The sequence below is a fragment of the Ooceraea biroi genome, chromosome 4 (genome assembly GCF_003672135.1).
Source record: "Ooceraea biroi isolate clonal line C1 chromosome 4, Obir_v5.4, whole genome shotgun sequence".
In the NCBI taxonomy this organism is placed as follows: Eukaryota; Metazoa; Arthropoda; class Insecta; order Hymenoptera; family Formicidae; genus Ooceraea; species Ooceraea biroi.
The window spans coordinates 17,549,522-17,779,965 of record NC_039509.1 but is presented as its reverse complement, the minus strand read 5'-3'; the positions used below and the strand labels follow the sequence as shown (position 1 = coordinate 17,779,965).

The 230,444-nt window shown below is 41.2% G+C and overlaps 36 protein-coding genes and 3 long non-coding RNA genes across 68 annotated transcripts; 22 read left to right on the top strand and 17 right to left on the bottom strand.

Annotated features, from left to right (window-relative positions):
* Window positions 1-6: 6 nt before the first annotated feature.
* LOC105286043 (F-box/LRR-repeat protein 14) lies at window positions 7-19,213 on the top strand. Its single transcript, XM_026968809.1, has one exon. It carries the CDS (start codon window positions 832-834, stop codon window positions 2,389-2,391), a length of 1,560 nt encoding a protein of 519 aa, XP_026824610.1. The 5' UTR covers window positions 7-831; the 3' UTR covers window positions 2,392-19,213.
* A 17,161-nt stretch (window positions 19,214-36,374) lies between these two features.
* On the top strand, window positions 36,375-38,321 carry LOC105285583 (eukaryotic translation initiation factor 6). The gene is made up of 5 exons (XM_011349857.3): window positions 36,375-36,679; window positions 37,028-37,113; window positions 37,227-37,402; window positions 37,499-37,675; window positions 37,739-38,321. The coding sequence occupies exons 1-5, from the start codon at window positions 36,573-36,575 to the stop codon at window positions 37,940-37,942; spliced, it is 750 nt and encodes a 249-aa protein (XP_011348159.1). The 5' UTR covers window positions 36,375-36,572; the 3' UTR covers window positions 37,943-38,321.
* A 343-nt stretch (window positions 38,322-38,664) lies between these two features.
* LOC105285590 lies at window positions 38,665-42,443 on the bottom strand. 2 transcript variants are annotated; one of them, XM_011349870.2, is made up of 10 exons: window positions 42,301-42,443; window positions 41,280-42,228; window positions 40,961-41,212; window positions 40,605-40,884; window positions 40,247-40,524; window positions 40,018-40,161; window positions 39,648-39,891; window positions 39,415-39,557; window positions 39,201-39,336; window positions 38,665-39,101 (listed from the first exon to the last, which is right to left on the bottom strand). In XM_011349870.2, exons 2-10 carry the CDS (start codon window positions 42,159-42,161, stop codon window positions 38,920-38,922), a joined length of 2,541 nt encoding a protein of 846 aa, XP_011348172.1. In that variant the 5' UTR covers window positions 42,162-42,228; window positions 42,301-42,443; the 3' UTR covers window positions 38,665-38,919. The 2 variants fall into 2 exon arrangements, with proteins under 2 accessions (XP_011348172.1, XP_011348188.1); XM_011349886.2 differs by having other exon boundaries at window positions 38,920-39,101; window positions 40,961-41,203.
* Window positions 42,444-43,229: 786 nt separating this feature from the next.
* On the top strand, window positions 43,230-44,654 carry LOC105285606 (TM2 domain-containing protein almondex). Its single transcript, XM_026969232.1, has 6 exons — window positions 43,230-43,371; window positions 43,548-43,615; window positions 43,682-43,825; window positions 43,942-44,063; window positions 44,145-44,288; window positions 44,376-44,654. The coding sequence occupies exons 1-6, from the start codon at window positions 43,281-43,283 to the stop codon at window positions 44,509-44,511; spliced, it is 705 nt and encodes a 234-aa protein (XP_026825033.1). The 5' UTR covers window positions 43,230-43,280; the 3' UTR covers window positions 44,512-44,654.
* A 433-nt stretch (window positions 44,655-45,087) lies between these two features.
* On the top strand, window positions 45,088-53,477 carry LOC105285620 (golgin subfamily A member 1). Its single transcript, XM_011349914.3, has 8 exons — window positions 45,088-45,559; window positions 46,004-46,397; window positions 46,486-46,574; window positions 46,654-46,782; window positions 48,811-49,338; window positions 51,693-52,220; window positions 52,315-52,545; window positions 52,635-53,477. Exons 1-8 carry the CDS (start codon window positions 45,449-45,451, stop codon window positions 52,788-52,790), a joined length of 2,166 nt encoding a protein of 721 aa, XP_011348216.2. The 5' UTR covers window positions 45,088-45,448; the 3' UTR covers window positions 52,791-53,477.
* A 374-nt stretch (window positions 53,478-53,851) lies between these two features.
* On the top strand, window positions 53,852-54,828 carry LOC105285627. Its single transcript, XM_011349943.3, has 2 exons — window positions 53,852-54,042; window positions 54,196-54,828. Exons 1-2 carry the CDS (start codon window positions 53,984-53,986, stop codon window positions 54,542-54,544), a joined length of 408 nt encoding a protein of 135 aa, XP_011348245.2. The 5' UTR covers window positions 53,852-53,983; the 3' UTR covers window positions 54,545-54,828.
* Window positions 54,536-57,148, bottom strand: LOC105285621 (phosphatidylinositol N-acetylglucosaminyltransferase subunit Q). Its single transcript, XM_011349929.3, has 5 exons — window positions 55,999-57,148; window positions 55,609-55,889; window positions 55,332-55,524; window positions 55,131-55,245; window positions 54,536-55,013 (listed from the first exon to the last, which is right to left on the bottom strand). Exons 1-5 carry the CDS (start codon window positions 56,782-56,784, stop codon window positions 54,823-54,825), a joined length of 1,566 nt encoding a protein of 521 aa, XP_011348231.2. The 5' UTR covers window positions 56,785-57,148; the 3' UTR covers window positions 54,536-54,822.
* Window positions 57,149-57,258: 110 nt separating this feature from the next.
* Window positions 57,259-58,913, top strand: LOC105285634 (28 kDa heat- and acid-stable phosphoprotein). The gene is made up of 5 exons (XM_011349956.3): window positions 57,259-57,408; window positions 57,547-57,644; window positions 58,050-58,184; window positions 58,280-58,413; window positions 58,535-58,913. The coding sequence occupies exons 1-5, from the start codon at window positions 57,399-57,401 to the stop codon at window positions 58,749-58,751; spliced, it is 594 nt and encodes a 197-aa protein (XP_011348258.1). The 5' UTR covers window positions 57,259-57,398; the 3' UTR covers window positions 58,752-58,913.
* Window positions 58,914-59,209: 296 nt separating this feature from the next.
* On the top strand, window positions 59,210-62,874 carry LOC105285659 (ATP synthase subunit beta, mitochondrial). The gene is made up of 7 exons (XM_011350008.3): window positions 59,210-59,384; window positions 60,183-60,395; window positions 60,625-60,888; window positions 60,996-61,339; window positions 61,475-61,700; window positions 61,778-62,007; window positions 62,194-62,874. Exons 1-7 carry the CDS (start codon window positions 59,288-59,290, stop codon window positions 62,365-62,367), a joined length of 1,548 nt encoding a protein of 515 aa, XP_011348310.1. The 5' UTR covers window positions 59,210-59,287; the 3' UTR covers window positions 62,368-62,874.
* Window positions 62,660-64,991, bottom strand: LOC105285641 (EP300-interacting inhibitor of differentiation 3). Of its 4 annotated transcripts, XM_011349995.3 has the most exons (7): window positions 64,650-64,761; window positions 64,489-64,578; window positions 64,166-64,296; window positions 63,959-64,076; window positions 63,521-63,823; window positions 63,288-63,412; window positions 62,660-63,098 (listed from the first exon to the last, which is right to left on the bottom strand). In XM_011349995.3, exons 1-7 carry the CDS (start codon window positions 64,759-64,761, stop codon window positions 63,039-63,041), a joined length of 939 nt encoding a protein of 312 aa, XP_011348297.1. In that variant the 3' UTR covers window positions 62,660-63,038. The 4 variants fall into 4 exon arrangements, with proteins under 4 accessions (XP_011348297.1, XP_011348281.1, XP_011348288.1 ...); XM_011349979.3 differs by having other exon boundaries at window positions 63,521-64,076; window positions 64,650-64,991; XM_011349986.3 differs by having other exon boundaries at window positions 63,288-63,823; window positions 64,650-64,991.
* A 99-nt stretch (window positions 64,992-65,090) lies between these two features.
* On the top strand, window positions 65,091-66,312 carry LOC105285667. The gene is made up of 4 exons (XM_011350021.2): window positions 65,091-65,339; window positions 65,456-65,706; window positions 65,819-65,887; window positions 66,006-66,312. Exons 2-4 carry the CDS (start codon window positions 65,457-65,459, stop codon window positions 66,125-66,127), a joined length of 441 nt encoding a protein of 146 aa, XP_011348323.1. The 5' UTR covers window positions 65,091-65,339; window position 65,456; the 3' UTR covers window positions 66,128-66,312.
* Window positions 66,313-66,383: 71 nt separating this feature from the next.
* Window positions 66,384-69,418, top strand: LOC105285674 (TBC1 domain family member 31). Its single transcript, XM_011350034.2, has 4 exons — window positions 66,384-68,158; window positions 68,235-68,704; window positions 68,766-68,992; window positions 69,064-69,418. Exons 1-4 carry the CDS (start codon window positions 66,785-66,787, stop codon window positions 69,327-69,329), a joined length of 2,337 nt encoding a protein of 778 aa, XP_011348336.2. The 5' UTR covers window positions 66,384-66,784; the 3' UTR covers window positions 69,330-69,418.
* A 4,195-nt stretch (window positions 69,419-73,613) lies between these two features.
* On the bottom strand, window positions 73,614-75,150 carry LOC105285679 (adenine phosphoribosyltransferase). The gene is made up of 4 exons (XM_011350047.3): window positions 74,734-75,150; window positions 74,388-74,619; window positions 74,200-74,278; window positions 73,614-74,109 (listed from the first exon to the last, which is right to left on the bottom strand). Exons 1-4 carry the CDS (start codon window positions 74,814-74,816, stop codon window positions 73,967-73,969), a joined length of 537 nt encoding a protein of 178 aa, XP_011348349.1. The 5' UTR covers window positions 74,817-75,150; the 3' UTR covers window positions 73,614-73,966.
* A 964-nt stretch (window positions 75,151-76,114) lies between these two features.
* Window positions 76,115-79,713, bottom strand: LOC105285694 (leucine-rich repeat-containing protein 15). The gene is made up of 4 exons (XM_011350079.3): window positions 79,326-79,713; window positions 78,299-78,613; window positions 77,821-78,153; window positions 76,115-77,682 (listed from the first exon to the last, which is right to left on the bottom strand). Exons 1-4 carry the CDS (start codon window positions 79,695-79,697, stop codon window positions 76,276-76,278), a joined length of 2,427 nt encoding a protein of 808 aa, XP_011348381.1. The 5' UTR covers window positions 79,698-79,713; the 3' UTR covers window positions 76,115-76,275.
* Window positions 79,714-79,959: 246 nt separating this feature from the next.
* Window positions 79,960-84,258, top strand: LOC105285686 (dynein regulatory complex protein 11). The gene is made up of 9 exons (XM_011350059.2): window positions 79,960-80,110; window positions 80,225-80,377; window positions 80,447-80,580; window positions 80,699-80,950; window positions 81,032-81,333; window positions 81,452-81,998; window positions 82,232-82,584; window positions 82,677-82,925; window positions 83,694-84,258. The coding sequence occupies exons 1-9, from the start codon at window positions 79,968-79,970 to the stop codon at window positions 84,111-84,113; spliced, it is 2,553 nt and encodes an 850-aa protein (XP_011348361.1). The 5' UTR covers window positions 79,960-79,967; the 3' UTR covers window positions 84,114-84,258.
* A 2,760-nt stretch (window positions 84,259-87,018) lies between these two features.
* Window positions 87,019-93,084, bottom strand: LOC105285704 (MATH and LRR domain-containing protein PFE0570w). Of its 2 annotated transcripts, none has more exons than XM_011350092.3 (8): window positions 92,980-93,084; window positions 92,825-92,867; window positions 92,579-92,703; window positions 88,088-92,419; window positions 87,846-88,012; window positions 87,555-87,762; window positions 87,320-87,448; window positions 87,019-87,243 (listed from the first exon to the last, which is right to left on the bottom strand). In XM_011350092.3, coding segments are annotated over exons 1-8 (5,121 nt in total). In that variant the 5' UTR covers window positions 92,982-93,084; the 3' UTR covers window positions 87,019-87,128. The 2 variants fall into 2 exon arrangements, with proteins under 2 accessions (XP_011348394.2, XP_011348403.2); XM_011350101.3 differs by having other exon boundaries at window positions 87,555-87,759.
* A 1,445-nt stretch (window positions 93,085-94,529) lies between these two features.
* LOC105285742 (homocysteine-responsive endoplasmic reticulum-resident ubiquitin-like domain member 2 protein) lies at window positions 94,530-97,975 on the top strand. Its single transcript, XM_011350185.3, has 4 exons — window positions 94,530-95,006; window positions 95,785-96,164; window positions 96,257-96,589; window positions 96,708-97,975. The coding sequence occupies exons 1-4, from the start codon at window positions 94,872-94,874 to the stop codon at window positions 96,982-96,984; spliced, it is 1,125 nt and encodes a 374-aa protein (XP_011348487.1). The 5' UTR covers window positions 94,530-94,871; the 3' UTR covers window positions 96,985-97,975.
* Window positions 97,976-98,415: 440 nt separating this feature from the next.
* On the top strand, window positions 98,416-101,958 carry LOC105285726 (atypical kinase COQ8B, mitochondrial). Of its 4 annotated transcripts, none has more exons than XM_011350147.3 (12): window positions 98,426-98,771; window positions 98,972-99,165; window positions 99,239-99,757; window positions 99,829-100,048; window positions 100,125-100,249; window positions 100,317-100,401; window positions 100,474-100,589; window positions 100,686-100,848; window positions 100,917-101,119; window positions 101,199-101,351; window positions 101,520-101,620; window positions 101,707-101,958. In XM_011350147.3, exons 2-12 carry the CDS (start codon window positions 98,974-98,976, stop codon window positions 101,879-101,881), a joined length of 2,052 nt encoding a protein of 683 aa, XP_011348449.2. In that variant the 5' UTR covers window positions 98,426-98,771; window positions 98,972-98,973; the 3' UTR covers window positions 101,882-101,958. The 4 variants fall into 4 exon arrangements, with proteins under 4 accessions (XP_011348476.2, XP_011348449.2, XP_011348457.2 ...); XM_011350155.3 differs by lacking the exon at window positions 98,426-98,771 and adding an exon at window positions 98,778-98,893; XM_011350163.3 differs by lacking the exon at window positions 98,426-98,771 and having other exon boundaries at window positions 99,028-99,154.
* A 65-nt stretch (window positions 101,959-102,023) lies between these two features.
* LOC105285716 (mitotic spindle assembly checkpoint protein MAD2B) lies at window positions 102,024-103,161 on the top strand. 2 transcript variants are annotated; one of them, XM_011350137.2, is made up of 4 exons: window positions 102,024-102,141; window positions 102,219-102,516; window positions 102,599-102,865; window positions 103,027-103,161. In XM_011350137.2, exons 1-4 carry the CDS (start codon window positions 102,123-102,125, stop codon window positions 103,037-103,039), a joined length of 597 nt encoding a protein of 198 aa, XP_011348439.1. In that variant the 5' UTR covers window positions 102,024-102,122; the 3' UTR covers window positions 103,040-103,161. The 2 variants fall into 2 exon arrangements, with proteins under 2 accessions (XP_011348439.1, XP_011348431.1); XM_011350129.2 differs by lacking the exon at window positions 103,027-103,161 and having other exon boundaries at window positions 102,599-102,959.
* LOC105285713 (ciliogenesis and planar polarity effector 2) lies at window positions 102,904-103,951 on the bottom strand. Its single transcript, XM_011350114.3, has 4 exons — window positions 103,855-103,951; window positions 103,494-103,759; window positions 103,257-103,393; window positions 102,904-103,182 (listed from the first exon to the last, which is right to left on the bottom strand). Exons 1-4 carry the CDS (start codon window positions 103,949-103,951, stop codon window positions 102,981-102,983), a joined length of 702 nt encoding a protein of 233 aa, XP_011348416.1. The 3' UTR covers window positions 102,904-102,980.
* A 943-nt stretch (window positions 103,952-104,894) lies between these two features.
* On the top strand, window positions 104,895-112,133 carry LOC105285749 (heterogeneous nuclear ribonucleoprotein U). 5 transcript variants are annotated; one of them, XM_011350206.3, is made up of 10 exons: window positions 104,895-105,176; window positions 105,578-106,539; window positions 106,643-106,832; window positions 106,940-107,676; window positions 107,741-107,866; window positions 107,990-108,155; window positions 108,260-108,490; window positions 108,570-108,810; window positions 109,056-109,332; window positions 109,661-112,133. In XM_011350206.3, exons 1-10 carry the CDS (start codon window positions 105,038-105,040, stop codon window positions 109,730-109,732), a joined length of 3,141 nt encoding a protein of 1,046 aa, XP_011348508.2. In that variant the 5' UTR covers window positions 104,895-105,037; the 3' UTR covers window positions 109,733-112,133. The 5 variants fall into 5 exon arrangements, with proteins under 5 accessions (XP_011348508.2, XP_026824982.1, XP_011348525.2 ...); XM_026969181.1 differs by having other exon boundaries at window positions 109,056-109,390; XM_011350223.3 differs by having other exon boundaries at window positions 109,053-109,385.
* A 196-nt stretch (window positions 112,134-112,329) lies between these two features.
* On the bottom strand, window positions 112,330-124,360 carry LOC105285768 (histone-lysine N-methyltransferase ash1). 3 transcript variants are annotated; one of them, XM_011350243.3, is made up of 14 exons: window positions 123,442-124,360; window positions 122,878-123,255; window positions 122,582-122,787; window positions 122,372-122,491; window positions 118,701-122,185; window positions 118,232-118,564; window positions 117,873-118,153; window positions 117,277-117,779; window positions 116,760-117,181; window positions 116,324-116,650; window positions 116,061-116,233; window positions 115,796-115,962; window positions 115,515-115,709; window positions 112,330-115,427 (listed from the first exon to the last, which is right to left on the bottom strand). In XM_011350243.3, the coding sequence occupies exons 2-14, from the start codon at window positions 123,047-123,049 to the stop codon at window positions 115,284-115,286; spliced, it is 6,528 nt and encodes a 2,175-aa protein (XP_011348545.1). In that variant the 5' UTR covers window positions 123,050-123,255; window positions 123,442-124,360; the 3' UTR covers window positions 112,330-115,283. The 3 variants fall into 3 exon arrangements, with proteins under 3 accessions (XP_011348545.1, XP_011348535.1, XP_011348552.1); XM_011350233.3 differs by having other exon boundaries at window positions 123,684-124,360; XM_011350250.3 differs by having other exon boundaries at window positions 123,772-124,360.
* Window positions 124,361-125,039: 679 nt separating this feature from the next.
* Window positions 125,040-142,319, top strand: LOC105285786 (protein enabled). Of its 2 annotated transcripts, XM_026969188.1 has the most exons (9): window positions 125,040-125,292; window positions 134,498-134,819; window positions 135,332-135,474; window positions 135,857-136,036; window positions 138,255-138,316; window positions 138,420-139,525; window positions 139,732-139,920; window positions 140,007-140,256; window positions 140,352-142,319. In XM_026969188.1, exons 1-9 carry the CDS (start codon window positions 125,288-125,290, stop codon window positions 140,378-140,380), a joined length of 2,286 nt encoding a protein of 761 aa, XP_026824989.1. In that variant the 5' UTR covers window positions 125,040-125,287; the 3' UTR covers window positions 140,381-142,319. The 2 variants fall into 2 exon arrangements, with proteins under 2 accessions (XP_026824989.1, XP_026824990.1); XM_026969189.1 differs by lacking the exon at window positions 135,857-136,036 and having other exon boundaries at window positions 125,041-125,292.
* Window positions 129,135-133,472, bottom strand: LOC105285780. Its single transcript, XR_002193712.2, has 2 exons — window positions 130,527-133,472; window positions 129,135-130,192 (listed from the first exon to the last, which is right to left on the bottom strand). It is a non-coding gene; the product is annotated as an uncharacterized LOC105285780 (long non-coding RNA).
* Window positions 142,320-146,529: 4,210 nt separating the features above from the next.
* On the bottom strand, window positions 146,530-147,230 carry LOC105285822. Its single transcript, XR_895134.2, has 2 exons — window positions 147,091-147,230; window positions 146,530-146,990 (listed from the first exon to the last, which is right to left on the bottom strand). It is a non-coding gene; the product is annotated as an uncharacterized LOC105285822 (long non-coding RNA).
* On the top strand, window positions 146,749-152,685 carry LOC109611364. Its single transcript, XR_002193739.2, has 4 exons — window positions 146,749-146,837; window positions 146,927-148,660; window positions 151,325-151,609; window positions 152,528-152,685. It is a non-coding gene; the product is annotated as an uncharacterized LOC109611364 (long non-coding RNA).
* A 277-nt stretch (window positions 152,686-152,962) lies between these two features.
* On the top strand, window positions 152,963-165,682 carry LOC105285796. 6 transcript variants are annotated; one of them, XM_026969185.1, is made up of 17 exons: window positions 152,963-153,847; window positions 155,774-155,869; window positions 156,042-156,221; window positions 156,534-156,740; window positions 156,865-157,121; window positions 157,262-157,451; window positions 157,722-157,911; window positions 158,577-158,671; window positions 159,269-159,292; window positions 159,571-159,615; window positions 159,721-159,781; window positions 159,998-160,165; window positions 160,845-160,980; window positions 161,177-161,284; window positions 161,536-161,688; window positions 162,145-162,177; window positions 162,538-165,682. In XM_026969185.1, exons 1-16 carry the CDS (start codon window positions 153,098-153,100, stop codon window positions 162,170-162,172), a joined length of 2,688 nt encoding a protein of 895 aa, XP_026824986.1. In that variant the 5' UTR covers window positions 152,963-153,097; the 3' UTR covers window positions 162,173-162,177; window positions 162,538-165,682. The 6 variants fall into 6 exon arrangements, with proteins under 6 accessions (XP_026824986.1, XP_026824988.1, XP_026824985.1 ...); XM_026969187.1 differs by lacking the exon at window positions 162,145-162,177 and having other exon boundaries at window positions 157,722-157,863; XM_026969184.1 differs by lacking the exon at window positions 162,145-162,177 and having other exon boundaries at window positions 159,586-159,615.
* A 6,921-nt stretch (window positions 165,683-172,603) lies between these two features.
* Window positions 172,604-176,626, bottom strand: LOC105285826. Its single transcript, XM_011350334.3, has one exon. The coding sequence runs from the start codon at window positions 176,210-176,212 to the stop codon at window positions 175,529-175,531; it is 684 nt and encodes a 227-aa protein (XP_011348636.1). The 5' UTR covers window positions 176,213-176,626; the 3' UTR covers window positions 172,604-175,528.
* Window positions 176,627-181,607: 4,981 nt separating this feature from the next.
* Window positions 181,608-182,798, bottom strand: LOC105285832 (neuropeptide-like 3). Its single transcript, XM_011350346.2, has 2 exons — window positions 182,691-182,798; window positions 181,608-182,069 (listed from the first exon to the last, which is right to left on the bottom strand). Exons 1-2 carry the CDS (start codon window positions 182,700-182,702, stop codon window positions 181,824-181,826), a joined length of 258 nt encoding a protein of 85 aa, XP_011348648.2. The 5' UTR covers window positions 182,703-182,798; the 3' UTR covers window positions 181,608-181,823.
* A 3,256-nt stretch (window positions 182,799-186,054) lies between these two features.
* Window positions 186,055-188,467, bottom strand: LOC105285840 (angiomotin). Its single transcript, XM_011350359.2, has 2 exons — window positions 186,962-188,467; window positions 186,055-186,560 (listed from the first exon to the last, which is right to left on the bottom strand). Exons 1-2 carry the CDS (start codon window positions 187,211-187,213, stop codon window positions 186,195-186,197), a joined length of 618 nt encoding a protein of 205 aa, XP_011348661.1. The 5' UTR covers window positions 187,214-188,467; the 3' UTR covers window positions 186,055-186,194.
* Window positions 188,468-188,997: 530 nt separating this feature from the next.
* LOC105285847 (cuticle protein 16.5-like) lies at window positions 188,998-190,106 on the top strand. The gene is made up of 2 exons (XM_011350372.3): window positions 188,998-189,287; window positions 189,657-190,106. The coding sequence occupies exons 1-2, from the start codon at window positions 189,270-189,272 to the stop codon at window positions 189,942-189,944; spliced, it is 306 nt and encodes a 101-aa protein (XP_011348674.1). The 5' UTR covers window positions 188,998-189,269; the 3' UTR covers window positions 189,945-190,106.
* A 346-nt stretch (window positions 190,107-190,452) lies between these two features.
* LOC105285853 lies at window positions 190,453-198,467 on the bottom strand. Of its 2 annotated transcripts, none has more exons than XM_026968864.1 (8): window positions 198,163-198,467; window positions 195,860-197,540; window positions 195,507-195,741; window positions 195,314-195,423; window positions 194,952-195,198; window positions 194,663-194,867; window positions 194,360-194,561; window positions 190,453-194,282 (listed from the first exon to the last, which is right to left on the bottom strand). In XM_026968864.1, the coding sequence occupies exons 1-8, from the start codon at window positions 198,465-198,467 to the stop codon at window positions 192,681-192,683; spliced, it is 4,587 nt and encodes a 1,528-aa protein (XP_026824665.1). In that variant the 3' UTR covers window positions 190,453-192,680. The 2 variants fall into 2 exon arrangements, with proteins under 2 accessions (XP_026824665.1, XP_019888721.1); XM_020033162.2 differs by having other exon boundaries at window positions 190,453-194,279.
* A 322-nt stretch (window positions 198,468-198,789) lies between these two features.
* On the top strand, window positions 198,790-203,170 carry LOC105285872 (probable ATP-dependent RNA helicase DDX10). Its single transcript, XM_011350404.3, has 12 exons — window positions 198,790-199,166; window positions 199,258-199,449; window positions 199,526-199,795; window positions 200,066-200,187; window positions 200,284-200,485; window positions 200,570-200,732; window positions 200,895-201,078; window positions 201,148-201,324; window positions 201,410-201,639; window positions 201,870-202,078; window positions 202,322-202,746; window positions 202,836-203,170. The coding sequence occupies exons 1-12, from the start codon at window positions 199,071-199,073 to the stop codon at window positions 202,957-202,959; spliced, it is 2,394 nt and encodes a 797-aa protein (XP_011348706.2). The 5' UTR covers window positions 198,790-199,070; the 3' UTR covers window positions 202,960-203,170.
* LOC105285903 (isocitrate dehydrogenase [NAD] subunit gamma, mitochondrial) lies at window positions 202,976-213,550 on the bottom strand. 5 transcript variants are annotated; one of them, XM_026968865.1, is made up of 6 exons: window positions 212,981-213,100; window positions 211,616-212,791; window positions 210,914-211,544; window positions 210,418-210,837; window positions 205,086-205,318; window positions 202,976-204,672 (listed from the first exon to the last, which is right to left on the bottom strand). In XM_026968865.1, the coding sequence occupies exons 2-6, from the start codon at window positions 212,729-212,731 to the stop codon at window positions 203,734-203,736; spliced, it is 3,339 nt and encodes a 1,112-aa protein (XP_026824666.1). In that variant the 5' UTR covers window positions 212,732-212,791; window positions 212,981-213,100; the 3' UTR covers window positions 202,976-203,733. The 5 variants fall into 5 exon arrangements, with proteins under 5 accessions (XP_026824666.1, XP_011348696.1, XP_011348773.2 ...); XM_011350471.2 differs by lacking the exons at window positions 202,976-204,672; window positions 205,086-205,318; window positions 212,981-213,100 and adding exons at window positions 209,621-210,235; window positions 213,421-213,550; XM_011350463.3 differs by lacking the exons at window positions 202,976-204,672; window positions 205,086-205,318 and adding an exon at window positions 209,623-210,235 and having other exon boundaries at window positions 213,005-213,144.
* On the top strand, window positions 206,564-208,699 carry LOC105285880 (chromobox protein homolog 1). 4 transcript variants are annotated; one of them, XM_011350412.3, is made up of 5 exons: window positions 206,564-206,715; window positions 207,301-207,411; window positions 207,486-207,720; window positions 207,858-207,890; window positions 207,975-208,699. In XM_011350412.3, the coding sequence occupies exons 2-5, from the start codon at window positions 207,316-207,318 to the stop codon at window positions 208,199-208,201; spliced, it is 591 nt and encodes a 196-aa protein (XP_011348714.1). In that variant the 5' UTR covers window positions 206,564-206,715; window positions 207,301-207,315; the 3' UTR covers window positions 208,202-208,699. The 4 variants fall into 4 exon arrangements, with proteins under 4 accessions (XP_011348714.1, XP_011348731.1, XP_019888954.1 ...); XM_011350429.3 differs by lacking the exon at window positions 207,858-207,890; XM_020033395.2 differs by having other exon boundaries at window positions 207,858-208,699.
* LOC105285896 (histone-lysine N-methyltransferase SETMAR) lies at window positions 213,124-214,473 on the top strand. The gene is made up of 3 exons (XM_011350442.3): window positions 213,124-213,718; window positions 213,903-214,005; window positions 214,085-214,473. The coding sequence occupies exons 1-3, from the start codon at window positions 213,150-213,152 to the stop codon at window positions 214,298-214,300; spliced, it is 888 nt and encodes a 295-aa protein (XP_011348744.2). The 5' UTR covers window positions 213,124-213,149; the 3' UTR covers window positions 214,301-214,473.
* A 195-nt stretch (window positions 214,474-214,668) lies between these two features.
* On the bottom strand, window positions 214,669-217,424 carry LOC105285916 (sphingolipid delta(4)-desaturase DES1). The gene is made up of 6 exons (XM_011350485.3): window positions 216,554-217,424; window positions 216,081-216,257; window positions 215,819-215,958; window positions 215,499-215,712; window positions 215,156-215,367; window positions 214,669-215,062 (listed from the first exon to the last, which is right to left on the bottom strand). Exons 1-6 carry the CDS (start codon window positions 216,633-216,635, stop codon window positions 214,922-214,924), a joined length of 966 nt encoding a protein of 321 aa, XP_011348787.1. The 5' UTR covers window positions 216,636-217,424; the 3' UTR covers window positions 214,669-214,921.
* Window positions 217,425-217,738: 314 nt separating this feature from the next.
* LOC105285933 (protein BUD31 homolog) lies at window positions 217,739-218,846 on the top strand. The gene is made up of 4 exons (XM_011350508.3): window positions 217,739-217,955; window positions 218,041-218,163; window positions 218,238-218,472; window positions 218,668-218,846. The coding sequence occupies exons 1-3, from the start codon at window positions 217,862-217,864 to the stop codon at window positions 218,453-218,455; spliced, it is 435 nt and encodes a 144-aa protein (XP_011348810.1). The 5' UTR covers window positions 217,739-217,861; the 3' UTR covers window positions 218,456-218,472; window positions 218,668-218,846.
* Window positions 218,468-229,526, bottom strand: LOC105285925. Its single transcript, XM_011350498.3, has 20 exons — window positions 229,321-229,526; window positions 226,911-228,934; window positions 226,709-226,810; window positions 226,352-226,630; window positions 225,923-226,261; window positions 225,628-225,840; window positions 225,334-225,480; window positions 224,868-225,260; window positions 224,546-224,786; window positions 224,322-224,451; window positions 223,944-224,187; window positions 223,173-223,222; window positions 222,226-222,464; window positions 220,895-222,084; window positions 220,833-220,840; window positions 220,326-220,741; window positions 219,948-220,231; window positions 219,446-219,858; window positions 218,982-219,112; window positions 218,468-218,902 (listed from the first exon to the last, which is right to left on the bottom strand). Exons 2-20 carry the CDS (start codon window positions 228,923-228,925, stop codon window positions 218,567-218,569), a joined length of 7,170 nt encoding a protein of 2,389 aa, XP_011348800.2. The 5' UTR covers window positions 228,926-228,934; window positions 229,321-229,526; the 3' UTR covers window positions 218,468-218,566.
* Between the last annotated feature and the right edge of the window lie 918 nt (window positions 229,527-230,444).

Genomic DNA, 230,444 nt, shown 5'->3' with positions numbered 1-230,444 from the left:
TCGCGTGTGTGTGTGTGTGTGTGTGTGTTGTATGATACAGGCACGACACACGGCGCCGCGTGTCGCTCGCCGTTGCCCATATCGCGACTATACTTTTCGATATATATATATATATCTCACGTTCCGCCGTTGATCGTGAGATAAATCCCGCTGTGCTGTGTCCCTCCCCCTCGACGTTCGCGACGCAAGCACGTCGTGCATCGTAGCGGTTACGTTGTGATCCGTGCCGTCGCATCGACGCGGTTGATATCCACGGCACGGCACGGCCGCCGCGTAGCGCAGCGATCGATAGCCGCGATCGATAGCAGGATTCTCGCGCGCGCGCGCGCGCGTGTGTGTAGAGTGGGTGCACGCATATAGGATACATATCGGATATACGTATGTGAGAACGTGCGGGCGCCCTCGCTCGCACGAAGGAAACGTTTATTATGCGACCGCCACACGAAGAAGTCGCTTTATAATCGCGATCGACGATAATCGGATTAACGGAACAGAGAGAAGACGAGAGATACAGAGTAGGAGAAGAAGAAGAAGCAGCAGCAGCAGTAACAGCGGCAGCAAGAGTTCAAGATAGAGGGAGATAATCACTGCGACGGACGAGGACACGACGGGCGCTCGACGGCCGCTCGCTCGTCGTCGGTCGCCGCGGCGGGCTCGCCGTGCTTAAGGTCTCGGCGCGCGCCAACGACAGCGGCGGCGGCGACGACGACGGCGACGGCAGCGGCGGCGACGGCGGCAGCAGCGGCGGCGGTGGTGGTGACGGTGGCAGAGGACGACGAACACGACGACGCAACGACCGCCGACGACGACGACGAGGACGGCGACGAAGATATGGACGAGAGTCAGCTGTTTATGACGGAACTCCCGGCGGCGCTGACGCCAAGCGGCGGCACGACGTTGCTGCATCGGCCGGGCCACTTTTACCACCTGCACCAACCGCACCTGGCGACGCCGACGCCGCAGAGCCAGGCGATCCTCCAGCATAACTCCGGCAGCACGGCACCGCACTACGGCACCAACGGCAACGGCGGCGGCGTTGGTGGTGGCGGCGGCACCGCGGGTGGCGGTGCGGCCGCGGCCGCTGCCACGGCTGCCGGTCTGCCGACCTACGCGATGATAGGCCAGGGCGGCATCTCGTCCCGTCACCAGCTGCACTCGCATCATCAGGCGCACCAACGCGGCAACGTGGCGGTGCACGGCCAGCTTATCGCCAGCACCCACGTGTCCTGTTTGTATCCGGAAATTCTCGCACTTATCTTCAGTTACCTAGATGTGCGCGACAAGGGACGAGCCGCGCAGGTGTGCACCGCGTGGCGCGACGCCGCTTACTACCGCTCGGTCTGGCGGGGAGTGGAGGCGCGATTGCACCTGAAGAAACAACCGCCAGCGTTGTTCGCGAGTCTGGTGAGACGCGGCGTCAAGAGGATACAGGTACTGTCACTGCGACGCGGTCTCGGCGACGTCTTGAAAGGGGTACCGAATCTTGAGGCACTCAACTTGTCCGGCTGTTACAATGTCACTGATACCGGTCTCATGAACGCCTTCTGCCAAGAGTACCCGGCTCTCACCGAGCTCAATCTTTCGCTCTGCAAACAGGTAACGGATACGTCGTTAGGCAGGATAGCGCAGAACCTGAAGAACCTCGAGCACCTGGAGCTAGGCGGCTGCTGCAACATTACTAATACTGGTCTACTGGTAATCGCGTGGGGCCTCCAGAAACTCAAACGGCTCGACCTGCGTAGCTGCTGGCACGTATCCGATCAAGGCATCGCACATCTGGCTGGCCTCAGCCACGAGGCCGAGGGTAACCTCGCCTTGGAGCATCTGAGTTTGCAAGATTGTCAGCGGTTGAGCGACGAAGCGCTCCGTCACGTATCGCTCGGCCTCACCACTCTCAAGTCCATCAATTTATCGTTTTGCGTGTGCATCACCGATTCCGGTGTTAAGCACCTCGCGCGGATGTCGAGCCTTCGTGAGCTGAACCTTCGGTCGTGCGACAACATCTCTGACATCGGTATGGCGTACCTGGCGGAAGGTGGCAGTCGCATCACATCGTTGGATGTGTCCTTCTGCGACAAGATCGGTGATCAGGCGCTCGTGCACATCTCCCAGGGGCTGTTCAACCTCAAGTCTCTGTCGCTGTCTGCCTGCCAGATCAGCGACGAGGGTATCTGCAAGATCGCCAAGACCCTGCATGACCTCGAAACCCTCAACATCGGCCAGTGCAGCCGGCTCACGGACCGCGGACTGCACACCATCGCTGAGAGCATGCGGAACCTCAAGTGCATCGACCTATACGGTTGTACCAAGATCAGCACAGGCGGTCTCGAGCGTATCATGAAGCTACCGCAGCTCAGCACGTTGAATCTTGGCTTGTGGCATGTGCGGTGATGGCTTTTTTCGCGGCAGAGCACTCCAGAATACCGAGACGAGCATCAACGTCATCATCATCGTCAACATTATCATTATCGTCACCGTCACCGTCATCGTCACCGTCACCGTCACCGTCATCGTCATCGTCATCGTCACTGTTACCAAGGTGGCGGCAGAGACGACGACTCCTCGCGGCGGCCCGGCGACAACGCCGTCTTCGCGCGCATGTTCCTGCCGCAGGCGGTAAGTACGTTGCCGCCGCTCGGGACACGAAGCCGCCCGAGCGCCTTCGACACCGGCGTCCTCGACGCCGTCGGCGAATAGCGTTAGCTCGATTCTCCGCCCGAGACAGCGGGGAATCCCCCTTTCTCGACAGGGATGGGAGGGCAGTAACCGCCCGCTCTCGCGGGACGCGGTCTTTTCAAGAATGTAACGTTTTCGTCCCCTCGAAGAGAGTAGGAGGGGGATTTCCTTCCCCAGGAAGCGACCGTCCCGGGCACGTATATATTTTCCATCGTACTCGATCGTCGTACTTGGTCGTCGACGATCGCTAGATTAATTTTCGACGATGGGTCCGACAAGTCGCCGCGGACGACTCGTCTCAGCTCTGCGGCTCGATCGACCCGCGGAAATTTAGGAAAAAAAAGGAAACAAATATCGCATCTCGGGCTTCTCCGTTCCGTTACTGTATATCCGCGAGGCTGCGATTATTGTACGATTGTCGGAACGGCAGGACGCGATACGTAGGCGATTGGTAGGACGAGGATCGAGAATAATATTATTTCCACAATTTTCCAAAAGGTAAAAACGACACGCGAAAAGAGCCCTTCTGCCGAGTGTTGCGATTACGAATGATGTCACAAGCGACACGTGAAGAACACGGATTTCCGTATATCCATGGTGACGAAATTCAAACTCGGCGAAATAATATCGATCTCGATCCTTAAATCAATTGTTCTTCTGGATGGGTCAGCATGCGTGAATTACGGGGACATTGATTGGTCACTCGATAGCGTCTGTGTATCCTGAATAAACCGCATTACATCAGACAGGTGTCGAAAGGACGTTGTTTTAATTTTACTGGATACATCGGTTGACTTGACGCAATAGGCTTGTGTTATGTCTCCTTTTCTTCGTACGAACGTTTTGGATAAACGCGCTCCTCTCGGTAACAATTAATTAGTAGTCGCTATTGTCTCCAATTAATACTCGCGCTGTACACGAAGCAACGATATTTCCATCCTTTTTTCTTTCCTCCATCCTTCATTAATCGTATTCACAATACTCCTGTTATCGCATTGATTGCAAATCTGCTGTAAATTAATGTAATTAAAAAAAAAACATTAATGTAATTGCTGTAATTGTTAAGATACACCAGTGTTTCTTTTCTACTTTGTATCTTTTCTACTTTGAGTTTTTATTATACAACTTGCAGCATTTTTAAAGAAATTAGATTCGAATTTTATGATACAGGTGTCGCATCGAAGATGAAGTCTGTTTTAAATTGTTCTCATTCTTCATCTTTCGTCTTAATGTCAATTAAGACAAAAAGTCGATACTGAATTTTTTCAGGAATTCCTCAGTCGATATCTTAATATTTCATGTTGTTAATATTTCACGTTTATTTTACATAATTAGACTTGGCGGTCGCTTTTTACTCGAGTTTTCGGTGACAACTCGTGCTGGGTATTTTACGAGATACCTAAGTGAAATAATACTAATTCGATCGCGTCTTCGAAGAGGCCTTGTTGAAGCACGAAACGATTGAGACTCCTTCGTACACGCTGCTGTTGTGAGACACATCGTGCGAGGAGTAAATTCTCGTTTCTCTTGACCACCTTGGACGGACCTCGCGACAATGAAGCGTAGGACGATGCATTCGATGAGTCTCGTATGCATCGCGAATGCAAACGCGGAGTTGTCCCAGCTGGATAACCGGCGACGAATATTTGGAAGGGGACGCCAATCTTCCAGTTCATCTTTCTCATTGCGTTTTTCAATTCCAATAATAATGATATAATGATCATTCAATCGATCTCTTTTGCACAGAGAACGCATAAAATGATCTTTCTCTCGACTCTGCTGTCAACACGCTTTCGCGATAATCATGTAACGTGTTCAATTAAATTAAACTTTCTGCCAGAAAAGAGGTCGCGAGACAAAGACAATATATCAGATCAGACGCGAAGCTATCGAGAATTGAAATATAGGAAAGATATTCCCGTGCATTTTACAATTGATTAAAAAAAGAATAACGGAATATCCCGAATTATATCTAGTGCGTGAGAGCGGTAAGAAAACCTGATGTGTACCGCCGCGCAAATTTCGGTTACTATTCAATTCAGTCAGGTCCAAAAACCTGCACACATGCATAAAGAACGCCCAAATTTATGATAGGACAAGGTACTCGGCTGATTAGCTCGGTAAAGGTTTAAAAATTCGTCCAAACGTTGCCGCGTGAGAATTACACGCTTTTTGCATTGAGGCGACCTTGGTGTCCGTTCCACGCTTCTTTTGCATATTTAATGCAATAATTGTAGTCTACCGGATGCGACAGAGATCGCGATCCGCGAGAGAGTCCGCTACGATGATAAATATAAAGAGCAAAACTCTTTGCCACCTTTTTAAATGTTTACGTCACTGCTGCACTTTTCGTTAATGGACGAGCTTTGTACATTAAGATGTACTAGAAAACTATGGTTACGTAATGCGTGTTACGCTATACCCTGTCATCGGTAAATAATATCCTAATGCTCGTAAAGATCGCTAAAAGCACTTTTAAACGCGCCTGGGATTAAGCAATATCACGTTTCGTTCCGCGTGAGCCGCGGGGCAGAAATTATACATATCTTTTGTTTTCGCAAAATAGAACGACCATTTTATATTGTTAGCAAGATTAAGTACCGCTCGTTAAGTTTGTTTTGTTCAGCCAAATACAATAACATTACTTTTGTTCGTTCGTTATTGATTTCGCAAATTCGTTATCAGTGAGGCGCGAGGGTTTATTTAGCGAGAAACTCATTCGATAATCGACGCACGTGGAATCGATCAAAAAACAATAAGATTGATAGAAATTCCGAGGAATACCTGACGCAACTAGAGTGACAAAAAACGCGGAAACGCGGAATCGGATTGTAATAATCAACGGCACGAAAGCCTCAGATTTTTGAATGCATGAAGTTGCATTCGTCATAAGCTACAAATAACTTTAGTTTTTTCTTAACATATAACAAAGAAATGCTCGTTTTTATATTCATACGTGATTAATATCTTCAGGGGCATTCGTAGAAGCTTCTTGACGTCGAGAGTTGCGGCTTCATGCTGAGATCATCGATACTGCAAATATTCTTGTTCTATCCACCGAATCGTCCGTGACGCCGATATTAATAATTTTTTCTCGTGATTTGCAATTCAGCATGATGATGTTGGATTGATTATCATTAGTTTTATGTCTTTATAACTCAAGCGACTCGAGGGGCATAAAAAAAATATGTTTCAATAATAAGCGCATGTCGCGGGGGGTTGATTCAATCTTCGAGCAGAAATGAAGAGGTAAACTAAAGATAAAGCAACGGTAACGAATCTGCGGTGCGACATTAATCCCGATAAAAAATTCGTTACACGCTGAATGCGACTTAACTAATCACGGGAAAATGAAACGTAGTTCGTTATACTTTGCTCGGGCAGCGGCGGCGGGGAATGACGGTAATGCCAAGATTGCACGTGATACTTCTCGGCTATTCAGGGACTATAATCATCTTTGCTCGTTCACTCAGCGCGTGAATTGTTCAGGGGCACCAGGACGCTGCACCGCCAAGATTAAATCCGAGTTAGCTAGGTGTCCTAATTAGATTTCAAATAAGTTGCGCGCCTTCCGTGCGCCACGGTGCAAGACGGGGAAAAATATCGCAAAATATTCCTTTGAGAGGGCGCATCCCTCGTTTAACAATGAGAAACGGCGTGCAGTTTCGCGCAGAGCAGCGCAGCCGCCGCGAACACGAGGATGATCGGCGGTATTAAATGATTAATTGCGAGAAATTTAATGGCGGGAATAAACAAAGAGAATCAACGGGACACGAAACAACCCCGTCGTCGCGAGAATCCGAATTTCACCCCCGTCGAGCGCGCCCCGACTGCGATTTCCGCGCTTATTTATTCGGGGCAACGCGAAAGTTACGTACTTCGGGGTCTTTGTAGTTTCGTACGTAGAGATCGTGGAGCATTCGTTCGAGGAGCGAGAGAACGAGGAGAGTAGGAGGAGGAGCAGCAGCAGGAGAAAGAGGAGGATCAAACCGTACGGCATGCGTGCACGACGCTCGCCCATCGTCTCTCTCTCCCTCCCTCACTCTCTCTCTCTCTCTTCCCCTCCGTCCCTCCCTCTCCCTCTCCTTCTCTTTCTTTCACTCAAGTTCCTTTCATGGAACCTGAACATTCCATCGAAGGAGCAGCACGAAACTTGCTGCTGCTACTCCTGCAGAAAAAAAAGAGAAAAAAATGGGTGCGCGCCGAAAGTTTCTTTCCCCCGTCCCCCTTTTTTTCGTGCCCCTCCGACGTCGACGTGCGTGCCTTGCTCTACGTAGGAGTCATCGTGCATCGACGTATCTCGCCGATAGACGATATCCTTGGCTCACGTTGCTCCTTTTGTCTCTCTTCCCCCCTTCCCCTCTCTCTTTTTCCCTCGCGCTCTCTATCTCTATCTTCTCGGTCGAAAGAAGCGATGCACAGGAGAGAAACGGTAAACGACGCTGGCTGCGTTTGCCGCGCTCAGCCGTGTAAGAGAGCGTGGAGAGTGTAGAAAATTCAGACCAGTTTTCGTTAGCGATCGTCTGTTAGTGCTGATCAGCGTGGAGCATTCGTAACGAGTCGCACACAGGCGTCTTCGACTCTTTTTCCAAGTCCCTGCGGGGAGGTTTTTGAGATTCACGTTTGTAAACATACAGGCGGCATCCGTGCTTTCGACGCCAGCAAGATCCGCCAATAAAAGCCCAGTCAGTCTCTTTTGGCCTAATGAGTGCAATATTTTTATTTTGTTTTTTTTTTAGATGAAACGCGTGCATTGCCCGTACTGTGGCGTGCGTTTATTATCCCGCATCGCGAAACAATTTTTGGAGAATGGAAAAGATAATTTCGGATTTAAGTTATAAAGTTAATTATACGAGTTAATGGTCGGTCCACTATTCCATGCAGACTCGACGGGCGGACACGCGCGCGTCGTACTATTTCTGTTTCCGTCAGTACACTCGGTATTTCATTTCGCTTGATAATGAGTCATCACGATAATTTGCTGATTCTCGATTATATAGAGACTCCGACAACGCCGTTCACCGTTGTTTGTTTCTACAATTCGTACGCGCGTAAAGAAAAGAAAAGTGTATCGCTCGAATGATGGAAGGAAATCGTTTACGAACGTCTGCGATGCGTGCGCGAATCGCGCGGTCCGCGGTTTCCCAAGAAAAGATGCTGCAACCTGGATTCACGCCGAGCGATTTTTCCGTCCCGATAAGCCCGAGCTCTCGCGACCTGCTTGGTGGCGGCGGCGATATTCCTGACATTTGTGAGAATTTTTGGGCGTGCCTGTACCGGAATGTACCAGGCGGCTGGTATTCAGAAGCAGTGGGACCGAAGGGCCGACAACGGCGGCGTGGTTCGTCTGCCCGCAAGCCCCGGGTCTTGAAAACCTGAATTTCAACCGCTCACCTAGACCCGATGGCCTCCGAAACCGCCGAAAACGCATCGCCGTACGTGGGATCGTAGTCGGGCCTTCGCGATGGTACGAACCTTGGAACAATAGCAATATTATATTTAAAAAAAGAAAAGAGAAGAGAAATACCTTTAATCGGCGATCGTTCTTAGTCGCGATTAGCTTGAAATATTATTTTGTATAATTATATTGTAATGTTGTATTGCTACGTATATTCCTGTCCTGTTGTTTAGCGTTTTTAATAATATGGATTGTAACGTATATTCCGTATTAAAAACCGGACGGACATATGTTACAACGCAATAAATATCCGAGAATTAACTACGAAGAATGCTGAACTGCTCCAAAGAAAAGAGTAATAATAGAGTAAGAATTGAAGCGCACGTCGAAATGTATATCTGCTACTAAAAAAAGGCGAGTTAAGAGTACGTGATGAACGGGATTTGCGTTTGTTTATCGAAGGATATTTCATTGTCCGCTGCAAATTCTGCTCGCTATCCGTATCCCGATAATGTTACCATCGGTATATCAGTCTACAGCCCGGCTCTATTATTGTATTGTCCGGTTAAGGGTTATCTTCCGAGATGAGTTTACTATCAACCAAGCAAGACTCGCTATGCTACGTCGGGTACGAACCGCGAAACAAATTGTGAATAAAAAGTAAAGACCGTCCAGTCTTCACCGCGCATTCGATATTCATGTTATTTTAAAAACCGTTGCAGCTTCTTCCCAAATTCAATCTGCGTTGTTTGCCGGTTAGAAGCAAACGAAATGTATGTGTGTGATTATCGAAATCGGTTTTCCCATTAACTTTCGTATTTTGGGAAATTTTGGATTAATGAAATTCGTAATTTTTCAACTGCAGCTCTCGGCAAGTTCTCTTTCTAATTAATTAATTCATTAAGAGACTCCGTAACATCTCATGCCAAGTACATCTTTTTGCAATGTGATTTGAACATGCACGCGTTATGGAATTAACTGGACAAACAGATCCACCGAAGACATTTTGAGAAAGCCGCATTAGGGGACTCGATTGTTGTAGAGACTTTGTTGATCCAGAGCTACCAATTTGCCAATCGCTCTCTTTTTCCTTCTTGTCTTTCTTGCTCTATCTTGCAGCAGACAGCTTGCTATCGTTGTATACGCGTTAAAGAAGGTATATTTCACTTGGAATCGGAAGACGAACTTTCTCCTCGAGATGTAGTCCCGTGTACATGTCACGTTCGCGTCACGCAACGTCTTCTCAGGCGCGGAATAGCGTCTAAGGATAACACAACAGCGAGACGTCCGAATCTTGATGTTTTACAACCACAAGGTACTCTTGCGGTTTCGATTCGGCCAGCCCACATTCGTCCGAACCTTTTTCTCTTCTCTGCGCAACTTTCCTTTCCTTCCCGTAATAACTCGTGCTTCGACAGGGGAAAATACGAAACTGAACGGTGGAAATTGTGATCAGCGTCTTCTCACGGAACACATTGTTCCTTGTGCCACCTCCGAGCTGGGACGTTGACTCGTTGTTAGTCAAATTTCCTAAAGACCTGTGAAACAATTGTCAATAGAGCGAATGACTCAAGATCAGCAAATCAGAAGTGATTTGTCCTCGCTTCAGTTTGAATTTAAATTTACTTGCCGTTACATCTCGTGATCGCGAGGGATCGATTAATCATGTCGAAAATTCTTCGTTCGTTAATCCTCCATTCGCTCCGCGCCTCGTCGTGTTTCGCACCGTTGTCCGCGCGCTCCGCTCGCAGTTGTAAAACGGTGGAAGCTTCGAAAGAAGCGGCAACGAAACAAACGAGCGGTCCATTACCGACCACGTATTCGACTGGCTTATGAACGAGCTTATGAACACAATTATTCTCGTCGCTTCTCGCCGTTTAATCCTTCGCGCCTCGTCGTCGTCGTCGTCGTCGTCATCATCATCATCGTAGAAGGAACTCACGCGCGTTTTACAACGGATCGCTATGCGTCCGTTTTAAAAAACGTGCCACATGACACACAAGGGTGGTGTATCCACTTGTGTACGCAGCAACGAAACGGAACGGGACGGGACGGGCGGGAGAGGGGAGAGGGGGGCGTGTAGATCCAGAGGGGAGCGGCGAATACGGGGGGGAGCAACACGCACGAACATTGCATACATTCCTAACGGCAGGTGGGGGAATTCAGATCGCGAGTGGTGCCGACGAAAACCGAGACCGGCCGAAGCTCGCCGGTGGAAGACAGAGGAAAAGAAAGAGAGGAGAGCAATGAAGAAAGAGAAAGAGAGAAGATGGAAAGAGAGAGAGAGAGAGAGAGATATATAAAACGTCTGTAGTCGTCGTGGTAGCAAGGGAATATCATAGGGGCTGGGAACAGGAGAGAGAAAGAGAGAGAAAGGGAGCAGACGAGGAGAGACAGAGAGAGAGAGAGAGAGAGCAGGAATCTTCGTATGAGTCTTCTCTTCTCTGGCTACCCTAGGTTAGGTGCTATTGTAATCGATTGGAGATGCGGGACTTCTCCTGACCCTCCTCTCTGTCTTTTTCTCTCTCCCTTCTCTCATCTCTCTCTCCTCTCTCTCACACACACCATCTTCGACCCCTTGCCTGCTATAGAGACTCGTTACTCATTGTCTGGCAACCCCTGTGCGCCGGGTACGAAGGCATGTGCACCGACTCACCATCACGTGCACATGACCCGTACGCACACACTGACACACACACACACACATACACAAACGGAGCATTGCGCGCATAGTATGGTTCGGTTCGTGGGGCTCGCCCCGTGTGGGGTTAGAAGCGAAACAACCTCCTGGACGTTTCCCTTCGTGGGACCGCCTGCACGAACCGTCATGAGGTGTCGCGCAAGGCATCCTCGTCCCTTCCGCTTGATAAAGGACGCCGTGCACTCCGCTTCCCGACGCGGATCTGTCTCTCCAAGTTGCGCGTCGCATTTGGTTGCATTCTCGAGATCAACGAAAATCACGCGAAAATTTGTCGCAAATGAACGCGACGCCTGCGACTCCAATTGCGATGAAACAGTACGTTTTCCATTGATAACATTATCTCGTGGCCTTCTATAAATTTAATAATTTTATCAGTTGCATGCTTGCATAATATGTATTTCTGATTTTAATAACATAAACTACTCTGTGTTATTATGTCATCGATATTATCGCCGATGTCTTTGTATTATATTTTACTTTTTTTTTTCATTTTTCAACTTTTAGATATTTGATTTTCTGTTGTTCGTTCTGTAATGAAAATAATGAAAATAAAATCATTATTGTATTTTCTACACATATATTAATGTGCATACAAGAATTGTGCTAGTTTACATGAGAGTAAATATCAATTGGTGCTTTTTACATTCGACTTGCTATGCAACTCGTAAACTCATGAATCGAGAGTCGATAGCGTAACGCTGTAACGTGGATGTCTCGTGCTCGTGTCTATCCGAAAGTCTCGACTAGACTGATTGTCTCTGTGCGCAGGATCTCCACAGAAACCCTTCTGTCAGTGGTGATTTTTCACGCAAGCGCATGATACGAGGTGCTCAACCTAAGGCGCCACAAGATGCGCACGTGGTCCCCGTAGAATGCAGAAAGCTGACATTTCAATCTCCAAAGTATCACACGTTGAATAATTGTAGAAATGAAATCAAAGACAAATGTCACAGCTGGTAATAATAATAGTGCTTGTATCAAGCATGTATGACAATCTTATATATTCGAATTATCTTTATTCTTCATTCTCAGTAAAAAATCAGAATTTTCATTAAGGATTAAAATCCCTAATTATCTAATGATCTCTCTTTCGACGGAGGCGTTCCTAGTCGCAATTTTCTTTCAAGGATAATTTGAGTTTGAGAAAAAGACAGCAATCTTTCAGGCTATTAGCGATAGAGGCTGGTTAGACGAATATACAGAATAATCGAATGCAATAATTATTTCTAAACCGGATATTAACGAACTGAATAAGGGTACAGTAAACAGACGCATTGTGGTACAAGAAACAGCAGCTGCGTGGGCTATTGTCGTATTCGGGTCTAATTCTCATAAATCTTTTCCAGGAAGCTACCAGATCTTTAAATGGAAGAGTTTCCCTTGACAGAAAAAGTTCTCACAATAATACTTGTCGATTCGTACAAACAAGGCGGCATCGTTCTGACTGGGAAGTAATTTTTCGAAATTTCGGGACTTTAAAAATCCCAGATTACAAAAACAAGCACTTATCTATTAGAAGAAAAAAGCGTGCAATTTATACGATGGATGTGTACGTGTATTTGGATCTCGCAAATTGCGATTCCAACGGTTCGATTATTTCGATCATTGTGAAAATTTGTTGATCGCATTACCATATGGTAGTGCAAAATAAACCCCCCAGCGCGCACGTTGCAAATGATTGTTACTTTCGAATAAAGAGTGAGCGCTGCTTCATAAAGCAATCACTCGATAATTAGTTATCCTTTCCCGAAATTCCAAATAAATCAAATCCCAAATAATCAAACTCGCCTGGATTATGATACAGACCAAAGGAAAGGTATTTCGTTATAAAATAAATAAAATCCTTTCCAAGAATTATATTAATTAATCTACGTATCGAAGACGCGATTTTACTTTCGATATACTGTCTGGTGATTATCTCCTAAGGAGCGCAGTGCAGGATACACGTGACGTAAAAACCGCAAGCATATAGTGTACATATAATATATTTGACATAAAGCGTCGCACACAACTGAACGAACGTAACGATGATCGTACACGAGCAGCGTGCGAGAGAAAAAAAAAGGAAGGAAACGCGGAGATCGCGGAGCAAATAGGGGACAAAGAGGAGAACCCGGAAGCGGAATACTCTAGCGGCTTGAGCTAGAGATTAAGATTTTCGTTGTTCGTTGTTATAAGCTTTTATATTAAAAGAGGAAGAAGGGAAGGACGAATTTTCGGACGGGAGTGTTACTTTAGCGCGCCGAATTCACCATACGATTGCGTGTCTCGAGAGACGTGAGAGAACGAGAGAGATGTGTATCACTGTGTGCGTATGTGTGTGCGTATGCGTGTGCACGTATGTGTGATATACCTGCGGGCTAATTAATTACAGCTGCGTAGATTATCGATCGAAGCGTAGCGCAGCCACGTATGCCTGATATCCACGTACGTGCACGCCGATCCGGTCGGTTTTCGTTGATGCGGTTACGTTTGTACGTTGAACAAGCTCTTTTCTGTTTTTTTTTTTTCATTCGTTGATTTTGCATCGATGTTGCTTTCGCCATCATCTGCGTCGGTGATCGAGAGCGGATCACTCCGACGATCGTGCAACGAAATCATTGTATCGTCATCAACGCGCGCACCAAACGTTGCGGAATTGACATGGGGAATTTTTCTTCCTCGCGAAATTTTTTAATGCATCTTCTCCTCGTCACGACAATCATTCAAAGCGATAACGTTTGGTACCTGGTAAAGAGGATCCGCTCCGTACCGGATAAATCGTTTCTTTTCAGGAACTAGCCACTTGATCGTGTCCACCTCATGTCAATTCTGACACATTTGATGTAGAATATATTCTCACATGTAAAATAGGGCATTTTTTTTTATTGATACAGACGAGTCGATCATTGCCGATTTTGTTGTACATCAGTAGCTGGCAGGGGTGGATCTTCGTAACTCTATTTGAACTTTTTCATACAATCATACAACTGGCTGAAAGAAATAATTCGCTTTAGCTAAACTGAAGTAATTCGCGAGATTAAAATGTCCAGGACACGAGATTGTAATTCGGTAATTATGATTGAGCTGATTTGTGTTAAATATTTGTAAAAAATAAATGAGAGAATATAATGTTAATTACTCGATTGCGATTTATTTGATATTGTCGTTTTACTATTATTATTGTAATTACTGTAATTATTATTATTATTATTACGTTGTGTATAGTTATTCCTCCTTTGTTATTCTTTGTTTGTTATCCTTTGTTTGTAAAAATTATTGAAGACATATAATCTTTGTGGAATCGATTTTTGAAAAAGTAATTGCGTGATTGTCTAGGAGCGTATTTAAGATGTCTCTTAATCAGGATTGTTTGTAAAGCGAGTCTTAAGATGTCTCAGAACGGAGATTTCTCTCCTCCCTCAGCTCCTTCGCATCACAAGAGGCATTAGTTTCTTTTGTTACTTTATTATTACGCCCCTATGAGTGTCACGTGATTAATTCTGTTTCTGGATCCGCCCCTGCTCAGCAGCAACAGCAGTAACCTCGATATAACATTAACGTGTCACGACACCCGCTGTTCGCGACTCGAATAGCGCGAACGAATTTCGCTGGCGAATAGTTTAACTGACAGGATGCCAAATGCCAAATGTTAGCTCTAAGTAGTCCTATAGCAAATTACTCGTTTTTACGATGAATCCTCTCGCGCGGACCTCTCGTACGGGCGTCGCCGGGCAATATCGAGGTTTTGCGTCCCATTTGTTGAGGACGGAGGAATAGGAGGGAAGGAGAGCCGCAATGACTTTGGCGGGTCTCTTTCGGAGGCTCGTCAAACTGAAAACAATTTGGGAAACATATTTTTGCGCTCGCCATAACGTTTCTTTGCGAAAGTGAAGTTAAAGTAACGTTAACTTTTTGCGTTATCGGGATCATTCGAGATCTCAATTGCTTTTTTTCTTTTAGAAATTATTCGATATAGATGTATTTTATCTGTTTTTAATTATTATTCTAAATTTATTTTATTCTAATACATTACAGAGATTAGTTGTACTCGGTTATAATATGTTGTAAAATAAGTACAATCGAATGTCATAATTAACATCGATAATATATGAGAAATTCATTCGGATATGCTTCGTCGCCGGACGCTCTTTCTTCGAATGAGCCGCTTTTAAAATGTTTTTTTTTTCTCTTGCGATGCACGTCAATAGTAAATCCTTAGAGATTCATAAACGAGATACAATATTACATGATGACGTATGCAACAGGTCACGTTTCGTTAAATTTTGTCTCGAGTTAAAAAAACGGTGAAAAATCGTTACGTCGAAACGTCATTCTTTCCACTATTGGCCGAGAATGTTATCATCGACCAATCAAAGCGCGACTCGTGTCATATGAAGAGCTTACGTTGCACGCGGCGATCACGAGGAGGAATCGTGGTGCATTTCGTTTTGCACGATTAGCGTGTGCAATGTCCAAATTTATTCTACGTATTCCTGACGCATTCCTTTTTACGCAGCTTGGCAGATTTTCACGATTTGGCGATGTACAAACTCATGCGGGCATCTCGCGTTCGCGAACCATGATCTCGATCATGATCGATCAATCCGTTTCCTGCTTATGTCTTAAAACCGTTGCACATGAAAGAATTTTAATCCCAATCATCAAAGTCGTAAGCAAGCTGATCAACCGTATCAAGCTTGGGTGCTTTCCAGCAGGGAAACACTGTGTCATACAATTAAACACAGTGTAGGGGTGCTTGCTGAACAATCTAATTTCGATAATAGTCTAGTTCGCGCTAATATAAATTTTTTTCTTAAATAAATCCATGAAAATATCTTTTCCAATAAAACACGGATGATGTGCGGCATCATCAGGTGATACATTTTGCGCTTCATTATTTATTCACTTAATATTTATTAGACAATTACACAGCATCTGTACCAGTTTCAGCGTGAGAACATCCACGGATAAGAAAGAGCATATTTATTAATCTTAAGGGCTGCAAGTATAAACATTTTAAAAGTTACTGGAAATGGTAATCCTGATTTACGAGATAATTATCTCGACTTTGCTTCTAAGCTGCGTCGAGTTGTATTGTGTCGTTGTAGGAAAGCACCTATATCGCACTGTGTTGCACCGTGTCACCTGTGTTGCTTGCTGGAAAGCACCCCATATTTACATTGAAGAATGTTTGCGTTGAGAGACTGATTAAGTCGATTTGCTCACGGTTGCGATTAACTTTTTCACGTGCAACGTAGTCTTTACTGCTTGGGTTTTTCGTGGCGTCAAGGCCTTTATCCTTGCCGTAGATAGCGTCCATGATGAAAACCTGGAAGCGTCATCGGGATTATCGAGGTGCGATAAACGCACATGAGGACGGACCGTCGAAGTAACGAGCGCTCCGCATTATGTCAGACGACTAGTGTTTCAAACACCCAGGGTAGATTTTCTCCGACGAGTATTGTATTGCAATGAAAATCTGTTACTCGATCGAGACACGAGCTCGCGTATTGTCGGCTCGTTTTTGGTCCCTTTTAATTAGCAAAGACAGGTGGCGTATCAGAAATGAACGTCATTAACTTCGCGTCTAAACAAGCCTGGCATCGATGAAAAAAAAAAAGAAAATGTTGCATGACTCGCCGAGAGATTGAAAATACCTGCGGGATATCTGTTTATAATATGCGGGAGGGAGGAAGGGGGCTGGGGGGAGGGGGAATGGGCGTTTGACACGTCGAGAAATGCCGAAAATTATTGACTCCGAGAGCACGGCGCTTTGAGGGTGTCGATTGAATTTATAAACATTTGAACGGACAGTTTTTAATCGAATTATTGAAGGGGCCGTTCTCTTTTTTGTACCGCATTCTTCTTTTCATTTAATTTCGGTGTTAAAGGCGATGTATCATGCTTTATCTTAATAAAGCTCGCTGTTGCGACGATCACTTTGGAAAAACACAAAGGAACGAAGCCGCACGGGTTTTTATCTGCGATAATCCAGGCACCGTGTATCGCGCGGGCAAATACAGATAAAACTGCGTCAGGATAAACACGCGGAATAAATATTTTCTCACGCAATCGTTCCAGGTACATTTAGATAACCCGTATGGACGTTTATAGAACGTTACAGATAGCGCGAAGCTTCCGAGCAACAATTTGCGAGTTCCGTGTATGAAAACTTCGGTCTCGCCATCTCTGGTGTTCCATCGCGGCGTAGAACTTCAAAGAGTTCACGACTCACCTGTCTTATGCTTTCGCGACTGCGTCCGGCACGAATGCGCAATAATAATTCCCAAATTAAAGGGAAAGAAAAAGACTCAATTACTATCGCGCGCGTATCGTTATCTCTCTCCTATGGCGAAAAATATTATCAATTTTCCAAATGACGAACGGCGGACACGAGTGCCCCTCATGAATTTGTATACTTCCATGACCGGCGAATCGACTTGGAAATCGATCAAGTGCGGAATTCGCGCGTTTATATGCCCACCGCGAGATTACTTCGTAGACAAATAATTACGATATTCCTCTCCCCTTTCCCCGTATTTTCATATGGAGAAATAACGGTCACGTTGAGTGCAATCGGTGATTACAGTCGGTCGACTTCGCCGGACCGAGAGATGCTTGAAAAATAGGATCGCCCGGATAATCGGGGGTATCGCTGTCTCTCTTTCACCTTCCTCTCCCCCGGTCTCCTCCCTTCGATTATTCCGTTTACCGATAAAATTGTAAGTAGCTTACACGCGACAGGCCGCATGGAAAATACCTCGAATGTTTGAATGCATTGTAAAGTAGCTTAACGTACGACAGGCTGCGATGAAAATACCTCGAACGTTTCGACTACTGCGCTACCAGCACCGTGTGGACGCGTACGCCTTACAGGCTCCACGTTAATTTCCTCTCGCCTCTTTTTTTTTCGCCTGCGACTGCTCGCGAGAGACGTGCATCGAGCGATATCCTTGATTTTTACTCCCGCCTATCTTTCGCCTCTTTATTGTCTCAATCAGCTTATTGACTTCCAACGAAGAAATCGCGGATGTTGATTCGCGCGGTATCTTTCTTATCAGCGTGGCGTCACGTCTAATCTCGTATTTCTATCGTACACGGGGCATGCATTCTTCTTACTCAGCGTGCAACAGCTCGCAGATATTGATAATGAAAAATGTGTTTCATCAAAATCATTTCCTCGCCTCCTTTTGTCTCTATTTAATGACGAACCGTTTCGTCCTTCGATACATCGGTATAACTCTTTTTCCGATTAATTGATGACTGAAGTAGGTAATTTCCATGAATTCATTCCTGCGTTTCGAAACGCGCGCAAGTGATCTCCAATATTTATTCGGGCAATAGACGTAAGATGCATTCGCCCAAATCCGTAGCGCTTAAAAGTCGAACTCGCATTGAGATTACGCCGTTTCCAATCTCTGTTCGCGAATCGACCGAGCCGCTGGTGATAAATCGCGCGAATTCGACGCCGGCGAGCGAGCGGCGAACGTTAGGGATGACGTACACGCGTCTTCCCGACCGAATCCCGAATCTTTTTTACGTTAAGAAATCCCTCGCGCTTTAATCGGTTCGATCCAAGCCACGGGGAACTCGCGTCGCGAACGGATTTCAACCCTCGTTCGCGCGCCGCATTTCCCTCTTCCTCCTCCAAGCCCCCTCGTATCCCGAGCGAATCGTATCGCGTGGTGCGACTCGGTGCGCGAAAGAGGAAACGCGATCGATACCGAGAGAGAGAGTGAGAGAGAGAAAGAGAGAGAGAAGGAAACGAGAAGAGCGATCGGGCGATTCGTACCCCGAACGAGATTCGCAACGACGCAACGTACCATTGCACGAGCGCAGCTTGAAAACTCTTAATCCGCGGTATCCTTTTGCCGAATAATTCCGCGGCGAGGAGGAAGTGGAGCGACCTCGAGGAGTCTCACGAACCCAGCTGTATAGTCGTGCGTACATAATAACGACCACGTTTTGCGAACGAACGAACGAACGATTGATTGATGGACGTTCATCGAATTTGCGGATTTTTGCGACGACACTGCGTGGCGATTCCGGATCCGAGAAATTTGTCCGGAGACTCGAGAGTCTCTCGTCGTCAGAGAGTCCCAGAGATTGTCGGAGAACCAACGTGGAGCGGATATCTCGGGTTGAGGCGATGTTAAGGCGAACGTCGAGTAGTTTACTACACCGCGCGTATATATAAATAAATATATAGATATATATATATGTATAGACAATATATATATATATGTATGTGCATATGCGAATGCGAGAGAACACGAGCGGAATTCGGCCTGCTGATCACTCCGTCCCGCGACAGACACACTGTAATTATATGCATTGTAAATACTCAATTGACGAAGTACGTTAGGCAAAAACAACACGAGCGTATCGCGTAATTGTAAATATTAAACATGGAAAAGATATTTGTTAAATATAGAATATGTTACGTTTTGCAAGAAGCCACGGTGTTTCGTTGATTCCCTACCACCACGTTGCACGTCCGTCACGTCCCCGTCATAAAAAGTGCCTAAAAGGCACTCCGCCAAGGAACTTTCCCTGAATTTCCCTTGAATCTCTAACGATGATAGCTTTATTATCATAAAGTTTCACGCGAGGTAACCGAGAGAATTACCATTAGTGTTCGTTTATTTATGGATGTTTTAATTAATCTGACGAGCAGAAATGAAGAATCGATGAACATCTCTCGAATTACAGGCGATTACGAGTACCAGTGTTTGTTATTTTCAGTCTCAAATTTGCAAAAGAGTTATTAGAACAGAAAAATTCGATGAAATATTTCCCGAGATGACACTAAATATAGAAATCGATGTATCCGAGGAAATGTACTTTGGCAGTTTTCGCACACCCTGTACAACAAAGTGCGCGAGTGATTTATTATAATATTTCTCTTATCCTTATCCTCGATAAGAATTGAAGGAAGGAAGAAAAGAGATCAAGATGCACGCAAGGTAAGTGCGAATTATGTTCCATCAACGCCTCTTTCGCACCGATGTGCTCGTAAATCATGAATTACTGCGTAATATCATTTACTGAACTATTACTGGGATGACGCTATCATTGAACCTAAGTAAAACGCGGATAATAATCGACAATATCGAAAAAAGATACTCAAATTTACAGGGAATAATTCATCCATCGTTTGCGCTTAACAGCGAGGCATATAAATATGCGCGCGCGCGCAACGCACATCATACATACACACATGCAGGTACGAATAGTAATTCACGTTGATTAACTCGAGCAACGCATAGACGGCGGTCGGTCGCGGTGCGTGATTAAGTCAAGCACTTATTATTACTTAATCAATCGGCGAATTAAACGGTTTTATCGCACGCGCGCGCAGTCCCATTGTAGTAAAAAGCGCGCGCGTTAAGGCGGCCCGTCCGTGCTCCGTAACGCGCGACAATTAGCGCGACGCATCTCGCGTGTAATTAGCGGCAACGCGTGCGCGTCGTCGCGAGCGAGCGCGAGGAGCACCGCGACGCGTGCAGCAGGACTTAGTACAATTAATGTGTAATATTTTAAGGCTGATACGCGGCATAATTCTTGGCGATCGAAATGCGTGTTTTACGATACGCCATTAACGTAATTACGGTTTCCTCGCACTCGCTCCCGTACGTCGGAAGTAGGTTGCCTCGTGTCTGCGCCTACCTACGTGTATAGTGCGCTCTTGCACTAAGATAGAGAGAGGGAGACTAACACAGCGAATAAAATGTATTTCATTCGAAATTAGCGCGGCCTGATTTTACCGCGTGCGAAATGCACACGACGCTACTACGCCCGCATACGTACGTACGTGCAGGCGGAAAATTAATTTGCGCTTTCATAACCGCGATCCATAATGGAAGCGCGGTTCGTATCGATACGCTCGGGTTTTAGTCGGGCCACCATTTATATAATTTAGAAGATATGCTCTCGCTGCCGAATTAGCTGGCCGGCCCTCACATTAGCAAGAGAAACCCGCGTTCACCCGCGAGGCGCATTTGCGAATGGAGGCAGATTAACCGGTGCTAAAAGACCTCACAAGAAATAAATTTATTGTTCCATAGGAATAAATCAATCGTCGCGCGTCAAGAATTTTTTCAATTCTAGATTATTTTTTTAAATTTGTTTTTCGAACGTATGAATCTTGGAAATAATAAAAATAACTGCCTGCGATATAACGGGATGAAAACTATTTCTGTACGATCCAATAACTGACCATTTAATGCGTCTTGTCCAATATATTTGGATATTTTTAGTGTTTATTGCAGCCAAAATACGCGTCGCTATTGAGAGCGTCATCTACCAGAAGCGTTCACATTCGTATTGCAATGCGTCAAAGAGCTTTTATGTGAATAATTTTATTTAAAAACACTGCTTCATGACTACTCCACATCTTGCTTTTTAAATTAAACAAAGTGATGTTCAAAAACGGGAAAATTAGGGACAATTTATAAAACACAAATGTGCAACTTCCTTTGGCACGTTTACTCCGCGGAAATGTTTATTCTTACACTTTTGTCACTAGACTTGCATCTTGCGTGACAAAGGAGGACGTTCTCTCCATTACTATCGCGATAAAGCCTTCAATTATCGGAATTGGATCGAGATGTAATGTAAATTCAAACGAAACGCACGTACGATCGCGGTATGCAACATGAGGGATCGCGATCGACGGCAGGATACACGACGCCGTGTTTCGGCTTTTCATTATCATGAGATATTAGTTCGCGTCATTTGTTGTGCGCCGTTGCCCTTTGCCATCGCCGCCGTTGCTGCTGCTGCTGTTGTAAATGGCGCTACTATGTTCGATCGATGGCGAAACAAACATTATAAAATGACATGCGGTGCGAGAGCGATATTCGCGCGGCGCTGCGCGCCGGTGGGCCACGCGAATGCGGATGACATATTCGCATAGAAATGCATCCCGCATTAATTTATTCGATGCGCCGCCATACACGTGTCGCTAAACGAATATTCATTACGATTCCCGCCCCGATATCATTATAGGAAAAAAAAATACCGCGCGCCCATATTGACAAATCACGTGCGCACGACGTCGCGAGATTATTTGCGTCTCGCGCCTTCTCGGCCGATTTACGCGGAAATTTTGCACGGGAAAAGGGTATTCACGAGCTGCGAGGCACGAAATAAATAACATAGCAAGGGGAATAACAACAGATATGATATTATATTTTTCGGGTTAAAAACATTGCAGATTCTTTCGCTCGCGTTCCCTTTACAGAAATTCTTGATAATGTTTTCTCTTCTTGATAGTGAATCGGCATTAAGCAAAATGGTAATGTCCAATGAATTGCGACAAATTTTAAATTTTAAATCTGCGTTCTTTCGTCGCAAGTCCATTCCTTCCCCCAAAATCGAAAGGTGAGAATCTTCGCGGATGTTTTTATTAATTGCTTCAAATTCTTTCGGTCGAATGTGAGTGATTGTTACCAAAATAATAAATGTCAAAAATAAAGAAATAGTATTCTCCGATAAAATTTTCATAAAGGAACAATGTTAAATTGTTCGAATAGACCCATCGGTTGAAAGATCTCAAAAGAAAGGGTCGCCATTTCTGCAGCAGCCTATAAAAAAAAATGCCGTAAATGTATCCAGGACCTTTGAATGTACAGTTATATTAGATACTTGAGGAACGCGCGGTCCTAAAAAGGCTTAAAGAATTACAACGTGCTGCTCGCTGCCGAATGCGATCGCACAAAGGAAAGCAGGTACCTGCCCGGGGTCCGGTCTTTTCCGAAAACCCGAAACGAGGCCCCCGGCCTCGTAAGTCGAGCAGCCGAAAGGAAAAGGGGAGCCGCGTGCGATCGAGCCCCCCGCACCATGGCCAATGTGAAAAATCCCCGCGTGGTCGCTCCCCCGTCACGGGAATGCATACAACGCCGCTACCTGGCGGCCGGGGACAAATCCTCAGTGCCGCATGTGATTAAGTCCTTTTCACGGGGTCGCGGATCCAAAGGAAAGCGGAGAAGGACCTTACGGAGGAGACGAGAAAGGGGGAGGAAAGAAGGGCATCACGGACATCGGTCGCGCGGCATTGTGCGCGTCGTCGGCGACAAAGGACGAGGACGGGCGGGAGCGCCAGGGGAGAAGGAAGGTGAATGTGGTGGTGGATGGGGGCACAATTCCGGGCGAAGGAGGCACCCGGCGCGGACATTCATCACGGAGCGAGGTGCTCCGGGGCGGATAGGCAGACGGGCATCACCGCGGCTCCGAATATCTAGAGACACGGTAGTGTCTCGCGCCAAGTATGCGCGCAGCGAGACCGACCGTGTACTGTTACGCGAAGCGACGCTTAGATTATCAGATCTTACTAACCTCTGAAAAGATCATTTTCAGAGTAACCTCAATGGATAGCTTGGGGTCGAATTATATAAGAAAAGCTTTTTATTTTTTTCTTAAAAAACTACCTGAGCCGCGCGGCGTCGCCTCGCCGATGCGGCCCCCCCCCCCCCCCCCCCCCCCCCCGCCGTTTCGCCCTTGGAGATCGCCACCGTTTCCTAGAGCGGCCCGTTACGCCCGGCTATTTCGCGTGGACACGCGCATGCAGGTGGCGACCTGACCGCTTTTATAAATTGACGCGCGATCACTTGCAGTTGTTAGCCTCGGGTGATCGAGTTAGCGAGTGAAGTTAGCTCAAGAACGATAACGTGCTTCTTCTCGAGTGCGGATATCGATGGCCGTGAATGAACTTGCCGTGCACGCTGATGACGATAATTCATCCGGGGGTCCATTCTGTCGCGAGTTAATCGTACGGGGAGGGGATAGAAACGCAAGTTTTTATCGCGAAATAAGATTCCGCGAAGCGCGGATTTGCGATTGCCGCGTGCCGACGAAACGTGTCCAACGCGGTAAATAATAAATGGCGTTTTTAGATATGCACGTGTAGCTCCCGCGCGTTTTATTACCGGGAGAGGCGCGAGTCGTAAAACTGCACATAAAACAATCGATGAACTGATATTTTCGTTTGGTTGCGATACGCGCGACGGAACTGGAACGAAAAGGCACGCGAGAGTACATCAAATTGGTTCGTTTCGTTTTTGCGGGTGGCACACGCGCGCGAGCGCAATTTATTCGTCGCAAAATGCTCATTACTTGTTCGCACTGAAATCGAAATTACCTCCCCCGTCTACTACGCCGTTGTGAGGAAATAAACAGTATTTGCAGCGAATATAAATCACTTAAATAATTTATTTACAATTATTAGTAAAAAAATAAAATAATTTATTGTAATTGTATATACAGACGTGTGTAAACACATGTTTATTTATATTTAACTACAACTTAATAAAATTATTTTTATATATCCGGAAAGAAAAGAAAAGGGCATTCTTAAAAACGACTATAGTTCTAATTAAATGCTTTTCGCATATTGAAGACTTATATTTTAAAGCTAGAAAATAGTGATGTGAAATGAATGACGGTACTAATGACGGATATTAATCACTTCGAATTCCATACATGACGCTGTGCTTTTTAATAAATAAATCAAACAGTAGCGATCATTATAAACCATTGAAAAAGAAATATATTTTTTTAATAAACCGAGTATTCCCAATGTTTAATTGCATTGTTGCGTTATGTAACAACATATAATGTTGCATTCTCCCCCTTTCCCTCTCTCTCTCTTGCCGCGCAACATTTTCTCTAGATTAAAAAAGCGCACCGTTATTGAAAACTGGCCGGAAGAGAGGATTGTCGCGGAGTCGTCCCTCTTTCTATCTCCCTTCATCTCTCTGCTTTTCTCTTTCGTTGTAAGAGCGGTCGGCGACGCGGTGCGAGGCGACGCGACGCGTAGCGACCGCACAGCGCTTTCTCGGAAGCGGCGGAGTACCAAGAATTTTCGACGCGAGTCGGGAAGGGACAGAGAACGGCCCGAACGAACGAACGACGCCCGGAGGGGTTTAGGAGGCGTGGTGATGCAGTTCGCATGGGACAAAGAATAAAGAAGGGGCCGACTGAAAATCTTTATTAACGCTAGTCGTGTATGGGGTATATTTGAAAAAAGAACCTACAACAGTTAGTTGAATATAAATTTCCTTGTTTAACGGTGCGTACAGAACAAATCTTTGTGCCTGCATCTGATTCGCGAGCCGAATACTTATTGCACTTTTCGCGCGTGTGTTCGAACAACGGACGAAACAGGAAGGAAAGATCAGAATGGCGAGGATAATGTGCATGAAGTACGTCGCGTAACGCGATACGTTTATCGATATGCACGGAATCACGTGGTCGTTGTCACTAGTTTTTTCCTTCGCGCATAAATTACAGCGTGTTCGTGCATGTAAAATACCACGCGACTCCAAAGCGCGTTGAGTGACACCGTCACACGCAGTTCGCCGAAAATTTGGTGGGGTTTGCCGGATCGCCGTAGATCATACGTACATTTCACGGGCAAACAAATCTTCCTTCGCTCTCTCCTCTCTCTCTTTATTTCTTCTTTTCTTTTTTCTTTCGAAAATTTCGAGACGCAGACTCGTCGTGGATGAGCCACCAGCAGCTACCAGGGTGTCAAAGGATAACGTAAACCATGACGGCGGGCCGTGTGATGGTATTACCCAATAACAAACGTCAAAAGCAAAGAAATGTACGTACACTCTCCCGCTGTCATTCCCGTGTCACTTTCTCTCCGTCTCTCGGTCTGTCTGTCTTTACCTGTCTCGATCCGACGTGAAGTAAGGCGCCAGTGACACGAAGTGTTCTACAGGAGACGGCAGAGGGGAATAGTGAAGGGGAGGAGACAAGGACGTATCGATAAGGATGAAGAGAGATAGAGACGACGAGCCGAGGGAAACGAGGGAGAGAAAATAAGGATGGGAAGAGACGGAGCGAGACAGATAAGGGCAGAAATAGGGAAGAGATAGAAAGGGATAGAGATGCAAGGGGAGGGTAGTAGAAGAGACAAAGAAGAAGTAGCGTCGGGTGCGCGCTGAGTGAGAGAGAGAGAGAGGGGGGGGGAAGGGAGAAGCAGACAGTTCTTCTCTCTCACTCCTTTTCCTTTTATTTTCTGGACACGCAGAGTGTATGCGAGCAGTTTTATAGAAACAAATGTATAGTCGTGACTAAAAAGATGATGACCGTTTCAGACTATGAAGCCGGGACATTAATCCTCGGCAGTTCGGCCACGAGTCGCGATAGCGAGCGCTACGCGCAATTATCGATCACGCTAAGGGAGCCCATAAAATCGAACATTTTATATGGTACAGCTATAGGACGTTGCGGCGCTATCGAAGGATTCGTAACGCGCGCGCATACGTTTCACTCGCTCGCTCGCGCGGACGAGCAAGCGAGCGTTCCGCCCCGTTTTATTAAAGTAACGTAATCCACCGCCGCCGCGGCGAGTAAAAATTATAGCCATTATCTGCATTATCGCGTATCGGGTTCCACGGGCCACGCCCGACCGCTTATTAACTTCATTAACTAATCAGGATTTCGAAAGGTGCGTGCGCTCGTACCGTGCCGCGGTTCCGCAACCGCAACGAGTAACGTTGCTACATGCATCCGACGAGTGCAACCGATTTTATGCACCTGCACGCGGGGATGGTAGAGAGGTGCATCGCAATCTCTACACTTCGATACGGAAAATGAAAAAAACAAAAAAAAACGATATCAGATTCCTCGAACAGCTCCCAAGCATGTGTCGTTTTCGTGCACTACCAGGTATAACTGTGTACGTGTATAGAGAGTTAATAATAAATATTATGTACGTGAAAAAAAAAAATAATTAATATCGAATATCGCGCGAGATGGAATTTCAATGCTGCAATATACCTTGAACGAGCTTCATGCGAATTGAATTGTTTTTTATTAAAATCTGATGTGTCTTCGCGTTTGTCTCGCGCGATCTTTCAGCTCCCAGCATTCAATGTGCTAATGATTAAGCGTCAAATGAAATTTCTGCGAAGGTTAAGTCGAAGCTAAGTCTACTTAAAATTAATCGAGAGTCAACGTCTTCTTATTTATCTTATTACACTCGCGCGAAGCTTAATTTGCGAAAGCCCTTTCATTCTCGACGCCGAATAGATCCATAATTAGACTTCTCTGGAAATTCTCCGTCAGAATAGCATTGGATTCGAAAAATTCCATAAAAACACGTCACTTGGTGACGATAATTAGGCTGATATAGAATAGTTAGGTCGATCAATCGACCTACGACGGTTCCATGTGTTTTTGAAAGAAACATTTGTTAATTAAAAGGCATAATACAATTGACTGGGTATACGTAACGCTCGGCAAAATTCCTGAATGCACGATGATGACCATTTTTTCAAATTCTATCCCTATCGCTCGAGAATCGTACGAAATTATTGTGCGAATAGTCGTGCTAGAGGAGCTTTGCATGCGAATATACGCGGCGGTCTGACAATAAAAAGGAAGCGGTCCGTGCTGCCCTTGGACCCCAATAATTTAACGAGGGGGACCGAGACCCTTCTAACGATAATTTCCTCTAGAAAGGGATCTTCGCGACGTAACGAGTTCATTTCGGAGCAACGATGTCGATCTCGGCGGACAGTTCTCGCGAGCAGTTCGTCGATAAATCCATTTCTCGATGCGTAACGTGTAGGTAATTAGGCGAAGTACTGGATAAAGAATAATTGTAATTCTATTCTCGACTGTCGGGTACAACGCAGTTTCGACTTATAATTCACGTAAACTCGATGGCCGTTCGATGTGAGAGCACTGTTTCCGAGATCCGCTGCGTGTACTGCAGATATGATAAAGTTATCACAAAATTATCGCGAGCTCCGCTGTTTATCAGCATGGAAGTTGCGTCGGAGCTAAGGAAAACGTATCCGAAACGTTGCACCGTATATAATAACAGATTTCCAACAGTATGAATAATGTAAAAGCGTAGAAAAAATACAAGCTGAAACATACATGAGAACAAATGCATGTGTATAAATAAACAAATATTAATTGATAAATCGATCTATCATGCTCTGTTGTATGTCCAATTTTCTTATAGCGATAGAATGAGAATGTTAATCAGCCGCAGCAATTTATGCATTCAGACAAGAAACCGTGTATTATATGTCTAGTTATAAACAGAAACGATATCGATATCGATTTAATCGTAAGATCGTTAATAGTTGAAGATGTATGTATAAACAAAATAATCGGTTCCACTGCAGGAGTAAAGCGATATAGGAAGCACATGGCAAATCGTGTCCATTCTAACATGATTTATTTACCATAACATAGTAAACTGATAATTTCAGATATAATGGAGGTTAACGGATTCTGCAATTTTTGCCCGATTTTTCTCGGATAACCAAATAGAGCTGCAAAAATGATTTCCACGCAAATGTAATGGAGAACAATATTGCGCGTACTCGGTAAAAAAAAAGGTACGCGTGTAAAAATACACAAGAATATCCCTTTAGGGAACAAGCGATTTAGATTGAATGTAAATAAAATCTATGCCATTTTTTGCACGACATTTGCTTTATTGCTAAACAATACCAGGAGTGTACGTAAAAATATCCGCGTACAGAGAATGAATCTCTAGAATCTATTATTTTTTTAACCCATTGATTTTTTCGCTTCTTGTTTCTCAGAGTTCTTTTTATTTTCAGTTCTTCTTTCCTAGAAAGTTAATCAAAATGTTATGCACGTCAGGTGTTACACTTGCGTTACATGAAGAATCGCACATGCATTATTTAATAAATAAGTCAGCAATCTTGCTACAAAATCTTCTTCGAAAAGCAGAGACGGTAATTAAGATATAACGACATTCTAATTCTATTAAAACAGTTCATTCCGCTCGTTCTCGATAAGCTATCGTTCTTTCTTTCCCCCCCTCTCTCTCTCTCTCTTCCATTCTGATAGATGGAACAGACTTTCCTAACGAGCAAATAAACGTAGGAAAAGACAGCAGGTACAACGAAAACTCATTTTCATCGTTTTCGGAATAAAGCCCTTTATAAAATGAGCGATTTCAGCGTAGCAGAAAAAGACGCTTCGGCCGTCGTTGCCGCCATCGCCACCACCGCCGCCGCCGCCGCCGCCGTCGCCGTCGCCGTTTCGGAGCATGCACGTCGGGCTCGTCCGTTATGGATCTTACGTCACGCGGACGCTCGCGCGCGGCTCTCGACATCGGCGGATACATTTCGTGGAATTCTCGTTTCTCGACTCTCTCTCTCTCTCCTCGTCTCTCTCTCTCTCTCTCTCTCTCTCTCTCTCTCTCTCTCTCTCTCCGTCCCTGTGTCTCTCGTTTCCATTAACTCCACACGGCGCTAATATATACGTACTTATTGCCCCGTATACGGTGAGGAGGACACTAAAGCGTGAGAATAGCATTTCGCCCTGCGTTTCGACCGTCCGCCCATATATATATATGTATACCGTACGTATTAGATACCTACGTACGTCCTCGTGCGCGCGTTACTTGAAAACCGTACATACGTGTATCACGAAAACCGTACCGTACCGAAAAGACGGGAGAAATGAGCTAACCATACGTAATAACGTCGCGTGAGAGGGATACACTGAAATACACTTGGCGAGACCGAGGAGACCGAGACACGCCGAGACACAAGCCGGAAAAACCGGGATGCGCTTACCAGCGTTCGAGAACGTACGCAGGTTCTTTTTTCAAGGATACAAAGAGCAATGCGAGTTGATGAGTCGTCTGATAAGTCCTTAGAAAATATATAGAAAATATATAAGATGACGGCATTAATAAAAACTGATATGATAGTTGATATATATATATATTTTTTTTTTTCTAAGGACTTATCAAACAACCCTTGCTCGCGAAATATTTAGTACGGAACGCACAATATTCGTTGGCCGGCAAGTATTCTTATCTCTCTCGGTTTTCAGTTGTTCTTCAATCCTGCGAGTTTTCCCTGACCTGTCCGTATTCCGACACAGTTTTTTTCGAACCCGTGCACGGCCGCACGGCTCCTCGCACAAGCACCGTTGCACATCCTTGCGTCCTTGCGGAACTTTTCATGAAACCGTGCCTTACGAAAAACCATCGTCCTTCCAAATTTATCTAGGAATTTATCGGCAGCGGTGAGACACCCTATGTATGGAAGCCTCTTCTTTCGACGGCGCAGAATTGTCCGATCGAAGAGGTGGCTCGCGCAAAGCTTCTGGAATCGCTCGACGTGCAATAATAATAATACCGTCTACGCAGGGTGCATTTTCGAAAATTCGCGGAACAGCGCGTAGTCCGCGGTCAAAATGTATACATATGGCAATTGTTACGTCACTGTTGCGAGCGGCGCGGCGCACCGGTTACGATATAGGTATATATGTATATAGATTGGCAGCTACATTTTGAAGAATTCTCCGGACTAAGCCATCCGTCCCTTCGCGCCACCCTTCTTCGCCACGTTCGCCACGCACCGACTACCGCCCCGTCCCAGAGCTTCCTTTCTCTCTCTCTTCCTCTCTTTCTCTCCATCTCCGACTACTCTTTTCTGGGCCTACGGACTTCAACTCTGCGCCGGTAGGTTAGGTACCCCTTTTTGCTTCATTGTACGTTCGTCGGTACGTTTTTGTGCACATCTTCCCCATTCCCTGCCCCCGGTCCTCTGCCTCGCCCCTCTTCACTACTATATCGCCGGTCCGCCGCCTCCACCTACCTCCGAACCGCCTTCTCACCGGCCCACCCTATGCCCGAGCGCTCGCTTTTTCCTATTTTTTAACATTTTCTTTTCTTCAATGCCTTAAAATGCAAAAATAAACGAGACCCGGCCGGCCCGCGAAGGAATTGACCGTCGCGCGGCGGGCTCGGATTTTCGTAGAATTTTCGCGGTCGGCGGGAAAAAAAAATCTTCTCTCTGAGAATGCCGAGCGCGACCGGCCGCGTCGAACCAGAGAGAAATTTTCTTTTTGCGCGCACCGCCGAAATTCCGGACGGCGTGCGCCCGCGGCGGCGCGCGGACAATACGAACGCCGCCGTGGCCTGGAGCCATCGTCTCTGCCCGTTCACCTCGCCCTCTCTCGCTCGCACTCGCGCGCCACCCGCTTCACTCCGCCCGCCGACGGCTGCCCCCGCCTCGTCGCCCGCCTCCGCCGCCACTCCTCGGCGTTCTCCTTGTCGCACCGGCATTCACGCGCATAATTATTGACCAGGCCTGCGAACGGAACGGCCGCGGTTCCCCGTGACGACGAGGCTCGCGTCGTCGTGGCCACGTCGACGACACCCGCGACGCGATCGGCTCTCGCGGACGGTACCGTCCTCGCGATCGTCGATCACGGGCAAGTGACGCGGCCGCGACGTCGGCCGATCGCCCGCGCGGACGAAATCATCCCGGCCGCGCGACGTCCTGCTCGCGCGGCCGATCCTACCGCCCATCTCTCTCGCACGCTCGCGGCCCACCCTCGCTCGCTCTCGCTCTGGTCACCACCACCACCAGCACCTCCACCGCTGCGACTCACACTCGCGCGCACCCACTTCCCACTCCGCCTGCCGCACTCGTGCTTCCCCATACCCTACCGCGCTCGCTCGCTCCCACTCCCCCGGTCGCTTTATTCGTCGTGAAACTTTTTATGTTGTATATATTAAAGGGAACGTATCAACCTCCTTTCCGTTAAAGCGGATAACGCCAAATTAAGCGGCGGCGCCGCGTCGGCGTCGGCCGGCGCACGGATGGCAACGTTTTCGGCGAGCCCTCGCGACGATCCTTCCGCCGGCAAGATCATCGCGAACGAGCTGATCGGCAACAGATTTTCCCTGCATGTTCGGGAAAACGATTGCGATTCGCCGGTTGATTCGGTAATTGATTTACATCGTTGCGTTCCAAGGGGACGTATGAAGCGAGTCAAGACGTTGCACGTACCGGGGGCAACGCGCTCACGTTCACCGGCGTTACGATTTTAGGCGTGGACTCGCCCGAGGGTTAATACTCCCCGCAGGAGGGACCCGCTCGCGATCGGCATCGCGCGCGCAATATGCTCGCGAACACGTGACTCCGACTGTCGCACATCGGGGTGGAAGATCGACGTTTTCCCTGCACTTACATAGCATAAATAATTACGACGCGACCCTCCCGCTCCCGCGCGTTACGTCCTAGGTCATTTTTGACCGGAGCGCGCCGGAGCGTTCGCGAAACGGCCGAGCGCATTGCAGCTGTCCTCGTGTGCTCAATCCCAGCGTGCTCCAGTATTTTCGAAATGTTAATCTGCGTCAAATCTGGGCGCAGTCGAACTGAAGTGGTGGAATACTGATGCCCGAACAGTACTCGGATCCCTTGCAAGGAAGAACCGTACTTTGGAAATTCGTGTAAAAATTCAGACTCGAAGAAATTGATTGCGCTTATGCCTGCATGCGCGAATGGTTGAAATATGTAATTTCGAGTTTCTGACTATTTCTATCCCGGGAATGGTATTTCGATTCGCCAATCTCATCTTGGAGACGGAGCGCGTTAAATTCATTTACCGCCGTTAATTTTCAGCAAAGAATGTCAAGGATAAAGCACTTTTTTAAATTCAATGACTATTCAAATCTCGAGACCAAGGAAGCACTCTTCTCCGTAGTAGCGATCAAGAAAAGAGATCGATCCATGCCCTTTCGTCAGTTTTATTTTTAACAGATCGAATTAAGAAATAGTAATAAGAAATTGGGGAAATTTTGAAGAAAAGTTTTCCGGATTTTTCAACTCGAAGATCGTAACAAGATGCATTGACTGATGAGACAAGATGAATTGCCCGGTGTTTGACTATGCCCTTCTATCGGTGGCGAGCATATGCAGCATAACGCGGCGGCACCCTCTGGCAAAAGGGTTCACGAATTTCGTCGAGTCACCGCGATATTCTCGTATTTCGCCACGGCCGCCGCGTAGTGAGAACCTTAAGGGCCGGCAGGTGAAAGTGCCCCCATCGGGCGCAGAAGATCGTCTTTTTTCCCTCGCTGTCTCGATCCCTCTATTCTGCCCGTTCCCGCTTTATTCCTGCGCCCCTCCGCGCACAGTCCAAACCGGACGTCGCTCCTTCTCGCACGCGCGCCTCCTTTTTTCGGGGCGAACGATCGAGAACATGTGGCACGAAGGTTAGCGAGTCGCGTTACGTTGCACGTTGCCCTCCGTTAAGTTTACTTCTACGCAACGCTCGCCGCTGACGTGAATGCTATTGGACTTTAACGCTCTACCGGGACGCGAGAAATATTTACGTTTGCGCTATTTCGATGACATAATACGTTTTATTCCATTCCACGTTGTATTCCGCTTCCTTTCGCATTTGCGTTCGCCTGTAAACCAGAGGGAGCTATCAATGTAAAGAAATTGGTATCGCAACCGATCCCTCAATACTTGTGGAGCGCGATTCTCCATGTTGCTCGCATTGTTCCTCCTCGAGCGTAGGAAGTGAGTTTGACACCCCCTGCTTTTGTGCCGGCAGCGCCGGTGCAACTGTTCGCACCGATCAGCACCTTGACGCGGCGCGAGCGCGAGCGCGCGCCGTAATAACGGCGGTAAAAAGTAATAACGCGGGCGACGAGCACGCGCGGCGATTGGTCGCGCGCCCGCAATTCGGAGGATTCCCCGCGTGCGCTTCGATTCTTAACGTCTCGCCATTATCCTAGAGAGCGTTTTCAAGCAGCAACTCCTCCTGGATCGCTCGATCTTCGAGCACATTAATTCTACCTGACAGATCGATTTTTAAGCAAATATTTTCGTGCGTGTAATCAAAATATATGACTATATATAGTCAAGTCAAAAGAAAGTATTGCAATTATTCTGATTTTAATAACAGACCGTGCTACCGCGAGGATTTACGCTGATAATTACAGCTCTCTTGTTCCTCGCATTTTTCCCTTTTGTTTCATCGTACTTTAAAGGTTTCGGACGCGACAAACAGCGGAATTTTTCGCAACGCGAACGGCACGCGCGATGCAACGAATCGTTGCCGTGAAATTCGGCAACGCGCGCTTTAATCTTTGTCGCGAACTTTCGATACGTGACCGGCATCCCTAATTCCAATCAGCCGCCGCCGCCGCCGCCGTGGCCGCTGCCGCCACCACCGCCGCCGCCACTGGGGTGCAAAAATTCTGCACGTCGTGCGTTTTTATTTCCTTCTCCTCCTCCTCCACCGTTACTCTGTTTTTTCTCTCCCTCTCGACGGGGGTGGATGGCGCGAGTTCGCATTATAAATGGAGGGGGCGCTATTTTAACAGCGGCGCAATTTCATTTTCCGCCGCTTCGGAAATATGAAACTTGAGAGTTAAGAAAATAGGGAAATTCGAGAGCCGAGATCTTTAAAGGAGTGTACGCCTATTAGAAGGGCGCCTGTATCAAATTTATTTAAATTCAAAGCTCCATTTTTCCGGAGGAGCCAAGAAAAATAGGAATTGCATCGTCAGTGCTGAAATAACGTTTTCATGTAAAATATAAGGATATTAAAATAATGCGAAGTATTTTCATAATGCGAAATGCCATACTGTTGCGGCTTACTTTTTTTGTAGATTCTAGAATTTCTCGTCCGCAAAGGCAAATAGAGTTACACAACTGAAAAAATAGCGCTCTAACTTTGCGGCTTGCGTTATCGTGAATACGTTACCGTTACTGGAAGATATTCTCATAATGCGTCGTGTTGTTACGCTGTCGCGGTGCATTGTTGTTTGAGCGACGTATTATCAATTTTAGAGTTTCACGTTTCGAAAAAGGAAAATATCGGTATCAAAATAGTGTATCGAGATTCTCGTGTTACATTATCGCGAGCGCATTATGCAAAAAGGTTCGCAAAGTGCATTACGTCACAACTTTCTACCACTATTGTTAGATATTGTTAGATATGATCTAAAGTAATATAATTATCTTTTTTTTTATACCTTAACGATGTTACATATTGAAATTAATGCTCACTCGATCTGCGATTTTCTTTAAACGACCCAAAAGGGAATGATTTGTTGATGGTGTCGAAAAACGAAAAATTACTTATACAAATCTTGTTATTACGGCTTTCAGAGCTAAAAGATAATTAGATAATAGTAGAAGAACATTCTTTTTTTAATAAAGAAAAGCTAAAAACGCGCATTGCGATTTCAGTTTTGCTCGGTTATGACATTTGTACATTTCCCCGGTTTGTTGTAGCTAGCACTACTTTCTAAGATAGAATGTACGAAGGGAAGTAACTTGGTAGCGGTTGTAACTTGGTGCAACGTCCATCACCGGCGATAAATAAACAAATTTTACGATCGAAATTAAAATTATCGAGCGGCTAGCAGCCAGGTGAATGTGTAATAAGGTCGCCCGGAATTTATTTCATTGCGTTGCGTATTATGCAAGTCGACGTACAGTTTGATAAAGAGAGCAAGAAACCGATGGCTATATTTATCATCAACGCGCAACACCGTTGTGCAACCGTTTAGGAATACACGAGACCTAGAAACACGCGCACACACGCAGAATAAAATACGTGCTTTTTTCCATTGCGCACTGATCAATTCTCTTAGTTCCCGGAAGTCTTGTCAGAATGCGAGCGTTACGTTAAATCTTTCGCTAGTGGATTATTTCTCGCGTGAAAAGGAAAAGAAATATTTCGTACATTATTTATTGTTGTTAAGGTACTTCAAAGATAACACGGTCACAACTTTTGCAAACCTTCTGTACAAGTTGAGGGAGTAAAGCACTTATTTTACATCATCATTTAAGCATGTTTTGTATACATTTTCTCTTACACGTGGAAAATAGAAGTAGGCTTTTAGGTAAATGAAGCATAATAGCGCTAATTAGCGCTATTTACAGTTCTGTAAAAATCTACCGTATAACATTGTCAAGATTGATTCTGAGGAATATCATTAACATCTTTTAATATTATAATTATGTCACATAACTGTACACGTTTAAAAAATCGTTTACGAGTAAGTGTACAAATTGCTATTACGCGTATGTTCGGAAATAATTTATTTATTCTAAAAAGACAGAAAGAGAAAAAGAGAGAGAAAGCATCAGATTTAAGTTCCATTAAAATAGCACATCTTGTTGCAGATTTAAATGTAAATTTGGGACATATTAGATATGGTTTTATCTCTTATCAATAAATAATATTGCTGATGAATGATATAATGATATAAAAATGTTTGCACGTACTACAAATCTATTTTCTTTTGCTATGATTGATTTTGCTCACAGAATACGTTTTAAATTAATCTACTCTCTCAAGATGAAATCTGACGTATTATTTATAGATAATGTACCGACTAATGAAATTATTCTTAGCATCTCTCGATAACAAAGTATACCAAGGTACTTATAATCCATTCTTACATTAGAAGTCACCTTAAAAATAATTTTAAGATATTTGTTAAATTAATCAACTTGTATTTAAGAAATGGACTATGAATACCGTCCACAGGACGAAGGGGATAAGATGTTCATCTGGATATCTATCGCAGGACTTCATACCTTTGGACGGTATGCATAATCCATTCTTATCACGAGAAAATGTTAGGTTACACCTTCCAGGTACTAATGCAGCTCTGTCTTTATATGATTGACTAATAAATATCTTAGGATCATATTTAAGACGACTTAAACGATTAATATAAGACTGGAAAATGAATACCGACCTCTGGATACTCCCCTATGTTAGAGATGTTGATAAGAGTTATCGAATATGATTCTTCTGGTTTACGTTATCGGGCGTACATTTGATGACTGTTGGTGGCCAACAACGGAAGCGGAAACCTCGTGCTCGCTCATCCTAGCACGCTTGCAAACGGCACCTGCAAATTTTCAGGTTAACGTTCGCGCGAGTGAATTTGTACACGCGTATAACAAGCGCAACGTTCTTGTAAATTTTTATCCGAGTGCGCGAATGTAAAAACCTGCACGATTAGTAATCATGGCAGTGCGCTTACAATTCGAGAACAATAACGAGATTGGCGTCTTCTCAAAGTTAACGAATTCTTATTGCTTGGTCGCGATCGGCGGCTCCGAAAACTTTTACAGGTGAGAATGAACATTTATGACACAACGTTGTGAAATCGTTGTACCCGAAATATAAATGTTTACTTGTTTCTATATTATTTATAAATTTAGTAGTAACATTTAGTTTGACAATATCGAAATAGGAATTTTCGCTATCATAACCTTAAAATTATATTCTACATTATTATAAAATAATCGATAATTAAGCAGAGAGGTTAAGATGCAGCGATAAAGAATGTTACACTGTTATTCATTTTGGCATCAAAGTATTATAATTTAATATGACATATTAATGAAATTTAAACATTATCACATTTACTCATCTGTAGTTTATTATATTCTCCCCGTTCATTATCAATGTAATTACAGCGTATTTGAAGCAGAATTAGGAGATACAATTCCTGTTGTTCACGCATCAGTGGCAGGATGTCGTATTATAGGCCGATTGTGCGTAGGTAAGTAATAATTTGAAATACTTGTCATCAGACTCAAGTGCACTAAAAATCAGTACTGTCGAAATTGCATCCGATCAATCACATCAGCCTCAATACCTACGTTTGCAATGCAGGAAACAAAAATGGACTGTTAGTACCAAATACAACAACGGATATAGAATTGCAACATATACGGAATTCCTTACCGGATGAAGTAAAAGTACAGAGAGTGGAGGAGAGGCTCTCCGCTCTCGGTAATGTTATAGCGTGTAACGATTACGTCGCTTTAATTCATCCAGATCTGGACAAGGTGAGCAACGCTAATTTTGAGAGATAAAACTTTACGACCGAGGTGTATCGGGCTTGTGATAATTCTAATTTTATAATTTCTTAATTTAAATTGTAGGAAACTGAAGAAATTTTAGCGGACACCCTCAACGTCGAGGTATTTAGGCAAACTGTTGCGAGCAACGTTCTCGTTGGATCATACTCTATCTTGTCCAACCAGGGTGGTTTGGTACACCCGAACATGGCCATACAGGAACAAGATGAACTATCTTCTCTCCTACAAGTGCCGCTCGCGGTAAGTTAAAGATAAAAATACCGCGATTTTCCCTCGTCTTCACCTGGGCATGTTGTATTCCAGACTGGAACAGTTAATAGAGGTAGCAACGTGATCGCTGCTGGTATGGTCGTGAACGATTGGGTCGCTTTCTGCGGCATGGACACGACCTCAACGGAAATCGCTCGTATCGAGAGTGTTTTCAGACTTAACGAAGTTAACCCGAGTGCTATAACGTCGAGCATGCGTGCGTCTTTAATAGACGACATGGAAGTCGAGAAATACTGAAGAAGATGTAACGTGCGATCGCATTCAACAATTTTCCGTGTAACAATTCTAATTGTTTAAGTATGTTAAAGGAGTAAAATAAGGAATAAGAGTAATCACACGCACTTTTCCAGAAGTAACAGTATCGATTGATCGAAACCTTACTGTTACTTCTTACGGAAAGCGTGTGTGATCACCCCAAGACTTTCCCCAAAGTCGCAGAAACCTCTTACTGGACTCTATAAAGCATGTACATACACATAAAACTTGATATTTATGGCTTCTCACATCTGCACAAGATCCTTTCCACGACGTATCTAAAGCAAATATCCTTACCTAGATGTATGTACCTAAATGTTAAATGTATTAAAAGACTATTAAAATTTGTATATGTAAAATATATAGTATTTCTTTCTGTTACGTTCAACCGTTACCTCGCGTATGCTATCGTTGTAGGATAAATTTGCAATTATTGCACGTATATAGCACGCTTTTATTTTAAGAAAAATAAATAACGAGAATGAAAATGAAAGATCAAATCAAATTTTTTTAGCACATTACAATAAAAAATATCTCAAAACTATTTCATTTACCTCGAGTTGTCCGCCATAGAAATAATCACGTGTAACGGAACGTTATATTGAAATTATAATCTTTACTTTTAATTATAATTAAGCCTAGAATAATTAATTTCGGTAGCTTAATTTACTTAGCTTAAATCGACGAATATATAACTGCACGTGTGTGTAAAACAGAAATATTCTATTGAAATATATTTTAATTAGTAATACTCTCTTCGAATACAAACATGTTTGTGTCAAAAATGTAAATTATCTTCATTACATCAGATCCGCTTACACAAATGAGCTACAAGATCATTATGTGTGTGTGTGTGTGTGTGTGTGTGTGTGTGGACCAGCCTGCTAATAAAATTTATGGTAAACCAAGTGGGGAGGGGCCAGTCCAGAGGAGGTGTTCGCTGATTTTGATTAATAAGACTAGAGTAGCGGTAGTTGTTCTGCGTGTAACAGTTCGGTGGCTGCGGCGGAGTCTGCACACATGACCAGCGTGATACCTGCTTGATAGGACGCCGGGATGCGAACGTGAGTCGCTCCGGCAGTCGTGCCGTTAGGTTGCTGTCTCTGGCTCATTGCTTCGCGCACCATATTTACAACTTGTCCTGTCATGAACGTTTGTTTTCGTTAAAATTATTGCAACATGATAGCCACAAAGATGTAACGCGCGTAGGAAAAAAAAAAAGAGTACACACGTAACGTACCAAGAACATTAAGCTTTCGCCACTTCTGATCCATCATCGCGAGTGGCGTTAAATCCGTATTTGCGCTCCAATGAGCCAGCACGTCCGTTTTTCGTATCAACAAAATACTCGGACTGACTAATTGATGCCAGACAAGCTGAAATTACGTAAAGACGAAGAGTTAAACCTGTAGCGATCGTGTCACGACGATAGTAAGTCTCGAACTTATACGAACCTGTTCGGGCAAGCATTCCAGAGGATTTGTCAAGTATATACCAGCCTGACCTACACCGAATATCATCTGATGATGCCACGCGTCCGGTATGTCGCAACCCTCGCCACAGTGTTGCAAGTTCAACGTCGCGATCGGCGCAGCGCCTAGAAAAATATTTCACACTTGTACCGTTTATCGCGTTTAGTCGCTACGACGACGGCTTCGTTGCGAAGCGTTCTTTTTCAATCTCTCACCCTTGGAAATCCAATAATGCAACCAGTGAGATAACGACACCTTTCTCTCCGGATAAAATGCAAAGAACTTGGTTACGGCTGCGCCGTTCGTCGACAGAGATATTCCTCGGGCTATGTCCTTATGAGTTGCCCCTGCTACCGATCGACTGACAAGATATTTTGGTAATGGTACACTGAGTTCCCTCAATCTCGTATTTACACCCTTTACTAATACTTCCAGAGAAAATGATACATTTAAGGCCAGCTGAAACAGATGATGCACGTATGTGAATAATCATGAAAATTTGTATGATTTTTTATATTATATTATTTTATATTATATTAATTTTCGACATCATATTTATACATTAATTAATACTTTCGATATTACCAAAGCGTTAATCGCAGATGTAGCACCACAGGCAGATGTACCAATTTGCGTCACTTGCTTCATCGTGGCTTCCTGTTCACTCCACAGCATTACTTTCTCAACTGGTGGCAATCCATCTAACCGCTCGTTGCACAACTCACTTTCCTACGTTCGAACATCGGTTGACATTTAACGAGCGAATTCGCTTGACAAATTTGTTATTTATCTTTTTAGCGGCGCGTATACCCACCAGATTGGAATCACCGCTTTGATTAAACGCAGCTTGCTTGTTGAGCATCAGCTTCTTCGCCATCATGCGATGATAAAGCGTAGAACTAAGATTGACTCTCCTAGCATTCAGATTGGAATTGTCTGGGACTGACGCGGTCGAGGGCTCGACCCATAATTCCGAGTCGGAATCTCTATTATCGCCAGGTGAAATGAGATCGCCACTCGTGTTGTGATAACCGTAGGATTCGCGTAGCGGACAGCCTGTGTTACGATATAGCGCCGCGCTGTCCCATCTTCCTGTAAATTTCACGCAACATCAAGTACCTGCTGCATCGACACCGTCGTAATTTCTATCATCGAATGAACAGAGATAGTACCAGTTCCACTGCTCGTACTAGGCATCCATGGAGCGGAATAGGTTGATTTCGCGGTTTGCTCTATCGCCGATTGGTTGCTCGTGCATTGTTGAAAAGTTGTTGCGTGATTGACGTTCTGTGCGCTTTGTTTCGCGATTTGCGGCGTGGCCGCAGCCAGCGCTTGCCTGGACACGACCTTTCCGCTACTCAGGTCGTTCAACACCGGGTCTGGCTCTATGTTATCTACCGCTATGTTCTGTATATCTTCATTTATAGAGGCCAAATCACTGTCTCCGGTATCCTGTAGAGAAGAGAAGAAAACATTGCAGCCTGACGGCACAGTCGCAGCAGCATAATGCAGCGCACGCGCATCTTACCTGTTCACAAGAAGGCCCAGGATCAAAATCCATTTCCAGGAAATCCATCTCTGGACTTGATCTACCGCTGTGATTCTGCCCCTCTACCTCATAGTTTTCTACATGACCCTGATTCAACTCTTCCTGCTGATCCGCATGCATCGTATCATCGTTCCCTTTGTACGTGTAGATGCAGTAATCCTCTCCGTCAGACATGTCCCCTTCGTTCCCCGAGCTAGAATCCATGCGTTCTATCTGTTCTCTCTGCGAGGCCTAATGGTAAAAAAATTTTAAGTCTGAGCACAGAAGGTACGAGAGTCGGACATATGCAAGAACCTACTCTCTGCAATCCACTTGGTCCTGCGGCTTCTCTGCTGCCGTTAATGTTAGGTCTTAAGAAGCAACAAGTTCCTTGACTCGTTGAACCTATGCTACCACCTATATTATTTAGTACACGTTTAGATCCATAGGACTTCGATGTCCAGGAACAGTCGGCCTCTGGACTAGAATCGGAACTGCAGGAAACCTTAGAAGGGCATTTCTCTATGGCAGACGCATAATCTACGTTGTTCTTCATGTCTATGTCGTCGTTTGGCTTGCTTGTTGATAAATTAGGAGGCATTAATGGTGCGCTTGCTGTGGATACACTTGAATGTGCCATAGCACTAGTAGCTGCGGCGGAATTAAGAACGACCGCTGCCAAGTTATGACTGTGGTGCGTACTCGCTTGAGAGGAAGATAGGTTCAAGTGCATTTGAGACTTAGGCAGATTCAACGCGCTCGCGCTCGCGGCAGTCTTATGCTTCAATTGACACATGGCGTTAGTGCTTACAGTCTGAAGTTTGATATTGATGGTACTGGTAAACACAGAGGATATGTTTACGCTCGACGTTGCGTCCTGAGAGGCATTCTGTTCCAGGGAATTGGCACAATCGGACACATTCTCCATGGATTTCGTCCCGTTGGACAGTGCGACGGTGCTCTTGGACGACATGTGCTTGATGTTACTCTCGCCACTGTTGTTATTCAATCGCGACTGCTCGACCACGGCAGCTTTGGTCTCCAGCTGTAACGGCTTGGATGCCACTACACCTTGCTCCATGATGGATCTTGGACTGACGGTCCTCGGTGCCACTTTGGACTGATTATCGTTCTTCGAACCAACGTCCACTCTGACCTCCGCTTTACCCTGCTTGTTCCCATCGTTTCCCTCGGAGTTCATGTTGCTCTCGATTACGATACCAACAGCAGCAGCAGCAGAAGCAGCGAAGGCGTCGTCACACAGAATCCTAAGAACAAAGACACTCGAAGACACTTGTTTGCAATCCTAGACAATCTTTTGCGTCGCAAGTCCTGCTTACCATCGATGTGATGCGATACGAAGTTACCCGTTGAGGATCGGGCACCGGGAATAGCAGCATAGGAATATCGCCGACTGTCTTCGCGCACCGCAGTCGCGATACTCCGGGAAAAAACGTGTCCCGCTCGCAACCTACTCCGCGCGGCTAGGCGTAGATTAATATCACTTCGTTCCGGCCGGAACTAGGCTAAAACGTAGAAAAAGCGCACCGCTCGCGCGTGCCTCGCGGACGGCGGACGCGAGCCTTGCGTTCTCTCCCGCGGGAAACGAAAAGTAAAAGAAGGCGACACTACCTCGTCGAGCAAACCTGCCGAAACACCTTGCTACATCTCAACGTCTCGTATTAATACCGGAAGTCAGCTGATTGTCGGAAACAAGCGAAAAAAGCTTTACGGCGCTCGCGCCCTCGGCTAATTTTCACCTTCGCATTTGTCTCGTTTATTTATTGTTACTCGACTGTCACGTTTCTTCTTTATTTGCTCTGACGCGACTTTTCAGACTGCCATTGCCTGTGATTAGCGAGCATCCATGTCGCGAATTATCACGCGGCTGCAAAAATCAGCAGGAACGAGATCGCGGTCATAGGCGTAGGCGCACGATATCCCTCGGCATTCTTCGTTACGCTCGGCGTCGTTAATGCCATCCAGTTCGGGCACTTCCGGGGTTGTACGACTTGTACGTGCCGCGTCTAGGTACTTGTGCATGTGGAAAGAGACCTCTGCTTTCGGCACGTCGCACTAAATCAAGTGTGCAAGTGTTACTCGCCGATTGTTTTGATTTGTATGTCAACCTAACCGCTCTTCGGATTTTTTCTGTAGTATAGAATGCTCTGAAGAAGCGATAACAGCCACTGCCCACGTATACTCCGATACGCGATTTTCATGTGCGCACTTGGCGCGAGACGCTGTTGCGTCTTCTGAATTTATGTGCGCGGACAAGCTCGGCAACTTCAGAGAGCTTTTTGGCGAGTAAAATCGTAGGATGAACGTCGTACGGGTCAATCTGAGGAACGTGATATTCCTTCTCGTCGCCCTCCTGTCCACCTCCGTCCAAGAGGCTCACATGGGTCATGGTGAGCAAACTTGCTCCTTCAATATCGACGCGAATAATTGATTGATAATGTCCCGCATAAGCTTGAGATCCTCGCTCATTTGTAAAAAAAGTGCAGATTCTTAGCATGGGCGTGACGTAGTAGCCTTTAGATATCTTCTTTTTACACTTGTACTTTGACATTTCATGTGATTGCAGATAGTGCAATCAGCTATGCACTGAAAGAAGCCAATGTAAACTCCACACCAGCCTACAGTAGTAAAAAGGTGAGTCCTTTCGGAACAAGTCGGTAATGTTAGATACAAATAAATGGAACTGTTAAAATTCTACAGGAGGAGACAGCCAGTTTGTGCCCAAGTGGGATATCCTGTGCAGAGTTGAGCGTGGAATGTCTGAACTGTAATTTTAATTATAACTGTGTATACGGTGCTACATATGATGCCAACTGTTCCATAAAGGATCACGTCGATTGCGTGGTACGTTAAATTCTGGTAATTTTACAATTTTTTCTTGGTGCGAAATTTAGAATTCTCTAATGCGTTGACGTATAGTCGTCGGTATCGAGTTATTTCAATGATTCGTTTCTCGACAGGGCAGTCCGTCTTTTCTGAAGAAGTATATGTGCCGCTATTGTTATCAGACTGATCATTGGGAGCATCAGTGTCATCAGAAAAATTCCTGTAGCTCAGTAGCGTCTCCACAACAGTATTATAGGTTCGCATAAATTTTGTCAATTTTGTAAATTTTGTTTTTAGTCTTAACGATAGATGTTGATGAGCAGTGTTCCTCTTACAGGACAAATTGTACGGTAAACAGCGACGTACTGTGTCTAGGCAGACGAAAGTTTATGAAGAACTTGCCTTGTAATTGGACAATCGGGTATCGATGGTCTACAGCTCTGATTTTGAGCATTACTCTTGGAGGGTTTGGTGCCGATAGGTACATTGATCCTGCGAATGTTGTATAAAATGTAGATAATTTTTTTTAGATATCAATTTGATCAGGATGTTTATTGAATGATTGCAGGTTTTACTTGGGACACTGGCAGGAAGGCATTGGCAAGCTTTTCAGTTTTGGTGGCCTGGGCGTGTGGACGTTAATTGATGTAATATTAATCTCTATGAGATATCTAGGCCCTGCTGATGGTTCTTTATACATTTAGAGTACTCGTGGAAATTATTAATATATACATAGGATTTAATTTTCATTTTATTATAATTTATTGTAGTCTTTGTAAAATATAGGGATTGTAAGACAGGCTACACATTTATTATAAAATGAATTAAATAATATAGAAATATTACTGTGATATATGTACATATATACGACAATGAATGTATTCTGAATTTAATTAAAAACTTTACATTATAAATCAGATTATCTAAAAATAAAAATTTAACTTACCATTATGTGTCATTTAAAATCGGAAGTTCTCACCATATCGTTAAATCTTGCTGTTTGAAAATAACAATTTTGTCTGATTTGTCGTTGAGCTATCAACTACCAGACTCTTACTTGAGGTTCTCTACTTAGTGGCATTTTCTGAAACTAAACAATTTCTATAATGGCGCGTTCCCATGGTGCGCAATGCGGAATTGGCGGGACGCTCGTGATTGGTTCGATTCCTTTTACGTTCGTTCCGCGGACCAATAGAAAGAGGATACAAGTTCGCGCCTCTATTATATTTAGGACTTCACTATCTACGACCCACCTTGCATTGTCAAAATCGCGTAATCACAGGTCGATAACGTGGTTGGCCCGCGCTTACGTGACCGAGCAATATGGCAGCGGTTGGAGCCGTCACGATCGTCTGCGTGTGACGCGACTGCACAGTAGCGATACTAAACGTTTTTCGTAATCGGCATGAGTCAAGCGGCACGAGTGATGGTCTCGTTACACCAGTGAAATTGAGAGAAACAGACAATGGAAAATGTGGCTGTCGGACGCGGTACGTTTCACATGCCCTAAGTGCCAGGTTTGACAAGCGCGGACCCGGGTGTTACGGCGAGTGCGTTCGACGTGGTGACGGTTGACAGGTGGTGGTACTTGTCATATCTGTCATTCTTGATTGCTAACTTTAGCGCGATCGCTGTTACGCTATGTTCACCACTCTGAAAAACAAGATACGCGAGGAAATCGGCAGCGACGTGTCCGCTGTCGTCCGAAACGCCGGGAATATACGTGCCATTAATTCCAGGCATGTGTCACAGGTAAGTGTCGTCACGCATCTTGTCAACGGATCGTGTCAGCATTCATTAGATTCGGGAGATTTAATCTTGATAAACTTCCTCTCGAAAAGAATTAATTTGTATTGTTGAAATTCAAAGTTAAGTGTACCGATATTTGTATTGCATTTTTATATTTTTCTTCACGTGTAATCGAGAAACAAGAAACATTAATTCACTAATTTACAATTAAGCTTAATTTGCATACTTCAGATTATTCCAAGATTCGAGGAAATGTATTTTTATTTTAATTTTGCGATGTCACGCACACATCATCTGTATTATATATAAAAAGCATAAAATAAAATTGGGAAAGTTTTAGTGTTAAACAATATTGTATAGTTTTTAGTTTATTATGATAATGGACAAGTCAGTATGCAATTCTGTTACACAATTCTTTTAGCACTGATAACATTATTATTGTTGCAGACAGGTTCCACGAGTAGTATTAGTGGTTCTCAGGTATCATTGGATGGATCGAGGGAAGAAAATGCAGCATCACCCTTACCACCGGTTTCGCCGAAGCGAGAGAACAGCTTTGAACTCAAGCTCAGTGACGGCATGCAATTATCTGCAAAGGACATAAAAAGATTCGAGAGTAGAGAGGATGAATGGAGGAAGCGTCTGGCAAAGAAGGAGACGGAAATGCTGAAACGAATGGAGAAAAAGGAGGAAGAATGGAAAACCCGGCTGCTCGAAAGAGAGAAGGAATGGAAGAAAGTTGTGGAAAAGCAAGAGAGAGAGAAAAGAAAACTGGAAGAAGAGATAAAAAAGATAGAACTTGCCAAGCACACCGTGGAGTGTGCTCTCAGAGATGCAGAAGGTATTTCCATATAATTGAACATTTAAGACATTTTCGTTTATTATTTAAAGATATTATGCATGTCTTTACTATTTCTATTGTTTTCTAGAATATAAAAAGAAGTTGTACAGTTTTCAAGAAGATGCAGAGCAACTGGAAGGTTTTCAAACACAAGAGATGGCGAAAATTAAACACCTTGTACGTTATTAAATAATACAATAAATATTCTACATAAGTTGTGCATAGTAAAATTGGTTATATTTTTATTTCTGTTTAGTTGTTGGCGAAAGAGCAGGAGGTAGAGGAAAAGTCGCATCATTTGAAAGATGCAACAGCAGAAGTGGAATACCTGAAGACAGAAGTTTCCCGTCTGAGACGATACGAGGACGAGTTGAACAATGTACAAGTAAGTAAACAAACTGACATATATTTATCTTGCTCAAATTGATTTTTATTTTATTATTATTTAGAGATAATCAGTTTGTTAATTTTTTTCGTCATTTAGTTATGTGATTACATATATGTAAAATATATCAAATACATATACATATGTATTTGATATATTTTTTTAAACATAAGTACATATGCACTGAATTGTTGTTATTACACATCGTACATGAAATTGGAAAGAAAACTTATGTGGAAATGTTTAAATGTTTAATAGAAAAAACCGAAATCTTAAAATTTTTGAACACACAAAACTCTCTTACAAAGAATTGCTTTCAATGGAGTATCTTAAATATCCCATTGAATGCGACATGTTTTTTACGAGATTTATTTTTGTAGTGTTTAAGTGGAAAATAATTATTTCAACTATTTTTAAAGTTCCGATATAAAGTCTGACTCTTTAGCTTCCTCGCTGTTAGTGAGATTAGGGGGATATTATATTAATCAGTTACACATATACAAATTGTTGACGAACACATTCAAAACTTACGCATTCCCCAAGCACGCTTATTTGAAAGGAGGGTTTTATATTTATATTATCTTATATTTGTATTAATGTTTTTGATGGTAATATTACATTGCTTTTTGTTTTGTCACAGTTTGCAATACTCTCCTTTGCATCTTTTTTTTTATCGACACGCCGCTCATACGTGAGATTCATAACATACCTATATTACATGTGACTTTCGCTACATAGCGTGAAACACATTCAAATTGAGATTTGATACAAGTTCCATAACTCTTAGGTATAATGTCGCGTGACAACTCCATTGTCCTCTAATACCGTTGATATCTATTTTGCTTTTGCTGCGCTGCGTTCCATTATTTATTTGGACAGCCTTTAAGTCAATTGGTTAATCGAACGTTGCGTTTTCGCAAAAAGAGAAAGAGACAAACAGAGAGGGAGAGAAAAAAGCAAAGGAAAGAGAGAAAGATGAATTATTTTCGCGAATTGTTGAGAGGGAGAGGCATCGACTGTTCTTCTTCTTGGCTCAAATATAACTGTACTCTTGCACGAGTTGGTCCCGTTTCTTTGGGGTCGTTTTATGACGGGATATACATCATCCTATCTCTGCCTATTATGTATGGATACATAATAGAGATACGTATCAAACGGGATAGTAGTGACGTTTTCCTAGAGTTATGGAACAGCAACGTTGCTAAAAGTGATACCGATAGTTCCGTGAACGCAACGCACGCATGAAGATTGGAAAACTTTGGTAAACGAGAGCGTCGGAGATCAGAGTTAGGCGGTATTTCCGCTAATTCCGCTGCTGCTACCGCTGATGCTAGAGGTACGTCTTCAAGGCTTTGCTGCTATTCCGCTACACTAGAATGCTCGTCTCCAGTAGCTTCTGTGCTTTGTGCTTGCTTCAACGTACTTGGAATATAAATTCTCAATACTGGACAAGGATTGAGAGGGTCTCTACCTAATAATAGTAATAATAATAATAATGCACGTGTTACACACTTAACAGTGACCACCATCTCAAATATGGGATATATCACAAAATTGTTTTAATTCCTTGTTTTCCTTGTTTCGTTGTTTTTCTTTCTCCTTCTTATAATTTCGTGTTTCTTGTGCCTCGTTTAATTATACAAAGTGCGATATTAGCTTTTTTAAATTGGTTTTCTTATTGCTTTGTATGCAAGAAACCTGGAAATGGAATCCACGTGATGGATTCACGTGATCGATCTAGCATGCATCTCGACCTCAGTTTTAAAAAGCAATTTGTAACTATTAAGGCTCCATATTGTGAGACTCCATAAATATCGTTCTTTGTCTGCCTTTTTTTTTCTTTCCGTTTTGACTCGTTTCGATGGTTGTCTGTTCTCTTATTTCTGGTATTGGCGAAATAAAAAAAATCGTGTTTTGTCGCTTTGATGAGGTTTTGCCAGGGAAGCTTTATAAAGAACATAAAGCTAAGTATAATCCCAATTGGAGCGCAAGAAGCGACAGATTAGGTAATCGCGTGCTGATTTTCAGGACGAAATGGAAACGATGCGTCACTCCACGCAGCGCAAGACAACGCAGCTCTCTTGCGAGTTGGCGAAAGCGGAGGAGGAGGTGCGTCATCTGAAGGAAAAGGTGTTCGTACTGGAGCAGAGGATCGCCCTCGAGACGAACGACGAGGTGACGGTCGACGAGAGGATAGCCGAGCTGATGCGCGAGAGAACGCTGCTGGAGAGGAAGCTGGAGGAGGCGCACCTCCATCTTTCTGATATAAAGACCAGTTGGTCAGGCCAGATCTCCAGCCTCGAAACGCAGGTCGGCAGACTTAGCAGACAGGCGGGCGAGGAAGGAGTCGAGCGCAGACGAGTCGAGAAGGAAAAGGAGGCGCTTAAACAGAGAATCAAACAGCTCGAGGCCGATATAGAGGTGAACAATATTGTCATGGCGACGAAAGACGCCAAGCTTTTGCGCATGACAGAGGACATCGACGAGATGGCCACGGAACTGAAAGAGCTCCGTGCCAGCGTCGATGACGAGGTGGAAGAGTTTAAGCGGCAAATTGTGAGTTACCGCGATATGTAGTGACCAAAGTGCATGAGCTAGATATTTCTCTTAGCGAGAATCTTTTCCTGAGAATTCCTGGAGAACCGTTTCTGAAAAAAAAACTGCTACACACGTGTCGTCACACAAACGATCACGGTACTGAACTTGTAACGTACGAAACCACGCTGTTACCGGCGTAATCTCAAATGCAATCCTTTCTCGTTAAAGTGTCGCGGAATGCAATAATCCTATATCGTACGTCCGATGTATGGATACATATACGACTGTCCTTGTCTCGTTATTCTCACCAAAGACTGCATTGCATCTTTTACATACAAAGAAATCTTTTGTCGTCTGATATTCCTTTTCATTTGCCTTACTGCATCGGAAGAAAATTAAAAAAAAAAGGTACATGAACGTTGCCTGTATTATTCGATATGCGCTTCTCGACCAAGAAATTGGCAGCTTTAATCGCCTTCGATCCTCGTTTACTTTCGCAGTGTTCTTCGAAAGCTACTTCTGAAATGCGCGGCCGATTATTCGCGCATGGTCGCAAAATTTCACAAGACTGACGAATTTTATTTTCTCTATCTTGTTGAATCAAGATATGATACGTTCCATAATTTTTGCAAGACGTTTTATTTTTCTCAATATTTTCTCAATACTTTTTTGAGTTAAAAATAATCCGCCACGATTATGAAGCTATTGGAACGTTTATGGCAAGATTGATGTACGATAAAGCATATGTTATTTATGCTTTCTATGCCTACTGTCTGATTACTTATTACGATCACATTTCACTCAAATATAACATGATATATTACGTATTGCTGCGCTCTTTTTTTTCTTCTATTTTCTCAAATTTACATAATAGAATTTTCAGTAGCCATACACACACACATACACATCAAGCAAATTTATCAAATGACAAGTACTCCTTTATGTGGAGTAAATCACTATTCTTAGTCATTAAAATTGACTTCTTTTCGAGTCACTTTTATTATCTCTCTTTAGTGTCTAATTGCATATCGTTAGGGCAATCAAAGCGAGTTTCCCATGAAACTTGAAATACTTTGTTATATAATACTTGTTAATACCCTGTTTGTGCCATCGCATACGAAACCGTGATAAGAAAGAGAACTTAATTAAACATTCCATCTTAATATTATATTATACAAAAAAACTACATATATACATATCAGCAGTATTGTTGCATGCTATTCGGAAGCCTAGTGCTTCTTGCTTGCTGACGCACATCTTGTTTTATTTCTTAATCCGCATTGCACGTGCCTTTATTACGAATACTTTATTTTCGCTTGTACGATATCGTTAACGTTATTCGAAGCATGCTGAAAATTATTTGTGCATTTCTGGAAGATCGTTGAAGGAATGCGTAAATTGTTCTTGCAACAGATCCATTTGCATTAAGAATATAGTATCTTTTCTTGTTACATTGCCTCTGTACATGAATTAGATGCTGTTATTCCTAAATAATATATACATATATATATACAGACATACATATTTTCATGGTGTACGCGAACGCACCTTATGTACATTTTATTTGTGGAATAAAGAAGAAAAATATATACAATCTCTTGCGTTTCACCCGTTTTTGCTTCGATTGTACCACTTTTTTTTCCCCGAGCGATTTGTCGATATCCATCACAGTCCTATCACGAAATCCAAACATGTTAATTTCAGTATCATGTGGCTGGGATGATTCGATCTTAAGATATAAAATCATTCTTTTATATAGATGCACATTTTAATTCTTTGAAATGATTGTCGCATTATTTTCAGCCACATTGATATATATTACTTATGTAAATTTATGCTGTTGTATTAGAAATACTAAAGAGAATTTTATAAGTTATCAAAGGAATTATTTTTAATTTTTAATCGAAATGTTTATTGATAAAATGTAATAGTTATAAAACACTTGGTACATTTACTTGAAAACATATTTTTATGAATAATATCTAAACAATTATTTTATTGTAAAGCTAATCATGTAAACTTAAAATATGTAAAATTATGTAAAAAAAAAACGAGACAAGAATATTTTTTACTCCATTTACATATACTTCTTTGAATAATTTTGTTAAAGTTGTTATTTCACGAATATTTTTATTTAAACATTATTATATATTAGATGATTGAAACAAAGTTATATGCACTAGCGTTTACTTTATGGAAAAGAGTTTTTAGTTACTAAACATTTTTCTTAAGTAATGAAATATTTTTTTCATTATATATTATAATTTATTACAACATTTATATTTATGTGTGCGCAGCGCACAATGAAATGCGACAAAACGATACGTTCAAATGTCCGTTTAAATAAATTTGTATTTGTCGATATTTTCTAGGAATCCTCCTCGAAACAGATTGCCCACCTTAAGTCGAAACTCGAGAACACGACAAGCGAGCTCACCGCGACTACCAGCGAGTTGGCGAATCTTCGGACATCCTTAGAGGAGGAACAGTCGAATAATTCCTCCCTGCGTCTCGAACTGGCGCATTTGCGAGAGATTCTCGAGTCTGAGCGAACAATAACGGCAGAGCTGCGAGTTTTCCTCGAGAAGGAGCGGGACGAGAAGGATGCTGCGTTACTGAGGAACGCCCAGGTATCGCAAGACATAGAAATCGTGAAACAGGAGAATCGGCAACAGGAAATCGAAAACGTAGAGCTGCAGAGCAGAGTAGAGAATCTGGAAGATGATCTTGTCGGCAAGGTAAAGGAAGCGGAGAAAGTGGCGGTCACGCTGAAAGAATTCGAGCAAAAGCTTGCGAAACTGGAAGAAGTGGAACATAGTAGGGACAAGTTGGAAGGGAACGAGAGAATTCTTAAGAGCAGTCTGTTAGATCTGGAAGAGCAACTGAGTGAGAAGAATAAGGTAAGTGGCAGAGTTATCGAATAATTAATATTATATAAATTATATTTTCTCAACTGTCCAAATAAAATATAAAATTAAAAAACTCTCTTTTCAGACAATCAAAGTTTTGCAGCAACGGTTGACCGACATGAAGAAGACGCTTCAACGAGAACTAAAGATTCCATCCTCATTATTGGATAGCGATGTCGAAGCTTCCGCGGCGATTCTCAATCCAAGTTCATCCAAAACCGTCACTGCCAGACATAATAATTCCAGAGAGGACGATGTTAATTTTAAATATCTCAAGCACGTTCTCATTAAATTTCTCACCAGCAGAGAATACGAAGTATGCATTCTACATATACATTTACCACAATTTCATTTCACGTTTCATTTACATTCTGTTTTTCTCTAATTGATATCATTCCTCCAAAGGCTCTTCACCTGACGAGAGCAGTGGCGACGCTGTTACATTTTTCGCCGGAGGAAGAACGTCTCCTGCAGGAAACTCTAGAATGGAAGATGTCGTGGTTCGGCACAAGACCGAACTTGGGATTCGGTCAGACCGCCAAGGCGATACCACCCAGCTGATAATTACAAAACGTTCACACTTTGTTGGAACGGGCTTCGAGCAATCGTGAGTTCTTGCATGGGGGTACGGTTGGTTCGCCACAGCGAGACAGCGAGCCGCAACTGATCCAAAGGGCATAAATTATTTAGAAGAATTATTTAAAATTACGTAAGTGGTGATTTTATAAACTTTAATGCGCGTTCATAATAGATGAGTTACGACACGCTCAAAGCCTACAATGTGCAATCCACCTTGCGGTAAAGAGTGCTTATGTGCAAGACTACGAGAGACCCGACGATGTGTATGTAAACGTTCACGTATGTAATCGTCGAGGCGAGAACTCGTCACTTCGATCATTACGCAGTGCTGAAATGACGGACTTCGAGCGCTTAAACCACTCGCACGCGATGATATATTGTGATACCCAACGTTCGAGCACGCTTGGGCCGTGATATACACGCAGTTTTGATACGCGATTCTCGTAATTTGCGACGCGCTGCGTTTTCTTCGGATTAAAATTATCTCGTGTACGGGACGTTGACTACGCAGCGGCGATGCAAAGGTTGGTCGATCATCGTCTACTGTTCGTTTATCTTTGTAATCGAGGCGTCGTGGCGGATACTTCCTGTGAAAGATGAATTTAATACACTACCATTACCATTTGTATCAATAAAAGCATTCCTGACTACAGATCTATCTGTTTTGCCGAAATCTGATTGTTTTTTTTTTATATATATATATAGAATATTTTTGTTATATTGACTGTCTGGCAGCTGATAATGGCAATTGGCGACTGTCGAACTAAATGATTGAATTGATGCATTTGCATTAATGAATAATTAATAATAATAATTAATAGACAGGTTTTTCGGTTGAAGAATAAAGAGCTTTTTTCTACAAGAACTTTTGTTTTTAGGGCTGAAAATCCTCTATTCCATTTTTTTTCAATCAAATCATTCTTTGGACAGTGGAAGCTCCTTGGCGGATTTTTCAAAAATAATTTAAATGTCGCGGGCTGTAACACAGCTAGGCCACATTCATAGTCCAAGATTGCTTTGTTCTGATTGGTCAAATTCCAATCTCCAATACGTAGTCCGATACGGGCTTTAGAGTTGGCCGCACTTGGCCGGTTATAGGTTAAGAGTCTAAATTCTCCTAAAACCTTAATTTGTTTTAATTAAAATTGTATATTTTCATCAATACATTAGTGCAAATGTCAGGCATCATCAGAAATATTCTCCTGCTACGGAACAGAAGCACATTGTTTAAAAAGTAATTTAAAGATAAGCATGCTTTTGTTATTATATTGTCAGTGGTTTCTGGATTAATTTAAATAATGAAAACAGTCTCGGCATCAGAGCAAAAAAATAAAGTGTCATCAGGAAAAGATTGATCTGATCAGTTAACGGTAATGTCTTGTTGCAGATACAGCTTACCACAAGTCTCGCTTATTAGAAACAAACAAGATGCAACAATCTCCAAGGATAGAAGCACAGCGGAAACTGACGATGATGAAAACATTGATGATAAACCAATTAAATATTCCACGACAAAGGCTTACAATATGAGAGCTGACGAGTATCGCGTAGGTGAAGAAGACGACACCCCATGGTATCAAGCGCCCAGTATACTCGCTAGCATAAGCGTCTTCCTAATTTACTTTTGCATCTTGAGAGAGGAAAATGATATCGATTTGATGCTCGAAAATGACTTAGAGACAACACTGGCCCGACTTCGAGAGGAAAAATTGGCGGAACAACGTGCGTTAAAGTAGGAAATTCTGTTTATTTTAAGTGTTAATTCGTTCTGTAATATTACGTTTCACATTGCCTGATAAGTAACGCAATTGTTAATTCATTATACAAGAGTGTATAATAAAAAACAATAACATCTACATTTGTTATCATTTGGATAAACAAATGCTTGATTCATGGTAGTCTAAAATATATTACCATGCATTACCTGTACAAAATGTTAAAAAAAGAACTCGATTTATAGACAACGTAGTTTTAATTGTACTGAGGGAAATTAACAAATAAACATACTTTTCTCTCATAATGGATATAATAATTTACCCCATATGATATTATGTAATATTGTACGCCATTCGATGGCCGGATGACAAATGACCGTGTCCGGAATGCACCTCTTCCATGTATGCCTCCAAGGTGCGACAACCATGGTCATTGATAATGTCGTTATTGGTTCGGCACAGCAAGGATGCAATTTGATGTCAACAGTGCCTGCAGAATTATTTAATAGTACCAATAATTGTACAGACAGTAAAGACCGTTACGTTTCTCTGATTTATTTTTTAAGATGCGACACTTTCTGTTACCGGTATATATTTCATTACTTACTGCAGGTGCTGTAAGATCGCAAAAGCCACTTCCAGAATGTATAAATTGGCACGACTTGTAGGTAAAACTTCAATCTGGTCAGAAAGCCACCGAATCCAATGGATGCTAGCCTGAGCTGCGAATTATAAATATTATTACGATTAATTAATTAATTAAGTAGAAAATAAAACAGAGTGGAATGTAAAGCAGACATTGTTTTACCAGTGTAAATACTGTGTAATACACCCACGTCGTCGGCATTAGGAACAAGAAAATAGTAAATGACAGTGTTCCAAGGAACAGTTGATCCGTCTGATACTGACAGGAGTCCACTCTTTGGCGCAGAGGATTCTTCTTCTTTCCAAGGAAAAGTCTGAAGAGCGCCGTGATGCCTCTTAACTGAATGTTGAACAGCCTGTGACAAACATGATTTTTGAATTTTGAATTTTCCACTAAGAGATAAAATATCTTTAAGAAATATCTTTTTATGAGATTACACCTTGCTGCATAAACGTAAATGCAGTACGTGTGAAAACTGACAAGTGCAAAGAGATCCGCAGCGATGGATATCTGAAACGTGATGCCGAGCTTTCCAAATAGAAGCAATACTTTGAATGCGAGATCCATCAGCGGCTTCGAAAATATCAGGAACGTCCACCAGAGTTGTATGTGGTACAAGAAAAACTTGCCCATGATATCATTCAGAGCGTGATTAAGCTTCAAACCAGCTGGTGCACCCATCAGCCAGTTAATGAGATCCTTTAGGGTTTCTACGACTCTCTAAAATCAGACTACCAATTAAATTGAGAATACATTAATTTTTTCCTCCAGCTATAACAATTTCTCAAAAAGCAGATTATTCTTCTTCATGACACATCTTTAAACTTGCCTCGGCATTGTTCAGAAGCAGCTGTGACGGTAACATGTCTTCCACATAATATTCCAGTAATCGTAACACAAAGATTCCTAATGCCACATCTGTTATAATTGCCAATGCATAGTTTCCAGTCTTCAGCCTGAAGCCCTTGTTGTGTATGACTGTGACTAACATCCACTTGATGTTTTCTAACCAGTCATAAATGTGTAAGCCAAGAGAGGAGTACTTTAAGACTGGCAGTAACGTCTCGGTTACTTTAGACAGAAACAAAACGGGATACAAGTAGAACACCATGTGACAGAGCAACAGAGTCTCGTACACATGAACAAATTTTGATCTGTTTCTCAGTTCATCCCTTTTACTTTGAATGAGCTTTACGAGCTCGTAGAAATGATCGCCTGATGCAACTTTGTCCTCAAACAATTCTGTCTCCTGTAACGCTCGCTGATCGTACAAGATGATTGTTGTACGCGTCGTCGATGGGCTTAGTTTCTTGTTATTAAGAACGATGTTTGTCAGGTGATACTCATTGCTCTGGCCAGTCTCCGAGACTGCAATTTCAACCCAGTCTGGAGACTTGCGATCCAAAAATCCTTTCGTCGCAACATCTGTACTTGAGTAGTGACCAATAGTGCTCAAGGTACACCTGGATAATTCATGAGAGTTCTCTTTGCGCACAGTGACGACATAAATCTTTTTCAGATCGCTACATGTATCATGTACCACTTTGCCAAGCAAATAGCCAGACGGTTTGCTGCAGAGCTCTTGTGGAATAAAAACTAACAAATTGCTCGTCATCTTACAATCAGAGCCACCGTGTACTTATTCTTCATTGTACAATTGTTATAATAATTAAATTAATAGAAACGTCTTGTTCGTTACATGAACGATGCATCAAGCACATGTATGGAGGAGATAGAGATAAAGAATAGCGATTGCCGCTCCTTGCCAAACGATCACATAGTACGACAATATATTTACAACAATAAATTATATTGCGTTACGATAGCTGTTGTAAACGCATTGGCAACATGATGAATCAAGCAACCTTGTCACATTCGAACTTTATTTTATTTTTATTTCTTACTACGGATGTCGTATGAGATGCCAAATTCATTGATGGCTACAACGCAGTGTTTTGAACTCAGCCCTAGTTAGGCGCAATTGGTTAGAATACAGCAGAACAGGAATTTACATGATCGATTGAGTACAAAATCTGGACATTAGTCTCAAAAAATAGGTCGTTCATCTAGGTGGCGCAGAAGTACAGGTTAACTTTTTAATATGGAAATGTCCATAGTATGGGCGCCTATGGGCTCCAATCTCGGTGCAGTGTAGCGACGAAAAGTTTTTGGATTTCAGAACGTACAAATTATCGTAACTGACACGTTTCCCTATCTCAAGCTACGAAGATGCCACGAGGTAAGCATATTCTTTTGTCATCAGCTTCCTCTCTGCGTGCCTTCCCGCAAAAAGCTTATTCCTTCACGTTTTTGTCACAAAGACGCAATATCCGCATATTTTGCGTATTGCTCATTATCCCTTCTGTTCGTCTTGCAGGAAAGTTCGTGAACCACAAAGGCAGGAATCGTCATTTTACGAACCCGGAGGAATTGGAGGAGCAACGGCGTCAAGAGGAGAAAAAGCAACAGTGGAGAGTTAGTATTTTTAGGTTAAGCGATAGACATCACGCGATTATTTTAGGTAATTGCCGACCAAGTAAACTTTAAATGTTTTAAGATTCAGCTTCCTATGATCAATTTAAGAAAACTGGAAGCCCACGAATATTTGATAAATATATGTTTACAGGTAGGGTTATGATTTTCTTATGTAAGATCTAGACGATGGGATATCTGGAGCAATGTATACGTGAAGTTTGATTTTCATTATTCGAATTCTACACAACACCTATAATATTTGTTAAATGATTTTTTATTTATATAAATTAGGATTATTTATATAATCTCAATAGGCTCCGAGAATATATTGTAATTTCAAAAATAACTTGCGCAGAACTGAACATTTTATGTTATATAAAGATTAACAAAAAATTTATTTTATAGAAAAACAAAGGACAGGATAGTTCTAGCGAAGAAGAAGAAGATGATGAAGAATCAAAAACCAGCACAGCTAACAAGTCAAAAGATCTCAGTAGCACGGATAGCGAGAGTGAATCGGAGTCAGGATCGGAAACAGAGGTATTACAATGATTTAAATTAATAACGATATAATTGCATAGAATAATTAAAATTTTGTCTGATCTCTCATTAATTATCATTGTGTTCTTGCGTAGGGAGGAAAAGCGAAGGGTGTAGAGAATTTAATTCAAGTAGAAAATCCAAACAGGCTGCAAAAGAAAACGAAGAAGCTGTCTCAGTTGAATCAAGCACTGGACACTGCGAAACCAGAGTTGTCTCGAAGAGAACGGTAAGTGTCGTCGCTTGATTGTAATTATATAATCTTCAAGTGAATTTTTCGTCCTTGTGGAAGGACACTTCCACTGCATGTATCTTGTTCTTGATGCAGAGTATACTGTCTGGCTTTTCAGGGAACAATTGGAGAAACAGAGAGCCTACGCGAACTATCAAAAATTGCATGCTGCTGGTAAGACGGAGGAGGCCCGGGCGGATCTAGCACGATTAGCTATAATTAAACAACAACGCGAGGAGGCGGCGAAGCGACGGGAAGAGGAGAAGAAGCAGAAGGAGATGGCGCAACAGAAGAAAACTGAGCTGACGCAGAAAGCACTTGGAAAGAAGTCCTAGAAGGAGGATTTGAGGACTACTTACGAATAAATAATCGTCGCAATATTAATATCCCAATTTGCATCCAAACTACCATTGACAAACCGATCCGTATGTTTGCTATACGCGTTTTATGATATGTTAACATCATTGTTTATATAAATACAATTGTACTATATCCAGTCTGGCGTCTCTCTTTCATCTGCACCAATTTAAATTATTTATGTCTCTTATTTTATTTTCTTCCAATGCTCGTATCTATTTTTTTAATCGCGAAATTTCCAAGTTTGGAAATAAATAAAACGAACAAGTCCGTCGATGACGTAGCCGCGCAGCCGTTTCGCTGAATTTACTGTCACGTTACCCAGAGGTGAGTCGTCTCTCTTAAAAGCCCTCTCTGCTTCATGCCGTCGAGCAGCAGTCCGTCTCTCTCTCTCTCTCGGTCGTGCGTTTCCCTTTTCGCCGCGTGTGCACATGCGCGCCTGACGCGCAGTTCCGCACTCGGAGAGTGAGACCACTTGAATCCACTCCGACTGTCCGTTTTCGCTCGACCGGCCATGCTCCGTGCCGTATCGAAGGCTGCCCTAAGGGCCACCAAGTCGTCCCTCCTGCAAAATGAAGTAGCAAAGGTATCGGTGGCCCTCGCTGTCAACAGTGAGTATGCATCTGGCGATATAACGTCGCCGGGAAAAATCGCGGTGATCGCACGATGCACGAGTCCCTGGCCGACGTATCGTTCACCATTCCCCCGTCCGCCCTACGCCCTGACGAAAGTACGTCTTTCGAGGAATCGGACGATTTAGAATTGCGGATTCGCAACGGTTAATGCCGTTGAACTTTACGCGGATTTTCGAGACCAAGTAAGCTATTCGTTAACGATTATATAATCGGTAATCGATCGTCGCGGACCCCACTTGCCAATATGGCGGTCCAGAGTCACGTTCGTTCGTTGCATCCGATCTGACTAGTGCTGGCCGTTTGCAGGAACGAGTGACGCTGTATACGGTTCCACGAGGATAAACGAACAGCATTTCGTCACTCGTAGAGTTTAGTTTTTAATAATCTTATAGTGACATATTTAACCTATGCATTTACCATTGATCCTCCTCCTTCTTCTGTATTTCCTTATTCAAGTATTTTAGAGAACGTATTTTAGAATGACAGTGTAACAGATTTATTACATAAGTTGCTAGATAACATTTAATAAGGATTACAAAACTAGTTGTCGCAGTAATCATGTATACAACTATATTTTTATGTTATGTAACGTCCTCTTTTTAAGCTTGCCAGTTCTTGCAACAACTCGTCACTACTTGACTTGAAATTAATATTTCTTAAGAATTTTTATATAATAGATAAAAATATTTCACTTGTCTTTTTGGGGAAATTGTTAAGGAAGACACTTTGCTTACTTCATTACACATTTTCTAAAGATTTACATGTTAAATATAGAGCGAGACTATGCAGCTAAAGCTGCAACTGCAGCCAAAGGTGGCACACAAGGGAAAGTAGTAGCTGTCATTGGTGCCGTCGTTGACGTACAGTTCGAAGATGCTCTTCCACCTATCCTTAATGCCTTGGAGGTACAAAACCGCACTCCCAGGCTGGTGCTTGAAGTTGCCCAGCATCTTGGAGAAAACACAGTACGCACCATTGCTATGGATGGTAATATTACAAAATTTATATAATCTTATATAATAATAATTTACTTAATCCCTGGAATATATTACAACATTTTATATTACATATTTTGCAACACAAAATTGCTTGTTGTTAGTTCCCTAATTACAAAATTCTGTGTTCAAGACTTGCGCTTAACTTGCAGTTAAGTGTGATCCAATTATAACAATAATAACTGCTAATAAATTCATTTTTTCTGTCATTATTATTACAGGTACGGAAGGTCTGGTGCGTGGACAAAACGTATTCGATTCTGGATTTCCCATTCGTATTCCCGTGGGAGCTGAGACCCTAGGCCGCATCATCAATGTTATTGGTGAACCTATCGACGAGCGTGGGCCCATCTCTACGGACAAACTCGCCGCAATTCACGCAGATGCTCCTGAATTCGTCGACATGTCCGTCGAGCAGGAGATTCTGGTGACAGGCATCAAAGTCGTGGATCTGCTGGCTCCTTACGCCAAGGGTGGAAAGATCGGTAAAACATTACTTTCAAGATAGAAAATAGTTTTCTTTGGCTGATGTCAAGCTATGCTGTTGCCAACCATTTTAATGTTGTTAACAAGTGATCTTATCACTCGACAGGTCTGTTTGGTGGTGCTGGAGTCGGCAAGACCGTACTCATCATGGAACTGATCAACAACGTGGCCAAGGCCCATGGTGGTTACTCGGTGTTCGCCGGCGTGGGTGAGAGAACACGTGAAGGCAACGATCTTTATCACGAGATGATCGAGTCCGGAGTCATCTCGCTCAAGGACAAGACCTCTAAGGTAGCGCTGGTGTACGGACAAATGAACGAGCCGCCAGGCGCCCGTGCTCGAGTAGCTCTCACTGGACTCACCGTCGCCGAGTACTTCCGTGACCAGGAGGGTCAGGATGTGCTGCTGTTCATCGATAACATCTTCAGATTTACTCAGGCCGGTTCCGAGGTAAACATGTGTGTCTAATGTCTCTTAAGAAAATTCTCCAATATCGCATACGTAATTTATTATTATTGTTTTTATAAGATGTCAATTAACAAAATGTTCTTATTCCAATTAAAATTCCATGTAAATATATTTCAGGTATCCGCCTTGCTGGGTCGTATCCCATCCGCTGTAGGTTACCAACCCACACTGGCCACGGACATGGGTACCATGCAGGAACGCATTACCACCACGAAGAAGGGATCCATCACTTCTGTACAAGCTATCTATGTGCCTGCTGACGACTTAACAGATCCCGCCCCCGCTACCACCTTCGCTCACTTGGACGCTACCACCGTGTTATCACGTGCCATTGCCGAGCTGGGTACGCATTTTTCTTCGCAGACTCGCATCCGGGGTATCTGTGATTCCTTTAAACATGGGTTTGCTGACGATATACAGGTATCTACCCGGCTGTCGATCCTCTGGATTCGACGTCCCGTATCATGGACCCGAACATCATCGGTGGGGAACACTACAACATCGCTCGTGGCGTACAGAAGATCCTCCAGGATTACAAATCGCTCCAGGATATCATTGCCATTCTGGGTATGGACGAGTTGTCGGAGGAGGACAAGCTGACGGTCGCTCGTGCACGTAAAATCCAAAGGTTCTTGTCGCAACCATTCCAGGTGAGAATACAGTGCACTAATATAATCTATATTAATTTTCTGATATTTTTCTTATTATTAATTCTCAATTTTTTAATTCAGTACTTTATAAACGTTGTTCAAACAGAGCGTATCTCAACTAATAAATAATAAAAAGATAAGAGGAATAAAATGAGAAAGAAGAAATTAACATCAATTATATTTCAGGTCGCTGAAGTGTTCACCGGTCACGCCGGTAAATTAGTACCGTTACAGGAAACCATCAAAGGATTCCAGAAAATCTTATCCGGAGAATTGGATCACTTGCCGGAAGTAGCATTCTACATGGTCGGCCCGATCGAGGAAGTAGTAGCGAAAGCAGAATCGTTGGCCAAACAATAAATTAACTTAAAAGTCATCGTAAAAGCGTTATTAAGAGTTTATTCAATTGTCATCCGCTCGCAGAAAGCGATCTTTCGATGAAACTTGCATTCTCACTCTTTGATTTTTATCGTAGTACTCGAATCAAACTTGAGTAATTCGGTTAGTGACGGTACTAAAGCGATTGAAACAAGAAGTTTCGCGTTAAATACTATTATTTCTCAACATAAAATTTCATGTATAGCAATCTAATCGCAATACTGCCAGAGCTTGCTGTGCAACTTGAAAGGTCGCTTTAACATTTTTTTTTTTCACGAAAAAAATTTATTGACAACTGCGAGGAAATCAGAAAGGCACAGATGCATCCAGTCACGATGTGTCACGTTAGCATGCGTTACCGCTAGACCTTTTTCCATCAGATCTAGAATGGTCTAATTGAATCTAATCGGTAATTGTGTTATTGCTAATCATATACCACAGAGTCACAGTGTATATGTTTAGACACATTAATAAAGTTTTACAGAAACGTAGATCATAATGATTCTTCTTCAGTAAGTCTTTACTGGAAATTGTAAAAAAATACTTAATATCGCAAACATTTTTTTACGCAACAATATACCTAGATATAAATTATGAACATCACGAAAGAGGATTTCCTGGACCGCCAAGGAAACGCACCGGTCGACGCATCGTTATTTCTCTTCGTCAAAATCGATCATCGGTTCTTCCAATCTGTATGCCTCTTTCAATATCTAATAAGAAAATCTCTCTTTAATCATACGATTTTTAAATATTTTATACGATTAATAAATCTTCGATTTAACGGATTAATTTTGCCAAGAAAGTATTCAACAGCCGAAAATATAAAACTTTATTCACTACGATCAGGGAAATCTGGATTTAAGATTCATTAAAAATCAAAGATTTAAGATTCGTCTTACCGTCCACTGTTTTATGTTTAAAGAGATGACGTTCTGAATGCTCGTTCTATCTCGTTCTTCGTCAGGCGAGCTCCTTTGCGAATTCTCCCTGCGACACGGTTGCACGACAAGATCTCCATTATTATCTGAAATAAAAGTGATCATCATGAGTGTCGCTAGAAGTAAGAACGGAATGTGAGAGAAAAGATTCTCCGATGAGAAAAATTGTCTCAGCAATTTAGTAGTGTAAACACCTTTTTTTAATTTCACTACGCCATCTTTCACTAGGAAAGATATGTACAGCAAATTTCTGACTGTCCTCCCAAAGTCTTGCGGATGCAGAATCAATCGGAAGAAATCGAGCGGCTGGCGCGTTTCCTTGCAACGAGATGCGATTAACTTTCTGATCTTCCTCACGGTTCGTTCCACGCTATCCTCGTCCTTGGCTTTCGCTTGCGGCACTACTTTATCCGGCACTACCATCGGTGCTTGTTTTGCCAGCCGCGGCTCGGGCTTCTTTCGAACTATTACCTTTTTCTCTAAAGGCTCCAATGTGCCTGAAATAAAAATAAATTCATACAGCCAGAGAGAAATCTTGAAGACAGATTTAAAATGTGGTTCGCTGGAAACACACTTTTGCGAAAACATTGTAAGAAAAGAATAATTCTGATCAGTTCTAAGTACGAACAAACCTAGTATTGTGTCGTAATTGGCAATCTTTCGGAACATTTTCATTACTCGCGTTTCTAAGAGTGACCAATTCGGATTTGGCTGTGACGATTCCTCTGACCCTTCTCCCAAGTGTCTCACCTAAGTAGGAAATATTTTATGAATAATTTTATTCAGTTTTAATACAGATACGTATCTGTATTAAAACTGACGTAGTGGTCTTGACATACCAGCCTTTGCGTGAAATCAGCATAGTTGTAGTCGCGCATTTTCTTTGTCAACGTGCCAGTACAAGTCTTCAGAACTTTAGCGGATGTTGTCATCATTTGCGAGTCAATGAGCACTTCTTGCTGATTGGAAACTGGAGCAATAGAATTCGTAAAATGTTATTTTAAAAGGATACTACCAAAAATATTTTAAATTGCAATACTACCTCTTTTCAAGCATATAAGAGCATGTGATATATGTATATAATACATACAAGGTCATGTAATAATATTGCACACAAATATAAAAATAATTAATGCAATTAATAATATGAGAGTTTATGTACTTTTTTCTTGTAAACTCGTCTCATTGGTGACATTATCAGCTTCATTTACAGCCTCATCAAGCTTATTTATTGTACAATCATTCTCCAGTTCTACAAATAATTGATTAATTAGTTGTTAGAAGATTGATAAACCAAAGAGAGAGAAGGTAATAATGTCTTACGTAAACTTAACGTCTGCCGCAAGACGCGTTTCAGGCAATTTTTACGCTCCATTGGAGACCGTGAGGAGCTGAAAGAATCTAACGAACTTCGATTGTTACTGTCGTTGGACATTGTGTGTACAAAATGTTTCGTTCTTTTCGGAGAACTTTCCGTTCTGTGAATAAACTGATGATGTATCTTGATTGATTGATACTGCCTATTGGAAATTATTATTCTTTTTGCTATATGTTATTAACACTTTGCACAACAATTAAGTCTATATTGCTCCAAATTGAATTATTGAATCAGATTCGTCACTGAACTAAAGTAAACAGTAAATGAAGCTTTTCGCACCATCTAATGCCATCTATCAGAGAGGAGCCTGAACGCGGATACGAAATGGATTGAGCAGCGATATTATCAGCGGTTGTGACTATTTTAGTTCTAGGGAACTGTAAAATAGATGCAGTTAGCGATCAAATGGTGGCTCGTAAACATCACGGAGAAACGGATGAGTTCCCAGCTGTTCTCAGGTCTCTCTTTGCTACTGTCATCGTGTCATGTGCTGTCATGTAGGGTTCTAAAACGAACGGTGGCCAAGCGATGAGAATGTGTACATTGAAAGCGACTGGCGTGGAGTCGAATGTGAGGATCAGGAGAAATGAAGACAGAATGAAACAGTGAAAACCAACGCGAAAATATACGTTAAGGTAATATGTGTAAATACTACCTAATGTCTATAATAATAATAATAATAATAATATAATTATGTCTATTGAAGCAAGAATTTTCGAGCTTGTTTCAAGGTTACTTTTTACTTTTGCAGAATGTCATGCTACGTCTGTCGCATCGGTCCGCATGGGTACATTGCTAGGGAAAAAGGTATCAGATTGCACAGATGCCCAAAGAAAAACAGAAGGCAGAGGCAGAAGTGGTTGATCTTCTGCTGCTTGCCGTCAAACCTGCCAGACGACGAAGCGAATAAATTGTTTCTCTGTACGAAGCATTTTGATAAGGACGACGTAATTCAATCGGGCGTCCGGACTCTTTTAAGACAAAATGCGGCCCCATGTTTTTGTGAGTGACACTTTGCAGTGATACATCTTTTTTATGTTGTGTAACACATATAATTTGTATGAAGCAATCATTTAAGTAGTATTTTATTTTGATAATATTTTCTAATTTACAGTTCCTCCGATTGGTGCACAGGTATCAACATTGGAAGAATTGGAGAACGCAAATGATTGTTCTACACAAAGTAAGTTTTAATGTTTTTAATTATAAATAGTTAAAATAACCTGTCTCTTACTATAAATAAATGGCTAGAGGCAAATGCGAATCATCATAAACAAGTATTAATTCTTTCCTTTTTACAGAGTCACTTGTTGCAGGCGATCCACTGGATAATCTACTGGATATTGATAATCCACCTGACATCGATCTGATGCGGATCTGTAAGACAGAATCTGCATTACATACAAAATCGCCACAGAGTTAGTCCAGTGTTGCTTCCAATCTGTAAAGTTGAGCAGTGTCAGAGAATCCTGAAATGCATTATTTTTTAAAAGCATTTATATGAGGTAGAATAGCAGGAGAATGTATAAAGTAACAGAGAACACACGCGAATTATTAAGATTGATTACAATCAATCAAGAATAATAAACTCAAGTTTTTCTGTATATACATATAAGCATTATTTATAAATTTATTTTAATGTATATATGTATATATATAATATGGAAATATATTTAATGTAATATATTTAAGAATATATTTAAATTAAAATATGTGCATGTGTTTAAAAATTATAAATTAAATACATACATATGTTTTTAAGAAATACAAGTGTGATGTTAAAAATCAAGAAGCTTTCATACCGATGGATGATACGTCACACGACTTACCGATTGATTTGTCGCTGTGTTGTCAAACATCCAACTTCAAACATCACATGAAACAGTCATTTACACGTTACGTTTCATTCGTTATGTTATTCCGTACGATTACGAGAAGATTGATGGGCAGTATTGGAAATGAAAGAAGCGAGTTCGAGAAAATTGCTAACGAAATGGTCGTATCGAATAAATAACAGGAATTATTATTTAATCATAAAGAAATAAAGTTTACTGCGGCTTGTCATCAACGTATCTCCACCATGCACAACAGCGGTTGGAATAAGTTAATTAGAACTAACGACAGATACAAGTATGAACCGAAAAGCATCGCTGAGAAAAGCCATTGCACAACGAGGCTGGCCTTCACGCAAGTAGCCTTTGATCACGACGAGGAATCCTTGATTGCGGTAGACAGCAGAGGATACTTGCACTACGTTGAATTGTCCGAGGATCCCCCGTGTGCCAAGAGACTGGGGAAGGCTGGGCGAGCCAGCTTTTTAACGTTCAATCCCGTGTGCAAGGGAGAGGTACTGATAGGACTCGACACTGGTGACATAAAAGTGTGGAGGCTTCACGTGAGCATCGATGAGTCTTGTCTGCTGTCAGGTCACAAACTGGCGCCGACACACGTCTCCTTCTACAAGAACCACTGCCTGACGAGCTCACAAAACGAGATAATAATATGGCATCTGCGGTCCTACAGCAGAGCTCATCAATTAAAGACCAGCGTGACGAACACCGTGATCAAGAAGGCTGCATTCTCAGGCGTGGGCCACATCGTTGTGCTGTATCACAATGATACCATGCAAGCCTGGACGTTCGGGCAACTAGACAGGGACACGAAAATCGACGCAAAGATATTTGGGATACGTTACGTCAGGGACTTTACCTTCACGAAAGATGGCAGAGCCATGATAGTGGCTAGCGCAAGAACCATAAGTGTCATTGACACGTGTGACTGGAGCTTATTGAAGAAGCTGAGCCTACCTACGAATCTAGTCAACGTAAAACAGTTGTCCGTTGTCTCGCGCCCGTTGAACGGTGGAGCGAACAAGACAGTCGCACTGCTGTCTTCAAAACACACTCTGCACTTTGGTGACACAAGTGCCCCAGATCTTCTTCAGACATCCGACGTTACCAGTGGCGTTAAAAAATTCGCGATTTCATCTGCCAGCAGGTACATGGCGTACATAGATCAAGAGGAATGCTTGAACGTAGCGCGTCTGGACAAGATGATCTCCAAAGCAAAAAGATTGCCGGAGCCGCACAGACTGCAAGCGCATAAGATAAGCGATCACTTGGACTGCATTAAACAGAGCATGAAACGAGAGTTAGACGTGAAGCGGTTGGTGCCCATCTTGCACGAGTTCGGAGAGTATCCGGAAAAGTATCGCGCGCTGATTTGGTCCACCGTATTAAAGCTGCCCGCTAACAGAGATGCGTACGTTGCCCTGGCGAGCAAAGTGACACGCGGGAAGTTTGCGCTGAGTACCTTAAGGGACTATCCATTGGCGGATAGAAGTAAAGCATCCCTGCTGGTGATGACAATGGACTGCTTGATACAGTGGTATCCTCTGCTGGTACAGAGTCCGTTTCTTCCCAAGCTGATTTTTCCATTTCTCGTGGTGTTTCAGGTAGTTTCTTCATTTGGAAAACTTGTATGAAAATTCGTACAAGCACACGTTTTAAATTGAGATCTGTTTGTTTCAGAAAGATCCCTTGCTTGCTTTTGAATTAATTCTAAGTATATTGCTGAATTATTGTCAAAAATGGTTTGAGTACCATCCTCTACCGCCGTTGAATGTTCTGGGAATCGTTGAGAATATTCTCCTGGAAGCAGACCCCGTGCTGTTGAACATCTTCTACGAGCGTGGGATCACAAGCAGCGAGTACGCATGGCCGTTGCTTCAGACAGCCATGAGTGAAGTGTTGTCGGGAAACGAGTGGTTGATTTTGTGGGATCATCTAATATCCCTCCAAAAGCCCGCCCTTCTACTGATGTGCGTCGTTGCTTATAGCGTTCACTCGAGGGAAAGTATAATTTCTCTGATAAAATCATCTAGAGACGTCGCAGGATTCTATACTAGTCAAGGTCATGCTAGAGCCAAGGATTTGTTGAGGATTGCGAGAAGATTAGACCAGGAGATACCAGAGCGAACTCATCCTGATCGTTATCTGAGGTATTATCGTGATAATACGCAGAACGTTCTAATCGATATTTATATCTCGAGATTCTTTCAGGAACAAAGTACTGCAGTTGAATTCTACCGGGCCCTATTTCTTATTTATCTCGGGAGAGTATCCAAAATTTCTCACCGAAAGTACCGGGCGCATGGATTTAGAGAAACTGAAAGTGCAAGCGCAATCGCAAGAACATGATCGCAAAATTGCAGAATCAGCTGAGAGAAAGAGATTGCACCAAGAAACTCAGGCGTTGGCAAGACAAATTCACAAAACGAGACTGGATGGTAAAATATACATTCATACGATTAATTAAGATGATTAATTAAATATCTCAGACTCAACAATTACATTTCAGAGGTACAGAAATTTTTCCAAGAACGTTCCATTACTAACTTAGATTGGAAACTTGAAAAATTGCTGTCAGATGCAGAAAGAAAAAGGTTCTATTGCCAGCATTCATGCGAAGAGCCATTAGAAATGATACGAGAATGTAACAAACGTAAAAGTAAAATTTTAGATTTCGAATGCATCAAACCGAGCAATTACGAAAAGCTGCAGCAAGACGTAACAAAGCTCGAATATGAAGTACAAAATTTTCTCGATTCATTGAGATCTCCGTAGATGAGAAGTGGATATTGGTTAGAGCATACTTTTGCAATATGAGTCCTCGATCTCGCGTAAACGTAAGCGAAATAAAGCAATATTATATATATATATTTTATTAAACGGGAAAAACCCTCTAGTATACAGTAGATATAAGAGAAAATGAAAAAAAAGACGAAGATGAAGAGTACATAGAATCCAACGGACACGTGATACAACGAAAACGAAAAAACATGATGTTGTTTGATTGCGGTACAAATCAATGGGCAGTGACATTCCATTAATTAGTAAATTCACTGCAAGGATAGTCCAGTATATACAGTCCCACAATAGTGGTCAATACAAAAAATACAACCATTGTTATCACCCACCTTGAATCTTAATACGGGGAAAAGCAGCTCTAATCGCATTAGGAGAAGCATAAAAAAAGTCAATATATGGGGAAAATGTATTCGCAGCAATACGGAGACGATTTAATGGCTTATGGTAACCACACGATGAACGAAGAGACTCAACATGAAACAATTCAGCCCGCCTTACGGTCCTACCAGGGACATGCAGACCGATGCATTCCAGCAAATCTGGGCAATCAATGCGACCGCTAATTATGTTCCGCACAAACACCAGATCCGCCTGAGTTCTCCTGTCCCTCAAAGATAACAAGCCCAATTCGCGATGCAAATAATCATAATCGTGGTCAAAAAAGTTCATCGGTCTAAGCAACCTAAAACTGACCCGGCGGAGAAAGCGGTGCTGGATACGCTCAATCATGTCGCACTGATATATCAGATAGGGAGCCCAAACTATAGATGCGTATTCGAGCAGAGGTCTCACGAGGGAACAATACAGAAGCCTCAAGGTACCAACATTACTGAAAAACTTACAGGCCCGGTTGACAAAGCCCAACCTTCTAAGCGCATTGTTCGTAATAGTTTCTATATGTTTTTTAAAGGATAAGTCGCTACAAAACGTCACACCCAGATCACGGATGGAATCAACCTTGGTAAGAGTAGTTCCACTCAAAACGTAATCATGCCTATAACCATCCGTTTTCCGGCTGAAGTGAACAACATGACACTTAGATAAATTAAGCCTCATGCCATTATCCTCACACCAAGTATCCAATCTCAGAAGGTCACACTGAAGTAACCATGCATCTACAGAGTTAGAAATTCTTCTATATACCTTGAGGTCATCTGCATAAAGTAAAAAATTCGAGTTCTCAAATACATGTTTGATGTCATTAATAAAAATGTTAAATAATAGAGGACCCAAATGAGACCTCTGCAGGACTCCCGATGTAACCACTACGTCCCTCGACAGCGCATTATTGAATCTCACCGCCTGCAGCCTACCTGTTAAAAAACTGGATATCCAATTCAGAAACACACCATCAACGCCAACCAGCCGTAACTTCTTTAAAAGAATCACATGATCAACTCTATCAAATGCCTTACTAAAGTCTGTATATACGGAGTCAACCTGTGATCCATCGTCAAGAGCATTTGTAATGTAGTCATGATATAAAACAAGGTTGGTCGACGTTGACCGTCCCGCCATAAATCCATGCTGCTCATTAACTATGATATTCTTCATCAATGAAGACATTTTACACGCCACAATGCAGTCAAACAACTTGGCTATATCGCACTGCTTGCTAATAGGTCTAAAATTGGTTACAACATTGTCACCACCTTTAAAAACAGGCGTCACAATGCATTTTTTCCAGAAACTCGGGAAAATGCCACTGGACAATGATTTGTTAAATATCATCCAGAGGATTCTCGACAAAATATAGCAGCATGACTTTATAAATATAGATGGGATTCCATCACTACCTGGGCTAGAGCTTGATTTCATTCTATTTATCTGTGTAAAGACTTCTCCAATACTGATATCTATGGATATTACTTCACTATTGGTTTTCACACCTACATCATGCCCCGTCATGTCGATTAGGATCGAACCATTTGACGCGCCACAAGTAATGCTATTATTATTGTACACAGACTCGAAAAAGTCAGCAAAGTGATTCGCCGTAGCTATCTCATCACTCGTATGCACCCCATCCCTATAGACATAAGGGGGAGAGGAGCCCTTATTAGTAATAGTATTTATAAAATTCCAGAAATTATTGATATTATTCGGGATGGAGTTCTCGGTTCTACCGACATAATCCCTCCACACCACCCCAGACAGAGCCTTACATTGTGATCTGGCATTTGAAAACACCAGATAGTCTGAGAACAAATTAGTTCTTTTAAAAGTATAGTGAGCTCTCCTTTTTGATTTAACAAGGGCAATCAATTCTCTTGTGAACCATCTAGGGTAGGTAGATGGACGAATCGTGCATACCGGTACATACGATGAAGCGGCATAATCCAGGTGCGAGTACAGTAAACCAACAGCGCTCTCAACGCTCAATCCCTCAAGCTCCACGTCCCAGTGAATACCTCCCAAATAATCATTTATTGCCACGTAATTCGCGCGACTAAAGTTCCGTTTCACAACTCGTGGCCCGCATCCAAGTTCCACCTTTGAACACGGCAACGTAAAGTCAAGGGCTGGGTGATACTTGTCGCAGCTTAACAATGATTCGACGGCCAGACACACCGGGGCCATTTGAACGGTAGAAAAAACAAGATCCAGCGTATTACCAGTCACATTGCTAACAAAGTTGTGTTGGTACAGTTGCAACTCATTGAAATGAGTTACCAGTGTATTTGCTTGCCTTAACATATTACATCGGCCTTTAATTTCATATGTTAGAACTCCCCGAACGTCAGAACCGACCACCAAGTGTGGAAGATTATAGTCACCGGCAATGACCAGATCAATATTGCGAGATTTGGAGCAAATGTCCTCAACAACCGAGCAATGCGACTCGTAAGTCATCGTATCCGATCCCGGCGGTATATAGACCGCACCGAAAACAATGTGTTTATGACCAATCTGGACATCAATGTATAAATGTTCTACAGCCGATTCACAAATATTTAGCGCCCTCGATGGATAGATGTCACGGACCGCTATCAAAACGCCACCTCCTCTGACGCAATCACCCGAAGCGCTCTCTCTGTCACAACGAATACATTATACCGGTCCAAACCAAGTTCAGCATTATTTATACTTTTATTCAACCACGTTTCGACTAGGATTATCACATCGTACGACATCGTAGATAAGTTCGATGCACAGCGCAAATCCGGCAATTTAGTTCTCAGACCACGCACATTTTGGTAGTATACTCGAGGACAAATTACACGTTTTTTGAATTCATTGGCTGATTCGCATTTACAATTTTAGGCACACCACCAATATATCTAATTGTCTTACTCTCGCCCGCGTCTTGAAGCTCTCTGAGATGAGCTCTTAGATTCATCAAGTACTTTCGTTGTTTCGGTGTTTGATCTTGATAGATTTTTGCTGGTCCAGTGTACTTCCCCTTATTGCGTAGTACCAGTATCGCTTCTTGTTTTGAAGAAAATGAAACGCACAGGGGCCTGGGTTGACCATGTTTCTTCACTCCCAATCTTCTAACTTTATAACTCGGCTCCAAACTGGGCAAGATAGTATGAAGAACATCGTTAACAAGATCCTTATCCGAAACGTCGTTACTATCCGAATGTTCCGGTTCATCTAGAGAAAACATAATGATATTCGAAGCTCGACTTTCTCGTTCCGCGATCTCGGCGAACAGATCCTCCTCGGCCAGCGATACTCCATCACTGGCACGCCGCTCCACATTTTCGAGTCCGTCAATCCTCTCAGCCAGTTTCTGCATATCCTCCCTTATAATTCCAATGTCGGCCTTAAGAGATTCTACTATCTCTCTCCGAAAAATGGCAAATTCAGACCTTATCAGCTCGCGAATCTTATTGATAGCCGAACCAGAGAGACCGGCATCCGCCGGACAGGCCGTACAATCTAGAAATTTTCCATTCAGATACGGATGCCCAGTACGAGGGATGCACGCTGGATGAGAAGCAATGCCACACTTAATGCAGACAATAGGCTTTGCCACAATCGTGTTGCAACCTTTACACACTTTTCTATTATCGGACATGATGATTTAAAATGTATCGAGCAAATTCAACCGTCAATACAGCGAGCGAGCGAATATTAATTTATTTCGAACATTTCGCCATGTTTCACAGCAAGAAAGATATAATATAATAGATATAATATACTATATTTAATAATATATAATTGTCAGAAATTATATACACGCTCTTTATGGATAACTTTGTTTATTATTATTATTATAATTTTTTTAAACTTATTTCTATTATAATTTTTTAATGTAATCAAATTTTTTAATTGTATTTTATCGTGATGCATCAAATTTAAAAATATGTTCGGCCGACCGAGAAATCCGTGCGGATTTTTATAGAAAAGTTCAAACATAAAATGTATTGATCCATAATACAAAATTTTGACTTTTGCTAAAAAAAATCCGCACGAATTTTCCGTTCCATCCATTATACGAGTATTTAATATCTGTATACATATTTAAAAAATATCTATTTTTATAAATGCTGTGTATATATATCAAGAGTGTATAATATACATCGTTACATACTGTTACAGGCACAATACTTTACTCATGCTTACTTGTGCATCTTTTGAATATTTGTACTATGAATATACTGCACTTATTTATCGAATTGTACGAAAGAATGAACAGGAACACCCAGCTTTTCTCGGCCTTTCAGCGAAGTCAATTCCATTATCACTAAGCACTCAATTACATCAGCTCCTACTGATTTCAGCAATTTTATAGCCGCAGTCATGGAACCTTTAATTAACACATTTTTCATCAATTTACTGACACGCTCTCTAAGTAACGATACATAAATAAGCACTGATTAGAGAATTTGTATTTTACCTCCAGTTGCCAGCAAATCGTCAACAATAAGCACCTTGGTTCCTTCGTTTATAAATTCTGTTTGCAATTCAAAGGTGGCCTGCAATTAAAAAAGTGGATTCAAATGTATTTGTGTGTACATACAGTTGTGTACACAAATATTAATTTTTAAATACTCGATATTTCATGTAAAACTTGTAAACTCTTACTTCTCCGTACTCCAATGTGTACTTCTGCTGGGTAACTTTGCCTGGAAGTTTGCCTTTTTTTCTAATCGGCAGAAAAGGCTTGCCCAGCTCCATGCAGATCATGGGGCCAAGTAGAAAACCACGTGAATCCAAACCTATGACCAGATCGACCTCAAGAAACGAGATATGTTCCATGATTAAATCTTTTAATGCCCTTAACGCTGCAATGTCGTAAAACACGGCGAATATGTCTCTAAAAGTGAAATGATTTGCAGCATAATATCATGGACGTGAAACAAACTCAATATAAAATTGCTAGATTTTTCATGATTCCTCAAAACTTTGCAGGTCTCTTTCAGGGACTTACCGAAAAATTATTCCAGGCTCAGGAAAATTGGGGTAACTCCTTATGGCATTTTTCAGTATTTGCAATTTGTCATTCTTCTCCATGGTATACTGATGTAGCTTTGACTAGTCGTAGTAAAAAAATAGTATCAAACAATTAACAAGACTATGGAATGCGTTGAAATAAATAATCTCTCGGCGTTCGAGATAATTTCTTTTTAGCTTGAAACTTTGTTAACAATATTTTCACTTGGAACTTTGTTCGATTGTCTTGATAAAATATTTAAATCCTGACACTTTGATATGTGAATAGGTTATTCGGGAATGTTTCAGGCAATTTTGATGCACTCGCCACTCCATGTGCATTCATTAGAAAATAAATAGGCTGATGATTCATGATCGCAGTGATCGCACGTGATTACACTTCAATGAAGTAAATTGTCGGTAATACTTTTTCGTTGAGATACTTAGGACACTTTCTCGACAGAGGGCACTACAAGCTCCTTTTTTTCTCCAATCGTATCTTTGTAACCCATTGTAACGTTTGTTATCAGCAGTATGGGCTATTTTTCATATTCTTGATAAAAAAAAGAAAAAATTCCAATTAACGGCTAGATGGGCTCACAATCAGATCATATTCAGACATCCAGAGTAATACAATTTAATATATATTTTTTCATGTTATTTAGTGGAAGGTAGATAAAAATGGCAAAGAAGAAATGTTAAACAATTTATTTATATGCTAATTGTCACGAGACGCCCTCATATATGTATCTTCATATTTCATAAAATAATTGCTACATAATATAATAATTATATATTATTTTACAATAACACATGTTTAGAAGAGCATTAAAAACGATTAAACAATATATTTACAACATAACACAGATGTAGAATTAGTATCATGTATATCATATATGCTACAAAATGAGAAGGTACTTTCTCTCAAAGTTGGACAATCATGTTTCGAGTATGTATACCAACTAACATATTTATTAAATGTATAAAAATATATCAAAAGATATTTATCAAGCTTGAAACTTTTAGATGTAGAAAACTAAAAAATCTTCAAGCTGGCAGAGACATTATTTTCTTCTTAACATCTCTGTAAAATGACTCATGAGTTCATTATCCATGTATCATGTATATATTCATTTAACAGATCTTGGAATGGAGATATACAATAGTAAAATTCACACTTTCATTTTCTAAAATTTTTGACAGGATTTAAAAGTCGACATTTCATACATACAAAGTTAGATAAATTATAAAATTACAAGTAACTCTAACGTGTATAATAATTATTAAAAAATTCAGAGAGAGAATTATAGATATTAAATAATGAGAGATATTGTGTATGCTACAGTTTTATATTACATATTCTTCTGTATATATGTATGCATAAAAGATACAAAATAAAAAATAAAATAAGATTACAAGCCTAATTCCACTAAAAAAAAATCAGAAAGAAAAAGGTGCGAGTTTTGTTACATTCCCATTCTTGAATTCTCAAAACTTGGATTTTGAGAGCAATATTAAATTCATTATTAACGCTGATTCGTTAAACCTTCGTCGTTGCCAGGAGCTTGATGTAGTGCGCTTTGTGAGTAATTTCAAATTCTTGAGCCGGCAGGAAGCACTGCGCCTGTATTCTGGGATGCCGCAGCCGCCTGGCAAGGCTTCTACCGAGTATGGCAAGAGTGATGAGAACGATACCGGTAGCGGCGATCACAGCTATCACGATCAACGCTTCGGCGTTCTGCCTCCTGTAGCCTTGCTCAATCACCTCGACACAGCGGAACCTTTCGCGGTCGTCCACCAGGTCACCAGCGGCGACGACGACGTCGGTGAGCTCGTCCAGGCTAGCGCACACCCTGTAGTAACCCGGCAACGACACCTCCACGTCGGTGACGAACGCGGAACTGCAGTTGAATCTCTCGCGATGCACCGTGGAGACCGCGTTGAACACGACGACGGAGAGTTGGCAGGAGCTCGTTTCTTTCAGTCTAGAGAGAACCACGTCGACGTGCAGGTAGCCCTTGTCCGACACGTTCACGTGGATCCTGGTGATCCGCGAGTAGGAGCTGTCGGGTGGTTGCGTGGACACCGCTGGATGCAAGTCTGCTTCCCTCACGTACTGCTGCTCCTGCCGCTGAGTCTTCTGCAGGACGATGACGTCGCTGCAGCCCAGGCCGAGAGACACGTCGTCGTAGACGGTGGGCACCAGCAGAACCACGCAGTAGCGGTACTTGTGGCCTAGCTGCAGGTGCAGCGAGGCCGGTATGGTGATTGGCAAGGTGCAGGGGTCTCGCATCATCCGGGAGTCGCAGTGGAGCGGGCTGGATTCCGTCTGAATCTCACTGTCGCCGATCGTCTCGTAGACGATCAGCGAGTCGCAGGTGTACTGCTCGACGCATTGCTCCACGTGCCAGAGCAGATTGATGCCGGTCGACTCGTCGTAATCGAACTTCTTGAGGGTCAGCTGTGCGCCTGCCAACGGCACCCGGGTCATGGGCGGCGTTGGCTCGCCGCAGAGCAGACTGCCCGGCGGAACTTGCGTGAGAATACCGTTCTCCAGAGCGGGCGGTGTGGCGCACACCGCCGACGACTTGTCCTCCTCCAACAAGCTGGAGTTTGTCAGCCAATTGGCGAACTCCAGTAGGGTACAGTCGCAGTTGAGCGGATTGTCGGCGAGGGAGAGCCGTTTCAGGCGCAACTTCGACGTCGGCACATCATTCGCCACCATCGTGATGTCGTTGTCGTCCAGCCGCAAGTCTTGTAAACTCGTCAACGGCACCACCAGGTCGGCCGTCAACGATCGCAGAAAATTGTGCGTCAGGTCCAGGGTGGTCAGCTTCTCCAGGTGCGCCAGGGAGGCGCTGGACACGGCGACGATGCGATTATTCGCCAGGTTCAGTCGCGTTAGAGTCGACAGATACTTGAACGAGTGGTCTTCTAATACGTCGATCTGCGTATCGGTAAGATATACGGTTATTCACAACAGAATTACTTAAAACAATTTCATTGTAATTATTTTTTGTTATTTATAACATATTTAAAAGGATGATTTGATCTCTTTTTTTGTAACCTGTAGGTAGACATTCACCTGATTGTGACTTAAACTCAGATACGTGAGATTCCTAAGACCCATAAGAGCTCCTTGTTGGACATTGATGAGTCCGTTCTCCGACACAGTGAGGAAGTGCAATCTGGGCATTTGCGGCAACAGATTCGGACCCATCGGACCCAACAGCAAATTATTCGATAGGTCCAGTTCCTCCAAGCGTATCAGACCTCTCAGCGCGGAGAGGGCGGAAACGCTCAGGCGATTTCCGCGCATCCTTAGCGAGCGCAATTCCGGTAAAGCCAGGAAGACTTGCGGCGATAACTGCGACAGCAGATTGTCGCACAGATCCAGATAAGTCAGGCTCAATAATCCCTAAAACGAAAATCGTTTCGTTGTCTTCTGATCTTTTCCAAATTGTCCTTGAAATTGCCAAAGCTATTCGGAGAAAATTGTTTTCACTGTTCTTTATTTGTAATAACGATTATATTATTATTTATCTTATTTTGAAATCGTGTACCGTAAATGAATCAGCTTCTAAAGTCTTCAACTTGTTGTGCGACAAATCTAATCGATCCAGACCGACGAGGTGCGACAGTGCGGCCGTGGGAACTGAATCCAGAAGATTGTTGGGTAGTCCGAGTGCTTGCAACGGTCGCGCCAATGCGGTAAACGCGTTCTCGTGGACGCGTTTCAGCTCGCCAGTAGAGACTACCAGTCCATGAAGAGCAACATCTTCGAGGAAGCGCGCCGGCAACACAGAGATTCCTGTTACGGTTAGGTCTAGTAACGATATCGTGTCCGGTCGGCTACATTTCAGATGTTCGCTAATGGCCTAAAAGAAATAACAGGGAATTCTTTTATTTCTTCTTTCTTCTATTTTATTCCGTTTTTTTTTCTGTTGTTTCTTCTTTCTTCTCTTCGCCGTTTATATTTATTATTCAAAAAGTTTACTCAAACAATTATATCTTTAGATATAGAATATTTTTAATCTGAATAGATATTTTAGATAATATACTGTTTTATTCCAGAAAAGTTACAGTACATCTCTCGAATTTAATTTAATAGCTTTACAGGACTGATCAGAAATGATCGTTGCGATTGCCAATTTCGCTGCAACGTCAACAAACGTAATTGATAACGGGATACTAACTCGGCGCAAGACAACGGGCGTGCGCGAGGCAAGATGGATCAAGCAGAATATGTGACTGGGAAGAGCGAAGAGACGGAAGCGAGAGAGGAAAAGAGAAACGAGCGCACAATGGACTCTTGAATAATATATGTATATATACAACTTGTATTTCATTGGTAGTCTATACCACCCACGCTCTTCTTGATCGTTGGTGAAAAAGTAACGACCTCGCAATTGCGCCGCGAAGCGTAACGTTGGACGTTATAAATCCAGTTAATAACTCGCGCTTGCACCTCTCGAAATTTTTGTCGTAAAAATATGAATTCGGTGAAAAATTTGACGAATTAATCGTTCGAAATTTCATTTCGATGTTTTAAATTACATCGGGATAATTTTATGTAATTAAACCGATTACCTGCAGCGCCGTTCTATCACCGGTGCACCTGAGCGTGTGAGGAAAGTCGCAGGAACATTCCACGCCCGGTTTTGTGATATTTGGGCACTCCCAAACCGCGACGTCAGGAGAAGACGGTGACGATACGTTAGAATGATTTTTTGAGACGCTATCGTCCTGCGCTATCACAGTCGTTGACGATGTTGATGCTACAGTGGCGATTGTCGTCGTCATCGTCCTCGTCGTTGTTGTCGTTGTGTCGAGAGTGCTCGATTTCATCGCCGAGCTGAACGTTTCCGTTGACGTTGTCGTAGTGTCGTCCTCTGTCACGTTGAGACATGACGTCGTCATTATCAATGCTAACACGAGTAGATCTCGAAATGGTTTCGGCATCCTGGAAAGGATCGTTTAAAATTATATAAAAGATTATTTAATAAATGTATATTATTATAGTTCTCTCTGCTAAGATATATTTCGTACAACACGATGCAAAGTATCAAGATATATCGATTTTGTTTCTGGCTGACGCACATAAATTCATTCTCAAACATCAGTCACACAATGACAACCATGCAATTCGAAACCAACAAATTCTAAATTGTCGGTGCAAATAACACTAGTATTTTCTTACAATATTAATCTCAAAAGTGTACGTTATATTCTATGTCGCATATTTATTACTCTGAATTATGGCTTGTAACGAGAAACGATCTGGAGAAGCTGTTGGAGCTCGAACGCAAGTTGCAAGAAGGCACATTGACGAGGAAAAGGGAGATTTTAAATGCAGCGTTGTCTATGTATATAAGGTATGTGCCTGACCTGGAAAATGTTATATTTTCCGTGCAAAAAATATGTTAAACATTCTGATATAAATTGTTGTCAATAATTTCGATCGTGACAAGTTAAATAAATTTTTCAAGGTACCGTAATCTCGTAAGGAGACTCATTATGTGCTACGATCAAATGCTGCAGACGCAGAAGCGGGAGTTGATCAAGCGGATATTGGACTGCGCCATCGGTCGAATGCTGGAGTATAAGAAAGAAATTGCCCGTTTGAATTACACGGAATACCAGTGCGTGCGCGCTTTCTCGTCGCATTAATCTCATTATTTCGAATTTATAAAGAAATAGTGTCCACGCAGATGGCCTGGCGATATTTTAAATCGACTGAAATTCACGCCGGACGACATCGAGCTGTTTGCGTCTGTGTCGGGCCGGGAAAGACTAGAGGAGCGGAGAAAATTTATTCAACAGGTACTGGAAAGTGCTCGCAAAGGTTCGTGGAAGCTTTTTCATCGATATAAAAATTTCGTTAAAAATTGTCGAGTGATTGAATGTGTGAACATTAAAATTAAAATGTTCAGCTGAAATAAATTTTCGCTTTAATCGTGTAGAACCGCAGGTAAGGGAACGCAGGCTCTCGCAGATTCACGTCGAGAGTATGCCTGATTTGGTGGGCGAGGCGTTGAAACCGCGTGTGACGCGGAGAAGACGCGTCGTACCCTCGAAGGTACAGGTCGTCGAGTCACCCGAGGAAAAAGCCGACCGAGAGGCGAAGCTTGCCGCCGAAAGGGTGTTGCATAGCGCGATGTTACTGATACAGAGTCACGAGAGAGCTAGAATGGGACGCTGCCACGCCGCGAATGGTAGTTATCAAAGATGAAGAAATATATAAGAAGGAAAAGGTAAAAGAATTTAACTCGCCCAAATTATTTTAAACATTACAGTAAAACGCGTATTCGATTACAACAAGAAAGTGGCGCTCGGCGAGATAATACCGAAGAAGATAGATCGCGCCAAGTACGTTAAGTCGGCGGTGACGATTCAGCGCGCGTGGCGACGATACGCTGCGAGAAAAGCCACGAAGAAACGTATCGCGCGTCTCGAGGCGATTCTAGGTATGACCGTACCGAGTCGGCCAAGTCGCGAGACGATCGCGAAGGACGAGCAGAACTTCCAGCGAAGACGCGCGTTGATACCCACGTTTGACGCTCGCACCGCAAAAGCGATCAGCGACGAACGTACGAGGGTAAATTTTCGAAATAAAGTTTCTGGTCTGTTAGTAAAGATCGAAGAGATCAATAAGAAGCGAAAATATGTTTCGACAAAGTGAGATAAGAATTTAAAGAAGAGTTTATTCTTGAAAGCTCCTGAGAATTAGAGGACCCGGACTGATGGAGGACATCACCGACGAGATTCACGAGTGGTTCGTCATTTGGTACGACGCGGCGGGGGAATACGACGTGTTCCCGGCGGCGAATTTGGGTGGCAGCGTGTTGATTGCGACTGGGCAGACCTCGACGCCGCAGGAGTATCTATTAGAAAAGCAAGAAAAGGCGAAACAGGCCAGGAAAAAAGGTAGAAGAGCCGAGAGAACAGTACTACCACCTGAGCCTGAAGCTGTCAAGGCCGAAGCCCCGGGTTGGACGCTGCCACCGACGAAGACTCTGCCCTGCCTGGAAGAGGCGAATGTCGATTTCATCCAAAACTGGAGTCTCCGCGATGAGACCGGTAACCCGGAACAGAAGGAGTACTTGGACTTGATCACCGACAACCTCTGTTACGAACTTCAACTTGAGATAAGAGAAATAGTAGACGAGTTGATGAGAGCCGAGCTGGAATTGCTGAACGAGGCACTGCTGAAGGATCGCGCGCGCGATAAAAAGAAATTCAAGATTTCAGCAGCGGACAAAGGTGATCGTTAAGAAATCAGAAATAATTAAAACTCAATCGCGCTTGTTTATCCAATACGTTATCCTGATTGAAACTCTACCTTTCACAGTTGTCGCAGTGGGCGTTCTACTGCGACTGTAAGATTTCCTTGCGATCAACCGGCTATTAATTTTAACGAGAGCTTCAACGCGCAATGAGGTTTCAACTTTGCCACGCTCAAAATTTGAGCCATTTAATAAAATCATCATTTACAGAAATGCAGAAGGACAAAATTAGAGCGACGAGAGGAAAGAAAGATGCTCTGGACGACGTGCCGATCGAAAAGCTTTTCAGCGAGCTGCTGCAGGCGAAAATCGTCAGAAACTACCCGACCACTTTTCTGCGCGATTGGATCGGCGATCTCTCGTATGAACATTACGGGGCGCGTCGCGAATCTCCAGATCACAAGCATCGGCTGGGAGAAGTAAAGCAGCTTGTTTTGGAGTACTGCGTGTTGCCTTTGATCTCCAGCGAGACGCATCGACTCGCACCGCTGGTGCGCTCCGTGTGCATCTACGGATTACCGGGATCCGGGAAGACTTTCCTCGCTAACGCTATTTGCTCGGAGGTAATCTTGTAATGTTATAATGAATGTTAATAAATATTAATAAAAAAATTTATAGAACAGAAATTTTTAACTAATTTTTTGAGCTTTCCTAGGTTGGCGCATTACTCTTCGACGTATCAGCACCTGTCTTACTGGGTAAATACGTGGGTAAGGAGAAGCAACGGAGGCTCATCGACACAATCGCCAAAGTAGCTCGGATTTACGCGCCTTCTATCATTTTTCTGAATGCTGGCGAGAGACCTTGGCTGAGAAAGGTACCGCCGGAGGAACGGCATCTTCAGCCTAAGCGGTTCGCGAAGCACTTTGTCAAACTAGTAAAAGACATCAAGCCGGGCGATCAGGTGAACATGTTATGATGTTATAAAATGCGGAAAAATTTCTATATCCTTTCACCTTTTTTTAATCGTTATTTTTAATTCCATTTCCCAAGTCTATTATATTGTTTTCAGCTTTGTAATGCACACAACATCGGGAATTTATTTCGTATTATGAGAACTCGCGGCGATACTCCTAATTTGGAGGATTGGCGCGCTCGATCGAGCAGCGCCTACTTCGTAACATTCTTGTTATTCCTGCTTGAGGTCTTCCTTCAATATGAATGAACCGCAGTCTCTTGGTGAATCCATACACATACACGCATACATACTGGTCTCTCTCTTTTTTTCTTTTTCTCGCACCGCCTGGACCGCTTGTTTCGATCGCTCAGAGTTCCTCATCAATGAAACACCTTCTAGCCGTGTATATGGTCGGCACACGTAGGTGGCGGCAAGTTAATGTAGGATTTAGAGTGTTGGAGATTCCAGACAGATACTGTTACTCGCTGGCGTGGGTACCGCAGGCGTATTGAAATTCACTTGAAAACTTCGTTCCACTGTCGTTTTATTTTGCTCTTAATTCAGATGCATGTAAATTAAGATGAAAGTCTCAAGACTTGTTTTCTATAAATAGTATTCATTATTAAAAAGAGATTTAAGAGAGGATAAATAATGGAAAAAAATGAAAAAATAAAGAGAGATAAATAATGGAAGTAATTTTGTGCTATAAATGCGATAATCATTCGCACACGCTTTTTCTCATATTAATTGTTAGTATGATATTATTTTATACAGATATTGTTTCTCTCGTTGTCCGAGGAGCCGCAGAAAGGGACAATCGCTTTCGTCAGGGTCCATGATGGATTCATAAGGGTGCCCACCACCGATTACAACACGTTATACATGTTCTACAAGAATCTGCTGATGAAGTATCCCAACGTTGATCGCGACATCGATGTCTCCTGCTTGGCCACGATGTCTGTCGGCATTCCTTTGAACTTTATCCAGCAAGCTGTGAAGAAGGTGCTATCGTTACGCCGCAGAATCACCCTCAAGTTTAATCCGTTGAGCCCGATAGAGATCATGAATGAGGTGCTGACGTACCGATATCCTACGACGAAGATAATGGAAGCGTTCGACCGATTTCAGAAGCGCACTCCGCTTGCCAAAAAAAGAGCTAAAGCTTTACAGGCTGAAGAGGAAGCTCGTGATTGAAGTGTATTTATAGGTAACTTCCGTTGATATTGTACATGACGTAAATAGCTGTCGAATATTTTGCAGCGCGAATGGCTTGACTTGATGCATATAAATATTTCAGTCTTCTATGATTTGAATACTTTTTAATTTTATTAAATTTATTATTTAATAAGCTATCATTAATAGCTTATTATATTATTTTCAGTACTCTTAATATTAAATCAAATTATATTACAGCTAATATTAAATATTAAATATATTAAAGCAGGAATTAAGGTGTGTTAAAAATGCATATCACAAACCACATCGTGATCATAATGCTGGAGCGTACCTATAATAACGTGCAACGTGCGTCAGTCTGGAGCGTGTTCTCAACCCCTACACCCTCCCACAGCTGACCTCGGTCTCAGAGCGGAGGAGGAACCCAGTAGCACCCACGCCAGTGAAGTGCCCGCGAGTGCATCGTGCAGGATCCGTCCTGAAGAGTCGACGAAGAGTAGTCCTCAGGTTCTAATGCTTCCCGAAGGTATCATGTTCCTTCCTCGAGACTTCTCAAGCGTTCCCCTTGTGTTTTCCAGGCACGGCGTAATCGTGACGGTCGAAAACTCGAGGCTGATCGCTCCTCGGTACCCTTTATCCCTCGCGGTATCGCCGCATAATTGCTCACACGCGTGGTCTCTCCGCGAGACGTCCACCAACGATAGTCAAGGTACCTGGTGGTCGAAATTCGCTCACCGAGAGGCGCACCGTTGCACGTACACGCGTGCTCGAGTGTCACGGTCATTCATTGCGTGACACGTCCCGGTGATACCCGCGAATGGTGCGCGCGGACACAGGACGATCCTCCAAGGAGTCGCGCGGCGAAACTCCGGACTCCGGACGGCAACGTCAGGACAATCGTACGATGTGCGTACCGCGAGGCACTGTGCGTCGAGAGCATGCTCGGCGACCGCTCCGAGAGACGAGAAAACGTCGCCTCCATCGTGTCCACACGGTGGGGACTCCCCCGGTCCGCCGTCGGTCTGCCCGTCCGTATCTCTGTGTGTCTCTCGGTTTCCACATAGCATAGCCATGTATGGAACACGGGACGACGTTCTCTCTCCCGGCCCTTACGCCCACTTGCCGTAGTCGCGCTCCGCGTACCGGCTCTCCGGTGGAGAGCTGGAGCAGGTATCGTCGCGGTTGACAATGAGGAGAACAGGGAGGACGACGAGAACGATGACGATACCGCGACGATTGCTGGAAAGGGAAGCCCTTAGGACCATTATTTTTCAAGTCCAGATCTTATCCTGAATTTCCTCAAGTATGTATCAAAAGTTTCGCCAAGGACGTTCCACGAGGACATCGACAACACTGAGTAATTAGCAGGAAATCATTAAAAGATCCTCTCACGTAGTTTTTAATTTACAGTTGATTAGTACAGCGTCTCTAATGAGGAAGCGAAATTTATTACAGCCCGGCATCCTGCACTCCCGCCTCCGCGAAGCGACGCGTCTTCCAGTCTACGGTCTTATTTATTTATTGACGCATCCGTGATACAAAAAGTAGCACCGAGTATAATCTTTATGCGCGCTGTTTTCATATGCACGAGAATCCGAGAGGAGAGGATCAAGGAGGAGTGGCCGAGAAGAAGAGAAAGAGGAAGAGAGATAGAGCAAGCGGGGTGGTAGGGGACCCCCGAAGGTCTTCGGGATCTTCGTGAAATGCTTTTTGATACTGGAAATCGGTCCGTCGTAGTCGTTACGAAATCACGTAAAACCGGGCCTCCTACGCCCACACCGCGGCGAGAGACTAGCGTAGCTGCGGTGAAAGAAAGTCCGACTTCTTTAACAAGTCTGAGATGTTTATAACGTGCCGCAAGGCAGACACGTTGCCGACTAAAAAGATAGCACTTGAGAATTGAACGTCAAACAAAACTCTGAGGACTTCAGTCCTCAGCCGCTCATCGCAAAAATGTAATTGTAATTCTTTGAGACCAAGATTTTACGGACTGAGCAACACACGTCGCTCTCGTGACGAGGAGACGCGAGAGTTCCTTTTATTCTAGCGGAGAGAGACGAGACGGTAGTATCATACGATTGACATTCCGAGAGTTTCATTGTATACAAATAAGAAAAAATGCGATTTGTATAAACGGTACTTGAGAGTTTCTTTATGTCTGAAGTCAGAGCGTATCCTCTATGTCGATATTCTGTTATGAATATCAGATTAATAAAATCTAATGCTTAATGTTTAACGATACGTAAAGATAATCGCGATATAGATTAATTGAATTTTAAAAAAATATTAATTTTAATAATAATAAATTTAAAGGATTTAAAAAATAATAAGTGAGAACTTGAATTAAAGCGCGGATGTTAGAGACGATAACGGGGTCGTCTTGTAGTCCTGGACTCGATCCCACGATCGAAGCCCATTACTGATGTACGCCTATGAGAATCGAGCGTTTTTCAAGAGCGCAATAGCGGAAAGCCGTATGATTCCGTGAAAGACGACCGCACGATATACTACCCAAGGGACTGCCGTTTATGCGCTTACACAAAAAGCTGCATCCGCCGAACCGGCTGCATCGGGGCTACTTGATCGACCTCTGCCCGCGACTTTAGTTTTCTCGATACCATTAAATCGCGGCATCCAATACAAAAAAATGCGAATTTTAATTATCAGTTTTGCCAGAAGAATTTAATTGGATAAGACATGTATAAGCAAAATCTGGAAAATTTGGAATTGGTTTCTATTTATTTCAGCAATTATTATTACATTATGCTATCTTATGATTTATTTTTTTATTATTACTCGCAATCTTTGTTACATAACAGATTAAAATTATAAAAATAATAAAATTATAAAAGTAATAAAAATAATAAATAATAAAGGTATATAAAAAATGATAGCTGATTTTCGAATAAACATACGAATCGCATGATTATGTAATGATTAAAAAATATATTTGTACTCCAACTTTAACACGTTGTAAAAGGTGAACGTTACATTGACAAAGGACAAATTGAAGGTTCTTCCTCGGTTGTTGAATTATTTGGAGATCTCTTCCATTATATCGATATAATCTTTAATGTCGTTCATATATCTTTTTAAGAACTTGCAATCCTTTTTTACATTTTTAATCAAGTATTTAACCTCTGATTCGCTGTAAAAAGAAAACAATTCTCCATTAAACATTTATTCGCTGAACATTCATCAATAATAATTCTTTATGAACTCACTTTATTAGCGTACTACCCAATAAACAACGAACACTGACATCACTTGAAGTGAGTTTATCAAAACGCTTAACTTTGACCGCGACTTTCAGTATTATGTCCATTTGTTTACTTCGAACCGCAAATTCAATTCTAAAATAAGCAAATTATTATTATTATTATTGCCATATCGGTACGTAGTAATAAAAAAATAGCTCGTAATAAAATAAAATGTGATTATAAAGATGCAAGTTATTACTCATCGCAAGTAATCTCCATCAAGTGGTAAACTTCCAAACGTTTCAGATCGAACATGAAGTCCATCGCCAGTTTCACCTCTTGCGTAACGAAATCTAGCATTGGAAAAACGTCCTCCTGAGATCTATACCGATGCGTGAGTATTTGCGTGTTTACTTTCTCCAGAATCAATTTATGCACTAGTTTTACAAACACGTCTGAGCTATCTGCTACAGAAAATAGAGTCTCATTAAAAAAAATGCACATTTTATTCTCCAACTTATATGTTGCCCTTTGACTTTTGTGCAATTACCCGCAACGAGAGAGACTGCTTTAATTTCTTTCAGCGAACCTTCTCCGGAGCAATTAAGATTATCGTCTGATAAGAACGTTGCTACTAACAACGAATTTGCCATGAATCCAAGTACGATTATTTTTCTGTCGGCATTCTTGTGATGAACGTTCCAGATGCAATCATCGCTATAAAAAGATAATACTAGTTGTTTTTTTTTCATTTTTTATCGATCGTGAAACATAATAAAAAAATATATGTACCTTTCGGCGTGTGTTTCCAATTTTTGAGATAATGATAAGAACGGATCTCGATCGTCTTCAATCGTGCTAATGCACTGTTCCGTTTCAAGTCCTCCGTCTGCAGATTTTTCTTCCTTCCATTCCATTGTTTGTACTTTTACTCCATCATTTAAATTCTCTCTACAATGTTCCTCGGGATCTAAAGGATCTTCAGTTATTGTTTTTCTTTTGATGGTAGAAATATTGAGATGATCAACGCACTGTCCCGTCCTCAAGCTTACTTCTCCATCTGAACATCGCTCTTTGTTCTCGATATTATTCCTCTTTAGCTTTGCATCATCATTTGTCTCTTCCTCGATACATTCTTTTTCAGTTATTTGATCCTCTGTTTCTGGAACGCTTCCTCCAGGATTAACTGTTGATAGTACGCTTTTTCTGTTATGCTCCTCTATCGCGCAGCAACTTGATTCATCATTTCGGCTGTTATCGATAATTGTCGTAGCGACCCTTGTGATCGTTTGCCAATCAGTTTCCTGATCCTCTTTATATCCATCTTGCTGATGCGTCAGGATATTTTTGGAGCAGCATTCTGTCTGATCGTTCTCGATATTTATTGTATTTATTGACTCTTCCTTTTCCTTTGAAATCGTAAAATGTTCATCTTGATCTTGCTCTTTCCTCGATTCTGCTGAACATTCGGATTCTGTAATATTTGTTAGTCGATCGGAACTATTGTCCTCAGGTTTGTTTAGTAGAGGATTGACGATCGTTGAGGTTCCAAGCTGATCTTCGCAAATACCTAGAAAAGAGTTTTCTTTCTCGCTGTCAAAGTCAAACGACGGCGGAATTTCCATTGATATATTTTTGTTTGTATCTGCATCATTTTGGAATATCAATTCCATAGAACTTTCTGCACGAAAATACGTTTTTAATATTGTTTGAGACGAAGACTGTGCTGTAGTGCTTAATGTTTTATCGTGACACGGAAGAGTCTTAATAGCGTCAGTAAATTCCATAGATTTGTGTAACAATTTAATTGACTCCGTGCAATTTTCCAGGTACAAACTCTTTCTTATAAAACTACGCTCGCTAATTTTATTTGAACCATCCCTGAGATTTGATTCGGATATCTGTGCGAGATTAATTGTATTCTCTGTAAGATGTTCACCACATCCAATATTTCTTACACTATCATTGGACTCGTGCGATGAATGCACGTTATTTTCTCGAGAAGATTGGGATTCTGCATAAGAAATGCGAATCTTCTTTGGACTCGATTTTTCACTTTCCGATACTCTTTTTACGCCAGCGACAATTTTTGCGGTAGTATTTGCCGAATGATCTAGATTACTTGAAGATGAAGCAACGGCAGCATTATTAGATAATTTATTGCACGCATCTGCCGTTTCAACACGAATTTCTTTTAGAACTTTGAAATTTCCTTCTGTTAAGCTCTTCCTCGATTCTGCTGCGTTATTTGTTGTTGCATTCTGGAATTCACTACTTTCAAAAATGAGTAAATTATTTATTTGATTTGCTGCTACGTCTTGCGTAAGATGCGAGGTCGATGGAACTGCAGCAGTAATTTCCATTGATATATTTTGAACCGTTTTGTTTGTATCTGCATCATTTTGCAGTACCAATTCCGTAGAACTTTCTGCAGGAAAATACGTTTTTGACATCGTTTGAGACGAAGACTGTGCTATAGTGCTTAATGTTTTATCGTGACACGGAAGAGTCGTAATAGCTTCAGTAAATTCCATAGATTTGTGTAACAATTTATTGCTTTCGCTTAAACCTGTCGAATCATTCGTATCTTTCGCCCTATGTGAATCTTTTCTAGATATTAACGTGCAAGCGACCGGATTGGTAATTTCTCTTCCATTTGCCGATGACACTGCCTTGGTCATTTCCATGGATACGTCGTGGAGCATAGATCTATTATCTCTAAATGTTGACTCATCCATTCTTAAATTTTCTTTGTTACAAATGTTTGTCATTTCCATCGGCAAATTACAAAGCTCGGTTCCAGCAGTTTCGTTCTTCTCAGGTGCATGTCTCTCTGTGGACTGTGTGGAATGAATGATACTAAATGTTCTTTGATATGAAGAAACGGGAACAGCCTCGGTAAACTCCATAGATCTCTGTAATAAATTAGTTTTTTCATTAAAACGGGTTGAATCATTCATATCTTTTTCTCTGTGTGAATTCTTCTGAGATGATTTACATGCAATCGTATCAGTAATTTCTTGTTTATTTTTCGACGATACTGTCTTAGTCATATCCATGGATACATTGTGGAAGACCATAGTCCTATTATCTCCAACTGTTGGGTCGTTTTTTCTTAGATTTTCTTTATCACAAATTCTTGTCATTTCCATCGGTAAATTATTAAAATATTCAGTTCCATCAATTTTATTCTTTTCGTGTGTATTTTCTTGTATAGATTGCGAATGAGCGATATTACGCGTTCTTTCTCGATATGAAGAAACCGGAACAGCTTCGGTAAGTTCCATGGATCTGTGTAACAATTTAGTTCTTTCATTAAAACAAGTTGTATCATTTGTGTCTTTGCCTTTGTGTGAAGTCTCCTTGGATGATGACTTAGATATGATCATATCAGTATTTTCTTGTCTATTTTTCGACGATACTGTCTTAGTCATATCCATGGATACATTGTGGAAGACCATAGTTCTATTATCTCCAACTGTTGAGTCGTTTTTTCTTAGATTTTCTTTATCACAAATTCTTGTCATTTCCATCGGTAAATTATTAAAATATTCAGTTCCATCAATTTTATTCTTTTCGTGTGTATTTTCTTGTATAGATTGCGAATGAGCGATATTACGCGTTCTTTCTCGATATGAAGAAACCGGAACAGCTTCGGTAAGTTCCATGGATTTGTGTAACAATTTAGTTCTTTCATTAAAACAAGTTGTATCATTTGTGTCTTTGCCTTTGTGTGAAGTCTCCTTGGATGATGACTTAGATATGATCATATCAGTATTTTCTTGTCTATTTTTCAACGATACTGTCTTAGTTATATCCACGGATACATTATGAAAGAATATAGTTTTATCATCATCTCTCAAGCCATCTGCACTTGGAGTCTCTTTACTATAAATGCTTGAAGGTGTCGGTGGTATGATATTTATTGCAGGCTTTGTCATTACTGTTAATACATTATTAGAAAATTCAGTATTATCAGTTTGATCCTTTCTCAAATCAGACTTTCCAATTACATTTTTATTGGAGGAATGTGAAGGAATACTTCTGCTACGCGTTCTAGACGGTATAGCAGCAGTCATTTCCATTGAAGTATTGCAAACCGTGTTATTTATACGACACACATCTGTGTTTACACTAAATGATTGCACAGTCGTTAATTCCATCGTGTCTTTAGCATGACCTCCATCCTTACTCTGTTCAGAGACAATATTTTCTGCAGCAATACTGGACTGTAAGTTTGATGGAAACGTCGTGCTACCATGAATATCATTTGTGTTGCGGCACTTTGCATCTTCACAGTTCTGTATTGCTGAGCTTCCACCAGGCTTTACAACAGAATCAACAGACTTCACAAGCGTCGGTACGACTTGCGTAATTTCCATCGACACATTATTGCAATCGGCATAAGCGTGACTCGTGTTCATATCATTTTGAGATACAATTTCATCGTTATTCTGCATACTTTTTCCCTCTTCTGTACACGAACGCGAAGATAGCAAACACGTGGGTATCACAGCAGTAAGCTCCATAGACAAATCCTGAGCGCACAGAGTTTCATCGGATTCCGATTTGTTGTTGCACGACTCGAGGCATTTGTCGCCAGCACCACTTGCGCCGTTCTCCTCATCGGAATCCCTGTGTATAGTAATATCTTTCAACGTTACCTTAATGCTCTGCCTGTGTTGATCGGACAGTAGTACACACTGTTCATCCATGTCATTATATACATTTTCTGATGATGCACTATTTGACGTTGTGGATGTACGAGATGCATTCTGACGTGGCAATGTGTTTCCAAGTTGAGATTCTCCACCAGAGCCTTCTGTACAGTCAACTGGATTAGTAAAGTCCAAATCACATCCATCATCTTCTGCGTCGAGTCCTGCGACAGACTCATGGGGCTGATTGCTTCTGGTTAAGTTGGAGTCTTCTGAGTGACTCTCAAAGCTAATACGTTTACAATACGTTTCACTTTCAACAGTGCATCCTGTTGTATTCCTCCGTAATTCAGTTTCTGCGTTTGAATCTGTTAGAGAAGATCCTTTGGAGCTACAATCATGTTCTTCATATGTATTATCCCATACAGTTCCTTGTTCGGTAGAGTGACAAGACTCTCTAAAAACTCTGTAAAACGGAGTATTCAAATAATAAATTATAATATATCCATGTAAATAAAAAAAATATTTAACAATATAAAAAGAACGTAATATGTAACAAGTTAAACTAAAAATTAAAGATAATTCAAGATACCACGAGTATGAGAAGAATATGCCATGTACTTACTTAACACTTTTTTTCTCAGCAAAACTAACTCTCTTGAGTTTTGATGCTGTTGGACTGTTTTCCTTGAATGAAGAATCAAAGTTGACGTTTTGCAGTGGTTGTCGCGGCTTACATGGCTTAAGAATCTGCCGACATCAAAGATAATTAATTTTGTTACAATGAAGAGTGAATATTATATAATTAAACACTTGTTTATAATTAAGAAATGATGAAAATAAGTTAAATAAACACACAATGTAAACTCACCGACGAACGCCTGGACTCGCTTTTCTTCGATTTCGAGGGAATCCTGTATAATATAAATCAAAATATTATTCTCTTCTCGTAGAAGAATGCTTTATATCATAAAATACATATTTTAACATATCGAACACGGATTAATAAATCAAATTAACACCTACATTCTTAAGAACGTAGCTGGAGATCAACAAAGCGGTTAAATCGCGTTTGATCGGATTTCAAACACCACGCTGTTTCCTAAATACATCCGAACTGCACTGAATTAAGCTGACTTTACAATATTAAAAGATTTTATAAATTCGAGAAGAATAACTATTATTTCGATAATTTCTCAAGTTTTCTACCATTTATTTATATCTTATACTCTATTCTTTCAATCTTTCTAATATTCTTTGCAAATTTTAGAATACCTCTTGCACTTGTCCGTGCAATTCAAGTTTGAAGAGATTGGCTAGACTGTTCCATTTGAAACCATTGACATAGGAATATATGGACAGAGCCTATGCTACGAACTTAGGCAAGGGGGGTTATGAGATTTGCGGTAAGGAGAGGCTGCTGGCAAATCGGGCGAGTTCGGCTGTCTCGACATCGCCCGAATGATACTTGATAAAGTTTTGTAAAGTTATACTGAAATTACATGTACGATGAGTTATTGTGTTGTGTCGGAATGTAGCAATCGCATTAATGTAAAAAGGAAAAATTGGCAACAACTTATGAAAGAAAATGATCTGAAAATTTCTTTTCATCTGTAAGTAAAATACATACAATTGTAGGTTATACACAATGCCGGTAAAACGTTTCAGACATTGTTATGTGTTTATTATTATATTCATATGAACAATTGTTCGATAACAGTTTTTCATTTATAGTTGTTATTATAATTCATATATTTAATATTAATATATATGATTTAACTATATATATATATATATCGAACAATTGTTCATATGAATATAATAATAAACAAGCCAAAATTCTTTCTTAACACAATAATAATAAATTTAAATAATAATAAACACATAACAATATCTGAAACGTTTTACCGGCATTGTGTATAACCTACAATTGTATGTTTTACTTACAGATGAAAAGAAATTTTCGGACCATTATTTTCTTTCATACGTTATTGCCAATTTTTCCTTTTTGCATTAATGCGATTGCTACATTCCGACACAACACAATAACTCATCGTACATATATATATATCACTAGCGGAACCGACATACCCGAACAGCCGAAGTTACACGAAGTGCCAGTGCTCTCCCCTTACCGCTAATCTCAGCTTCCCCTCGTAAAAAGGTGATATTCATGCTAACGCTCGACGCTCATTTTAGCGTCCAAACAGGTCATGTGATCAAAATTAAGGCTGGATAATGGTCAATTTTGATCACGTGACCTGTTTTGACGCTAAAAATGAGCATCGAGCGTCAGCATGAAAAAGCACCTAAAGGCTCCATCTATATATTTCTATGTCAATGTTTGAAACAGTTGGGCATCACTGGCTGTAGTCCAGTTGATGATTCAAAGTTTTCGGAGTGTTTTATTATGGCCAAAGTATTATGCTAGAAAACTCCCTAGAAAACAAACTCACCTATTGGCCAGTGCATATCGATGCGTATGTTTTTCGGAACGCGGTATGTGAGAACTCGGCCCAAGTGTCACACGAGACGTGCATACAAGCGCGCGTAATCACGGACCAATGAGCGATCGCCAAATATACGATCTTCTACAATACGCGAAGATGCGTATACACATAGTTGTGTTTGAGTGATATCAGGTGACGTTGAACGGTGGTTGTACGCGTTGGGACGATATACGATCCGCTGAGAAGGGAAACGGTGTATAAATCGTACTCGCGAGGAAGCTTTGCCGAGAAGCGAATTAGGGAAACGACTGTCTCTGCCAGCGAGAGAAGTGAGGTCGACGTCGCGGTCGTCATCGTCACCTCGGACCTCGGTTAAACGACGACGAAGCAGCAAGGAGTATTGCTAATTGCTATCGTGCATTACTGCACCAACAGCTGACCTCGAGCTGGCTGTAACGTGCCGCAAGCATGGCAGACGCCGCCGTTAATCTGATAATAAAAGCGCCGAATCAACAAATCAAGGACCAAGTGGTGAAGTGCGATTTGGACTGGACTATCGGTCGTCTGAAGGAATACCTGTCGGAAGTCTATCCTAGCAAACCAGTAAGTGGCGTGAAAGTAATCGTCTCCGCACGGTGAAAGCGGCCTGCTTCTCTGCGCGCTTTATTTTGTTTTCTTCTATTTTCTCTTCGCACCGTCGCATCGTGAATTTTAACGCGGAAGGAATTTAACGCGTCTCAACGGCGATAATTGGAAACGTTTTAGCTAGGTAATGCTTCTTTAAATAGTACAAGTTGTTTGGGATGAGAACGTAATTGAGAACGAAAACAGGAACAGTTTTGTTACTTCTATTATCTTCAAAACTAATTTTCATGATCTGTGTTTAATGATCTATCACTTATTGGTCTATGACCTCTGAACTATGATCTATGATCTTTGATCTTTAAACTGTGATCTATATGTATGTTATTAATTATGATATGATCTATATCTGTATGTTATTCTGTTCAAAGAATACATTTAAATAAAAGATAATAAAATTGATGCTATAAAAATAGTTTTAATGGCATAAAAAGGTACGATTGTTTTTTAAAATGTTGTTAATATATAATTCAGTCCATACCAAATTTGTTAGTGCAGTCAATGAATATTAATTTGTATATTAACAGATATTTTATTTCTAAAAATTCCAAAAAATTTTCATATTCGACATTTTGCTTATTTCGTGTATAAGTTTGAGCAATATATCAACATTGAGGAGTTCTATTTTATGTAAATCAGTATTACATTGTACATAATATTACATTATATTGCATACATGAATTACGGAAAGATTCTAAATGCAAGCGATCAATATAAACACCACTATGGCCATTTACAGGAAAGCTCTCATCAGAAGTTGATTTACTCTGGTCAGCTGCTGAACGATTCTGCGCAACTGAAGGATATCCTGAGGCAGCTCGATGGTTTAGAGGATCAGGCTTACACCGTTCACCTAGTTTGTACACCGCAGAAGGTGTGCCCCACCAAAATTACGTCAGATCAAAATCGGACATCTGAGAAGAACGCGGATGCGGCATCCGCCACGAGAAGTGCTCAAGTCAGGAGTAACAGTGCCCAGAATCAAAGTCACGAGAGCGCTAACGCTGCAGCTCAGCCTGAGGCATATTGGCCTCAGCAGTACATTGATCCTCGCAATAATCAACAGTTGGCTTGGATGCAACAGGCGTACACGCATTATTTTACCCAGTACATGCAACTGTAAGTACTTTCTTCCTTTCCGTAGGTGGTCCGTAGGTACGGGAGATGCGAAAAGTTGACGAATCTTACGATATATCGCCGTTCTCTTGCAGCATGGCAGCGCAAGGCGTGCAATTACAGGCCAGTGTTCCGTATCTGCAGCAAATGAATATTAACGCGAGCGATACCGCGCAGAATACGTACGCGAACAATAATAATAATAACAATAACAATATCGGCGACGAGCAAGCGCAACCTGCCGCGCAGGACGCGGCGGATATCAACGCCGGAAATAACGGCGTGGGCGAGGATGTCGCGTTCAATCGCGACTGGTTGGACTTCTTCTACATGCTGTCGAGGATCGTTGTTCTGTTCGGTATAGTGTACTTCTACTCGTCCCCTCTCAGGTTCCTCATCGTCACGTTTCTGGGATTCGCGATTTATCTGTGAGTGAAGCTTGCAATTTCTTTTTGCATGTTTCGTTACATTCGTATGCTTCTTTTCAGACTTTCTGAAACTCCTTACGTGAAAGTTGTAAAAAGCGATATGTGATATTCATTTTAGGTATCAGGGCGGTTTCTTCAGGGTACAGCCGATCCTGCTGGCCGAGAACAACAACGGCCGCGTGGAAAATAATAATCAGGTGTTGCAGAATGAAGCGGCGGGTCCTCAGGCCGCGCCCCAGCAACCGAATGCTCAAGTGCCAACTGTTCAGCCGGAAGCACGGACGAATGCCAACGAGGAGAACGAGGAGCAGCGGCCGGGCGCCCTAGCCTTCACTTGGACCTTCTTCAGTTCGTTTTTTGCCTCACTTATTCCAGATCAACCAAATGTCATTTAATCCTCGCATATTCAATTGTAAAGTCAACTTTCTTCTTCTCTACACTTGAAACGTGACGTAAAGACTGGCAGGAAAGGAGAGCGGGGGGGGGGGAGGGGGCAGCCTCGCTGCAATAGGAAATTCTGGAAACGCTAGGTGATTTCTACACAGACTCAGAAGTGCTTAAAACCGCGACCGATTTACTACGCGCGCGCGTATTTCTATGAAAGTCTGATAAGTTTTACGTACCCGAGGGATAATTTTATATTCTAAATCTAATACACACACACCGACGTATATACGTATATACATAAATGTTACTATATGTGTTGATGTATTCTTAAGGTGGGAGAGGAGAATCCAATTTCCAGTGTCATATAATTATTTAACACGATTCAACTCGATGAGGGAGACTCGGGGCGGGGGGGAAAAAAGTCGAAGTAACAGTCACGTTATATTTTTATTATTATTAGTAGGTATTAATACACTAACTTTCTTTCGAGTGAAGATCGTTAGAGTCACTATCCCAAAGCTACTAGAATTAAAGGTGTATAAAGAAAATTTTTTATGTTTGTAGTTAATATATTGTGAAGATACAACGAGAGATATAAATGCCATGTATATATCTACATAAGTGTAAGGAACACGATGATCTTGTAGAGCTTGTATCATATAAGGCGATGTATTAAGGAAATAACGTTTAAATGCTTGATAATTTCTTTCTCGTAATAATAAATATTGTTATATAGCAATAATATTATATATCACGTCAGGATAATTTCTCTGTGATGTTTAATACAGTCGGATATACGATCACAGCGTGATATCCTTGTGGAGGAAGCGGCTCGTCGCGCCGCGTTCATACGTATGAATTATTATTGATGATATAACACAAGAGGTATCATTAGCGGAACTGTGAAATTTCTGTAATTTTCCTAAATAGTTGTACACGAAGAGCCGAAGGAAATAAAAGTGTATGTAAAGCAAATAAAAGAATTTTTGGAATTTGTCGTTTAATCTGATCTTATTTCTAAACTATAGGTAGCTGTTGTGAAACTGTGTCAGTAATACTCTTAAATTTCTTTGTTTCTTATTGTGTTTCTTATAACTTTGCCGTTTATAATTGTCTTTTTTAATATCACAAGTTGCTTTCTCTTTAATTACTTTAGTCCATATTATGTTTCCCTCTTTCTCTTTCTCTATATTGTTTTCCTTTTTTATTTTATTTGATTCTCTATCTTGTACTATCTTTCTTATCTCTGTAAAGATAAAAACTTAATTTGCTACTCCAAAATATCTCGAGATAATGTTTTTTTATAAAGAAAGCATCTATTACATTGAGTTGACCGAAAATTGCGCAAATTTTTTAACAAAATTTGGTATTTTTAATACAAAATTATTATTATTATTATTATTGAGTCATTACTTTTTCCTATTTTTTAAAATTTTTTAATAAAAAAATATCAACTTGTAATGGATGTTTGAGGCCGCGTTCGCTTTGGACGCTCACGCGCTTTTAGCGTCGGTCTATATTTTTTATTCATTAAATGTAAAACAAAGATAAACTAACACCGAAAATGCGTGAATGTTCAAACGAACGCATCCTAAAAATTCCTGATTCACAAATTCGAGCGCCTGCAGTTATGCGTTCATTCTAACATTTCGAATGTTGGGTTATTATTTTGCCGGCGCCGGCCAGCTGAGCCTGATTCGAGAGGTGTGATGTGGCTCAATAAATAAGTCAGAAACAATTTCACTTTTAAATGGTGACGCTCAACGACAGGTTGAAAAAGTAGTTTTATTTTCGAGTAAGAAGTAAATTTACAATAAAAAGAATACTTGGTGTTATTCTAAAATATCTTCTTATAATGTTGAGATAAAAGATTTTGATAGCACTATACTAACCTTTTCTGATACTCTCTTTCAAAAAGTAACATATATAATTATTAATTTGATGCTAATTTAAGACTGTTTTATTGAAAGCTTATCATATCGCAACGCTTTTTAGAGATGCCTCGCTCAAGAGTTTCCGATTTACTTGGTATACTTCAAGGAGCGCAAAGGGTGACAAGTGCTGCAATAAAATATCAAGAGGACGCAATCAGATTTGCAATTACGCATTCCAGTTTGAAAAGTTTGCCCGAGAAGTGTCTGCAGACTGCACGCAAGAAATTGAGTGACATAGAACCAAGTAAGGTTCCTGTAAGTCTCACGATCGAAACCGATATACGTCATAACGTTGCACGTTGCATCACGCAATGATAATCTTTTATAGGAACAAGTGGTGAAGGATTTAAGAGACGTAGCTGAGCGTGCGGGTACGGTCGAAGAAGGCGTGAAACAATACGCCAAGATAATGATTGCTCAAACCCTGGGAATGAAAACTGATACTTATGTGCCTAAGAGGGAGACGAAATTGTATGTACATAATGCTGCAAAAGACCCAAAGGAATTACCTGTTAACGGCAATGTCACCACGCGACGGTATAACACTAGCAAGCCTGTGGCGCAACAATCATCGGGAGTCGAACGAGATAATAATACAGCGTGGGAGCGCATGTCTGTGAAGGAGAAGATTCAGACCATTGGCAGTTCGCCCAAAGCGATACCTGATATAGAGCTGTCCAACAAGGATAAAGAAATCTTGAGAAAGCTGGAATTGGAGCATGAAAGGAACGTTAAAAAGCAGGCTGCAACTTCCGTTTCTTCGTCCGCAATGGAAAAGGAACGCGTACGTGTACCAACGGAGCCTAAGGAGAGACCAACAGCTAAATTGTTGGTGAAACCAAAGCAAGTAAGAATAAAAATATATATTTGTGGCTTATGGTTTCAAGAATATGTGTATTATTATTATTTAATTTGCAGCTGTCGCCTACCGCCCGAGAGAGGAAAGTCCCCGCTACACGGATGCAGAGAATGGTGAGCTTTGGAACTCTGGGTGTGGGTCTGGGTCTCGGTACCGTTGCCGAATACACACGGAGAACGTTGGGGTTTAAGGGACAGAGCATCGGGGATGCGGTCGACAACGTCTTCCTCACCAGGGCTAATGCGGAAAGGATAGTTTCAACATTGTGCAAAGTGAGAGGTACGAATGATTTGCATAATTCTGTTATATTCATGTATGTGTATTTACGAGGATTTCATTTTACTCGAAAATATAGGTGCAGCTTTAAAGATTGGTCAAATATTGAGTATTCAAGACAATAACGTTATAAGCCCCGAATTACAGAGTGTCTTCGAAAGAGTCAGACAGAGTGCTGACTTTATGCCAACTTGGCAAGTAGAGGTAAGCGATACGAATCAAGAGAGAGAGCAGGAAATTATTATTAACGTTTACTGATCTTTATTTCTAGAAAGTATTAGTCGACGAACTCGGAAGTGATTGGAGGAATAAATTCGCATCCTTTGAAGAGAAACCGTTTGCTGCTGCATCCATTGGTATACACTGATGCTATTTTATTTTTTTGTAGTTCCAATAAAGAGTTTGCTTAATTATCCATTGTATTTCAGGACAAGTGCATCATGGTGTGTTATTTAATAGGCAAGACGTTGCGATAAAAATTCAGTATCCGGGCGTGGCTAAGGGGATTGAGAGCGACATCGAGAATTTAGTAGGCATAATGAAGGTAGGAAATAATTCAAATCTGTAATGTTTAAGTAAGACGTGAAACAAGTAAGCACCGATGAAAAGCGTTATCCAAAACACGTCGCTTCGATTACAGGTGTGGAATATGTTTCCAGAGGGGCTGTTCATCGACAACCTGGTGGAAGTTGCGAAACGGGAGCTCACGTGGGAGGTAGACTATGTGAGGGAAGCGGAGTGTACGAAGAAGTACAAGGAATTGGTAGCGCCTTATCCAGATTTTTATGTGCCTACAGTAATAGGTAAAAAGATCGATAAAATGTGCACGACAGGGTTCCACGTATTCAGTCAATATCGATTAAACTTTTAGACGAGTTCTCGACGAAGCAAGTATTCACGACGGAAATGATAGAAGGCATTCCCGTGGACAAATGCGTGGAGATGGACGTTAAAATCAGGGAGCGCATCAGTGAATTGGTCATGCGCCTCAGTTTGAAGGAACTATTCGAGTTTCGATACATGCAGACTGACCCGAATTGGTCCAACTTTTTCTACAATCCTAGTACAAATCAGGTTTCATGCAATAATCACCCATTAATTAAATATATATTTCCAGCTTTAATTGAGATCACTAATAATCACATTTCTGCAGTTAATTTTATTGGATTTTGGAGCGTGCCGGTCTTATGAGAAAGCGTTTATGGACAAGTACATCGAAGTTATCAACGCTGCGAGTGACGGAAATCGCGACAAGGTCCTTCACCTGTCTCGAGAGATGAAATTTCTTACCGGATATGAATCTAAGGTATCTTTATCTAAATTATACGGGTGTCTCAAAATTAAACAATCTTTCATATCCTAAAGAATATCTTGAATTTATTGAATTAAATTGAATGATTAATTGAATGAAATTCCCGAAGTGTTATATCAGTTTTAAATGCACAACTAATTTTTTTAATATTGCTATTAACAGATTATGGAAAATGCTCATGTGGATGCGGTCATGATCCTTGGACAGGTGTTCGACAATAATCATGAGTATTACGATTTTGGCGGTCAGGATGTGACCAGGCGGTACGTTCCATTTATTTCTGTGCCTGCTCCCATACTTAATTCCTACATCTGGTATTAACATCAGGAAACAAAATTGCCTGTTACAGAATGCACACTTTAGTGCCCACCATAATAAATCACAGACTGTGCCCACCGCCTGAAGAGATATATAGCTTGCACAGGAAGTTATCTGGAATATTTCTGTTGTGTGCAAAACTCAAAGTCAGAATCAAGTGTCGCGACATGTTTCGCGAGATTTATGCTAATTACAAATTCGGTTGACGGAAACAGAAAAACAAAACTATTCTTGTACAAACGTATGCGCGTGTTGCAATAAAATAAAATATTAGTAATTTCTATTTTAACAGCGGAGTGAATCTATCGTTGTATTGAGATTCTTGTAGGCGTACAAAGATGGCGCGATCCAAACTCATTCAATGGCGGCTTAGCGGTTCTTGGCCCTTTTGTATATTTTCTTTAAAAGATGCATTTTGATAATTATAATTCTTGATATTATTTAAAAATGTCTCAAGACAAAATAGGTACATTTTTGTTTGTTCGATCAAATATATTGTTGTACATTGATAGTGTACTTTTGAGTCAAAACGCATTTTTGCAGTCGGTGTTGAGATTCTTCTGGAGTTTTTGGAAGTGGCCTTTAATCACATACTATTTTTCCGTAAAATTTATCCCAAGGAAATTTTTGTCAAGAGAAAGATATACGGTGTCCCAATATACGTATCGGAACATCCAGAGTTGAACGAGTACTTGTCAAGTGTGTTGATTGCGATCAAGGAGCTGGTAAAGGAAGACCAAAGTAGTGTCAAAGCCATCAGTCTTACCTTCTACAACAGGGATAAACTGCCAGTAGAACAGTTCGTCTTTGACATGGTTAAACTGCAGGCAGATCTCGCGGAGTACGTTAATTGATTATCGAGCGATCGTGCTCCTGACGCGACTTCAAATTTCAATCCTACGTAAATCCCTTTTCGTTTTAAGGAAAGATCCATATTATCTAAAGACCGAGGAGGCGTTGAAAACAATTTGCTTGAAACTGTCAAAGTGCGACACGTACTTGAAGCCGTTGCCGGATGGCTCAACCTTCTCCATCGAAATTCAGACGTACGAAACTGCACACATTATCCTCAGCGAGAATCCAAAGTGCGAGGACTTTCCGTGGATCGTCGAAGACGACGCAAGCGAGATGATCAACAAGACTCTACTGCCGCTGAAAGACGTCAAAACTGATTGCTTAAACCTACAGGTGTACGTGATTGAGGACACAGAAAACAAAACCTAGCTAGCAATTTTTTTTATGTATTTTTATTTTATATAAAACAATATAAAAAAATATTAATTAGCCTGTGATCTATTACTGAACTTATCCCATCATCTTGGATATGAATTCCTTGTCTCTGTTCCACAAGATGTTGCAGATAGCGTTCAGCTGGTAGGAGCAATCGAACACCTCCGATCTTGTCGACGACTTGCTGGCGTCAATCTTGATTACCTTGACTTTCCACTTGTCCTCGAAGTCTTTGATTTGCATGTCGTCTATCACGGAATTCGACCAAGGTTTAAATCTGCAAACGATTGGATCAGAATTATCTGCGAAACCTTCCCACTCCACATTGCGGTTGACTGAGTGACGGTTTACTTTGTGCCGATCAGTATATTCGCTGGTTTCTCTTTTACGGTGGTCATTGTATTCATCAAGTACGGGATGTCGTTGAAACTCGACGTGTCGTCAAAGGAAAATACAGAGCACAGGGCATCGACTTTGTCCTTGCATGCCTGCAAAGGTATTATTTACGTCTTTTATTTCCTCCTTTCCATTAAATAATAACGTTTTGATTATTTATAAGATAAGTTAGACAAATTGCTCCACACGTACCGGTAGAATGTGATTGTATCTTTTTATACTGCTCTCCGAGGTGTCCCAAAATTGCAGCTTGAAGAGGATAACTTTGTCCCAGATCTTTACGGGCCAGAAGACATTGGTTTTCCTTATGCCATTGGTCTCTGTGTAATTACTGGACTCTGGAGTGCCTGCGAGTCTTGCTACCACCGAGGTCTTCCCTACACCAGATCTGCCTATCATAAAAATTTTATAAGTGACCTCCTCGATGGAGGAAGGCAACGATGGTTTCTCCAGGATGCCTAAAATGTACGAAGAGCAATCGTTAGATGAAACTGCGAGGTAGAGCGCGAAGACTCCACTCTTGCACTCTCTAGTTGGCAGAAATAAACAACACCATAGAATCGCCTTTTCTTAGAAGAGTTCACGTAGAAGTGATGGACCAAAGATTCCCCTTCCGCCGAAGCTAACCAGTTCATATTAATTGCATTCATGTCTCCCCGGTTTCACCGCGGAATAAAACAGAAAAAGCGCACTCGAATGCAGTACGACGAAAAGCATAATTACTCCATGCGGAACTCGATGTGAGAAGAATTCAAAAATTCGTATCAATCATATAAATCAAGAGCAGCGCGTATTATCGACTGCGCACGTAACATCGATCTTTCATGAGAACGATACTACGCGCAACGGCCAATCAGAAGCTTGTGTTGCACATGGTGCATGAAAAGTCGCTTCTCATTGGCCACGCAATATGCAATGCAGAAATCGAAGCAATATTTTATGATATTATAAAAAAAAATGCGTTATTTGCGTCCTTTATGATGCATAAAACATTTATAGCTAGAGTTTCATTTAAAAAGTGTAAGAGATATGTAATGTATTAATAAAAGAACGTAAAAAACGAATCCCTTGTTGTATGCGATATCGTATATTTATGTATTATTATTTTATCATACTGTATTAAATACATAAAAAATTATTTATTACATTTAACATTAACAAATCTTATCTCCAGAGATATGCGACGTTTCTAATATCCTTTTTTATTTCACGTACATGTATATTTTTCTCTATTTATTCGTCCAAGATTTACTTTTGCATTTTACAGGATCTTTAGAGGAATCTTTAATGCAATTTCAACAATTATGTAATTATCGATGTGGCAATGCAATTTCCACGAGTAAAACAAGCAAGAATAACAAAAGAAATAGATATAAAGATTGCGTAACTTGTGTGCGCCTTGTTTAAATTTGTAGGAAGGGCGCGCATTTCGACCAATGGTCGCGCATCCCGCCTTAGCGCGGGCGAATCGCCGTGCGCGCCGCACGCTATTGCGAATGAGACGACGGGCGTGATTGGCCGCGCGGCTGGCGTCGGTTCGAAACGTCGCAGGATCGACCAATGGCCGCGACGTGCGCTACGTAACGGGCTAGTTGCGACCGTCCCGCCATATTGTGTATGCAGCGCGGGTCAGTGGCGCGTGTATATGGGTCTTTCGTGAGGATTTTCTCTCTCGCGGCAAAAGGCAGGGGTGCATGAATCTGCCTACTTAGCTAACGAGGAATACTGTGCGCACGATGGATCTGGCTAAACTGAAAGTGGTGGAGTTACGGGCCCTGCTGTCCGAACGCGGGCTCGATGCCAAGGGCAACAAACCAGTGCTCGTCGAGCGGCTACGCAAGGCGATCGAGGAGGAGGAGGAGCAAGTGCAGGAGCGTAAGTCATGCGTCTGTCATGCGCCGAACAAATGTCTTCTGTTCCTAGCTCCTGTCGCGTTGCCCGAAATTGTTCGAGCGGTGCGCCGATACAGCGCGCGTCTCGTGAGAACAGTCCTCCCAATTACCGTCACTACCGACACCATTGTGTCGATCCGTTGATACACAACATGGTCAATAACACAAATGTAGTCAACAGCAAACGTGCGGCTCGTATCTGCAGACTAGTACTGGACTGCTGTTTTCTAGTTTGACACTTGAATGCACATAATTCCATCGTGTTTCGTTATTTTGCGTGCGTTAATTTGCAAAATTAAAAGTTTTATAGTTTTGCTATCGTGTCCTGATTGACTTGTACCAAAGCAAAGCTGTACAACTTGAAGTTTCATTATGTTTTCGCAGACGGTCAGGACAGATCAACGTTGCAGACAGAGAATAGCGACACAGCCTTCAAAGAGTCACCGGAAAGAACGATGGAAGCTGCACGATCTTCACAGTCGCCGAGGACACCCAGCAGAGCGTCCAGAAGCTCTTTGATGGTGACTCCGACAAAAGTTTCTACAAGAAATGCGTCCAGAGCAATGACGCCAAACTCTTCAAAACAAGCTACTCAGAGCAAACTTCAATACATCGAGAAAACGCATGAGGTATTAACAACAATATCAGAGTCTACTTCCGAGGAAGTATCTGTACTACAGCAGCAAGAGAAGATATCAAAATTGTCTTCTGAGAAGTACAAGGAGGAGCAGGAAGACAATACGCCACACGTTGTTCAGAACGTGGGCTATCCATTGCCATCTGAAAAATTCCAGGAGGAGGAAGCAAAGCGTACTAATATTTTAGAGAATAGATACGAGGCAAACGTTCCCCAAGTACCTGCAACAGAACCGTCTGAAAAATCTAGTATAATTGCACACGTAGATCAATTTTCTATACGTCGAGTGCAGTATGAGGCGAAGGAATTTAGCATAGATGAAGATAGCAAAGACGAAGACGTTCAACTGATTGCTGAGGAAACAAAGGATATCGCAAAGTTGGAGGAAAAGGCAGAGATCAAAGAGGATATCGATGAAGAGGAAGATGATGCTTTTGAAAAAGATATTGAGCAGAAAACCGAGTCGGTTGAGAAAGAGAGCATTAAACATATAGGGGATACACGTAACATTAAGGGTAATATAGACATTCCAACAATTGAACAGTCAATCCATGTGATACCTGATCAGCTAGACAAGACGTATGATATTGAGATGAAAAATGAAGAAAAGATTACCGACGAGATTTATGTGGTGCAAGATGAAGAAGAAATGGATTCAGTCGAGGACGCAAATGGAAAGGCAAATAACGATGCTTTACAGGACGAGCAGGTACATATAATTCACATATCTCGTATAAAAGTTAAAAAGTAACTTTTTCCAGATAAAGTTTTTAATTAATGATTAATTAATTAATTTTTATTTGCATGCAAAGGTTGCAGAAAGGACTGACGTGAAACAAGAGGACGTCAAGTTTGATTCAGAACAATCAAATCAAAAAGAGTGCAATGACAAAAAAAGGAAACGATCTCCTAGTCCCGCGGAAGTTTATCAGAAGTCTCCTACGCCGCAGAAAACGGAGGATGAACCGGATATCGATGAAACTGCCATGATCTTGTCATGGTGTAAGTGTCCATTATTTTTATCTTTTATTTTACTTGAGAATGATGATCATCGTCTCTGTTGGAGTGCATCTAATATCAGATATTGCGAATATCTTTCTTATTTTCAGACGATTCGGACTTGAATTTAGTCATCGATAAAGAGGGATTTCTCTCCGCCACACCCATGCACAATAGTGATTTCTGTTACATATGGGCTGGTGCAAGGGCGTCGTATGGTTTCGTGAATGGAAAGATATGCTACGAGATCAAAATTACGGAGCAACATTCTGTCGCTATAAAAGATGAGAAGCACTCGCACGTGCTTAGAATCGGCTGGTCGGTCTCCTCCACGTCCATGCAGCTTGGCGAGGAGAAGCTGAGTTACGCGTACACGAGCGCCGGGCAGAAGGGCACCGACAGCAAGTTCCTCGATTACGGCACGCGATTCAACAAGGGCGACGTCGTGGGATGCTACCTCGATATGACGCCCGAGGACACGGTGGAACTATTTTACACGGTAAACGGCAAGGATCTCGGACCTGCGTTCAGTATCCCGAAGGAAGAGCTCGGCGAGCGGCCGTTGTTCCCGCACATTTTGAGCAAAAACTGCACGTTCGCCTGCAACTTCGGGCAAGAGGAGGCGTGGTGCGAGCGAATCCCGGAATACGTCTTCGTGGGTGACGTGGACCTGGAGGACAGAGTCGCCGGCCCGCGTAGACCAGAAGCGAGATCAGATTGCGAGATGATAATGATCTGCGGATTGCCCGCGGTGGGGAAAACCGTTTGGGCGAGGAAACACGCGGCCGAACATCCGGACAAGTTTTACAATATTTTAGGGGTTCACCACTTGGTCGAGAAAACGGGGGTACGTTATCGATAAAATTTTTTGGAGCTTGATTAATTTGTTTTAATTTAATGTCCTCTTCCAGGACGTCGCTGTGTCGGATCAAGAACGAAACGCGCACCGACGAGAAGTCATTGATAAGTGCAATCGCGCACTCGATCAGTTGATCGACACAGCGGGCAGTAGGAGGCGTAACTATATATTAGATCAGGTACGCGAAATAGTAGACGCACGTATATGAATGTGTCGGACTGGGAAACAGTTTGTTACATTTAGATATATTTTACTAGTCATTGAGATATTTTTAAGATGATATTTTTCATGGCGCGCGCAGAAGAGCAACGTGTACTCTTCGGTACAAAGGCGTAAAATGCGAAACTTTGGTGGGTATCAGCGGAAAGCAATTGTTGTCATACCAACGAACGAGGAGTACAGTCAACGTTTGGCCGCACGCGGTGCAGAGGGAGATACGTCAGAATCAAGCCTTATGGGACTAAAAGGTACCTGAGGGATTATAGATTATGTTTATAAATATTTAAAAAAATGATATAGATATAAAAGAGATATAACATACTATAACATTTTATTCAAATATCAATTATAGCAAATTTTGCTGCACCCTCGGTGGGAGAGTCTTTTGACGTAGTGGAATGGGTCGGCGTCGACGAGACGGAGGGTAAGAAACTTATTGAAAAATATAACAAGGAAGGAAAGGAGGCTGGATTCGGTCAACATGCAGTGACGAAACGGCCGCGTCTTGACAAGACTGAGGGTAACAGGGAGACACGTGATTCGCGGAACAACCGAGATACACGGGATCACCGAAGGAATAATTGTGAGTCCCTTATTTACGATTATTTACGCTCGGCAACTGTATATTGTAATGTTACATTACGTGCGTGCTTACGTTTAAGATCAAGACAGGGGACGCAATCCTCCTTGGCGCGGCGCTAATATGGGGGGTTGGAGGGGAGAAAGACCACAAAGAGGCGGGTACATGAGGCATACCGGGTATGGGCCTCCCGCTCCGTGGAGATTACGAGGACGCGGTGGACCCGTGGTACGAGGCTCGGACAGAAGGATTGGTGGTGTCGATAGAAGAAACGACAGAAATCGGTCCGTTCAGCCTAGGCAAGGGGGTTGGGGCCCTATGAGGTAATGGGCAATAAATAATCTTGTGAGATACTGCAAAGGTACAGAAACTCATGGAAAGTGCACGTCCGCTGCTCTTGCTGTTTCTAAGAACGTAACAATTACAATTTCTTCGTACTCGTTGTCAAAGATCTAGATCATCTTAATAGTAAGATTAAATAATAATAATAATCACCGAGTGTAACGTGTCACTCATTCAGCATTTGAGATTTATTTTTTAACGTATATCTGTGTGTTGATTTTAGCAGCAATTATCAGGGATCACAGCAGTCTGGATGGGGGGGTCAGCAGGACAACTGGTCGAGCGGTCAGTCTCAAACCTGGAACCAACAGAGTTGGGGCCAGCAACAGAGTTGGGGAGGCGGCTGGAAGGGATACGGTCAAAGCACTGGTTACCAGACTGGTTATCAGCAGCAGGGATACGGTAACGGCAACTGGAACAACTGGAATCAACAGTATTATAACAACCAATATTGGGGCCAGCAACAACAGAGTGGACAGACCACTGCGGCTGGCAGCCAAGCTGTAAGCAAACAATAATCCATCATCGTAAATAAAACGAGAAACGGAAACTGAATGTAAGGTATAGATAATATTATTTTTCTATTTATTTTAACGTGTTAAAAGAAGAGAGTACGTAGTGCATAAACGTTTATAACCTGGCATCTTACATTGGTGTTTCTTAGCGATGGACTTCGAATAAGTATCACGTGAAATATGGCGTAAATAAAAGAAAACGATAAAAAAAATGGAACATTATCTTAATAAACTGAAAGCTCCAACCTTCAACAATATTTAATTTTAATCACATTTTCTATACACGAATTTTGCGCACGTATATATACATTTACAGGAAGCTACAAGCGAAACGGTTGCAACGACTTCTACCGATATGGAAGCAGGATACAGTTATTCGCAAGGGTGACAGAGTTTCGCGCGAGGATGAGCTACGTACGCCGCTCAAAGTACTGTGACCATTGCAGCTACTACGCAACAGTCCCATTCACATAAGTAGAAAAAAAAAGAATTTACCACAATTATATATATAATTGCAGTATATATTTTCACAAGTGTTTGTGTTTCTTGCGACATATAAATCTCGTAGAATATTGCATTGACGTAACGGCAAGTATATTGCGCTTTCATAGTTTCGGCAAACATTCGCACGACTCTCTTTTGTCCCTCGTAAGGGTGATTAGTAATTGCCAGCACCATGAAATTTCTCTTGCATCGAGATGCAACAGGTGCAAATACGAAATCAATTTTGAGGTATAATCGGTACTAGTGAGCTGAATATCCTTACTGGAAACACAGGTCTAATAATATAAGTGCATTAACAGTAACGTGTAATATCCGAGAAGAGATATAAATTTTTATCGCATTTTTAAAAATCAACAACTTTGAAAATTGTAAGAAAGAGAAAGAGGAAGAACACTACGTATGGGTACAAACCACGCAAATAGCATTAACAGTCGAGAGAAAAAAAAGGAAAACTGATAATCACCTCAAAAGCTCGTGTAAATATGTACAGATCTAAAGTAAAACAAAAATATGTGCAAAAGATATATATCTATTTATACACTGAATAAAATCTTGTAGTACAATCTTTAGTGGTGCCCTTTTAGAACAAAAAAGATATGCAAGAAAAAAAAAATATATATTGTACATCATTTATCTATCTTTATCTTTCTACAACTATAAACAATGTATAATGAGAGAAGATATTATGGCGCAAATAAATTATTCTTGGACACATGTTTTATACATGCAAACTTTTCATTGTATAAAAACGAGTATATTGTACTTTTATACATATATGTATGTTGTACTTGGATACATGCGATATATTGGGTCGTTCAAATACACATTTCATACCACACAATTGCAGAACTTTTCCATTAAAGAAACGGAATTACTGAAATTATGCAAGAGATTGCAAATAATTATATAGTAACGCAAACAAGTATTTTGTGAGGAGCACACATAAAGAAAAACATATATAGTTGAGTAAAAATAAAGATGTAACTCTACATAGAGACATTCGTCTTCTATCAACCCTTCAACTCAATATATTGTATTTGCAACATACTTATTATATGTATGCAATATATGGGTACAATATATATCGACTGGAATATGTACGGGACAAAGTCTCTTACTATGATTAGTTTTAATGGATAAATATAATTTCCCATATGGTTTTGTACCTACCGTATCTTCTAATTACACAAAGCGCTTTACTCTGGAATTATTATCCACATGCATAAATATGTCCTTGCTAGTTCTGCGTTTTTTCTAATTTTCCATATTACTCTGAGCGCGTATTTAGTTTCGCCACACATTGAACTATTCTACGTGATACTCTATTCACAATGCATTTGTTACCCTACGTAGTTCCTCTATTAGGATTATTCAGTTTACTTACATTCTTTCGAAAAGAAAGAGAAATATGTTAAAGTGTCACAATATGTCTTAATCATCGCGGAAATATCTTCATTTTTGTCTCAGCTGCGTCTCATATATATTGATGATATATTTTTATATATAAATGATGTTTATACATGAACGCGCGTGTGTTTGTTAATATCGATTCTGTTAATCGCGCGAACGTGGGCGTTTCAAGTTTGCTGAGAGAATCATGAGAATCATGAATCTTATAAATTAATACATCAAAGATTGTATGCGATTTAATGACGATATATATGCGACTTGCATTATTGCATTACGTCACTATTTCATTCTTAATTATTTTAATTGAAGGTAAATATATATATATTTGAAAGAAAGAAATCTTATGAACAAGGAAATTGATTGCCATTTCCTTCCATAATTTTTTATTCATCCACACGAGATTTTCTTTTTTTACGTTCGAGGAATGATTGTCCCAGTTTGTTTTTTTCCGAGAATATATTGTACAGATTGTGTGATGTTTCTAACTAAAGTACTTCTATGTGTAATCGAAAATAATTTAATGATTAAATAGCGGTAGGATATAAGAATATAATGGAAAAATATTAGAAAATGGGAGAGAGAGAAAGAGAGGGAGAGAGAGAGAGCGAGAGAGCGAGAGATGAGCTATTTTTTAAGAAATAATCAGTTCTATTTAACCAACATATAATGTATGCTAGTACCTCTGTGTTACCATAAGCAAAGATAAAAAACAGGCACAATGTTCATGAGCCGCATTGTGTAATAACGATAATCACGTATGGTGATTTTTTTCTATACGACAGGAAACAAAATTAGTATATATATATAATCTGTAAACTTAATTGTTGACACAAAAATGTACAAACTTATTCATAAAAATAAAAGAAGTTCTTCTCTATTTATTTTGGCGTTTATCTGTACTTTTACATCCACAGATAATGTATGGCTATGCTATAGACTGTTTTATGTAGCGGCGACTCAGTCTTGGGTAGAGCTACCTCAAAATTACGAAATTCGGGAGCGCTACTTTAAAAAACAAAAAAAAAATACGTACGAGAAATGAGCAAGAATACAGCGTATGGCAGACGTATGTAAGGAAACTTTTCACGTGTATATTTATGTTCATCAGAATACAATACAATGATATTATCTGTACATGCACTACATGAGAGTAGTTTTGAAAGCTGTCGTCGCAACAATCGTTTCTTTTTTTTTCTGCGATTTCTTTTGATTATATGTAAGTGTGTCATAATAGTGTTAATTATATAAGCAAACTCAGAAAGGGACAAGTTATTACAATTGCTACTGTTATAAATGATCGAGCTGAAGAGTGCCGCTAATGCATCGTACGTTGCATTAATACGTGTCTATATATATGTGTGTGTGAATATATATATATGACAATTCAAACGACGATTAATGATGATGTTGTAGAAAGAGAAAATAAAGTCGCTTAACATAACATGTAAAAATTACAATGTCGTACTTTTTGTGATTATAATGGTTCTCAGTAAACGTAAGACGAAAGATATTTCAAACGCGAAAAATCAATAATCGAACTTTACTGATCTTTAGTATGGAAATACTGATCATTTCATTGCGAAACGTTATATTTCAAACAATTTCGTTGATTCTTGCCGAATAACAATGAATTGATATATATATATATATATATATATATATATATAAAACCGAATATATTTAATAAACTGTTTGCCTGTACAATTACAAACTGTACCATCTTCTTTAAAGATAATATACAATATGGTGAGATATTGTACGAAAATGTTTAATAATATAATTTATGCATCATAGTATAACATGGTTTCAATAAACAATATTTGGTTAAAATTATTGTTACACATGTCGCTACATTGTTAATGCCATTATTACAGTAGTAGAAAAAGAGATTTGTCCATCTACGCATGTAGATGAATGTTACTTTTATACACCATGTATAATAATCGTATGAATGAGTAAGTAGAAAAGCAAGTAGAAATATATAGAAATATATATATACATATAATCAATGAAACAATTTTCCATTAAAAATATCTCAATATATTAATATATGAATATAGAATATATTCATACGTAATAACAAAACTCATTCAAGATGCTAAATAATATTTCAGAATAAATCGACATTGTGCCAACGTTGTTTTCAATATCAACATGATACAGATAAGTTGCATTTTGCATGCGTTGAACAGATAAAGATTCGCGCAAAAATAATTGCGAATGAAATGATGCAACTGTATGTCATGAAAAAATGCGATGATCTGTTTGACATTTTTATAATCCATTTGAAGTCAACGTAACGTTGGATCGGCATGTTTTAAACTCGTTTCGAAAACAGCTCGCACATCGTGCTATTTCATCATGATATATCAGCTTACGTAGAAGGCCAGCTCCCCTTTTTTTATTTTTGAATTACACAATATAATAAATATCCGAATGGTACCATTGCCAATATACCACATAAAAATGGCAAGCACTTAATTAAAGAAAAAAAACCTGCGCTCTGATTAAATAAAATAAATAACTTGTGTGTTAATTTTACCGCCAACATACACAAATCCTCCTTTAACACATTCACTGCCAAGCGCAATTCAGCTGAGTCTCCATTCACTCTAACTGAATTATTACGATTCACTGTAATATATTCATAAATAATATTTTATAAATAACGTTTATAATCATTTCCACTTTAATTCTCATAAATAAAAATATAAAGTTGTTTACAAATGTATTTTGTCCCTTATGGCTTCTGTTGTTATCAGATAGTTATTATCTACAATATAAATTGTAGATGTGTAAATTGCGTGTTATAATATTATTCACGTGTCTTAATTCGTTTATTGCATGTCGGTTATCGGTGATCGTCATGGCAGTAAATGCGTTAACAGACACTTTCGTCTTACGTCCTAAATTATAATAGCAAAAGTTATCATAAAAATAAAATCTAATGTATCAAGTAATCTAATACGAAAAGAAAGGGGTAAGAAGATTCATATGTAACATATTTGTCGTAACATGTATCTACCATACTGTGTAATGCAATAATAAATATGGAGTCCTGAGTACATATGTACAATTTTGGAATCACTGCGACCCATCCGGTCACGTACGACTACAATATATAATTCAATATCAATAAATTAAATATTAGTCAAGGTCCTTTCGTAAAGTGAAGAAAGTATGTTACACTCGATTCAAATAACGCGCTGGGATTATGAAAAATATAATATTACTTCTGTGCAATAAAGCATCGCATACACAGCACACGCGCACATTTTTTTTTGTTTCCTCCGTTTGTTTGTTTCTCGCACTCGCACTGGTATAACACGTTTATTCTCCCTCGGCAATCCTTATCCCATGTAACGTGTAATTTGTACATTTAGCTATATTAACTATGAAAAAAATGTACAAACGATCTTCTATACAGGTCCGCGAATTACATTAATATAATAGCCCAACTCGGGAGAATCGTTTACCCTTGTAGCTTTCTTCCCTATTTTAATACCCTACTCGCAAAATAAAGTCTAATGTACCTTATTTTCAAGTACCTACAAATTGCTTGCGACATGACTCCTGGCGTAAAAGCAACAGTGCCTACTTCCTGACTGCTAATCAAAAAATTGGGAACAAACCGAAATAATATGATGATGATGACAAAGATCTAGTTCACGATAGAGACCTTTCTAAAAATAAACGAAACGAAAGATAAATTGTACAAAAAAAAAGCATTGATCGATAGTCTAGCCTAAACAAACGTTATTCCCGATTACGACGAATCATTACATCAATGGACGGGTTGTACGAACAGGAAAGTTGCTCTCTCTTACGCTTTCGTCGTCGAAAAGGGGGATGTACAGTGATCCATACAGTTATCTTTATCTTGATCCATACAGTTGAATCAACTTTTGTTTTTTTTTTTTAATGATTGGACTGACCAACTAGCCTATTAATCTGACTGAGATTGGAATTAACAGTAGCTCTAGATTATATACAGTACGATATTATCGTTGTGATATTACCCACTGTCACGGATTAAGTCCACCGGGTCTTTTCCGGTTCCGCCTGTTCCTTTCCAAAAGGAACGACAGATCTAACGGATCTTTCTTGTTCGGCATTTTCTGCAACAGGTTCAGCAGAATGCCGTTCAGCTTCTTTCTCTGTTCCTCCCTCTGGAAATAAAATAGATATAAACAATATGTAGAGAGACGTAACAAACAGTGAGTCTTAATATCTAAACTCTAGGATAATATCGTTACCTGAGCGTACGACGATGCGGACGGTGCGATCGTTAAAATTTCGCCCGACCGTCGCCGTGTTCTGCTACCGCATCTATGCTCCTTGCTGTGCGCCTTCACGTTATCACCGGATTCCAACTTTGGATTTTGATCTAATTCTTGATTGCTACTCTTCTTCTTGTCCTTGGACATCTTGATGCCATCCAGGCTGTGAGGCTGGAAATACAATTCCGCTTAGTGCGTACTGATGCAACAAATTGTGTATTATATATAATAATATAATACGATAAGCGTGTACTTACCAAATAGGTGCGGTAATGCTTGATGCGTTGCGGGAAGGTTTCAAACGCGTAAGGCTTCGTGCACACCGCATGCCTCGCTCTGGCCACCTTCGTGAATAGCCGTGCCGCGCGATCGACACGATACTCGCACACGTAAGTGTGCTCGGGAGTGGACCCGACAGGACGCCCTAAAGCAAGAGGATTAATTCTTGTATAATTGAACAATGTAGCGATTCATCGATCAATCAAATATGATTTCTCGACATCGCTGGTCGATACTACGTACCTTTGCAGAAAGTATGAGGATCCAGTACCCAGCAACGCTCGGCCACAAGATCGCAGGGGACGGCCTCGTACAACGGCGCACACACGACTTCGTTCACGTAGAACTTGCGCGTCGGTTCGTGATATGTCTCGTGAGGCCTCAGGTAATGGTGCCCGAACACAAACCGTTCACCTCTATTGTAATAGACAATTAAATTTTAATGGCAAATAGTCTTTAACGTTATTTAGGTCGGTTAAGTTCATTAATACAGAAGAATCGCTTACTCGGGATTTTTCCAGAGACGTTCGATTCTGAAAATGTCCATCTGCTCGTAGTCAGGCTTCTGTATGGTTTTATACGTGTGTTTGTCGGGCGTGTCTCTTAAAACGTAGACCGTGTCGCCTTGTCGGAGCTGCAGGTCGCCTCGCAACAGGGTTACGTAGTGCTTCTTGTCCTCTTCTTCCTCCTCGCCTTCCAGCGGGATCTCCAGATCGACTTCACGAGGCTGGCATCTCTCACACAGGTAGGACTCGACACTCGTGTCCGCTTTAACGCAGTCGCAGTGCTGCCAAACGAGACAACGCTCGCACTGAATCATCAGGCCCTCGTCCCTGCGCAAATAATTAGTAGATTTCGATCAATTTATTAAAGTTGCAATTAAAATATATGATTTTGTTTTACTCTTGATTGATAATCGACAGAAATAATAAAAAACTTTACCTGTGCAGTCCGCAAATACACCGGATTACGTCCTCCTCTCCGGCCGTGGAACCGCGAGGTGGCAGGAAGCCCTGAGATGGCGGAGAACCCGTCGCCTCCGTAATAGCGTTCACGAAATCAGGCTTACTTCCCAAGTACAACTTGCGGAGTCTCGCCGCCGCGATACCAATTTCGGACGTTCTCCCGAAGAATCTCACGTTGTTGTCGAACAGCCTTATCAAATCGTGGTCAAAGTGCTCCGCAGTCTTGTAGTGACCGGTGCCGATGCACTGATCTATCGTGCTCAGGTCGACCGGTTCTGTGATTTTCTCGTAGTAATCGGGCAATTTCTTTTTCGAGGGTAACGTCATGAATGGAGTGCACAATGGCTGACCATTTTCATCGTTTGCCGTCGCAACGATTGTGTACAAATCTTTTAACACCTGTTTGAAATAAAACGGATACAATAATATCATTAATAATATTAAAACATTATCATGACATTTTAATATAGTGATATACGAGCTCATCGACTGACCTTAGCTAATTTTGCAGTCTTATGCATCTCTGGATCGTCCTGTGCCTGTGCGAGCCTACGCGTTCGCACGGTTCGCGCGTTCGTGTTTGTCAGCGCGGTTAATTGCGAGAAAAATGCGTCGGATTGCGCCTTGGAGTCTCCGGAGCCCTTTTCCTTCGCGGCGCTCACGTTACCGAACTTCGCCTTTCCGTTCTGCACCTGGATCTGTTGGACCGACGCCGACTTTAGCCGCCGCACCTTCTCCAGATTCCTCAGCAGGAAGCAGTGATGTTCGCGCGCGAAACATCGTTGCTGATAAGACATCGGTTTCAGTTGCGGCGTGTTGTGCGTTAGAATCGGGTCTCCTACTTTACGCGACTTGCAAATGTTCTTGGAATTGGCCGATTGTATGGCGTTCGATTTGCGGATGTTCTTCCGCGGCCTGCCGACCGATCTCCTCTCGGCAGGCTCCACTTGCGACGGTAGAACGGATAGGTTTCTGGCCACCCTTTGACTCTTTCCACCTGCCACGGAAAATTTTATCAATTAAAATACCCGACACACATACACGCGCGCGCGCGCACGCTGCTCCGTTAGAACAATGTTCGTTGATTTACCTATGACACCTCTACAGGCACTGCTACCGCATCTACACTGTTGCCCCTCCGATGGATTGAAAAGCGCGAAATTGTAATCGTACGTCAGCTCCTCGCCCGGCTTGATGTCCCTCGAGGCGAACAACGCCATGCGTGGCAACCCGAGAACGCTCCACTTCTGCATCTCGCAATTCGGCTCGCATGAATGATTCACGAATCTCCCGTCACCACCCATGCGATGACCATCGATCACCAATCCACCGTCCAAGTGTAAGCAGTAGTGATGAGTATCATTGGCATACCTGTCATTTTAACATACATTTGTTTTTATAATATTTTATAATAGTTTAATGTTTTAATACATAATATGTAAACCATACCTGGTTGCCATTCTCGATTTAAATTCCCTCTCCGACACGACTTCACCTACGTATTCAAGAATAAAGTCTCCGGATTTAATAGCCTGTTGCGTCCTCACTCCCCATCCCTTGTCCTCTGTCATAAACCTTTGTAATCCTGGTGACCATTCGTGCTTTTGAATCTTCTGATTCTCGCACTTATCATTGCATGGGCACAGCTGCGGCGAGCACTCACTGAACACCATGCGATTAATACAATCGTCTCCACAACCGCTCTCTTGTTTGCATTCACAGGCTTGCGCCTCGTAGACGGTAGTCGGTTTAACGTCGTAATAAATATTCGTTCGAATTTTTCTACAAAGAGAATTTCTCAAGTATAGTGTACCAATCAATTAAATTACGTATGAACATTTAATTAGTATTTAAAGATTTTAAACATATATTTTATTTTATAACAAATGCTATGGCAAAAGAAAATATTATTATTTACTTGTAGTTCCACGATGGCACCAAATCCCGACCAGGTAGCCTCGACTGAGAGTGTAGCCACAATAAATCGTACTGCAGTTGAAACGGTGTTTTTCTCTGCCGCAGGAGTTTGCCGGTCGGTATGATGCCCGGCAATTGTTCCGCGGCGTAATGCTCATCATTGCCGCAGACGATGAGTTTCCTCTTGGCATCGGCGCCGACCATCTTCTTAGACTCGAGGTCTTTCTTGTACTCGGAGAACAATATGCCTCTGGCCTGTAAATATCGCTTCTTCCACCTCGACTGCTTCTTCCGATTGTGTCCGGGATCTGCAGGCTTTCTGCTGCTAAGCTCTTGATCCTCGCTAGCTACATCGCTGCTAGGCGGTGCTTCACTCTCGGTGTCGTAACCCGCGCTTCTCAATCTCTTCGCACCTCTCCCGTACAAGTTCGAGGGGCTGGTCGAACCTCTTCGTCTCTTGTGATTATTGTTGAAGCAGCCAGACAGCTCCATCTTGACGTTCACCGCCGCCTGAGCGTTCGCACGCTCCAACTTCCTCAGGTTCTCCTCGTTCAGTTCCGCGATGCGTTGGCTCTGATTGTAACGCTCGAGAGACACCTCCAGCGATGCGTTCTCGTCGTAGATGCGACAATCCGGTATCTTCTCGTACTTAACTGGACTCGAGTACAGCTTCTCGGACAACACGCTGCTGTCGGACTCTACGAGATCCTTACGAACCCGTAGCTGGCCCGGACAAGACTCGATTACCTCATCCGAGCCACTTCGACTGGACGTCTCTTGAACCGTACTGGAATTGTCCAGGTTCTTCGTGTCGCCTCGGACTTGCTCGTTGTTTCCGACGAGAGCATCCCGAGCTTCGTTCTCCATCAGAGACGCTTTATTATCCTCCACGTCTTCCGGTGCAGCCTGATCCTTGCACATTCCATTAGCGCCACTCGATACCGTCGATTTCGTCACTGCGGTAGAATCAGTGGGCTTCTTCTTCTTTTTCTTCAAGGTGGGAAAGCCCGTGCGATTGATGGTTTTCCGTCTTCGCATCTTCTTCCTCGTGGTGTTAGTCGTCGCGCTATTACTCATGAGATTTGGCACGCTCGAATTACCGATCTGAGCTACTTTCTTCTCGGTGACGGGTTTTTCATCGTCATCCAACGTTTCGGACACGTGCATGTCCGAATCGGTCTTTATGGTCTTTTCCGCACGAACATGTTCGACGTCTGCCTTGTCGTTCGACTGCGTTTTATCGGTCTTCATTGACTTTTCCGCAACTATCTTTTCCATCTTGCTACATTTTTCCGTGGCGATTTTAGAACTCTTGTCCGCCGACTTTTCCGACTTGTCGCCCTTGTCGAAAGCGTGGCTCTCGGATGGTAACTTTGTCACGGTAACGCGAAGATCTTTAACGATCTTCTTCTTCCGGCGCGGCTGAATTTCCGTCTGAGCAGCGGATTTATCTTCGTCACTGGCCTGCTTCTCAGGTGGCGCGTTCTCGGCGTCCCTGGGCCTCTTCTTGGGCGTCACCGGCAGGGCCTCCTCATCGTGAACGGAGGACGTTGAGCTGCCGCCGCCGTATCTCGTGATAGTAGCCTCGATCGCCTCCTCTATATGGCTTTCCGTGCAGTTGGATTCATTCGCGTTCGCGTCCGCGCAGCTCGCGTTCGAGCTCTGTGAGCTGTGCGGACTCGACACGTGATAGTGGCGCTTCTTCAGCGGCAGCCGTTGCTCATTCGGATTGGAACTCGTGCTCGTGTTCGCGCTACTCTTGGAATCCGCGCCCGCCAGTCCCTTCTCCTTTTTCAAGCGTCGCTTTAGCTTCTGATCGTCACTCGCGCTGACGTCGCCACCCTTTCTCTTCTTCGTGAGCTTCTTCACGCGGAAGATCTGCGGCAGTTCGGAATGATTGGTGCTAGTGCTGTTTCTCCCCAGGCTGCACAATCTCATAAACTGATCAACCAGGCTCTCCAGGTCCTGGACGATGCACGGATTAGCGCGGATAGGATCTTTCGGTGGCGCGAGTAGTCTCCGCCGGTGCTTGTGGTGATGATGTTTGTGGCAATGATTGTGCTGCGTCGGCTGCGTCGCCTTGTCGCACTTGTTAGACGCGCGTTCCACGTTCTCCGCCTTCAATATGTCGCCGACTGGCAGCGATATCAACGTCTGCACGCCCACACCGTTAGTCTCGAAGTTCGCCGCAGTCGCTTTCCTGTTGCACTTGTTCTCCTTCAGGATACGCCTGGTGGTTGGTGGCGCGGTCTTCTTCGTCGGATTCTGTTTCCTGGACACGGTGGTAGTCGCGTTGCTCCTGTTCTCCTTCGATCCCGTTCTCTTACCGACGCTCGACGTCTTTTGATCGCCGGAGACCTGATGCTCGCAGGAACTCTGTTTCTGTCGCGTTAACGGGACCGTGGTCTTGTTAGGCACGTACGTTCTGTCCTGCCTGACTTTCCTGCAGCTCCTGCCGTCGCACTGCGGCACGAGCTTGCTCGCGCTCGATCTACTTAGGCACTTGACTCGCATCTGAGAACTCGTCCCCATCGTCCCCTTCTTCATCATCGTTTTCTGCGACGGTTTCATCGAGTTGTCGTAGCGCAGTTTCTTCTGGTGCGCCGTCGACTTACCTTTCACCCTTTTACTCGCGGGAAGCGCAGCATTCTGCACCTTCTCCTCCCTCGATGCGACCGTTTTCGCGTTGCGCTTCTTCAGCGAGGACGCGTCCTCCTTTACGCTTTTCATGCTCGATTCCTTCACAGGTTCCTTCTTCTCCGTTAATCGGGAGTCAGGATTCTTCAGGCTTTTTAGAGATTCGTTCTTCTCCTTCTCCGCTTTTTCAATCTTCTCGATCTTTTCGACGATTTCCGGCCTTAAACGCGGCCTGCCGGGTCCCCGCGGTTGCGTGGACACCGCCTTCGCCGGTCTGCCGGGTTTCCGTTTGGGAGGGTAGAGAACTCGGTCGACGTTCACCGCCGGTTTCGTGACGACCGACGGCTGAATCGGAGATTGGGTCGGCACCGGAGGACTGACGGGACTCACCGCCAGGTGCAATGGACTGTTGTCCACCGATTGAATGCCGGAGTCGGGCGACACATTCGACACGCAGGGATACTCGCTGTCGTTGTTCGACTTCTTGCCGCACTTACTGCGCCTTTTCCGCGGTTCCGACAGCATGGCAGTCTTCTCGACAAACTGCTGCAGCAAAGTGGAGCTGTACACAGGTACGGGGTTCTGATCGCCGTTCTCGCTCAGGTCCGAGTCCGCGCTGAGCGACATGCGCTCGATCGCCTTCGACACTAGCCGTCCGCTCTCAGAGTCCTCGAATCCATCGAAGGGCGCGTCTTCTTGCTCTTGCGCGGGCAAGATCGCCGTCAGGTCCTCCTGATTGATTTCCTGCAGCGGTGCGTGATGATGGTGCTGCGACTGTTGCTGCTGCGCTTGCTGTGACGGCACGTGGCCCGCAGATGAATCCGAATCTTCGCTACTACATTCTGAGGACTAGTTCAATTCGTGATAATTTATTACATGACGATGCATATATATATTTTAAGATCACGTGCGATTGAATTTGAATACGAATCGAAACGCAAGATCGATCTTTTTAATTCTGGAGAATCTTTGTAGTAATTCTTTTCTAATCACCTAATCGTGCTTGGTTACGATAAATAATTACAAGACAATTACCTTATTCCCAAGATTGGCCTTAGGCTTCTTCGTAACATTTCTCCTGTTCTTTTCACATTTGACCTTCTCGGAATCCTCCTTTTTTGGACCTTTCATGGTAATTTTCAATTTCAATGCACCCTGCAGACACGTGATAAAATTAAAATTACTTTAAGAAGCACCGTAATTAAGAGATAACCAGGTCTCGAAATAAATCACATCTCGACGTACTTGTTCAAAGTTAGTTTCTTGAATGGAAAACGTTTGTTCACTGTGTTCAGAGGAACAGTCTGAATTAGATCCACTATCCTCTTCGTCGCCGCTGCTTTCGTCGTCTGACTCTGAATTGGAATCTGAATAGGAGCAACTACCCTCGCTTCCACCAGAGCTTTCGTCGTCGGAATCAGAATCTTCTTCGGAGTCGATCGAATCTGTTCCTGCAATTTAGAGAGGGTTTACTAGAGTAATGTTGTAATTTACATGACTGAAAGATAAAGATTTCCAAGCTGGACAATTTGCGACAGTACCATTAGGTTCAGTAGCAGGATCCCAGCTACCACCACCTTTTATGGCATCCATATCAACAGTCGAGGGGAGTTCCTTCTCTTGCTCCCCATCGTTTTCTTCCCAATTCCAATTCTGCAGTTCTAAATCCGAAGGACGATGAATAACGGCGCTCCATCCTGAATCACCAGACATTTTTCAGCTTATCTGACATCCAGCTGAATTGAATAGAATACCATTCCTTATATTTTTGTTCATTCATCAAGCCTTTTCACAATAACAAAGCGCATATCTTCAAGCCTCGGCTTATAAGGAATTTATTCACGAACGGTCGCCAATGTCATTTCCGTCACAGCAGGCAAGTTGCGTTCAGCAGTTAGCTTCTGCTCTCTGCTGTAATCCTGAAAAGAAGGGACACTGTCGTTAATCGAACGCCGAGATCAGGCTTTTGTTGCACTCGAGAAGTACCAAGCAAAATTATTATGTCAAATTACAACTATTTCTTTATCCATTTCTAATTCTTTTATAATGGACCATTATTTTTCTCAGTAAATAAATCCTCTTTACGTATCACTACAGGCACATACTTCCCACATACACCCCCGAACAGTAATGATTTCAGTTGTTCAAATGTACAATTATGTAAGTTGGTGCACACTCAAGACACAGCAACAAAATGTTCAAATTTTCAAACGTTCGAGTGAGCAACAAGCAGTGAAGAACCGTGCTGTCCGTGCAGTGTGTCGAAATTTCGTGGTCGCCTGCGAGTGACGCGTCACGCGTAAACAAGGTATACGTAACGCTCGCGTGAAATCGAAACACGACGCACCTCCACTTTCGGGGCCAGTTCCAGCTGAAACGCGCGATCCTCGAGCAGCGGCTTGCACCTGAACGCGTCGCGATCTCGATGCATTTACCTGGTGGCTGGGCGGCGTGGAAATCGCGGTGGCGACGCCGACACCGTTGCGCCGATTCACGGCGCGACGACAGCTGTTTCTCGTCGCGCGCTGCGCCAGGTGTGCGTCTCGACGTCTCGCGGATTTGGCGCGAAATGTCACCGCGTTGGCTCGACACGGGACGGCGTTGCGTCACGGCGACTGTCAGGCTCGCCCGGGGCAGTCTGGTTGGGCTACGGGGAACACGCACCGGCGACGACGACGTCGACGGGGTGCCTTGCCGCGGCGACGAACACGATTGGAAAGTCCGATGTTTACGTCCCGCTCGGCACGATCACAAAATGGCGTTTCACGGCGACGTTCTGGCACTGTGCGCGGCGTGCACTGGTCTCGTCCGTTCGTGCGTGTGCGAGCGCGAGCAGGTGCGTCACTCGCGTAACGTACCAACGACGACGGTTGCACCGGGCGCACGTTGCGCCGATTATCGCGGGTTTTCCCGGTACCTCGCGTCAGGTAGACTCGCGTGGGTCTCGCGCGACATGCACCAAGATCCGCGCATCGCGTTTCGCGACACTACTGTTCGCCGCCAGGGCGCGCGACACTAGCGCCGCGGTGCGGCGGACGCGCGAATCGCGAGGCCAGACGGCGATTCTCGAATTATAGCTGGAACGGGAGTCGAGCGTGAGGAAAAGTCGGTACTCGGTTCTTATCAGTGCTAAATAAATGTAATCGAACGAAAAGGCAAAAGAAAAGAAAAATTGGACAAAGATGTTCAAAATGAAAAGATCTACCATTGCGTTAATGTTGAAACCTTATTATGACAAAAACAAATGTCAGGATACAATACAAACGACATGACAGGAAACAGGTGTATCCGCTTAATAATTAGCGAGAGATATGCACATTAACACCTATACTTGTACGTTTTTATTATTATATTATCGAAAGAAAAAGAAGCTTTTAAATTATTTTCGCGTTCTCTTTGCATTTCTACTGCAGCAATTTCCGCGTTTCGAATTTCCAACATCGATCGCGTCTGGCAGCAGGAAATTTATTGACAGGTGCAGGTGCACTCGCGCGAATCGATCCCATCGATCGTGTCGAAAAAAAAAGTACACAAAGTGACCGAAAAAAGTGACCTAACCGTCGGAAGGCGGAAACGTGAGGAAAGTCCCTAGCGGGGCAGCCTTGCACGCGCTTCGATTCTAGTGGCGCGCGGCGCCGAGTCACCGTCGAGTGTTGCGCGACTCCACCGTCTTGCATCTTGCGGCGCGTGCAACGCCGGGGGCCCCCATGGTGGGTGGTAGGGAGTAGGAATTCGGAGTCGGCAATATGGCCGGCCAGATGTGCAGCGGCAGGGTGTCACGGTGGTGTTAGTGCCGCGCGCGCTGGGTCTCGCTCTCGTTATTTATATATGTCGAACTACCGCAAGTCCTGTCCGAATCTCGCGTGTTTTCATGGGCTCGGTGATATACTGTGCAGGAGCAGGAACACGGTTTGCATGAGGGCATAGCACACGCTCACCGGCCAAGCAAACATGAGGTGAGTAACGCACGATGCACTGCAACAAAGATAGATAGAGAGAGGGAAGGAGAGAAAGAGAGAGAGAGAGAGAGAGCATCCCGGAGCAGAGTCGATGGACCGAGCGAGCGACTGCCTCTGTCCAGCTTCGGCCTTCTCCCTTTCCCTTGTCTCGTTTTGTTTTGCGATACTCGGGAGAACGATCGTCGAAATCTCGCCGCCTCCTTCTCGATTCTCCGCTCGAGAACGCTCCGTCGCGACGGTCAATAAGTAAGCGTCGAGGGACGAAAAATGAGTCGTTTCGGAGTGCCTCTCCGACGCGTCGCGCGGCTTCTCGAACGTGTCGCGGCTGCGACGATTGATACGCGACGATTACGCTCGGACACACGGCGAGTGAATCGCGCTATCGGCGATATCGATCACGCGCCGCGTCGCGTCGCGTGCGGGCGCGGACCGTTTCCTTTAATTCGACCGCCTTTTAAATCCCGATCTCGGGTTCGGTAAAGGATTACACATTGGGGATTGGCCTGTCAGTAGGGCCAGTCTCCGCCTGCCTGTCTGCTCCTTCTTCACGGGGGGCGGAGGGAGAAGGAGCGGCAGGGGCCAGCTAACGATTTTTGACAGCACGGATTTCGGAGCACGGCAGAACCGCCAACGCGAGTGCGAGCGTCCCCTTCGTTCCTCGATGTCCTCGAGGTTCCGCGATATTCCGCGTGATTCTTCGCTTCTTCGTTCCCGAAGGGCGCAAAAGGGCGAAGGCACGCTCGCATGTACCGTCTTTTTTTTTCACCAGCGCAGTCACGGACCCTGCCTCTCGGAGGAGGCGGCGGCGGCGGCGGCGGTGGCGGCGGCGAGTCCTGCAGTTACGCTCCCCTTCCTCCCCTTCTTCGCCCCTGCACATATGTGTGTATGCGTGTCAGCCAGCCCGTCGCATCTTACGTGCATCTGCCGTGTGTCTCTTCCAACCCCGAAAGCCCTCGCGTCGTGAGAATGATCTCCAACTCGTTTCTTTTACTTCGCTTTTACACCGTAAAGTTGGCTCGTAAAGTACGTTTCGTAATAGCGTGTCTCCAGGTATTATACGGTAAAATTTCACACATTTGACGTGAGACCGTTGTCACGCTAATGTTTCCTACGCTTCCTTCAACTCCGCAGCTCTCATTTCGGGGGTACTCTCGAACTCGTCTTCTCACCACGACCGTTCTCATAAATTCTCAGAAGTTCTCATTTTCAAGGTTGCTTAAAAGGATGTTTGACCCTTTTCGAAAATCTTCTAAGCTTCGCGCGGAGTTCTCGGTTCTCTTTTGAAAAATGTCTTCGAGAACTACGCAATCTCGACATTCGGTTTCAATTCTGCACGCACTATCGTATCAGATTGCATCGATGCTTAATGCAACAGCACTGTCGCGAAGGTCAATGATGCTTCAAAAATGCGAAGGTTGAAGATTGCAGCGCGCTCGTAGCGCGCTCGAGCGAGGCGGTTTGGATCGCTCTGGGGGAAGCAAGTTTAAGTCCAATTTTTACGAGCTCGGCATTTGGCTTCGACTTGACTCCTGCTAGGAAATCTAAAGAGTAATGTAAGGGTGTCTGCTAATGTTCCTTTGACGTTTCGAAAATAATTCTTCACGCTTATTTAATGACCGTTATTAAATTATAATTGCGTGCGTGTGACATAATTTATACAATCGAGTACAAATAAACGTAATGAAACGCCAACATATCGATGTAGCACGGATGCATAATAAAAAAATGTGTTTTTTTGCGTTGCCATTCAGATACGAACGCGCGTTGAATTTAATTCCGCGTTGAACGCAGCTTTTAACGTCACAAAGCGCTCGTTAAACAATGTTAACAACAAGATCGGCGAAACGACGGGTGCGGAGGTGACAAGCGGGGCCACGATTGATTCAGAACTTCTGATTCAAAACATTGATTTCATCACGTAGCACACCCTACTGCGAGAGAGATAAGAATCGCACATGTTTCGGCGAAAATGTGCGATGACTTCATCCTGGTCTCTCGATACATGAGATATCCCGTTGATAATGATTCTCACGATGGACTCACAGCGAGCTTTTGGAAGATCTCGCGCAAGAGTGGAAAGTTGTCGATTTCGATTTACGATCTCGCGTTTATATCTTAACAACAAAATCTCTCAAATGCAATTTCCGCGCTCGAAGCTAAAGCTGAGATCGAAATCATGCGAGAGGTAGAGTCTTATTGTCCGAAAAGTTCGTATGAGTTTCTTCAACAAAAAATTATGTGGCTGGCTTCTTCCTCTAAACCAGCCTCGAGTTCTTCGAGGACGGAATCCCAAAGTTGCCTGAAGGATGGATTAAAGTACCGCTTTAGGAAAATGGAAGATACTTTGACGAGTAAAATTTTCATTTGTTATTTAGAAATTGTGTTTTATTTTAATGTAAAAAAGTCATACGAACTTCTCGGACAACCGTATTTCGCCTCGTCATAATAGTCACCGAGTATCGAGCGAGACGACACGGAGTCGACACGGCGAAGGCCGCGAGCGAGCGGGCGAGCGACTTCCGCTCAATTCCGCGTCATTCCGCCTTGCCCTTCGCGGAGGCGGTGGAGGCGAGCAGATCTCCTGCTCGTTCTCGTCTTCGTTCGCGATTCGTTCGATCCTCCCGCACACATGGTCGATACATAAGTATAATATATACGAGTCTTCCCCCTCAGGATGATTCCGACAGCGATTTTCTCGCTGCCGAGCAGAGTTAATGACCACACCTGGGAACGACCCACGCGAACGTTCGCTCGCGTAACGTACCCTACATCCGCGCGGGTATGTGTATGTATATGTGTGTGAGGATGTCCTCCTCTTTTAGCAACTTTGCGACCATCAGGTCAAAACAATTCGAGAACGCCACGCGAAGTTTTACACCCCGAGACAGGGAGACCCTCGCGAAGGGAGTATCATGTCAGTTTGATATTAGAATATATTCACCTCATATATTTTCTAATTTTTCTAAGGACTTATTAACGACCCTCGTATTTATGCGATAGTCTCATCGTTAGTTCCTCTCGCTAAGGATTAATCGACGAATCCGTGTTACTGAGATACCGGGCTGACGATGAAACACGCTGTATACCTGCCGGAAACATTATGCTTTGTGCATCAACGCGAGCACGATGATCCAGCGGGTTTACAGACGTGTGTGCACGCGATTTGCATACGTAGGTACATGCGTCTACCACCGTCCCTCCCACCGAGGAGAGAACAAACCACTGTATCGTGTCCCACTGTCATTCGCTAAACCGTGGGTAAATCTGTGTAATGGATGCCAATCTCGCCTTCAATAACCGAGCTTAATTAATTTTAATGCCGCAATGTAGTGCAGATTGCTCGAGTAACCCACTTTTACCCTCCCTTCATCGGTTCGGATTCGAAGGGAGCCTTGCCACCGTGTCACATTGCGAAAATGATAAGCATGACGTTTGTTCCTCGATAATTTGTGAAACAAAGTATCAAAGTTAGGCAACGAACGATTCTCTCAATTAGTTGATCGATAAAAGCGAAATATCAAGGATGAAAAGATCAGTTTCAGTTTTTACTTACTTGCGGAGTGCTATTCTGCGAGTACATGCACAACGTGCGATGTAACATGGAGGTCTGATGCATAGGTACGCTAACACGTAGGTACATGTAACCGAAGGTTGCACGCTTTTTTGTTAAACGCCCATTGTCACACTCATTGTCTTGCACCTTGTGCGCTGACCGGGAAAGATCTCTTCCATGGTCACTTTCTTCACGAAAACTGTTTTAGAAATGCAAGGATCTTGGGCATCTTTCCTATGTGCCAGGGAGATATATGATCATAGTTGGGCAACCTAGACTAAAATTAGACACGTTTCTTATATTTTATTTAGAGGAAAAAATATTTTGAAAAGTTGTTGATAACGTCTTTTAGATTTTCTTTTGACCTTTCGTGGGTACTACCTGCTGCAGGTTGTTCGACATTTGAAAAGAAGAGGAAAATTTTATAGAAAAATATAACAATAATTTTACGGATGAAGTACAATATATATTGGACCAGTCAAATAGTTCGGTTGTAGATTTTCGTAAAGAAGTTACGTGTCTTCGTCAATAAAAATCTAGTTTCGTTCATCCGAACATCGTGATGGCTAAGGTATTCTTCACGAACAATCTAATATTAATACCGTTTATTTAAAGAAAGGATTCTCACTTTAATCGACTAAATCGTTTTTCTATCGTGTTGAAAAATTGAGCTTTTAATTTGAGAGATACTAATAAGTCAGCCAGCTCATCTTGTGATAAATGCAGATGTGATACCAAAGTTATAGTACCTGGGAAGAAATAAGAGCTATAATTTAGTCTTGTTAGTTATTGTCGACCAATCTCGCTGCCAGCACTGGCATAACAGAAATCGTCTTGTTAGACATAATAAACGTATAATGAGCTCCGTTGAGACCATGGTTAAGTGCACGCACACCTGGCGAATGTTCAAAGTTGTTTTTCCTGAAAACAAAGTCTTGTAAAAAAATTCTCATTTTACATTTTTGACTTATTTTTTCATGTAGAAAAAATAAGTTCCTTTTTCTTTCCATTTGTACCATCAGTTCTGAGATATTCTATATCTTATATATATGCCGCAATGTAATATCTGAAAACAAACATGCAAGTGACACTGTCAGTTTCGTTTTATTTCGTAAGAAGTCAAGAATGATTTCGAATTGCATGGTCGACTTGGACATTAATGTCTTCAATATTTGAATGTTGGTCGCGTTACGAGAGCTCGTCACCGAGAGTCCAGAAGACTACTCGAGTGTCAAGTTGACTTACCTATCCAATTAACGTTGACGCACGACCAACCCATCTGCCATATGTCGCTTTTGACGTATCCATTCCCTCAAGGTAAATTCGCGAATCCTTATGGTCTCCCTAGATGTTAAAAATACTGTTAAATAAATTGAAAATGTTCTATGAAAAATTGGAATTGTTTGTACAACAGCGTGAATAGTAAACATATTCTACTTTGTATCTCGTAACGATAATTTAGAAATTAAAATATTTTATAATGATAAAAAAATTATTTCAGTATCAAAATATCTTACGAATATGGAAACTGGAAGATTAAAAGATTTGTTAAAAACTGAAATATTTGCGATAGATAGGTTTTACGTATTAGAATACGATCAAATATTCTAATGACGGAATCTAGTAAATTAATTCGTCGTGACTAACAGCTAACAGCCTGTATAAATTTCCCTCTTACCGAACCTGATGCGTCATCCGGATTATCCTCTCGATACACTTTCGAGACTTTCGCTGAAGATCGAACGTGTCAATGTTCAACCGGATTCCGTTGAAACGTCTTCTTTCGATAAGAGCAAGTACATCGGTCACGGAAGTCTGTCAAACGAAGAATTAATAGAGTCGTCACGAGCGGATTCGTCATTGTCGACGAGACTCGCATAATCATACTCCGACCGGCCGTATGAAAGCGAAACGTAACGTGCGTGCTCATAGAATAAATTCGATATCCAACGTCGTGTGTGCCGTCATTTCATTCGTCGCTGCTTCCTCTAGCGCAGAATAACTTTTGTTTCCTCCGCCGCGACACAATGCAGCGAGATGATAAAAACGAAGCGGCGAAACCGCGACGCAGAATTGCCATTAAATCCGCGACGCGAGCGATGTTCCTCTTCATGCACACGTACAGAAGTGATGTTTATTTAGATTATAAATTGTAAGCGATAAGCAATTGTAAATAATAGAGGGATGTTAGGAATAAATGATAGATCATCTACAATTTAAGATAGAAATAAAAAAACTTGTAATTAAACGTTAAAATCCGTTTCGTCAGAATTACTCGCTAAACCGGTGCAATTCGTCCTTCACGATTCTATCGTCATTCTTCGAGAATTCGATATTGCAATACCTTCCGGATGCTCGAGTTACGATTCTACGGAACAGCGATTATTTGATTGAGCTCTGTGTAACTCTGTGTAACGTTTACGGTTAACGCTTCCGTGGGCATTGCTGAAAATAAAACAGTGAACACTGTTTCACCTGTTTCAAACGATAAGGTTATTATATTAGGTGTGCAAATTAATTCGGTATTTTTTTAAAAAACTGCCTTTATTAAAAATAATAATAAACATATCAATTTACGAAATATTCGTCATTATTTTCTAATAATGATTTTTGAGAAAGTTTCTCCATTACTACGCAAATGTTTCATACAGAGATTGTATACTCTCCTTAGCAACATTTTTCACACACTAATAATTGTAAAACAGAAAAAACAAAACATAAACTTATAATTTTCTTTAAATTAAATTAAATTTAATAGTAACAAATAGAATATAAGCTCAGTTGTATTATAAATCACAACATACCCTGTAACAATCCATGTAAAGCGATGAACACTGGTCTTGGAAGAAAAATATGAGCTCTTACTTGTTACAGATCACGTGCAGTCGTGATTGAGATTTATGCCAGTTTTACGCGAACCTGTAGCGAGGAGCAGCTAAGGCAATGCCCTCCGGAATGCATTTATTCCACTTTTGCATAATAGGTGTATGTGTGTGTGATGCTCTCTCAAACAACCCGATACCTACCGACCGACAGAGGAAAGAGAGACTCGACATTTACTTCCGGTTGTGTGTACTGACATAATGTACTTCGCGCTTTATGCTCTAAAAATTTATATGCTTTATTTGAACGCAACGCGCATAACGCGCATGATGCTTTATGCTCTAAAAGGAACGAACGATCATTTATGATAGATAGATACGAACAGATAAACCGCGTTTGAAACCTTTGCTGCCAAGTCAGACGCCAAGTTTACTTGGAACTAGAAATGTGATGACTAATTCACAATTTCAGAAGAAAGCTTCGATTAACGTACGTATTACGTGTCGCTCGCAGATGACTATCTCGATTCTTGCGAAAAGTCGCGGGAAATGCAAGAAGACGTTCGTGCTGAAAGGTAATTTGCCTTTCGATCATTGCGATAATCTAAGCGATAGCTAGCAAGATAGCAGAAAGAGAGGAAATCATTTTTGCATGGGATATATTTTTAGAAAATTTATGTACTTGCGTTGGTGTACAAGGTACAACGTCACATCCGAGTTGACTCGCAAAATGGAAGTTTGTCGGAATACTGATTTCTCCTCGTCCTTGAAAGAACCACGCTTGCTAGTGCAGCCTTCGCAAAGCTTCACGAAGTTACCGAAAAAACGGAATGTGCCGGACAACGCTGGTAACAATGCTCCTGTTAAAAGTTCACTTTACCTCGGCGTTCGGCGGTCGGCCGAAGGTCCGAGACGTTTCCGCAGCAATAAACGTCGTTGTACGACCGCACAGCGATAATTAACTTGCGCTACATTACGTTTGACGCTTAGACCAGTAATTGTCATACGCAAGGCCGGTCGGTCTTTGACCCACATATGCTGGCGCGATGGCTAATTGACAAAACCACCGAATGTGCATTTTCATAACGTCGACAAAAACCTGAAGTTGCAGCAATCCCTTGCAGTTGCAGAAATACATAAAAAAGAAAGTGGAAGAGTTGAAATAATGATCGAATGAGAAACGAAATCTCATTTAGACAATAGTAATAACGATAATAATAATAATTGTAACGAGCTAAATAATTCACAGAATCTTTTAATTTAATTACAACTTTATCTGACAATTTCTCTCTCTCTCTTTTCCATGACACGTTCCTTCCGCGATCCGATTGCTATCGCTTTCTCGTCATTGATTCACGGGAAAGTCATCGGCGGCGTTTCTCTTTTATCAATCTCCCTCTTTACTATCTCTTCCGCGTTATCTTTCGGGTGCAACGCAAACGTCCTCGAAACGCGGAGCGCGACGAACGTTGCGGCGCGCGTTATCATTCCACTTGGCCATGTACGCTCGCTGTTGCAGGACAGCCGAGGAAGTGGCGATATCTCGCCACATCCTACCTCGTCCTGTTCCCGTTTCGCCAACCGCGGGAGCACGGGCTGCCTTTTCAGCCCAGTGAAAGCGACAGCGAGCGTACGCGCGGATCGACCAGCGGATACCTGATTGCGCCGAGTGTCACCTGTGATTTTCACCAGTTCGCGAATCGCTTTCGATTCTGATTCGATTCGATTCCAATCGATGGGGGTGATCGGTGGTGATCAAAAATGACGGTGTAGCGAGAGGAAAGTCCCGTCCCGATCATGCGAGACTCTCGTAGAGGTTCCTCGAAAACCGGCAGGATGCGGTGGTCCTACGAGACTTACTCGTCCAGGGATCACGCGCAGGGTCAGGACGCGTTCAGCAGGACACGACCTCTAACGACGCAGGAGACTCCCCTGCCCCATGAATGTGCGAATGTGCAGCACTCGGGCTATCGTCAGCTACGATCTTCCTGGCAGCAGGACAGCCGCTCGTGGTACACAGCGCACGTCGATTCTCTCTTCCTTTTGTTCCTTTTACCTCGTTTTTCCTTATACCATCGCGATATCGACTGGCTCCTCCTCGTTGTTTCCTAAACGACGCGAGAATGTAAAGGAGGGGATCGTCCCAGGGGGGATCTTCGTGGTGTGTTTTCTCGATTTGCTCGTGTGGGTCTTGTGCAATTCGCGCCTTTCCATTGTTCGTCAAAAATCGTTAACAAGTTGGGTGAATCTCAGAAATGTGACAAGGGGAAAAACTAGGTTGAAAACTCGAGGCAGATTGGCGCAGATGCAAATCGAGCAAACATTGGAATAAAGCGGGGAAACCGGAGTCTGTCGTTCGTCGATCTGTCGGTCCGGTTGCCATTTGGGTATGCGACTTTCTCGCACGAATGGATGAAAAAAGTGATACCGGTGCACCGCTCACGAGTAATAGTCTGGCTGTAAATTTGTCCAGTTGTTACTTTGCTTATCTTTTCTTCTGGGTGATACAAAAATCGCAATAATAATCAATCGATTAGTTCTTAAGCAAAAATTGTTGAGAGATTGCTTTATAAGTTGAGTCGAACATTCTTTACATCGTGATATTTTTTTATTGGAACATTTTATCGGAGCTACATTAAAATTTAACAAAGTCATGTAACACCTTTGATAAAATCTTTACACGAGAAAATCCCGCTCTCCGGACGTAATGCAATGTAACCGCAGCGCGCGCAAAAAACGCGAGAGGATAATTGCGGACGGTCGAGGGAGTTAATGGACTAAAACGCTAAAAAAAGGAGAGAAAAAACTGATGTTCTGTCGTTTGCAGCGAAGTGAGCATATCATCCGCCCGCGCGTCGGTGATGGTGTACGACGACGTGAACAAGAAATGGATACCGAGCGGCAGCTCGTCTGGCCTGTCGAAGGTTCAGCTCTATCACCATCAGGTGAACAACACCTTCCGCGTAGTCGGCAGGAAGCTGCAGGACCATGAGATTGTCATCAATTGCGCGATCCTCAAGGGACTCAAATACAATCAGGCCACGGTCACGTTTCATCAGTGGCGGGACAACAAGCAGGTCTACGGACTCAACTTCTCCAGTAAGGACGATGCCGACGCCTTCGCTCGGGCGATGCTCCAGGCACTCGATGTAATATATTTCTCTCCTCTTTTATAGTCGTAATCATTTTACTATTAGAGCCTACTTCTTAAAATCCTGCTTTATTTATTGTCTATATTTTGCTAAATCATTACATAAATTATATAATAGATTAGCTAATTAATTAAAAAGAGGCAAAGAGAGTTATGTTATAAATTATATATAAATTAGAAAAAATAATGAAGATTAGTATTAAGGAATGTGAATCGTTAATTACGTGAATACTTTGAGGAACGTTCTGTGTATTCTAGTACGATCCGCGTTTGAGATAGTAATTTCGTTTAGTTTGGGAGAGAAAAAACCTTCCGGCAAATGTTCATTTAGATTAGATTATCTCAAATGCCAGCTAGAAGACAAAAAACGGAATTTAACGTTTTTTTTTTACATTGTACGTTGGGACATGGAGTTTCAATTACAATTGCGATTCCCCACTTTGTCGGGCATCGTCATAATTGGGGCTTGTCATCATTAATTACCTTCTAATTAAATGTTCTACTGCGTAGGTGCTGAGCAATGGCAGTAACATATCAAGGACCCTCGCTCCGACGTCTACCACGGTTACTCAACAGCAGACCGCCTATCAGCAGCAGCAGCAACAGCAGCAGAGTCAGGCGACCGCGCAGTACGAGGAAGACATGGGATACAGGTACGCCTGATTTACTTCTTCTCTTTTCCGCTTTTCAACGATTTATAATAGTTGCGACTATTACCTCATTACGGCGATTATTATTTCCTGTGACACGGACGGGACACGGAACGCGACGCGCGCAACGCTGATTCACGCTGTATTTCCGGACGAAAGACCAGGCAGCCTTGTTTTCGCCACGTTCGACATTTTTATCGTGAAGTGTAAACAAAGAAACTATCATTAGAGACGGTTCCATCCATCTGCGTTGCGATCGTTGTACAGGACAAAAGCGCGCAGCTTTACAAAACCAGCAGTAGATGTAATTCACGGACGTAGGCCCGTTGAAATTTCCGCATCGTACACCTAAAGCGAGTCACACATCTGTCCTGGGTGGTTGCAGTCAAGGTCGTAGCGCGCGGATCTCCTTATCCCTGGGCCATCTGCCTACGGGGGGCCAGACGGCTCTGCCCGCGGGCTCTGCCACTACAACCCCCGATCATCACGCGACCGTTAGTGGTGCTGTTGGCACCGTTATTCCGAAGGGCTGTTCGCGTGGCTCGCCGGGCGATGGACACACGAGGTGATCTTCCGGCCCTCTTAATTCTTAATAAACAAAACATTTTAATTATGTATTCAACATTGATTGTCGCGGCTGTAGGTTTTTCATGCAACATCTAATAATGTAATCTTAAATTAACGAAGACTGCGGATGTTAAGCGCACTAGAATAACTGTGCTGTTTATTTCTGTACTTCCAAGTGTTGTTCTGTACTTTCAATGTACATAGGATGGTCCATTTAATATGATGATGCAAATATCTTAAAAAGTATGCGTTGCATCCAAAAATATTTCAGACAAAAGTTGAATGGTTGCAAGAGGCAAATATTTTTATAAGCTTGAGCGTAAGTGTCAATTTGAAGGATACTTTGTTTTTGAAATAGAAATGAACAGTTTTATTTTCGAAACCGTAATCGATGATCTTTCTTTATAAGCAAGTCCAACTATGAAAAATACTATCAGCATTACGCAATGTGTGTACCACGTGACTGCTGCACCGTTAGACGTACGTGCATGAATATAATAATTACATGTACAGTTATACATAACTTTAATGACTGTTTAAAATGCTGCCCATTTACTTGAATACACCATTGAATGCGTCGAATAGAAGATTGCTGTACAGTCATCAAAGTATCTCCGTTGATCTTTTTACAGACATGCTACGCTGTATCTTATATCTTCTGGTGTAGTCGGGATTGCTTCATAAATTTTATCCATCAAGCAGTTACCGAATACTTCCTCGTTCTGCCCAACAATTAGGAAAATCTCTGTTTAATATCTCACGAGCGATATCCATATAATGAGCTGCATCCATCACGCTGAAACCATGTATTTAATCGCTGTTGATACATTATCAAGCAATAATAATTCTTCATTCAGAAGGTTTCTATACTTTTGAGCGGTCAATATACCCGCAACAAAGCTCGAACCGATAATTCTATCCCCAATAATACCGCACCAAACATTTACCGTTTATCTATCACTGACATTCTCCCGTATCCACCTTGAATTTTCTACTACCTAATAATGCATGTTCTCATGATTAACGTCTTCTTCTGTAGAATCCATTGATAAAAATCAGCTTGATGTTGGAAATTATCTCCACGTAGTTCTTGATGTAAAGAGATGGTGGTTCACTTACGTAATGCTGACGCTGGCAGTACCGTATTTTTCATGATTTATAATTGAACAGCTTGTTTATGAAAAACAAATCATCAACTTGCTCTCGAAGCATCTTAACGCGTACTACATGCAATTAAACTGGAGATTTCTATTAAAAATATTAAAGATAATCTTTGCCTATATTGAAGATAATACAAATATTACTATGTTATGTACCCCTTAAAATAAAATCTTTCAATTTTCATCTAAAACATTTTGATACAACGCATACTCTTTGAATTATTTCGATCATATTGCATATAATGGGCCACCCTGTATATGTATAATTCTCCCGAAAGGTCATGATTGCAACCGAGGCTGATTTCTTTCCTTTTTCTTTTTTTTCCGCATGATGAATCTTCATGCTAGGCTAATGTCAGCAGCCGTGGAAACGAGGATCGGCGGGAAGACATTTACGCGATGTCGGAAATAAAATCGCGGAGACGAAGCGGGAGAATCCGCTCCGTCTGTTGCGTTCCGTCTCGAAATAACCCGAATGCATCGCGCCACCGAGCTCGTGATATTTTTCCTCCGGTTTTCTGGGGATGTCTCTTACAAAATTCAAAACGTTCGATAGGTTCGATAGTTTGAATGATTGTCGATCAAGGGACTGGTCAGTTTCGACAGCAAGGATAAGATATAACGATTCGTGTTTGCAGTTGTATTGAAAGTACAAGTACCGTGGATTATTATAAAAATATAGATTAGAATATTATTTTATTTAGCTTCTTGGATCCCATAAATTGTTATGGATGTTGTTTAGACGTCTTAATAATGTGATTTATAGTCTTATACTGTTACACCAAATTATATTATTGTTAAAATGTATAGCAAAGTAGAAGGAAAGATAGTATTCTTGTAGCACGGTATTACTTAAATAAACGTTAGCAACACAAAGAATGAATTTGCCGTGCGAGAAATTTCTTTTCATTACTTAGAAATATCCATAGATGGTCATTTATTATTCCATGATGTTAGTTTAGTCGGCTGATTCTATTACGCTTTATTATGTACTTTATTAACGATATATCGATAAAAAAAATTACTTGTAACTAATTGTAATTTTCCTCTGCGCAGGACCATGACTAGAGAAGACGTGGCAATAATTCAGGAACGGAGAATGTCTCAGCAGAGTCAAGGTATCATATTTTGTAGCGCGACAAACATTAAATCATTAAATATTGAATATACATATATGTAGTGTATAGTAATCAAAATTACATAGATAAAATTTTCTTACAGCAACCGGCAGTCCTAATCCCATATCACCGAGCTGTCCGCCAGCTGTGCAGCAGCAGCAACAGCAGCAGCAACAACAACAGCAGCAACAGCAACAGCAATCCGGTCATCACCGTACTTCATCGGCGCCACCAGCGCCACAGCCGCAGCAACAGCAGCAGGCGATGCAAGGTGTCAGCGGTGTAGTCCCGGCCCCTCCGCAGATGTCGAGTGGACCAGGAGTCGGCCCACCAGTGCCGCCACCCCAACCACCGATTGCACCCCCCGCGCCACCCTGTCCACCGGCAATGATGAATTTCAGCTCGTCCGCGGCACCGGCCCCGCCGATGATGATGAATCAGTACGCGCAATCGCCATCTCAGTCGAACCTCGCGAGTCAGCAGTCCCAATGCCAGTCCATCTACCAGGGGAATCAGTACGGTGCCGCACCTACGAGTAACCAGTACGCGACTGCCACCGCCGCCGGCGGCGGTGCCGGAAGCGGCGCAACCACCGTTGTGGGCCAGAGCCCAAGCCAGTACCCACCGTCCGGCAATCAGAACTTTTACGGTACTAACAATCAGACGGGCAATTATGCCGCGAGTGGACAGGTCGGTGCGGGCCAATATAGTCAACCGGCTGGCAACCAGGCCGCACCGTACGGTAGCGGTAATCAGTACGGAAGCAGTAGCTCAATAAATCAGTACACTACTGGTGCGCCGTCCGGTCCGGCGAGCCAATACGCGGTCGCACAGCCTGGTCAGTCACAATACGTGTCCCAGGCGCAAGCACAGTACGGAGGCGCTGGCCAAGTACAAGCTGCCGTTACAGGTACCACAAATCCGTATGGAACACCGTCGAATTCGGTTAACCAGTACGCCGCAAGCGGACACCACACGGTCGGCCCTAACGCTTACGCCCCCATCGCTGCTGGCGGCCCGCCACCACCCCCGATGGTACCTGGGCTAACTGGGCCTGCCGCTCCACCACCGCCACCACCTCCACCGGCACCTAACGCCAACAGTTCCACCACCGCCGCCTCCAGCTCGTCTGCCAGCTCCTCGAATGATCCACCGCCTGATACCAATTCGCTAGCCGCCGCTCTTCAAGCTCGTCTTAAGAAGAAACAAGTAATCTTTGTCTCTTTTTTTTCGTTTTTAATTTTTATTTGTTCCTCTTTTTATTTAATTCTCTTTTCTCGCTTTTATTTTATGACGAAGAGCATATATTTTTTATATAAACGCGCAAAATTTATTTTATATTAAATTTATTTTATATTATAAATGAGAATATGTACGTGCGACAATAGAATAATAATAACTATATTCTACTGTAGCAACAATCGCAGCCGGTGGAGAACAGCGGCTCGAGCACTAGCAGTAGCGGAAGTGCCGGAGGAGGCGGCAATTACGGCACCCTGGGCAGAGGTGGAGGCGGTGGAATGGCTTCCATGATGGACGAGATGGCCAAGACCCTGGCACGCCGACGGGCTGCCGCGGAGAAGAAGCAACCCGAGCAACCACCGGTACGCCAATGCCATTGACGCGATTTAAACATTCTGAATGTTAAAAGTCCATAGAAAAAAAAAACTGATGAAGCAATTCTTTGTAGGAACCCGAGAGCTCACCGGACAAGAAGTCCTGGGACAAAAACAGCTCGTCGAACAAGTTCTCTAACGGCGCCGAGTCGCCAAAATCGGTACGCAAAAGGTTCGGCTCGGCCTCGGAAGACACCCTCCTCAAGGTAAACGGAGTCAACGACGGAACCTCGCTCACCGCGCAGGAGATGGAGGCCTTCAAGGCGGAGATAATTAAGGAAGTGCGCAAAGAGTTCCAGAAGATGAAGCAGGAGATAATCGATGGTATAGATTGTTTATTGCAATCCCGCGAGTCTTTTTCCGTATTTATGCAAGACGTAAACATGTTTTGGTTCATACGAGATATCGTATACTTTCAGTCGTAAGAGCAGAACTGAACAAGAGATAAAGAAAACGAGATGGGGAGACGAAGATGACAGAGCCGAGTTCTCGAGAGGAATGAGACAGCGAAAAAATGGGGGAAAAAAGGGATAAAGAGAGTTTTGAGACTAGATATCGCTCCATATCGAAGCGACATCATCGAGACCCACATACAGGTTTTTACAACATATTTGCGAGAATGTAGTGTGGTTACATTCACGTATATCGGACATTTGTATGTAAGTTAATCTAACTTAGCATTTTAAGTGGCCGTAATCCTTTTTGTTATTTGCTACATTTGAGTGACAACCGTAACGAAACGTTGAATCAGTTGAGTTTCATTCGATTCGATACTCCGGAATAATCGATACTGCGAATTCTCCAGTTTTGACACAAGGCACAAGGGATCACGAGAAAGAGGGAGAAAAAGCAAGAGACATTTTAAGAAAAATATAAAATAAATACACGTGCATGATGAGATATTATATCGCTTCATAATAGATTAAAGGAATATTGATAAAGAACAAAAAAGTGGTGTACTATTTATGATATAAGTAATATCGATCTCATCATATAAATATGCATATAAATATAAATATTTAAAGTAATATTCACGTCTTGAGAGGTATTCGTTCGCAGTCCGGTCCATTTATAGACCGGTCTTGCGAAATGTTTCACAATAAAGACCGTCATGTTTGATCGATTGGACGAAAGTCTCGAGTTTCAACGTGACAGCTATTCAATTTGCGAGAAACTCGATTGTTTCAACGTCAAAGTTACGCACCATATAATTTCTCTTGCATATGACCAGGCAGGGTTTCTAAGACTTCTCTTGATGCCGAAATATTTTTAACGTACCAACGATCTCATTATGAAACATTCTGTGCACAATTTTCTTTTTCTTTCTTGTCAATATCGTGGCATGTGTTCCTCGCATTTTCGCCTTTGCATCTCTCGTTTTTTGTCGGCACGCTGCCGTGTCAATTATTTTCGTGTTCTTTTAGCGTTGTTTTAGCCTTCGTTGCAAATCGATCTCTGTATGAAAATATGAACAGGCGAATACATTCCAAGGCACAATCTCATTCCCCGACATTGCGCTAATTTCCTAAGACACGTCGAAGAACATTGTAAATAGCAATAACGACGATAGACGGATGCCACGATCGTTGATTGTGAAATTCTTGAGGACACGTATATCGCGCTTAAACGAGTTATAGTTAAGGTATCACCACGTTAACTCATTCCCGGATATCTGAATTGTGATTCGAATCGCACGTTCGATACGGTCATACGTTCTCCAAAGGAAACTACTGTCGTACATCGAAACGTATTATTTCCCAGTTGCATGGCAATTTTTTCTTGAAACCCGGCGTCTAATTGTAGCTCCACGGCTTTCTACATGATTAGCAACGGCTTTTATTTCAACGAGCGTTTCTACGTAGACAATTCGTTCACCCGTATGGATTAGTAACCGCTAAGCATCCGTACGATATCTAGTTTATTCTATTTTTTTTGTGTCGTCTCGAGGCTATTTACTTTATTTGCACTCTCGACGCATGTGAATATTACCGCGATCGATAAGGCTTCTACGCGAAGAGCCCTGGCTTTCATCATCATTCAGCCATCATTTTTATCAGCACGAACACGATGCGAGACATTTACGCTTCATTTACTATCGCACTTACAGTCGCGAACGACTGTTTTACGACTGTTATTATTAATATCGATACTTCGCAAGAAGAGAACCGCACGGAATATACCGTACCGGTCATTGGCAAACATCTGCGTGAAATTATGCTGCCAATGAAGAGCAATTAAACTCGTAGGATCTTTTGTTAATATAAACTTTTATATTTATTATTAAACAAAAAGGATGTCCTCTGTTAAGGCGAATCACAATATCCATTATCGGATAGAAAAGTGGACTTTCATGATGCAGTTCTTTTATTTATTATCGAGTAGAAAAATTGACGTGCGAAAGATCGATTTACGTAGATTGCCTTTTCCATTTGGCGGTCGGCCAATTTTCTACAAGTATTTGATTGATGTCCGGTGAACGCGTCACGAGCAGTGCGAAATAAAGCGCGCGAGTATCTATCCATTTTTATCTCACAAAACCCATTTTATACGCGCGAATTTTCGATCGACTATCGACTATCGCGTGACTTTCCTCGAAGGCTGAATTTTACACGGTTTTCTATTACGCGACGCTTTACCGCGCTTTATTATACGCGCGTGTGGTACGCTCGTTTACGATAAGCGTAATCGTAAGGATTCTTAATAATCATCTCGAAGGAATTAGACGAGAGACAGTTTCTAGTCGGGTTATTAGAGTGAGAAGTAACTTCTCAAGGGACAGATATGTAATTTCGAGAATAAGCGCCGGTAAAGTTCATCTTCGACATCGAAGAAGTCGTCGCAGGATTCATCGTTTTTACTCGTCATCGAATATCCTTTATTCGGTTTTAAGCACTTGACTTTAATTTTGTCCAGCGTGCTTGACGCGCACGCGAAATATTAATATAACATTCATTTTCTTACTCTGTATTTCGCTCCTTGCGAGATAACAATTCGCGTTTCTCTTTCGACGACGCGTTGCGTCGCTGATGCATCGCCGGAGTGCATCGCATGCAAAATCATTTTCGCCGATATTGCCGAGAGGCATAATCTGTATGATTTGTAAGCGCCGAACGCGCGTAATCATCCTTTTATACACGAGATACACCTCTTTCCTCTTTTCTCTACGGGGTATTCCTTTCCCCCTTTTTTACGATTACGTATTTTCTATACTTGACTACTCCCATTTGTACATATATTATAAATTCGTCTGGTGTGGATCTTCCAATACGACATATTTATTTTATTCTTATTTCTTCCTTATTTCTTTCCTCTTAAATAAATCTTTCGATAAAAACGGCGATATGTCGCATTTAGTGTGTATGTGTGAGAGAGAGAGGGAGAAAATGTGGAATTATCGAGCAAAGGCGAGGTCTTTTCTGAATGTTCCTCTAGCCGCAATTTCGGAGCTCGTTCTCCATGCATCGTTAAGATTTACGTCCTGTGTTTTTTCTTTCGTCTGTCTGGTTGCTCCTCCGAATATACAGGATGTTTCACGTAGCTCGCAGTTTATCGCAATGGTAGAATCTTTACCAATTTTATTGGCCATTTCTTCCTTTCTCAGAGAAAGTTTCAAGCAAAACCTCGTTGCTCGTCATTTTTTCACATACATTCGATATTGAGTACATTTGCAATTATATATATATATAAAACTTTTAAATTAACTTCTGACAAATTAAGTAAAATATGGATTTAAGCAAAAAGAAAAACGTATTACTGTATTAGGTAAAAATAAATTATATAAAGAGTCTTTTAAATAAAAAAGAATGTATTATTATATTTATATTATATTTATTTGCGTGTTTTCTTTTTCTGGTGTTTTCAGTTAATGTAAAATTCTTTACCTTCTACCGTTTCGAAGACTATATTCGGCGCACCGATATTTCAGTTTAGGAAAAATCTATTTTATTATAAATTGCCTGTTTAAAATTGAACGCAGTCATCGTGAGACATCGTTTATATTTTACGATAAGAATAACCGTGCGCGCTGACAGTGTGTTTAATTCCTTTTTTTTCTTTTTTCTTTACTGGACTATCTGTCGCGTTCATTAATGTATCGCAATATTTATCACGTCGTCGGAATTCACATGATGCGTGCAAACTGCGCGCTATCGAAGCTACGATATGCTTATTTAGTCGCGTATATTTTTTTGCACGTAGATACAGTATATTGAGTATATTACGGCGAAGCTATCATTTTCATATCGTAGTATTAACGCGCGAGAAAGAGAGAGAGAGAGAGAGAGAGAGAGTGAGTGAGAGAGTTATAAGAGTGTTCGTGTTACGATTAAAAGAGTTATTTAAGGAGAGCGGGCTAGAAAAAGAAATAACGGGTTGTCGGTTAACTGAGGTCACTAATAAGCACTATGTACTGCGAGATTGCTTTGCTAACGATCAAATACACAAGCGACTCTGAGTTCAACATGTTCAAGACGAGCGAAACCAACGACCAAGGCCTTCGGTGATGATTTAATCCGCATCCTTCTTTCTTTACTTCTTCCCAAATCCCCGAAACTTGTAAATCAAAAGTCACCGTAAAAATGATTGTTATTTGCCAAGCGATAGCTGTGTAAATCGAAAGAGAGAGAGAGAGATTGATGATCTAGAAATTAATTAATCTTAAGTACTTTTCAACGTGCAAACATTTGATTTAGTTAATATTTCACTTAGTTAACTTTAATTAAATGTTAACTTGGTTAACATTTAATTTAGTTAAGCGATGAATTAATATAATTATTTTGTGGAGCATGCAACAGTGTAATTACCTGAAGATTTGTACTTGGCGTTTATGCAGCTCGTCTGTTTATCGATGACTTCACTCGTCGGCTTCACTCGTGCGAGTGAAAAATGTTCGTGTTTAGGCTATTCTTAGAGACGTGCGTGGAACGATTGCGGATTAACGTGTGTAAATTAATTGATAAGCTATTCCGTAAGCGTCGTGACACTGCGGATGAATTTTCATCTTTCGCGGTGTCCTTCATTCTGAGATCGCCTCGTCCTGCCTTCACAATGTACGCGAGAAAGAGAATCGTCTGTTACATCATCACGATACTTGGGAAAACACGAATTAGGACGAGCGACTTGCACGCGATGGCGTGTGTTTTCTAGTTGTACTTGAGCAAATGCATTTCTGCACGTGCGACTGCCGGATTATCCGCGGATTATCGATATATCCGATACAGATTCGCGCGAGATGTAAACGAAAGTGATGTTTCCTCATGTAAAATAATCCATATCTACCAAATGCACACATACAAACACATGTACACACATACATCATACAAACGAAACATGATAAATCTGTTTAACCGTTATGTGAGTGACGGGGTACCCGGGTAACTTGTTTGTGTTTTTAAACTAAACATTTTTTATGTTCTCTAGTCGCATTAGGGGGCTGAAACTCCACGAGAACTCTTAAACTGACGGATTATTTTAGCGTTATCTTTGGACAGATTGACTCAATGGGGAACTGAATTTTCAGGAAATCAACTTTCTTACAAAATGTCCGGGTACCTTCATCACACCAATTAAGATTTTGTTTCGTCACTCACATAAGAGTTAAGAATTTTTCGCATCAATTAGAGAAAAAACTCGGGAAACTGATCGACGACCGAGATGTACAGTCCGATTTTGACGACGGACACGCGAAAAATGATCTCTGCTGTTGTTTTATTTCTGAAACGTCGAAAGAGCGATCCGGATATGGCGTGAGCAACACATGGCGCATGCAACACCATGGAAGCTGGACTCAATGAAGAAACGCGTGCTGTCGGAAGGAAGCTACACGCGCGAGTTGCCGTTGCGCGGCCAGAACTTTACCTCGAATTGTGTGATATGTCGTGCTGAATGAATCGCGCGCGAATCGGGCGAATATCGTTCGCAAATAAAAGCCATCGACTGCCAAACTCTCGTGAGAGTTCTCTCGTAGGTACCTCGCAGCGGATGCCGGAAACAATTTATAATTCGAGGACGGCGAGGGGGTAGCTCTCGCCGACGTAATCGACGCGTTTCTCGCGAAACGCTTCCTCTCAAGTTCTCCCCTTTAAACGTAACGAGGCCGGGAGAAGAAATCCACGATTTCTATTCACTGACCGTTGTTGATTCGTGTGTGTGTGTGTGTGTGTTGACAGGTACATCGATTCTTGTTCGGTGCTAGGAAATCTGGCGGAATTACTCTTTCACGACGGACGCGCTCTACCGTTTCCTCGACCTGTATTTCTTTCTCGTTTCGCAAATATTCCCATCTGTTTCGTGAAGGCGCGAAGCTAGACCGCGAGCCGAACACGCGAGCACCGAAGGACTTGTTGTTGCGAATGGACTGCTTTTCAGAAAGTGGACGATGAAGCAAACCCGAAGGGACGCCGCTAAGGAGTTAATGTTAATACTTTAAGTGGACAAAGAGAGAGCGGCAAGACTAATTTGTATTGAAAAACACGTTCTTTTAATTGTAGCGAACAGCGCGAACAGCGAGCACCGAATATGGCCACTACTTTGTTTCGTAAGACGTATCTTGAAGATATTTGTATGTAAATGAATGACAAAACAATAAAAAGAGTATACGCTGTACGAGCCTCGTCTCTCTTTTATTACATAATTTATTTATCGTCACTCGTAACGCAACGCGATATAGTGCAATACATTCATACAAGTCTTGCGACTTGCGGAGGTGTAACGAGGATGAGAATCGCAACACAGTGTATACAAGAAGACTATCAAGAGTTCAGTGTTGAGAAGAGGCCACGCGCTTGAAAAATTCATCCTTCCTCGATAACATTCTCGGTAAGTTGCACGTTGGTCAAGCTTACCAGGCGACTCGCCGGCATACTTATTCGCCTAGTCACCTGGAATCGGCGAGGGATGACGAGGAGGTAGGAAACCTCTCGATAAAGACGTAGATTTCGAGTTGCTACGCCTACGCGTATCGTGCGAATAAAATATTCCTCGGCGCTATTTTTAGATCGACGTCATCGCGCTCACACGCGCTGTCCACAGCTGGAGCGAAGGCGATTGCTTCTGGTGACCTGAAAAAAAATCGGATGTTGAGGATGACGAGACGTTCGAAGACGCGAGGAAGATTATTCGAGAGTTTGCGGCATGCCAAGATAATGCGAGTGCATTTACCCCGCATTGATTGCCGCAATTCGGTCGGCAAATCGCTGACATGGTACTCTTATTTTATTCAGTGATCGATTCCCAACGATAATCGTGGTTCAGTGCCTCCTCCTTTGCCTGGAGTCACGAAAGCCAAGTCCGATATATGTATGTACATACCTTGCTTATACCATCGCAACTATTTACAACGATGATGGATCTTTCGTTACGTCATCGGCACACATTGACTCAGTCCTTACGGCACGCATGCACATTCTTTTGATTGTACAATTATTTACATCGACATTATTTATCATAATTTATTCGAGTCACGTGGCTCTCACTCTCTTCCTGCCAATTATACCTGCCGATTGCGCATAGTTTACCATTAGATTAATCAAGCACCTTGAAATCTAAATATAATATTGTACAAACATAAATAGCACAAATGAGTAAAAATTAGTAGATAATAATAGTAAAGGCAATACATTAAAAATAAATAAAAGTAAATTTCTTATGTAAAGCATTTCCGTGGTTCTTCCTAAAACTTTGAATTCCTGAAATCTTGTCTGAATAATTCTCCTATATTAATTTATAATATCAATAAGATGTAACGCACGTAAGAGTGTACAAGAGAAGATCTGTATCTGTGCAAAAAGGTAAGGAGGTCACCGGGAATTCGTTGGAAATCGCACAAGCCTCAAGACGGTGTAATAAAAATAAATCATCCGGTTTCTGTAAATTATCGTGAGATCTAGTAGCGCCCATAGAATGTGTACGTATAATTGCTCGCGTGCTACTACAGCTCAATCATTTCTTTTCCTCGGCGTTTCTCGATTTTCTCGCAGGAAATCTCGCCCCTCCTTCTTGCTCCGACCTTTCAGCATACATCCTTTTTCAACGCAGAAGAAATGACACGATGCAAGTTAAGAGGAGCGGACCTCATTCCACGGCGAGCAGGCAACTTGGGTGACAATTCGTCGTGGGGTCGACCGGTGGTTGCGCAGCGGATCGATATGGGGCCGCGGTGTCACAGGCATATAGGGCGAACCAGAAACACCCCTCGCTGGGCCAGAAATTTCGGCACTCTTGACCCCGAAAAGTCGAACCGACGAACGTTACTGGAAATAATAATAATAATAATAACAATGGTAATAAAAAAAAGCAAAATATTCCGGAAAAGGTGATATTAGGGACGGTTGTAACGGAGAATTTCATTTCCTTCGTGACTCCTTTGTGATCACAGAGTCTCTTTTTACGTCACAGCAGGGCGTGGGAGGAGAAAGGCCTCAGCAGGGATGATACGAAGGGGGATGAAGGGATGTTCCGGAGGCAGTCAGCTCTCTCTCGCGCGCGTCAAGCTTGGCGGGGGTTGTCTCTCCCCTCTCCGTGCTCGGCTAGCGAGCGGCATGCCGAGCCGACGTGATCGGTCGATTAATCGGAGGAAGTCAGACCGCCGCGGATCGTCGCCGCGACGCCGTGCTCGTCGTCAGTTTGTCGCCGTCGTCACGCTTGTCACCGTTGTCGTCGTGTTGTCATCCTGAAGAGAAATCGTGGAAGCACTGCGTGTTCACGAGGATGCCGCGAGATCTGCACGAGTGTAATTGTCTTTTAATTATATATCATTGGATTTTTTTGAGAGTGATTTTCAAAATCATCTGATGGTGTGGATGAGATTCGCGATTGTGTGCGATGTTATTATCAATAACTCCGGATTGTGCATTGTGCAGAGATATAATTGGCGATCTGAAAGTGCAATCAAATGTGTACACGAGTATACATAACAAAATTCTGGTTTACTTCGTTCCCTCCAAACTGCTACTTGCTATTTGTGGAGCTGATTAATGTGGATGCGATACGAGTGCACGGTACACACACATGCACACACAAAGGCACTACAGTTGCAGTAAAAAGTGTTCCAATTTTAAATGCGCAATGATACATTTACTTATTTTCTAGTGCAAGTTGTATTATTCATTGTTTCGCTTTTCGAGACGATGTTACTGCTTGTTCGTAAGCATCGTGCGAGTCACGTTTCGCATAATTCTAACTGCTGCGGTTTGTGCTGACATTTCTACAAACCTGATTTAATTACTTATACAATTAATCGGCAGAAATTATAACGTAATGTCAAGGACATTGAAGGAATCTCCTTCGTTCGCGTGACAAAAGTCGCCTTTGCCAGATTAATCGATACCCAGCAGCATGTTTGGAGCGGTTTTATGATCACGGAAATGTTATATGTGTGTACAGATTTCATCGCCGGTTACTAATGGAACTGATACTGTGCGTGGAAATTGTATGCATGAATATTTAAAGCAGATCTTAAGATCGATCAGTCGTCGTAGAATTAGGTCACAATTAAATCAACAATTCTACAAGTCGTTTATCAAAAAATGTGACTTACTAAAACGACCCACCGTGATGAAAATAAACAAACGGATAAAGAGTCAAATTGGATTCTCAATTTTTCAAAATTAAAAATTAACTCTTCTCTTTTCTTAATTAAAGTATCACTTGCGAAATAAACATACGCATAATGTATTTCATCGTGACAACTTATTTATTATTTATTACATTTATTATTTATATATAGACAATATGAAAGAAGCAAAACAAATTGTAATGCAGGCCGCATAATTATAATAAATTGAAAAATATATGAATTTCCGTGAAAAATTCTTTAATAAATTTTGATTTCAAACTTATAACATTTAACTTAAAAATTCATACGATATAAGCGCACGAAATATTTATTACGTTCATTCTTGCTTTCAATCTAGTGTACAGTGTTAAGTGATAATTATAAAAAGGTGTCGGTTGTGTTATGTGGATTGAAGCGATCGGTCGAAGCATCGGAAATTCTCGAGAATTGACTTGACATCAGGAAAGCATGCTGTGCGAAGAACTTCCCTGTAATTACTCGAATGCGCCTGCGCGTCTCGATGGCGCTTGCGCCATTCAGCTGCGATTGCGCTTTCGATTTCAAGGCCGACTGCGACTGTGCAGCTGGTCTACTATTGCGCCGTTCTGACCGCGTCGATTGCGCCTGCGTTGCGTCACAGCACAGACAACCGGCACACTCGAAAAACGCGAGCATGCTTAACCCTTCGTGGTCACTCGGGGTCCAAAAGACCCCAACGTTTAAGGCTTTATATCTTTCTGTTCTAAATTGAAAATTAACTTTTTACTGCCATTTACCGGTAGCTTCAAGTACTCTTTTTCCGTTCTAATACTAGGTATCGCCCGCAGCGCACTAGTATAGAAATAGCAATTATTCAAATAACATTTCCCGCGTGCTGGGGTCTTCCGGACCCCCTGTGTGACCAACTTGTAATTTGGTATCAAAAATTTGGAAAATTTTGTTTTTGTGATTTTCGCACATATTATCTGTGGAAAAACATAAGTGCAAGTTTAAAGACCGAGTAATTTTTTTCTACAAAGTTTATAAGCATTTATTTACACTTATAGATGGCATATGATTTACGGAGTCGTGAGTTTCAAAATTCGTTGTTGAATGACATTGAAAATACAAATAATTATTAACAATACTTGTAATAATAATGTTCTATGTTCAAAAGAATTCTAAGAACTCTTTTTGCATCTGAAAATGAACTCAGAATTGGTGACATGACAAATGAATTCTTTTTGAACTCTCTCTGCTATCTGGGTACACTTATTTTTCCATAATTGTGGATTTCATTTATCTCGAAAATGATCCACTTTAAATCTGAAAATAAATACCTTTTTTGAAACGTGCATTATAACACTATTTTTTAAATTAAAGTATTACATCTCCACAACATGACCCTAAATTTGTATCGCAAAATAATAAAAATTTAAAAAGTTATAATTTTTTAAGTGAAAAACTCGGTTTTTCACGATTTCTAAATTCGTGAATTTTTTTAGTTATGTTACAATTAAAATTTGCATAAAAAGCCTATTTCTCCTTGTTATACAAGCTTTCAAATTTATTATGTAATTTTGTAATTCAAATTGAATGAATAGTGTAAACACGGCAACCATTTAAAGTTGGTGGGGTCTATTGGACCCCATGTGACCATTACGTGATTTTCTAGAAGTGTGACCACGAAGGGTTAAGCGATGCAAATACAGTCAAAGAATTATCAAAAGCTGAATTATCAAAAGAAGCCTAATGTTCTCGTCTAACGTCTTACTCTAGTATTATTTCGTCAATTTTCAATTCGCTTACTTTTAACATGGAACAGCTATGGAGTCAACGTAGATATCTTTGTTTTTTCAGACATCAACAATGCCAGAACGTTTATCATTCTCTGAATCAGAGACAGGTCGTCGCTGGCTTTGTGAGAAATCGTCAATAGGATTCCTCAAGATGTCACAAAACGAGGCATTTGCTAGACAAACATATTCGTAAGAGACAGCAACAAATAAGGAAGCGGAACGAACGCTGACCTGGCTACGCGGTGACCGCAATAAAAAGTGAACGCGCGGACTTTCCACGTGCGCGTCGACGCCAAGGCGAAAGTGTAACGGCACTTCGAGCAAGACATTCACCAAGAATATTACGGTACAGTTTCACTCTCTTAAAGTTGTTCATTGAACGTACGCAAACGTGACATTCAACGCTGAAAGCACAATCCGCTTGATCGGACTGCACTTTATCAAACACAGAGAATCGAAAGAGAGAGCAAGAGTGAATTAAAATTGAACATTTTCCGGTGATCGATATGTCTTTGTCATTCGATTCTTTTTGTATGAATTTTCATTGTTCTCGTCGGACTCGTCTTACTAATGTCCCACTTGTTGATTGACAGTTCGAGGTTGAATGACATATCAGCAATAAACGAACAATGAAAGTTCTCCTCGCAGCAGTTTACGATATTTTTTTTCTACTGAAGCGATATATTCGTCTTTCTCTGGAACAAGGAACAGTTATGCCGGCCGAGTGATAAGACATCGCCAAGGTTGCGGGCAAGCAATTCTCACTGTTGCGTCCGCATATATCTACCTGTTATCGCTTGAACATTATAAACGATACGACGATAGCCGGTTAAAAAGTTAAAATGTGACACGATATATAATACAGTACAATTGCAATCAGATTGTTTGGTTCAAATGAAAATATTTTGAAAGATTCTCTTACTGCATTACGAACATTACGAATTAAAAAAGATATAATATTTTATATATAATAATATTTTTTTAATTTGTAATATTTGTAATATTAGAAAATTAGAGATAAATATAAGAGGATTGAAATATTTATAACATTAATAGCTGGGATAATTTTCATTTGAAAAAATAAATGAACAGTTTGAGAAGTTAAACTCAGATAGAGACGAAGTGTGCTTCTCGTACGAATTTATCTATCACGTGGGTATATCGTGCAATTGATATTACTCATGGAGATCCTATTAAATTTACTGAGTAACAAGTAACTTGATCGTTTCAATTGATTTAATATATCGAATCTCTTTTGTTACAGCTTCATCTCATCTCAACGGAGAAGGATCAGTCAGAGCATACGTTAATCTTGGTGCAACGAGGACGTAACATGTATCAATGTGTTTCTGATATTTTCGGCTACCTCGTATAGGCAATTTTCACCTAAAAAATGCCGAATTGGCGAATTATCAACCAAAAGATATCATTATCAACATTGATGGCAAATGAGCTTGAAGAAAGCACGCAGCTCCCAAATTCTATTGAAACCCAGGTCTTACCCAGATTGCTAAAACAACTGACTTGAAAGACGGCGATATTGGTTTACGCTTATAAGAGACTGAGTCAGCCAGACAATGGGAGAAGCTCGCAAGGCAAGTTGCTGGCCTTGAAGCTGATGTCCGAATCTGATCAATCCGATCTGCAATCAACACTCGGACACAAGATCGCGGATTTCCGGAAGTGGGTAGACGCGCAAGCAGACGACGACGAGGACGACCACCAGTGCGGTGTAGCGTGGCCGGGGGAGACCAGGGTATATGCGTGGCGTATTAATAGCCAAGTATAGAGCGGTAGTGGGGCCGCGGCCGCTCGCGGGTGAAAATAGAAAAGAATGTTTTTGGAATCCAATTGGACTTGGTTGGCAGAACGATGGGGCAATATGGCCGACTTGGCCGAGCGGGTGGACGATCTGATATGCAGTTTCGACTCGGCTGGTGAGACAACCATGGATACGCTGTCGATGCTGATATTCGGCTGGATGCTGTTCGGTTTGGTGGTGCTGTGCGTGGGCAAATACGTGTACAATCGCTTCGTGCTGAACGAGCTCGCCGCCTCATCGTCGTCCCAGCTCGGCAAGGACGGCCATGTCCACCACGGCGAGAGTGTTGTGATCACGAGTACCGCTGCTGGTACCACCGGATTTGGGAGACTGTTTGACAAATCCAAGTCGGTGTCACCGTCTTCGACGTCCTCGTCGTCGCTCACGAAGGCTGCAACCGGTGGTGCAGGTGGTGGTGGTACCACTAATGCTACTAGTGGCGGTAGTATCAGTGCCGGTGGTGGTGGTGGTGGTGGTGCCGGTGCGGTGGCAGGTGCGAGAGCACCATCGCCAGGAGGCTACGTGCCGCCTACGCCGCCAGTTAGGAAACGCCTGACCAGGAAGACCTCCGGTGCGCTCGTCAGCCCGTCCCGAAGCTCCAGAGCGCTGCATCTGCCAACAGCAACCGGCGCCGACGCTGAGGCCGTGCGCTGGGTCAACGAACTGATCGTGTGGCTGCATTACGATCTCGTGATTCTTAATGAACTCTTGGCCGTCTGGGTAGCCTCCCTCAACGACTTCACCGCCGGCTCCACTGATGAGGTAAGACAGCGAAGAATGAAATGACGACGTTGATCATATATTTTAATTAAAAAATTACATCACTTATGCAAACAGCTGGAAATTTTTAAAATTATAAAACTAATAATTTAAATATTAATATAACTTAATTGAATTGAATGAATGTTTGTATATATATAATTATGATGGAGCGTGCCTTTATAAGGCACGATATGCTGAAATCGACACGAAATTTTGCACAACTCATCTCACTCGATAAGGCAAGATATGAGCTGCTCTTCTAGCGTGGGTTATTCTGACAAAGCAATGAACAGAGAAGGGAATTGTGTTGTGTCTGCATGCGATGAGTCTAATGGTCGAGTGATGCTTTGTTAAATGCGTATATCGTGGAGTTATGACAAAGTAGAGAGTTTGTTTAACGTTACAAACTTTCAGTTCAATTTTTAATGCGTGCCCTTTTTACGACATTGGGTCGCATTGGATTCTCCTACCTGATAACGTAAGAGACTTGAAAGACACTTTGTCAGACACTCTGTGTGCTCGGAATTTTATATATATATACACACACACAGGCATTTTCCCAAATTTTACTGCTATTCGATGATTCATCTGAGAAACTATAACATTGTTGACTTACAAAAGTTGGATGTGTTCTCTAAATTATTTTACTCGACCAAAGTTACCGCATTTATCAATACTTTTACATATGATTTGTTTAATAAAAAGTAATTAATAAAATAAAAACGTTGCGCACTATTGCATTTGGAGAAGCTTGGATAATAAAGCAGCTCGATTTTTTCTGAAAAATAAAAAATTGCTTATTACATAATTCAGTAAATGCAAAACTAAGTTTTTCAGATTTTATCCTGCCCTTCTTTTGTAAATAATTACAGTTATAATCTGATATCTGTTTTATCTTTGTCGCGAACGACATGTAACAAAAGAAGTCTGTATCATTAACGTGTCTTGATAATCGCTAATTGCGGTAAAAAAACGCTCGTAATTATTTCGTGTTAGAATTGATCGCGTTTATAGTTTTCCTTGTGAAGACAGGATACCAAATGACTATTTAACATGGGTCAAGGTACGTTACATCAAAGATCAATGTATACCAGTACACAAAAAACGTTACGGTTCGGCGGTGTCCTTGCCACGCGTAGCTGATGGCGTCATTTCGCTGGAATAACTTAAATTTCGTCAGAGCGTCGATTAGCTTCCAGTTCGATGTAACTGATAGCATATTATAAGCATTTAATATTATTTTAAATATACTACGAATTTTATTATATGGTATAATATGAATATATACCATATATACCATATATAATAGTTAAGTAAAAGTAAAGAAATTTTAATTAATAATTAATTATTAAGAAATATATGAGCATATATATATATATATGCTCATATATTTCTTAATAATTAATTATTAATTAAAATTTCTTTACTTTTACTTAACTATTAATTAAAAATTATGCTCAAAAATTATAGATAAATTATGGATACATTTATATTATATATTAATAAAATTATTAATAAAATTAATATTTGTGCGTGTATAATTAAAATTTTTTAGTTAATCTAATATATATTCAGTTTATTATTATATATATACAGACTGCTTTGAAATCATAATTTAATTCTGGGTATGAATATGTAAACAAGTAATATCGCGTGCACCGTGAGATTACGTGCCGAGCAGATAGCAACGAAGTAATGAGTAAATTACTATGCACGGAGAAAAACCTTTGATAGAAATAACGATGCTTTTGCAGCAAGGGAACTGCCGGGAACAGTAATACTTCTTTTTCAGAATGTTTTTCAGATTTTTCAGAGATTGAGAAATTGTGATTGTTTTCACGATCGTTGCGCATTTCAAAATTGATGGTGAGAGGATGTATCGCAATCTTCTTTATTACAATAACGTATTTCGTATGCGTGTTTCAGCACGGAGTCGGTGTCGAATTTGTCCGTGTTCTTCCAGAGACACATCCTCCAACCTTGTCGAATATCTTCTGCGAGTGCGATTCGAAGGACGACGTGGTACGTAGACAACCCGTTTCTACTTTTGCCGTAGTCTTTAAGAATTTAATTAGAAAGAATTTAGCAAAAATAGCAAACTATCTAAAAAAATTAATATTTTTTCTTATATTCTTTAAATTATTTATTTATTCTACCTATTTATATTATCTATTTATATTATTTATTTATATAGACTATCACGTGTGACTGCGAGGCTACACCAGCTCTGCAATTGAAGGCATTTCGGCAACGAGGCGATAAAGTAGATGTCAATCATTATCGGGTCAACGTCAATCGGTTTCGCGCACGTCTCAACGTCGTCTGCATCACCGAGAAGCTACTAGTCGATCTAAAATGCGACGGTTGGCCGGAGGTACGAGCAGTTTTACTATCGACGGATTTCCTGTGATGCAATATGCGGAAATTTGCAATCTGCATTATTGTGTGACTTTGTTACTCCGCATAATGATACAGGATAAAATTACAATAAAAATTACGTTTAAAGTCTGTATTGTCTTGTGCTAATAGACACAGAAGAATAAGAAGGAAACTCTTTAATATGTGAATTCTCGAAGCATTTTTTTCATGATAAATAGGTGAAGAGTCGTTAAGAGGCAGAAACAAAAGTCACAGAGTGTATTTTCGATGAAGTAACATTATTTATCATTTCCTCCCTTCTTATTAGGTGAAGATTTCCCTGGCAGCAGTGGGTACAATAAAGAAAGATCTGGACGAAAGCCAGTTGCAAGAAGTGGTAACGGAAATCGTGGTAGGCGCTTTACGAGGCACCAACGTCCACCTCAATCTTTCTCAATACCCCACCTGTCCTCGATTATGGAGAGAGCCACCTCCTCAGCCAGGCTTCTCGTATCCCACACACTACGACAATGTGGTAAGCGATTAACTACGGAATGCCGAAATTTTCAATGTAAATTCTGTAAACTTCTGTTTTAAATGTTTTTTTCTCTATAGTATTAATTAAATTGTTTCAGCATTATCATGCATTTAATTTGCAGAACGTCTCAAATTCCTTGCTACATCAGTCCCCGCATCAACGTCTTCAAGGGCATGCCGCGCCTTCGCCGGCCTCGATGCAATATATGCCTGGCGAGAGGCGGCTGCTCGTGAAGGTTGTGCGAGCCACGGACCTTGGCGGTCAGCAAGGGTCCGTGGAGCCGTACTGCGTGGTGGAGTTGGATGAACCACCGCAGAAGAATCAGACTTCTATAAAGAAGGACACTAAAAATCCAATGTGGGACGAAGCGTTCTTATTGTGAGTTTAATTCACATATGTATGATTAAATAATTACATAATTTTATTATATACTTATTTTATTTTTTGATTTCATTACTTGTCATTCCGTTTAACGTAATAATAGTAGGAGCTAAGTTCCGACGTATGTACATTTGCAGCGACATAAGCCACAACACGACGGAAGTATTGTTGGAGGTGTTCGATCATGTGAACAAAAGCCAAAGATTCTTAGGATTAGGAATCGTGGGCGTTGAGGAGCTCCTCGCGAATCCGAGCCAGCGGCAGATCATACCTCTTCAGGCGCGGCCCTACGAGGAGGATGATATTACGGGCACTCTTACGGTTGAGGTAATCCTTCCTATTCTGTTCTAGTTTATCTCAAACATTTATAATAATTTCTATAGATATATAATATACATATATTTCTCGGTTAAATATTATTGCAGCAAAATATCTCTCGAAAGATGTTTTAAACAGTGTTTTTAAAAACCCACTTTTTTAAATTGACATTTGACATTTTTTACATTTTCATATATTACTTCAGAGTTCTTAAATATTTTTGAAGAAATTACACGTTTAATAATTAATCCATTTTTGTTCCATTTCTATGTTTTACAGTTCCTATTTATTGAGGGTGCGGAGGTACCACAAATCGGGACCAAGCCCTACAAGGTCAAGGAGACGATAAAGCCAGTCTCGCCGACTCGTTCCTACAGCCAGACCAACATCATCAGCAGCAATAGTCTGAACTACAACAATGGTAACAGTACACTTATCTTGTACGACTCTACCGCACAGTCGGAAGGGGGTAATTACCATTTACTTATCAGACGTTGATGTGTGTGAACACCCGATTGGCTTTTCATTAGTACAGTGACTTCTTGACCTCCGTTCTTGTTTGAAGAATAGATTTTGTATTTCTTATAGCTCATAGAATCTTTTTCAATTCCTTCGTGCGAAATGCGTTTCATTAAAATTGTACACCCCTTTGTCGCACACCAAAGTAAATTACCCGACGTAGTTAGCATGACGACAATTTAGACTCTTATTCCTCGTTCACAGCATCACGAATAGAATAGCTATCTGAATGCAACAAAGTGCAACCACCCTAAATATTTTATTTACCAGAATTGATTAGATGTACAGAATTTCCGAAATTCAAGGCAAATTATTTCATTGATCTTTGTAATTTCCTAAATTGTTAATCAACTATACGATTTCGCGAAAATTATGATTATTAATACATTTTTGTTTAAAAAAGTCAAAGTAAAATTCATAAAAAGATTTTAATTGAACAAAATATAGGAATTTGGGAGATTCTATGCAAATCGAGTATACCGGTAGATAGACATGGACATTCTGGTATTTAAAATTACCGACGCTTTTATAGGGCAGTAGTCAGAGATAGAGTCTTAAATTTCATTAAATAAATAATGACGTTCTTCGAATCTTATTATGCAAATATTTCTACAGACTATTTGACAAATGGCAATGTCGTGGATTCACCTTACAAAAGTGGGCAAACGAATGGTAACAAGGGGACCTTGATTGTGCACAGTCAGCAAAGGGTAAGCTGGTTAAAATAACAGCATCTTTTGCTGCATGGACGTAACGCTCGCGTGAAATGAAGTTATAAATAACTGTTATAAAAGAGAAAGATCAGAAATGGATTATGGAAAGCGAGCAAAGACTGTCAAGAAAAATTCCGCAGCATAATCACATGCAAAAGTATTAACACTGTTTAATAAAAAATTTCAGACTTTCACCACTAATCACTATTAATTATTAGTTCTGGTTTCCGAGTTGAAGCATCTACCGAGAAGTAACTCGGTATTAGATTGTTTCTGACTCTCTGATGAAGTAGAGTGAAATGTTTGTGAAACCAAAATCATAGAAAACGCGGCTTTGAGCCGGAAATCAGAACGGATATCCGTATTATTCGATAAATAAAGTATAAATAATAGAACAACTAAATTTATGATTATTTTATGACAAATTTTATATTAATGTTGTATGATTTTTCTGAAATATTTAGAAATATGTACGAATGAAAGGAAAATATGCTCTCTTTCTGTGTCTTCAAGAATTGTTTGCCCCTGACAAATATAATTTGTTACCGTTGTGGTTTCTGCTGCGGCATGATGTTTGTTTGGTTTTTCTTGCAGCAACCAGAGCGACAGGTCGTGAAGGTAAGAGGCCATTATTAACCATTTGTATTTCGTGTGGTTAAAATAATTACTCTTCTGTGACATAATAAAATAAATATACTTTCAAGCAATTCTCTCAATCTGTGATGTAACTTGAGGCGGCCATCTGGCATGCTAACGCAAGGATTAGCAAACGAATTCAACATTTGTCACTTAAAGTGTTGTTTCCGCATTTAAAGATAACACGTCTTAGTATCAATTTTTTTGTTTTATGAGAAAATTAACGATGGTTGAGTGCTGTGTATTTACTAATGTAATAGGTCACTCTGGCACAGAATGGAAACTGGCACGAGATATCCCCGGAAGTAAGTAGTATTCACAATACTGTTCTTACTCCGATAAACGAAATTCACAATGACAATAAGAAATCGATTTTATATTTTACATAATCTTTGAATGCAAATTTGCAGCACGGAACGAAGGATATCACCTCGGGACCAGAAAGCACCCCTAATTCCTCAAATTCAGAAGGTGAGACTCTCATAATTGTCTCTTAATTCACAGAAATTACACAAGCTTATAACTTTACAGTTTTTAATTTATGGTTTATATAATTTAAGTTTCCATTTTCATTAAAATATTTCGATTCTCGCTTATTGTTGAACAAATATTGTTTTCTAGTATCCTCAAGTTTTTGAAAATATAATTTACCGAAGCTAATAAATATGTATACTAATATTTTTGCAGAGAGAGGAAGAGCACGGAGAAAACGACGTGATTTCTTCGGTACGATAAAGAAGCGATTAAGTCGATCTAAGACGAGAAGTAAATCAGTGGGCCCTGAAGGCGAAATCAATCACGAAGATGCTCATTCGAGATCTATATCTGCTGATCGAGCTCGTGATCCTGGATCCGGTAAAACTTTATTATTGTTTCTTCAGTATTTCCTGTTTTATATCAAAAGTGTGACGCGTATATAGCTTTATATTGTGGAAATTATATAGCAATTATACAGGAAATTTTTAATGATTTTATACTTGACTATTGTTTTATTAAACTATTATTTTAAAAATCTATTTTTATTTTCTGAATCTCTATTTATTTTATAAAAATCTATTTAATTACAATCGAGATAAATCACTGTGTCAATCAGAGAAATCGTAGATTTATTAGTTTACTATTTTCTTATTATATCTCGATTGTATTGTAATCATCTATGCACATTCTGTCTTGCTCACATATGTGTTACTCTCACGGTATTCGATTTTGGTAAGTGTCCTCGCAAACTAGAACGCAGAATGTGAAAACTCGCTTTATTTTAATCTCTTGCTCTGTATCTTGTTACAAGCGTTCCATATGTACGATAAAAGCTTTTATTGATCGCGTTTAACAAGCTGGAATTATCGAGTGCGCGATGTTTTTGCTTCTTGATTAGATCAGCAAATGTTATCCAACGAGAACTATTTGTCGCGCTATTTATTTTATAATAGAGTCAAGTGCTTTTTATTTATTCGCTTTTGCGCTTCATCTTTCTTCTCCATTCTTTGCCTGCATATAATTAACACGTCTGACATAAATTTATTTTGTTTTGTAGCACATTTGACAGTACCAGAGCAATCGAGACGATCGAGTCTGAGCGAAGCCTCGGGTATAAGTGGAACATCCACGAGGACGTACGTCAACGAAGCCTCCACGCTCGTCCTGGAGACTTTGGAGAACGGCATAAAGAAGTAAGTGATTTCTCATGAAATTTTCTTCAAGAAAAGAACTCTCTCCTCTCCTTCTCTCTCTTATATATATTCTTTAAATTAAAACATAATTATTTCTATACTATTTCTATACTTTTTTATGCTTTTATTTAATATATTAGAATAAACATTTTTAATTGACACATTAAAATAATATATATGTTCTTTTTGATTTCAGACACTACCTCGTACCTCTTTCACTCGCACAGAAGAGTAAATGGAGAAAAAAGGGTACAAAGTTGCACATATTCAACGATCACACGTTTATCGCCAAACACATGGCTGGGTGAGTTATTTTACTATGATATTTTAATATGATATCATTGATATTACATTTCTGATCCACATTTAAAAAAAGCCACCTTTAAAATACCACGTTTAAAGAAGTTTAACCCTTTAACTCCGGCAGTCGTCAATAAGCGACTTATATAGTCTTTTTACCCGTAGTTAAAGGGTTAAAGAATTTTGGGATAGTGATAAAGTAAATGTAAAGCATGATCGCTTGATTAAAAGAAACTTCGTTTTCTTCATTTTCAGAGGAACGGTTTGCGAAGTATGTAAAAGGACTCTCGCACGAAGACTTGGCAAGCAGGGCTATGAGTGCAGAGATTGTCAGATGAAATGCCACAAGCACTGTCACGTGAAAGTCGATAGGACGTGTGCCACGTCTACTATTCAGAGTATCGAACTGTGAGTATCAGATCGTAATAAAATAATTCTAGATTTAAAATTGATATTTCCCAGCTCTAATGAAAACTGCTGTTCCATTTTTTTTTCATCGATCGTTTTAGTCACTTAAATAAGTATAAATTGACTTTGAATTGAAATTGATTTGAATTGAACAACCAGTTTTGTAAGAATTAGTTCCAAAATGACGATGAAAGTTTTTATAATATTATTATTATGTGCATATTTATTATTATTGATCTGTTTTGGGGTATTTCTTAAAGTACGAAGTAGTAACTTTTTCTTTTTCTATTCACGCGTCTTGAATAAATATAAAATGCCGTTGAAAAAGCTGCGGTTTCATTGGAATTGGTTTCAAAATGACGATTATGAAGCATCACATTACAATTATATCTGCTATTATGATTTGATATGACGGAATATTTCTTAATATCATTTTTCTGACCTTTCTCGCGTAAGGTCCCTACTGCCAGTACTGAGCGAATAAGATAGGTAAGGATTTCATTCACAGAATTTCAGACGAGTGAGTTTGCTAGTGGCATCGCGCATGAGGAATTATCTATTCCCAGTAAATCCTCAATCGATTGAAGTTAATGATCAACCGAATAATCTGCTGATGAAAATGCATTAATCCTGCTTGCTCCTGTGCTCTATTCTAAACTTGTCCATCGTTTGCATAATATATTGGAATCGATTGATCGATACTTCTTGAAAGCGCTATTGATGAAGCATGATTGAATGCAGAAGCGTACATGTGCATATAATTACTATTCTTGTTTTCTCTACCCATCTTCCGTGAGTTTTAGGGTTCAGAAAGAAGAGCAACTGCTTACTGATATTTTTCTCTTTTAGAACGTGTATCAAGGTTCCGCCGCTCGAACGCAAGCCTTCTATGCTCCTCTGTACGCGATGATGTCGTCGTGTAGCGACTTACTTGCGTGCGAAACGTTACTCCTTCAGTATGATGTGCGATTACTTATTTTGTACTACGAAACAACAGCAATCGCAACAACAATCTTCGTTTATGAAAGTTCCATGTTGCACATTTCAGTTCTTCCAAGTTACCGAAACAAGACGTTGATTGATTCAAGCTACGCGATCATCGACATTCTGCCCATACAATTGTCTCGCGAAGCGAGACGCAAAGTTTGCATTTACGCAAACATAATTTTTTCTAACGAATTCTAACGAAACGAGGTTTATTAGATTAGGATGCACGCAGTGTTATTACGAGTTATTTTCCTCGGCAAAAGATAAATGACTTTAAAACGGACTGATTACAAATTTATTCTGCAAATTTACAATTTTCTAATCCGTAAGTAGCGAATTAAATCTTGCAGAATTAATTTTCATCTATTCCACTTAGTCCATCGATTATCGCGTTTTCGATGTTTTCAGTAATGGAAACCGAGACCTCAGTCGATATTCGGGAAATATGTAAGTGCACTTGGCGCGAAGAATTCCCCGCGGTGATTATCGCTTCTCGGTGTCTCCTGTTCTAATAATCGTACCTCGCACTTCATTGTTGATCGTCAAGTAACATGATTAGTTTCATCCGAATCGTTTAATCAAATTCGGTCACGCTACCTCTTCGATACGAGAGCCAAGGACGCAGATACTACGGACAAACACATTCTGCAAATAACGAATGCATTAAAGTTCCAATCAATTCTTTTAATTTATCCGTTGTCTGCAGAATGCACGCGTGTGAGGTGTATACAGTTTGTCGACGGCTACAGAGAGTGATTAATAAAAGTAACGATTTTAGAAATAAGTAATGCTAATTACGATAACAATCTGTTATGCTAGTAACAAGCACGAGAGCAACATTAGTTATAATCACAGCAAAAAGCAACGAGAAAAATGCAACGGATCGTTGCGTCTAACTTTGCCGAACTCGCTTAAATTTCTATGTTTAATTGTATATATATCTCTCTCACTCCTTCTTCTATATTCTAACCGTGTACCTGTATAGTTTGCCTTAATACAAAAGTGCGTCTAGTCATTGAGGGAGACGTGACAAGGCTGCCTTATTTCTGTTAGCACATTCATAAAGTAACAAAGAGCAAGCACTTGAGTCAAGATTTTTATCGAATATGTAGACAGAGTTGAACGCAAATATTCCGATTATATGGAAATCCAGGTGTTATGCAATGATTTCACAATTTTTCCAACGAGAAACTCCATTTACGATAATAATTTCTGGTTTATATATCTTCGTTTATTTTTTCGTGTGAAAAACGGCAAAACTATCAAACTAAATTTCTCTAAATTTGTGGTGAATTAATTGTTACTTAAAGTGCATTATTTGTGCACTATAAACAATATTCTCATTCTTTTTGACTTTGATCTGTACTTTCTAAATTATTAATGTAATTATAAAATACGATTAAAGGCAGATAAATGAATTTGAAGAAATGGTTACAAATTCTTACTAATATATCCACAATTACGTCGATTAGTTCGGTTGATTACACTTTATACAAACTAAAAGAAGAAAGTCTTTTCTAAATATCAAACAACGCGGAAGATTCATCGAAGATGTAATAAATCACTAAAATAAATCATGTGCTTAGATTTATACATCTTGTTATATAGCGAATATTGTCGGAGTACAAAATGAAATCAAAAGTGCACGCAGCAAATTAACATAGGATCTAAACACACTTAATGACACACTACATGGCGATATACGCACACGTAGAAATCGCTTTATAAGGCGATCCTAATTTCTTGTGCTAAAGTTTGGTAACATGAAAATAACTATGAAAGTATCTTCCTTTTTCTTGTTTAGCATTTTGCATTCTACATTCTAACGAATTTACTTCTATTCTAATTCTATTGGTCACCCTTTATCGAACCCCGAGTTTCGTAATCAGCGGACAAATGGTGCTAGACAAAAAGCGACGCTATAAATACATATATTCAGTCATTGATTGAACACACATGCATCGAGATCATGAGAAACGCAGTAAAACACCGAACAGTGTGAGTTCAACCTTTTTGTACATGTGCAGGCTGTGAAACACATCGTTAGCGGATCGAAAGTCATGGTGCGCGTTTTATGCGTGGGTCCACAGGCGGATCTAGCCGTTTGGTTTTTTAGCGGAAAGAAGAAAGAGGAGCAGAAGAAAAGATTAAAATTATACAAATAAAATTAATTCCATCTTTTCCCGTTCGTTAACACATTGGAAATGTATTCGAGATTTTAATCTAATTACAATAGTTTAACACACACATTATTCGCTGTACGTAAATTCACTATTACGTTTGGAATTGTTCACTATAAAAATTAATTTTTCCATTTACCTTTCAGGGATATCCTGAACACGTTATGTATGTTGTATTTCTGCATAGAAATGTTTCTTTCGAGCTTATCCGCTTATCTTTCTTCTCGAGATCTACCTGTGAATCCATTAATAATGGATTAAGGATCCAACAAATTAGAAACCTATGCTACTGCTGGTAAAGTAATAATTTCTAGAACGCTTAAATTTCGCTAAACAACGCTATTGTCAATTTTTACACGGACGTATTTTCTAAGAGTACCGCACACAATACATACCGCACGTTGCATAATCGAAAGTACAATGATACGTATCTGCGAAACAATTTATCTTTAGGATAGTTACGCACGACAAATGATTTCTCTTCCTCGTTCGCTCTACAAAGTACGCACATCTTTCTGTTGTTATTCTCTGTTTGTTCGCCGAAAGAAAATTGTAAGTTACATTATCGTAATTATTGAAATATCGAAACATTTTCCAGGCGTTGACGCCGAATGGTATAAAACGACGATTGTGCCTATAATGAACGTTGTTAATAATAATAATAATAATAATAATACTAATAATAATAATGTTATACACTTGTCACACATAGAAAATCTATTTATGGACGGTATTTCCACAATTGTTCCGCTTCTTATGCTCGATCTAACAGCGATCGTATTTCTCTGTACGTACACATAATATGAAATATAAAGAGACCATGACAATGTCGATCATTATGCATTGCCGATTTATAACATAATAATAATACGATATATTATAGTTATAATATATATATATATAATGTTAATTATTATAACTATTAATAAATTATGATAGACGATGACGATGAAGTATAATGATATATAACATAATGTTGTATAAAATAATATATTATATGATCCTACAACGTTACATATGTCTGTTTCATCTCTCTATTTATTCCATCCCGTCTCTAACAAGGGGAGGCCACAGGATGTACCTGGACTTTTTGGACGAAACTTGGTGAGTATTTAGAAAACAATATGTAGATAACGGTAAGAGGGGTCTCCACTTTTGGAACTTTTCGGAACCCAAATAAATAAGATTACAATAGTCAGTTTTTATTATATTCAATTTTTCCTTTCCCGAACAAAATTGAGCAAAAATTACTTCTGCAATCTTCTTTTCTAATCAAAATGGAACAACCAAAATTATATGTATATACAGGGTGTCCCGTAAAGGCCGGATGAACTGTTAAGGGTAGATTCCTGAGATGATTTTAAGGCGAAAATCCTAATACTATAGTTATCAAACAGTAACTATGTAATTAGCAATAATATGTATTTAGTTTACAATTATTTAACAAACTAAGCAGCTATTATTGCTAATATCCAAATGAAACTCATTCAAGTAAAGTACTCTGTTAAGTATTCTGTTTGATAACTATAGTTTTGCCTGTAGAATATGAAATTGACAGCGGATTTCTGAAAGAAATGTCATCTGACAGCTTGCGCTTTATGTATCACATAAAAATACAAAAATGTCCACTTCCAATATTTAAAAAAACGGTAAAAGGTTACATTGCGCAATGCGCGTTTGCAGAAATATTAATAAAAGTAATCTTATCTTCGCATAAGTAATCTTTGTATCGATGTAAACAAGAAGGGCGACATTTACTTTTCGCCTTTAGCACTTTGCGTTATGCCACGTCTGAGCGCGCCAACTTTAGGCGATCTGATTCGCTTACTATAAATGCTTATAATTCAAAAACTATTATAGCCTCGACATTTTAGTATTAGGATTTTCGCCTTAAAATCATCTCAGGAATCTACCCTTAACAGTTCATCCGGCCTTTACGGGACACCCTGTATATACATATAATTTTGGTTGTTCCATTTTGATTAGAAAAGAAGATTGCAGAAGTAATTTTTGCTCAATTTTGTTCGGGAAAGGAAAAATTGAATATAATAAAAACTGACTATTGTAATCTTATTTATTTGGGTTCCGAAAAGTTCCGAAAGTGGAGACCCCTCTTACCGTTATCTACATATTGTTTTCTAAATACTCACCAAGTTTCGTCCAAAAAGTCCAGGTACATCCTGTGGCCTCCCCTTGTAAGTGTAAAACTTGATTCTAATACAATTAAATTTTTATCTAGGCCACTTTTTTTTAGGCCACAATTTAATTCAACTTATTAAACTTGATTTAAAGCAAATGCTAATATTCCACAAATGTCTTGGTTAGTTTCGATTTCCTGTGATTAAAGTTAAACGCCGAATTTTATTATACTTTATTTTATTGTATTAAGATAGGACTCATCAAGCCTACAACATATCACAGTAAGTATAAATCTGAATATATCTTATTAAAAAATCTTCTTAAAAAAATAAGTATATGTATGTATAAACTTCACAATGAGCAAACCATAAAATTTTTATTGTGATTTTTATTATACTAAGTCGATATTAATATGTTGCATTATTATTAATGGAAATATTAAGGCATAATTTTTAGACTTTTCAAATTTTTATGCTAAAATTTCCGCGAATTGATTAATATATAAGTATAATTTCTTCTGCGACTTCATCTTTATAAATTTGAGAAATACTTATGAATAGTTTTATATTTATCATACTTTATTTTTACGGTTCATGTATCGTGTTTCCTACCTTTTATTCCTATTGACAACATTGCACGTGTCAAAGGCGCGTGACATTTCTTTTTTTACTCTCCTTACAACTGTAGCTTGCGTAAACCTCATACGTGTGCATAAGTCTCGATACGATCTTTCAATGCAAATAATGTATTAATTATGTCGTTTATTATGAGGGAGTATTTCAACTCACGATTTAATAGAGATTTATAAAAAACATGAGATCTGCCATAATAAAGCAAGCAGTTTATCGATTTATCTCGTATTTCAATCTCTCCCCAAGTAATATTCGTTATCAAAATACCTCTCGATCTTTTCGATCCTTCACTTGTGCCACTTGTGACACGTGTTTTCCGTATGTGCTAAGACGCTTTTACTAATTAAATCTGTTGTGAAACAGGTATCGTTCTTCTCGATATCTATAAATAATTTGAAATAGTTCTATACTATTTATTCTTTAATATTATAAATTTGTAACGTAACATCACAACACGTGACGCTTCTTGTAACGCGTGACGATCAGTCACGTTTCTTCTTTCTTCTCAAAGTTCAATAGATGCGATAAACCATAATGAAAACGTTGTACTCAGAGAAACATATTTTAAAAATAGCATTTTAATACAAAGAATCGATGAAACCAGATAGTTCAAAATTATCAGATGTATATTTAACTTTCAACTTATTTGATTAATTTGAAATCAGTTTTTCTTATATGAAAATATCAGTAATATTTAAATAATTAATATATTTGCATAAAAATATCCAATGAGCTTTTATTGATAAATTGATGAGTTTTTATCAGCATATTTAACATATAACACTAACTTTCTAATATATAATATTAGATTTAGTCGAATAAAAAAATGATTACATCATCTAAAAAACTGATTGCTCTTATTATGGGAATATTTTACTATTCATCTTTTCGTTGATTAATTTGCTTGTTAATGAAATGACGTAAAAAATAAATGACGTAAATAGGATCGTTATACTAATGACGCAAAAGGAACTATTATACTAAGATAATCTAATCAATTAACTATTATTAATAATTTTATAAGAAGATTTTATAAGGAACGATACGTCATTTCATACTTCATTATCTTGAAAGTCTAAGGAACCATCGATAGAGATTAAAAATAAATCTCGAGATCGGTACCCTACACATATAAAGAGAATATCGAATAAACGCGCTGCTCATCAGAGCTATTCTAATGACGTCTTAAGGGTAAGACTGCACGTTTGACATTTCGCTCCACCTAGATGCGCACCGTCTATCAAGCTATCATACTCCTAAAGCTACCTACAGATACGTGGAATCTGGCTGCAACATTCATAACTTCTGTCTGCGTTCAGAATGCGATGGGGGATGAACGAAAAGAGACGGATGACTTTATGAATCTCCGCAGCGGGTGGAACAGGGCGAGGCAGACGGAGGTGTCATACGGTCGCCCAGTGTCATTCATTGGTTGACCCAATTACAGGTCAAAGTTCCAGTTTCCCGCCGGGTGTGCGTGGATGAGAGAGAGAACTGGCTCGTTGCTGTAGCAACGTGACGTAACGATTGCGTCATCAACGAGATAGAACGGGGGTCAACGAACCCTCCCCCCCTCAGCTTCAGCCAACGTTCGTTCTGGACCAGAGTCTGGCTGGTTAGCCCCGCGCGGATGGGGTGAATGGGGACGATGCGGCGGATCCTCTCATCTCACTATTACACTCGACACAACCACCGCCGACTTGTCTCGGCGTTCTGCCGTGACGTCGACGGAAAACGTATGCATCGACCTCGCACTAGCTGCAGCAGCCTCAATTGCGGTTGATGTAGCCCTTGTTAGATCAAAAGCACATTTCAGACTGTACTTTTAAGTTCTTCTGGATAACTGATAATTGATAGATCAGAAATTGACAACTGGTGATTGGTAGATCAGAGATTGGTAGACGGGGGCAACAAAAATTGGGACAAGGATGCAAATGAGGCGACACAAAGCGGAGGAAAATTATCTGCAAAAATAAATCGAACTCGTATTGACTTGAATCAAAAATTAATTTCCAACGAATGACGAAATATTTCTTTTATTCTCTTCTTGGGATTTGATTTCTAGCTCCGTCAAGTCACAGGTAAGTTTGCAACATTTGCAAATCTGCAAATATTCTGCATTAACCAATCTCTCGAACAAATATATATTTCGCGTAAATTCTAAACATTTAGCAACTATCAAAAACGGACATTATACAGTAATCATGATCCGTTTGAGTCGCAGCTGAATGTTGTACACCACGACGGCCGCAGAATGGAGAACGGCTAGTCACGGCGACGCGTGCTGGTACATGTGACTACTTGATGCACATAGGAAGAGCGGATTCTCCAGGATCGACCGCGATAAAGGCTTGAAGGCTATGGGATTAAGCCCCGACCGAGTTTGTATCACGCTGCGCGCCAACGGGAACTGGGACGCGTTGTCAGTGGCCTTCTCAATGACGTGAATGACGTCATCACTACGCCAATGGGAAAACTGGGCTAAAGACACACTGTAGAGGGAAGAGGAAGCGAAGGATCGGACAATCCAATGGAGTCCACGTCGGAAGCTGTGTCTATTTCGAGAAAACCGCGCACATTTCGAGTCAGTGACGAGCTTTCTGACAAGAAGAAGTAACTCCCTGATGCAAACGAGTCTGATCAGGCCCAAGGGGTAGCGAAACGTTCCGAGAAATTTCAGATTCTTCAATGAATTTACACGGTAGTTTAATTGCCGCGGGAGCTGCCGTTGAAGTTTGATTGTTAGGCCAAATACTCGCCTACTCGCGATATAACAATAAAATTAAATTGACTTTGGCAATCGTAACACTCGTCAACGACGATAAACACTGGCAATCCTTAATGAGAGATCAAGAGAGGAAGAAAGAGAGAAATCGATTCTATTATTATCCTAAAATAAACAATCTCTGAAGCTGTTTAATCTGGATGTAAAGTTATTCAGTGTAGGGATTGTTCTTGAACGACAAAGGAAGAAATAAATGAGAGACAGGGAGGGACGAGACGAAGAGAAGCGAAGTAGCGCATCATTGAATGAACTATGATATTTCACACGGCACTGGATCGTACCTAGCGATTTGCCTTGTCGAAGGCTCGTGAATATGGGACTGCGCACCCTGACGTCACGCGGGGGGTGCAAGCCCCTGCAACTGGGTCAGTCCTTGCTTCTGTCATGGCCATGGATAAAAACACACACCGTGACTGCGGCGCGCGTACCTGAGCACCTTCAACGCAGAAAATGTCGTCCCCCATTGGACACATTATGTGCGCTGTAACCCTCAGAACTCTGACGAGAGCGCTTATGTAGGCTCTCGTTTAACGTTACTTAACGCACGTCACGTGTCTTTTGAGTAAATTAATAATTGAAGGATAGATCAAATCAAATTATTCATCCTATCTCTTCTCAATCGTTTACTGCTTATTTTCAATGATCCAGTATCTCTCTCCTTCTCTTTTCTCATACATAATATTTCTTTAAATAAATATTTCTTCTTTTATATATACAGGGTGAGGCACCTAAAACAGGCCACCTGAATATCTCGGCAACACCAATAACAATTGGTGATAGAAAAAATGTGTCAGACCAAACTTGCATGGTTTCGAGGGACACATAATTTGTTCTCAATAGTTTGAAGATGCGCACATTGATCTACGGGTCAAAATCATTCAAGGTCACTGAAGACTAAAATTTCTAAGTGCTAGAACTTTTTCATTTCTGAGTTTACGGTATTTTCAATAGCAGAGAACTCTAGGCAATATAAAAAATAATGATATCATCAACTCAGAACTTCTCGGAAAAGAAAAAAATTTTAATGGCTAGAATATTTTCATTTACTGATTTAACGAATTTTAAATCATCGAGAACTCTAGGCAATATGCCAAATAACAATATAAATACCACAGAACTCCTCGGAAAAAGAAAAAAATTGTAATGGCTAGAACTTTTTCATTTATTGATTTAACGAATTTTAAATCATCGAGAACTCTAGGCAATATAACAAATAATGATATCATCAACTCAAAACTTCTCGGAAAAGAAAAAATTTCTAACGGCTAGAACTTTTTCATTTCTGAATTTACGGTATTTTCAATAGCAGAGAACTCTAGGCAATATAAAAAATATTGATAACAACAACTCAGAACTTTGCGGAAAAAGAAAAAATTTCTAAGGGCTAGAACTTTTTCATTTCTGAGTTTACAGTATTTTTAATAGCAGAGAACTCTAGGCAATATAAAGTAAATTATTTTCCCTTGCAGTTGGTCTTCAGTGACCTTGAATGATTTTGACCCGTAGATCAATGTGCTCATCTTCAAACGCTCTACTAGATGGTACGTAAAAAAACATATCTACCATTTAAAAAAACGAAGTTGACCTTCATATGACCGCTACGCGTCCACCTAATAAAAAATTATTTAGAACAAATTATGTGTCCCTCGAAACCATGCAAATTTGGTCTGACACATTTTTTTTCTATCACCAATAACAGCCGAGATATTCAGGTGGCCTGTTTTAGGTGCCTCACCCTGTATATACCCTGTATATATATATATATATATATATATATATATATATATATTTCTACACCCTGTATATATATATTTCTTTAGAGTTTTTTTAGTTTAATAAATAACTGGAAATGGATATTGTAATTTAAACGGATCCTGTACAGCATTATTTTTTATATATAATGGATTAGTAAAATAAAAAGATTTGAAAAACTTTTTCTGTCTTCCTCTTATGCATATAAATGCATTAAATTATTCATAAATTTATTAATTTGATAATAGATTTTTTGGTGATAAAACGGGATTTAAAATGATATATATAAAGGCAATTAAGAGATTTAATTGACAATTTTATATAACGATTATATAACGGAAAAATAGAAAAATATATTGTAAATGTTTTTAAACAGATTTTTATGATATCTGCGGTCTATTATGAATTGGTAGATGTATCTGGGAAAGAGAAAAACGAGCTTTTAGAATGAAAAACGTTTATTTGAAACGCAAATTATATTGACATAGATAAAATGATGATACAATACATTTAGTCCTGAGTAATTGATCTTCATCCTATTTTTGGTTACATTATATTATCGCGCAATTCATTATCCTGCGATTACATCGCATTTATATATACACATAACATACGACTTAGCGGTTTTGTTCTTCTGATCTTTCCTCACATTTTCGCCGATTGATAACATCTAATCATGTAGTCACGCTAAGGAATATCTATAAGGCACTAGAGATGAATTGCACAGATGTTCCTTCCCAGGTAACAAGCGCATGTTATTTGAAATCAATTTGACGTCAAATATTTGTCACTTATATGAACATGACTAATATTTCATATGTGACTAATGTTCAAATTAATCTCAAATGACATGCGCGTGCTATCTGGATCATGACGAAAACTCCCGCGCATTTCGCCATCACTTTTTCGCCGTTTTTTCGCAAATTGTATTACTTCTTTTGTTTCTGTGTAATTATTCTCTTTTGCTTTCCTTTTTTTCTTTTTTTTTTAGATCAGTCAATCTTCACTGGTTATGGAGAATTGTCTCAGCACACTCGTCATATGTTTAATTTACGATAAACAATAAAAATTACATGTGAATCGGTTACGTGAGTCAGCTAATTAATCTGCTAGTCCTTCCCCACACATGTAACGATTACCACAGAAAAAAATAATAGTGATATAGGAGATATTAACAAGCCGCTTGTCTACATTGTATCTTTGAGATCAATTTTTTATTTATAAAATTTAAGATAAGGCAGTAATCATCTTCAGCTATTTTTAGCTGGATTATGAATTATATTCAAAACTAATAAATTTGGTATAAATATAAATATAGTGTATCTAAGAGAAAATTAAGTATATACAATTATTCTATAATATAAATTAAAATTATTCTAAATATAGCCAATGGTTCTTTTTGGGTTATTAAATTTGGATGCACAGATTATTTCTGCCGATCCTTTCTCGAAACCACTTTCATTCGTTAATATTCAGTAATAATATTCAGAACTTATCTAAAGTCGAATACCTGAAGAACAAAATGTAATAATAAAGGAAAAGTGATATGCTCGTAAAATTAGCTGATCTTAACTCTTATAATGTACATTATAATGTATTCTTTACGTAGGTAATACTGATTCTTGTTCTTTAATGCTATGTAAATGAGCGATTTCTTTTCGGCACGTGCGAAGTGAAAACGCTCCCGTTAAGATTACAGACATAAATAACATCTTTATGAGAAAATTACTTTTTCCGTACAGAATAATACATAACTATGATACGAGATGTAAAAGCCAGTTTTCTTATTTCAAATTTGGAAAGGTATCGGAATTGCAATATTAATATATTACACATTAATATATTACACATTAATATATTACACATTAATATAACCATTTCGCCACTTCAATATTTTAAGTAGCGTTTTCCCGTTAAATAAACATATTTCATTTCAAACCAAATTTGATAAAACTTTATGCATAATTAACAAAAGCATAATGATGCTTTTTAAAAGATTAAGACAAACAATTTTTATATTAAAAAGAATAAGAGCTTATTATGTATAAAAATTTTGTAAGAAATCTGTCCTTTTAATGTTATTCGATTTTTTTATCTGTATATTTATGAATTTGCTCGAAACCTCTTGGTACTAGAAATCTATGATCTACACGTGCCGAGAGGGAGATATAATTGACTTTGCGTGACTAATGGACCGCGGAGACCGATAAATGTATGAGTGTGCCATCATCGCGATCGACGATGATGAATGAACAAATGGGAAGTACAAACGAGGAATAATCGTTAATCATTCACCCTTCAGATTCATATATCATTCTTATCTCAATACCAAATAAAATTTTTATAGGACCCGTTTTCTTTATAGAATTCACCTGAGAGTCACTTCTGCTCGCGTATTAAATAGTTTGATATCTTTTCTCGATATTATTGTTATTTCTTATTATTACTATCGCTGTTGTTGCTACATGACTATTCTATTATTACTATTATCGTTATTATTATATTGTAACTTCTTGTTTTTCAATAAATATGTTATTTATCTTACAATTAGAGCAATTTTCAGACTACTGGAAGTTACAATAAAGATAATAATGCGTGATTAATAAAATTCTACATAGATGTACCGATGAACGACTATATAAATTTTATATATATACACTCCCTATATTATTAATGAAGAACATTAGTTAGATCCGAAGGAAATGTGTGTGTATGTGTATCTAATTATTCAATTGCGATTGCAATTATTCGTACGCATATATGTACAAGAAGTATTTTAAGCGTTAAATACTCTACGACGATACAGAGGAATTTTCGGTAAAAAGATGTTGCAAAGATGTTAGAAATTATCTTGCGTGTAATTCATGTAATCTATGTATCGAAGATATCGTGCACCTAATACAATCATTGCACATACTTAATATCGCTTCTCACAAGCTCTATATCTTCTCCTCTCTTTCGCTTCCAAAAATGACCAACGCTTCAACTAATCTACTCAGCCGAGCCGCTGTTATGCTTGACTCGTACTACTGCAGAGAAGAAGCCAACTTCGAACGTACTTTAAGCACGTTGAACCGCCTGCTTGACTCATATTAATAAATCGATCTGATGTGGCTGAACGAACGAGCGGCAAATGAAGAAATCGAGGTGGAAACCCACGAAAAGAATCCGGAAGAAATAGCGACGATATTTATTGACGGATTCGAGGAGAAGAGTAGAAACGAGAAGATATATTTTCGCAATACGATCGCGCGATGCCTCGATCAATTGCGCGCGCGTGTTCATTCTTAAGCGCGGGTCTTCCTTGGCAGAATGTCTTGGTCCTATTCGATAGCATGTTAGGCAGTTACGCTGTTAGCCTTGATCTATTGGTAGAGTCCGATCAGATCCTGGCAGGAGTAAGGCAGGTGTATCGTCTGCTGCTGAAGACCAGAGCTTCGTGGTACCCTCTGAGTCGGCAGGCCTGACGGTCCTCGGACGTACATGTATAGCACGGGGCTGCGCAGGATCTTCTTCGGGCTCTTCTTCGCGTGTTTCTTCTCCTTGTTATTCTCCGACTTGGCTGAGGCGATCTTCAGACTCTGGAACGCGCGGCGCAAGGTCTCCGTGGTGGAGAATCGCTTGAAGGAGTCGCTGTCGCTGCTGTACGCGTCCGAGGGGCTCGACGAGTAGGAAGAGGGCGAGACACTACCGCGAGATAGATTCCTGACGTCCTCGGCGGGGCTCCAGGTGCGCTCCAATGATCTCTGCACGCTGCTGCTGAAACGTTCCTGTGAACGCGTCGACCGTCCTCGCAGCTGCTCCAGGTAGGAGTACCGTCGTGAAGATCTGCTGGATCTGCAGAGACACTCGCTGCTACTGCGACGCGACGGTCGCTCGCAGCTTCCGGTACTGTCGTCGCTGCTGCAGCCGCTGTCGATGCTGCACTCGTCTTCGTTCACGAGCGTCTTGTCCTGCTGATGCTGATGATGATAATGATGCCGATGATGGTGCTGACGGTGATCGCTCAGAGCGGTCAGTTGCGTGGAGTCCTTCATATCGCTGGACATTTGACTCGTCACTTAAAACCACGCGGGTTCCAACCGGATGAAGAGTGCACTAGTAAAAGGGACGAGGCAGACGCGGTATGGTACCGCGTATTTTTTTGTTGTATCTACTTCCACTTGCGTGGAGTCTGGATATATACGATTTTATATATTTATTTCTCGTGCCACCACGCTGCGATAGTGTGCTCCACTATGTGGTGCCACGTATCCGGTAGACCTTCAGTCGAATGCAGACGGGCTCTCACACAACAAAGACACTTGTTATGCGATACGCGATCTTCGAGAAGTTCACTCTATCCGCTGTATTCATCAGTTTGATCGATCGGCTCGATTGATCGTTCTGGAGTCGTCTCTTTCTCGGCAGCACGAAGGCCTTGCTCATGAGGTCAAACTGAGCCTGATGCGCGCGACACGCGGTCTTTTATACCCTGGCAGGTAAGTGTGGGAATGCGCGCATGCCCCAGCATCCACGTGAGACATCTGTGTTCTGCTGAGGATGCTAAGGGGGTTCTCGGAAGCTGTAGGAAACGGCAACCCCCTTGTGAATAGAGGAAGTCGTGGATCTGTCCTTTTGAGCAAAAACAAAACGAGATACCATTGGGAAGCTCGGCCTTCAAAATGAAGAATCTCGCCGGCGCGGTCTAAAAGAGAGCAGACGCGATAAACGTGACTCTCATGCAATCGGGATATCCCGATCCTCCATGATGACGATTAAATCTGAATAGCGTAATTAGCGACGAGGGCAATGCGATCCCGAGATATAAATGTATTTCATTCTGTTAGATTCAAAGTTCGAAATACGACAGTTTTATATAAATAAAATTTCGATACTTTAATTATTGCAAATTTTTAAAGAAATCAAGGACAGCAATAATGGCATCCGTGAATATTCTGTTAAATTTATCAGCACTGACTTGTCGTATCTATTATTTAATAAATTTAAACTTCGTCCATATTTCACGCCCTAAATTGTTAATGGTTGCTTTTTTTAGGTATTATCGATTACTTCCTATAATTGCATATGCTCTCGGTTTTTAACATTTCATCGGATGAAATTCCAATTATACATCAGATATAATTGCGGCGGTCGGTCCCGTAACCGATATCCAGGAATACGATTTTAATTCGGTACTCTTGGGATGCTGCGCTCTTTCTCTCCTCCCCCTCGCACTCGTTCTTTCCTCATCGGCGTTATAGATCTTGGAAACTAGTTGTACCGCGGTCGTTGAACTTGTGCCGATCGATGTCAAGGGGTGGATGCACCCACGGGAGACTCTGGAGAATCAATACGTGCAGTGCTGATTATTCGGCTACTAGGCAAAAATTCGTATTCATGAGAAAGATTCGATCCTGACTAGTTCAGGTGAACATGGGTACCAAACATATCCCATAACAATTACGGTTCTGTACTGAGTACTTGAGACATATCAATAAATAATTTCATGTTTGCGCCAAACGAAAATAGATTGTTTTATTGAAAATAAAATTAAAAACTCTGTAAACAATTTTCTAATCTAATATTAAAGCTGAAATGTATAAAATACGTAGAGTATACGAGTGATTTAAGTATTATTTAAGATAACGAGTGTTACAATTATAATAACAGATACGGGTGTATCGCAAATTATTTATATTGATATTTTATGAAGTACAAAAATTACAATTGTTCCTTTGTTAAATCAATCACTTTTTCTTAAATAGTCATCGGCTTAAAATGTTAAGCTTTATAACGCAACAACTCATGAAGAGATGACGTTGTAGGAAAAAATTTTAAAAACTCAGTCACACCAGAGCCTGGACGGACCGCGTATGTGTATTAATAACTGGCAATAGACGATCATCGGTTCGATATTTAAAGTGCGTGCAATCAATTAGCTAAAATATTCTACTACTGAATAAATTTCATTCACGTATACGGAAACGTGTATACGCATATTGTGTACATATATATATATATATATATATATATATATAAAACGATTGCATAAACTGCTACTTTCTTCCTACTCCTGCTGCTATTGCATTTATACGGAGTCGATAATGGCGGACGATCATATTCTTGCTCGTTATCAGCTTTCCTAATAATAACATCAATCGATGACAAGTTTATAGACTCGAATATGTTTGTCTGAAACAAACTTGTTTCACGCTTTGCTTGAGTTACATGAAGATACGCGATTGTCAAATACGATAGAAAGATTATTGTCAATGTACTTAGGCGCGTGGACAACAGTTGTAATTGGTATAAGATAATCCGCGCATCAAATTCTTTGTTCGCTTTAAAATAAAAAAAGATAATTTTAAAATGATTTCAGATTGCAACATCAAGAGGACTAAGAAGTAGCGTAAGAAAAACAAGTATACAATTTATCTAAACCTGACTGAGAAGAGTGACTATTTCATAATAATTTATAAATTGTACCTTCTAGGAATCATACGTGTGTAATCTCATGATTACACACGTATGATTCCTAGAAGGTACAATTTATAAATTACGCGTGTGTGCAACGTGATTCGATTAATAAAAATTTTGATTCTTCGTTCTGGTAATCCAGAATGGAAGCAGGTTTCCTATGCGAGGCGCGAAAATATCATCAACGTGATAAAACGCGCATATTTATTAGATGAAAAAAGAATCCGGATGTGTTATATTATATTTTATATCATGAGAGAGATTCTTCTGTTTTTAAAGTACCGAAAATTTATAATATGTATGCATTACGTGAATTTCATTAATCGCACAAAGCAGGAAGTGAGCCTAGAATAGAACGGTAACGATTATGTGTCGTAATTCGTTTTATATAAATTTACAGTAATATTCATCTCTCGCATCCCTCGCAAACTATTCTGCGTACGTAATTATATGTTGACGATGCTCGCTTACCTCACGTAACAGAGACCAATATTATTGTTATAATGTGGTAAAATTTTGCCTATTGTATTGCCAGTTATGGTCGAAATATATGGATTAATCACCAATATTATTGTTAAAAACTTGTATAACTGCGTGAAGGGTGCAACGACAAAACCTAAGTCGGTTACGTAACCTAGGTTACGTAACCTAGGTTGGTTATGCAACATGGCATAACAATACACTCAATTGCGCAAATAGGCTTTTGCAGCTTGCACAAAGCTCGATTGTCACATTCTCTTTTAAATCAACTATTTATCGTTTACCCCGTCGGTCACTGAAAAATAATTGTACACCTCGAGCATTCCTTGGCTTGCATGAAATAATTATTTTAAATTGAATGTGAATAACTGCTTGATAAATGTATATGCACAAATAGATCGCCGAAATACCTTTATTGATTCAAGTATTGACAATCGCTATTTTGCGATATCTGATAATGACAGAGATCCAATTCTCCGCTGATGAGACGATAATTCTCACCTGATTGATTTTTATACTAAATAATTGGAAATGATGAAGTAATGTTTTATCGTTAATTAGATGCAGGTCGTTAATTGGGCTCCAGGTCCGTTGCTTTATCATAAAAGCCAGTTATTATGAAACAACCCACCTTGTTATGCAATATTTAATCCTCGTATTTTTATGGGCACAAAACATAGGCTTCATTCTTACGCATATTAACATATACACGTAACAAAAATCTATAGTTGTAACAATGCTATTATAAACTCAAGTTTTCTTCTTATTTTGTTAAAAATAATTATATTTTATATGTAAGTAAATGTTGTGCTATTAGTGATTTTATACTTTTGCAATTTCATCATGCAAATAGAAAATTCTATTTTTTTATTTCGAATATTTAGCATATTCTTTCTTTTTCTTAAATTTCAATGATTTATTTCTCAACATTGTCACTCCTGTTATCATCTCTGAATAAATTGCAAATTTCAGCTGAAATCACGTTGATATTAAATGCACAGTGCGTTAAACTTTGATGCATTCGAGCGTCGTCTGATTAGCATTATATTCTGCATATGCCAGTTAGTCCTGCAGAATGCCCATTAGACAATATAAATGAAGCGATTATTTGAGTTGCGGCTACGCCTACGCTCCTATAATCCTTACATAATCAGCTTTATAACGTGGCGCTACATACTTTTTGCGACAAATCATTAACTAATGAATGCCATGATGACGAAATAGTGGTCTATTAGACGATTTTGTCTCATAAGGAAAATAAATAATTATATATATATAACGTTATTTAATAAAACTTAATTAAAACTTTTTTTAAATTAAGTCTTTAATTAAGTAAGAGTTTTTAATTAAGTTTTTAATTAAGTAAGAGAAAATTATCTTTTCTCTAAGTAAATTAATTTTCTCAACGTTAAATGCTACCTTTTATTGAGGGACAATCCTAGTAGTGTAATTGAAATCCACTCTACGGTATCTTATTTAATTTCTCTTAAATGTTAATTCGCAATTTATAATTCTGGTGCGAAGTCATCGATGTTTTGAATAAAGGTAGCAAGTAAAATTTTATTTCCAACGTGAGCGACTTGCTATTTTTATCGATTAATTTAAGTGAAATCGGTTACACGAAATGTGTCGTATGTATGTACGACACATTTTGTAATTACAAGTTTCGATGTGTCTTGTTTCGTGGCGAAATTTCGACATGTGCTGTTGTGCATTTTAAGTGCGCTCAGATTTTTATCGTGTTAGTATATGAAAAAATTTTATAATTTTATAATGTTATAACATAATTTTATAATATTTGAATATAAAAATGAATCTATCGTTTATATGATAATATAATATATAAATATAATATAATAAAATAATATATATTATACGTAGTATGAGAAACAATATACTTTTTTAAGCATTTGGCTTTAGTTGTATCTTTAATACTTTAAAGTTTATCAGTTTATTATTAATTCTCATCCTATATCTATATCATACAGAACACTTGACAAACTTTATTCTACTCTGTTTGCACTTCGTTCCTCGTGGGAGTTGCCTCGAACTTCTCGTGAAATAATACATTGATGAAATCATGTATTGACGCCAGTAACGACGTGTTTGTTCGCGCGTCATCGACGATTCCTTCAAGATATGTATACATTGTATCTAACAATGTATATTGCGTTAGCCCACTCATATATCCAACGTTAATCATATTTATGCGATTATAATATAAAATATGAAATAAAAGAATAAGTAATGACAATTTTGTAGTACTTTTTGCACAAAATTTCAATCAAGAGGTATTACATTTTATTATATAAAGTTATTAAAGAATCTGAATATCGTATAGTTTTTTATTTCTACATATTCTATGTATTCTGTCTTTTACTTCTTTAATAAATATGCAGAATTCGATAAACATGAATACGACAACTGGATGCAGATTAAAATAATTGTTCTCGCGCAACAAGGGTCGTAGGAACACAGAGAGTGATTAAAGAAAAACGCATGAAATTGCTTTTAAGCGATTTTATTGATTCTGAACCTTACGGATGCGAATGCGGAGTTACTCGAACGGGCGAAGAGGTGAATGAAAAGGATGAATCCGCGGGGATATCCAGGATGGATTTTTCAAGAAAATTTTGTCGATCGGTCGATTAATTCGTAGAGTATCCATGGAGATTCTCGGTCCTCAATCTCAGATGTCTCGTCCTTCGATATAGTGGTCGATCAGGCCAGGTAGGCGTAGCTCTTGTAATTGTAAGCGTACGGTAAGGCTGGAAGCGCCGAGTACGCGCTGTAGTGCGGCAGGCTGTAAGCACTGTAAGCTAATGGTGCGGAGATGATGGGAGCATTGTAGGATGTCACAAGGGGAGCGCCGATGATCGCGCCGGGTGCCGGTGCCGGTGCCGGTGCAGGTGCAGGTGCGGGGGCGGGAGCGGCCGCAGCGAACGCCAGGAAGGCGAGGAAGCAGAACTATAAGAATGAAGAAAAGCCAATTTACATATATATAATAGTGATATATAATATAATACCGATATTAATAATAATAATTAATAATAAATAATTAATAATAATAGCTACTTAATAGCTACTTCTTAGATCTTGACATATTGTGCTGAATATCAATCATCCTTGCTTTACAGAAGTACTAGACGAAAAGGATGATCTATAAAATGCTTCAAGTTGTAACTTATTGTTAGATTCAAAATTTTCAAGCGAGAGAAAGAGTATACGCCATTTCTAAAGGGGACGTCTATGAAAAGTGATTTCTAAATTTATCTTCTTTTCATATAGCTACATGAAAAGAGAACTAAGTGTACACTTCACGAGTTGGACAATACTCTATCAGTTGGGACAATCTTAAGTGCACATTTCAAGTGACAGTAAACCGGCTAAGTTGTGAAGATTAACAGTTCAACAATAGTTCAACAAAATATCAAGCACCGAAGAAGCCTAGGCGTGATTCTCGCTTCTTCATCAAATTATACTTTACGCGCGAGAAAACGGACAAAAGCGAGTTTGATCCCTGACAAAGAGGCAGAGACATTGCGGAACACGTACGTATCTCAAAAGCTGAAGTATCAGTTGACTTACCAGCTTGAACATCTTGTAACTTGTGTGTCCGTCTGGCTTGCAGTCAGTACGATAATACTCCAAAATACGATGTGCCACGTCTTATATAGGAATCCCTGCCGTATACATCGAGTCTTCGTACCTCCACCTCCTTTCTTCGACCCCTCTTTTGCACCTTTTTAGCGCACCTTCGAGAAGGGCGTCGCCTTGTCTCAAGCGGAAAACGAGCGCGCGCTAGGCCGTGATTTCTTCTTTTTCCGTTTCTTTCTTCGTATGGCCGCCAACCAATGGAGCTTTGTTGCGCGACCGTGCATTAACACGGAGGGTAGGAGAGGGCATGATGATCCTTCAAGGTTGCCCGTGGTGGCCAGGCGTGGTCGGACTACTCTCCTTTTCCGTCTCGAATACCAACGACAGTACACGCGTGCAAGACAGCTTCTCGATCAGTGTACATGTTACATGTCAAAAAAAACTACCTAGCTCTTATGTGCAAATAAGTATCAGATAATATAAGTTTTAAAATATTAAAGAAAATATTGCGGTTTGCAATAGATATTACTTGTTTACAAACAAGTTTCTAGAAAAGAAATTATAGAGAGAAAGAGTTAATCTGTATAACGAGCAATTGATGTCGAAAAATATTGTAAACGATTATCCGTAACGATCAATAATGACAATTAATTTTCACAAAAATTTAATCAGGAATTAAGTCGACTCGATATTAGATTTATTTCGCTTATATCGATTATCGATTATAAATATGTAGCACAATCTTTTGTTTCAAAATTTTATATAAAGGAAATAAGAATATAAGATAAATTGTAACAGTATTATGTATGATCGCAACTGAAATAAGAAATTTATAGACTTGTACATACATATATATCAACAATTTTATATATGTATAACCCATATGATTCGTATTACGCGGATTCATATAACGTGGAACTCTCCCCCTTTGTTGTACGGTATAGTCTCCGTATAATAAACATAGCTATATATAGAGCATATAGAAATGCTCTTTGTTACCTTGCACGGCGTCTTGCGCTTGAAAGGGTTCCATGAAATCTGTAATAATGTTTCACTATGAAAATATTTTTTGTTTTAGGGAAACATCTTAGGGGTGCACGTAGTAAGTTCTTCGCCCACGCCTACGTCGCGTCGTATACGCTGATCTGATCGTTTTGAAGAAATTACGTCGCTTAGCTTGGAAACCTTCGACGAGCGCCGTTCCGACCGAGAACGTTCATCCATGAACTTCAAATTTATTGAAGCGCAATCGCGGCTGCCTTTTATGGGCTTAGTTTGGAGTAAACACCCCACTGTGAAGATTTCAACGGTACAACAAAGGCGTTCTTTCTCTCGTGGTAGCTCAAAGTAGCCAAACATGCTCAACATTGATTTTTCTTAATCACTCTTCAACTAATTATTTATTATTTCAGCTAGTTATTAGTTCAACTAATTGTTTGTTACTTTAGCTAATTATTTGTTATTTTTATTTATTATTTTTATTAATTATTAAATATTAATTAATTATTTGTGCTTCCATTTATTCTTACATTCCAAAGAACAGAACACACGATTACGTAAAAGATGCGGGTGTATCTCCCTGCCCGTACAATAACGAATAAAAAGTGTTGCGCGCTTCGCGTGACAGTTTCAGCCCTGCATGAGTTTAGGAAGAATAACGAAATGATCGTTTAATCTTGGTATTTTTATGTTGCGACTAGGTATTAAACCTTCTTCGACAAGTTCTTTGTCGAAGCCGCTTGCTCGCGTGTGATTGCCATGCAAAACGTGACCCTGTTTCAATTTCTCTTAGCAGCAGTTACGATTAACCGGGTTTATCATTAATTCTGCCTTTGTTCCTAATTATTCCCTTAAATTTCCCTTCCTTCGGTTTATTCCGTAAATGCTGATCGAAGACGTCACAAACCAGATTATCTGTTTGGATCAATATTAGCTTGCCTTCAGAAGAAATAAGAATCAAGTGGATTGAAAGAAATTGATGCTCATAAATTTGTTTTATAATACATGCGTTATATATTATACATGGATTTTTTTATTTTTAATTTATATGAGAAGACCTCCTAAGACCTCCGTTTCAGAACTTCTTACTTTTCTTTTAATTATCTTTAACTTTTTATATTTCTTCTCTATTTTTTCATACTTATTTCTTATATTTAATTTTATATATTTTAGAATTGTTACAATATCAAATTCTTTACAATACCAACTATAGATTAAGTGTTTTTGAAAGATCAATATAACATTGCTTGCGTAAAATCAAGTGGCTATATATCCCATTTAACGACAAAAGTCAAAGGCAACATCCAATATAGATCGAATGCGGAAAGGTTGACATTTCGTTTCTGAACGAGCGTTCTCATTCCTGTTCTTTCTTTTCTTATGAATGCGTACGCAGTTTACGTATCTGGGCAATGAGCCAATGGAAACAAAACCCAGATTCGTAATAAATAATGTATATAATAAAGGTATTGCATTAATGCGTAACACTAAAGCGTTTCGAAAATGAAACAATATAATTAACATGCTTGCGATGGATTACTGATAAAAAAATAAAAATGTAATTAGCATTTAAAATGTTATATGTTTCGTTAATGGAACACTACTTCAGGGTGGGCTGTATACATACAATACACACATATAAAAGAAATGTTGTGCATCTATTTCAGCAACGGAGATTTCAAGTAAAGTCATGGTATTCAATGTGTTGGCAATCGCGTCTAGAGAGAGGGGTATCACGATCAATCTATTGCGATCGCGAGCGGACGTGCATGGCGTTGATTAAGGCGGCGTTCCGCGCGCGAGCAGAACTCGATGAACTTGAACTTGAGAAAAAATATGCGGGCGTCGCCTTGAAGTTCTCTCTGTTGGCTGATGAGATCCGGTTGACTAAGCGGAAGGGGAGAGAGAGGGAAAGACCGGGAACCGAGAGACTGACCGTATTGAGAAAATTATACTAGCGGAGGCCACGCGACGTCGACGATCTCAGGCGGACGCGTCTCGTTCTCCCTTCACGTTTGCTTTTATTTCCTTAATTACGCCGTGACGTAAACTGCCCGGAGCACTCTTGTATGTTAAGCAAATTAAACTCGTATCACGTATATACACGCTTTCCTTCATCGCGCTCAAAGTCAAAGAGCTCGGAGGCGAGGAGAGATAATCGAATTGTACAATCATCTTAATCGGGCGTGTTATTCCCAGAGATAAGGGATTTATGTTCTAAGAAATAGAAATACATTCTCCTCGACTTTCGTTATATGTATAAATAATAATAATATTCTTATAGAATAAACTAATAATAATGTAATGTCTGAATTCTGAATTAAAGGTTGCAGGTTGTAGATAAAGAACATCAAGGTTGACGTGGAAAAATTAGATTTTTATTGGATTAATAATGTACAAACTTAACGTGTGCCGTAAGGATGGGTCTCTACCCAATCACCGCGTCTGTCAATTTGTCTATGATGGAGATCCAGATAGAGTTGATCTGTGACAAATTTACAATAGGACAGGTGCGGAATAGGCGGTGTACGCGGCAGGTGCAACGGCATGAGTGCCATAAGCTGCGAAAGGAGCCGTGGCATATGCAACTGGAGCAGCAGCCAGAGGAGCAGCAGCAGCCAAAGGAGCAGCAGCAGCCAGAGGAGCCGCCACAGTGAAGGGTGCCGCCGCGTTCAGGGGAGCTGCAATGGCCAGGGGAGCTGCAGCAAGCGTGTTGTAATTCCTAGCGACTACTTGACTGCTACTGGCCGTCACGATCGGCGCTGGTACCGCCGCGATTGCTGCCGCGGGTGCCGCCAGGACTGCTCCCGGAGTAGGTGCAGGCGCGGCGGAAACGGTGGCCAAGAGAACGGCAAGGATGCACTAGAAGAACCAGTCGGTTCGCTCGGTTAATTAGCGGACACATGATGATAGTCTGATGAAGAAAACGCGTAAATGCGTTTACATGTGTGCAAGCGAAATCTAATGCTACCTCTTAGATTTTCCATGTGTACTTATAAAAGATCTGCATTTATTCTGTTTTATTAAGGAAAAACATTTTTTAAATCATTTTGATAGAGAGCTAGATTTTTATCGATTTTATATATATTTTATTTTTGTGTTAATTTTAGTGCTGCAAAAGAAATATTGAATAATAATAATTGAATTTTTTTTTATTAAATAAAAATAATTATAGAGAGATGTGTTTAATAGTGCAATCACACATCATCAATAATTGGAGAAATAGCTGCGTAATTTTTCTAGATAATCCTGTAGATACTCACCAGCTTGAACATGTTGAGTGGTTTAGCGTCGAGAGTAGTACTCAAAACCGCAGAAAAGACTTGAGGGATCTGTTTCCGAATCGAAAAGCAAAAGCCTTTATACCACTGCTTTGTACCACCCCCAACTGGTATTTCGTCAAGGTCACCAGGAGGCTCTACCTCCTGGTTCGCGAACACCATGTTGACGCGTGAACCGCGCCTCTTTCTCTCTTTCTTTCCTGGCACGTCTCTCTCAACGAGCACGACAGGCATTGTCAAGTGGCTTTCCTTTCGAAGTCGACGTTTTCGTCACCGGTTTGCAACAATTCAACAGCCTTCATCAATTAATGACTAGACCAGTGTCGTTACATCCATGCTCATCAGAAGACTTTCCAACAGAATACGCAAGTTCACTCGTCCCTCCTCCTCCTCCTAGCTTTCGCATTTAATGTTCTCTCGATATTGAATCGAAACATCTCTGGGATTGTCAGGAATTGTAGAGTGTCATCATCAAAGAAGATACGCTGGTACCGCTAATTCGTTCTACGAATAGAGCTGTCCGCTAATTGTTAGCCATCGACCGTAAACCGTTGGAGACGCGTTACACGTAATTTTCCCTATTGCGCAACCTTGCCACACATTGGGTTCGATCATACCTAGGCAGGCAGAGTTACGCAATTATCCGCCACGACGTTTACGTAATTCCGATTGGACAGATATCACAAACGGGGTGCGTAGATGAGCAGCTTCTAGAGTAGGGATGGGCGATGTCGGGAAAAACAATCGATTATTGAATAATCGCTTGTCCAGATAACCGATTACACATGATTGATTATTTCTTAAACGAATAAGAACAATAATAACATTGAATAATTGATTAATCGAAATAAAAAAACATCGCCGAAAATAATCTATTATCTATCGAAGACCGATGCATCGAGACAACATCGCCCATCCCTATTCTAGAGGCTCGAGCACACGGTCAGCTTCATCAGACCTTCGAAATATCAGAACCAGGTCTGCTGTCTACGCTTAATCCAATTCACATTGTAAGTCTGTCCACCTAGTTCATCTTGAAAAATGTGAAAGATTGTCGACGTCATTGGTGTACCTAATAAATTCCGTTGTACTCAAAGGAACGCATCAATTATTACGTATTCAACAAATTAATAACACACAGGTACATACAGGTGAATCGAGATATTCCCGATTACGTCCATAATCATCAGTCCATATTTGCGAGTCTGGTCGCGAATTAAACGCAACATTCTAGGTCACGCTGGGACCCGATAATTTTACGTAACGTAGCTTCTTCGGCAAGTGGATCACGTAGCCGAGGAAAGTGCGCCGGATCACGGTCGATGGAGGAAACCGAAACGAAAGCGATCGACCGGAAGAATATCGTTACACAGGAATCGTCGAGTTTCTGTTGCTCGCGACAATCGAGACGGGACAAGAAAGAGATGCTTGGCGCCGGAGCCTTCAGCCTGATTACTTCAGAGAGCCGCGGTAGCTGCGAACTCGAATCTTGTCGAACCACATCTCAACCTTCGCAGCCTTGAAAGGTATATCCTGCTTCTGATCGCATGCCACGCCGGCGATCCAGCAAGAGCAAATGCTATCGGTCGTTCGCATGGAAGTATCCGTTCGACAGCACGAGTCGATCGTTGATCCAGGGCGTGCGTCCTGTCCCTTCGATCTTTTCGTAGAAAAATCTGAATGACTGAAGGAGGAGTTTGTAAAATGTTAACAGTAAATGTTAACAAGCATGTACTACATCTGCTAAAATACGATTTTACTGTTCTATGTCGTTGCATCGACGTGCAATGAAATTTAATCGTGTTTGCGCCACGTATCACGCATCTTGCAAGCCTTTTCGAGGACTAGATTACGCATTCGAGTATTGCACAGCGAAAGCTAAGTCGAGACTTCGATCGATTGCATCAGGCTGGATTAGGCTTACATTATTGATTCATATGTGTCGGCTCGTCTATCTGAGCAGAATAATTAATTATAATTGATCTGATAGTATTACCGTTATTACGTATACAGTATTGATAAGTTATCTAATAGCATTATTGTAAGTCGAAGTCCGTATTGGCGCGGAGAATTTGAGCGATGACGAAAATTCGACCTGATCCAGAAGTGGAGACTGGTCGCAATAAGTTATTCCGGATACGCCCCCGTGTGCGTATTGTACAACAAATCACCGTGGCCACGGTGGGAGAGAGGCTTTGTCCGTGAAGAAGGGTGTGATGTATAAAAGACACTGAAGTAATCGGGAATAAACATCGCAGTTGTCGCAGCGAGACAATCACCTGCAGTCAAAATGATGGCCAAAATCTTTGTAAGTTTTCCCGAATAATTATTAGAATAATTATTAATAATACGAAAATAAATAATAAGATTCAGTTACCATAAGAATAGAAGAAGGATATTTTTCTAAGAATAAAAATATTCTATAAAAATATTCTTATTATTTATAATACATAATTAGATATTCCTTACGATTTTTCATACATATATCATTCCTTAATTTGGAGTAATTTTTAATCTTCCTCTATATTAAATATTATATTAAATATTATATTAAATTACTTAACCAAACATGCATCATGTGCGTGCATGTATGCTATTTGAGTAATGGCATCTGTAATCTAAACGCCCTGAAATTTTAAATATATGCAAACTTTATTGTATTATACATGAAATAAAGGTTTTCATCGGGGTTCTCGTGGTCGCCTGCTCCGCTGGAGTGGTTCCTGCGATTCCAGCGGCGGTACCTGCGGCTCTGACGGTTGGGACATACGCTACAAGTTACAACGCACATGCCATCAATCATGCCATAGCAGCGCCGTATGTGGCCGCCGCACCGGCGGCGATTGCAGCTGCACCTGCAGCAATCGCAACGGCGCCGTTCGCTTATTCCGCTCTACCAGCCGCGTATTCTGCTCTACCATATTCTACCGCATATTCCGCTCCGATCATCGCTGGACGACGTTGAATACCATCAATCGTCGTTAGTTGGACCCAATGAAACCTTGGCTTGATTACAAAACGAGAAAAATCGTTACCGACATTAATTTTGTCTACTATTTAGTTTTTATATATTGTAAATACAGTCAGCAGTGTTCACAAATCAATATACGATTATTAATTCATTAAATTCGTGATAATTCGTCTGCTTCCCTCGAATTCTCTGTACAAAAGTTAATTCTGAAGTTGTTTCTGTTCTGTAACTCGACATGAATTCTTCTTTCTTTTTGGATCATACTGGAATCTCTTGTGGATGCAAGGAGAGAAGTATTACATATGATTTTATTTCATACCTAGAAATATATTTACACAGCAGAAAGTGATTCATTGGTACATACAAGGAATCATTTAAATCGATATAGAATGATTCAGAGAAGGAATTATTTAGTAAACTTATATGTATGTATATGTACCTGAGGGGAAATCTCTTTATAAAAGGGGGAAAATTCAGGGTGAGGGAGAATACAACATCGATCTCCTTAATCATTGTCATGTTCTATTAATATTACTTACAATATTAATATCAATAAACCTGATACAAATATATTCTGTGCCACATTTTGTACTCGTAAACATTTCTTTTGAATTTTTCCTTTTTGTCATGTATGTAAATGTATATTATTCATACTTTAGTAGATGTATCTCGTTTGTTATGCCCTTAAATATTACGCACAATGTACAAACTATGATCGGAAAAGTACAACGCAAACGGATGCGTTTAAAAAGATAGCCGACACGATTAAACTGAGAGTAAAATGGTAACTATCCTTAATGGCAAAAGCATCGTAAAAAATCGTGTACACGAAAAACAATCGACAAAGCACGCGATCCTCGAACAGTCGTATAAAATTTATCCTTCCGTGCATGGGAGAAGCGTTTGAATAACCAAAAGATATGACAAAATGAAAGAGTGAAAGAAGCAATCATCACATTGTCGTTTATAAAATCGCTGCATTCATCTGAAAACAGAGTTGCGCATACAATATAATATAATATATAACAATTACATGAGCGCGCCGTTCAGTTTGGCACAAAGATTATGATATTTTTAGATCTTTGGTTTCGATAAATGGCTACTGGGGCGTAAATCTAAAAATCTGGAAGCGGCACAGAAATTAACATGGCTGTCGTACACAAGTGTGTGTGTGTGTATTGCGAGAAACATTCGATACCGGTATATGCATCTCAAGCGTAAATTATGTCTAAAGTAAAACGTAACGTAATATTGAGTCGGACTTTATAGAATAGGGATCGTTTTTAACTTTAATAATGTGGAATACGTTGATATCACTAATCTTCGTTACAAGATTAATCAGCGAGAGAACATAGAATTTCAGACAAACTTCGTACACGATCCTGCATATTCGCAATAAATATACGTAGGTACTTCGGCAAATCATTTTGCGAGATGCTCGCCGAAGTATCCGCAACGTGTATAGCTAATGCCGCCTTCGCTATAACGTACGTAATGACTAGAATAAAAATGAACATTGTAATTTGTTATCACCATGCAAGTATACTTACAGCTACCGCGCGTTAGGCATCTTGATTGAATTATTTCACGAATACGTTAGCATCCCAGATAGCAAATACACAATTGCACACGCTTCACGTAATATTAAAAATAAGGGAGAGACACGTTTTAAAGGACTTTATAATTCAAAGGGGTATATCCAAATAATAAAAATTTACATTATCCGTTAAAATATTATCTCGGCATGAGTCGGCAAGTTAAAATCATTTCCACGTGGAAAAGTTTCTAATAATTTCTATTAATCTAATTTCTCCTCTCTATATTCCTAATCGCATAAAATAATTTTCGTAGACACTATCTGGGATGCTGTTGTCCTCACCAAAGCCACGTTACACGGAGTATTCCTCGGTGGAGTATAGATCCGAAATAGAAGAATATAAGCTAGGAGCTAAGTAACAACTTCTTAATAATCTTAATTATCACGGACGTGGCACTGGATCACGATGTATCTCTACTACTTCTTCTTCTTCTATTTCAACGATCATTCTATAGACGATATACTCAGCACACATCATACTGTTTTGCAAATACAATGCTAACTGGAGGAAGATAGATAATAAATAATTTAACAGCTATATACTTACGGACATATATATATATATAATATATATAAATTAACCCCCCCTCCCCGATATTATCCACACTATCATTCTGAAATAGATTTTTTTCCGTAAAATCTCGCTACTTGATTTTTTTAAAAAAATAACATCCGCTCTGAACGTCATGGATGTGTCGTGCATATTTTTGTGCATATTTATCATGTTAATTAACGGCATTGCCGTCTGTGCTACCATATGATATTATTGATTTCTTTTTCTTTTATTGATGTCTCTTTGAGTCGAAAGTTGCCTTTTTCATTGCTTTTGTTTTTTAATCTTTTACTTTAATCACAAACGATTGTTTCGTATCTTCTCGTGACTGGAATATGTTGAGCCGACCATGAGAGAATGAAATGTTACCTTGCGCTACTTTACATATGAAAATGGCAGTTCTCATCTGTGACCCGAGCGTATCACAATGTAAAAAACAGGGGCAGATGTAAAATCCTAATTATCTTGAAATCAACCTATTCAAGGAAAAGAGTGTAAAAGTAACTATCAAATTAAAATGACATTTGTCGAAGAAACATTGGCTGCGGATCGCCGCGACATTCACGAACGTCAACAACGATCAATAATAACCAGGATAATGATGATAGCCGGGTCTCGGCGGATGATACGGAGCCGGACTCACAGGATAACTGGGATTGTATCCTGGTAAAGGTGGCGGTGGCGGAGACAATATTCGACTCTCACCGGCATCGGGTACCACGTGCGTCGTAGTCGAGCCGGCCGGTTGCGGACTGGTGATAACGCGAGTGCCGGATCCGTGCAGGTGATGCGACCTGGAGAGGCTCAGGTCGACGCTGTGCCTGCCACCAGGTGTGAGATCCAAGCTGACCACTCTCAAAACGTCGCTGTGCGGATAAGGTGGCGGCGGCGGCGGTGGTGACATGGAGTAGCTGCCCGTTCTGCTGAGGTCTACACTTTGTCGCTCACCGACGTCGTACAGATGATGATGATGGTAACGCGTATTCTGCACCTGGGCACCAAAACTGTGATGGAAACCTCTGGCCGACATATCCAGACCTTGAAGCTCGCCGCTATTGAGCACCAACGGTTCGAAGTTGGATCTCTCGCGGACGAAATCCTGTTCGAGCGAGTCGTACTTGTAGGATGTTGACAGATCCAACTGCAGCGCCTTTTCTTTCACAGACAGACTAAGATTCTGCGCCACCGAGTCGCCTTCGTCGCTCGACAGGTTGTCCGTCGGTACCTGATGATGATGATGCATATCTTGGTAGTGAGGATTCGGGGTAGCCGACGGTGAGACTAGGTCCTCCTGCTGCATGTGGATATAATTCGGTGAGGAGACACGCGGCAGTTCCTCGTGATGCAGGTACTGCTCGATATTGTGCGTACGCGAAGTATTTATGTAGTCGACCGGTCGGTGCAGGTGATAGTCCACGTGCAGGTGATTCGGGGGAGTGTGCCGATCGTCGTGTGGCGTTGGTGCAGGTGACATGAGCTCTTCCTGTTGCTGGATGTACGTGTCCAAGTGATTCGGTGATCGCGACTGCGGTATCGGCGACTGCAACTGGCTCGAGATGGAATAGAGATTGGTCTCGCGATCGTTGTCTTCCAGAATCGGACTGGACACCGCGCCTATATCCCTCTCGGCAGCATCCAGGGCCGCCTCGACCAGCAAACTCGCGTTCGCACTCTCCGTCCGGCGATACACGCTCAATCCCAGCTTATCGCTGTCAATCAGACTCGGCGCCGTCGTGCTGGCGCGCGAGCCCGCTGTTTTCTCGCCACCGCCGTCCTTCCTGCCGTCCTGAAAGTCGTAAACGTCAGAGGACGGCGGCGCCGCCGAGACCGCCGGTAGATGAGCGACGGATATGTCGGACATAGGCGGCGGATTGAACTCGCCCAGCCATTTTTTGCTGCCCTTGCTCTGCACTCTCGACGTCCCGTACGCATCGACTTCCGTTCGCACGTTCTCCATCGTCGTCCCGTCGAGCCCGCCGGACAGAGACGGAGTCGTTTGCGGCGACGGAGTCGGCATCTGCGGCTCCGGTTGCTCCGCCTTATACTTCATCGTAGCGTTTGTTCCGCTTTGGAATGAATCTATGATAGTGTTGTGCGCGGAATTTACCGCTGCCGGCGGTTCGACTTTCAAGCTCTCTGAACTGCAGTCGTCCATGGATGGCAAACTGTTGCTGTTGTCCTGCTGTCAGACAGAAATATACGAGTATGAGAGTTAGAGAGAAAAGAGTTGGCTGAGCGTGATTATCGATCACGCTTTACCTGTGAGTTCCTTCTGCTGGTATTACCAGTACTTTCACAAGGCATATCTTCGATGAGGCCACCGCTGTATGCATCGAAGGTATACGCCACCGATCTCTCGATCTTGGGCATCATCTCCTCCGAAAGACCGTGCACCTTCTTGTAATGGAACTGTAAACACTGTTTCGTGGTGAACGCCGCCTTACAACCCTTTTCCTTACACCTGGTAGAAAAAACAAAAAAGGAAATAAAATTATAGATACACGCGTGTGCATGAACGCGTCGGTTCAGCGACAGCGATCGACGGCCGAAATAAAAATTTACCTAAATGGCTTCACACCGCTGTGGGTCAGCATATGTATCTTCAGGTTGCTTTTGTTCTGGAACGTCTTTCCGCATCGATCGCAAGTCGCCGCGGCGATGACGTTCTTGTGGTGGACCTCTTTCATGTGCCGCTGCAGGGCCGCGCGAGAGCCCAACAGTTTCATACATGACTTACACTGAAATTCCCTGAGCACCTCGGACATGTCTGAACGAAAGAATGTTAATCCGTTAATACCAGCGAAAACAAAAATGTATCATCATGCATCGCGTGCTCTTAAGCCGACGTTACCGCTGTGCATCCTCTTGATGTGTACTTTGAGCTTCTGTGGTTGGCAAAACTTGCGGCCGCAGAAGTCGCACAACGGTCGCGACCGTTGCGGATTTTGCGCGCATCCGTAAGTTCGATGCATCTCCAGGTAATTCAGCCTCAAGAAAAACTTCTTGCAATACTGGCACTGATATGCACCACGACCCGCATGCAATTCTGCCGCGTGCTTCATGATATTATCTTTGCCGAGCACTGCGGCGCCGCAGACCTAGGAAACACGAGGATTCAAGTGGAGAACAAAGCAAAATATTAGTTTAGATATATTATATTAATAAAATAAAATAAAATAAATAAAAATATTAGCGGTTACGCATATACGGTACCTTACAATGATATTTCCTTATAGTTAAACTGTAATTCGTGTCGTGAAAAATGCAGCAATGCAACCGATAATATATCGGATGTGCGAAATTAAGATTGCATCCTCCGCAATCTAAAAGCAATGCGAGGATGAAAAATCCCGTCAAGTGGATGTTAGTTATTCATTCAATCGTGAAACAGAGAGCGTCTACGTACTCGTTTTATCCATTTTGTTCTTCCTCGTCCATGCAGAGGTTTGCGAGTCCGCCCAATACGTCAGCTCCATTCCCGAAATGATGTTTTGAGTTGTAACGAGGTGCAATTGACCCTGCTTAATGATCACCGCGACGCTCCTCTTCTCCTTCGTCTCCGCTGGTCTAATGTACCGTATCCAATTGCTCTTTAGCGGATCTGTAGTACTGATATATATACTCTTCCCATTATTATCTATCTGAAAAGAAGTAAACATTTTTCCATAAAAATTATTTTTCCCACGCGTATTGTCGTATTATGCAACACACGAGCATATATACCGATTATCGACCGATAAATCAAAATAATGATAATACCTCCCAAATGTGACGCATGGAGAAGTCGTCCGGAATGTCCATCTCCTTGACTGGCGTGCCGATGAGAGGACCCAACTTGGCGTACATCGGGACCGCGTCTTTCGCGTAGATACCAAGGCCGTGATCGGTATTGGTGATTCTCAGCTCGAGACAATCCGGTAAGGAGTCCCTGGCGTACAGCGGACGGTCCACGTCCACCACCAGCTGCTTCTCCTCCCTCTGCACCTTTGACTTGCACTGCTCATTAGATGTCAGCGACTCGTCGTCCGACTCGAAGCCATCGTCCGTCAACCGGCCGTAGCCCTCGGACATTGGATCCTCCGATTTGATGGTTTTTGTCACTTCCGCGTTCCCTTTGTGCTTGCTCAGCCAATCCACGTAGGTGATCGCGTCTTTTACCGTGTACTGCGGCGTCGACAGAGGACATGCGTCCTGCAAGTGGCGGCTGTTGCATTCCTGGCAGAGTTTAATCTTGATCGCCAGCCTCTGCGGCTCGGACATGACGCCGTCGGTACCCTCGGCGGTTCTCCCGGCGCCTCCCGTCGACGGCAGCGACTCGACTTCCTGCGGACACGCATTTTGCCCCTCTTCCTGAACGACGATGCCGTCCTGCGGTGCTTTTCGCACGTCGTGGTGCTTCTTGGTTTTGTGCTCGTTTGTGTGCCTGTGCTTCTTTCTCCGGTGCTTGAACACTGCCGCCTCGTCCGTGGCGTTATCCTCGGAGGCGTTCTTCGTAGAGCTCTCGTCAACTTGCGCGTCGTGACGCGGTCGTTTCCGCTTCCTCTTTAGCTTGCGATCCTCGGCGTCCTTCGGCTCGCCGTCCCTCGACGCATTGCGGAGCGCTGCGTCCTGGTGCTCTTGTACCTTCGCATTCGCCTTTTCCTTCTGAGATGCCTTCGCTCGTGTTTCTGCGACGGAGTCGTTGGCGTTCGATATCGGGTCTAATAAATATTCTACATCTTTGTTCAAGTCCTCGGTGTTACACGCGCGTTTCGGGCGAGATAACGGCGTTGCGTCGTTAAACTGGAGCTTAGTAATCCTATTATCCTCTAAAGTGTTCCTCGCTGACTCGCTAGACGCTTCGGCGGATTTCGCGTCGCATCTGGTATCTTTATTCCTTGTATTATGTACATCGCTTATAAATCTTACACTATCTACGTGCTCAGTCTTGGTCGTGGCGGATTCAACGTCCTTTGTATTGATTCCGAAGCTCTCTACACTTAATTTTAATTTAGCGTTTTCTAACTCACTGACTATCGACGTCTCACGATTACTCAACTCCCTAATCTCTACCAAACCGTTTCGTAACGTGTTCTCGCCGGTGCATTCAGGCTTCTCCAATCCGGTAGAAGCGTCCTCGACGCCATTCTTCGAGTGCCGTCGTCTCTTCCGCTTGTCCTTGTGATGCCGTGTCTTGTTCTTATGGTGTTTCGATCTCGAGCTACGCCGTAAGTGCAACTTGATCACGTCCTCCAACACCTCCGACACACTCTCGCTCATCATACGGGTGGAATGCGTTCTGTCCGTGCCAGGCACGGATTCTTGCTTGCTCGAACTTCTGCGACTCGGCTCCTCCTCTTCTTCTTCCTCATCTGGGCTCTCTGTCTTGATGGCTTCCTCATTCTGATCTCTGACTTGATTTCCCTTCCAGTCCTCAGCTCCATTACATTTACCGTCTTGCCTGCACGCAAGCAAATTTAGATATACATTGATGTTTTCATCGATTTGCGTTTTTACATTCACATATTTGCAGTTATGTAAACATTCTCAGGATATCTATACATGATGTAAAACCTATTGCAAGTAAATAACTGAAACGAGCAACTAGACAAACTAAAATAATAATTTCTTTTTTAACTTGAGAGAAGATAATTAAATAAATTAATTAAATAAAGATAAGACGAGATAATTAAAATGTTTAAAATAATGAATTTTATATAGTGATAGCCGATCCTCCTCTTTACTCCGTGATATTCAAAATGCCGCGGCGCGGCGCGGTATCGCGCGCCCTTTTGTGACAGCGAAAGTATCGATTTGCTCACGTCGCTCCCCTCGCGTCGCCGACCCCGTGCGCCTGTCACCCCCCGCAAGATGGCGATTCAACGAAACGCGCTCGGTGACAGTAGGGGGGAAGCCCCGAACGCGTGACAGCTAGGCTTCTGTCGTGCGTTCTTCCCACCCGAGACACCCCATGATACATGGGGTTGATCCCTACACGCGACGTCGACAGACGCCGCGTCGCGTCCGTCGGCGTCATTGTCGGGGCAGGCAGACGATCACGACGATGACGCCATGAAACGTACCTGGTGGCGGCGGTGGACTCCGCGAGGTCCAACAGGTACACCGCGACATCCTCATCTGTCGTCAGGCCCAGGCGTTTCTTCAGCGACAGCCATCGCTTGCCGTTTGTCACGCCGATGTGTACGCTGCGAAAGTGCCTCACTGCCTCGGGAACGGCAGTTGTCGCCGTCGCTGTCGTTGCTGTCGCTGCCGCCGTCGCCGTCGCCGCCGCGCCGGGCAGCGCGACGCAGCTCCCGTGCGGCGGCTGCCGCTGGCCGCTTCTCGTGTTCCCCGGCTCCCTCACATGCCGCGTGCTCTTCTTCGGCATAACTACATCGTACAGGTTCGGCCGCAATCCGATCGGCTACGAGGCAAGGGGCTTCGACACGAAGGGAATTCGAGACGAACGTGGGTACACGGGGCCCCCGCGAAAAGGCACTCCTCCGCGGGAGGACGCGCACCGATATTATCCTATCCTCTTTATGATCACCGCCGCCTACCACCACCGCCACGCCGCGCCACCCACTCCCCGTCCACCCTCACAGCTCACACGCGCAGTGCTGCTACGATGGCGCTTTTTTCTTTTGCGCATGCGCCTTAAATCGCAATCTCAGGCATGTACTCGGGGCTCGTAAAAATCAGATATCCCTTTCAGGCCCTCCGTTTTCGAAATATTGCTGCCCGATATCCGGGATTCGCCGAACTTTCGCATCTATGTGTCACGTACACTGTGTACGTTACATACGTCATTACGCTACCACTTATTATATTGCTGAGCACGCATGCGCGAAGGAAACTGTTATACCGATAGCAACTCCTAAGCAACCACTGGCACATTGTTTGGCTGGCATGTGCTCGTGCGGACGTACGTACGATATGAGTTAACCTCAAAAGCGATATTTATGAATGAAGATACACGAGATATAAAAATATGACAATGGGAAAGAAGAAAGTAAAGGCTTACGTGAAGAGGAAGCACGTGCCGGAGAGCAAAATAATCGAGGATCTACTGTCCAAATATAGCACTGTAAATATGTAACTTAAAACATAACCTAAAAATTGCACGATAAAATAGTGATCATCACTAGTAATAAGTACACAAACGGGCGTGATTGCAGATAGATGTTACGAAAACGAAGAAATTCTGTGACCTCCCCTTGTCGAGGAATACCTTGAGGGGCTTGACGGAATGTGACTACGTGGAGATGACGGATATCCAGAGGCAAAGCATCGGTTTCGCACTGCAAGGCAACGATATTCTGGGTGCTGCAAAGACCGGCAGCGGCAAGACCCTGGCCTTTCTTATTCCAGTATGAATTACAACATAAATCTTTTGCACCTGCAATTATGCAATTATGACGTACAACTGATAAATTGTTACTTTAGGTTTTAGAAGCCTTGTACTGCAAGCAATGGACAAGATTAGATGGTTTAGGTGCATTGATCATTACACCGACGAGAGAACTGGCATATCAGATATACGAGACGTTGCGAAAGATAGGTCACTACCATGATGTCTCAGGTGGTCTGATCATAGGAGGAAAGGATCTAAACTTTGAAAAGAAACGTCTAGATCAGTGTAATATAGTTATATGTACACCGGGACGTTTGCTCCAGCATATGGATGAAAATCGATTTAGTTGTGAAAATATGCAGGTAAGTTGCTAAAATTATTTAGTTTTAAATTAATGCATAATAAGTAAATTATGTCCACTCGTCTCAATCTACGTGGAGTATTTGTTCCACGTAGTCTCAGTAAAAAATATCGCGTAAAGGAAGGGATCATTTATCTAGATTGAGATATCTGTATTATCTAGATTACGTATAATCTGATTAATTATATAATGCTGTTTTTAAAAAAATATTTTTAAGTAATTTTATTAGAGTAAAAAGAGCTAACAAAGATATGTTATATAAAAATTATAGATATTAGTATTAGACGAGGCGGATCGTTGTTTAGACATGGGTTTTGAGAAGACTATGAATGCTATTATTGAGAATTTACCACCAGAAAGGCAAACCTTGCTCTTCTCAGCGACTCAGACAAAGTACGTATCAAGAAGAAGAGATATATTATTTAGAATTGAAGTGTTATGAAGCTGTTGAAAGTATTGTTGTTGCTACATTTTAAACAAATTTATCAGGTCGGTGAAAGATCTGGCGAGATTGAGCCTTAAGGATCCATTGTACGTGTCGGTGCATGAACACTCCGCGCATACCACACCAGAAGGTCTGCAACAGAGTTACATCGTGTGTGCCTTAGAAGATAAGATGGCAATGCTGTGGTCTTTCATAAGGAATCACCTGAAACAAAAGATGATCATATTCTTCTCCAGCTGCAAACAAGTATTGCAATTAATTTTTGTAATATACCTCCTTTTTCAACAGCCTGTTACACATGGTGCACATATATAACATCGATCATTTTAGGTGAAATACGTGTATGAAGTGTTCTGCCGAATGCGTCCCGGTGTCAGTTTACTAGCTCTTTACGGCACGCTTCATCAGTTGAAGAGATTGAGCATCTACGAATCGTTTTGCAGGAAGCAACACGCTGTGTTATTTGCCACTGACATCGCTTCCCGTGGATTAGGTGATTAAATCATTCAAACTAAAAGAATGTCTATGTATCCATAATAGTTGAATTTCTACGCTATAAAGTTATCTTTCGCCACAAATATTAAAAGGATAAAACAAAGGGTTTTGCTAGTTCCCTTTATGTCAGACTGTACAATTCGTTTATAATATTTCGTAGACTTTCCTGCCGTAAACTGGGTAATCCAAATGGATTGTCCGGAGGACGTTAATGCCTACATTCATAGAGTGGGCAGAACTGCAAGGTTCAAAAGCGGTGGTGAATCTCTCCTGGTCCTGTTACCGTCCGAGGAGGCAATGGTCGAGAAACTCGAGCAACGTAAAATCCCAATAAATATGATACAGTAAGTTTTTACATATATACGTACATAAATTTTATTTTCGAACTAATTCACATGTATTTCTGTGCTTAGGATCAATCCGAACAAACTACAATCGCCGCATCGTAAGCTCGAAGCTTTATTGGCCGCGAGTGTGCCTCTGAAAGAAAGCGCCCAAAGAGCCTTCGTAGCGTATATAAAGTCAGTTTATCTGATGAAGGATAAAGAGGTCTTCAATGTACACGCTTTAAACAAGGATCTGTATGCCAAGTAAGTATTAAAGAAGTCGTTTATAAACTATCGTTATTATGCATTCAAAGATTACTATGAAAATTTCCTGACAAAACTTTTGCAGCTCGTTAGGTCTAGCAGTTGCTCCGAAAGTCCGATTCTTACAAAGAATACAAAAGAAAATGGCTACGAGTAGCATTAAGGCTGGAGAAGAGACTGATAAAAGTTCCACTAAATTGGCAGGCGGTAGTGAAGAGGCAAATGATGAAGATGACACTGATGTAGAGGATATCCCCAATACTCCGTACCAGAAAAAGGAAGCGATAGCTAAAGATGCTGCTGCTCTGCAATTCGGTGAGAAAATTTCTTTTATCTTATAGTTTCAGTTGATCTTACGTAATTCATAAGCGATTTGCATAACTCGCGAAAGCACTCCGTTATACCACGATGTCAATTTAGTCATAGCGAGCGTCTTATTTTCAGACAGCCCACAGTCAAAGGATTAAATTACAGTTTCTCATTTCTGCGGTGCCTAAAAATGAGAGTTTTATTACGTGTAACTTTACGCATGACTTTTATTTCAGATGTTAGCGATGATGATGACGATGTATTAACTATAAAGAGAAAGAACATAGATATCGATGATATATCGGTGATGGAGAATGACAAAAGTGGTGGACACGATAAAAAGGCCTCGAAAAAGAAACCCGTTACGAGGATTGCATTGGCCAAAAAGATTCTCAAGAAGAAGATTGTAGCTAACAAGAAGGTCGTGTTCGACGAAGATGGACAAGTAAGTATTAAGTATTAATAGACTTAAACGAGACACAAAATTTTCAATTGGAAATTAATTTACAATTAAATTAAAAAAACATTAAAGAAATTAAGAAAAGTTGGAGCACAGATTTATCTTGACTAAGCGCATTCTCTGCATCTCCTACAATTTTCTTTTATACGATCGTTTCTTATCTATTCACGTAACATTCGAAATGAAATAGTTCAGAGCTGACTGCCAATGATAATATTTGTTTCTCAGGAAATAATTGATTCTGCAAAGGCAAATAAATCAGAATTGGCTCGGCAATACGAGAATGAAGTAGATTCTGGCATTAATATCGAAATCGCCAAGCAAATTTTACGGGAGGAGGACCAATTCGATAAGGAAAGATACAGGGAAATGTTGAAAGAAAAACGTAGAGAGCAGAAAAGAAAACTGAAGGCCGCCAAGAAGGCGGAGATGAATGACGAAGAAGAGGATGTGAGCGACAATGATAATGTTAACGAAGATAAGTTTAACGAAGGTGAATCTAGCGGAGATGAATCTAGCGAAGGTCCAGACCTCTCATGGCTACCCGATCCAGATAAAATATATGGCAAGCAACAAACTTTGGATGAAGAAGAAACGTCTGTTGATGAATCCGAGCAAGATAAAGAATCTGAAGAAGAAAGTGCAATTCACAGGTAAAGATCGCGTTATCCTCCAAGTCTGTGACAATCAAATAATTCGATAGATTGAAGCGACTCAATTTTCGTTATTGTCCCTGCTGCAGATCATCCAAGAGGAAATCGATAACACAGGAGGAACACAAGAGAACACGAAAGAAACAAAAAGTATCGGACATCGCCGGGCTAAAAGCCGACGAGGAATTGGCCCTGCAGTTGTTACAGAATTGAATCCGTGTGCACATGTGGGAAAAGTAATTTACGTTTTATTCATTGAATGCGGCGTGATCTTATTACAGTATGTACACTTTACAACGATTACCTTAATGACATAAGGCAATTTTACATTGTGTTAGTTTAGCGTTTAACTACAGACAAAGTTGTACATACTAAGATAACATTAGGGAAGTTCGTCAACTGAATAAAATCAATTACATCTCTTTTCAAGTGTCAAGTAAGTTTTGCTTTAACGATGATGAAAGTACATAACAGTACAGTACATGTTTCATGTTTCGTACAAGTTATACTCTTACAGAGACGAGGTTAGAATATCCGATAATTACAATATTTGGTAAAGTCGTCTATAGGAACTGCCACTACTTATAATGTACAAGATATATATTTTACAAAATTCTGTATGGATCGTTACACAAGCTACTAGTATGTTACAGAGCACATTTATAATCTGGGAGATTCCGAACGTCTTAGTCGAGGTTAATGATTACCATAGAAATGTCGTAGGAAAAATCGACTGTGCGAAAGAAGTGTTTTTTTTTTGTTTTTGTTTGCAGAAACTTGAGGACAAAATCTTGCCGCGCATTGTTTAAAACGTCGCTCGCCATCGTAACCGCTCTAGCTAGCGCTTAAGCGTATTCTTTGAAATATTATCTCACTAAAGATCACACAAGATTCTTGGTGTACGTATACCCCGAACTCGCTGCCCTCGCTTGCGAGCAGCCGCTACAAATTATTTCAGCTAGAGAGCAGAAATCCTCAGTCTTTGTCTTAAGCAGTGGCGATCTTGATGTGCTTCAAAATATTGTCGACGACCTCCCTGCTCGTGGCGGTGCCACCGAGATCGCGAGTGTGCACGCCCTGATTGATCGTCTTGTTGATCGCGTTCTGGATGATGATGGCGTGATGCTTGTGTCCCAGATGACGCAGCATGTCGACAGCAGCGTTCAGCATCGCGATGGGGTTCGCGACGTTCTTGCCGGCGATCGCGGTGCCGGTGTTACGGGTGCCCGGTTCGAAGACTGTGTAATGATCGCCGTAATTCTTGCCGGCCAGCAACCCAGCGCCGCCCAGCAAGCCGCACACCACGTTCGACACGATGGCACCGTACAGATTGGTCGTCAACACTATGTCAAACTGATGCGGGTTCGATACGAGCTGCATGCAACAATTGTCAATGATCATGTCGTTGTGCGTTATGTCTGGATAATTCTTGGCCACCTGCCGCGAGATCTCCAAGAACAGGCCGTCGGACACCTTCATAATATTCGCCTTATGAACCGTCGTCACCTTTTTCCGCCCGTTCCTCTTGGCGTACTCGAACGCGTAACGAGCTACGCGCTCCGAGTTGGAGCTAGTGATAACCTTCATACTCTCGATAACGCCGTAAACGCTTTCGTGCTCCAGCATGGAGTACTCGCCTTCGGTGTTTTGTCTCACGATGACAATGTCGATGTTCTTCTGACGGGAATTCACGCCTGGGTAAGACACGCAGTGCAAAACGTTCACGTAAAGATCCAGCTCGTTTCGCAGGGCGACGTTTCGCGAGATGACGCCGGCCTCCATACTGTGCGTTTCTATGTTCCCTTTCAATGCCACTCCGTTTCTGCGTATCGACGTGATCGCATAATCCAGATCAGCGTTGTCGTCTGCGGTGGGATCAATTTCGACGTCCTCAAAGTCCACTGGCACACCGGCGTATTTAAAAACCTAGAATGTGTACAATTAACTTAAGTAATAGATAACATACGTTTCGACCTATAATTTCGGTCCTCTTCAGTGATATAAATTAAACTATAAGATTGTCTTTTTCTACAATATAAATTGGATACAATAATTATAAATGTGATAAGTTAAAAATAAAATTAAAAAAAATTATAGGTCAAAATGTATGTTACAGAATTACTAATAAATTGCCAGTGGTGTCGAATGAAGAAGCATTATTGTTAATTTTACCTGGCAGATTAAACACATCATCACTTTGATTAAGTAATAGAGATATCTAATAATTTTATACTTGAACTTGAAAATTGTATACACATATTTTTCAAGATTCAGTCAACAAGTCTAGTTTGACTGCGCTACTAAAAGTCATGAAGTCATGTATTTTACTTCTTACATACCTCTTTAACATAAGTCATCAACTCCGGTCCGATACCAGCTCCAGGCAGCATAGTGACGGTATGCCTTCCACCGTAATGAGCCTTTGGTATAGGCATTACCTGCTTGATAGTTGGAGTCTTATGTTGAATATCGAAGCCGGACAAGGAGGCACATCGGTGGCTCTGGAAAACCATAGACTTTGGTCTTAAATACCTCAGAACTGTGCGGGCAGCCATCTCGACCTGTTTCTGCGCTGAAAACGTTATTACGCGGTCAATTTTAATAGCTGGCAAGTCACTCGTAGCAGAAGCAAAAAAATATGGTATTATCCAATACGTACTCTTATTATTGTCGCAAGCGCTATTTTAGCGATGCCCCACGATACCCTACAACTGTCCAAAAGACCTTGACACCCACCACCACAACAGCGTACTAGATCCGGAGCACGCTACCAACGTAGGTTAAGGCTGTGTTCCAAAATTCACTGCCAGCGCTGAAAAGCTATAGTGTACGTGACATAAACTATAGAGTTTCAGTGCTGGCAGTGAATTTTGGAACACAGCCTAAATCTAGCGCACATGACGTTTTCTTTTGTGTCGGATCGCATGAAAGATGCATCAATAATAAAAGTTCTTTTAGCAAGAGAGGCAATGAGATATAAAAGAATTTGCTAATATTTGTATTATGTAATGTACTTTTAAAAGATTTATTTACCCAAGAAAATTTTATTATCTAAAATCTATACTAAGATGATGTCATATAATTATACGTCTGTATATACAAGTCTGGTAAAGTTTTAGCCAACGCTCGTACGGAAGTAGAGTTAAGTTGAACCGGATTCCTACAGCTTTTGTGCAATAATAGCTAAAGAGTTGTTAATTAATTAAAATTATTATTAATTAATTTAAATCTCGCGCGCAGAAGCAATAAGGACCGTCTACAATGCGGTAAGCATTAAGAAATAAGAATTCCCATTGGTCAGTTTTTGAAACAATCGATTTGAATCGATTTCGATTGGTCACTTCTTACTGCCATTGTAGAATAGGCTTTAGGTTCCGCTTGTTCAGCGAGGGTGACATTGTAACACACATGTATTTAGCGTATTTTCCACCAGAAATTGGATTCGGCGTAATTGACAACTGGCGTAGAAAGCGTAAACTAACTAGGCGTAAGTTTTATAGTAACTTCTATAAAATTACTAGGTTACGCAGGTTACGCTTAAGCCCGGTGTCCACGATGCTAGAAATCGGTCCGAGTTCTCGGTCCGAGAAATATGTAGCCAATCAACTTGCGGCTTTTCCGTAAAAGTGCAAGTTGATTGGCTACATATTTCTCGGACCGAGAACTCGGACCGATTTCTAGCATCGTGAACACCGGGCTTTACGCAAGTTACGCTCCATGTAACGGCACCCTCAGATCATCAATTGCGATGTTCATCACACTAGGGACATTTGCTGCTAGACCACGTTGCGCGTAAACAAGTGTACTTGATTTGGGAATTTTCACATTATCAGGTTGAGCAGCTTTGCACTTTTCGCGGCAACACGCGAGATCGAGGCGTGAAGCGACGCGTTGACGCGCCAGAAGTGCGATTTGTAGGAGTAATTTGTGACTTTTGGAATAGAATTCTTGGATACTGTGAAATCTTGAGTAAGTTCCGAATACCATTGTCGTGAATGCATGTAAGAATAGTCGAGAACGACGAATACAGCCCAAAAGTAACATCAGCGTTCTAAGAATACCGGCGCAAACGTTGCTCCTGTGGCCGCCGTAGCCGCCATTTTGATACAAATGTCTACCGACAATGCGCTAATTATTCTTGCGAGAATATTGCGAGTAATCGCAAGAGCTCCACCACTCCCTTAGAAATTTCGACTTTGAATTTTCGCTGGGGCGGACTTCGCGTATAAAACTTGCCGACGTACGTGCCGATAGAGGGAAGCCGCGATTGCATCGCGCCGGTTGCCAGTTTTCGAATTTCCATTGTTTTCATTTCTCTCGAAGTTTTTTTTCTGTTAGTGTCTTCTCCTTCTTCCTTCCCCCTTTTCATATGCATCGGAGCGTTAAACGCAGCGTGCGCTCGTTTTGTTATTTGCTGAAAGTCGTTTGCATCCGTTGCATTGCCCGAACTAGGTTAACAGATTGGCAAGTTTTGATGACCTTGCATAGAAATTGATTTAGTGCGTTTATGCAGACTCGAGGTTTCTCGACTTGACTTGATTCTCATTTTTGCAGTTCACGTTAATCACAATGAGTAAAGTTAAGGAGTCTCCTCATTCAGATAACGAGGCAGAAGAGGAATTTAGTGTAGAAAAGGTTCTAGATAGAAGAGTTGTGAAGGGGAAGGTATAATAAAACTACATATATATAGTCTCAATTGTATTAAGATTTTATTTAAAAACATGTTTGTTACAATATAGGTAGAATATTTCTTAAAATGGAAAGGATATTCAAACGATGAAAATACTTGGGAACCAGAAGAAAACTTGGATTGTCCTGATTTAATTGCTCAATTCGAGGACCAACGAAAGAAGAAAGAGGCGGCAGCATCTGGAAAACGCCATGAAGAAAAAGAACAGAAAAAACGAAAGAGCACCAGCACACCGACACCTACTCAAGCTAAGAAAAAATCAGTTGAGGATAAAAAACTGGAAGGTAAAATGAAGAAACGTTCCTTTTAAAATCTTTTATATTTCTTATTTTATACTTTATTTGTTAAAAGAAAAAGATATCAAAGATCAATGTACAAATACCCTTGACTTGGAATATTTATAAATGCCTTTCTTTTATAGGAGTTGACAGAAATTTAGAGTCCGAACATATCGGTGCGACAGATTTGTTAAGAATAAAAGATATCAATATACGAATATCCTTGACTTGGTATATTTATAAATTTATTTCTTTTATAGGATTTGACAGAAATTTAGAGCCCGAACGTATTATCGGTGCGACAGATTCCAGCGGCGAGTTGATGTTCCTGATGAAATGGAAGGGAACCGATGACGCGGACTTGGTACCTGCACGTATCGCTAATGAAAAGTGTCCACAGATCGTGATTAAGTTTTATGAGGAACGACTCACGTGGCATAGTCCCGCTCATGACGACGAAAGCTCTACGAAACCTGATCCGGAGTAGCGTTCAGCCTTCCGATATGCATATACTGCGCGGTTTAGAATATGTCGCATCTAGCGAGATTTGTTAACCGCGGGCAACAGGAGAAGTGAACAACTCGCGAACTCATCTGTCATCAGTGCACATTGCAAATAATTAATATAGATTTAACGTTTTCGTATGAGCTTTGAGAAGTTTATTAATAACGATACATAATTACCTATTTTTGGATTGTAAAAACGCGAGTTTTCATAAAGTAATTGTATAATATTGTTGACATGCATATCCAAACATTTCTCTCAATTAATAATTCAATAAATTTCTTTAAATTATTTCTTTAAGTATATTAGTATTCACCAAACATATTCCTTTCACAGTGGCAATGATTTATACGAGAATTGCGCGCTTTCTTGTTCTTTCCCGTCTTAATATATTTTTTAATGTATTTTAATATTACGCTACCAAACTCATACCACTTACCTACCTTTCAAATTTCTAACGAAAATAAATTATCTGAAATACACGTGTTGGTTAATTGACATATAAGTTTTGCGTTAAAAGCGAGTATATTTTTATGCTATATTTGTGGTAACAACTTCGTAACTATAATCAAATGCAATAATATCCAATTATTGATCTTTCATAGGTATTTGAAAATCTAATCTAAATCTCTTCCATTTTAAATTTCCTGTATTGGTGAACATCGCATAAAAAAAAACTATCAAAATGAAACGAGTAAATCATGGATACAGAGGGTGGCAATATTTATTTTTAATAATAAATCCTTGCACATTTTCACCTCGAACTTCTGTATAATACTATCCAATACAGAGAACACGAAGAGAGCATAGAGTAGGAGGAAACCTTAAATTTCTATCGAATGGCATTATTGCATTCCATTTTAAAATAAAATTACTTTAATACTTATTACTAATTAAACTTTTATATATATATGTAATACGATTGCAAGACAAAAATTTTAGCAATATAAAATAAAGAAGGAACACTTTATATTAGTACAAAAGAATTAGCTATGTGTGTACTTTCCAGTGATTAATATATAAAAAAAAACATTGTTAGCTCATCACAACTTTTCGAAGCTCACGAGAGAAACATTAAATATACGGATATTATTAATAACATTGATTTAATAATGCACAGCTTTTATTACCCAAAGTTTTTAAGTGTTTTTTCTATATTACATTACTGTATGTAAATACAAGTTGGACAATTTGTATATCTTTCAACAAAACGTTTTGAAGTTACTTCAGATAATCTAGAATCTAGATCAACTTTCACGTGAGAACCTCAGAGAAAGAGAAAATCTATTACACATGTATAGTTTACTGTCAGATCACTTCTAATTATTCACATCACTGCCTTAGAATAAACAAGAGAGCAAAAGGATTATTGGAAGAGAAGGCTTGTAAAAGAATGTAAAGTTGTATCAATGAAACGTGTTTATTATATACTCCTATCGTTTGAATCTTTTAATCTGCTTATTATTATTAGATGACTGAACAAATTTTTTTCGTTTTTTGCCAAATGATTTCCCCCTTAGCCGCTGATGCCGCTTTTCTTCCCAATCTATTTGCTTATTGCTGGCACCATCGTTGACATTGAAAGTATTGCTGCTGCCATGCTTTCCCTTCGTTCTGCCTTGCTCCTCCAGCATCTCGGCGAATTTCTCTGCCGATACGAATATATTGCTGTCAATTCCTTTTCCCTTTTTGTTCCCCTTGCCTTTCGGACTCTTCGCTTTCAGCTTTTTATTCAGATCTGCAATTAATTGATCATCTAGACCTTCTTCTTCGTCCTCGGAATCGTTAAATTCCATATCGCTCAAATCTTCATCATCTACATCCGCGAGATCGACGTCGCTGAAATTCTGCAGCTCATCATCATCATCTGCAAAAGTATTATCATCATCAAAATCTTCTGCGATATCGTCTTCCGACATATCGTCGTTATCGGCTATGTCGTCGTCTTCAGATTGGCCATCGCTATCTCCATCATCGTCGTCGTCATCGTCATCAGAATCATTACTAGCTTTAGCTCCTGGAAGCATAAATATAATTGTTTTAGATATATACTTGAAGTTTATTTCACGGTTTCCATAGATACACGAAGCTTAAATGATTGAACTTAATTTTCACATTTGAGAAAGAAAATTGTTTTATTTCCTCCTGAATTAATCAGAAGGTCCACTCTTAGATTTATGCGGAAGAATGTGATATCACCTTTCTTCTTTCTGGGTACAATATCCGCGGCGATGTCTAAATCGCCAAACTCTTGACCGCTACCCATACGGTCCAGCATATCGTTGAATTCCTCGCTGTTGACGCTCTCTATATCCTCATTATCGTCATCGTCTTCTTTCTTGATGCGCTTTTTTATTTCATTTCTTTGTTTCATATATCGATAAAGGAACAGCTCATCTACTGGTATCCGGTCCTCCGTTTCGTTGAGGTACGCTGCGCTATCAACGGCAAGGGAGCGTATACCCTTGGGCGCGTATCCGGCGCGTTGCGCTAACGGGTCGTTCTTCCTCTGAACTTTCTTGGCCTCCAACTTCTTCGGATTCTTAAAAACGTACCGATCCAAGAAACGAATTAACGCCAGATCTTCCAACGGATCTCCCGTGTACTCAATTGGCTTGCCTGCAATAAAAATTTATCAGTAGGTTATTACTTATAAATTAATGCTTTGGGTGATAAAATTGCAACCTTATCGTACCTTGAATGATCTGACTCGCGAATAGAGCAACGCTCGGATGGAAATGCTTAGCTAACGCTGCGAGTTCGATGTTGACCTCTTTTATCGCTCCCGCGTAAAGCGGATTTCGACCGAACGGATCGTACGGCTTCGTAAAATCTTGCATTGCAGTCTTTATGTCGACCTCCTCTTCCTCCTTCACAGTAGATTTCGCTTCTGACGTGCTGTCCGCACCAATCGTCACGTTTGACAGCACAATAGTATTCTCTTCTGTTTCCTCTTTGACCTGTTCTATCACATGAACGTCCTCTGTATCCGACAAACTGATGTCCTCTACCTCTTCCTCTTTCTCGACCTTAACAGCCGTACGTGGCTCGAACAACATGTGCTTCAAGTCCTGGCGTTCTTGGAAAACTTTCGAGACAGTGTACAGTATGGCGCACGTCATGTTGGCAGGGAAGTACAGTGAAACTTGTAGGATTCTTTTAACAAACGCGTACGAACGCAGTATACTTTGATCCGTCTGGAGGACTCGGTACAACAGGTTCAGAAATATTGCGCGTCTATTCGCCGTTCCGATCTGCTGGTCGAACAATTTTCTGTAGAAGGCCGAGTAAAACCTGTTTGCCTGAGACTGGTCCTTGCTTGTGACCTAAAGAGACGACGCTACTTAATAGTACTAGGGTACAGAAATTGCAACTGGAAAATTACCGTAAAACTTACTTGATGCAGCAAGCTAAGTGCATTGAGGGAGACATTGAACGATCCGAGATGCACCACCTTGTAGATGGAGTTGATGTGTTCGTCCAGCACCTTGGTGGTCGTTTTGACGTAAGGGTACGCTCTCTTAACGCCCGTTAAGATCGCCGCCATCATTCTACTGTCAGGCTCTCCTTTCTTCAAGCACGCCTTGAAGAACGCAAAGTAAACTTCTATCAACGTACTAGCTATCTCATCGTCGTTTTTCTCCAGGGCGTACTGCGTCAACAGGCATATGGCGTAATACTGAGTGCGATGAGCTACATTTTTCCTGAACAGCAGCTTCTCGATTTCTCGTAAAACCACCAGCTTCATATTTGGATGTTTGTACAGCAGCTTATTGATGCAAAACACAGTCTTTGATCCAACCTTGCTGCTTGGATCACCGATCTTATTCACGATAAGCTCCAACAGCTTGTGCTCCTGTTCAGCATTGCCTATCAACAGGTCCGCCATGGTGGCTATGGCCTTCTCGCGATTCGTGTCCACCGTATCAGAGGCCACTGCGGACAGATTCAAGATGAAACGTTCATATTGCTCACACAGTTGGTCCTCGAAGTACCAATGCGCTAGCAATCTATTTCTAGCGGCATTTGTCTTGACAATTGAATTTGGCTCGTTTTGTATGTCAAGCTTGTCCAGATCCTGCTCCTCCAACTTGAACAACCTAAACTTGGGATGCAACAAGTCAGACAGGAAGAGTTCCTTCAGAGACGCGATGACCATGTCACACTGATTGTGCTTAGCCCCTCGCACTTGTGACACCAGGGACACCAGACGGCCGAGATTGTACTTTGGATTATCCTGTATAAACACTATATTGGCTGCTATCTTGTCGGAAGTGGTACCCTGCTGCAACGCCATTTTCAACCACTTTATCTCCGAATCTTTTGATCTGGATTGTTTCATCTGAAAAGCAGCCGTCTCCGCATCCAGATATTTCTTTCCTTCATCTTTGAGGCGTAAAACATCAGTTTCAGACTTGGAATGCTTGCAGGCTCCTTCTGCCTTTTGGTATTCCTCGTACCATTTTTGTCCGCCACTGCCACCAATAGAGTGCCCGCCGAATCCTTTATCCATTTTCTAACAATGATTCTTTGGAGTGTACGATGTTAATACATGCAGGAGCTAGCTGATATCCTGTAATATGATAATTGGTAAGGCAATGAATATGAGATACATATATTACATTCAATATTTATATTCAATACATTTTACACATTTAATATAAGTAACATTGGTTAATACTTATATAAAAACTAAAATAGTGTATATTATAAAAATAATATATTAATATATATATAAACAAATTCTTATTTCACATCTAACCTCATAATCATGAAACTCCCTTACACAATCTTTGTTATATTATTTGTTCCAACACGTTTTAATATATATACATATTCTGGATATAATTTGTTCGTACACAATAAATTAAGTCCGATATTTACAAATATAATAAATTTGAACGTTTTCTCTACACCGACTTTATCAAACCATGTGCCACGGTATAACCTGTATGGTCATTCTCATATGCAACAATTGTCTCAATTGGTCGCTAGTGTCGCTACCAAAAAGGCGATACGCAGAAAGTAGACGCAATTTACATTTTGCGAATTTCGCACTATACATACCATATACTGTGTATCTGATACGGGCTTTATGTGTACGTATTGGAAATTTTAGGTTTTTTGAGAGCGTTTCTGTGTCGATTAAATTTATGTTGTGGGATAAAAGTTTGGAAATGAACGAGGAAAAGTTGCACTTACTGCATATTATGCTTTATGAGTATCGGAAGGGGGTAAAACCTAGAACTGCCACGAAAAACATTCAAGATGTTTATCAGGATCGTGCACCAGCAATTCGAACTGTGAAGGAATGGTTTGCGAGGTTTAGACGCGGTGATTTCTGTCTTGACAATGACCCACGCTCTGGCCGATCTTCTAGCGTGGATGATAACATTGTGCGCGATTTGGTGCAAGATAATTCACGAGTTTCAACACGAGAGATCGCTGAGAGACTCGACATTGACAAATCGACCGCATTTCGGCAGTTAAAAAAGATTGGGTACGCTTTGAAGCCTTTGAAGTTTGATATTTGTATGCATTCGCTAACTAGAGCAAACAAATTGAATCGGGCACGAACTTTTGCACTCGCCCAATATAATGCATGGCTCGCAAACTAAACTAATACCAACTTTTCGGACAACTATTAGGTTTAAGATAGATTTATTTGGTTCTAATTTTTGCAGCACATCAGAGAACAAAGTTGAGAGATCTCCCCTAATAGATGATAAAGCACAAGAGGCATTTAGCGTAGAGAAAATTGTGAATAGACGAGTTGTGAAGGGGAAGGTATAATAAAACTGTTTACATATATATAGTCAAAATTGTATTAAGATTTTATTTTAAAAAAATGTTTGTTACAATATAGGTAGAATATTTCTTAAAATGGAAAGGATATTCAAATGATGAAAATACTTGGGAACCAGAAGAAAACTTGGAATGTCCTGATTTAATCACTCAATTCGAGAAGCAACGAAAGAAGAAAAAAGCAACAGTACCTGGAAAACGTCAGGAGGGAAAAAAACAGAAGAAACGAAAGAGTACCAGCACACTGACACCTACTAGAGCCAAGAAAAGAAAGTAAAAGCTAAAACAGAAAAGAATTCGAAGTTTTTTTAAAAGCACTATTTCTATGTTCCTGATTTTGTACCTTTTTTCTTAATTACTATATAAAAAAAAACATTGTTAGCTCACTTATAACTTTTTGAAGAGTAATGGTATTATTAGTACAAATATAGAGTACAAATATTATTATTAGCCAATCGTCATTAAAATTCTCAATGACAATATTGTTCACCTAAGTCACCTAAGTTACATTATATATATATATATATATATATATATATATATATATATATATATATATATATTTAAGATACTTAAAAAGATTCAAGGTATTCTTCCTTGGTATTATTTTTTCAACACTTGTGATCCAAATATACAATACAAAGGAACAGTTTGACAATTATACTTGTCTGTTATTACATACATACATACATACATTAATATCATCCTTAAATTATCCCTGAATGTATGTTGCAGTGCAAGAAATATGTTATGCTTTCAAGCATACGCATTTCGAACAATGTAGGACATCCTCGAGCTATATGTCCTTACAAATTCTGCCAATTTGTATAGTAGCAGAATCAATCGTGTAAATATAAATCTTATATACATCCATAGAAAAACTAAGGAATTAAAAAATCTATTGATCTAATCCTCGATGCCTTCGTTTCATTCTTGCGTATGGCCCAATTTCGGGATCCATTACGAAATCGTACAGGACGGAAACCCATGAATTGTGCTGCGGCAAATTATCGTAAAATTCCGCGGCTATGCGTTTCACCTGTATATAAAACGTAATTAAAATAATAAATAACCAGCTAATATAAAACCGTATAACAATTATGTATCAGTGTTTCATCGATTTTTGGCGTACCTCTGGTAATCTCGAGCCAGGCACTGCGGGAAAATCGTGATGCTCGTTGTGATATCCAACGTTGAAAGTGATGAAGTTCAGAGGACCGTAGTAACTGTACGTCTCGAAGCCTTTTTTATACATATAATGCTCGGATATAAAATGCCCCGCTACAGGATGCAATCCCATTGCCATGAGAGAGCCAATGAGCAAATAAAAGAGCACTTTACCGCCTAAAATTACATTTCATACTCCACATTAGCAATTTATCGCTATAACGTAATAAATAAAAATTATACTAATAAATAGTATTAATAATTTCCATCTCGGAGGGGATGCGCATATTAAAAATTCAAAAACTTACCAAAAAAGTACCATACACAGCCATCAAACGTCAATTGTATAACTAAATTGACATATTCTAGAGCAGTTGGTATTTTCGGGTATGTTATAAGAGGTCTGAATGCGTAGAACAATGGTTGCAGCAATATCCAACAGAATTTTCCAAAAGTCGTACTAAATAATTTTGCCTCTAATAACGTTGGCAAATCGGTATCTAATTTTTCATCGCCTTGGTACTAGATAGAATAAATAAATATAGATATATGTGTGTTTTAAAAACGTTATTATATAATAACCATATATTATTGTCAAGTGGAGCAAATTAAATAGAGCGATACTCACACGATGATGTTCTAGATGATATTTTTTAAAACTAATTGATATTGGTATTCCTATTGGCAAATTTGCAAAAAAACCGAAGAGTCTGTTAGCCATAGGCCTAGCATGTCCAAAAGCAAGATTATGAGATATCTCGTGTATCGCTGTAAAGCAACGCATGATAAAGATTAGCACAACGAATGAAAAACATTAATGCATTAATATTAACATATTTGTCTATATCTGATAAATTTTAATTCCATTGAAGTAATGGACATATACGTACCAAGCATAAGGGAATGGTTTATTACACCCCCAAAGCAATAGGCTAACAACAAGAGTTTTGGGTAACTCAAATCCTTAACAATAAAGAATGAGAGGAACTGCATTAACACCATTCCAGTAACAACCCATTTGAAGTTCGGATCATATCCAAACAGCCGTTTTATTTGTGGATATTTTTCTAAAAAATAAGTGCTTTCAATAATTATTGAAAAAAATAACCGAATAAGATATCTATTAATTAAGATGTCCACACGACAAGCTGAATTGACACTTGGCCGCTCGCAAAACATTATTTTGCCTTAAAATTTCGATAGAAATATCAGTTCTCAGATGTGGTTCCTCTAGCTTTGTAACTACGGAAGCTCGACAGCATCCTTCAGAATATTTTACTCGAGTCAATATGTGAATAAAAACAGTGCTATTAAATCGATAAGGTTGGACACGTGCGGTGTTGTTTCTCTCGCATTTTTATACCTAGTATAATTTTGCGCCGGGTAGCGTGCGGCTCCTCGGTGTAGACCCATTCGAAGTCGGACCTCGAGACACGTTGACCCATCTTCCCCGTGAAAATTTCCGTGCAGACGGCAAAATGACATTAAGCTCGGCGAAGACCGAGCGGCACAGCAAGGGCAAGAGATGAACGCATGAACACGCACACAGTTTTGACAATAGGTAGATTAAATCATTGAGTCACGTAGGCCCTGTCATATTCCGTTCGCCGTCCGTTATACACGGTGTTCTGAAAACACTGAATGCCTCGTTTAATAATTCACATTGACAAACGTGAGGGCATCCGCCTTCCTAGTTTCAAGTCGACTTTAAATCATTTATTTAGCAACGATGACGAATGCTGAAGTGGTTAAGCATCACAACGAATCGAATACGTCTCTCTTAAGTCGGTTATCTATCAGCACCAAGTTTCAGTAAAAGGAATTAAAAAGACGAGAGCTTATCGTTCATATGAGTCACTGAACTTGGGTCATTAAAGAATTTCGAATGCTTGTTAAAGTATAGTTTCTCTGTATCTTTACATTAATTTTTTTAAATATTTGATTAAAAAAATCATTTGGAGAATATTTTGCTGATGTTATTCATTCATCGTTCACGTGATGGATGAAATTGCAAATATGAAATGCGTATGAGAGAGAGAGAAAAAAAGAGGGGAAATAGCTACAATTATCATATTTCCTTATAAAGAGATAAGTGTTGCTATGTTGTGCAAGACATCTATTTCTCTTTTCCCAGATACGTACGTAAACAAAAGAAAATGTATCAAAAAGACTATGTTGCGTAAATAAATTATTTTCTTCTATTTCTAGAAAATTACTCGATTATCGCATATCATCATCCAATTTCATCTTCCTCAAAGTGCAAAAAGTATAAAAACAAAAGACAAACGTATCTTAATATTTTTTTTTACAAGACTGTGGTTCGGTTAATGCTCCAAATGCTTCGAAACACTTCTTTCAAAGAAAAAGGATAGAAAGCGTTCTGAAGTATTTTGAGTCTCAACTGGACCACAATCTAGAATATATTTAGAGCGGTTTTCATAGTCCATTTCACACGTTTTAGATACTAATACAGCTATCTAATTGGCTAATAAATATCTTAAGATGAATTTAAGGCGACTTTAATATATTCAGCTTATCGACGCCATATTGCTTTTAGTTCCGCTTATCAGGGATCTCTTATTAAATGCGGAACAGCGTCGAGCAGCGTATCGGTGGTTAATTATACATAAATATTTATAGTAATATTTAAAATAAATTAGAATATTACAATATGCCGAAAGTACGACGCAGCAAGAAACCGCCACCAGACGGTTGGGAATTGATAGAGCCTACGTTAGAGGAATTAGAACAAAAAATGCGCGAAGGTAGGTTAGCGTTTTGAGGTTAAGTTTAGCGATCGCTCCAGCTCCTCGATGAAGAGAATGTCTTAAAACAATTTTTTTGTTACAGCCGAGACGGAACCTCATGAGGGCAAGAGAAAGCAAGAATCCCTATGGCCGATATTTAAGATTCACCATCAGAAATCGCGCTACATATACGATTTGTTTTACAGGAGAAAAGCGATTAGTCGCGGTAAGTTGACGTGCCGTATTAAATGCCCTCGACCTGAAAATTTATAACTTCGTTCATTGTGTTTCACTTTTCAGAATTGTACGATTACTGCTTGAACGAGAACATCGCGGACAAGAATCTAATAGCCAAGTGGAAGAAGGTGGGCTACGAAAATCTCTGTTGCTTACGTTGCATCCAGACGAGGGACACGAACTTCGGCACAAATTGCATCTGCAGAGTGCCGAAAGGCAAGCTAGAGGAGGGCCGGATAGTGGAGTGCATACACTGTGGTTGCAGAGGATGTTCGGGCTGAGTGTGACTTTTCTTTATGTAAGGCACTCTTTTTGTTTTATTACTATGAAATTATAATCGGTATTAGTGCACTTGTGTTCCTTGGTAAAAATAAATCATGCAGACCGCATCTTCATTTGATCATCAAGTTCCACTTCTTGCACTCTGTAAATCGAGCGGCGAAGTACAGTGGTGTTTGCACACGCCAGTCATATGTGACACATTTATTTTCAGACTCGATGTTCACTCGTAGGACACGAGCGTTTTTTTTGAAGGCAGAAATCGTGATGTTCGTACCAAAGCGCATTTTCGGCAAGCGCATCAGTTTCTCGTCGCCATCCATGAAGATTTTACCACGAGGCGTGATCATCAACGAAGCGGTCCTCTTTAACGCGTCGTGACTGCCTTGCGGATCATAAACCAGTGCGATACCCTCGTCGTCGTTTCCTTCTTGCGAGACTTCTAAAAACTAACAAATGAATTAAAGTAGATTAAGCGATTGGACAAAAATTGTATATAATGAAATCATCGTGGTTGTATACAATTACCTTGAATTCAATTACGTGATTCGCATCAAACTGAGGACCTTGTGAGAACAGTGTACTTATTGCGTCTGTCAATTTCGCAGCAATCTTACCATTATTAGTGATCATGTAATCTTTATTATTGGTTTCCCAGCCTACAATTATTATAAATAATAGTTACATAGTTGTACGTTCCTAATGTGATACTTCATACTAAATGCAATAAACAATGTATAATTTTTCTTTTAATCCAGCTATTGGACCGACTAAATCGATGCAGAGTTTTAACTTTTAAATCAACTCAATAAATTATTACTGTTTAAAACCTATCATATCTAAAATGTTTTATTTTAGATATGAGATAAAATTTAGAATATGAAATATCTTAAATAAGTTTAAGATCACAATTTTAATTATATAATTTTTTAAATATCAATAAAAATCACACATAATATTTATTCCTCTCTCTCTCTCTGTTTTCTACGTACTGTATGGTAATATAGTGGTCCGTGCGATGTGATGTACACTTCTCGCAATATTATCCGCCTGTATTCGAACCCTCAGCGTAACTGGTTGATCAATCTCTATATTCCTTATAAAGCAGAAGGTCTCGGATCCCTTGTACACCGTCTCGAACTCGCTCGATGCCGGATCGAGAATCTCCCCGTTGGCTTTCTCCACGACAAACATTTGTTCCTCGGCGACGTACTCCGGATTAGTTATGTGCCATTTAACAAATAGACCCGCGGGTCTTTCCTCGATGTTCATTATCTGAACGGGCATCGTAGGGGAGACGCAACCGAGCTTTGATATCTGCTCGATAATCTCTTCCTTGTACGAGCTCAACGGGCGATCGAAATTTATGCTTGGAAGCTCGTCCGAGTACGGCACTGCTGGTATCCTAATAAATAATAAATAAATAAATAATTAATAATTGTGACAATTAAAGTTGAAGGATTGCATCTCGCGAGATGATTAGTTACGACTCACCTGCCTATGTCATTGCTCGCGGCAACGAAATTTGCAAATGCGCTGTATTGGCACGGACGTTGCAGCACATCCTCGCTCATCGATATAACGTTCCGTGCGTTTCGTATCTGTGCCTCGACTTCCCTCCTGCAAGCTCTCAATGGTATTAAACTCTCGTGCTTGTGAATGTCTGTTTCCAGTATCAGTTGTTCGCGTCTCTTATTGATTTCATGGCACACATCATCTAACAAAGATTGAAATGTCCCGTCTATATCTTTTAACGTTTTCATCATACTATTTTCTATCTAACAAAACAGTTTCCATACGTTAATACAAATATCACGGGAGGCAGCAATCGCAGCAAAGCGAGACGATAAAATTTGGAGAGAAGACACCCACCTCTTGATCAGCGTTGTCAAGATCTTTCAGTTGATAATCGAGTTTCGCTATATATTCCTGCGTAGATTGTACGATGCCTGTGACAATCTCTTCCACATTTTCTGGCAGTGCTTCTGTTGTCTGTGCGAAGGTATCTTTCGCAACGAGATGCGATGGATCCCAATTTTCATCGAGATTTCCCCGTTCGTATTCATTCAATTTCTTTAATGTGTTTGTTAATCTCGTCAGAAGTTCTTCCTTCTTGGTGTTTTCATTGCCGTTACTTGCCAGCGTTACAGGACTCTTGCTGGAAATATTTGGCATTAACGGTTTTATCGTGTATTTTTCGAATAATTTGTCACGACTGCCGAGATGTTCCATTTCCAACTCATCTGACAGATTCTGGTTGGTCAGCGCTTCCAAAATTTGTTCCATATCTGGAAAAAAATATTTCAAGACATGGATTAACGTAAATAATTACAACGATAATATTCATATATATGAATAAATATTAACATTGCAAATTGCAATACAGTCTTTCGGATTACATATATCGTTTGACCAAATCGTGCCAGGAATATTTTGCATACTGATCATCAGTTTGAACATCTTTCTCGGCGAAGGTTTGGGTCTCCTGATTATTTAGTATTAAGTGTCTCCTCAATCCTCCCTTCGCACATTTTACGCGATCTCGCAATTTGCTACGATCTGTTTCGTTACTACCAATCTGGGAATTGTTCTCGTCACGATTCTTATTCGGTGACAACAACACGCCACTCCAGTAGTCTGGATCGTTATGACAATCGTGCAAGGATGCCTGTGTGCCAATTCCTATGATTTGCCAGGAATATTTTATGCTGCACATTTTATACGCAGGCTCATTGGCACTCGTATTGTCCAGCAAATCTTGTAACAAACTGCTTGACGTTTGCGTGCTTATTCCAATAACTTGCCAAGAATATTTTATCTTACACTCGTAAGGCTTTTTGCTGTACACACCGACGCTTTTTATTCCATATGTATCATATTGCTTTCCTTGAGAAAGCGGCATCCAATTAGCTGCTTCCCATTTATAAAAATGTTTTATTCTGCTTTTCTCATCAATGACATTGTCATCCCGAATCTTGGCTGAACTGGTATTAGTGGAGGAATTTGTTTTGGTGGAGTTTAAGCAACGTTGTACAAAATGCGTGGTGCAATTTTCTGCTAGAGCATCGTTCTCATAATGTAACACATTTATTTCACATTCGCTGTTGATAGACTGCAATTGATTTGACGTTATCCTAAATACTGATTTCTGATTCAGAGTATTTGCAAACGCTTCCTCATTTTCCATCGTGAAACTTGGTGCTGACAGCGAAACCAATGCTGATATCGTAGAAGCAGTGTCTGTATCATAGAATGATTGGTTTGGCAACGACACAATTGGCGATTCGCTCATGTCATTACTGACTTGCGCCTCTATCTTTGGCAAAATTGCAAATCTGTCCTCGCATTTCGTTCGAGGGTGCTTCATCTGTGGCAGATTGTGCTTTCTTGATAATTCTATGGATCTCGAACTCGCTCTGTGCAAATCTTGATCGTCTGTTGATGTTTCCAAGTGCACAGGTACTGTGTTGGGAAAGCACAACGTGCGATCGTTCTTGTTACAGGATGATTCCTCTGACGGGCACGCATTTTGCAAAGTATCGATTCCCTTTATGCCTGTGGAATCTGCTTTCCCAGAAATGGTGTATTTTGTACTTTGATTCTTCAATTTCGTACCATTGAGTCTCTTTACCTGCTTCGACATACAGAAATTGATATCTTTTCTGGGCACAATTCTTTCTATACTTTTTGACATAGATATGCAAGAAATATGTAATGAGAACAAGAAAATACATTTGTTTTTTAATATTTCACTTGGGAGAAAGAGAGAGACCTCAAGCAAGTTTCTCAAAGGATTATACAATGTATGCGACGGTGTCTCAAAGAACATCAGTGCAGGATTGTTCTTATAATTTTGTGCCCACAGAATTTGAGGCCTGTCTTCCGAGAAGGGTATATTGAAGCTCTGCTTGACAGGCACGGGTCTTACGACAGGAATCATTACATTCCTGGTATCCAGCATTACGTCTGGCGTAATCATCCTTTTCCTCTGCGGATTAACCATTTTCTGCTCTTTTCACTTCCTACGCCAAATATAATATCAAACATGTAATATCAAGGTAGACTCTGAATCAACTCCTCACAATAAACACATGTATGTATTGCTCGTTATAACCTGTACACCTGACGCTGCTAAATAATCAAGATAAGTACAAGAGACCTAAATAAATCAGCCTGTTTCATTCATTTTGCATGATATTTCTGCAATCTGCGATCGGACGCACAACAAAACGTATCTGCAAAAATCTTAATTCGAACTTTAAGAATAGCTTTATCATTTCCTAATTGTTATTATCGGTACTTTATCGCGCTTCACGTCACGATCGATCACGACGTGTAAGAATTCGACATATTTTTGAAAATCACACGACACATTAAGATCAAGGAAAAAAACATGCATCGTTAAAGGCACAAATTTTGATACTCACGGAAACGTTCACTTAAAGGGAAAGTCGAAAGTCACTTAAAGATACAATTAAAACTGGAGATTTTGCAGGGGAAAGCTGATGACACGCGAGAACAATTTGACGAGTAATCACGAAAGATTTTGCCGGAGGAAGGATTAATTATAACATTTGAAATGCACGCGTGATGGTGATCGCGCATCTCCATGGGCGGTGCATCTTGTTGCACTGATGTGAGCTGTTCTAAATATAACCAACGCGTGCATGATATCACGCGGTGTGAAATCATCCCGTGTCCCATAAATCTCGCGATCGCGTAATGCTCGTAAATTTATCATGCTTTGTTCGTAAAGGATGATAATTTTCCTCGAAAGATTCACAACTCATGAAATGCGACAGAAAAAGCATCAGTGTTTAAATCATTGTATTTATACGATATTTATATAATATTTATATGACAAAGTTACATTGTCGTTGCGTTATATACATAATTATGTTATATTTGAACATTATAATACAATCCGATATATCACATAATCCTCCCTGATGTTAAATTAAATTAAAATATTTGACAGTAATTAACAATAATTATGCTGAAGAAATAATACGTGTGTGAAGGAGAAGAGTGAGTTTCGGTGTATCACGCTGATATATCGTAATTGCTAATCGTACAGGCTGATATCGATAATTCCTGACGATTTGCGGATCACCGCTCTCCCACTCTCTCTCTCTCTCGATTCGTTACAAACATATTTCCTCACGTAGTCTCACGAAGGATCTGATTCAAAGTTTTTCTGGGAACCCAAATCCTTTATCACATACTTTTGCATTCACTTCCGCCGCTGGATTATAAATAGAATTTATTATTAAAATCGTTCGAGCTATAAAATCTCTCCTTACACCTCGAATCGCGCTAGAAATAGACGAGGGGATTATCTACTAGGATGCGCTAAAAAGTACGTTCGTGTAATCAAAGTGGAGAGGTGGAGAATCGCGCGGGGATCGTCCCGTTTCTGAGAGCCTCGCCTTTCCATTGCGAAGCCGTTAGTTTTGCCTCTTTAGAAGCTGATCGATCTGCGTTTTGTACATCTCCTTGATGTCCTCGAGATCCAGCCGCAGCTCTTGGTTCTCCTCGACCTTCTCACCGTACATCTGCAGCAACGCGTCGTACCTGGTCTGCGTTTCACTGAGGCTCTCGTTGAGCGCCTGCGCCTCCGAGACCTTGCTACTCAGATCCTCAACCTTCAGGGTTAACGTTGCCAGTTCCGCGTTCAACGCATCCCTCTCCACGTTCCGCCGAGACAGCTCCCACTGCAGTTGTTGTATCTCGCCTGTAAAATTACAGATTACAGTTCTCCAAGTGAAGTAACTCTTGCAAGTAACCGTTGTTGAATGACCGATAACGGAATCGCTCAAGCCTGATAATGTTACCGATAAGCATCGAGTGCGCGACGCAGAAGCTTACCGTCCCTCTGTTTCAGTTGCGCTTGTAAGTTTTCGAAAATCGACGTGCTGCTCGAACCCGCCCTAATTCCCTCGTACGACATCGGCGGGAATCTTCCAGAATTATTGTCGAATACCGAGTTTTCGCTAAACTGAAGAGAAAAAGTGTTTGTATTGCCACATATATACATGCGTGTGTGTGATTGACTGTCGATTGCAATCTCGTGAGACTTATTAACAACGTACGGCCGGCCAGACGCTATTCACGCTGCTGACGGATTCCTGCTCTATACTGAGGGTAGGGCTAAACCGCAGCTCCTCGTCGGTGTTCTGTTGCTGTTCCATTACCGCGTTGTTCCGTCTTCGTTCCGCGTCGATCGCTGCCTTCTCCACGGCTAGCTTTTCCTCCAAGGCATTTATTTCTTCTTTCAGTTCCTGTATATTGGCGGAATGTGTCTCCTCGAGGGCATTTATTGCGTCCTGAAGCCTGAAGTTCGAGCATATCACAGAGCGTTCTTTTATCATTTTGCTCGAACGCACGTATTTACGCGTTCTAAATAATACTTACTGTGCATCACGCTCCAACAATCTCTCGTTTTCCTCTTTCAGCTTGTCATGAGACTCCTGCAACTTCAACCTTTCCCTCTCTTTTATGTTGAGCTTCGATTCCAAGTGCGACTCCTTGGATTTAAGATTAACGTTCTCCTCTCTGAGAAGCCGATCCATCTCTAACAGGTTCTCAATTTTCGACTGCAACTCAATGTTCTTCTCCGACAGGACCTTCTCTTGCTTCATGAAGCTGTTGGATTTGTGTAGCAAACTCGCTTGGAGCTGTTCCAGTTGTCTTAGCAGGGGCTTCGTCGCTACCGAGACCGACTCGGATAACTCTTCGCTTCTAGCTTCCGCTACCTCCAGTCGTTTAAGTAACTCGTTATTTTCTTGCTTGAGAAACTCTTCCCTTCTACGTCGTAAAAGATAATTAGAATTAATATCGAACAAATAGGCATGAACTTGATTTAATACGTGACATTTACTTGACATGAGACTCCTCGGCCTGACGATACTTCAATTTCAAATTCTCCACTTGTGCAAGCAACTGGCACGATTCTCCCGCGTTATCTACAGCTTCCTTTAATTCCTCCTCCGTGGTCAACAGCTTTTTCCTAGTTTCCGTCAAATCCCTGTCGCACAGAATACAGAAGCTGTTATTGTCGATCGACTTTGCGCTATTCTTATGTGTTACACAGCTTATAGAATTTAATATATATATATATATATATATATATATATGTACTTTATACAGAAGTAATTAGTGACTGTATATTCACATTTTTGCAGCGTCTAGACTCTTCTTATAGGCTTCCATCTTATGCGCCGTGTTATCCAGTTTTTCCTGCAGCGTCAGTATTTCCTTCTCTTGCTTCTTCGTTTTCGCGGTGAGTGTGTGGACAGCTTCTATCTGGCTGCGCTCCACCTCCTCCTTCGCGTGTAGCGATCGCTTCAGCCTCTCCAATTCCGTATTCTGCTCCTCGATTTGTTCTCTAGAAAAATTTATCATTCGCTGTCACTCGCCGTTCCTCCAACGCGATTGAAACAAGAATGAGAGTGTAACGCGAGATATACTTTTGACTCTTTATCGTCGCGTCCGTTTCCTTTTCCTTCACTCGCAGCTTCTTAATGATATTGCTGTGCTGAAGCTGTTGCTTGCTGAGCTTCTCGCCCTCCTCGCGCAGCTCCTTTATAATTTCATCTTTCTCGGCGTTAATGCTGGACATTTCCTGCGACGACAGCCGCGACGCCGCCTCCAGTTTCAACTGATCCAAATTCTTCCGCAACTGATCGCGCTCCCTTATCGCCTGCTGAAACTTCCTCTCCAATGCCGACAAACGCTGCGTGTACTCATCCGTGATTTGATTTATATTTTGATTCTGCTCCGCGTGTTTCTCGAAATTCTCAAGCTGCCTAAAAAAACGTGTCCGTTCGAGTAAGCATCGGCGTTATTCCAAGTGGAACGGACGGTAAGCTCTTGACAGTATATCACGACGGACTTACTTCATTAAATTCGCATTTTGCTCGTGCAACTCCATGTTTATTCTGCTCACGTCGATTAGCTTCGACTCCCTCGCTTCCAAAATTTCCGTCATTTCCTGTATGCGTTTCAATAATTTCTCAATCTCCATATTCGCCTCGTCCGAGCCGATACTGATCTCGCTCAACTCGCGGGAGTGGCCTCTGGTCTTCAAGGTTTTCGTCAGCAGATCACCGCCTTTAGTCAACTGCAATTTCGCTGGACTCTGTCGAGATTGCGTCGAACTCGAGTCCCCGTTTGGACTGTTGACAACGAACCGCGTATAAGCTATGTTGAAGCGCGAAAAATGTTAAACGTAATCAGCAGATCTCTCTTTGTACCTGGATATTATCTCGATGTCGCTCGACGTTGTGGTTTCCAATTCGTCGCCACTCGTATGCCCACTAGCCTGATCGGAGCCAATTTTCACTAGGTCCGAACGACTGATTAAAAAAAAGTAGATTTTATAAATATTAAATATTACGCAATTATTATTATTATGAATCGAAATAATTAAGAAATTGGGTGAATTTAGAGGTTTACCTTTCTGATGATATGGGTGAATTTTCTCGATGCATTTCCGTGCAATGTTGCTCCATATCAGTCAGCTCGCCCTTCTCGACCATAGCATCAGCCAGCATAGTCTTCACGTAAGAACTAGCGGTCAAGGGAGCCTCCGGCACCTTCGAATCACCCGTGCAGATTAACGTCGTGTTATCTTCCGAGCTACTTTCAATCAACGTTCCCTCCCTGCTCGAATCGGTAGATATTAAATACTGATCGGTACTACTTTCGATTATCGTGCTATCTGCCGCGTTCTCGGCCTGAGGATAACTATCGGGATCTGGCGGTTCTATAGTGCTCATTAATTGAGAAAACGTGGAAAGATCCGGCTTCTCGCTTACTCCCTCCAGGTAGTCCAATTTTCGAATTGGCTGAGTGGTGATCGGCTCGATCATCAGATGCATGTTGTGCTTCTCCTTCAGAGAATCGAGACTCAGGTTTAACTTGCTCTCGGTGCAGGTTTTCGCTGACGTTTGCTTGTCGTCCGGGCATGAGTCGTGCATCTTCGTAGGCATCTTCATACTTACGTCAGCCAGTTCGATCTTGTTCTTAACTGTTGCATCCAACTGTTGAAACGATTCGAGCACCGTCATTACCGTGCCTTCGGAAGCTGAAGTGTAAGAGTCGTCAGCCACGCTTACTTCATCCAGTTCGTCCACGTCCGGTATTACCTCGACGCTGTCGGGGGAGGTTTTCGAGCTGTCCGCGTGCGAGTACGAAGTCTTACTCGCGTCTAAACCGGGGAACGCGTTCGGCGACGGTGTGCTATCGATACTGCAGGGGTACGAGGAGTTCGTGACGTTCAACGTTCTCACTTCTTCCATCGGAGATTCATACGGGGAGATGTCGGACGAGGACGCTTCCGCGTAGTGATCCCTCGGTGGCTGTAGCATGTTGTGGCACTCCACGCACGGCGTGGGGCATTCATCGCCGTCCAGAACCGGCGGCGACTCTGAATTCTTAGGGTCGATCGGAGACAGGTACGGACTGCTGTCGCTTTTCCAATCGCCCAGCACTTCCACGGAGCTCGGCGACGTCACCAGGCTGTCCGGCAGGATCTCAACCGACTCGGAGTTCACCTTGATGTCCACGACGGAGGGACTCAGCGAATTACTGACCGAATTGGGATCCGATTCTGGCGTGGTGGTGCAGTCGGTGTTCGACTCGGAACCAAGTATCTCCACACTCTCCAGACTCTTCTTGTCACTCTCGGAGGAAACGGCAGGTACTTTATGGAACACATTAATGGGACTCGACGTGCGATCGGCGTCGTTGCTTTCTGATACCACCTCGTTGGCGCACTGTTCTTCTTCCCCCTCATCGCTGCTCGTTGTGGAATCATCGTCAATATTGTCTGTCCTCGGGGCTCGATACACTTGTTCCAGATCCAGACTGGCACTTTTAGCTACACACTTTTCCGTACTGATAGGAACATTATCCACAGATAGCTGCTCTGGAGGCGTACAAGGCTCTGATGCAGCTTTGCCATCAGACTCTTTGGATATGCTAGGGCTAGTATTTACAGATTTACTGACAGTATTGGAATCCGTTTCATTTCTCTTGTATGTAGACTCGTTTTCTACTGTTGCAGCTTTCGTCTCCTTCGCAGTCAGTTTTTCGGGAGCGGAAGTGGAAGATACCAGCTTTTGTTGCTGTTCATTCTGACCGCTGGTGTTTTGCAACGACTTGGAATGCTTAACGGTCTTCCACGTATTCTCATCTATGATCTTCGGGGGTTCGAAGAACGATCCCGTAAAGCTACCCCAAATGCTGCTCGAACCTGGTTGTTTCTGCGGATTGTTGTCATGTTTGCTGGTGTCCTCTTCATTTTGCAATCCCCAGCTAGCAAAGAAGTCTGAAGTGTCCACCGGGCGCGACTGAATTACCTTTGGCTCTTCCTCCTTGATATCCAAGGCCTTGTCTATCGTTTTCTGAGCCTCCTTCAGCGCGGATTTCGCCAAGTTGGCAAATCCCGTGGCATCGAACCAGCTCATGCTTCATGCCTAAAATAAAAGAAGCGATAAGTTGCTTGATCTATTTTCCTGGGCACAAATAAATATGTGTGTGTGTGTGTGTGTGTGTGTGTATTTAATATAGGAGAGAGTTAACCTTTGGAATCACCTCCCTTATAAACATAAATACTATTTACATAATTAGCAATGCGAGATCGGACTGACTAAGGAACCACGTACGTTACTTAGATCAATAACACGCTCCCGAACGATAGAAAATTGACGTTACAAAATGCACTCGCCGAACACACGTACTGGCATGCCCGTTAATTATCCGCGAACTCTCAAAAACAAATCTCGCTCGATTTATTATGATTTCTGTTACGTGGCATTTTTTGCGCGCACTCGCTCTCCCCTATCGCGAATGACATACGTACATTTTGCACGACATTCTCTCCGAGATGATGATCACCGTGGCGGTGATGTGCGCGTTGCTCGTGCTCTCGAATCGTTATCTTCACAGATCGCAGTCGATCTGCGTATCAATTGTCAAAATGTATTTAGCAGCCGACATGTTCGTTTATGTGTCACCGAGCGAATGCATGTGTGCGTGTCGTGACAGTGCTATCAATCTCACAGTTCTGCCAACATGCACCTGTTTAGAGTTCACTCAGATGTGCAAACTTCGCTCTTGGAAAGTCATAGAGGGGGGGGGGGGGGCGATATCGCGCCAGCTGAGCGTCCAGGTAGGAACCTGTCCATGAGGAACTAAAGTGAGCTATCGTCGATAATTTATCGACCGAATTCGTCGGTAATTCAGATTAATACGCGCGCGCGTGTGCACATCGTTTGTATCAGCGTTGGCACATTTATCCGTAAATTGTAATAGAGTACGTATGTTATGCGTAAACTATGTAAACTATGTATAACATGTCATTTATGTGAAGAATGAGTAATTAAAATAAAAAATATGTTTTGTCGAAGGCTTTCTTTATATTTTGAATTTTAAATGTTGCATATTCGTTCGAATCATATAATTTTAACGTTTTACAATGCCAGAGATCAGTCTTAACAACATTTTTGAAATGATCCCATTCAGTAACATTAAAAAGAATATTACGTCCAAGCATGAAGGCAGTTAGTTTGTATGAAATAATTAATTTATGCAGTTGTGTGTTTATTTGAAATTCTGTCTATTTCTTCTTTCTTCACTGTATTGAAGGTAATAAAGTTTGTGAGGCTGTACATCCCATTCCAGACGTTGAATCATCTTTTCTTACAAGATGAACTTCATTAGAAGTACTTTATGTGTCGGTTTAATTCAGATTTCTGATATCGATAATCTATAAACAAAATATAATTAACACATACGCACGCACACCTTTCCTGCTAGTGGCAACGTATGCAACTGATTTCGTTATTATCAATAAAATATTATCAAAAACATCTCATTAGCTTTACCCTTGTACGTTTAAGAGGCAATGAAATTGTGGTAAATGCTAAACAGAATAGTAATTTAAATAATAAGTCTTACGGTTTTTAGCAAAAATATTTTTAAATC

Coding starts and splice junctions, on each gene's coding strand:
- LOC105285768 (XM_011350243.3), bottom strand. CDS start 123,049: ATGTCTGGTGATTCAGGATGGAGCGCCGTTATTCATCGTCCTTCGGAT. Junction 117,780..117,872: donor TGCCTGTAGAGGTGTCATAG/GTAAATCAACGA, acceptor TTTCCGTGGCAG/GTGGAAAGAGTCAAAGGGTG. Junction 115,963..116,060: donor TCCTCATACTTTCTGCAAAG/GTACGTAGTATC, acceptor CTCTTGCTTTAG/GGCGTCCTGTCGGGTCCACT.
- LOC105285634 (XM_011349956.3), top strand. Junction 57,645..58,049: donor AGAAAAAGCAACAGTGGAGA/GTTAGTATTTTT, acceptor TTTATTTTATAG/AAAAACAAAGGACAGGATAG. Junction 58,414..58,534: donor GAGTTGTCTCGAAGAGAACG/GTAAGTGTCGTC, acceptor CTGGCTTTTCAG/GGAACAATTGGAGAAACAGA.
- LOC105285627 (XM_011349943.3), top strand. CDS start 53,984: ATGTCAGGCATCATCAGAAATATTCTCCTGCTACGGAACAGAAGCACA. Junction 54,043..54,195: donor AGAAGCACATTGTTTAAAAA/GTAATTTAAAGA, acceptor GTCTTGTTGCAG/ATACAGCTTACCACAAGTCT.
- LOC105285872 (XM_011350404.3), top strand. CDS start 199,071: ATGACAATGGGAAAGAAGAAAGTAAAGGCTTACGTGAAGAGGAAGCAC. Junction 199,796..200,065: donor TTAGTTGTGAAAATATGCAG/GTAAGTTGCTAA, acceptor TAAAAATTATAG/ATATTAGTATTAGACGAGGC. Junction 201,640..201,869: donor TGCTGCTGCTCTGCAATTCG/GTGAGAAAATTT, acceptor CTTTTATTTCAG/ATGTTAGCGATGATGATGAC.
- LOC105285786 (XM_026969188.1), top strand. Junction 135,475..135,856: donor GAGGAAGACATGGGATACAG/GTACGCCTGATT, acceptor GGGTGGTTGCAG/TCAAGGTCGTAGCGCGCGGA. Junction 138,317..138,419: donor AATGTCTCAGCAGAGTCAAG/GTATCATATTTT, acceptor ATTTTCTTACAG/CAACCGGCAGTCCTAATCCC.
- LOC105285916 (XM_011350485.3), bottom strand. CDS start 216,635: ATGGGTCAACGTGTCTCGAGGTCCGACTTCGAATGGGTCTACACCGAG. Junction 215,713..215,818: donor ATCATCTAGAACATCATCGT/GTGAGTATCGCT, acceptor TATTCTATCTAG/TACCAAGGCGATGAAAAATT. Junction 215,063..215,155: donor CTGGCTCGAGATTACCAGAG/GTACGCCAAAAA, acceptor TTTTATATACAG/GTGAAACGCATAGCCGCGGA.
- LOC105285686 (XM_011350059.2), top strand. CDS start 79,968: ATGTCGCATATTTATTACTCTGAATTATGGCTTGTAACGAGAAACGAT. Junction 81,999..82,231: donor GATTTCAGCAGCGGACAAAG/GTGATCGTTAAG, acceptor CATCATTTACAG/AAATGCAGAAGGACAAAATT. Junction 82,926..83,693: donor ACATCAAGCCGGGCGATCAG/GTGAACATGTTA, acceptor TATTTTATACAG/ATATTGTTTCTCTCGTTGTC.
- LOC105285840 (XM_011350359.2), bottom strand. CDS start 187,213: ATGCCTGTCGTGCTCGTTGAGAGAGACGTGCCAGGAAAGAAAGAGAGA. Junction 186,561..186,961: donor CACTCAACATGTTCAAGCTG/GTGAGTATCTAC, acceptor TGGTTCTTCTAG/TGCATCCTTGCCGTTCTCTT.
- LOC105285679 (XM_011350047.3), bottom strand. CDS start 74,816: ATGGAGAAGAATGACAAATTGCAAATACTGAAAAATGCCATAAGGAGT. Junction 74,279..74,387: donor ACACATTGGAGTACGGAGAA/GTAAGAGTTTAC, acceptor TTTTAATTGCAG/GCCACCTTTGAATTGCAAAC. Junction 74,110..74,199: donor CGATTTGCTGGCAACTGGAG/GTAAAATACAAA, acceptor TGTTAATTAAAG/GTTCCATGACTGCGGCTATA.
- LOC105285933 (XM_011350508.3), top strand. CDS start 217,862: ATGCCGAAAGTACGACGCAGCAAGAAACCGCCACCAGACGGTTGGGAA. Junction 217,956..218,040: donor AGAACAAAAAATGCGCGAAG/GTAGGTTAGCGT, acceptor TTTTTGTTACAG/CCGAGACGGAACCTCATGAG. Junction 218,164..218,237: donor GAGAAAAGCGATTAGTCGCG/GTAAGTTGACGT, acceptor TTCACTTTTCAG/AATTGTACGATTACTGCTTG.
- LOC105285796 (XM_026969182.1), top strand. CDS start 153,098: ATGTTTTTGGAATCCAATTGGACTTGGTTGGCAGAACGATGGGGCAAT. Junction 153,848..155,773: donor CCGCCGGCTCCACTGATGAG/GTAAGACAGCGA, acceptor TGCGTGTTTCAG/CACGGAGTCGGTGTCGAATT. Junction 160,166..160,844: donor AGCTCGTGATCCTGGATCCG/GTAAAACTTTAT, acceptor TTTGTTTTGTAG/CACATTTGACAGTACCAGAG.
- LOC105286043 (XM_026968809.1), top strand. CDS start 832: ATGGACGAGAGTCAGCTGTTTATGACGGAACTCCCGGCGGCGCTGACG.
- LOC105285620 (XM_011349914.3), top strand. CDS start 45,449: ATGTTCACCACTCTGAAAAACAAGATACGCGAGGAAATCGGCAGCGAC. Junction 45,560..46,003: donor ATTCCAGGCATGTGTCACAG/GTAAGTGTCGTC, acceptor TTATTGTTGCAG/ACAGGTTCCACGAGTAGTAT. Junction 46,398..46,485: donor TGCTCTCAGAGATGCAGAAG/GTATTTCCATAT, acceptor ATTGTTTTCTAG/AATATAAAAAGAAGTTGTAC.
- LOC105285713 (XM_011350114.3), bottom strand. CDS start 103,951: ATGAATGCAATTAATATGAACTGGTTAGCTTCGGCGGAAGGGGAATCT. Junction 103,760..103,854: donor TAAGAAAAGGCGATTCTATG/GTGTTGTTTATT, acceptor CGTACATTTTAG/GCATCCTGGAGAAACCATCG. Junction 103,183..103,256: donor AATATACTGATCGGCACAAA/GTAAACCGTCAC, acceptor AATCGTTTGCAG/ATTTAAACCTTGGTCGAATT.
- LOC105285853 (XM_026968864.1), bottom strand. CDS start 198,467: ATGCCGAAGAAGAGCACGCGGCATGTGAGGGAGCCGGGGAACACGAGA. Junction 195,742..195,859: donor CCATGCGTCACATTTGGGAG/GTATTATCATTA, acceptor ACTTCTTTTCAG/ATAGATAATAATGGGAAGAG. Junction 195,424..195,506: donor GAACAAAATGGATAAAACGA/GTACGTAGACGC, acceptor CATTGCTTTTAG/ATTGCGGAGGATGCAATCTT.
- LOC105285716 (XM_011350129.2), top strand. Junction 102,517..102,598: donor CTGCAGGCAGATCTCGCGGA/GTACGTTAATTG, acceptor TTTCGTTTTAAG/GAAAGATCCATATTATCTAA.
- LOC105285826 (XM_011350334.3), bottom strand. CDS start 176,212: ATGTCCAGCGATATGAAGGACTCCACGCAACTGACCGCTCTGAGCGAT.
- LOC105285726 (XM_011350147.3), top strand. CDS start 98,974: ATGCCTCGCTCAAGAGTTTCCGATTTACTTGGTATACTTCAAGGAGCG. Junction 100,049..100,124: donor AACATTGTGCAAAGTGAGAG/GTACGAATGATT, acceptor TCGAAAATATAG/GTGCAGCTTTAAAGATTGGT. Junction 101,120..101,198: donor ACAATCCTAGTACAAATCAG/GTTTCATGCAAT, acceptor ACATTTCTGCAG/TTAATTTTATTGGATTTTGG.
- LOC105285903 (XM_026968865.1), bottom strand. CDS start 212,731: ATGGATAAAGGATTCGGCGGGCACTCTATTGGTGGCAGTGGCGGACAA. Junction 205,319..210,417: donor TGTACCCAGAAAGAAGAAAG/GTGATATCACAT, acceptor TAACGTTTTCAG/CGCAGAAACAGGTCGAGATG. Junction 204,673..205,085: donor TGATGACTTATGTTAAAGAG/GTATGTAAGAAG, acceptor TACACATTCTAG/GTTTTTAAATACGCCGGTGT.
- LOC105285659 (XM_011350008.3), top strand. CDS start 59,288: ATGCTCCGTGCCGTATCGAAGGCTGCCCTAAGGGCCACCAAGTCGTCC. Junction 60,396..60,624: donor ACGCACCATTGCTATGGATG/GTAATATTACAA, acceptor TTATTATTACAG/GTACGGAAGGTCTGGTGCGT. Junction 62,008..62,193: donor TCTTGTCGCAACCATTCCAG/GTGAGAATACAG, acceptor ATTATATTTCAG/GTCGCTGAAGTGTTCACCGG.
- LOC105285606 (XM_026969232.1), top strand. CDS start 43,281: ATGAACGTCGTACGGGTCAATCTGAGGAACGTGATATTCCTTCTCGTC. Junction 43,826..43,941: donor AGGATCACGTCGATTGCGTG/GTACGTTAAATT, acceptor GTTTCTCGACAG/GGCAGTCCGTCTTTTCTGAA. Junction 44,064..44,144: donor TCTCCACAACAGTATTATAG/GTTCGCATAAAT, acceptor TTCCTCTTACAG/GACAAATTGTACGGTAAACA.
- LOC105285704 (XM_011350092.3), bottom strand. Junction 87,763..87,845: donor AGCAGTCTCTCTCGTTGCGG/GTAATTGCACAA, acceptor TATTTTCTGTAG/CAGATAGCTCAGACGTGTTT. Junction 87,244..87,319: donor TTGGGTAGTACGCTAATAAA/GTGAGTTCATAA, acceptor TTCTTTTTACAG/CGAATCAGAGGTTAAATACT.
- LOC105285925 (XM_011350498.3), bottom strand. CDS start 228,925: ATGAGCTGGTTCGATGCCACGGGATTTGCCAACTTGGCGAAATCCGCG. Junction 226,811..226,910: donor TCACCCATATCATCAGAAAG/GTAAACCTCTAA, acceptor TTTTTTAATCAG/TCGTTCGGACCTAGTGAAAA. Junction 223,223..223,943: donor CTCGAGGACATCAAGGAGAT/GTACAAAACGCA, acceptor GAATCTTTCGAG/GAAAATTATCATCCTTTACG.
- LOC105285749 (XM_011350197.3), top strand. CDS start 105,038: ATGGATCTGGCTAAACTGAAAGTGGTGGAGTTACGGGCCCTGCTGTCC. Junction 105,177..105,577: donor GGAGGAGCAAGTGCAGGAGC/GTAAGTCATGCG, acceptor ATGTTTTCGCAG/ACGGTCAGGACAGATCAACG. Junction 109,333..109,660: donor CTGCGGCTGGCAGCCAAGCT/GTAAGCAAACAA, acceptor ATACATTTACAG/GAAGCTACAAGCGAAACGGT.
- LOC105285674 (XM_011350034.2), top strand. CDS start 66,785: ATGCACAACAGCGGTTGGAATAAGTTAATTAGAACTAACGACAGATAC. Junction 68,705..68,765: donor CATCCTGATCGTTATCTGAG/GTATTATCGTGA, acceptor AGATTCTTTCAG/GAACAAAGTACTGCAGTTGA. Junction 68,993..69,063: donor TCACAAAACGAGACTGGATG/GTAAAATATACA, acceptor ATTACATTTCAG/AGGTACAGAAATTTTTCCAA.
- LOC105285742 (XM_011350185.3), top strand. CDS start 94,872: ATGGCAGACGCCGCCGTTAATCTGATAATAAAAGCGCCGAATCAACAA. Junction 95,007..95,784: donor AAGTCTATCCTAGCAAACCA/GTAAGTGGCGTG, acceptor GGCCATTTACAG/GAAAGCTCTCATCAGAAGTT. Junction 96,165..96,256: donor TTTACCCAGTACATGCAACT/GTAAGTACTTTC, acceptor GTTCTCTTGCAG/CATGGCAGCGCAAGGCGTGC.
- LOC105285896 (XM_011350442.3), top strand. CDS start 213,150: ATGTGCCACGGTATAACCTGTATGGTCATTCTCATATGCAACAATTGT. Junction 213,719..213,902: donor CGGCAGTTAAAAAAGATTGG/GTACGCTTTGAA, acceptor TAATTTTTGCAG/CACATCAGAGAACAAAGTTG. Junction 214,006..214,084: donor GACGAGTTGTGAAGGGGAAG/GTATAATAAAAC, acceptor GTTACAATATAG/GTAGAATATTTCTTAAAATG.
- LOC105285694 (XM_011350079.3), bottom strand. CDS start 79,697: ATGCCGAAACCATTTCGAGATCTACTCGTGTTAGCATTGATAATGACG. Junction 78,154..78,298: donor TAGAAGCTGATTCATTTACG/GTACACGATTTC, acceptor TTTTCGTTTTAG/GGATTATTGAGCCTGACTTA. Junction 77,683..77,820: donor TGAGTTTAAGTCACAATCAG/GTGAATGTCTAC, acceptor ACCGATACGCAG/ATCGACGTATTAGAAGACCA.
- LOC105285667 (XM_011350021.2), top strand. CDS start 65,457: ATGTCATGCTACGTCTGTCGCATCGGTCCGCATGGGTACATTGCTAGG. Junction 65,707..65,818: donor AAATGCGGCCCCATGTTTTT/GTGAGTGACACT, acceptor TCTAATTTACAG/TTCCTCCGATTGGTGCACAG. Junction 65,888..66,005: donor AAATGATTGTTCTACACAAA/GTAAGTTTTAAT, acceptor TCCTTTTTACAG/AGTCACTTGTTGCAGGCGAT.
- LOC105285621 (XM_011349929.3), bottom strand. CDS start 56,784: ATGACGAGCAATTTGTTAGTTTTTATTCCACAAGAGCTCTGCAGCAAA. Junction 55,890..55,998: donor TGCTTCTGAACAATGCCGAG/GCAAGTTTAAAG, acceptor GTCTGATTTTAG/AGAGTCGTAGAAACCCTAAA. Junction 55,014..55,130: donor GCGATCTTACAGCACCTGCA/GTAAGTAATGAA, acceptor ATAATTCTGCAG/GCACTGTTGACATCAAATTG.
- LOC105285590 (XM_011349870.2), bottom strand. CDS start 42,161: ATGAACTCCGAGGGAAACGATGGGAACAAGCAGGGTAAAGCGGAGGTC. Junction 39,892..40,017: donor CATCTGCGATTAACGCTTTG/GTAATATCGAAA, acceptor CATCTGTTTCAG/CTGGCCTTAAATGTATCATT. Junction 39,558..39,647: donor GCATTATTGGATTTCCAAGG/GTGAGAGATTGA, acceptor ATATTTTTCTAG/GCGCTGCGCCGATCGCGACG.
- LOC105285641 (XM_011349969.3), bottom strand. CDS start 64,761: ATGTCCAACGACAGTAACAATCGAAGTTCGTTAGATTCTTTCAGCTCC. Junction 64,579..64,649: donor GCGGCAGACGTTAAGTTTAC/GTAAGACATTAT, acceptor AATTATTTGTAG/AACTGGAGAATGATTGTACA. Junction 64,077..64,165: donor CTGATTTCACGCAAAGGCTG/GTATGTCAAGAC, acceptor TTTCCTACTTAG/GTGAGACACTTGGGAGAAGG.
- LOC105285880 (XM_020033395.2), top strand. CDS start 207,316: ATGAGTAAAGTTAAGGAGTCTCCTCATTCAGATAACGAGGCAGAAGAG. Junction 207,412..207,485: donor GAAGAGTTGTGAAGGGGAAG/GTATAATAAAAC, acceptor GTTACAATATAG/GTAGAATATTTCTTAAAATG. Junction 207,721..207,857: donor TGAGGATAAAAAACTGGAAG/GTAAAATGAAGA, acceptor TTTCTTTTATAG/GAGTTGACAGAAATTTAGAG.
- LOC105285583 (XM_011349857.3), top strand. CDS start 36,573: ATGGCAGTGCGCTTACAATTCGAGAACAATAACGAGATTGGCGTCTTC. Junction 36,680..37,027: donor GGCTCCGAAAACTTTTACAG/GTGAGAATGAAC, acceptor ATGTAATTACAG/CGTATTTGAAGCAGAATTAG. Junction 37,114..37,226: donor TATAGGCCGATTGTGCGTAG/GTAAGTAATAAT, acceptor TTTGCAATGCAG/GAAACAAAAATGGACTGTTA.